Raw genomic sequence first — 288,358 nt, 5'->3', positions numbered from 1 at the left:
GGTCAACAACTGGGTCATCCATCACCTCCTCTTCAATTTCATGTGCACCTTCATCTGTGTCACCGTGTAAGGTGGTATAGAATGCGGGAAGGGGCACCTAAGTTTCATCTGGGTCTGCTTCTGCCTCAGTACACTGCGAGGACAATGTAGTGCTCTGAGTGAATGTACCAGCAGAAAAATCTAGCAGTGGCTGTGTATCAGTGCACGCCATTTCAGATTCATCTTGGACTGGGGAATTCACGATTTGACTTGCTAACCCAGGCATGGTATGTGAAAAGAGCTCCATGGAGTAATCGGTAGTGTGGCCTGCCACATCCTTCACTTTTGGTAGGGGTGAAAGACACAAGGAAAGGTGTTGATCCTGACCAGGAGCCTCCACTGACGACTCAGTACTTTTATTTTTTGAAACTTCAGAAGAGGAGGCGACAGAGCTGGAGGATGTGTCAGCAATGTAAGCCAAAACTTGTTCCTGAAGTTCTGGCTTTAAAAGTGGTTTACCTACGCCCAGAAAACAGAGCCTTCAAGGCCTTGTGGAGCCAGACGATGATGCAGGCTCAACACCTCCTGCCTTAGGTGCTATTGTGCTTTTGCCACTACTAACAGATGCACCACCACCACCACCACCATCGGGACCAGCTGGCAACCCCCACCCACTTCCATGGTGTCTTCCACCATACGTCCTCATTTTTGTGAAAATGTACCCAAATACCACCAGCTGTATGGTACTGTAAAACAAGGTAGAAGGTGTATCTACTATTGGTGAGAATTTGAATCTCACTAGAGATTTGAGGACGCTGAACTATTATCTCAGGCCCACTAGAGATTACACCTCAATGTAACAGGCTGAAATTGGATGGTGTATGACAAGGTGAAGGGTGTCTATAGGATTGGTGAGAATTTGAATCGCACTATAGACTTGAGGACGCTGAACTATTGTCTCAGGCCCAGGAGAGATTACACCTCAATGTAACAGGCTGAAATTGGATGGTGTATGACAAGGTGAAGGGTGTCTATGGGATTGGTAAGAATTTGAATCTCACTAGAGATTTGAGGACGCTGAACTATTGTCTCTGGCCCAGGAGAGATTACACCTCAATGTAACAGGCTGAAATTGGATGGTGTAAGACAAGGTGGAGGGTGTCTATAGGATTGGTGAGAAATTGGATCTCACTGGAGATTTGAGGACGCTGAACTATTGTCTCAGGCCCAGGAGAGATTGCACCTCAATGTAACAGGCTGAAATTGGATGGTGTATGACAAGGTGGAGGGTGTATATAGTATAGGTGAGAATTTGGATCTCACTAGAGATTTGAGGACGCTGAACTATTGTCTCAGGCCCAGGAGAGATTACACCTCAATGTAACAGGCTGAAATTGGATGGTCTATGACAAGGTGGATGGTGTACGATAGTATTGGTGAGAATTTGGATCTCACTAGAGATTTGAGGACGCTGATAATGATGCTCTCAGTCCAGGTATGGATGCAGGCAGCCTAATAAGCAGGACTGCTGCACACACAAAAGGGTGGAAAAATGAACGCTTGGTAACTGTGCAGAAAAGAGGAAGAAAAGTATTTTTGCTTTTAAAACAGCAGGTTGCACAGCAGTGTGCAAACAGCAATGCAGCTATCAGGGAGCCTTATAAGGCAGCCTAATAACCAACAGAGCTGATGCACAAAAATATATCCTCCCCTGTCACTGCACACAAACTGTTGTGTGCTGTAAGTGGAAATCGCTACCAGCAGAAGCAGTTTTTCAGTTCTTCCCTGCCTAACACTCTCCCTTCTTCTGAATCAGCAGCAGCAATCTCTCCCTAAGGCCGGAGTCACACACAACGATTAAAAAATCGTTCCAATTTTTACGGTACGAAATCGCACAAAGATTTCTTGTCCAGGGATCCGTCTGTCATCCGAATTTCTGGCGATGAACCGATTTTATTCGCATCTAAGCATCAAATTGACATCCAATGCCAATGCCTGATGCTCTTTCCTGTTGACCAGGAGAAGTCTTGCGATTTAATTGCAAGTCACACGTGTGGTCCGTTTTCAATGCGATTTTTAATCGCATCCATAGACTTGCATTGGCGAATCCGATCCGAAAAACAGTGACAATCGCAGCATGGTGCGATTGTCTCGGTCCGAGGAACGGATCCGATTAAAAAACGGATGATGGGAGCAGCACCATAGAATAACATTGGGACGAATGCAATGCGATTAAAAATCGCATTGCATTCGTCCGATTTAATCACTAGTGTGACTCCGGCCTAATGCTAAGATCGGCAGAAGTAAGATGGCGGTCGGCGTGCACGCCCTTTTATAGCCCCTGTGATGCCACACAAAGCCAGCCAATCACTTGCATACCCTTCTCAAAGATGGTGGTGACCGATGCCTATGTCATCGCGTTGCCCACAATGTGCGTCCTCCATCATTGGCTGAAAAAGGGCGCTGGAAGCATCTTTTGAAACGCGACTTTGGCGCTCTGGTCGCCGACCTCGTGGCCGACCTCACGCTATGGTCGGGTTTCGTTTCATGAAACCCGACTTCAGCAAAAGTCGCCGACTTTTGAATCTGACCGACACGTTTCGCTCAACTCTAATCATCATTAGTAAAAGGTGGCCCAAAGGTGACCTATTTATTGTATGGAGGCACAAAGGAAGGAATCATTTTTGTATAGGGGCACAAAGGAGGACCAAATTATTGTATGGGAGAATAACAGTCACCTAACTATGATAATGGGGTCATAGTTATTGTAAAAAGGAACAAAGGGGGAACACGGGAAGGTATAATTATTGTATAGAGATACAAAAGTGGTATGTAATTGCAAAATGGAACATAATTATTATTATTTATTTATATAGCACCATTAATTCCATGGTGCTGTACATGAAAAGGGGTTACATACAAACTTATAGATATCGTTAACAGTAAACAAATTTACAATGACAGACTCGTACAGAGGGGAGGTGACCCTGTACTTGCGGACCTATATTCTACGGGATAGTGGGGAAGAGACAGAAGGTCGGGGGTGCAGCAGCTCTGGTGGTGATGAGGCGGCAGCTTGGGTGGTGGTGAGGCAGCAGAATGGTTATTGCAGGCTGTAAGCTTTCCTGAAAAGATGGGTTTTCAAGTTCCGTCTGAAGGATCTGAGGGTGGTGGATAATCGGACGTGTTGAGGCATGGAGTTCCAGAGGATAGGGGATATTCGGGAGAAATCTTAGAGGCGGTTGTGTGAGGAACGAATAAGTGTGGAGAAGATTAGGAGGTCTTGGGAGGATCGAAGATTACGTGAGGGAAGATATTGGGAGAATAGTTCAGAGATATAGGGAGGGGACAGGTTGTGGATGGCTTTGTAGGTCATTGTTAGTAGTTTGAACTGGATTCGTTGGTGAATTGGGAGCCAGTAGAGGGATTTGCAGAGGGGAGAGACAGGGGAGTAGCAAAGAGAGAGGTGGATTAGTCGGGCAGCAGAGTTGAGGACAGACTGGAGTGATGCAAGAGAGTTAGCAGGGAGGCCACAGAGGAGGGTGTTGCAGTAGTCAAGGCATGAGATGATGAGGGCATGTGCAAGAGTTTTAGTAGATTGAGGGCTGAGGAAGGGACGGATTCTGGAAATATTTTTGAGTTGGAGGCGACAGGAGATGGCAAGAGTTTGGACGTGTGGTTTGAAGGACAGGGCAGAGTCGAGAGTTGCTCCGAGGCAGCGGATTTCAGGTGCGTGAGAGAGCGTAATGCCGTTTACCATAATAGATAGAGCGGGTAGGGCAGATCTGTGAGATGGAGGAAAGAATAAGCTCAGTTTTGTCTACATTGAGTTTTAGAAAACGAGAGGTGAAAAAGAAGGATACGGCTGATAGACACTCCGGGATTCTGGACAGCAGTGAGGTGACATCTGGGCCAGAGAGGTAGATCTGAGTGTCATCTGCATACAGGTGGTACTGGAAGCCATGGTAACATAATTATTGTATGGGGACACTAAGGGGACATGACTTCCATGGGGTCACAAAAGTGCCACTATGACTGTGTGAAAGCACGGAGGGGACATTATATATAACTATTCGGCGGTACAAGGGGTGCATTATTAATTCTAGAGGTACAAAACCGGGCTAAGACACAGGGAGGTAGAATTACTCCTTTGTAGTAAAAATATCCTAACTTTGTGATTGCAATTGAGGAACGCTACTTTATTGATGTATTTGTTTGCTCATTCATTGAGTGACAGAGTTAGAGTAATTCATATTTACTTTGCCTTATACGAATTCATCACGTTGAATATTCCGTCCACATTATGCTTCAGCGTTACTTTTTTAGAAATCAGAATTGAGATATTTTAATTCCCGGCTGAACTCTGCGATAAGATATTACAGAACATTAGTGGTCCGTTCCAGTCGGATCTTAGAGAGAAACCTTTTAACATTCACCACAGGAGCTGAACTTATTGGCAAATGTTTCCAACCAAACACTGAGGGTCATTTAATTACAATATTTATGGACTTGCAGCGGTTCCAATGCATTTGCTAGTTTTGCTTTATTCACGTAAAATATCTCCATCATAGGTCTTCCGGCTGCCCTTAGGAAAATTGGAATTCAATTTGTAGCTTTACATCTACAAAAGTACAGTAACAGGTGGTGAATTATAATAAAGACCTCCCGCACGCGCAACGCACAAGCTTCCGATGAGGCCCTGCTCGATAAAAAAAAATCACATCCAGCGATCTAGATCATGTAATAGGCGTACAACGTTATTTCATTCCTAGTTCATTGTTATCTGAGGGTTTGTTCAGGATCATCAAAGTGTGTGTCAAACATTGTATGTCATGATTGAAGCCAGCTTGCTAACAATAGCATATTCCCATTGCCAGAAACAAAGACAGATAAAAGAGAGCCCTGGTGCAAGAACAATATATGCCCTCTTTCCAGTCTAACAGTTCATCATAATGCACAATTCCACCTGCGTTGGAGGTAGAAGTTGCCCCCTAACTTTTGGGCCCCTGTGCCCCTGCACAGGTTGCACCAATGGTATGTCCGCCCATGCCCAGGGTCCTTTCATATTTTTGGCTTAGTTCTTTGGTAGGTGTAAGAACTCTGTTATCATTATGCCTTCTGCATTATTTCTATATTTGATTGCACTTTCAGAATAGTTTGATTGCTTGCAATAGTTTGTAAACAGATTGTTGTTCTCTGTGGTCAGTCCTCAATGTTTTTCCACTGGGAATATTGATAAGTGTCACGGTACTGTTGCAGGATTTTTTGGGTAAAGGGGCTCCTTCCCTATCACTCACACTAAGGGGTGCCCTAGTCTATCCCTATCCCCCAAATTATCCCAGAAGGTGGAGACAACAGGGTCAGTGCTTTTCTATGCTCCTGACTTACACTTATTTATTCCCTCCCCCACCCAGGATAGTGTGAGGTCAAAGTGTATAGGATTATACTAACCAGACAGACAAGGGAAGACAAACAGGGATAAATGAAAACAGCAATCATACAGAATGCACTGAACAAACAACAGAGTGGAACTCAGGAAAGGGTAAGTTAAGAGAAACCAAATAGGAGAGGATGAGGATGTACCAATTTTTTTTAACTCTTTTCCCAGCATTCTACAATTCAACAAAATATTTAGGAAATAAATGACAAAAAAATCAGATTCTGACAAATAAGTTTTTTTTTTTTCAAATTTATTGTGATTTCAAGTCACTTCAAACAAATTCTCTCATTTCTATTGACCAGGATAGATAGCTCATAATCTTTGTAATTTTTTTTTAAGCACTAAACATTCACAAAAAATACAGTAAAAAATCTTCTTTCCTAGTTTAAAGAGGACCTGTCACCTGATAAAAAGTGACTAAATTTTTGCTCTGCTATCATTCCTGCCACTCCCTTGAGTTTTCATTTTTGTTAGGCTAGGTTCAGATTGCGTTATGCAGCCCATTCAACCCATAGCGTTGACGGGCTGCATTAACGGTATAGCATAACACGATCGCATTATGCTATACCCGCTAGCGCAGATGAATCATCTGCGCTAGCATAGATGATTCATCAGCGCTAGCGGTGACGGAGCCTCAGACACTGCAGGCCGCGTCCGAGGCTCCGTCACTGAATGACTGCACATCATGAACGCGTGCCGCTTTACTGCATACGTCGCGATGCGCCACATAATGGGGGTCAATGGCAGCGTTAACGGACTGTGCTACACCGTGTTATACTCTGGTGTAATGCAGTCTGTCTAACGGACTGCCTAAACGCAATGTGACCCCGGCCTTAAACTTTAAATCCCCCCACATGATTCCAAAGATATGAGCGTTTTTATTTAGGGTTAATTTTTATGGTCATTACCAAGGGAGTGGTGCTCATATGTAATAAAGCAGAGCAGCCTAAAGACACGCCCCTGAGGATCCTGTGAGCCATATCCTTTTGTAAAGGCCCTAGAAGTTAGCTATAAATACAAAGACACCTATTCCTGGAGCTTTATAGTGGAATAAAAAAATCAGATTAATCTGGGTGGCAGTAGTAATAAAAAGAAAGCAAAAGCTGGCCACTTTTCTTTTCTTTTTTTTTGTTGATTTAGATGTTTGGTAACTTGTTTTTGGTAGAACAAGTGTTCTTTTTCAGTGACACAGTGGTCATAATTTACTAGCTTTTATAAGAGGAAATGCATCTGTGGCGCCCCTGAGGCTCAGTTGCCACAGAGGTACTGCACCTTCGCCTAAGGTGTGGTGCCCCACAATCCAGGTAAGTTGGAGGCTCCTGCCCACGCTCCAACACTCGCACCCCACACAATAGAGTAGTTCAGCAAAACCACATTGCGGCTCCTTGCTTAGAGAGAGGCAGAGCACCTTTGGTGGTTCCCTGCTTGGAACACTAGAGGTGCTGGGAGGTGGGTGGAGTTTAGAATACATATAAAAGAGCGGGACGGTTCCAGGATTGAGGTTCAGTTGAGTTCAGAGGTTGAGTAGGAGAGAGGAAGCCACTTGGGAGGAGTGGGGATCCCTGGAAGAGGGATGGAGGAAGGAGTGCTGCAGCTGCCTCAGTGATCTGAGCCAGCTGGCACGGGAAAGGAAAGAAGGAGAAGGACATTGAACCGAAGCCTGAGCTTCCATACAAGGGAAAAGACAAGTACGGAACGTAGGAGTAAAAGGGAACACAGAGGACGTGGGTTAAAGGAAGAACCCTGCCTAGAAGTTCTAAGCGCAAGGCCGGGGCCCGGTCCCCGAGGTTGTATGGACACTAATGGTTCTGCAGCAGACACTGGTGGAGTAGTGGGCTGTAAATGCACTACTCCCATCTAAGACTTGAGGGCACAACAGCAACATGGATAGAGAGCCGGGACATAGGAGTAGAGAGTCCCCGAAGCAGGCTACAGCTGTCTGCCGTGCAAGTAGAGTTCTTGGGAACATCTGTCATGAGGAACTCCAGTGTAACTGAGTACTAGGAGATCTTCACACTTAAAGGCGCTATAGAGGAGACGTTCAGAAAAGGCACATAAGTTGGTGGAGTGTGGAAGGGAGCATTCCATCTTGCCTGGAGGTTGACTGAGTCCCTGACCCGGAGGACACGGCACAGAAGCGGGCACTACAGACTGTGAGTAAAGCTTTGGAACTACATGCCCTGGTGTCCTCCATTCCTTCCTGCGTCCGTCCGCCTGACACTGCTACATCCCCTGCGCCAAACACTACACCATCTCAGTGTCTCCACATCTACACTGCCCTGGGACAACAGCCCTGCCTGTGGAGGGCTATAACATCATTGCTGCACCACACCATCTGTCCCGTAGGAGCTGTCTGCAGCGTCGGCTTAACACCTTCCTTGCCGAACACTACAGGTGGCGTCACGAACTATTCATCTAACTATATTCCACCATTCACAACATCTTCCTATTACTTGGGCACCCAGGACCATGGTCTGGGTCACCACTGCTGTGACACATCCCACTGATACCGGCCCGGTACCGAGTACCCCACGGCCCTGGGAGGGCGACCCACATCCTGCCATTGTAGGGTAGGGGATTTAACTCTCTTTTCCTTTAATCATACTTTGCTCATGATACAATCAAACTAGAGAAATAAATCAATCAGTTACGATAGTAAAACCTCTGACATTAGAAATAAACTACCTTGATTATCATGTTGCAATGGCACTGTCTCAGAGTGGGATTACTTTGGGCGACAAGTAATAAGTCAGTTCTTGAAGTTGATATGTTAAAAGGTGGAGAAAAGATGGGCAACTGAAAGAATCCGAACAACTTTCACAAGGCCAAAAGTGAGATGGCTAGACAAGTCAGGTGGAGGAGTTTAGAAATAAGAAAATGAACTTAGCACACCCTCAACTTCTTCACAATGTTTCTTCACCACTGTCCCCAGTCTTTGATGCAGTGGTGATGTAAAAACTACAGCTGGGCTCCATGGTCTTGTGTCATCCAACCCATGGAGTCCAGTGATTGGCTGCAGCAGCCCCGTGCTGTATCCGGGTATGTCATTGCATCCGGGTATTATTTATTCTGAATTGCTGTAGTATTTCGGAGGAAGCATCCTTTAAAAAGCCAATTGGAGACTACGTGTCTCAGCTAACTAAGGCTAGATTCACATTTGCGGATGGCCAAGTTGTGGAGGGATGCGAACTTCCTCCGTGAAGCTCCGCCCACTGCCGCACCTCCTCCAGTCAACTCCGCTTATGTCTGCATGCGGCCTGTGTATCTATCTTTAACATTGGGTACGCAGGCTGTGTGGATGTATGCGGATGCCTCTGCATGCGTCGTTTTGACGATGCGGAGACCCGCGTCGAACGCAACATGTTGGAATTTGATGCGGTAGTGGCATCGTCAAAACAACGTATGCGGAGGCATCCGCATACATCCACACGGCCTGCATACCCAATGTTAAAGATAAATACACAGGCCGCATGCAGACATAGGTGAAGCTTCACGGAGGAAGTCCGCATTCCTCTGCAGCTCGGCCATCCGAAAATGTGAGCCTAGCCTAATTCAATGTGGTCTCCATCCGGCTTCTCACCGTCATTCCCCAGTTCATTTACAGGTATTTCCCAACATATAACTATAAGGGGAGATCTATTGGTCAAAGGGATAAAAGTGAGGTGAAGCCAGACAGGGACTGAATCAGACTAGTCAGTAGACACTTAGGGGTTGATTCATGAAAATCGGTGATTCTCTCATCAGTCTTGGAGTGTATGCTCTTGATTCATTAAAAGGCTTAAACCTCTTAAAGAATCAGGTGAGGCTTATAGTGGCATGCACTGCTACGGAGAAGTGAAGGCCGACGCCATTGTGAATTTGATGAGCAGGAGCCATCGCACTCCTGTTCTTCCCCAGCTTCACTTGCATGAAAACACCAGAAGTTGCATTTTTGTGGCGAAACCTGGCGAAATAGCTTTGATAAATTGTCTCCATAATTCTCAGCCGACTTGTCAAAATATATAGACTTCAAAATGCTAGGATGTTTTAGAGTAAATAATGCCTGCCAGTAGTCGTACATGCAGCCTCTGATTCATTCTGCCTGAAATTTTGACAATATGAATTCAAAAATTGAAAAACCCCTTTAGGCTGTGTGCACACGTCCCGAATTCCTGCAGATTTTATGCGTTTTTGCAGCGTTTTTGCGGCATAAACACTGCAGAAACACATAAAATAAGCAAGCCATTGTATTCAATGGCATTCGGCACATGCTGTGCTAATGCTGCGTATTTTTCCACGGCAAAATCGCATCACGGAAAAATACGCAGCATGCTCATTCTGCGTGCGGAATAGCGGGAATTCCGCACACATAGGAATGCATTGTTACGCTTACCTTCCGCATGTGGCTATGGCCACCATGCGCAAAGTAAGAGGAAAATGTGCGGATGGTACCCAGGATCTGGAGGAGAGGAGATTCTCCTCCAGGCTCTGGGTACCATATCCCTATAAAAATTAGAATTAAAATAAAAAATTGTGATATTCTCATCTTCCGGCGTCCCCCGCAGCGTTCCCAGGCCTCAGCGATGCTCCCGCCAACTCCCGTTCCCAGTGATGCCTTGCGACAATGACCTTTGATGAAGTCTCGAGGTGAGAAAAACACCATTTTCATTTTTTTTATTATTTTTAACTTGATATCTTTTTACTACTGATGCTGCATAGCCAAACTAGTCAAATACTATGTCTGACGAATGTGACCAACCTGTCAATCAGTTTTCCAAGCGATGCTACAGATCGCTAGGAAAATGCTAGCATTCTGCAAGCTAATTACGCTTGCAAAACGCTAGTTTATCGCGTGAAATATGCAGGAATTATGCATGCAGAATTCTAGCGTATTTCCCGAGGCAGGAAGTTGCGGAATTCCTGCGGAAATTTCCACGGCAATTCCGCAACGTGTGCACATAGCCTTAATCTTTAATAAATACAGAGTTAGCAAAGCAATTTACATTGCAATTTTGATTTTACATGTGATGATTTTTTTTTACAGCTGGAGAAGTTCAATTAATCTTAGACTTTGATGTTATTTTGTAATTGTTTTCAAAGTATTTTATTTCCACTACATTGGCTCATTACACATCTGTTCCAAGATTTTCCAATAATCAATAATAGCTCTATGTTGTTATTAGTTTTGTGCAAGAGGTTTGAGGTTTTCGTCTGTGGAGCATATTCCCATTACTATAGCTAAGGATCCACCTCTTTCTGAGTCACCGAGAGATAATGACTTTAAGTCCTATGCTTAAATACTTTATTAAATTCCAATATTGCAGTCTGAACAGCACAAGAGTATATGAACCAGAATGTCTACATATATTTTTTTCAAAACCAACTTTTATTAAAAATGTTGCAGCCGTAATCATACACAAAGTATGCCGTAATTTAACTTTAAAAAATGTAAAACAATAGCAAAAAAATTAAGAAGAATTAGGAGAAGGGCAGGATAGAGATAAAAACAATGTGGATAAACAAAACATATAAAATTCATTATAAATGGTAAGTTACAAAAAAAGTGTATAAAATTTGGACAAAAGTAGAAGTGTGAATTCAAATTTTGATTTAGTGTAAATTAAAAATTCTTTCTAAAAGATTGAGATATGCAACAATATGTAAAAAATCTACTGGATGGAATTAGGTAAAGTGTCACATATCAGAGGTAATAAAAGCAAAAAGTTCATATTTAGTCAAAGTGGTTTAAAAATATTTTCAAAGAATTTAGTCAAATGCTTACTCCACATCCAAAGCAAGTATAATAAGGTATACTGCCCCTATTGGTCAAGATTTGGATTCCAGTACCATCACTATGCTGATGACACTCAATTATACACTTCTCCTGATATCACGTCTGCCTTCTTGGAAAACACCAGTGACTGTCTTACCGCTGTCTCTAACATCATGTCCTCACTATATCTGAAACTGAACCTGTCAAAGACTGAACTCCTCGTGTTTCCTCCCTCTGCTAACCTACCTATGCCCGACATTGCCATTTCCGTGTGTGGTTCCACTATTACTCCCCAGCAACATGCCCGCTGTCTTGGGGTCATACTTGATTCCAAGCTTTCATTCACCCCCCACATCCGATCACTGGCTCGCTCTTGTTATCTGCACCTCAAAAACATTTCTAGAATTCGACCCTTTCTTACTTTTGACTCTGCAAAAACTCTTACTGTTTCTCTTATTTATTCTCATCTGGACTATTGTAACTCTCTTCTAATTGGTCTCCCTCCTACCAAACTCTCCCCTCTCCAATCCATCCTGAATGCTGCAGCTAGGATCATATTACTCATCAATCATTACACCGATGTCTCTACCTTGTGCCAGTCCTTACACTGGCTACCCATCCACTCCAGAATTCAGTATAAACTTATTACCCTCACCCACAAAGCCCTCCATGGCTCAGCACCACCCTACATCTCCTGCCTCGTCTCAGCCTACCACTCTACCCGTGCCCTCCGTTCCGCTGATGACCTGAGGTTAGCATCCTCATTAATCAGAACCTCCCACTCTGGTCTCCAAGACTTTTCACGTGCTGCGCCAATTCTTTGGAATGCACTACACAGGTTAACCCCTTCCTGACATCCAACGTACTATCCCGTCCATGGGACCCGGGCCCCTATGCCCATGGACGGGATAGTACGTCTACCGCGATCAGCGGCGCCCACGTGGTGAGCGCCGCTGATCGCGGCCGGGTGTCAGCTGATTATCACAGCTGACACCCGGCACAATGTGTCAGGAGTGGTCACACGATCGCGGTGTACCGGGAGTTAAAGGGAAGCATCGGCAGGGAGGGGGCTCCCTCCGTGCTTCCCTGAGCCCCCCATGGCAGCGCAATGTGCAGCGCTGCTGCGGGGGGCTCTTTCCCTACAGGCCCCCGGATCCAAGATGGCGACAGGGGCCTTCGGGGGCCTGCAGGAAGCTGGCTTCCTCAGTGCCTGCAAAGCGCAGGCATGAGGAAGCCTTCGGCACTGCCTGTGACAGATTGCTGATCTGTCACAGTGATCTGTGATGTGACAGATCAGCGATCTGTCACAGGACAGTGATGTCCCACCTGGGACTATGTAATAAAGTAAAAAAAAAATAAAAAAAAGTGTAAAAATAATTTTAAAAAAATCGCCAAATAAATTAGTAAAAAAAAAAAAAATATTCCCCAATAAATTCATTTTTTGAAAATAAAAAAAAACAAAACAATAAAAGTACACATATTAGGTATTTCCGCGTCCATAACGACCCGCCCTATAAAACTGTACCATTAGTTAACCCCTTTAGCGAACCCCTTAAAAAATTAAAATAAAAAACGAAGCAAAAAATAATGATTTATTATCATACCGCCAAACAAAAAGTGTAATAACGCGCGATCAAAAAGACGCATATAAATATCCATGGTACCGCTGAAAATGTCATCTTGTCCCGCAAAAAACGAGCCGCCATACAGCATCATCAGCGAAAAAATAAAAAAGTTATAGCTCGCAGAATAAAGCGATGCAAAAATAATTATTTTTTACATAAAATAGTTTTCATTGCATAAAACCGACAAAACATAAAAAAACGACCTAAATGAGGTATCGCTGTAACCGTACTGACCCAAAGAATAAAACCGCTTTATCAATTTTACCGCACGCGGAACGGTGTAAACGCACTCCCCCAAAAGAAATTCATGAAACGCTGGTTTTTGTTCATTCTGCGTCCCAAAAATTGGAATAAAAAGCGATCAAAAAATGTCACGTGCCCGAAAATGGTACCAATAAAAACGTCAACTCGTCCCGCAAAAAATAAGACCTCACATGACTCAGTGGGTCAAAATACGGAAAAATTATAGCTCTCAATATGTGGTGATGCAAAAACTATTTTTACAATAAAAAGCGTCTTTTAGCGTGTGACAGCTGCCAAAAATAAAAACCGCCATAAATAGTAAATCAAACCCCCCGTTATCACCCCCTTAGTTAGGGAAAAATAATAAAATTAAAAAAATGTATTTATTTCCATTTTTCCATTAGGGCTAGGGTTAGGGCTAGGGTTAGGGCTTGGGTTAGGGCTAGGGTTAGGGCTGAGATTAGGGTTAGGGGTGTGTTGGGGTTCGGGTTGGAGTTAGAATTGGGGGTTTCCACTGTTTGGGCACATCAGGGGCTCTCCAAATGCAACATTGCGTCTGATCTCAATTCCAGCCAATTCTGAGTTGAAAAAGTCATATGGTGCTCCTTCCCTTCCAAGCTCTGCCATGCGCCCAAACAGTGTTTTACCCCCACATGTAGGGTATCAGCCTACTCAGGACAAATTGCAAAACAATTTTTGGGGTCCAATTTCTCCTGTTACCCTTAGGAAAATAAAAAATTGGGGGCAAAAATATCATTTTTGTGGAAAAAAATGATTTTTTTATTTTCACGTCCGAGCATTATAAACTTCTGTGAAGCACTTGGGGGTTCAAAGTGCTCACCACACATCTAGATAAGTTCCGTGGGGGGTCTAGTGTCCAAAATGGGGTCACTTGTGGGGAGTTTCAATAGTTTAGGTACATCAGGGGCTCTCCAAACGCACATGACACCCGCAGACCATTCCATCAAAGTCTGCATTCCAAAATGGCACTGCTTCCCTTCCGAGCCCCGACGTGTGTCCATACAGTAGTTTTCTCCCACATATGGGGTGTCAGCGTACTCATGACAAATTGGACAACAACTTTTGGGGTCCAATTTCTCCTGTTACCCTTGGGAAAATGAAAAAATTGGGGACTAATTGATCATGTTTGTGGAAAAAATACGATTTTTTTATTTTCATGCCCTGGCATTATAAACTTCTGTGAAGCCCTTGGGGGTTCAAAGTGCTCACCTCACATCTAGATAAGTTCCTTAGGGGGTCTAGTTTTTAAAATGGGGTCATTTGTGGGGGGTTTCCACTGTTTAGGTACATTAGGGGCTCTCCAAAGGCAACATGACACCCGCAGACCATTCCATCAATGTCTGCATTCCAAAACGTCACTACTTCCCTTCCGAGCCCTGACGTGTGTCCATACAGTAGTTTTCTCCCACATATGGGGTGTCAGCTTACTCAGGACAAATTGGACAACAACTTTTGGGGTTCAATTTCTCCTGTTACCCTTGGGAAAATAAAAAAATTGGGGACTAATTGATCATGTTTGTGGAAAAAATACGAATTTTTTATTTTCACGCCCGGGCGTTATAAACTTCTGTGAAGCACTGGGGGGGTTCAAAGTGCTCACCACACATCTAGATAAGTTCCTTGGGGGGTCTAGTTTACAAAATGGTGTCATTTGTGGGGGGTTTACACTGTTTAGGTACATCAGGGGTTTTCCAATCGCGACATGGTGTCCGATCTCAATTCCAGCCTAAAACGTCAAATGGCGCTGCTTCCCTTCCGAGCTCTGCCATGCTCCCAAATAGTGGTTTACCCCCACATGTGGGGTATCAGCGTACTCAGGACAAATTGCACAATAACTTTTAGGGTGCTTTTACCCTTGGAAAAATAAGAATTGAGGGTGAAAAGATCATTTTTGTGGAAAAAATATGATTTTTTAATTGTACGGCTTTATGTTATAAACTTCTGTGAAGCCCTTGGGGGTTCAAAGTTCTCACCACACATCTAGATAAGTTCCTTAGGAGGTCTAGTTTCCAAAATGGTGTCATTTGTGGGGGGTTTCCACTGTTTTGGTACATCAGGGGTTTTCCAATCGCGACATGATGTCCGATCTCAATTCCAGCCAAAAACGTCAAATGGCGCTGCTTCCCTTCCGAGCTCTGCCATGCGCCCAAATAGTGGTTTACCCCCACATGTGGTGTATCAGCATACTCAGGACAAATTGCACAATAACTTTTAGGGTCCTGTTACCCTTGGGAAAATAAAAATTGGGGTGAAAAGATCATTTTCGTGGAAAAAATATGATTTTTTAATTTTACCGCTGTACGTTATAAACTTCTGTAAAGCCCTTGTGGGTTCAAAGTTCTCACCACATATCTAGATAAGTTCCTTGGGGGGTCTAGTTTCCAAAATGGGGTCACTTGTAGGGAGTTTCCACTGTTTAGGTACATCAGGGACTCTCCCAACGTGACATGGCGTCCGATCTGAATTCCAGCCAATTTTGCATTGAAAAAGTCAAACGGCGCTCCTTCCATTCTGAGCTCTGCCATACGCCGAAACAGTCGTTCCCCCCCACAAATCAGGTATCAGCGTACTCAGGAAAAATTGCACAATAACTTTTGCAGTCCAATTTCTCCTGTTACCCTTGGTAAAATAAAAAAAATTGAACCTGAAGTATTTTTTTTGTGAAAAAAAGTTAGATGTTCATTTTTTTTAAATATTCAAAAAAATTCCTGTGACGCACCTAAAGGGTTAATAAACTTCTTGAATGTGGTTTTGAGCACCTTAAGGGGTGAAGTTTTTAGAATGGTGTCACTTTTGGGTATTTTCTATCATATAGACCCACTGGCGTAGCGTGGGGGGGCGGTCCGCCCCAGGCGGCATGTGTGTGGGGGCGGCGCGGCAGCAGCAATTCCACCCTGCAGTGCAGTGCAGCGGCGGGCAGGGAGCGATGCGATCACGGCAGCTCCGCTGCCTGCAAGAGTGAATAGCAGGAGCGGAGCGGCAAGGGTACGTCCTGCTTCCTGCCCGGAGGCCGCGCTTCCTGTTTCACACAGAGGAGCGCCGCTGAATGACGACATCATTCAGCGGCCGCTGCTGTGTGAGGGAGGAAGCGCGGGCGATGCTGCGGACAGGTGAGAGGAGAGAGGTGGTGTCTTGTGTGTATGTATGTATGTATGTCTGTGTGTGTGTGTGTCTGTGTGTATGATGGAGCAGGCAATGATGGGAGTGATGGTCTAGAAGGCAATGATGGGGTGATGGAGCAGACAATGATGGGGTGATGGAGCAGGCAATGATGGGGTGATGGAGCAGGCAATGATGGGGTGATGGAGCAGGCAGTGATGGAGCAGGCAATGATAGGGTGATGGAGCAGGCAATGATAGGGTGATGGAGCAGGCAATGATGGGGGTGATGGAGCAGGCAATGATGGGGTGATGGAGCAGGCAATGATGGGGTGATGGAGCAGGCAATGATGGGAGTGATGGAGCAGACAATGATGGGGTGATGGAGCAGGCAATTATGGGGTGATGGAGCAGACAATGATGGGGGTGATGGAGCAGGCAGTGATGGGGTGATGGAGCAGGCAATGAGGGGAGTGATGGGGTGATGGAGCAGGCAGTGATGGGGTGATGGAGAAGGCAGTGATAGGGTGATGGAGCAGGCAATGATGGGGTGATGAAGCAGGCAATGAGGGGAGTGATGGGGGTGATGGAGCAGGCAATGATGGGGGTGATGGAGCAGGCAATGATGGGGGTGATGGAGCAGGCAATGATGGGGTGATGGAGCAGGCAATGAGGGGAGTGATGGGGGTGATGGAGCAGGCAGTGATGGGGTGATGGAGAAGGCAGTGATAGGGTGATGGAGCAGGCAATGATGGGGGTGATGGAGCAGGCAATGATGGGGTCATGGAGCAGGCAATGAGGGGAGTGATGGGGGTGATGGAGCAGGCAATGATGGGGGTGATGGAGCAGACAATTATGGGAGTGATGGAGCAGGCAGTGATGGGGTGATGGAGCAGACAATGATGGGAGTGATGGGGTGATGGAGCAGGCAGTGATGGGGTGATGGAGAAGGCAGTGATGGGGTGATGGAGCAGGCAATGATGGGGGTGATGGAGCAGGCAATGATGGGGTGATGGAGCAGACAATGATGGGAGTGATGGGGTGATGGAGCAGGCAATGATGGGAGTGATGGGGAGAAGGCACAGTGATGGGGTGATGGAGAAGGCAGTGATGGGGAGAAGACAATGATGGGGTGATGGTCGAGAGGGCAATGATGGGGTGGTGGGTGAGAATGCAATGATGGTGGTGGTGGAAAGGGCAATAAATGGGGGTGGTGGAGGAGGAGAAAATGATGGAGGTGGTGGAATGGGCAATGATGGGAGTGGTGGGGGAGAAAGCAAAGATAGTGGTGGAGAAGAAAATGATGGAGGTGGGGGAGAGGACAATAATGGGATGCGAGGGGAGGAGGACAATGAGGGGTGTGGGGGATTGGGATGGGAGGAAGGGGGACTTATAATGGCCTTAGGAACAGGGGGAGGTGGAGGAAGACATTATCGTTTATTATGTCTAACACAGTCCCTTAGTATATAGTGTACTCACTAATTCTGTATAACACCATCCTTAGTTACATAGCTTCCTCTTTTATTATGTATAACACCGCCCCTTATTACCTACCATCCTCTCTAGTTATATATGGTGCCGTCCCTTATTATATAGCTTCCTCTGCTGTTATGTATAGTGCTGTCTCTTACATAGTGTATTTTTGTTATTTTTGTTATTCACAGCGCCCTCTTTTATTACATGGTCCCCTCTCTTGTTAGATATAAAATGACTGCTGATCGAGGAGCCGGTGACCAGATGACCAGTCCATCAGCTCCTCCATTAGAAAGGAAGCTTTCCCATGCTCCATCAGCCATCATTGCATTATACAGCTAACAAGACAGGACGGTATGTAATAAAAAACAGGGCTCTATATAATCCAATATGTAAGGGACGGAACTGTACATAACAAGAGAAGGCACTGTGTATGGGACAGCAATATACATAATAAAGGAGACTATGTAATATATACCTGTATGTGTGTGTGTGGCTATATAATATCAATAATCTATCTATCTATATATATATATATATACACACACACACGTAGCTTTGACGCCATAAAAGGAGGGGGGCCCGGACACATTTCTTGCACAGGGACCCCAAGCTGTCAGTGTCCGCCCCCTGTCCGCCAAAATAATTTGTACTTTCTGTTTTTTTTTCTGTCACATTATTAAAAATTATTATTAAAAAAAGCCATTAGGTCTTCATCCAGCATCATCAAGCTAATACATACATATATATAGAGAACTGCAAGAAGTTGAAAGTCTAGAAATTTAGAAATAATAGCAGAGTTAGTAGCAGACTAAAAATTAGATCTTTGAGTGTAGTGTGGGCTCTTCGGATGCTTCCGAATTATCAACGACCAAAGGGGCGGCAAATTTTTCGACCGCCCCGGGCGCCACAAACAGTTGCTACGCCACTGTATAGACCCCTCAAAGTGGCTTCAAATGTGATGTGGTCCTAAAAATAAAATGGTGTTGTAAAAATGAGAAATCGCTGGTCAACTTTTAACCCTTATAACTTCCTAACAAAAAAAAATTTTGGTTCCAAAATTGTGCTGATGTAAAGTAAACATGTGGGAAATGTTAGTTATCAAGTTTTTTGTGTGCCGTATCTCTGTGATTTAAGGGCATAAAAATTCAAAGTTGGAAAATTGCAAAATTTTCAAAATTTTTGCAAAATTTCCATTTTTTTCACAAATAAACGCAAGTCATTTGAATGAAATTTTACCACTAACATGAAGTACAATATGTCACGAGAAAACAGTGTCAGAATCACCGGGATCCATGGAAGCGTTCCAGAGTTATGACCTCATAAAGGTACAGTGGTCAGAATTGTAAAAATTGACCCGGTCATGAACGTGCAAACCACCCTTGGGGGTGAAGGGGTTAATACGATTAGTCCCCAATCCCCACAGTTTTAAGCGTGCCCTAAAAACGCATATGTTCAGACTGGCCTACCACCTCAACGCATTAACCAAAATATCCCTGTGTGGCTCATTCAAATTTTTTTTACCATAACCAGGTTTCCCGCATCATGTTCTCACATGCTTTATGCATTTAATAGCCCTCTGTGTCTGTACTGTTACATATTTAGACTGTTAACTGGTTCATGCAGCAACAGGAACACCCCTTTCTTACACTAGGGATGGTCCAAACAATAAAAGCAATTGTTACCATCCACCTTTCATGTCTCCCCTTTTTCCTCATAGATTGTAAGCTTGTGAGCAGGGCCCTCATTTCTCTTGGTATCTGTTTTGATCTATGTGTTTATTGGTATGCTGTAATGTCTATCGTCTGTACAAGTCCCCTCTGAAATGTAAAGTGCTGCAGAATATGTCGGCGCTATAAAAATAAAATTATTATTATTTATTATTATTATTATTATTATTATTATAAACAGTGGTGTAATTAGAGTCCAATGGGCGCCAGTGCAAAATTTGGACCTGGGCACCCTCTGCATGTTGGTCAAATGTATGGGCTCTTGTAGCGTTCTAAATCCTATAAAGACACCCCTCCCCTTCATAAAGTAGTATGCCTCTCATCCTGTTATATATGTTTCCCTTCTAGGTATATATATGCCCCATTCAGGCATATCTGTCCCATCCTTATAAATATGTCCCCAATCCTGGTATATATGTCCCCTATCACGGGCCCCTTTCTGGTATATATGTCTTCCATTTGGGTATATACTGTAAGTTCCCCATACTGGACCCTTTCCTGTAATATATGTCTCCAACTCTGGGTAACTTCCTGGTATATATGTAATTCATCATAGTATATATGTCCCCTATTCTGGTCTATATGTCCACTATCCTGGTATATATGTCCCCATCCAGGTGCATAAGTTCCTTATCCTGGGCCCATCCTGCTATGTATGTCTCACATCCTGGTATATATGTCTCCCAATCTGGTACACACAGTATGTCCCTCATCCTGGGCCCATTCTGAAATATATGACCCTCATCCTGATATATATTTCCCCCATCCTGGGCTCATCAGGGTATAAATGTCCCCTATTTTGGTATATATGTTCTCCATCATGGGCCCCTTTCCGGGTTATATTTGTCCCCCATCCTGGGCCCGTTTCTAGCATATATGCTCCATGATCTGCTTTTGCATGTGAAAACAAATACCAAAAAAAAAACACATTTTACTCAGCATCCTTCGCTTCCTCACCTTGCAGTGTCCTCTTCTGTAGCAGTTGATATCGGTGTACCTTCTCTATCGACGCATGACGTTCCAGCCATGCAACACCAATACTTGGCACACCGTCATCAGTTGTCAGCCTCTGTTTGGCCTCATCGTGTATTGCAGATCAGGAAGCCAGGCATCTCCTACTCTGCAATACACTTCAACTGAATGTGCATCCTCGCGCACACATCCAGTTGAAGTAGGAGCTGGGTCGGAGAGCCCCCCTCCAACATGGGGCCAATCGCAGTTGCACCCTCTGCCCCTGTTGAAGAACATTCTTGTGCCAGCAGAAATCAATTTCTGTAAAATAATACCAACTCATTATGGATAAATTAACTCGCACAGGATTGAACATACATTTTTGGCAAACAGTTTGGCATATATATTGATGTCCCAATCTAACAGGAATAAAGAAAATGAACTCACTTAGCTTCATTTAGCTTCATTCTAACCTGGTGTAGGCGAAATGTCTGGTATTTTTACTTAAGAATAACTACCAGCTATTACAGTATTGACTACAAAGGTTAAATGAGGCCATAGTGGCAGGATATTTATAATATCAGCTGGAGAGACTGACCATGCGGTGTATCTGAGATGTTTGAAGTTTGATGTTTAGGAAAGTGGACCCCAAATGCACTAAAAATACCTAAAATAACCATGAGAACAGGTAATCACCCTGTTTAGGTCAAGGACCAGCTCCCTGCCACTACTTGGGTCTAAGGCTGGGTTCAGATTACGTTATAGCGTCTGTTAACACTGCCATTCAGCCCCATTGTCGGGTGCATCGCGACGCATGCCGTAAAGTGGCATGCGTTCACGATGTGCCGTCATTCAGTGATGGAGCCTCAGACGCGGGCTGCAGCGTCTGAGGCTTCGTCACCACTAGTGCAGATGCAGATGGAGCATCTGCGCTAGCGGTATAGCTTACCGCATATCGCGTTATGCTATAGCGTTAACGCAGAAAAAGCAAAAAGCAAAAAACACAAATATCCTGAACTAAAAAGTAAAAAATAAAAATAAATAAAAAAAATAATGCGTTGAATGGGCTGTGTTAACGCCATGTGAACCTAGCCTAAGTGTGTTGTCTGCAGCGGAGACGTCATGCTGACAGCACACAATACCGTTGTAGCTAATCTCTAAACTTAGCGGCTGTGCTGTGGTGGACAAATGATGGGAGATAAATTCTGTCTAAAAATGAAGGAATGGAATAAGAATTTTATCGGAAAAAAGTTCTCTTTGAACCTATTCACATCTAGTTGTTCTGCTATTGCTGTGCATGTCCTATTGTCTTGCGCATAAAAGTTTTTCTTAAGTTTCCTGAAAGCAAACTTTGAAGAACAGTTCTTGTTTTATCTAATTTGTTTGTTAGGTGAGCAAAATGATTGCATTTGTTCTGAGATCTCTCCACATCAATTCGTGATTGTGAGGTCAAACAGGTAAATTATAATTCCCTTTTACTCTTAGTTTGCGCACACCATTTTTAGAAACAAACCCCTCATGAATGCCTTAAGCACATTCCAACCAGTAAAATCACTGCGTGAGCATTAATGTCCAACAATGATCCTATTTCAGTTGGAAATGTATGTTTGTATTCGAGAGAAGATGGTTTATTCATTAATTCTCCAAGGAGAAGTGTGATATATGGCTTTGTTGAGTGAAAGGGGCATGGTCAGGACATGTATAGTCTCAATCTCGGTCCTTATCGCCTCCTGGAACATCCTACAGTTCAGAAAAAAACTGTCAATTTGCGTTTTAGATAAATGAGGTTGAGATAAGAGGTCGTTATCCCTCTTAGATCCATGATGATAGCGTCAAGTATCATATAAGTCTCTTTTATTCATCATGGGAGTTATTACTCAACGGGATCTGTCAAAGAAGTCAAGGGGAGGATCTATGATTGAAATAAAGTCACTACCAAGGATTAAAGTTTCTTTTGTTTTCTCTATTATTTTATCTATATCAGCGTTGGAAGAAACATCTACATTGCTTCTCTAAGAAAATATACATTAAGAAATGTTAAGGCTGCATGATTTGTGGTGCAGATGGGAATTCGAAAGTAGCCGGTTGGATCCATGAAAAAAAACAGGCAAAAAATAACTAACGACAATGAGCAATCCTCATCATTAGTATGATGTGATTCAACAAAGATATTGTGGTATCTTGGAAAAAAACAACGGGGGGTACATATGAGTTTTTGAGTCCGTAGAGGCAGAGGAAGAAGAGTGACCTAGTGAGCTGCAGTAGTATAGTAGGGAGAGGAAGCAGAGCAACATGTTGTGGCGCGATCTTGCGAAGAGCCCTATTTGGAGAAGGAGGTGAGCTTTCTTGGTGCTGCAGACTTGGCTTAAGTCTTCAATATTGCTACAGGGGTCAAGGTAGGGTTGTGGAAATGCGATGGTTGTGCAACGAGCCGCTGAAGTAGCTTTACCGTTGTAGGAGCTTAAAGAAAATGTATCCAGTTTTGCTGGATTTTATTTTTAAACTGGTTCTACAACGTTTTTTTCTGTGCACCTCCATTCTAAAGTTATATCCCATGGTAAATAAGGGTGCAAAAATTCTGCTTCCCAAAAAAATGTTCTGTGGCCGAAAATGGTATCAATAAAAATGTCAACTTGTCCCACAAAAAAGAAGTCCTCACATGACTCCGTGGGCAGAAATATAGAAAAATTACAGCTGTCAAAATAAAGAGATGGAAAAACGTTTTCTCGTATAAAAAGCGTCTTTTAGTGTGTGACAGCAACCATATATAAAAAAGTATACATCTGATATCGCTATAATCGCACCGACCTGAAGAATAAAAGTCACCTAATTACATATACCAGACGACAGCATAAAAAAACAATAAAACCAATTCTTCACCTGCTGTTGATTTGCTTATTTTGCCTCCCAAAGATCGCAGTAAGGCTGAGCTCACATTTACCCTGCGCTCTATGCTGAGCGCTTACACCTGGGTTTCTCTGTAAATCTCTGAAATACATGACTCAGATGGAACACCAGGAGGAAGATTCCCTTTAATGAGGCAGATGGAGGCATTGTGGACTCTATCTGACCTGTGATCTGATGGTGTCAGTCTTTTTAAGTGTGCATAAAAGCACAGTCCACCACAGTTTTGTGCACCTCTGAAAAAAGGCCAACACTGAACAGAGGCCAGATGGAGTCCAGAGTCCTCATTATAGTGAATGGATCATTCAGGGGTTTCTTCTGAATCACGTCACTCGAAGATTTAGATGAAAACTCTGATGTAAGTCCTCAGCAGGATTAATGTGATTCAAAATGTTGTGTAAAATATTCCCAATAAAACCTTAAATTCAATGCATGAAACAAACCAAGTCCCAACTCAGGTCTGTCATCTATCAATGGAAATATAGAGGGCTTTCACGTTACTGGTTGCAAAAAGGCTCTATGGCTCCCCCACTGCCAAAAATACAATAAATAAAATCCCGATAATTCTGTGCTCCCAAATCCAAATGCCCCTTCCTTTCTGAGCACCAGCAACCCTGAAACACATTTAGCTCCCACTTGTTTGGCATTTTGGTAATGATGAGAGCCCACTTAATTTATAGGGTGCGTGTCTCCAGGAGCAAGGCACAATGTAGGCACATTACAATGTACTGGGCACTGCAATGCAACATAATAGACACTACAATAGCAGATTTGCAATTTTTGCTAAACAACATTCACTGCTGCTTGTTATTAGTGTTGAGCGATACCTTCTGATATCGTGAAATATCAGATCGGATTGGATCGGACTGATACCCAAAAAGTATCGGATATCGCCGATTCCAATACAGGAAACCAATGCAAGTCAATGGGACAGAAATATCGGAATTAAAATAAACCCTTTCTTTCCTTGTAGGTTAATTCTACACAAAGAAAAACAACTAAGAATAATGTAGAATGTATTGGGGGAGGTGGAGGAGACATTAAAGGCATAGAGGTTTAGCCCAATCAAATGGAATAGCAGGAATTAATATTTTTTTAAGACGTTCGGAGTTACAAAGATATTGACTATGTTAACTTTTTTATATTTTGTCAGATATGTATGTTTCACTACTTCCATGCTCGTCACCTTCTTTTTTACTTCTCCCACACTTTCTCCTTCATGATCCTCAGCAGAAGCATCTTTTTCATCAACTTCTTCTTCACCTTATTCATCTTCTTCTTCACATTCTTCCTATTATTCTTTTTTTTTTACATTCTTCATATTCTTCTTATTCAACTATTATTCTTCTTCATATTCTACTTCTTTATCTTCTTCCTATTCTTCTTCTTCATCATATTCTTATTTGTGACAGGCATTCCTGTAGTTGTTATCTATAAAAGTTTGAAGATTACACCTTCCGTCCTGCCTGTCACAAAAGATTTACAACAGGATTTGTCCGCGTTCAGTTTGGCCTGCAGCAGCAGGCATTTTCCAGGGGCACCACGAGGAGGAACGGACTCACCCCATACACTGCTTAGTCTTCTTCTGCTTATAATTTAGATATATTTTGCTCTGATTTTTAGTCTTATGCTTAATGTTATTCTGCTTTTTGTTCTTCTGCTTCTTGGTCTTCTGCATCTTGGTGGTTGTCTTCATGTTCTTTGTCCTCTTGGTCATCTTCTTCAGGGTCATCTTTTTCGTCTTCTTCGGGGTGGTCTTCAGGGTCGTCGTCTTCAGGGTCATCGTCCTAGGTGTCGTCGTCTTCTTCGGGTGGTCTTCAGGGTCGTCGTCAGGGAGATCCAGAGTGATTACCAAAAATCATTTCAAAAAGCTTGAACTTGGAAATGTAACAGAAGGTACAAGAAGGTTGAGGAACTGCCGAGAACCAGCTGATGGTACTTGAACCCGGATGGGTAGCAGAAGGAACAAGAGCCAATTGCACTACCGATGGCCAGCTGATGGTACTGGAACCCGGTTACTAAGCAGGAGGTACCTGTGCTACAAAGCACTACCAAGGACCAGCAGACGTTGCTGGAACTCGTATACCGAGATGGAGGCACCTAAGCCAAAGGCACTGCTGAGAACCAGCTGACGGGGCTGGAAACCGGAGGGATAACAGAAGCTACAAGAGCCAATGGCACAACCGAGGACCAGCTGACGGTGCTGGAACACGGTTACTAAGCAGGAGGTACCTGTGCCAGAAAGCACTACCAAGGACCAGCAGACATTGCTGGAACTCGGATACTGAGATGGAGGCACCTAAGCCAAAGGCACTGCCGAGAACCAGCAGACGGTACTGGAACCCGGATGGGTAGCAGAAGCTACAAGAGCTAATGGAACTACCGAGGACCAGCTGACGGTGCTGGAACCTGGAGGGGCAGCAGAAGGAACAAGAGCCAATAGCACTACCGAGGACAAGCTGATGGTACTGGAACTCGGTTACTAAGCAGGAGGTACCTGTGCCAGAAAGCACTACAAAGGACCAGCAGACGTTGCTGGCACTCAGATACCGAGATGGAGGCACCTAAGCCAAAGGCACTGTGGAGAACCAGCTGATGGTACTGGAACCCAGATGGGTAGCAGAAGGTACCCATGAAAAACAAAGTTGCAAGGCCATGAGCCGGCCGCAGTTACCGAAACCCACAGTCCTACAGGGGGGGCTTGTCCTATTGGCACTACGGAACCAGCTTTTATTGCCAGATCCCGCAGCCCACATAGGAAGCACCTAAACTGCAGCACCATAGAGTTGGCTAACCCGACCGCAACACGACAGGACAACGTATTGGTGGCAAAGTGACGTTGACACTACTCTGAAACAGCTAGCGTGCTGGAACCAGGCTGGGTAGGAGGGAGTACCCATGCCAAAGACACTGCCGAGAACCAGCTGACGGTGCTGGAACCCGGATGGGTAGCAGAAGCTACAAGAGCCAATGGAACTACCGAGGACCAGCTGACAGTGCTGGAACCCAGAGGGGTAGCAGAAGCTACAAGAGCCAATGGCACTACCGAGGACCAGCTGACGGTGCTGGAACACGGTTACTAAGCAGGAGGTACCTGTGCCAGAAAGCACTACCAAGGACCAGCAGACGTTGCTGGAACTCGGATACTTAGAAGGAGGCACCTAAGCCAAAGGCACTGCCGAGAACCAGCTGACGGTACTGGAACCCGGATGGGTAGCAGAAGCTACCAGAGCCAATGGAACTACCGAGGACCAGCTGATGGTACTGGAACCTGGTTACTAAGCAGGAGGTACCTGTGCTAGAAAGTACTACGAAGGACCTGCAGACGTTGCTGGAACTCGGATACAGAGATGGAGGCACCTAAGCCAAAGGCACTGCCGAGAACCAGCTGACGGTGCTGGAACCCAGAGGGGCAGCAGAACGAACAAGAGCCAATGGCACTACCAAGGACCAGCTTATGGTACTGGAACCCGGTAACTAAGCAGGAGGTACCTGTGCCAGAAAGCACTACCAAGGACCAGCAGATGTTGCTGGAACTTGGATACCAAGATGGAGGCACTTAAGCCAAAGGCACTGCCGAGAAGCAGCTGACGATACTGGAACCCGGAAGGGTAGCAGAAGGTACCCATGAAAAACAAAGTTGCAAGGCCACGAGCCGGCCGCAGTTACTGAAATCCACAGTCCTACAGGGGGTGCTTGTCCTATTGGCACTACGGAACCAGCCTTTATTGCCAGATCCCACAGCACACATAGGAAGCACCTAAACTGCAGGCACCATAGAGTCGGCTAACCCGACCGCAACACGACAGGACAATGTATTGGTGGCAAAGTGACTTTGACACTACCCGGAAACAGCTGGCGTGCTGGAACCAGGCTGGGCAGGAGGGAGTACTGGTGCCAAAGACACTGCCGTGAACCAGCTGACGGTGCTGGAACCCGGTTGGGTAGCAGAAGCTACAAGAGCCAATGGAACTACCGAGGACCAGCTGACGGTACTGGAACACGGTTACTAAGCAGGAGGTACCTGTGCTAGAAAGCACTACCAAGGACCAGCAGATGTTGCTGGAACTCTGATGCCAAGATGGAGGCACATAAGCCAAAGGCACTGCCGAGAACCAGCTGACGGTGCTGGAAACCGGAGGGGTAGCAGAATCTACAAGAGTCAATGGCACTACCGAGTACCAGCTTACGGTACTGGAACCCGGTTACTAAGCAGGAGGTATCTGTGCTAGAAAACACTACCAAGGACCAGCAGACGTTGCTGGAACTCGGATACTGAGATGGAGGCACCTAAGCCAAAGGCACTGCCGAGAACCAGCTGACGGTACTGGAACCCGGAGGGGTAGCAGAAAATACCCCTGAAAAACAACGTTGCAAGGCCGCGAGGCGGCCGCAGTTACCGAAACCCACAGTCCTACAGGGAGTGCTTGTCCTATTGGTACTACGGAACCAGCCTTTATTGCCAGATCCCACAGCCAACATAGGAAGCACCTAAACTGCAGCACCATAGAGTCGGCTAACCCGACCGCAACACGACAGGACAACGTCCTGGTGCCAAAGTGACGTTGACACTACCCGGAAACAGCTGGCATGCTGGAACCAGGCTGGGCAGAAGGGAGTACCTGTGCCAAAGACTCTTCTGAGCAGCAACTGGCAGTGTTGGAGCCCAGGGATTATAGTAGAAACAGAGTGCAGCCAGAAGCCTAATTGGAGGAGCAAGTTTAAAATATGGAGTAGTGTGAATGTGGACAGAGCAGGAAATATTGCCAGACACACAGCAGGGGAGCAGCTGACGTTATTGAACCCCACTAACACAAGAGCTAGTGTTTTTCTCTGTGCAGACGGCACTTCTGAACAGCAACTGGCGGTGTTGGAGCCCAGGGTCAATCATGGAGTAGGCTGAGGCCTAATTGGAGCAAGTTTAAAATCAGTTGTAGTGTGAATGTGGAGGGAGCAGGAGATATTGCCGGACACACAGCAGGGGAGCAGCTGACGTTACTGAACCCCACTAACACAGGAGCTAGTATTTTTCTCTGTGCAGACGGCACTTCTGAGCAGCAACTGGCGGTGTTGGAGCCCAGGGTCAATCAAGGAGTAGGCTGAAGCCTAATTGGAGCAAATTTAAAATCAGTTGTAGTGTGAATGTGGAGGGAGCAAGAGATATTGCCGGACACACAGCAGGGGAGCAGCTGACGTTACTGAACCCCACTAACAGGAGCTAGTGTTTTTCTCTGTGCAGACGGCACTTCTGAGCAACAACTGGCAGTGTTGGAGCCCAAGGTCATTCATGGAGTACGCTAAGGCCTAATTGGAGCAAGTTTAAAATCTGATGTTGGGATGAATTTGGAGGGAGCAGGAGATATTGCCGGACACCCAGCAGGGGAGCAGCTGACGTTACTGAACCCCACTAACACAGGAGCTAGTGTTTTTCTCTGTGCAGACCGCACTTCTGAGCAGAAACTGGTGATGTTGGAGCCCAGGGTCAATCATGGATTAGGCTAAGGCCTAATTGGAGCAAGTTTAATATCTGATGTTGGGATGAATGTGGCGGAAGCAGGAGATATTGCCGGACACACAGCAGGGGAGCAGCTGGCATTAGTGAAGCCCACTAACACAGGAGCTAGTGTTTTTCTCTATGGAGACAGCACTTCTGAGCAGCAACTGGCGGTGTTGGAGCCCAGGGATTACAGTTCAGGTGGTAGAAACATGAACACAACAGGAGACCTGGATACTGTTGCCAACCAATTATTTATTCTGGAAGAGGACTGGCAAATTCTGGCGAGATCCAGGCCTTGTTCATTTTCAGAAAAGTAAGCCAGTCAACGTTATCGGAGGATAGTCGCGTGCGACGGTCTGTTAGTACACCACCTGCGTCACTAAAGATGCGTTCCGATAATACACTAGCAGCAGGGCAAGCCAGCACCTCCAATGCATACTGGCTAAGCTATGGCCATGTATTCAGCTTAGAGACCCAAAACTTGAAGGGGGAAGAGCCGTCTGGGAGTAGACTGAGAGGGCAAGACATGTAGTCTGTCACCATCTGACGGAAACGTTGCCTCCTGCTGACTGGAGCCGTCTGTGATGGTGTAGACATTTGTGGCGGGCACACAAAACGTTGCCACATTTGGGCCATACTGGTCTTGCCTTGTGCTGAGGCGCTGCCTCTGCTCCCTCTTTGTGCAGAGCTTCCTCCACTGCCTCGACGCACAGAGCTGCTTTGTAAAGCACTAGCAGCACTGCTCTCGGGTGGAATTGAGAACATGATGGACTGCACCAGTGTGTCTTGGTACTCCCGCATTTTACGCTCCCGGCTCAACGGTGTTATGAGGCTTTGTAAGTTGCTCCGGTAGCAAGGATCTTGGAGGGTGTACACCCAATAATCAGTCATGTTGAGAATGTGGGCGGTGCGGCGGTCGTTTCTCAGGCACTGCAACATGAAATCAACCATGTGCTGCAGACTCCCAACTGGCCAAGAAACGCTGTCCCCTGCTTGAGGCGTCATCTCTGCCTGCTCTGCATAACCCCGCCCTCGCTCTATATACTGACTACTAGAGCATTGTGTACCTCCCTCCTCTGGAGAGATGTCTTCCTCCTCCATTGACTCTTAATCATCCTCCTCACAAAGTGTCCCCTGCCTAGGCCTTTGTGCGGAACCACGTTGCGCAGACTGTCCAGAAGGAGATGACATTTGTGACTCCTAATCCTCCACCTCTTCCACAACCTTCCCTTAGTGCTTGCAGTGATTTTTGAAGCAGGCAGATAAGGGGGACAGTCATGCTGACTAGTGCATCATCTGCACTCGCCTTCCGCGTGGAATCATCGAAGGCACGCAAAGCGTGGCATATGTCCTTCATGGAGGCCCACTCAGTGGTGGTGAAGTGTGAACGGCGAGCAGTGTGACTCGTTTGCGCCTGATGCAGCTGGTACTCCATTACTGCTGCCTGCTGCTCACACAACTGCTCCAACATATGTAACTTTGAATTCCACCTGGTGGGTAGGTCACATATGATGCGATGTTCCGGAAGGCGGAATTGGCGCTGCAGAGCTGCAATGCGCGATCTTGCCATGCTGGAACGCCGCAAGTGAGCGCACTCTATGCGGACCTTGTGCAGCAGTGCATCAAGATCCGGATAGTCCCTCAAAAAACTCTGCACGACCAAGCTGAGCACATGTGCCAGACATAGGATGTGAGTGAGGTTGCCTAGGCCCTGAGCTGCCACCAGATTTCGGCCATTGACACACTCTACCAAGCCTGGCTGGAGATTCGCTGGCAGAAACCACACGTCGCTCTCCTGCTTGATGGCATTCCAGAGCTCCTGCGCTGTGTGGCTTCGATTCCCCCAAAAAATTAATTTCAGTACGGCCTGTTGACGTTTGGCCACGGCTGTGCTCATATCGGTCGTAACAGGTAAGCGTTCACGGGTCCACGTGGAGGTAGACCGTGACGGCTCCTGCAGCGCTGATTCTGAGGAACTGGAGTATGAGGAGGAGTCAATGTGTACAGACTGGATTCCTGCAATCCTTGGAGTTGGCAGAACACGTACAGCGCCACTCTCAAGATCTGTACCCGGCTCCACAACATTTACCCAATGGGCAGTGAGGGAAAGGTATCGTCCCTGTCCATGGTTACTGGTCCACGCATCGGTGGTCAGTTGGACCTTGCTACTGACAGCGTTTAGTAGCGCATGTTTAATTTTTCCCTCCACATGCTTTTGCAGGGCAGGGACGTCTTGCCTACTGAAATAAAAGCGGCTTGGCACATTGTATTGTGGGACTGCCAATGCCATGAAGTTACGGAAGGTGTCAGTCTCCACCAGCCTGAATGAGAGCATTTCAAGGGCCAATAGTTTTGCAATGCCAGCATTCAAAGCCTGTGCTCGGGGATGGTTTGCCGAGTATGGCTGCCTTTTTCCCATGCCTGTGCTACCGATGGCTGTAGAGTGGCCTGTGAGTGTGAGGATGACAGGGAACGTTGTGCTGTGGGTGTAATTACACTGGGTCTCTGTACAACAGTGCAAGAGGTTCTTCCATGGCGATCCTGTGAGGAAGCCGAACCAGCTGTGTGTGAGCTGGAGGAAGAGGCTACAACACGAGCTGAAGAGGTGGTAGGTGGTGCTGTAAGTTGGCCTACGTCTTCAGTGTGTCTTTGTAACTCCACCATGTGCTTGGTCCGCACAAGTTTCCACATATTTGTGGTATTGAGGTTGCTGACACTTTTCCCTCTTTTGACTTTCTGATTACACAGCTTGCATTTGACAAAGCAAATGTCATCTGCAACTGTGTCAAAAAAGGATCACACACTGCAAGTTCTGGGAGCGCCCGTTTTGGGTTTTGGAAGAGGAATGCTCCTAATGGGTGCCGAAGTGGAGACTACAGGCAACCAAGTCTGTCCCCTCCCTCTCCCTCCTGTCTTGGCCGTTCAGGGAATCTCTTCCTCAGAGCTGCTCCCACCACCTTCCTGTTCCTCATGCCATGATGTGTCAAGGACCTCATCATCTACACTACCCTCTTCAAACACCTGCTTCTCCTGGGTAGTCTCGCCAGCACAGTACACACCAGAAAGTGGCACCTGAGTCTCATCATCAGATGCATACTGAGGTGTGCTAACCATAGGCACTGGCCCACCCGCCTCTTCAGATTCAGAGAGACAAAGCTGTTGTGCATCACTGCATACTCCCTCTTCTTCACATTCTAGAATGCTGCTTGGCTGGCCCCCTCTTTCCAAGCCAAGAGATTCAGAGAACAGAAATAGTGAATGAGATGGCTCCTGTCCAGGGCTCTCTGACTGCCTGGGCAATTTGGCAGGTGGTGAAGAGACAGATGGTTGCTCTTCGGTGCTCTGGACCTGAGAGGATGTGGAAGTAATTGAAGTCGATGGGTTAGCTGCCATCCATCCGACAACGGCTTCAATTTGTTCCTCCCGCAGCAGTGGGGTACGGCGAGCTCCTACAAAGCTGCGCATAAAGGAGTGTTCCCTGCTAAAACTGGGGGATGCCGAGTCACTAGTGCCCGCAGCAGGCACAGAATCCCCACATCCTCTCCCTGCTGAAACTCCACGCCCACAACCACGTGCCTTACTCCCTGCCTTCTTCATCTTGGTAGACTGATAAAGATAGGCAGAAAAGTACTAAGGGCTTAGTGTGCTTATTCCTGAACAGCTGCTAACAGGTATAAGAAACACTAATTTTATAAAGTGTGTGGACTACACTTTAATATGAGCTAATGTGGCCTACACAACTGTAAAGTGGAGTGTTTGGTGAACTTTATTTACGTGTTTTTTTTTCAAAAAAACAAAAAGGAAGTGACCAAAGATGTAAAAGTGATAGTATCACAAATTTTTTGGAGCTATTACAATGCAGGAAGGTAACCTACCATTAGAGTTGAGCGACTTTTGGTTTTTTAGGGTCGCGTTTCGTTTCGTGAAACCCGACTTTTCCAAAAGTCGGGTCGAGCAAGATCGTCCGATTATAGGGAAAAGTCGGGGTCGTCCCGAAACACGAAACCCAATGTAAGTCAATGGGGAATAAAAGTCGGCAGTGAGATGAGGACAGGAAACACACCTACAGTGCCCATTTGAATGCCAAAAGCATCAATTCTTCTTTCTTAAGCTTGTCAACCTTAATTAACTTCATAATACAAGTTACGCACTGAAAAATGGGGGTTATTTGGCTACAAACTGTGAGGGGGGAGGGCTGGCTCCAGGTTTTCATGTGCCCTGGGCGAAAGAGCGCCCCTTTAACACATACCACAACTCATCATGCTCCGATACGGCAGAGAAATAGCGGTATAGTACAATGAAAAATACCTCACTTTTTACATCTCATGACGAGGCCCATCTATTTCTCCATACAGAATCATTGGTCCCATATAATGTTTGAAACAGTATATGATGAGCTCCACATAATGCTACAGTATATGTTGGTCCCCATGGATGAAGCTCCACTGTCTTATGGGCCCAAATAATGCTCCAAACATAATGGGCCCCATTTCTAATGCTCTAGTGTATAATGGGCCCTGTAAATGCTGCTCCAGTGTCTGATGTCCACCTTTGGAATGTTCCAGTGTATGGTGGGCCCCATCTATCATTCTCCAGAGTATAGTGCTCCCCAAAAATTGCTGTCCCAACATTGAAAACAATCAAATAAGTCTCCTCGCTAGGGAATCCCTGTACTTGTCTGGACAGGTGCTGTAGCTTGCTTAACAGCTCGCCAGCCGCTCTCACGCCCAGTATGGATTGCACGTGATTGCACAAAGGTTAGAAAGGGTACCGTATCCCTGGATAACATGTATGGATAGCGTACACATTCAAAATATATGTCTATACAGCATGAGGCAGGCTCAGACGGTGTTAGGCCCAGTATGGATTGCACGTGATTGCACAAAGGTTAGAAAGGGTACCGTATCCCTGGATAACATGTATGGATAGCGTACACATTCAAAATATATGTCTCAGGAGGCAGGCTCAGACGGTGTTAGGCCCAGTATGGATTGCACGTGATTGCACAAAGGTTAGAAAGGGTACCGTATCCCCGGATAACATGTATGGATAGCGTACACATTCAAAATATATGTCTATACAGCATGAGGCAGGCTCAGACGGTGTTAGGCCCAGTATGGATTGCATGTGATTGCACAAAGGTTAGAAAGGGTACCGTATCCCTGGATAACATGTATGGATAGCGTACACATTCAAAATATATGTCTCAGGAGGCAGGCTCAGACGGTGTTAGGCCCAGTATGGATTGCACGTGATTGCACAAAGGTTAGAAAGGGTACCGTATCCCCGGATAACATGTATGGATAGCGTACACATTCAAAATATATGTCTCTACAGCATGAGGCAGGCTCAGACGGTGTTAGGCCCAGTATGGATTGCACGTGATTGCACAAAGGTTAGAAAGGGTACCGTATCCCTGGATAACATGTATGGATAGCGTACACATTCAAAATATGTGTCTATACAGCATGAGGCAGGCTCAGACGGTGTTAGGCCCAGTATGGATTGCACGTGATTGCACAAAGGTTAGAAAGGGTACCGTATCCCTGGATAACATGTATGGATAGCGTACACATTCAAAATATATGTCTATACAGCATGAGGCAGGCTCAGACAGTGTTAGGCCCAGTATGGATTGCACGTGATTGCACAAAGGTTAGAAAGGGTACCGTATCCCTGGATAACATGTATGGATAGCGTACACATTCAAAATATATGTCTATACAGCATGAGGCAGGCTCAGACGGTGTTAGGCCCAGTATGGATTGCACGTGATTGCACAAAGGTTAGAAAGGGTACCGTATCCCTGGATAACATGTATGGATAGCGTACACATTCAAAATATATGTCTATACAGCATGAGGCAGGCTCAGACGGTGTTAGGCCCAGTATGGATTGCACGTGATTGCACAAAGGTTAGAAAGGGTACCGTATCCCTGGATAACATGTATGGATAGCATACACATTCAAAATATATGTCTCAGGAGGCAGGCTCAGACGGTGTTAGGCCCAGTATGGATTGCACGTGATTGCACAAAGGTTAGAAAGGGTACCGTATCCCTGGATAACATGTATGGATAGCGTACACATTCAAAATATATGTCTATACAGCATGAGGCAGGCTCAGACGGTGTTAGGCCCAGTATGGATTGCACGTGATTGCACAAAGGTTAGAAAGGGTACCGTATCCCTGGATAACATGTATGGATAGCGTACACATTCAAAATATATGTCTCAGGAGGCAGGCTCATACGGTGTTAGGCCCAGTATGGATTGCACGTGATTGCACAAAGGTTAGAAAGGGTACCGTATCCCTGGATAACACGTATGGATAGCGTACACATTCAAAATATATGTCTCAGGAGGCAGGCTCAGACGGTGTCAGGCACAGTATGGATTTGGCGGCCCAGATTACACAGCGGAGGAGCAGGGAGAGGTAAAGATTGCAAATGGTGGGGCCCTGCCCAAGCAAGGGGGGCCCACTCGTGGGCGTCGGTACTGGCACTGGGCCCCTCATAGTACAGCGGTGTGTCTGACGGCGGGTGTGCACCACCACCGTCAGAGACACTTGATTGCACTATGAGGGACCCTGTGCCAGTGCCCGCGCCCAAGAGTCGGCCTACCCACCTGTCCAGGGCAACGGCACTCGCACGGTGTCATGCGGTAGGTGGTGACCCCGGCCATGGGGGGGAGGCAGCACAGTTAGGGAGTTTTAGAAAGTGGCATATGTTGATGTTGGACATTCAGCTGATGCAAAAGGCGAAATAGGTGAAGTACCAGGAAGAGGTGGACCAAAGCAAGCCATTTTTCTGTCACCCTATGTGTCATCAGGGGAAGGTGGGACAAAATCCTTGGAAACCCATGCGTGGTTCATTTTAATGAAGGTTAGATCATCCACATTTTGGGTTGACAGACGGGTCCTTTTTTCTGTCAGGATTGATCCAGCTGCACTGAAGACTCTTTCCGATAGCACACTTGCAGCTGGGCAAGCGAGCTCCTGTAAGGCATATTGGGCCAATTCAGGCCAGGTGTCCAGTTTAGCGGCCCAATAGTCAAAGGGGAATGACCTGTGTGGGAGAACATCAATATGGGAGGAAAAGTAGTTTGTTACCATAGTTGACAACTGCTGTCTCCTGTCACTTTCCATCGATGCAGTATTACCAGTTGTGTGAGCGGTATTTGAAAAATCAGTCCACAACATTGTCATGAAACCCCTGTCTCCAACGCCACCTCTGCCAAGCTGCCCCCGGCCCGTACGGCTCGTGTGAGAACCATCACCGCTGCTGTGTGCTGGGAATGCCTCAAGCAACCGATTTACCAGAGTTGCTTGTTTATTAGCCAATATTAGGTCAAGGTTCTCCTGTGGCATGATGTTTTGTAATTTGCCTTTATAGCGTGGATCCAGGATGCTGGCCAACCAGTAGTCGTCATCGTTCATCATTTTGGCAATGCGGGGGTCCCTTTTTAGGATCCGCAAGGCATAATGTGACATGTGGGCCAATGTTCCCGGTGTCAATGATGCACTGCGAGTGCTGGGTGGAGGAGCACTTTCTGGCAAATCCACATCCCTCCAGTCACGCACAAACCCTGTACCAGACCTTGCCACGCCAACATTTTCACTTGCCCCACGAGATGCATCCTCCTCCCCTAAGTAATCATCCCCATCATCCTCCTCCTCCTCCTCTTCTTCCTCCACCTCGTCCAGGAGAGGTCCCTGAGCAGACAATGGCTGAATGTCATCAAGGATTCCCTCCTCCTCTTCCTCCTCATCAACATTGGCTGCAGACGCCTGCTCCTTAAGGTGCGTCAAAGTTTGCATGAGCAGACGCATAAGTGGGATGCTCATGCTTAGGATGGCGTCGTCTGCGCTTACCAGCTGTGTGCATTCCTCAAAACACTGAAGGACTTTACAAAGGTCTTTCAGCTTCGACCACTGCACACCTGTCAACTCCATGTCTGCTCTCAAAGTGCCTGGCCGTGTATCCTCCCACAAATGCATTATGGCCTGCCTCTGCTCGCACAGCCGCTCCACCATGTGCAGGGTGGAGTTCCACCTTGTTGCAATGTCGATAATGAGGCGGTGGTTGGGAAGGTGGAGCAATCGCTGCAGCTTCTGCATACGAACGGAGTGTACAGGCGACCGGCGGATGTGCGCGCACAGTCTTCGCACCTTCTGGAGCAGGGCTGTTAACTCCGGATAATTTTTGAGGAAGCACTGCACCACCAGGTTCAAGGTGTGAGCCAAGCAAGGTATGTGGCTGAGTTTTGAAAGGGCTATGGCTGCCACAAAATTACGGCCGTTATCACTAACTACCTTGCCTGCCTCAAGATGTACACTGCCCAGCCATGACTCAGTTTGTCGCTTCAAGTACTCGGCCAGCACCTCGGCGGTGTGTCTGTCGCCCAAACACATCATCTGCAACACAGCCTGCTGACGCTTTCCACTAGCTGCTCGATAGGGGGACACATCGTGTGCAACAGTGGCAGCTGCAGATGGAGTGCTCGTACGACTGCGCTCTGTGGACGAGCTTTCGCTTCTGGAGGAGGTGGAGGAGGAGGAGGGTCGAATGCCTACAGCCAACTGTTTCCTATACCGTGGGCTAGGCATCACTGTCCCACCACCGCTGTCCCCTGTGGACCCTGCATCCACCACATTAACCCAGTGCGCAGTGATGGACACGTAACGGCCCTGGCCATGCCGACTGGACCATGCATCAGTTGTGAGGTGCACCTTTCCGCTCACTGACTGCTTGAGTGTATGGACAATGCGGTCTTTCACATGATGGTGGAGGGCTGGGATGGCTTTGCGAGAGAAGAAGTGGCGACTGGGTAGGTCATAGCGTGGTACTGCATAGGCCATGAGTTCGCGGAAAGCTGTGCTTTCCACCAACCGAAAGGGCATCATCTCAAACGAGATTAGTTTTGGCAATGTGGGCGTACAAACCCAGTGTACGCGGATGAGAGACTGAGTACTTTCTTGACCTACTCATAGTGTCTGGGAGGGTGAGCTGGACTTGAGAGCTGCATATGGTGGAAGTAGCGGTGGACAGGGCGGACTGAGAGAGGGTTGATGATGGTGATGGAGTTGGTGTTCTTTCTGATGGCCTAGAATCAGTATTTCGTTGATATAACAGTGGGATTCCCTGACTGCTGTGGTCTTGCAACGACACCTCAACATTTGCTGCTGTGCTAACCGGTGGGCTTACAGTGGGGGAAACAATGTAGCGTTGCTGACTACCTTCGTTGTGATCAGTTGCACATGTGGCACTTGAGGTTTGGTGTTGTGTCAATGCTTGCAAGTGCATGCTGGTTAAATGTCTAAGCATGCAACTGGTATTCAAATTTTTCAGATTTTTCCCTCGGCTAAAGGTCTTTGCGCACTTCTTACAGATAACCTTGGCCTGATCATGAGGATTTTGTTCAAAAAAGTGCCACACTGCACTCTTCCTACTTTGGCAGACATTTTGCGGCCTAGCACGCTGTGATCTTTTGACCCTCTGGACAAGCTGTCCAGCAACTCTTTTGATGTTTGGAACCTGTCTTTGGAGTGCTCCGGGCCTGCCAGATAACAGCTGTTGCGATGTCGATGTCTGCTGTGGATGCTCCTCATCTGAGCTATTGGAAGCAGCACCCTCTTCTCCCAATGGATGCCAATCTGGGTCAACAACTGGGTCATCCATCACCTCCTCTTCTATGTCATGTGCACCTTCCTCTGTGTCACCGTGTATGGTGGTATAGTGTGCGGGAAGGGGCACCTGAGTCTCATCAGGGTCAGAATCTGGCTCTGTACACTGCGAGGACAATGTAGTGCTCTGAGTGAATGTACCAGCAGAATCATCCATCAGCGGCTGTGCATCAGTGCACTCCATGTCAGATTCATCTTGGCCTGGGTAATTCACCATTTGACTTGATAATCCAGGCATGGTATGTGAAAACAGCTCCATGGAGTAATCAGTAGTATGGCCTGCGTCATCCTTCAATCTTGGTTGGGGTGAAGGACACAAGGAAAGGTGTGGTTCATGAACATGAGCCTCCAATGACGACTCAGTGCTTTTACTTTTTACAACTGAAGAAGAGGAGGCGATAGAGCTGGAGGCTGAGTCAGCAATGTAAGACAAAACTTTTTCCTGATGCTCTGGCTTTAAAAGCGGTTTGCCAACTCCTAGAAAACTAAGCGTTCGAGGCCTTATGTAGCCAGACGATGACGCAGGGTCAGCACCTCCTGCATTCGGTCCTATTTTGCTCTTGCCACTACCATCAGATCCACCACCAACACCATCATTACCAGCTGCCAACCCCCGCCCAATTCCACGGCCTCTTCCACCAGCCTTCCTCATTTTTGGTAGAAATGTAGACAAAATCCAACAAACTATATAGTAATGTAAAACAAGGTACAAGGTGTCTATAGGGCAGGGGAGATTTTGAATTTCTGCACACACTTGTGGACAGTGGACACTTTTGGATTGTGTGAGGCCCACTGATATCTGAGCGCTATGTGACAGGCTCGATGGCACTGCTGTGACAAAAGTGACTAGAGGATAAGGGAGATTTTGAATATCTGCACACACTTTTGGACACTGGACACTTTTGGATTGTGTGAGGCCCACTGATATCTGAGCGCTATGTGACAGGCTCGATGGCACAGCTGTGACAAAAGTGACTAGAGGATAAGGGAGATTTTGAATTTCTGCACACACTTTTGGACACTGGACACTTTTGGATTGTGTGAGGCCCACTGATATCTGAGCGCTATGTGACAGGCTCGATGGCACTGCTGTGACAAAAGTGACTAGAGGATAAGGGAGATTTTGAATATCTGCACACACTTTTGGACACTGGACACTTTTGGATTGTGTGAGGCCCACTGATATCTGAGCGCTATGTGACAGGCTCGATGGCACTGCTGTGACAAAAGTGACTAGAGGATAAGGGAGATTTTGAATATCTGCACACACTTTTGGACACTGGACACTTTTGGATTGTGTGAGGCCCACTGATATCTGAGCGCTATGTGACAGGCTCGATGGCACTGCTGTGACAAAAGTGACTAGAGGATAAGGGAGATTTTGAATATCTGCACACTTTTGGACACTGGACACTTTTGGATTGTGTGAGGCCCACTGATATCTGAGCACTATGTGACAGGCTCGATGGCACAGCTGTGACAAAAGTGACTAGAGGATAAGGGAGATTTTGAATTTCTGCACACACTTGTGGACAGTGGACACTTTTGGATTGTGTGAGGCCCACTGATATCTGAGCGCTATGTGACAGGCTCGATGGCACTGCTGTGACAAAAGTGACTAGAGGATAAGGGAGATTTTGAATATCTGCACACACTTTTGGACACTGGACACTTTTGGATTGTGTGAGGCCCACTGATATCTGAGCGCTATGTGACAGGCTCGATGGCACAGCTGTGACAAAAGTGACTAGAGGATAAGGGAGATTTTGAATTTCTGCACACACTTGTGGACAGTGGACACTTTTGGATTGTGTGAGGCCCACTGATATCTGAGCGCTATGTGACAGGCTCGATGGCACTGCTGTGACAAAAGTGACTAGAGGATAAGGGAGATTTTGAATATCTGCACACACTTTTGGACACTGGACACTTTTGGATTGTGTGAGGCCCACTGATATCTGAGCGCTATGTGACAGGCTCGATGGCACTGCTGTGACAAAAGTGACTAGAGGATAAGGGAGATTTTGAATATCTGCACACACTTTTGGACACTGGACACTTTTGGATTGTGTGAGGCCCACTGATATCTGAGCGCTATGTGACAGGCTCGATGGCACAGCTGTGACAAAAGTGACTAGAGGATAAGGGAGATTTTGAATTTCTGCACACACTTGTGGACAGTGGACACTTTTGGATTGTGTGAGGCCCACTGATATCCGAGCGCTATGTGACAGGCTCGATGGCACTGCTGTGACAAAAGTGACTAGAGGATAAGGGAGATTTTGAATATCTGCACACACTTTTGGACACTGGACACTTTTGGATTGTGTGAGGCCCACTGATATCTGAGCGCTATGTGACAGGCTCGATGGCACAGCTGTGACAAAAGTGACTAGAGGATAAGGGAGATTTTGAATTTCTGCACACACTTGTGGACAGTGGACACTTTTGGATTGTGTGAGGCCCACTGATATCTGAGCGCTATGTGACAGGCTCGATGGCACTGCTGTGACAAAAGTGACTAGAGGATAAGGGAGATTTTGAATATCTGCACACACTTTTGGACACTGGACACTTTTGGATTGTGTGAGGCCCACTGATATCTGAGCGCTATGTGACAGGCTCGATGGCACTGCTGTGACAAAAGTGACTAGAGGATAAGGGAGATTTTGAATATCTGCACACACTTTTGGACACTGGACACTTTTGGATTGTGTGAGGCCCACTGATATCTGAGCGCTATGTGACAGGCTCGATGGCACAGCTGTGACAAAAGTGACTAGAGGATAAGGGAGATTTTGAATTTCTGCACACACTTTTGGACACTGGACACTTTTGGATTGTGTGAGGCCCACTGATATCTGAGCGCTATGTGACAGGTTCGATGGCACAGCTGTGACAAAAGTGACTAGAGGATAAGGGAGATTTTGAATTTCTGCACACACTTGTGGACAGTGGACACTTTTGGATTGTGTGAGGCCCACTGATATCTGAGCGCTATGTGACAGGCTCAATGGCACTGCTGTGACAAAAGTGACTAGAGGATAAGGGAGATTTTGAATATCTGCACACACTTTTGGACACTGGACACTTTTGGATTGTGTGAGGCCCACTGATATCTGAGCGCTATGTGACAGGCTCGATGGCACTGCTGTGACAAAAGTGACTAGAGGATAAGGGAGATTTTGAATATCTGCACACACTTTTGGACACTGGACACTTTTGGATTGTGTGAGGCCCACTGATATCTGAGCGCTATGTGACAGGCTCGATGGCACTGCTGTGACAAAAGTGACTAGAGGATAAGGGAGATTTTGAATTTCTGCACACACTTGTGGACAGTGGACACTTTTGGATTGTGTGAGGCCCACTGATATCTGAGCGCTATGTGACAGGCTCGATGGCACTGCTGTGACAAAAGTGACTAGAGGATAAGGGAGATTTTGAATATCTGCACACACTTTTGGACACTGGACACTTTTGGATTGTGTGAGGCCCACTGATATCTGAGCGCTATGTGACAGGCTCGATGGCACTGCTGTGACAAAAGTGACTAGAGGATAAGGGAGATTTTGAATTTCTGCACACACTTGTGGACAGTGGACACTTTTGGATTGTGTGAGGCCCACTGATATCTGAGCGCTATGTGACAGGCTCGATGGCACAGCTGTGACAAAAGTGACTAGAGGATAAGGGAGATTTTGAATTTCTGCACACACTTGTGGACAGTGGACACTTTTGGATTGTGTGAGGCCCACTGATATCTGAGCGCTATGAGACAGGCTCGATGGCACTGCTGTGACAAAAGTGACTAGAGGATAAGGGAGATTTTGAATTTCTGCACACACTTGTGGACAGTGGACACTTTTGGATTGTGTGAGGCCCACTGATATCTGAGCGCTATGTGACAGGCTCGATGGCACAGCTGTGACAAAAGTGACTAGAGGATAAGGGAGATTTTGAATCTCTGCACACACTTTTGGACACTGGACACTTTTGGATTGTGTGAGGCCCAATGAATATCTGAGCGCTATGTGACAGGCTCGATGGCACAGTTGTGACAAAAGTGACTAGAGGATAAGGGAGATTGGATTGCTTTTAAAAAAGCAGTTTGCGGAGCAGTGGGTAAACAGCAATGCCAGCCTGTCAGGAGCCTTAAAAGGCAGCCCAACAACCAACACCACTGATACACCACTATATAGCCTCCCCTTGCACTGCACACACAGTGACTGGTGTGTTGTGCAGGCCAAATCGCTAGCAGCAGAAGCAGTTTTTTTGTCTTCTTCCCTGCCTAACGCTCTCCCTACAGAATCAGCAGCAACCTCTCCCTATACTAAGATCGGCAGAAGTAAGATGGCGGTCGGCGTGCACGCCCTTTTATACCCCCTGTGACGCCCACCAAAGCAAGCCAATCACTTGCATGCCCTTCTGAAAGATGGTGGTGACCCGTGCCTATGTCATCACGTTGCCCACAGTGTCCGTGGATCCTGATTGGCTGAAAAAGAGCGCAAAACAAACTTTTGAAACGCGACTTTGGCGCGTAAGTCGCCGACCTCGTGGCCGACCTCATCCTAGGGTCGGGTTTTGTTTCATGAAACCCGACTTTGCCAAAAGTCGGCGACTTTTGAATTTTTTCGACCCGTTTCGCTCAACTCTACCTACCATGCAATAGATGAGGCTCCAAAAAATAGGCTAATACTAATCTGGCTGGGGCTGCAGGGCACAAGCCAGCAAAAAGGCTCCTCTATCTACTCCTATATGGTGTTTGCAACCAATCTAGCTGGATACGGATGGAAGCACACTAATAGGAGAAATTCAGGAAAAATAAGCAGCACTACAGCAAAAAAGGACAATGTATGAGGCAGTGACGCACGCTGAGCGGACTACAACCAGAGGTGGCTGCAGAACACACTACAGCGTGAGCTGCACTCACACACAGAGACCTCACAGACAGCTGTGAACAGTGCAGAGAACTGTGCACTAGCACTGAAAGGCTGCAAAAAGGCTCCACTATCTACTCCTATATAGTGTTTGCAACCAATGTATATGGATACGGATGGATGCACACTAATAGGAGAAATCAGTAAAAATGAGCAGCAATAAGAAAAAAAAATGTATGAGGCAGTGACGCACGCTGAGTGGCCTACAACCAGAGGTGGCTGCAGAACACACTACAGCGTGAGCTGCACTCACACACACAGACCTTGCAGACAGCTGTGAACAGCGCTGCAAGGCAAAAGAAAGCTTCACACAGGGTTTGCTAAAGTAGCCTGGGTAAAGCACAATATAGCAAATCGCTATCTCTAACTGTCCCTCAGAGTCAGAAGAGTAGCGTCCTGTCCCTAACTGAATTCACAGCAGAATGAACCCAAAATGGCGGGGGCGGCTTTTATAGTGCATCATGACATCATTTCAGCAGCCAATCACAGCCAGGATGTGCCCACACTTCTTAGGATTCCTCATTGGCTGAATCAAATCTAACTGGCTCATAGCATTATGGGAACTTCCGATTCCGGAATTCAATATGCTAAAAGTATCGGAACTCTATATCGGAATTCCGATACCGCGAATATCGGCCGATACCCGATATTTGCAGTATCGGAATGCTCAACACTACTTGTTATAGAATCATAGAATCGTAGAGATGTTAGGGACCTCCTGGGCCATCTGATCCAACCCCCCAGGATTCGCTAAATCATCCCAGACAGATGTCTGTCCAGCCTCTGTTTGAAGACTTCTATTGAAGGAGAACTCACCACCTCTCGTGGCAGCCTGTTCCACTCATTGATCACTCTAACTGTCAAAATGTTTTTTCTAATATCTAATCTGTGTCTCCTCCCATTCAGTTTCATCCCATTGCTTCTAGTCTTTCCGTGTGCAAATGAGAATAAAGATGATCCTTCTACAATGTGACAACCCTTGAAAAATTTGTAGACAGCTATTAAGTCTCCTCTCAGTCTTCTCTTTTGCAAGCTAAACATTCCCAAATCCTGCAACCTTTCCTCATAAGACATGGTTTGCAGACAGGTCACCATTCTGGTCGCTCTTCTCTGAACTTGCTCCAGTTTGTTGATGTCTTTTTTAAAATGTGGCACCCAAAACTGGACACAGTATACCAGATGAGGTCTGTCCAAAGAGGAGTAGAGGGCAATAATGACTTCACGTGATCTAGACTGTATGCTTCTGTTAATACATCCTAGAATTGCATTTGCCTTTTTTGCTGCGGCATCACACTGTTGACTCATATTCAGTATGTGATCTATTAGTATACCCAAGTCTTCTTCACATGTGCTGTTGCTTAGCCCTGTTCCTCCCATTCGGTATATGATTTTTTCATTTTTATTGCCCAGATGTAGTACTTTACATTTTTCCTTGATAAAAACCATTCTGTTAGTTGCTGCCCACTTCTCCAGTTTATTTATATCTTTTTGAATCCTCTCTCTCTTCTCTAGTATTAGCTATCCCTCCAAGCTTTGTGTCATCAGCAAATTTAATCAGTTTACCCTCAATTCCTCAATTGTCTCTGGAAAAAACCTATGGAGTCAAAATTGTCACTATATCTGTAGAGAAATTCTAAGAGGAGTGCAATTTCCAAAATGGGGTCACTTGCAGGGGCATTCTGCTCTTCTGACGCTTAGGGGCAAACTATTCTACAAAAATGTGTTCTCCAAGAGTCAAATAGCGTTCCTTCCCTCCCAAATATCACAGTGCAGTTAAGCTCTACTGTACAGCCACGTAAGGGGTATTGCCACATTGTATGAAAAATTTTGGTGCAATTTTTACCCATTTCTTCTTATGAAAATGTAAAATCTGGGGTTAAAACCATTTTTTGTGGTAAAAAATGTAATCGATTTTCCTTCACAATCCAATGGTTTAAAATTCTGTAGGAGAAGAAGGAAAGATCCAGCTTCCAATCCAGGTGTATATAAAACAAGTTCCTTTATTGCAAAAAAAAAATTAAATGTTTGACAAGATGAAATATTGGACACCAACAATCAAAGGTGAGAGAGGGAGACTTGGGGTCTCATCACCAGGCGCATTTTGAATGCTGCCTGTGCTCTTAGAGTTTGAATGAAACTCAAATGTTTGGCGTCGGTTGGTGTGCAATATTTCATCTTCTTGTCAAACATTTTTAATTTTCTGCAATAAAAGAATTTTTACTCAGGGGTTCAATGAGTACCAATGTGTACTCAGGAGAAATTGCGTTACAAATTGTTCTATTTGTTTTCCCCCTTTGAAATGTAACCAATATGTTAAGCACCAGTGTACATAAAAAATAATAAATATATCAATATGATGATAATACAGTGAATATTATCTATCACCAGTGCTCAAAGAGGTGGAACACCACCCAGAAGACCAGAAGAACCAAAAGTACCCATATAAATTGACAAAGTAGGCAAATATAATATATTCACAAGGTATATTTATTAATATTCAAACAATGGCAATAATGGTAATACCCAAACACAGTGCCTGTATTTACCGGACATATAGCAAATATTTAATCTAAATACAATAGATTATGAAAGTATCTTCACCAGAAAAACAGGCAGAAAAAGGTAATGAACTGATACCTTCCAAATAAGTTCAGTTCAAATGGCAGTCCCAATAATTATGCAGCTACAAAATTCCTAAAAGAATAAGAAATTCATCCCACAAAAACAATTGTGATAACCAAATCACAAGGATGTTGGTATATATAAAAAAAGAGAAGTGCCAAAAAGGTCTCACAAAAAATATAAAAGATATATAAAAGATATACAACAATATATAAGGTGGTGTCACAAATGGTATGTGGCTTGAAAAAAGTGCAATGTGCATAGTGCAAAAAAATGCTATATACAGTATCAACAAAAGTGACAGCATGCACAAATTAGAGGGGATAAAGATATGACTGGATGGTGCCCGAGTATAATAGATCACATAGGAATCACTTAATAATTAATTGGCCACACTATTAGTAAAATAGGGAACTGTACCTTTAAATGCCACCGGAACCAAACACACCGCAACCCCGACGCACGTTTCGGAATGCAGATTCCGGGTGCCCAGAGATGAAATTGAGGGGCTTAAATATCCTTAGCGTTAAAGAGCTGATGTGTCAGACGGAGGTGTTGTCGGTGTGTGTACCGCCAGGAGGACCCGGAAGTTCCCAGTGCTTGCATCACGTGACCGGCCGCACGGGGTCAGAGTACCTGGCATTTCCAATGTCACACAACGCAGCACACTGGGGCCCGGGACACAGGCGGCACATGTGTACAGCCTCAGTCCTGACACATGGGCAAAAAGACTGTGGAAAAACTCCGGTGATAGAAAAGACGGTCAGTGTGATGATACCTACTAAGTGGTGAATATTTGGAAAAGAACAATACAAAGATACGGAGGGAACCATCAACTGATAAGGCCTCTTTCACACTTCAGTTTTTTGCATCAGTCATAATCCGCCAAAAGAACGTATGGCGGATCCGTTTTAGTACTGATGACAACGGATGCCACCAGTCCGTTTTTTTTGACGGATCTGACAAATGAAGAATTTTAAAGGAATCGCAGCCGAGAGAGAGAGAGAGAGAGAGTTTTGTTTTGTCCGGCACCCAGAAAGAATTGTGGGTTAAAACAGTGTCTGGAGGATCCGCCAGAGAAAAAAACGTTGCAACCTCCGTTTTGAAATGTTTGAGGATGGTGACGGACAGCAACTTTTGGCGGATCCGCAAAAAAACCGGATGCAACAGACAGCAATCCGTCACAATCCGCCAATAATGGAAGTCAATGGGGAAAAAAACGGATCCTCAAAAAAAAATTGCGGATCCGTTTTTTTCAAAACCTGGCGGATTGTGACTGATTGCAAAAAACTGAAGTGTGAAAGAGGCCTTAGACAAAAGTGTAATAGGGATCCAACCACAGTATGTCTTGAAATAAATTCAAGTAACCAGCGAGCAAAGAAGACATACATAAAAGTAAGGATCACCTTTAGAAAAATCACAATTTTTTTTCCATATGACATACAAAAACACCACAAAATATAAAAACACTTAAAAATACAGTAGTTACCACACGTAACCTGTATATGGGAGCAGCAACCAGCCCTATAAAACACCTGTATAGATTAGAGATTCCTAATTGAGAGTCAGTATTATATACAGCACATTCAAAAATAGGTATACATAAAAAGAATATAGCTGACCTAATACTGTGTCTATTAACAAGTTGATTCCTAATTAAGGGTGAATACAATATATAGCATGGGAAAATAAATGAGCATATAGAGTATACACACATAGCTTAATAATCAACAAGTAAAGAGTCTATAATAGGACTAAAGGCAGCCACAAAATGATTGGAGTTGGCACCAAATAACAGTACACCAACACTAAGGCCAGTGCACTAGCCAATGTATGGTAGAATAGATAACCCCACTTAGATTATGGGGTGCAGAAAGGGCTAAGAAAATATCTAAGATAACACTTAAATTAAACAAGATCGACCAAACAAAGCAAACCTTTACAGTTCCACCACCCCAACCGCTCCACATACCAGACCTCTGCCCTTGCCTAATAACCTCCTTCTCCAACATCACTGTAGGAGAGCTTAGTCATCTCCTTTCCAAATCACGCCTCACCACCTGTGCACTTGACCCCATCTCTTCCCACCTGCTCCCCAACCTCACTAACATGATCATTCCAGCCCTAACCTGTTAGGAGTCTGATTTCTCCCTTCTCTATGGTGAAATCTAGACCCTTACATGCTGCAGTCTCCTGCGGCTCATCTGCAGTAAAGGAGATTGCAGAGGAGAGTGCTTTGCGGCAACTCTCTCCAGAGGCTAAGTCCTCTGTTCCCTCCATTGAGCATTTTCATGGGACGAGCTCCCATTGGAGTTCGGGAGTCACGTGCTCAGGTCCTGTGTCTAATCCTATTGGCTCTTCCTGGAGTTTGGGAGATCTCCGGAAGGTCCCGTTTGATATAAAAAGCGCGATTGGGCAGCCTCCAGTAGCAGCGCTTGCGCCAGCGTGCTCCAGCTATATCTGTCTCAGCAGCTAGCGTCCTGCATCGCACCAGCGATATTGCGGAGTCTCTTCTTTGGCTTCGTTCTCACCGTGCTGCGATTGCAGTTCTCCAAGCGTTCGCAGTTGCGATGCCACGCACCTCTTTTTCACGGTAGGTCCTTTTGGGAGTAGTCCTGACTTTTAAGGCTACTCCTGTGACTTTTTAATACCGTGTCTATATCGCTGTTGTTTTGTGAGTTAAACAGACATAGCGTTTTTGTGTGCTTTAAGTTTGCAGCTCTGTGTCCTCAACAGAGCTTGCTTTGGTGCACTCTGGGTGCAGTTAACCCCGTGCACATTAATGCCACAGTGCTCTGCCTCTCTAGCAGCGGTCAAATCACCTACCGCACGGTGGACCCCGAGTGGCGAAGGCACTTTAATTATTTTTTTTTTTTTAGTGCCTTCCGCCACTCCTAACATAATACTAGCGCCAGGGTCTGGCTAGAGATGGCAGATCAGCAGCAACTGGTGCAGTGTGTGCGACAGCTCGAGGCTCGCTTGGCCACCCTCGAGAGGTCTCTCGCAGCTGCGCAGGCCACAGATGCTGCTGTTCAGGCAGTCACAGATGCCGTAGGGCGTATGTCCGTGTCCTCCCTTGTGCCGACAGTTAACCGCCTCCCGTTGCCCGAAAAATTTTCTGGGGATGGCGCCTCCTGCAGAGGTTTCATCAGCCAGTGCTCAATACACCTGGAGCTGCTGGCTGCGCAGTTTCCTACAGAGCGGGCTAAGGTGGCCTTCATTATCTCCCTACTGTCGGGCAAGGCTCTGGAATGGGCTACGCCTCTATGGGAACGTGGTGACCTCGAGATTCGGACTGCGGCCAACTTGCTAACAGCCATCAAGCAAGTATTTCTCGGTCCTCGGGTCACACACGATACGTCTCTGCAGCTGCTCGCCCTTACTCAGGGGTCGCTCTTGGTTAGCCAGTATGACGTCCGTTTTCGGACACTGGCATCCGAGTTGGAATGGTCCGACAGAGCACTTATCCCAGTTTTTTGGCGAGGCTTAGAAGATCACGTGAAGGATACTCTCTCCACTAGAGAGATCCCCACCAGCTTGGAGGAGCTAATCTCCATCTCCTCACGTATCGACATCCGTTTTTCGGAGCGCGGTATGGAGCGGGCTCACTCCAAGCGAAGAGCTGTCTCAGCTCCTAAATTTCTTGTACCTCCTGAGCTGTACGAGCCAGAGGTTACACCTCCTGAGCCCATGGAGGTGTCTCGTACCGATCTCACTACAGACTCTGATCCGGAATCTATTTGCGGTTGTCACCATGTATGTGCGGTTTCTCCGGAGACCAGCTCCCCGCAATGGTCAGATTCTGAACCGGTCACTGAGACTTTTGTCCCTCCTCATCTTAGGGCTCAAGTTCTCGCATGGGCGCATGCCTCCCATGCGCCTCAACATCGAGGTTACATGCAAATCTCGAAGCTCTTGGCTGGAGCGTATTGGTGGCCTCATAGAGCTTGGGATATTAAAAAATTTATCCAGGCTTGCACTTTATGTGCCCAGGATAGCTCTCCTAAGCGGAGAGTGGTGACAGCCGCTGATTCACGGCGGCGTTCAGTTGCTTCACCAGCTCCTGCCATCTCCCAGGTGTCTCTGTTGAAACCTGGTGATCTTGCTTCCACTGATGCCTTCCAGGTGTCCCGGTTTACTGTAACACCTACCAGGACATCAAGCTCGCCTTCGGGTGAGTTTGAGTCCAGGTTGATGGTTCGGAAGGCTCAGGGAGGAGGGGGCCCTAGGAGGGGGGGTAATGTTAGGAGTCTGATTTCTCCCTTCTCTATGGTGAAATCTAGACCCTTACATGCTGCAGTCTCCTGCGGTTCATCTGCAGTAAAGGAGATTGCAGAGGAGAGTGCTTTGCGGCAACTCTCTCCAGAGGCTAAGTCCTTTGTTCCCTCCACTGAGCATGCTCATGGGACGAGCTCCCATTGGAGTTCGGGAGTCACATGCTCAGGTCCTGTGTCTAATCCTATTGGCTCCTCCTGGAGTTTGGGAGATCTCCGGAAAGTCCCGTTTGATATAAAAAGCGTGCATGACTGTTCTGCCATGCGCTAGTATTTCATACTGCTGCTGTATGTATGGTGACGGATGCTTGGACTGGTGGCTGACTTATTATGAAACCCCTTTCCTCTGATAATACGAATGTGTGAGTGATTGGGCAGCTGCCAGTAGCAGCGCTTGCGCCAGCGTGCTCCAGCTATATCTGTCTCAGCAGCTAGCGTCCTGCATCGCGCCAGCGATATTGCGGAGTCTCTTCTTTGGCTGCGTTCTCACCGTGCTGGGATTGTAGTTCTCCGAGCATTCGCAGTTGCGACGCAACGCACCTCTTTTTCACGGTAGGTCCTTTTGGGAGTAGACCAAAAGCAAAACACAAAACAAATATCCTGGAACAAAAAAGTAAAAAAATTATATTGCAAAAATTGCATGAAGGTAGTAATAATAGTAATAATAAGGGTATTTAGTTAACATAATTTTGATCAAAATAATGTAGAAGCCATCCCGCCACGTCACGGCAACCCTTGTGGGACAGTCCTAACTCTTGTATTTAAAACCTTTCCACTTGTCAAGTGACGTAAATGTGAAGAAGGACAGAGGGACTGAACCACCAGTAATAGTATAGGCCAGACAGGATGGATTTTCCAACTCAGAAACAGGGCGGTCACACCCATATATGCACAGAATGCACAATGAAACAAATGAGAAACTGGGTCTGAGCAGAAAAAGTAAATTAATGTGCATGCAAAATGTAATTGCATATGAACACATGACCTTTACACAGAGAAAACCAAAAGCAAAACACAAAACAAATATCCTGGAATAAAAAAGTAAAAAAATTATATTGCAAAAATTGCATGAAGGTAGTAATAATAGTAATAATAAGGGTATTTAGTTAACATAATTTTGATCAAAATAATATTTACTTTTTCTGCTCAGACCCAGTTTCTCCCTTTTGGGAGTAGTCCTGACGTTTAAGGCTACTCCTGTGACTTTTTAATACCGTGTCTATATCGCTGTTGTTCTGTGAGTTAAACAGACACAGCGTTTTTGTGTGCTTTAAGTTTGCAGCTCTGTGTCCTCAACAGAGCTTGCTTTGGTGCACTCTGGGTGCAGTTAACCCCGTGCACATTAACGCCACAGTGCTCTGCCTCTCTAGCAGCGGTCAAATCACCTACCGCACGGTGGACCCCGAGTGGCGAAGGCACTTTAATTATTTATCTTTTTTAGTGCCTTCCGCCACTCCTAACACTAACCCATCTCTTCAACCTATCCCTAACCTCTGGTACCTTCCCCTCTGCTTTCAAACATGCCACTATAACACCCATCCTCAAAAAATCAAACCTTGACCCAACTGCTATGCCCAGCTATCGCCCCATATCACTGCTTCCGTTTGCTTCCAAACTCCTTGAACAGCATGTCCATGCTCAACTTTCCTCCCACCTCTCATCTAACTCCCTCCTTGACATCCTCCAATCTGGCTTCTGCCCCCACCACTCCACTGAAACTGCCCTGACCAAAATTACTAATGACTTACTCACAGCCAAAGCTACAGACAGTTCTCCTTCCTCCTCCTTCTTGACCTGTCCTCTGCCTTTGACTCAATTGACCACTGCCTACTGCTACAGACTCTTTCTTTCCTTGGCATCAAAGACCTTGCCCTGTCCTGGATTTCCTCATACCTTTCTGACCGCACATTCAGCATTTCCCACTCCCACACTACCTCCTCATCCCGCCCTCTCTCTGTTGGAGTCCCCCAAGGCTCTGTCCTGGTGCCCCTTCTTTTTTCCATCTATACTCTTGGCCTATGACAACTCATAAAGTCCCATGGCTTCCAGTACCACCTGTATGCAGATGACACTCAGATCTACCTCTCTGGCCCAGAGGTCACACCTCTGCTGTCCAGAATCCCGGAGTGTCTATCAGCCGTATCCTCCTTTTTCACCTCTTGCTTCCTAAAACACAACATAGACAAAACTAAACTCATTATCTTTCCTCCATCTCACATATCTTCCCTACCCGATCTATCTATTATGGTAAACGGCATCATGCTCTCTCCCGCACCTGAAATCCGCTGCCTCGGCGTAACTCTCGACTCTGCCCTGTCCTTCAAACCACACGTCCAAACTCTTGCCACCTTCTGTCGCCGCCAACTGAAAAATATTTCCAGAATCCGTCCGTTCCTCAGTCCTCAATCTACTAAAACTCTTGTACATGCCCTCATCATCTCCCACCTTGACTACTGCAACACTCTCCTCTCCTCTGTGGCCTCCCTGTTAACTCTCTTTCACCACTCCAGTCTGTCCTCAACTCTGCTGCCTGACTAATCCACCTCTCTCCTCACTTCTCCCCTGTCTCCCCCTCCGCAAATCCCTCCACTGGCTCCCAATTCCCCAATGAATCCAGTTCAAACTACTAACACTGACCTACAAAGCCATCCACAACCTGTCCCCTCCCTATATCTCTGAACTAATCTCCCAATATCTTCCCTCACGTAATCTTCGATCCTCCCAAGACCTCCTACTCTCCTCCACACTTATTCGTTCCTCACACAACCGCCTCCAAGATTTCTCCCGAATATCCCCCATCCTCTGGAATGCCATGCCTCAACACGTCTGATTACCCACCACCCTCGGATCCTTCAAACGGAACCTGAAAACCCTTCTTTTCAGGAAAGCTTACAGCCTGCAATAAACATTCTGCCGCCTCACCACCAGAGCTGCTGCACCCCCGACCTTCTGTCTCTTCCCCACTATCCCGTTGAATGTAAGTCCGCAAGGACAAGGTCCTCTCCCCTCTGTACCAGTCTGTCATTGTAAATTTGTTTACTGTTAACGATATCTATAACTTTGTATGTAACCCCCCTTCTCATGTACAGCACCATGGAATTAATGATGCTATATTAATAAATAATAATAATAATAATAATAATAAAAATAGATAAATGGATCAATCACCCCCTCCTCTAATACTATACCACTCCAAACTGCAGGCTGAAAGGAACATGCTCACTGAACACGGAAGTCTTCCTGCCCCCGACGAAGTCACAACAGTGACGCGTCGGGTGATGGGAGCGGCACCTTGCCCCTCCATACCAGCATATTCCTAATGGCTTTCCGTGTTCAGTGAGCATGTTCCTTTCAGCCTGCAGTTTGGGGTGGTATAGTATTAGAGGAGGGGGTAATTGATCCATTTGTCTATTTAAATGTTATCTTAGATATTTTCTTAACCCTTCCTGCACCCCATAATCTAAGTGGGGTAATCTATTCTACCATACATTGGCTAGTGCACTGGCCTTTGTATTGGTGGACTATTATTTGGTGCCAACTCCAACCATTTTGTGGCTGCCTTTAGTCCTATTATGGACTCTTTACTTGTTGATTATTAAGCTATGTGTGTATACTCTATATGCTCATTTATTCTCACATGCTATATATTGTATTGATCCTTACTTAGGAATCAACTTGTTATATAGACACAGTATAAGGTCAGCTATATTCTTTTTATGTATACCTTTTTTTTGAATATGCTGTATATAATACTGACTCTCAGGCTGTGTGCCCACGATGCGATTTTTAAGCGTTTTTGTCGCGATTTTCGGCGTGAAAACGCTGCGAAAATGTTTAAAAATCGTGTACAGAACGCCCCCCATGCATTCCTATGGCATTCCGCACATGCTGTGCTAATGCTGCGCTTTTTTCCGCAGCGGAATCGCATCGCGGAAAAAATCGCAGCATGATCATTCTTTTGTGCGGAATCGCAAAGAATTGCCGTGATTCCGCACCCATAGGAATGCATGAGAATCGCTTACTTCCCGCATGTGGCTATGCCCACCATGCGGGAAGTTAAGCGTCTCATGTGCGGTTGGTACCCACGGTGTGGAGGAGAGGAGACTGTCCTCCAGGCCCTGGGTACCATAGCCCTGTAAAAAAAAGAATAAAAAATAAAAAAATCGGGGTATATTTACCTTCCAACGTCCCGCGCTGCCATCCCGGGCCTCAGCGTTCCCAGTAATGCCTTGCGGCAAGGTCCTGTGATGACGTAGTCTCGCGTGATTCTAGCGGTCTCGCGAGATCGCTATAGTAACGCGAGACCAACGTCATCACAGGTCTCGCAAGGCATTACTGGGAACGCTGAGGCCCGGGATGGCAGCGCTGGACGTCGGAAGGTAAATATACCCCGATTTTTTTATTTTTTTATCAGTTTTAACATTCTATCTTTTACTATTGATGCCGCATAGGCGGCCTCAATAATAAATAGCTGCTCACACTTGTCAAACACTATGTTTGACGAGTGTGACCAACCTGTCAATCACTTTCCAAGCGATGTTTCAAATCGCTTGGAAAGTGCTTGACTATCGCACGTGAAAATCGCGGCAAAATCGAGAACAGAATCGCGGTAAAATCGCGGTGAAATCGTGCGGAAAAAAAAGCGCGATTTCTGGGAAGGAGTCCGGTTTTCATTGTGCGTTTTAAAATGCTACGTGGGCACATAGCCTCAATTAGGAATCTCTAATCTATACAGGTGTTATCTAGGGCTGGTTGCTGCTCCCATATATACCGGTTAAGTGTGGTATCCACTGTATTTTTAAGTGTTTTTATATTTTGTGGTGTTTTTGTATGTCCTATGGAATAAAAATTGTGATTTTTCTAAAGGTGATCCCTACTTTTATGTACAGTGGGGCAAAAAAGTATTTAGCCAGTCAGCAATAGTGCAAGTTCCACCACTTAAAAAGATGAGAGGCGTCTGTAATTTACATCATAGGTAGACCTCAACTATGGGAGACAAACTGAGAAAAAAAAATCCAGAAAATCACATTGTCTGTTTTTTTTTCATTTTATTTGCATATTATGGTGGAAAATAAGTATTTGGTCAGAAACAAGCAAACAAGATTTCTGGCTCTCACAGACCTGTAACTTCTTCTTTAAGAGTCTCCTCTTTCCTCCACTCATTACCTGTAGTAATGGCACCTGTTTAAACTTGTTATCAGTATAAAAAGACACCTGTGCACACCCTCAAACAGTCTGACTCCAAACTCCACTATGGTGAAGACCAAAGAGCTGTCAAAGGACACCAGAAACAAAATTGTAGCCCTGCACCAGGCTGGGAAGACTGAATCTGCAATAGCCAACCAGCTTGGAGTGAAGAAATCAACTGTGGGAGCAATAATTAGAAAATGGAAGACATACAAGACCACTGATAATCTCCCTCGATCTGGTGCTCCACGCAAAATCCCACCCCGTGGGGTCAGAATGATCACAAGAACGGTGAGCAAAAATCCCAGAACCACGCGGGGGGACCTAGTGAATGAACTGCAGAGAGCTGGGACCAATGTAACAAGGCCTACCATAAGTAACACACTACGCCACCATGGACTCAGATCCTGCAGTGCCAGACGTGTCCCACTGCTTAAGCCTGTACATGTCCGGGCCCGTCTGAAGTTTGCTAGAGAGCATTTGGATGATCCAGAGGAGTTTTGGGAGAATGTCCTGTGGTCTGATGAAACCAAACTGGAACTGTTTGGTAGAAACACAACTTGTCGTGTTTGGAGGAAAAAGAATACTGAGTTGCATCCATCAAACACCATACCTACTGTAAAGCTTGGTGGTGAAAACATCATGCTTTGGGGCTGTTTCTCTGCAAAGGGGCCAGGACGACTGATCCGGGTACATGAAAGAATGAATGGGGCCATGTATCGTGAGATTTTGAGTGCAAACCTCCTTCCATCAGCAAGGGCATTGAAGATGAAACGTGGCTGGGTCTTTCAACATGACAATGATCCAAAGCATACCGCCAGGGCAACAAAGGAGTGGCTTCGTAAGAAGCATTTCAAGGTCCTGGAGTGGCCTAGCCAGTCTCCAGATCTCAACCCTATAGAAAACCTTTGGAGGGAGTTGAAAGTCCGTGTTGCCAAGCGAAAAGCCAAAAACATCACTGCTCTAGAGGAGATCTGCATGGAGGAATGGGCCAACATACCAACAACAGTGTGTGGCAACCTTGTGAAGACTTACAGAAAACGTTTGACCTCTGTCATTGCCAACAAAGGATATATCACAAAGTATTGAGATGAAATTTTGTTTCTGACCAAATACTTATTTTCCACCATAATATGCAAATAAAATGAAAAAAAAACAGACAATGTGATTTTCTGGATTTTTTTTCTCAGTTTGTCTCCCATAGTTGAGGTCTACCTATGATGTAAATTACAGACGCCTCTCATCTTTTTAAGTGGTGGAACTTGCACTATTGCTGACTGACTAAATACTTTTTTGCCCCACTGTATGTCTTCTTTGCTCTCTGGTTACTTATATTTGGAAAAGAAGCAACCAAAGGGGAGAAAGAAGAAATAAATAATACAAATATTAATAAAAAACTCAGTGTGCTGCATGGCGTGGCCTTGGCAATGCCAGGTACTCTGACCCCGTGCGGCCGGTCACGTGATGCGAGCACTGGGAAATTCCGGGTCCTTCTTGTGGTACACGCGCCGACACCACCTCGTCTGATACATCAGCTCTTTAACGCTAAAGATATTTAAACCCCTCAATTTCATATTTGGACACACCCTGACGAAGGATTCTTCATTCCGAAACGCGAGTCGGGGTTGCGCTGCATTTGGTACCGGTGGCATTTAAAGGTACAGATCCCTATTTTACTAATAGTGCGGCCATTTAATTATTAAGTGATTCCTATGTGCTCTATTATACTCGGGCACTATGCAGTCAAATCTTTATCCCCTCTAATTTGTGCACGCTGTCACTTTTGTTGATATATAGCATTTTTTTTGCACTAAGCACATTGCACTTTTTGGCACTTCTCTTTTTTTTTATATATACCAACATCCTTGTGATTTGGTTATCACACTTGTTTTTGTGGGATGAATTTCTTATTCTTTTAGGAATTTTTTAGCTGCATAATTATTGAGACTGCCATTTGAACTGAACTTATTTGGAAGGTATCAGTTCATTACCTTTTTCTGCCTGTTTATCTGGTGAAGATATTTTTATAATCTATTGTATTTAAATTAACTATTTTCTATATGTCCGGTAAATACAGGCACTGTGTTTGGGTATTACTCTTATTGCCATTGTTCATATTGTTTGAATATTAATAAATATACCTTGTGAATATATTATATTTGCCTACTTTGCCTATTTATATGGGAACTTTTGGTTCTTCTTTCCCTTTTGAAATTTACAAAGAAACATTTTAGTTGAAAACATGGTAATACAGTATATCATTTGTTCAGCCCAAAGTTATACAAATTGTCTGAGGAATAAAAATACTCACTATTCCCTTAGATGAATTCCTCAAGAGATGCACTTTCCAAAATGTGATCACTTGTGGGAGTTTATGCACTTTTGGCATGTCAGGAGCTTTTCAAATGTGACATGGCATCTGCAATCTATTCCAGGTAAAATGGCGCTCCTTCCCTTTTGATCACTGCCGTGCACCCAAGCAGTAGTTTTGTACCACATATGGGGTATCGACGTACTCAGGAGAAATTGTACAACAAAATGCTTTGTCCATTTTCTCCTGTTACCCTTGTGAAAATAAAAAAAATTGGGGCTAAAACAACATATTTGTAAGATAACTGATAATTATTTTCATGGCTCGACGTTATAAAATTCTAAGAAGCACCACTGGGTTTAAGGTGCTCCCTACAGTTTCCAAAATGGTGTCACTTGTGGGGGATTTTCACTGTTTAGGCACATCAGGGGCTCCCCAAACATGACTTGGTATCTGCTATCCATTACAGCCAATTTTGGGTTCCAAAAGTCAAATGGTGCTGCTTCCCTTCCGAGCCTTGCCGTGTACCCAAACAGTAGTTTTCCACAACGTATAAAATGTCTGTGTACTCAGGAGAAATTGCACAACTAATTGCACAGTCCATTCTCTTCTGTCACCCTTGTGAAAATGCAAAGTTTGGGGCTAAATTAACATTTTTATGGGAAAAAGTAAAAAGTTAATTTTTTTCTTCACATGTTGCTTTAATTCCTGTGAACCCCCGAGGGGTTAATAAACTTCTTGAATGTGGTTTTGAGCTCTTTGAGGGGTGCGGTTTTTTAAAATGGTGCCACTTTTTGGTATTTTCTGTCACATAGGCCTCTCAAAATCACTTCAAATGTGATGTGGTCCCTAAAAAAAATTGGTTTTGTGAATTTTGTTGGAAAAATTTGAAATTGCTGATAAATTGCTAACCCTTCTAAATTTCTAGCAAAAAAGAATTCTGTTTAAAAATTGTGCTGATGTAAAGTAGAGATATGGGAAATGTTATTTATTAGCTATTTTGTGTGATATAACCATCTGATTAAAGGGCGTAAAAATTAAAAATTTGAAAATTGCGAAATTTTCACCAAAATTCTGATATTTTCACAAACGCAAAAAATATCGACCTAAATTATGAAGTACAGTATGTTATGGAAAAACATTCTCAGAATCACTAGGAATTGCTGAAGTCTTCCAGAGTTATTACCACATAAAGTCTAAGGCCGGGGTCACACTTGCGAGAAACTCGCACACGTCTCGCATCTCAATACCCAGCACTGCCGCCCTCACTCGAGACCGGAGTGTGCGGCTGCATGTATTTCTATGCAGCTGAGTGCTCCAGTCCCGAGTGCCGGCGGCAGTGCCAGGTATTGAGATGCGAGACTCTTGTGTTTTTCTCGCAAGTGTGACCCCGGCCTTAGGGGTAGTGTTTCACCTGGTGGAGAGTGACATAGCGGCTCTGGCATGCAAAGTTAAAAAGGCTCATTCACCATGCAATGTGTTACACCCGGTCCCTGTCCTGGCGCTGCACCCAGGTCTGCCGCTGTTACACCTGGCCCCTGTCCTGGCGCTGCGTCCAGGCCTGCCGCTGCTCTCTGTTCTGGGCACTCACCTCGAGCCTCTCATGCTGCTGCTCAGCGTTCTGTCCTCCCTCCTGTCTCCTCCTCCTGGCATCCTGTGAGGAGATCTGTAGCTAAGGCTATTACGGCATGCCCGCCCGCTCTCTTGCCTTCTTAAAGGGGTGGCGTGCATTATTCAAAAAATGCAATCAACCAATGGCAGCGCACTGGCTGCTATTTCTGGTCTCTCCTCCATAGGGAGAGCGCCGGAGCAACGAGTATCTCATTGCTACATCCGGTTCTCATGCTAACCTGTCTGCGCTGCATCTGCAGTCTCTGTGCATTGTCTAATGCTCTCTGTTTCCACAGCATATCAGTATCCTGTGTTACCTGGTTATATCAGCAACCATCTGGGCCTAAGCCATCCCGTTCTGCCTACAGCCATCAGAGTCCAAGGACTGTGTGAAGGTCTCTGGAACCGACTCCTTACCAACTAACCGGATCCAAGACCCAGCGCATTACGGACTCTGCTGTAACTTTTGTTATCCCTTTTTGGTCCCGCTGGGACAGCTGCCACATGTTCGGGGTCTAACTGGAGGTAGCACCTGTGTCCTCCGGGTATTCCATTCTGGCCCTGCCTGAGGGGCTTTACTACGGGTACCCGGGGCTCACTAGTCACGCCCCCTTCGGAGCCCCCCAGACCGTGGTCCCGAGGTTCCACTTAAAAAATAAAAACGAATGAATGTGAACTTCACCATCTCTGTCTCCGCTTCCATTCATTACAGTTTGCTCCGGCCATGGAATCTGCTGGACCCCAGAGGCCTCCGACGTTGGAGTTGTGCCAAGAGGTGACCCGTTTAAGAGATCAACAGGATAAGATCACGACGTATCTGCGTAACCTGTCCACCCGCATGGATTCTCTGCACAACCCAGCTGCTCCTGATTCACCTAGCAACACCCAGGTACCTGCTGTCATGACAAGCAAGGGCCCCCGCCTGGCGGCTCCTACCCGCTTCGAAATCTTGGGGCATATGTTTGCTTCTGACCGTGCCAAAATGGGCTTCATTATGTCACATCTAGCTGGAGAGGATCTCTCCTGGCTGAATCCGTTATGGGAGAGAGGAGACCCACTGGTTAATGATCTTCAATCTTTCCTGGAAACTTTTCGCAGGACCTTTGATGAACCTGGCCGGGTCACGTCGACCGCTTCTGCCCTGCTTCGCTTATGCCAAGGAACCCTCATGGTGGCTCAGTATGCTGTTCAGTTCCGCACCCTCTCATCTGAGTTATCCTGGAACAATGAGGCCTTGCTGGCTACCTTCTGGGAGGGTCTATCTGGAAAAATTAAGGATGAGCTGGCGGGACGAAGAGAGAGAGGATTCAAAAAGATTTAAATAAACTGGAGAAGTGGGCAGCAACTAACAGAATGGTTTTTAACAGGGAGAAATGCAAAGTACTACATCTGGGCAATAAAAATGAAAAAAGCATATATAGAATGGGAGGAATAGGGCTAAGTGACAGCACATGTGAAAAAGACTTGGGTATACTAATAGATCACAGACTGAATATGAGTCAACAGTGTGATGCAGCAGCAAAAAAGGCAAATGCAATTCTAGGATGTATTAACAGAAGCATACAGTCTAGATCACGTGAAGTCATTATTTCCCTCTACTCCTCTTTGGTCAGACCTCATCTGGAATATTGTGTCCAGTTTTGGGCACCACATTTTAAAAAAGACATTAATAAACTGGAGCAAGTTCAGAAAAGAGCGACCAGAATGGTGACCGGTCTGCAAACCCTGTCTTATGAGGAAAGGTTGCAGGATTTGGGAATGTTTAGTTTGCAAAAGAGAAGACTGAGAGGAGACTTAATAGCTGTCTACAAATATCTAAAGGGCTGTCACATTGTAGAAGGATCAACTTTATTCTCATTTGCACAAGGAAAGACTAGAAGCAATGGGATGAAACTGAATGGGAGGAGACACAGATTAGATATTAGAAAAAACTTTTTGACAGTTAGAGTGATCAATGAGTGGAACAGGCTGCCACGAGAAGTGGTGAGTTCTCCTTCAATGGAAGTCTTCAAACAGAGGCTGGACAGACATCTGACTGGGATGATTTAGCGAATCCTGCTTTGAGCAGGGGGTTGGACCAGATGGCCCAGGAGGTCCCTTCCAACTCTACGATTCTATGACGGGACAGGCCTACCATCTTGGATGACCTGATTTCCTTGGCGACCCGGATTGACCTGCATTTTCAGGAGCGTTCCATGGAGATTAAGCGTGACAGGAGGTCCTACCACCTGGACTCTAATTCTTCCAAGACGTCTACCTCATCCTCTTCTCCAGAAGCTATGGAGGAAGATCGAGTAAGTCTAGCCAGCCGCCGCCAGGAGGCGCGTCACAAAAATGGAAGCTGTCTGTACTGTGGTAGTTCTAAACACCTGATCCGCTCCTTTCCAAAGAAGTCGGAAAACTCCTGTGCCTAGGCTTGGTAGGAGAGTCCACCCTAGGTAGAGAACGTTCCTCTCCTTCGTTGCAGATCTCAGTCTCCGTGACCTGCGGAGCAATACAATTTTCTGGACTCTGTCTGTTGGACTCCGCAGCCGCCGGAAGCTTTATCCAGCAGACACTTGTGGATCTCTACCACTTACCAGTTCAGGCTCTTCCCAACCCATTGCGGGTAACTGCTTACCTCCAAACTGCACAAAGGCTGAATCCTCGTCAAGCCCGCTGGGCTTTGTTTTTTGCTCGTTTTAACTTTGTTCTTCATTTTCGCCCAGCTGACAAAAATGTCAAAGCAGACACACTTTCCAGAGCTTTTCTACCTCCTGATCAAGAAGAAGAACCACAGCACATCATTGAACCCTCAAGGTTAGTCGCGGTCGCTTCTACTGATCTTGCCTGGCTGCCTCATGGGAAGACTTTCGTGTCCACTTCTGAGCGTACTCGTGTCCTTCGGTGGGGTCAATCGTCCTAGTTGGCTGGCCACGCAGGCCAGAGAAAGACTCTGCAACTCATCTCCTGGTACTACTGGTGACCTGCCATGGCAAAGGACATTCTGGAGTACGTCACAGCCTGTCCTTCCTGTGCTCGTAACAAGACTGCCAAGCATCTACCCGCAGGTAGGTTTCAGTCTCTTCCAATTCCATCTGCTCCCTGGCAACATATCGCGATGGACTTCATCACAGATCTCCTGATCTCATCTGGCTGTTCTGTGGTGTGGGTAGTGGTGGATTGCTTCTCTAAAATGGCTCACTTCATTCCACTACCCGGTCTTCCAACTGCTCCTGAGTTGGCGGACCTGTTCATCCGGCACATCTTCCATCTCCATGGTTTCCCTCTCCACATTGTGTCCGACAGAGGAGTCCAGTTCACCTCAAGATTCTGGAGAGCAGTTTGTAAACTGGTAAGAATTGAACTGGATTTTTCCTCAGCGTACCATCCCCAGTCCAATGGACAAGTGGAGAGGACAAATCAAGTCCTGGCTGGATTCCTGCATCACTTTGTCAACGCCCATCAAGACGACTGGGTAGACTTACTGTCCTGGGCCGAATTTTCTTACAACAATCAAGTAAGTGAATCTTCTGGAAAGTCTCACTTTCAGATTGTCTTCGGATTGCAACCTGGATTGCAACCTCTTCCCATCTCCGGATCATCTGGCGTTCCAGCTGCTGATACTTTCTCCGAAGATTTTTCTAAGGTCTGGAGGAATACCAAAACTGCTTTGGAGAAAGCCTCCCAGCATTTGAAAAGGCATGCGGACAAGAGACGTTTGGATGCGCCTATCTTTCGTCCTGGAGACAAGGTATGGCTCTCTTCTAAGTACATCCGGTTAAAGATGCCATCCTACAAATTGGGTCCCCGGTTCATCAGACCATTTGAGATCTTGAGACAGATCAATCCAGTCCCGTACAAGCTGAAGTTGCCCACTTCCCTACGTGTGCCTAACTCCTTTCATGTTTCTCTCCTCAAACGAGTAGTTTTGAGTCCCTTCTTTAAGGATCCGGGTACCACTCCTGACCTTGTGTCGGAGGATGATGTTTTTGAGGTAAAACATATCCTGGTCGTAAAAAAAGTAAGGGGTAAGACCTACTACCTGGTGGACTGGAAGGGTTTTGGTCCTGAGGAGAGATCTTGGGAGGCTAGGGAGAACATCCAGGCTCCGCTTCTCCTTAAACGGTTCTACGCAGGCTTGAAGAAGAGGGGGTGCAAAGAGGGGGATACTGTTACACCCAGTCCCCGTCCTGGCGCTGCGCCCAGGTCTGCCCCTTTTACACCTGGCCCCCGTCCTGGTGCTGCATCCTGGCCTGCCGCTGCTCTCCGTTCTTGGCACTCACCTCAAGCCTCTCATGCTGCTGCTCAGCGTTCTGTCCTCCCTCCTACCTCCTCCTCCTGGCGTCCTGTGAGGAGATCTGTAGCTAAGGCTATTAGGGCACGCCCGCCAGCTCTCTTGCCTTCTTAAAGGGGTGGCGTGCATTATTCAAAAAATGCAATCAACCAATGGCAGCGCACTGGCTGCTATTTCTTGCCTCTCCTCTATAGGGAGAGCGCCGGAGCAACGAGTATCTATCATTGCTACATCCGGTTCTCATGCTAACCTGTCTGCGCTGCATCTGCAGTCTCTGTGCATTGTCTAATGCTCTCTGTTTCCACAGCATATCAGTATCCTGTGTTACCTGGTTATATCAGCAACCATCTGGGCCTAAGCCATCCCGTTCTGCCTACAGCCATCAGAGTCCAAGGACTGTGTGAAGGTCTCTGGAACCGACTCCTTACCAACTAACCGGATCCAAGACCCAGCGCATTACAGACTCTGCTGTAACTTTTGTTATCCCTTTTTGGTCCCGCTGGGACAGCTGCCACATGTTCGGGGTCTAACTGGAGGTAGCACCTGTGTCCTCCGGGTATTCCATTCTGGCCCTGCCTGAGGGGCTTTAATACGGGTACCCGGGGCTCACTAGTCACGCCCCCTTCGGAGCCCCCCGGACCGTGGTCCCGAGGTTCCACTTAAAAAATAAAAACGAATGAATGTGAACTTCACCATCTCTGTCTCCGCTTCCATTCATTACAGTTTGCTCCGGCCATGGAATCTGCTGGACCCCAGAGGCCTCCGACGTTGGAGTTGTGCCAAGAGGTGACCCGTTTAAGAGATCAACAGGATAAGATCACGACGTATCTGCGTAACCTGTCCACCCGCATGGATTCTCTGCACAACCCAGCTGCTCCTGATTCACCTAGCAACACCCAGGTACCTGCTGTCATGACAAGCAAGGGCCCCCGCCTGGCGGCTCCTACCCGCTTCGAAATCTTGGGGCATATGTTTGCTTCTGACCGTGCCAAAGTGGGCTTCATTATGTCACATCTAGCTGGAGAGGATCTCTCCTGGCTGAATCCGTTATGGGAGAGAGGAGACCCGCTGGTTAATGATCTTCAATCTTTCCTGGAAACTTTTCGCAGGACCTTTGATGAACCTGGCCGGGTCACGTCGACCGCTTCTGCCCTGCTTCGCTTATGCCAAGGAACCCTCATGGTGGCTCAGTATGCTGTTCAGTTCCGCACCCTCTCATCTGAGTTATCCTGGAACAATGAGGCCTTGCTGGCTACCTTCTGGGAGGGTCTATCTGGAAAAATTAAGGATGAGCTGGCGGGACGAAGAGAGAGAGGATTCAAAAAGATTTAAATAAACTGGAGAAGTGGGCAGCAACTAACAGAATGGTTTTTAACAGGGAGAAATGCAAAGTACTACATCTGGGCAATAAAAATGAAAAAAGCATATATAGAATGGGAGGAATAGGGCTAAGTGACAGCACATGTGAAAAAGACTTGGGTATACTAATAGATCACAGACTGAATATGAGTCAACAGTGTGATGCAGCAGCAAAAAAGGCAAATGCAATTCTAGGATGTATTAACAGAAGCATACAGTCTAGATCACGTGAAGTCATTATTTCCCTCTACTCCTCTTTGGTCAGACCTCATCTGGAATGTTGTGTCCAGTTTTGGGCACCACATTTTAAAAAAGACATTAATAAACTGGAGCAAGTTCAGAAAAGAGCGACCAGAATGGTGACCGGTCTGCAAACCCTGTCTTATGAGGAAAGGTTGCAGGATTTGGGAATGTTTAGTTTGCAAAAGAGAAGACTGAGAGGAGACTTAATAGCTGTCTACAAATATCTAAAGGGCTGTCACATTGTAGAAGGATCAACTTTATTCTCATTTGCACAAGGAAAGACTAGAAGCAATGGGATGAAACTGAATGGGAGGAGACACAGATTAGATATTAGAAAAAACTTTTTGACAGTTAGAGTGATCAATGAGTGGAACAGGCTGCCACGAGAAGTGGTGAGTTCTCCTTCAATGGAAGTCTTCAAACAGAGGCTGGACAGACATCTGACTGGGATGATTTAGCGAATCCTGCTTTGAGCAGGGGGTTGGACCAGATGGCCCAGGAGGTCCCTTCCAACTCTACGATTCTATGATTCTATGACGGGACAGGCCTACCATCTTGGATGACCTGATTTCCTTGGCGACCCGGATTGACCTGCATTTTCAGGAGCGTTCCATGGAGATTAAGCGTGACAGGAGGTCCTACCACCTGGACTCTATTTCTTCCAAGACGTCTACCTCATCCTCTTCTCCAGAAGCTATGGAGGTAGATCGAGTAAGTCTGGCCAGCCGCCGCCAGGAGGCGCGTCACAAAAACGGAAGCTGTCTGTACTGTGGTAGTTCTGAACACCTGATCCGCTCCTTTCCAAAGAAGTCGGAAAACTCCTGTGCCTAGGCTTGGTAGGAGAGTCCACCCTAGGTAGAGAACGTTCCTCTCCTTCGTTGCAGATCTCAGTCTCCGTGACCTGCGGAGCAATACAATTTTCTGGACTCTGTCTGTTGGACTCCGCAGCCGCCGGAAGCTTTATCCAGCAGACACTTGTGGATCGCTACCACTTACCAGTTCAGGCTCTTCCCAACCCATTGCGGGTAACTGCTGTCGATGGCCAGCCTCTGACCGAACCCGTCCAGTTCCAGAATGAGTCAGTGGAACTCCGGGTAGATCTTATGCATTCTGAAAGAATCCGTTTTTATGTGTACGCTGGTTTGTCTCACCCCTTGCTTCTAGGTTTGCCTTGGTTTCAGAAACATGAAACGGTCCTTAATTGGAGAACAGGCGAAATTCTACGTTGTGGACATTCCTGCTCGGACCGTTGTTTAACCCGGATTGAACCAGCTTCACCCCCGGTCCAACCTGCTACCCTTCCTGGATTACCATCCGCTTACTGGTCCTTCTTGGATGTCTTCGGGAAAAAGGAGGCTGAAAAACTTCCTCCCCACAGGTCGTATGACTGTCCAATAGACCTTCTTCCTGGAACATCTCCTCCCAGTGGGAGAGTTTACCCTCTTTCCCAGGCAGAGACTCAGGCTATGTCGGACTACATCCAGGAGAACTTGGCCAGAGGGTTTATCCGAAAATCATCGTCACCTGTATTGACTACCGAGGACTGAACCAGATCACGGTAAAAAACAGGTACCCTTTGCCTCTAATTTCAGAACTGTTTTACCGTCTCCGAGGGGCCAGGATCTTCACCAAGCTGGATCTCGGAGGAGCTTACAATTTGATCTGAATCAGAGATGGAGACGAATGGAAAAGAGCCTTCAACACCCGTGATGGCCACTACGAGTACCTGGTAATGCCGTTTAGTCTAAGCAATGCGCCCGCTGTTTTCCAAGAGTTCGTCAATGACATTTTCAGGGATCTGCTTTACACCTGTGTAGTTGTCTACCTAGACGACATTCTGATTTTTTCTACTGACTTGGTCTCGCATCGCAGACAAGTGCGCCTGGTCTTACAGAGGCTCAGGGAGAACAGACTGTACGCCAAGTTTGAAAAGTGCCTCTTTGAACAATTCTCTTTGCCTTTCCTCGGTTACATTGTTTCCTCCACAGGATTAAAAATGGATCCAGAGAAGTTATCGGCTGTACTCAAGTGGCCTCGTCCGTCTGGATTGAAGGCCATACAGCGATTCCTGGGCTTCACCAACTACTACAGGCAATTCATTCCTAACTTCTCCACCTGAGTGGCGCCCATCTCAGCTCTAACCCGGAAAGGTACAAATCCAAAGGATTGGCCTCCAGAGGCTGAGGAGGCCTTTGTTTCTCTCAAAAAGGCCTTTGCTGTCACACCTGTCCTTCATCGTCCTAACTCCAATGAACAATTTTTTTCTTGAGGTCGATGCCTCTTCAGTAGGTGCGGGAGCCGTACTAACCCAGAAATCATCCTCTGGGCGAATGCATTCCTGTGTTTTTTTTTCCAAGGTTTTTTCTTCCACAGAGAGGAATTATTCTGTTGGAGATTGGGAATTGTTGGCTATCAAATTGGCTCTGCAGGAGTGGAGGCATCTTCTAGAAGGAGCTCTTCATCAGGTAGTCGTATACACCGATCACAAAAACCTTGCTTACCTCCAAACTGCACAAAGGCTGAATCCTCATCAAGCCCGCTGGGCTTTGTTTTTTGCTCGTTTTAACTTTGTTCTTCATTTTCGCCCAGCTGACAAAAATGTCAAAGCAGACACACTTTCCAGAGCTTTTCTACCTCCTGATCAAGAAGAAGAACCACAGCACATCATTGAACCCTCAAGGTTAGTCGCGGTCGCTTCTACTGATCTTGCCTGGCTGCCTCATGGGAAGACTTTCGTGTCCGCTTCTGAGCGTACTCGTGTCCTTCGGTGGGGTCAATCGTCCTAGTTGGCTGGCCACGCAGGCCAGAGAAAGACTCTGCAACTTATCTCCTGGTACTACTGGTGGCCTGCCATGGCAAAGGACATTCTGGAGTACGTCACAGCCTGTCCTTCCTGTGCTCGTAACAAGACTGCCAAGCATCTACACGCAAGTAGGTTTCAGTCTCTTCCAATTCCATCTGCTCCCTGGCAACATATTGCGATGGACTTCATCACAGATCTCCCGATCTCATCTGGCTGTTCTGTGGTGTGGGTAGTGGTGGATTGCTTCTCTAAAATGGCTCACTTCATTCCACTACCCGGTCTTCCAACTGCTCCTGAGTTGGCGGATCTGTTCATCCGGCACATCTTCCATCTCCATGGTTTCCCTCTCCACATCGTGTCCGACAGAGGAGTCCAATTCACCTCAAGATTCTGGAGAGCAGTTTGTAAACTGGTAAGAATTGAACTGGATTTTTCCTCAGCGTACCATCCCCAGTCCAATGGACAAGTGGAGAGGACAAATCAAGTCCTGGCTGGATTCCTGCATCACTTTGTCAACGCCCATCAAGACGACTGGGTAGTCTTACTGTCCTGGGCCGAATTTTCTTACAACAATCAAGTAAGTGAATCTTCTGGAAAGTCTCACTTTCAGATTGTCTTCGGATTGCAACCTGGATTGCAACCTCTTCCCATCTCCGGATCATCTGGCATTCCAGCTGCTGATACTTTCTCCGAAGATTTTTCTAAGGTCTGGAGGAATACCAAAACTGCTTTGGAGAAAGCCTCCCAGCATTTGAAAAGGCATGCGGACAAGAGACATTTGGATGCGCCTATCTTTCGTCCTGGAGACAAGGTATGGCTCTCTTCTAAGTACATCCGGTTAAAGATGCCATCCTACAAATTGGGTCCCCGGTTCATCAGACCATTTGAGATCTTGAGACAGATCAATCCAGTCCCGTACAAGCTGAAGTTGCCCACTTCCCTACGTGTGCCTAACTCCTTTCATGTTTCTCTCCTCAAACCAGTAGTTTTGAGTCCCTTCTTTAAGGATCCGGGTACCACTCCTGACCTTGTGTCGGAGGATGATGTTTTTGAGGTAAAACATATCCTGGTCGTAAAAAAAGGAAGGGGTAAGACCTACTACCTGGTGGACTGGAAGGGTTTTGGTCCTGAGGAGAGATCTTGGGAGGCTAGGGAGAACATCCAGGCTCCGCTTCTCCTTAAACGGTTCTACGCAGGCTTGAAGAAGAGGGGGTGCAAAGAGGGGGATACTGTTACACCCAGTCCCTGTCCTGGCGCTGCGCCCAGGTCTGCCGCTGTTACACCTGGCCCCCGTCCTGGCGCTGCGTCCAGGCCTGCCGCTGCACTCCGTTCTTGGCACTCACCTCAAGCCTCTCATGCTGCTGCTCAGCGTTCTGTCCTCCCTCCTGCCTCCTCCTCCTGGCGTCCTGTGAGGAGATCTGTAGCTAAGGCTATTAGGGCACGCCCGCCAGCTCTCTTGCCTTCTTAAAGGGGTGGCGTGCATTATTCAAAAAATGCAATCAACCAATGGCAGCGCACTGGCTGCTATTTCTTGCCTCTCCTCTATAGGGAGAGCGCCGGAGCAACGAGTATCTATCATTGCTACATCCGGTTCTCATGCTAACCTGTCTGCGCTGCATCTGCAGTCTCTGTGCATTGTCTAATGCTCTCTGTTTCCACAGCATATCAGTATCCTGTGTTACCTGGTTATATCAGCAAACATCTGGGCCTAAGCCATCCCGTTCTGCCTACAGCCATCTGAGTCCAAGGACTGTATGAAGGTCTCTGGAACCGACTCCTTACCAACTAACCGGATCCAGGACCCAGCGCATTACAGACTCTGCTGTACCTTTTGATATCCCTTTTTGGTCCCGCTGGGACAGCTGCCACATGTTTGGGGTCTAACTGGAGGTAGCACCTGTGTCCTCCAGGTATTCCATTCTGGCCCTGCCTGAGGGGCTTTACTATGGATGCCCAGGGCTCACTAGTCACGCCCCCTTCGGAGCCCCCCGGACCGTGGTCCCGAGGTTCCACTTAAAAAATAAAAATGAATGTGAACTTCACCATCTCTGCCTCCGCTTCCATTCGTTACACAATGGTCGTCTGAGAAACTGAATATGCAAATTGTGGAGGAGGACTTGAACGCTATAACTTTCAACAGGTGGCGCTATACAGTTCAAGTCCTCTTCCTCTTTGAATAGGCAATTTGCATTCCACATAATGTGACATTGGTCAGAAATGGAAAAAAAAAATGGTCTGGTGAGGAAGGTGAGAGCAGGCTCTGGAGCCAAAGGGTTAAACAAAAAAAATCCTTTGTCCATTCAGAGCTCTATTTAAAAAAAAAAATGGTGCTCCAAAGCAAATTAAGATTTATTTAGAGATTATTTAGCACATTATCTAAAAATAATTATGTTCCAGTGTGGACATTCACTATATATTTATCTTAAATTAAAGCTTTACGCTGGTTCAGTTTTTAGTTATTTGCCCACAGAGACTTCATTTCTTTAAATAATTCATACCTACTCATGTTGAAAATGTATATCCTTTTCTTGAATCATTTTATTCCTGCCGTGTTTAACACCGCGCTCCAAACCGTTTAGGTGAAGTTAATTAACGTGTGGCATCTTACCACGTATATAAGTCGACGGGGCGCTCGGCCGCTGCGTTTAATGGTTTCACAATTCTCCTATTCCCTAAAAGACGTTAGATTCACTGGCTATTTTCCTTTCAATTTAAAGGTCTTGGATTTTTTGTGATGAGCTTAGGTAGCAGGAAGGTCATCTTCTGGATTGACGACCACAAAGCGGGAGCCGCACAATAAACACAACTTGGGTCGGTAGATTAAGTGCAAGTGACCTCAACCATGTTTATTAACGACCAAGTTGTAAAAGATATAAAAAACAGAATACATCCATTACTATGCTTTTTACTTTTCTACTATTTAAATTTTTCCGTTTTTTTCTGTCTAGCCGGTACAAGAAAAGCTAAAATAGTGTAGAGCTACAGCAAGGTGATTCTTAGCGACCTGATGTAATGGGAATGTCTGTTTTTCCTATCAAGCGTGCCTTTCTAGTACTAGAGGTTAGGTTGGGTTCACATCTGCGCTCACATTTCTGTTTTTCTTTTCTGAAATAGGAACAGAAACATGAAAAGTACAACGGCGCCAGATCTGTCACATGATGGGCACCAAAGGTGCTTGTCAGAAGCCATTGGCTATAATTGGGTCCATAAACACGGCAACACGGTGTATAGGAAAAAGTAGGGATGCAAGTTTTTGAAGGCCTTAATATTTAAAAAATATGAAATGCATGCGAGCACTCATGTATGTCCATAATTTTGCATAATTTCACAATTTTTCCTTGTGTGTGTTGCAATTTCAAAGTTGAGGAGTGTGTATATTATACATTACTGTATATATGTACTGTATATATACATGCACATGTATCTACATATATGTACATATAAATACAGTGTATACTGTATTTTTCGGACTATAAGACGCACTTTATCCCCAAAAAATTTGGGAGGAACATGGGGGGTGTGCATCTTATAGTCCATATGCAGGCTTACCGTGGGGTTTGCAGCAGTGGTATAGCAGCATGTGGTGATGCTGAAGTGTTGGAGGTGAGCAGTGCGGAGTGCATCATTGGTTTCCCTGTGGCCATCTTTCTAAAGCCGTGGGCCGTCGGAGGCAGCGTATGCACGGATTAAGATCTTTGCTGACCTCTCGCGCTCCATTTTCCTGAGGCTGTGGGCTTCAGGAAAATGGCCGCGGAGGCCGCGCATGCGCAGATTGAGATCTCGGCTGCCCTCAGCTTCAGGAAAATGGCCGACGAGAATCCAATGATGCACTTGGCTCTGCTCACCATGGACACCGGGCAGCAGCATCGCCACATTTCTGCCGCTGGCATCCTGAAGAAGTGGCCCTGCTCCACGCAATGCATTCTGCTCTGTCTCACCACTGACACTGGACCATCAGCATCGCACCACTGGGATACCCCAGGACTGCAGCATTGCCCCACTTCTGCCGGCTTCCTGAGGAAGGGACCATGCTTCCTGTGACCCCGCTCTTCTACCGCCGGCCCTCAGGTAAGATACCTTAAATTCGGACAATAAGACGGACCCCCATCTTTTGCTATTTTCCTCCCCAAAATTTGGGGTGCGTCTTATAGTCCGAAAAATACAGTATATACATAAAGTATAGAGAGAATATTAAAAAAAATGATTTGTTTATTGTCTATAGTTTTGTAAATGTTTTTTGGATTGCATATTAATCATTAATAAAGATAAATTTAAATTAAAAAAATATATATATATACAGTATATATAGACTCGTGCGAGTTTCTCACATCACATACGGTAGTGTGATCCCGGCCTATAGAAGCAGAATGTTTTAGGTATACTACTCCGCTTGTGGTACATGACTTTTCCCAGTTTGACAAAACTTGTGTGAATGGTTTATATTTCCTAATTTTCTCATTAGCATGGACACCTTATGTTATAGCTTCCTCTTTCTCTGTCTGGACACAACGTACCAAAGCCAAGAAAAATACACTCACACGCGCGCGCTCATGCACACACACACACACACCCCACCCGGCACCCTATCTTATTTTCATGCACTATTGCTCTTTGTTAATTTACTGCAGGGTATTTACCTATTTTGTTTTTGTGTTGAGTTTTGTCTGTTTGGTGGCCAGTGTGAACATGCGCCTACACTCTGCAAATGCCACTTCGGGCTACAGATTGTGTCCACGGCCAGAGAGCACTGACCGGGACCATGGACTGAGATTGCCGGAAGCAATCTGCTCATCTCTACATGGGAGCCATAAATTTCACATTTGAGTGGGGACAAGTTGTAGTTTTCACCAGATACATGCAACATTTTTATCATATATTACTGCATTTATTCTGAGACAAGATGAATATAAAACAGCAATTCTGTAGTTTTTTTCTTATTTTTTATAGTTTGGGCTATTGAAGAAGCAGTGAAATTAACACTTTTTTTTCCCCCATTTTTCTTTGGGAGCTGCTGATAATGAAAATGATTCACTGGTCGGCTCTGTTTCTGTGTGATGCAAAGGAGCGCCGAGATCACACACTGCATATATGCATCAGAGCTGTAACCTCTACCACCTGATCTGAGAAAACAGTCTATATATACACCGTGTTCTCTTCACACAATGCTGTCTGCCCGCTAGCTGTAATATTACAAGCAAAACTCACAAGTCACATAGAACATTTCTCACTTATTAGTCCGAAGCTTTCAAAAATCAGATTTTTTTTTTCTCATGCCCCGTATTTTCGGTTCTCTATCATCTGCTTATTTTATATCTCAAGGCATTTATCATCTAGATTATTAGGAAGACAGAACGGTACTCAATATCATGAGCATCCTCCTGCCATTCTACGGCCTTGAAATTTACATACAGGTAATTATTTTGCTAATTAGTGATCGAACGTAACTTTTAAACTTTTATAATGTTAACTAATTTTACAGGGCAGATTGAGGATGTTACACCAGCACAGCTTGAAAGCATTATTCCAGACCCTAGATGCATGTAGGTCTACCTCTAACCCTTTCACCTCTGGGCCATTTTCACATTTCTGGTTTTCGTTCCCCTTCTTCCCAGAACCATAACTTTTTTTTATTTTTTCTTCAATATGTGCCATGTGAGGGCTTGTTTTTTTTTGTGAGACGAGTTGCACTTTTGAACGACACCATTGGTTTTATCATATAATGTACTGGAAAAACGGTAGCAAAATTTCAAGTGGGGTGAAATTCCAAAAAATAGTGTAAATCCACAACTGTCCTTGAATTTTTTTTTACTACGTTCACCAAATTCTAAAACTGACCTGCCATTATGATTCTCCGGGTCATTACGAGTTCATAGACACCAAACATGTCCAGGTTCTTTTTTATTTAAGAGGTGAAAAAAAATTGCAAACTTTCTTAAAAAAAAAAAATTGCGCCATTTTCCGATACCCGTAGCGTCTCCATTTTTCGTGATCTGAGATTGGGTGAGGGTTTATTTTTTGCATGCCGAGCTGACATTTTTATTGATACCATTTAAGTGCAGATATGATCTTATTACATTTTAATTCAATGTCGTGGCAACCAAAGAAAAGTAATTCTGGCGTTTTGACTTTTTTTTTCTTGCTACGCAGTTTAGTGATCAGGTTAATCCTTTCTTTTATTGATAGATCGGGCGATTCTGAACACTGAATGTGTTTGAGTTTTTTATTGTTTTATTTTGAATGGGGCAAAAGGGGGTAATTTTAACTTTTATGTTTTTAAAACCTTTTTTTGACTTTCGACATGTTTCAATGGTCTCCATGGGAAACTAGAAGCTGCCATAACCCTATCGGTTCTGCTACATACAGGATGATTAGATCGCCTATATGTAACAGAATTACTCACTTGCTATGAGCGCCGACCACCAAGCTGGCAGTGACAACCATATAGGTCTGCAGGAGACCTCCGGTTGTCTTGCCAACCCATTGGTGACCCGCGATCACGTGAAGGAGATCACCGATGGGCGGATTTCTGGAGTGATTGTCAGAAGCGCATATTAAATGCCGCTGTCAGCATTTGACAGCGGCATTTAATGGGTTAATAGCCACAGGTGGATCGTGATTCCACCAGCGACTGTTCTGGGCACATATCAGCTGTTCAAAACAGCTGACATGTGCCGGAAAAGATGTGGGCTCACTGTCGGAGCCCACATCAAAGGGAGGGTGTCCGACATCGGCATACATTTACGCCCGATGTCGGAAAGGGGTTAATGACGCTGTCAGAGCTTGACAGTAGCACTTAACAAGTTCACTGTTGCGGGCTGAGCTGAGCTTAGACTACTCCATACATCCGCTCCCATAGAGCAGATGTCGGGAAGGGGTAAAGTAGAGAGGGTTCGATCAATTTAGAAAGGATCGAGTTTGAGTCAAATTTGCTGATGTTCATGGTTCCATGCGAATTTGGTCATCTTGTGAATCAATTCGCGGTTCAGAAAAAAAAATTGCGCAGCATTATTCCCACACTGCTGAAGCATCAGAGCGGGTTAATGTTTTTTTTTGTGTGGCCACGTGGATCTCCATATAATGCCCTGCAGCTGTGACATCTTATGGATTATCAGACTATGTAAAGTGGTGGTCAGTACCGGGGCCACCACTGATCAGCAGATACCAGTGGAGCACATTTTGTACAGCAGAGTTGTTTTCCATCTCCAAAGTCTTTGTGACAAGAAAACAACTAAGCTGAACTTTTATAGCCAATCAGCAAAGGCTGTATAGTGGGAAAAAAACTCAGTTTTTTAGGAGCTTTGTTGCTTTTTGAGTCTATGGCCGGGGTCAGAATTGAGAGAAACTCGGACGAGCACTGCCACTGGCACTCGGACCGGAGCGTTCAGCTGCATAGAAATACATGCAGCCGCACACTCCAGTCCCGAGAGCCGGAGGCAGTGCCTGGTATTGACGTGCGAGACTCATCCGAGTTTCTCGCAAGTCTGACCCCGGCCTATGAAGTAAAATTCTTTTAACTAGAAATATTTCTAGATGTTTTGTGGCGATTTTTGCATAAATTGTGCTTTCATATTCAAATTTTTATTTTTAAAAATGTCATAAATATACACACTCATTCACATCACATGCACACAAAAACATGTGCATGGTCCGGGTCCGGCGCCTCCCATCTTCTAGCGCTGACGTCCTCTTCTTTGCGTCCCATTGCGGCTCCTGCGCAGGCGTACTTTATATGCCCTGTTGAGGGCAGAGCAGAGTACTGCAGTGCGCAGGCGTCGGGAAAGGTCAGAGAGGTCCAGCGCCTGCGCACTGCAGTACTTTGCTCTGCCCTCAACAAGGCAGATAAAGTACGCCTGCGCAGGAGCCGCAATGGGAAGCAAAGAAGAGGACGTCATCGCTAGAAGATGGGAGGCGCCGGACCGGACCGCGACACCCATCTGACCCGACCGGACCGCCCCCCGGTGAGTATAAGATAACTCATTTTTCTTATCTTTCAGGTTACATCGGAGGCTTATCTACAGCATTACAGAATGCTGTAGATAAGCCCCTGATGGCGGTGGCCGCATCTTATATGCAAAAAAATAGGTGACAGATTCCCTTTAATATCTTGATATATATGGACTTCTGTAACTGGACCTCTGAAAGCAAGCATCATGAAAAAGATAAGGACACCCCAGGATTGCAGAGGAGGGGGGGATTGCTAAATGATCAGCTAGAGCAATTATCAGATAGAAGCAAACAGGAGGGATCATCCTAAGCTGTTTTTATCCAATTTCGTGCTAGGTAGCGCAATGCAGTCCTATTGTAACTGCGACTTGTGGGATCCGCACTCACACATCTGGTCTCATTATTTCTTCCACAGTAAATTTCAATTTATATTCTCAAATCACTAATGCATTTATCTCAATTTTCACAATTAGATTCCCAATAGTGATGCAAGTAGATTACAATCCAGATCAGTGTTTTACTAGATTAGTTACTTCTTGTGCCATAACAATATTTTATATGTTCTTTATATTCTGCTATTATCTGCATGCATTATTAAAATATACAAATACAGAGAAAAAGTAGAAAGAAACATCTAAATAGCTCTTATATGTTAATGCCTCCATAAATGTGTCTTACATTACCTTGATAATCTTTTCCAAAGTTCAAGGTGTCTGTATATACTGTAGTGCAAGTGACAAGCCCACCAGGGCCGTGGGATACTCAGAACCAGGTCGGACAGTTCTTTGGGGAAGTCACGGGACCGTGACCCGACTCCGTGGCCCTGGCTGTGCCATAAAATGGGGAATAAGTATATGGGATGTAACGTGACATCACCTGTGGTGTTTGGCAACGGATGACCGACGCTGCTAAAGGACACCGCTGGGGCTGATGGTGATGCAGCTGGGATGGTTCTGCTCCCCACAGGTGGAGCTTGGCAGTTCCATTTATGTCAGGCTTTATGTACCTTGTGGTGCAGGACTCAAGGTGCAAGAGATCACTGGAGGACACAAGGGCTGTAGTTTTATTTTCCTTTACTTGATGATTGATAGATAGTACAGACTGAGGCACTGGTAACAGATTGTAATGGAGAGCCAGGCAGCCTGGAAACAATTTTGGATACACCTGGACAGGTAGGTATGGAGGCCTTCCTTCTGCACTGTCCTCCTGTCAGGAACACCGCACTGCACTTGCTTACTGAGCCATTGTGCGTGTCCTGAGTAAGACAAGCTGTGCTCAGAGATACCTGTGGAGCGGGGCAGCAGCGGTGAAGATGTGTGCTTCAGAAAAACAGGACCTGAATCACGTGACTGCTGGGGGCGTGGTCTAAGCTCCAGAGAGCTAGGAGCTGAAGGAAAACTCCTAGATGGTAACGTCGGGACAAAGTTACCAAGGGGCATAGACAGAGACGTAAACAGATCAGGCCGGGGTCAAAGCACGAGATAACATGACAATACCAACGGGCTAGACAGAAAGGATAGTCAGGATGTAGCCAAGAAGTCAGAAACCAGAGAAACAGATATACAGTACAGAATCAACAGGCAAACTCACAACAGGGGACAGAACCGGGTCAGAACCATAGAAGCAAGCTAGAAGGCAGGCAAAAGGCACAGGCACACAGGGGTCTACTAACTCAGCCGAGGGCAGGAGTATAACTGACACCAGACCTAGGTCAATTGGCAACTAAATAGCCGCACTCTGCCAGAGAGAGGCAGAAACAATTAACCCCTGTCTGACCAGGATGGGACAAAGACAAAACCCCATCCTGGATCATGACACCTCCCTTTTTCCTTGCTGCCTAACAGCTCATCCTCCTGCTGCTAACTGTCACTTTCTGTTTTAAAAGCAAACCGTTGCCCGAACGGCAGGCAACTCGAGCCTATCACAGGTGCCTCTCCTTTGTGTCGGCTCCAGGCTTTGGTATGCTGCTGTGCCACAGGGTATTAGATAGGGACAGGAGACCTGCAGTCCCCTGCCCTCCGGATTTAGCTGCCGGGACTTCAGTACCCACGCAACCACGGACTTTGGTATCCAGTTCCTAGTGCGCAGCTCTGGGGCAAGTTTAATTACAGCTCCACTCCCCAGGTTCTGCTCGACTTCTCTCCTACTGACACCTGGTAAGGGGACCTCTCCTTGCTTCTGGGCATGACATTACTCCCTGTGAGGGAGGCAATGCAACTATGGCAACCAGACTCCTGGGGTGCCATACAAGTGCATAGTGTTGCAGTTCTCCCCAGCACACTACAAATCTAAAAAGGACCTGTCAGTATATATAAACAAAATTTTCTACGTAATTTAAATGCCGCTGTTCTCCTGAATCTGACATTGTTTTCCTTTTGTTCCTCCTCCTCTTCATTCCTGAGATATGGCCTTCTCTTCTCTGTATATAAATCTAGTCTTTTTAGCCAACTTGGTTTGGTCCTGAAAAAGACGCCCATAGAGCCATTGAAGACCACGCTTGATTGAAAAAACTAGATTTATATAAAGGAAAGAGGGCACCATATCTCAAAAAAAGCAAAAAAATCAATTTGCATTAAAAGGAAGAATGGTATCAAGTGATAGGTTATGTTTCAAAGGGTTGTACAGACTTGGGATACAAGTCTCCAGTCACCTGTGACTGCAGACTTGTGAATCCTTAGAGCATGCAGGACATACGCTGTCAGGGTTATCCGGTACAAGCATCGGAAGAGAGCGGGTTTATAATCGCAATATGCAGTTTCCATACATGAGGTCATGGACCAACTAGACATGCACAACCTTTCTTAATGCAGTGAAATGAGTGAGGCTGGACAAGTCTAGTTGGAATGTCACATAACGGTCAACTTCCAGCGTCGGCACCAGAGAATCCTGACAGCACGCACTGTGCTCGCTGTGAGTATTCATAAGCCTGAAGTCACAAGGAGTGATTGCAGACTTGAAAGCTAAGCCTGGACAAACCCTTTAAGCAACTGCTGCATTTTCATTTTTTCAGTTTGAACGTCTTTCAGGTATTATGTATTTCATGACGTCTGGATACTTCACCTATACAAGACTGTTGACATGAAAAAAAAGAAAAAAAATTATCCTCATGGTCTGAATTATATCAGCATTCGATCTATAAGAAATATTCAGTAATGTATTATTTGCTTATGTGTTACTATAATAAGAAAATCAATAATATTCACGTAACCGGTCAGTAGTCTGAATGCTACACTGAACGATGTATATTTTTGGTATAACCTTGATTGCCTGCTAGGGATGAACGAACCTTTCAGGGATAGCTGTCAACAACTCTTGAGCTGTGTGACTACGATCTCCAAGGCATATTAAACACTGTCTGATTGTGGTCAGCTGTGCAGTACGGAGGTGGAGGGATTGACTTTGTACTGTTGAAACGCGTGTCTCATTAAGAGAGGGGTTGAGGGCGGAGGTGGAGGTGGAGGAGCCAGAAGCAGTGGAGGAAGTGTTAGACACAGAGGTTTGTCATGCAATACTTCCAAGACTTGTGGAGCAGCCCCTTTGACCTCCTGCCCCCACAGCCAAAAGAGTCACCCAATGCCCAGTGAGTGAATTGTAACGTTCCTGCCATATGTTTTCTCATCCATATAACTGTAAGCAGGATGTGGGATGCAGTGATGCAAGAACGGCAGAGCAAGAGTTAGTAATTTAATTGAACAGTTAAGATGCTCCTCGCAGGGAGATGAACAGTTAAATTTCAAATTATAGGACAATAAACAACAACAATGTGATAGCAGTCCACTCAATAAACTTATCGTGTTTATGGCTTCCTCGGTCACAGATAGTTCGATGAAGGTTGTAGTTGTAACGGCTGGTGCAAAGTCCTCAGGGAAGATTCCACAGCTATATCTATAACGGGCGGTCTCCGGTTTTACCCGTTGAGCCAATTAGTCCATAAACTTGTGCAGCCAAAGTCAAATGAGCTGCGTACAGGGGGATCTGTGGTGTGCTGTCCAACAAAGAGGGCCACAACGAACAATCCTGAACATGGCCCCGTTCCTATGCCCATGCGTAACACTGAACTTAATGGAGCCCACTACGCTTCCTTTGCTGCTGGGCTCAGTGGCATGCTCTTGTACAGCTGACTGCAGTATGTTGCAGAGCTGCTGCACACCCAGTGGAGCACGCTGTGCACACACCTGCTCAGTCATCGTCGGCGGGAAACTACCCGTCGCTGCGCATGCTTTTTTGTTTGCCACGACCCCTGCGTCTGGGTGACAAGGTCTGTCTACTATTTTTTCCCCCGGACAACCTGGGACGCAGCCTCAACAGTTCCGAACCCGACGCAGTAGAGATGCCCGCAGCCCGGTCTTCCTCCTTACATATCAGTGGTGAAATGCACTCTGGCAGATATAGATTTTTTCAGAGAACAGGTGATGTCTGTGATATGCTGGTGTAGCATAGTCACAGCTTTCTCAGAGAAGTAATGGCAACTGGTACTGCGGGACTATAATGGCCATCAACTTTCTGAAACTGTCTGCATCCACCAGGTGGAAAAGCAGCATTTCTGTGGCCAATAGATTGGAGATGGTGGATTTCAAGCACTTAGCTTTGGCACATGTAGTAGGAAACATCCTTTTACGTGACCACAACTGTGGGACCAAGGGTTGGCTGCTGTGCTGAGAGAGGGTGGATTAGGGTGAAGAGGACAAACTGCTGGATTGTGAGTGAGGTGCAGGCAGAGATGTTATGGTGGATTGAAAAACATGGTGTGCTCGGTCAAACAAAAATAGTAGGCATCTTCACTTGAACCACTTCCATAACAGCTGACAGGCTCTCACTCACCCTGACTGTAGGGGGTAAACAAGTGACAATTCTGTGGCCGGAGACCTGTGTGAGAACACTTTCCATGGTGATGGAGGAGGAAGAAGCAGCAGATGAGGTTGATGGGACTGGCAGTGGTTGTCCGCTTTTTAGCGCAATGTGATTCCCAGACTAAGGCATGTTGATCGCACATGTGCTGGTTCATGCATGTAGTAGTTAAATTATGAGTTGGGTATTCCTTTCTGGTCTCAAAAAGGACCAGGCTAGGCAACCCTTGCCGCCCCTGCGAACTGCAGATTTGCGACCAGTGCTGGCCACAGCCAGAGTTGTGGCTGAGGATGCAATGCTTGTCGTGGTTGCATCCCTCCATGTCTGTGAGGCAAGCTGCAATGTAGCTTCCTCTTCTTCCTCCTTCTCAACATCCTCTGCTGAGCTACTCAGCTGCGTGCTTCTGGGTTCACACCAAGTTGGATCTCCAACCTCATTGTCATCCTCTATGTTCTCCCATTCCTCACCCTGAGTCACTCTGATCCTCTTCCTGCCCTGACAGCACAGTACATTCCATGTCCACCTCAAGTATTTGAGTCTCATCAGTATCACCTGCAAAATGGGGGTTAATATCTGGTGATGACTGTCTGGATACTTCGCCTAGCCCTGGATCCAACAAGAAAAAAAATTTGAGCATCAGTGCAGATGCGTTCCTCCTCTGGATTCTGTGAATCTTAGGAGCAGACCTCTGATGTTTATGGAATAGAAGGTGTGAACAGTTCTGCACACTGGTCCATTTGTGGTTCACCACAGTCAGTTGGGCAGTTGGAAAGTTGTGACATGGGAGTTAAGGGTGATTGAGGTGACACCTCTGAGGATTGTACTGTGTGTTAAGGTGGAGGAAGAGAAAATGCCACTTGATGCAGCACTTGCCATCCACTTTAGCACATGCTCTTTATGACCTTCATCTACATGGTGTGTGGCTGTGAAAGAAAAGGGGTCCAGTAGCCCATCCAGTAACAGATGTTGTCAGTTTTCTTTGGATAGGACGAGACGATGTTTGTTCAGTAGGGCTTTCATTAACATTACCACTTAACCCATGTACACTTCGAGCACTAAGTCTATTCCCCCTTCCACCACAACATCGTTTTTTCCCCACTTATGTTGTATGTACCCTTCCCTTCTTTTAGCCAGCCGTTTCACATCCTTAGACCCTGACCTGTCAGTCACCTGTCACTAAATGAATAATCAGTATTTATTTTCTGAGATAGGGCTAATATTGTTGTTCAGGAACACTAATGATTTTGAGTTGGAAATGTGGACTCCTGCCTGCACAACACTATTATCCCTAACGATTTTGATTAGCAAAAGTGGCCTCCTGTCTAAACCTCAGTACTGGACCTAACAATTTTGATTAGCAAATGGGGCCTCCTAGCTTCACCCCAATATTAGCCCTAACAGTTTTGATTAGCAAAAGGGGCCTCCTGGCTAAACCTCAATATTAGCCCTAACGGTTTTGATTAGCAAATGGGACCTTTTGAGTCTTGACTGCAATACAGCATTAGCCCAAATGATTTTGAGTCGAAAATGTGGATTTCTGCCTGCACAACACTATTAGCACAAACTAGTTGATGCTGGAAGGTCGATTTCACACAGGGCAGGATCCTTATCTGTGACAACTTGCGGCATGAGCGGCCTCTCTGTGCTGTCTCACTGAGAAAATGGCGCCAGCAAAACATGCCCACTTTTTATATGGAGAGGGACATGTGACTTCGGCAGCCAATGACAGAAGACCTTATGTCATGAAGTGGTTTCTGTGCCCTGATTTTCTGCTGGAATGTACACATTAAAAAAAAAACTACACTGCGCAGCTCCTGTTGCCTATACACCCCCCCCCCGCGCTCATCATAGAGAACCACTATCCTAGATAAAGTCAAAGTAAAAGCATTAGTGGAAATGCACTCGTTTATCGAACCGTGAAAAAATGTTGCCGACTTGAAATGGAACACAAATCCAAATGTGCTATGTTTGTGCCGAATTTGAGACTGGCGAGCGTTTCACGAACAAGTTTGCTCATCTCTATTGTCTACGTAATTATTTTTGGTGAGCTTCCATTTTGCCTTTTTTAACTTTTTTTTTTAAGGTCCAGGAAGACCAAAATGTAACCACTTGCATCAACTCTGAGATAGCTGGATATGAAACTCAGCAAGGCCTGTAGACCATAATTTTAAAAATTATATCTGCTCCTTAGAAGGTTCAGCACCTTGGGTCAAATCATCTCATGTTCAATGTAATGTGGTGAAAAAAAAATAAAATAAAATAATCTGTATTCTATTTGTTGATATCTTTTGTGGGTGTCAGATTAGAATATTTTTCAAGACAGCTAGAAATCTTTAAAAGGTAAAAAAGCTCAGGCTTGCAGCAAATTTATGGATACGAGTGATCACTAATACACGGTATAAACACTCTAAAACCCGATAAGTACATTATGTATGGATTTCCCTAAGGGAAAAAGAGACACAGTAGTTTCTGAACGTAGAAAGATTAAAATAGAAGTGACGATAAAAATAAACTTTTCACTTGGTAGGGTTGTACAAGTAGGGCACAACTCCATATGTGCATTGTGAGAAGCTAATCAAATGGGTGCAACCGACCTGGTATGCTGCAGGAATTTTCTACAAAAAGAATTCTGGCAGAGCATAATTTGGAGTGAAAGATGAGGTGATGAGCGCTCCCACATAGATAAAAAGTGAAGAAATAACCCCAAAAAATTCAAATAAAATTTATTAAAACCACAACATGTTTCGACTGTATTCAGGCTTCCTCAGGTGTCGAGCCCCTAGACACCTGAGGAAGCTGAAATGCATTGTGTTTTTACTAAATTTATTTTTTTTTCTCATGGCTTTTGGTGATTTCTTCACTTTTTATCATGTGCAAGTAGTAATCACATGCTTCTTTATTCCCCGATAAGTAAATTAGTATGCATCCTTCATTGTTAGGGTTTTTAAGGATTGTAATATAACCACGATTCTGATATATTTCAAAGTATTGTCCGGTCTTCTGGAATGTCTGCAATCATTCTGTGACTGGTGTTTAATTATCTTTTATCTACCTACATCATGTATTACATTTTCCCAGAAGCAGTTAGCTTTATTTTTGCTCTGAAATAAACTGTCAACTGTGGGACCTACAGATTTGTGCGCCAGCGCCTTTCTAAATCATGTCCAGTTAATTGAATTTATTCCATACACATGTAGGAACCTTTCATTTGGACACTGGCGATTCAGCAATTTTTGAATGAATCAATAGTACAAGCGAATCTAAGGAAGTTTGCAAATATATCTTCTCAGAAAAATAGGTTTCTTTTTCAACTTATCAGCCACATCTTTTCTTCCCCTTATCGAAGCACTCCCATGAAAGTTCTTATCCTCTTATTATATTGCAATCGTCATATCATGTAGCACTGTGCACTTACAATTGCTCATTTTGCCTTTCTACCCAGCTAATTCTTCTTTTCCATTAGGTCTATGACTAACCGTAAATAAGATAATTAACAGACTAGCTGAATCCTTCTAAGCTCTGTAGATACAAGAAATCTCTTTTCCCTGCATGGGTCATCAGTAGAACTACAATTCTGCATCACTAAAAAGACCCTGGTGGGGGAGGAGCGAAACAGCTAGGTCAGGAATTGAAGGAGGTTGTGCTACGCTACTGGGGGTCTTTGTATTGATGTAGAATTATTTTTTATTTTAACTCATGCAGGAAAAAGATACTTCCTGTTTCTACATAGAGCTTAGAAGGATTCAGCTAGTCTGTTAATTATGTCAATGATTGTTAGTCATAGACTTAATGGAAAAGAGAAGAATTAACTGGGTAGAAAGGCAAAATGAGCAATTGTAAATACACAGTGCTATATAATATGATTGTAATATATTAGCAGGATAAATACTTTGACAAGAATGCTTCTTTAATTTGTTCATTCTTAAAAACATCTAAAATCACTGGGGAAAACAAGCTGGTTAAAACAGTTTACTGAGGTATCAAATTGTAGGAGCCTATTGAGGTTTTTTTGAGAGAGGGAAGCTGGGATCTGTAGCTGAGTTGGAAAAGATGTAAGTAGGTTGCGGGATGCAGTGACAGAAGGCAGAGCAAGAGTTAATAACTTTACTTTAACCGGGGAATACTCCACGCAGGGAGGTAAACAGTTAAATGAGGGAATAAATTGTTCAATTTGCAAAGGATATGCAGAGTTCAGGAACAATCAATCAGGTAACGGTGGTTCTTGTGAAACACTTAATGTGTCAGAAGTTCCTCAGACTATGACTCCTGCTGGGAAGTCAATAGTGCCAACAACGGCTGACGTGGTGCTTATCCAGGAAGGTCCTGTGGGCAACGAGGATTTGTCCTCTGCTGGCAACGGTCGGTCTCCAGTACCTTCCGCTGAGCCCCTATTCTATAAGCTGATGGGGCTGAGTCAATTAAGGCCACAGCGCTGTCTGGGTCCAATATAGACCGGCAAGTATCAACTGGCAAATCAGGGTGCAAGTGTCTGTCCCGTACCCGGTTTCTCTTATATGGCACGTGCGCTGTACTCACGGACACGGAACATACGGTACCTTGCTCTCTGGTAGTCACTGGGAACCCTGCACCTCTCTCAAGTCCCCAAGGTTGGTGACGGGGGACAAAGCACTGGGGACAAAGCACTCCTCTCAGCTTGCTGCATGCCACCTGCCCATGCCAAAACTGTCTCTAGGCCACTGGGTCTGTCTGCTGCAGTTCGTTGTAGCGCCAGCAGTTCGGGTGTGGAGCGTGCTGCCTGCCTTGCTCGCACGCTGACGGCCCTGCTTGCATTCTGACGGCGGGGGCCTTTCTCCAGCTTCGTGTGCTTTCTATCTCAGCTTCCGGATGGGTTCTCTGACTATACACCCCCTTTTCCTGGGTCATGAAACCTGTCCGGTCCCCTATTCCTTCCCCCAAGAAACAAGGAAGGCACCCTCAACAATTCTGGTCCTGGCAAGCAGGTACTCACAGCCCAATCTTCTCCCTTACAAAGTCACCGACCAATGCTGCTGCTTTTTTCTAGTAAATGTTTCTAACCATCATGCTGAATTCACAGCTACTCTGCTCAATACTGCTACAGTTGTGGCCAAAAGTATTGACACCCCTCCAATTTTGTCAAATAATACTCAGTTTCTTCCTGAAAATGATTGCAAACACAAATTCTTTGGTATTATTATCTTCATTTAATTTGTCTTAAATGAAAAAGCACAAAAGAGAATGAAGCAAAAAGCAAAACATTGATCATTTCACACAAAACTCCAAAAATGGGCCAGACAAAAGTATTGGCACCCTCAGCCTAATACTTGGTTGCACAACCTTTAGCCAAAATAACTGCGACCAACCACTTCCGGTAACCATCAATGAGTTTCTTACAATGCTCTGCTGGAATTTTAGACCATTCTTCTTTGGCAAACTGCTCCAGGTCCCTGCCATTTTTAGATCTCTCCACAGGTGTTCTATGGGATTCAGGTCTGGACTCATTGCTGGCCACCTTAGAAGTCTCCAGTGCTTTCTCTCAAACCATTTTCTAGTGCTTTTTGAAGTGTGTTTTGGGTCATTGTCCTGCTGGAAGACCCATGACCTTTGAGGGAGACCCAGCTTTCTCACACTGGGCCCTACATTATGCTGCAAAATTTGTTGGTAGTCTTCTGACTTCATAATGCCATGCACACGGTCAAGCAGTCCAGTGCCAGAGGCAGCAAAGCAACCCCAAAACATCAGGGAACCTCTGCCATGTTTGACTGTACGGACCGTGTTCTTTTCTTTGAATGCCTCTCTTTTTCTCCTGTAAACTCTATGTTGATGCCTTTGCCCAAAAAGCTCTACTTTTGTCTCATCTGACCAGAGAACATTCTTCCAAAACGTTTTAGGCTTTTTCGGGTAAGTTTTGGCAAACTCCAGCCTGGCTTTTTTATGTCTCGGCGTAAGAAGTGGGGTCTTCCTGGGTCTCCTACCATACAGTCCTTTTTCATTCAGATGCTGACGGATAGTACGGGTTGACACTGTTGTACCCTCGGACTGCAGGGCAGCTTGAACTTGTTTGGATGTTAGTCGAGGTTCTTTATCCAACATCTGCACAATCTTGCATTGAAATCTCTTGTCAATTTTTCTTTTCCGTCCACATCTAGGGAGGTTAGCCACAGTGCCATGGGCTTTAAACTTCTTGATGACACTGTGCACGGTAGACACAGGAACATTCAGGTCTTTGGAGATGGACTTGTAGCCTTGAGATTGCTCATGCTTCCTCACAAGTTGGTTTCTCAAGTCCTCAGACAGTTCTTTGGTCGTCTTTCTTTTCTCCATGATCAATGTGGTACACACAAGGACACAGGACAGATGTTGAGTCAACTTTAATCCATGTCAACTGGCTGCAAGTGTGATTTAGTTATTGCCAACACCTGTTAGGTGCCACAGGTAAGTTACAGGTGCTGTTAATTACACAAATTAGAGAAGCATCACATGATTTTTCGAACAGTGCCAATACTTTTGTCCACCCTCTTTTTTATGTTTGGTGTGGAATTATATCCAATTTGGCTTTAGAACAATTCTTTTTGTGTTTTTTCATTTAAGACAAATTAAATGAAGATAATAATACCAAAGAATTTGTGTTTGCAATCATTTTCAGGAAGAAACTGAGTATTATCTGACATAATTGCAGGGGTGTCAATACTTTTGGCCACAACTGTATTTAATGTACTCTGTGCTTTTCCTACTTATGAACATATTACATAGAAACAGGTTTGCAGAAAAACCTAAACTCTTTATATATGGGAGACATCATAGCAGCTAGTCCCCATCCACTAGCTGATACAAGTTAAAGGGAACTAGCTGATCTTTAGGCTTGGGCATTTCTATCTCTGGTGCATTGGTAAGCTGAAGACCAGAGCTGCTTGTATGCGAAAGTGTTGAGCTGAAGGCCAGAGCAACTTCTTTATAGCAAGAGAAAGCTGGGGGACTGGGGGTCAGTGTGAGTGACAAGAAATCTGTAAAGCCTTGGTGGGTCATGAGGTTTGCAGCCTTGGAACAAATAGGCAAGAGTTACTAGGGATGCAAGAGCCAGACAGACCTGAGAAGTAGGCTAAATGTTTTAGCCCTGCTGTATAGTGGACTGAGTGGGAAGGGTAGAAGGGTATGGTTAATGAATGGCTTCTAGTACTAAGGACAAGTGTTAAAGAAACACTCTTCTTATAAATGGGCCAAAGTTGGGTTCAGCTTAATATTGTAGGTTATCCAAGTTGTGGAGAGCACTGTGAAGGCAACACTGCTTGGATGCCTGTCCTAACTTAGTTTAAACCATTGATTTTTTGATATTCAAGATATGTTCTGGAATTTACAAGTATTCCACATCGCCAGTATTGAATAACAAGTGAGCCATCTAACTGGTATTAAAAATATACAACTATACAATTTATTTCCATTTCATTAGATTGATTGCCCTTATTTGAGAGGTTGCCCATATAAATATTTAAATGTGCAATACAAGAAAGCTAGGTTTCACAGCTTTGTTGACTTGGCTTTGTAAGGAGTGTTAGGGAGGTTGGTAATGGGACTTGCTCTCCCACGAAAACAGGTTGTATGGACACTCAATAATCTTAGATGAAGCCGTTGAGCTCGTTAATAGACAATGCAAAGTCTATAATCCATGCTAAGAGCTACCAGGGAATCTTGTTAGATTGCTAGAGAAGTCTGATCTACTGAATTTTATTGAGCATTTTAACCTATAGGGTAGTAAACACTGTTGGTGGTGGCCAGATGGCCTAGGATTTGCTTTGATTTTTCTAGGACTCCCTTTTCAATGTATAGAGATAATAAAGCAAGTTGTGACCACTGAGTTGGAGTGAAAGCATCTATTCATGATGGCAATTCTATAAACTAATTCTATAAACTAAATTTGCCCTAAGTTATCACAGTGTATTCAGTGTATATAATGTCTATGTGTGTGTATCCCTTTAAATGGACCAACCGGTGGCATCAAACGACCACCAATCGGTAAACTTTTACAGATCATTGTTCATTCAACAGCCTGTTTACAAAGGTAAATGATGAGCACTGAGCGATCTGCAATCGATCCCTCTAGTGATGGGCAATCTGGCTCTTTTTGGTGATCTGGATCACTTGAATCTGTTCATCAGTCTGCTGTTTTGGATCTTCAACGCATCTCTAGCAAATGTGTTTACCATAGGTGAACATACATGTCAAACTAAATTAACGCAACTTGTAGGCAGGGAATTAAATGGATGGATGGGTAGAGATTATTTTGGGTGGGATGGGTTTTGCCACTGAACACTGTCAATTTACCACCAGGGAGAGACATTCAGAGACTTTAGTAGTTCTCAATAGGGTGTCAGATCCCGTCACTACCAGCAGGGAGTCAGCCTTGTTTTGGATGGGTCACTAACAACCCATCACAAGATCCATTAGTGCGCATTGGCTGCCATTGCTCTTGCCAGTGAAAGTCTTGTTTACACAGGTTGATGCGCCACCAAAAAATTTTTTAAACGCTGCGCGAACGATAATTTCACCAAATGAATGAGCAGATGGCTCATTTAGAGGGTGATCTTTAGCCTCTTTTCATGGAAAGATTACAATGAAACAAGTATTCTTAAGAATGTTTGCGTGTGAAAATCTTTTATTGTAAATGGAGCCTTAGCCACTGTGGGCATAGGTTTCATGAATGTGGTGTTTCTAATCTTTAGAAAATGAGGAAAAGTCAATCTACTCTGAGGAAATGTCGTAGACACAGTAACAGGAAAGGGCTCATACTGTATGTGATGTCTTCTGTTTGGAGTTTTAATTTTTCTGTTTTCTGCTCGTCACATCATAATGCCCCTGAAATAATAGTGTCGCATAATTACTAGTGATGAGCGTGAGCACTAAAATGCTCGGGTGCTCGTTGCTCGGGTTGAGCAAATTGGAATACTCGGGCACTCGACCCGAGCAACGTGCCCAATATTAGTCTATGGGAAAACCGAGTATTTTTACCCCCCGGGGGTCCTTTTAAAGTCTAAAAATGTCTGAAAATGATGGAAACACTGCTAAAATGTCATGGGAACATCATGGGGAATGCCCCTGGAAGCATTTCTGACTCCCAGGTCACAGCTGTGAACAATGTTGTCAGAGTCTTGCGCCATGTTTACAGGCCCACCGAAAAACATACAAAAACGAAACCAAATGGATTTTCCTGGGAAATATGTTAAGGAACATCTTTTCTAGGGTAATGACTTTTATATAAGGCAAAATAATTAACCCAAAACAAAAATGTTCCTCCCCCACTTGGGCTATGATCACACGTAGCGTTTTTGATGCGTTTTTCAACTTTACCACTGCTTTCAACCAAGACAAATGCATTCACTGGGAAATGTCATTTTAATAGTTTACAACCTTCTTTGGCCATGTAGTGTGTGACACATCATCAGACACATCCTCTTTCATTTATGAAGTAGGAACTCTGAAAGTCACAAAGTCTATTTATAGAGGGCCAGCAGTCGGCCCTCACTATTCTTAGAGAGCCATCAGCCGGCTATGCTTTGTGTTCCCATTATTAAACATTGAGTCTCTTAGGCTACTTTCACACATCAGGTTTTCGGCGTCAGGCGCGATCCGGCGTCATGCCGAAATGCCGGATCCGGCAAATGTTTTGTAAAACCTGATGTGCCGGATCCGGTTTTCTGCCGGATCCGTCTTGTTCTTGACAGACAAAACCGGATCCGTCTCATCCGGTTCATCCGTTTTTCTATCCGTTTTTCGACGGATTACGCCGGATCTGGTTTTTAAAATTGACCCTTGTGGCCTTCCGAACGGGATTGGCTACTGGAAAACTATATATAGCATGTTCCTACAGCCCTTCTTTGACAGGTTGTAGAGGAGAAAGTGCAGGTTGGAGAGAAGAGCAAGTAGCGAAGATGGATGTTGTCATTGGAAATATTACCACTAGAAGTTCTGTGACGGTTTCAGTAATGAGGGACAATTTTGCACTATACTTTGTCACCTCAAGGCAGAGTACACTGGGATGACAGAGTGTGAAAGATTTGTGCCCTAACCAAACTTGTGTACCTTCTGGACCAACAGTATATACCTTTGCCAACCAAAGTTGGCTATCTTGTCATGGTCTACTATTTTTAGCTTTAGGCCACAGGTGTGTACCTGGTTGTGTTTTATGCAAAGTATTTCACCTTTTAACAAAAGTTGTGTACATTGTTAGGAAATCACCAACAATAAACACAACTTTTTAGGTGAAATACTTTGCTTCAAACACAACCAGGAACACAACTGTGGCAAAAAGCTAAAATTTACCCACAGTTATATACCTGGTTTTGAATACCTTTTTACCTTTTAAATACCCTGTATTTAACCTTTTTTTTAAACATATTTCGCCGCAGAAAGAAATGACAGACAACCAGTGTAAACAATAATTTAACTTTTATTTAAAATATTTTTTTTTGTGTAAACTGTTTTTAAAGTTAAAAAAACTTTTTTAATAAAGGTTTGAAACCCAATGGGCATTTTTATTACAAAAAAAACATAACTCGGTGTAGTGTGGGGTGGAAATACTGCTGGAGGGGCTGCGGGACACTTCGACAATGGGAGTGTGGAGAGAGGACTGGGATTGTGGTGGGGAAGGAACAGTTAGAGGTGATGGTGTGGAAAAAGCTACAGAATGGGTGGACATGTGGGAGGCAGAAGAGGTGGTGGGCGGTGGAGTGGAGGGTTGGGCAGGGACTGTAGGAGCAGATGATGTTGATGGAAAGTTGTATGGGGAAGGAGTTTGGTACGGGGAAGGAGTTTGGTACGGGGAAGGAGTTTGGTACGGGGCAGGTTGCTGGAAGTGGGGAGATATCTGGTACTGGGGAGGTTGCTGGTACTGGGAAGGTTGCTGGTATGTAATAGGAGGGGGAGGATGGAAAGTGGCTGGAGGGGGTGCAGATGTAATAGGAGGGGGGAGGATGGAAAGTGGCTGGAGGGGGTGCAGATGTAATAGGAGGGGGAGGATGGAAAGTGGCTGGAGGGGGTGCAGGTGGAGGAACTACAGTGGTGGGAGGTGGAGGTTGGGAGGTAACCTGCTGTAGAGCACAGTGGCACGAATGCATTACATGCATCTGCTGGGCAGGAGATAGTGTTGCCATGCGCTCCACAACAGACCTGAAAAAGGTGTGGTTTGGCGAAGATCTTGCTTCTGAATGCATGGTTTGCAGAAGTGTCTTCACCTCCAGAATGCTGGAGTTGATCTGCTGAAAGCCTGCGGAGATTTGCTCTGACAAGACTTTTAGACAGTTCTGGAAAGATGCATTCAGATGCAAGAACTCTGGCGCATAACTCTTTTCCTGACCCCTCTGCCGCTGCCGCCCAGTACCCGCAGGTGTACTAGAGGTGGCAGGGGCAGAAGGGTGGGGTAAAGGGAAAGCGATCTCCTCACCAGCAGCTTCATGTAATGTAGGCGGCCACGATGCTCCTGTGCTGGTGGACGGGACAGATGGGTCGAATGTGTGGGAAGGCTGGGAAGGTGCAGATGTACCGGGGCGGTCGAAGTGTCCCTCGGTGCCGGTCTCCTCAGGGATCGCCTCAGAAGGGTCCAATCGTGCAGGCTCCCGAGTGCTGCTCACCGTGCTGTAGAATAAAGAGAAAAAAAAACAATTAAAATAGTGACATGGTATGGCCCTGGCTGAAAAAAAAAAGTTACATCTAACATTTTTTTTCACATGTGGTGTGTAATATTTACCTTCTAGTGACCATTGTTTCCCGGAGGAACGACAGGGCTTGTGCTTACTTGTACTTGCTCCTGCATCCTCCAGATCCACTCGGGGCCCGCATCTCTTTATTGAACTCCTTCTTGAAACGATCCCTCACAGACCGCCACCGATTCACAATTCTGTTCCCTGAAACGAGAAAGGAGTGGTTAGTATACAACATCAGTGTTTCACAAACTCCAGTCCTCATGGTCCCCAGGGGTCATGTTTTCAGGATTTCCATAGTAAATAGAAATCTTGAACACATGATCCGTGGGGACCACGAGGACTGGAGTTCGGGAAACACTGGTTTACATCAAGCAACCGGTACTGTATATACTTACGCTCTTTAATCTGGGCCCGAACATCGAGGTCCTCCCAGCGGCCCACAAGGAGCGAACAGATTTCCTCCCAGAGTCGTCGGGTAACGATAAGGTCAGCGTGGCGGCGGTCAGCCATATTCCAGAGCGGCTCCCTTTCTCTGACGAGATCGATGAGGTGGTCCACATCGAGTCCTCCATCCTCACCGTCAGAGGCGGGAGCACGCTGTGAAGGCTGTTAAAGAAAAAGACAAAAATAACATAATTAGCCTCCACAAAAGAAATGAAATAAAAAGTGCAAAAAAACAAAGCAAAAATATTTATACTTACACGCTGGTGACCGCCGCGTTGCTGTCGCCGACGACCCTGGGAGGCACTGCGAGGACCTCTTGGCCGAGCACCAGATTGGGAAGACTAGAGAAGAAAACAAAAAATGTTATGTCTTTGGATGTAGGCATTTGTTTGCTGTGTGTGGTCTGCAGAACATTGTTTTCTATGTGTTGTGTGTAGTGTGATGTTGTGTTTCTGCGTTTGATGCAAAAAACTTACCAATTGTGAGCCCACTCCAGGTGTCTGTCCACCCCTTCCTTCTTCTTCTGGGAGCTCCTCTTCATCTTGTGAATCCTGTTTTGAAATAAAAGGCAATGAATAGACATATATTACAGAGATGATGGATTTTGGAAATAAAAACTTACTGTCAAACGCTGACGATGCGAGGGAGGGCTCCCAGAAGATGATGTGCTGTCTTCCTGGTGGCCACACTCCATGCCTGTGGGTGGTGTTCCAGCTGCTGCCATTGCTGCTGCTACTGCTGCTGCATCTATTGGGCGGCTGTTGAATAAAGAGAAACAAAGGGCCAATGAATATCTTGATATTCAATAGCCCTAGTTTGGAGGAATGGGTGATTTGATAATTACCGTCTCTCATCTGCTGCTGGCCTCCCCTCCTCAGCATGTTCCATTTGCTGCTCCATTTGGGGTGGTGGTGGTGCTGATGGTGCTGCAGTGGTCTCCTGCCTTCTCCTGCTGCGCTTGGTTGCTTTCTTGGGTGGCATGTTGGGTGTGGCTGTGGGTCCCACTGTCTTGCTTTTATATATGTCTTGTGGGCAGAGCTACTGAGCATGCTCAGACCAAAAAAACCGGATCTGGCCACCGGATCCGGCTTTCGCCGGATCAGGCGCATTGCGGCGCTCATAGGCTTTCATTGTGTGAAAAAGCCGGACGCGCCGGATCCGGCGTGTCCGGCTTTTTCGCCGGAGACAAAAAACGTTACAGTAGCCGTTTTTTCCAGACGCCGGATCGCGACACATTGCCGGATCCGGCGAAAACCGGATGAAACGCATGGCCATCCGGCGCGATCTGGCGCAAATGCAAGTTAATGGGGGGGAAACCGGATCCGGCATTGCATTTCGCCGGATCCGGTTTCTGTCAAAAGCGCCGGATCGCGCCTGACGGCGAAAACCTGATGTGTGAAAGAGGCCTTATACTGTTAATGCGTATGCAGTGAGTGGCAGGGCTGCCCAAAATCTGGACGCACCCCAACAACCTATTGAACAGATGTCATGGATGACCACATGCAACCATAGTTCCCAGAATTCATTTGATACTCCCATACAGTTTGCCTATGCATTGAATGCAAGGCCTGCCCTGCACCAAAGTTACATGCACCCCAATAAGCCTTTGAAGCCATGTACTGGATGGCCACAGGAAAACCAAGCTCACATTATTCATTTGGTACTCCCATACGGTTTGGTTATGCATTGAATGCAAGGCCTCTACTGAACCGAAGTTATGTGGAGGTTGGCCTCCAAAAAATGTTTTCCCAGTTTAAAGGAGTGGGTCTCCTATACTTGTAATGCCCATACACTAAGTTTATGGGCTGACAAACTTTTCCTTCTGGGGGGTACACATCAACATACTGTGTAAAAAAATTTTTAATGGCCATAATAAACACCCTTGTAAACAATAATGTGGTTTCCTACACAGTTGCAAGTGGGAAGGTGCAGGTTTTTAGCAGAAATATGGCGGACGAGTCGTTGGATGAAGTGATCAGGATAAGGGGTGTAAGGGAATGGAAAATGTTGTTGTTCTATCTCTTATCTCTTTCTTGTATTTTACTGGTACTGCTACACGTTCATGTGTATTCCCAATTATGTGTCTGTCACATAGGTACTGCTACACTATTCTGTCTATTACCTTAAGGGATAAAAGTGTAATGTATATTTATGTTAATGCTATTTATAACTACTGTTATAGTTGTAGGGAAAGCGTAGTACTCCAGTTAGGCCACTAGATGGGGTGTAGCGCATTCTCAGCCTGTAAATAGTTAAAGTAGGAGGAGATAATGGCCGTTAAGCTGGGGAACAGCGGAGATTTAAATCAGTTGGGCGGGAGCGCCCTGACAGGGCAATCAGCTCTGTAACATTAAAAACATGGACCCAGCCATCCAAGGCTTGACAACACTGACAACAGATGACAACACTGCAGAACACAGCAGTGCAGATCACAGCCGCACAGTTTACAGCAGCGCAGAACATAGCAGTGCAGATGACTACACTACAGATTCTAGTGAGACAGTTTGCAGTGGTACGGCAGCACAGATCGCTCATTATGAGGCAGCTTGCTACGTGGGCAACCGCCTTTTTGTCTGGGGTGAGACAGACAGGGAACTCCCAAAAATGGTGAAGCTGGACAGAGAGGATGCTGTGATGCTGAACGGGATGGGACGTCCCGGAGATATGCTGAAGGAAGACAGTGAGAGCATAGGGAAAGTGACAGATTTGTGCACTGTGGTATCTGAGGTAACCACTGTAAAGAAAATGGATGTGCTGTGTACAAAAATGAATAAAGCTGTTATTGTTAAAGTTGAATGGGACAGTGACTCTGTCTGTTCCACATCGTCTGAGGAGAACGTGCAGCACATTACAGAAAGCCCTGAGAAGAATGGAGCTGTAGGTATGCTGACAGGAAGCTGTCATGTCTATGTGAGGGGAGGCCAGGACATCGTTGCCCTGGAGTCCTCGGCCACGACTACGGTCCTGGCCGACCGTTACAGGGGCATGGTGATGGCAGGAATGGGAATGTACAGGATCAATTACAGGGGGGCTATAGGAGGTATGAGATCCAGGATCCAGCCTACAATGATTAGTTGTTTACCCACTACCAATTACCAGAATGCGTTTGATGCCTGTCAGAAGATAGGTGTAACAGACGCACATCTGAAGCTTGGCCTAGAAGATACCCGTGAGAAAAAGGTTGCCAAAGCCGCACGTGTCCGTATAAAGGGTAAAGTGCATGATGCTCGTGAGATGCTTAATTCTAGAAAGCAGCAGATCACAGTTGACGGTAAACCAAACAAACTGATGGATGCTCATGAATAGCAAGGTTTAAAGAGGAGTGCACCGGCCGTAACTATCAACACACCCATGTCACAAAGTTCTTCATATTCACCCATACATATTACCAAGAACATCCAATATTTCACCTCCGAAAAGGATTTGTTCTTGTGTAACAAACACTGATAAAGGAATGCCAATAAACGTAGTTAACCCCGAACCTGTGAAACAGATTTCCTCTTTACAAGATATGGACGATGATGGTTTTGATGACTACTTGAAACTTTCCAAAATTCCCACCAGGAAGATGAAGATCACAGCTGCCTACAATGTGCAAAAAAGGCATGAATGTCCGTCCACGTCCTTATCCCAAGGCAACCTTCAATTGTCCATACTCCAGTCATTGCAACACAAGGGGAAATACACAGCCAACGCCCCACAGGCCACAGTAGTTAATTCACACAAATCTCATCTGCTTGTGCTTGAAAGGTTGCCTTTTAGGCTTGTGGAGACGGAAGCTTTAGGCAACCTGATGGCGGTGGCCATCACAAGGTACTCTGTCCCCAGCCACCACTGTTTCTACGGGTGTGCTGTACCAGCATTACACAGTCAAACACGTGTCCCACAACATTACCCGTGCCCTCAACAATGCAGTTACTGGGAAAGTCCAACTAACCACGGATACATGGACACGTGCTTGTGGGCAGGGACGTACATCTCACTGACGGCACACTGGGTTAACATAGTGGAAGCTGGGACCCAGTCAGACCTTGGGAGACCATGTCACAGATGTATGGAGGAAACAGGTTGGGGATGGCTTGGTATGTCATAGTTAGGGTTTTGAACTGTAGCCTCTGGGCAATAGGAAGCCAGTGAAGGGTCTGTCAGAGAGGAGAGGCTGTGGAATAACGGTACTTGGGATGGAACACATCCTCCCAATGCTGAGGATTGCGGGCCTTACGTCAATCTGGGTTGTCCCCACAGTCTACAGCTCCTGCACCTCCTCCTCTTCATCTCCCAAATGACCACATCAGTCACAAGCTGGAAGCACTGCAGCAATGCCGCAGGCAAGCGGCAATAGGCTGTGCTGAAGCTAATATGCTTAGGTGACAAACTGCACAATGCTGAAAAGTTGTGGACATGGACAGCTCTGAAAGAGCAAGCAGATCTGTGGCTGACACCACTGAACCTACAGCCAGGCATGGTCATGTGTGACTATGGCAGGAACTTCGTTGTAGCTCTGAGGCGAGGCGAGCTCACACACGTACCATGCCTGGACCATGTGCTTAAACTCATCGTTCAACGTTTTCTACAAAGCTACCCGGAGCTGCCGGATCTGCTTGGGAAAGTACGCCGCCTGTGTGCCCCTTTTAGAAAGTCAGCTAAAGCTTCAGCCTCCCGTGCCGTGCTTCAGCAGAATTTGCAGCTTCAGGCTCACCGACTGGTGTGTGATGTCCCCACGCATTGGAACTCTACACTGCAGATGTTGGAAAGGATTTGTGAGCAGAAGAGGTCAGTTGATTACCAGCATCAACAAGGCTGTCGGTATTCAGTGCAGACTCCACACATGAGACCTCAGGAGTGGACATTAGGGTGATGACAATTTTAAAAATTTTGCAAAACGAAAATGAAACCCCTTACATTGGAGGAACAATTGCATTCAAATGACATTAGTATCATCAAATTTGTAAAATATTCAAAAAAGTTCCCCCTCTTTTTCAAAAGATTTTTCGTCTTTTAATTTTAATCTTTAGAGAAAATATCTTTCTAAGTTGTAACAAAAAGTGGTATTTTATTCACATCTAGAACATTCTGGAATATTTTAAAATATTTTGGAACTTAGTATTATCTTTTCATTTTCAGTGCAAAGCTTCAAGTTTTACGATCAAAAAGTGCATTCAGAAAATGTCTTCTAGAAATTCCAGCAACAGTGTAAAAGCAAACAGGTCTATCTGGACGAGGAATCGGCCCTCCTATTGTTAACATAAAAGATAATAATGCAAAATTGCATGTCCTTTTTTGGCGGAAAAATACCATTTTTGCCTTATTTCATTTGAATGAAAGGGGGAACTTTTTTTTAAAAAACAAAAAAAAGCAATACTTATTCTTAAATAACCCATAAAAGTTCCTCCATTGCACATGGTTTCATAAAAAAAATTTTTTTGTCATTACACTAGTGGACATGGATATCAGGCATATGTACCATCCTACAAAACTTTGAGGACTCCATCAAGATGGTGAGCGTCGATGATGCCATAATTAGCATCAACATCTCTGTGTTCTAGAAATAATAATAATTGCTATTTATAGAGAGCAAACATATTCCGCAGCACTTTACAGTTTAACAGTTTCAAACACAACAGTCCTAAGTAATAGCGTTAATAATACAATAATTAAATCTAAATAAAACAACCCTGCTCGTGAGAGCTTACAATCTAAAGTGAGGTGGGGGAGATGCAAAGTACAGGTGTGTATTTACAATCTGTATTTACAGTCTGGCATGCATGGCTTGGTTAAGGTTTTACAGCCTTTCATGTGACCTTCGCGTTCTCAAAATTTTGGGTTTCAGGTAAGGTTACTTTCACACTAGCGTCGTGCGACGCACGTCGCAATGCGTCGTTTTGGAGAAAAAACGCATCCTGCAAAGTTGCCCGCAGGATGCATTTTTTCTCCATAGACTTACATTAGTGACGAATTGCGATGTTTGGGCACATGTCGCATCCGTCGTGCGATGGATGCTTCGTGGTTTGGTGGCCGCGACGCACACAAAAACGTTACATGTAACTTTTTTTGTGCGTCGTCTCTGCCATTTTCGACCGCGCATGCGTGGCCGAAACTCCGCCCCCTACTCCCCGGACATTACAATGGGGCAGCGGATGCGTTGAAAAACTGCATCCGCTGCCCCCGTTGGGCACAACTTTCACAACGTGCGACGCTACGTCGCCCCGATGCAGGGCGACGTGCGTCGCACAACGCTAGTGTGAAAGTAGCCTAATACTGACTGGTGACACTTCTAGAACCACGCTACCAGGAGAAATTTTTTATCTCTTATTCCCAAGGCAGACAGGTGTACAAAAATGTTGCACTACCAGAGGGCCCTTCTTGCGGAATTATTTAGAAAAATTTCATGTGAAAACGCTGGCAGCAGATGTCACAGTTCGTTGGACAACCAAGGAGTACAGGTGAGAGAGACCCAACTCAAATCCAGCAGAGGCAGTGGAACACTGGCAAAGTTCTGGGAGAATTTTATCAGACCCTCCCATCGCCCTGGCCCTGAGGCACAGGGTACTCTCACAAGGAGTGCAATGTTTTGGAAGATGCTGAGGGAGTACCTTGCTGACCGTACCAATGTCCTCCGTGATTCCTCTGTGCCTTATATCTATAGGGTATTGAAGCTGTACACATGGCATGAACTGGCTCTCTCTCCTGCACACATATGCTGTGCTCACAGTCTTGGAGCGCACGGCGCCTCGCTCTCTGGCGATCACCGGGCACACGTCGCTTCGCTCTCTGCCAGACCTGCTGTTAGCGGCAGGAGCTGAAGGGAACAGGCCTTCGCGTCGCCAGTGCTCTAAGGACGGAGCATGCTGCTCAGCCTCCTACGCGCTGCTTGTACCCGTCAAACCTCTCTGCTGTCATGCGTGCTTTCTCATAGCCTCGCACCCTGTCTCTATGTCACCGGGTCTGTCTGCTGCAGTCTGTTGCAGCACCGGCGCTTCGGGTGCGTAGGGCGCGGCCCCCCTTGCTGCTCGCACGCTGACAGCGGGGGACTTGCTCCTGCTTCATGCACTTTTTCCCTCAGTTTCTGGGCGGGTTCCCTGTCTAAACACGCCCCCTCTGCCTGGGTAATGGGGCCTGTCCGTTCCCCTATTCCTTCCCCCGGGAAACAGGGGACGCAGCCTTGACAGTTCCGGACCCGGTACAGCACAGGTACCCGCAGCCCGGTCTTCCTGAGTCCCTACATATCTGGCAAATCAGTTCTTTAATGCAAGCATCATATAAAGCATGTTATGATTTTCTAGTGCAAATTCTACACTACATCCAGAATAGTTTCACTGTGAAAGACTTTGTGGCTCACATCAATGCACAACATGACACTTGTCTCATACTTCACATTTTCAGTGGTAAATCCTTTCCACAGATAGGTTGTGTGTTGTGACTTCTGTTACATCATTTGGGTGATAATAATTCTTAACTATTTGCTTAATATTCAACATCTTCAGAATCCTTCGGAATATAATGTTGTAAAAGTGAACACAAGTTGGTTAAGTTGGTGGTAACTCATTGGTGAAAGTAATTGTAATCTTTAATATTTCTCCATTGCGTGTGCAGCTACCCACCTCATTGATCTTATTTTGTTTCTTTTGCAAGAAAAGAACAGCTCCATCAAAAGCACTTGCTTTTACTATTAATTCATCATGTTGGTAAAGTAGAGGTGACTTTAGGGATCTACATTCAATCTGTGGACTGTAGTCAACATGGTACTGGGACAAGACCCACTGGGGTCTACCAATCAATTTGACATAGTTTGTGTACAACTGAATAGAGTTGGCAGAAAAAACAGGTTTTGATTCTACGACATGTTGGATGGATTGTCTAGTGGAAACACCCATATCATGGAAGTCACGTCTACGACCACCACGCTCTCCCATTGGTACATCTTGAAATCCAGCCGAAATGTCAAAATCTCTAGCTTCTGTTCTAGCAACTTCAGGTACTCCTTTTTGACGTCATTGTCATACATGTTCAGTATTACTAGGTGATGGCTAGTCAAATTTTGGCTGAGGAACACCAGGCTTGGGTGGTTGCGAGTCCTGGCACCATGCTCTTCCACATGCTCTTGCTCTTCCAGTCATGATTTAATCTAGAAGCTTTTGCCTTCATAATCCGCTGACAGAGTGCAACACTGCCCAAGCGTTCACCCTGTGCTCTTCATACTTTCTGTCTGCGCAGTAACTGACTTTAGGCAGAAGATGATGGTGGTAGTAGTTGTTGCTAGAGATGAGCGACTTTGCCTTTTTTCGGGTCGAGTCGGGTTTCATGAACCCGACTTTCTCAAAAGTCTGTTCGAACGAAATCGGCCAATTATCGTGAAAAGTTGAAGGCCGACTGAAACACGAAACCCAATGCAAGTCAATGGGGAACCAAGGTCGGCAGGGAGTGGAGGACAGGAAACACACCTACAGTGCCCATTTTCATGCCAAAAACATCAATTCTTATTACTTAAGCTTGTCAACCGTAATTTACTTTATAATAATAGTTAGGCATTGAAAACTGGGGGTTATTTGGCTAAAGTTGTGGGGGGGTAGGGCTGGCTCCAGATTTTCGTGGGCCCTGGGCCAAAGAGTGTCACTGGGCTCCTTTAACACATGCCACAATTCATGATCCTCTGATACGGCAGAGAAATAGCAATATAGTACAATGAAAAATACTTCACTTCTTACATCTCATGACTGATATCCATTCTAAATTCTCCAATAGCTCCAATAACGGACAGTATATTACTCCATACAATATTATGGCCACTGCATAGTGCGCTATACAGAGTAATGAGGCCCATATATTTCTCCATACAGAATCATTGGTCCCATATAATGTTTGAAACAGTATATGATGAGCTCCACATCATGCAACAGTATATGTTGGTCCCCATGGATGAAGCTCCACTGTGCTATGGGCCCAAATAATGCTCCATATATAATGGGCCCCATTTCTAATGCTCCAGTGCATGATGGGCCCTGTAAATGCAGCTCCAGTGTCTGATGTCCACCTTTGGAATGCTCCAGTGTATGGTGGGCCTCATATATCATTCTCCAGAGTATAGTGCTCCCCAAAAATAGCTGTCCCAACATTGAAAACAATTAAATAAGTCTCCTCGCTAGGGAATCCCTGTACTGGTCTGGACTCCTCGTCGTCCCCATCTTCCATCTCACTGCACTTGGACTGTTTAGGCAGAGGGCGTACAGACGTGATGTCATTGCGCTCTCTGACCAGAATGTCACTGTCAGGAAACGCGAAGACGTCACGGCGGTGGAGCAGGGAGAGGTAAGTATTTCAACTTTGCAAGTGCTGTGATCCTGAGCAAGCAGGGGGGCCCACTCGTTGGCGACAGAACTGACACAGGGCCCTTCATAGTACGGTGGTGTGTCTGACGGCGGGTGGGCCTCCCACCGGCAGAGACACTTTTACTATGAGGGGCCCTGTGCCAGGGCCATCGCCCATGAGTATGCCCCCCCACCTGCTCAAGGAACCTGCACTTTCATCTGCACCTTCCTCTTTGTCACCGTGTAAGGTGGTATAGTATGTGGGAAGGAGAACCTGAGTTTCATCAGGGTCAGATTCTGGCTGTGTAGAGTGCGAGGGAAATGTAGTGGTCTGGGTTAATGTACCAGCAGAATTATCTAGCAGTGGCTGGGCATCAGTGCACTTGTGGCGCCCCCAGGAGTACGGTCGCCACAGTGGCATTACCTTCCTCCTAGGCAGTGTGATGTCATGCTTGGGAGCAACGAAGGATCTCTCTAGCAGTTAAACCAACACACAACACAGTTCCCACTCCAGGCCAGCAGGGAGACCTCTGAACCTGACTGCTGAGGAGCTGCTCTCTGTGGTCATGAGGAAGTAAGTTAGGGCAGTCTGTGAAGGGAAGGGGAAGTGTGTGGAGATGAGAAGGGGAGCTGGAGAATGAGCAGAGTTAAGGCTCACTCCTAGCTGGAGCGCATGGTCGGGATTCCGGTCTCTGAGTTTGTAGGGACACTGACGGTCCTGCAGCAGAAACCGGAGGAAGAAGCAGCTGTAAATGCTCTGTTCCCAACTAAGGCTCGGAGGCCCCAGCAGCGACGTGTGTGAGCCAGAAGGAAAAGGTTATGGCTGCCTGCCATACGAGAAAGTTCCAAAAGAGAATCAACAGGGGGAACTTCAGTGAACTCAGTACTGCGAGTACCTCAGATAAGCGCTAGAACGGAGGCCACACTACCTATCTGCAGACAGAGAATTCCAAATTTGCTTCCAGGCTGACCAACTCCTTCTCCATCTGTACTCGGGGTCCTGGACGGCACTTACGAAGTACAGGTAAAGGAACTGCACGACTGTGTCTGTCATCTTTCTCCTGCGCCTGGCGCACAGCTCTGCTACATCCTGCACTGCACACTATCTACCAACTCTTTCATCTGCCCTGCGACTACGGCCCTACCTGTGCAGGGCTTCTACATCTTAGCTGCATCACAACATCTGTCCCAGAGAAGCGACACTGCAGCGCTGGTCAATCTGATCAGAAACCACAGGTGGCGTCATGTATCATTCACCTATAAATGTTATTCACCCCTTTGCATGGACGCCCAGGGCCACGGAACGGGTCATCACCACCAACATGATACATCCCTCTGAGACACCGGCCCGGTACCGATTAACCCCACTGCCCTGGCTGGCCACCCACACTCCATGTCAGATTCATCTTGGACTGGGGAATTTACGATTTGACTTGATAACCCAGGTGTCAGGAACACCGCACTGTACTTGCTCAATGAGCCAGTGCGCGTGTCCTGAGTGTCAGGATCCTGTCAGCGCCGGCGTGCAGCCTCCGCTGAGCAGGGACTCACCCGCACTGTAGGGGTACCAGGGTCAGGTACAGCCAGAAAGTACCGATGCACAGGACCTGTGGATGCTGAAGTTTAGCAAGCAGACACGGGACCTACGGTCATGTGACTGCAAGGGGGCGGAGCTTAGCGTCCTGCTTAGTGAGATGGAAAGACACTATACAGAATTACTCAGTCAGGCAAAACGGGGTTCATACACAGAGATAGCCGTAACGTGCCAAGGATGAGACAGAGCGGATAGTCAGGGCCAAGCAGCAGTCAAAACCAAACAGACATAGAAGGTACCAAGCAGAATCCAAAGCAATATCCAGAGAACAGACCGAGTCATACACAGATTATCAAGCAACCAGAACACAGCAAAAACACACTCAGGGGTCACCACACTATGCCAAGGGCAAGAGTATAACTGACAGGGATGGGAGCGTCCTGAGGCTATAAGAAGCCTCTCCCAGAACCAGGGAGAGGCCATAATCATAGCCCCAGGTGTACAGGTAAGCTTGCACCGGGATCACAACCTTTAACCCCAGAAATGCCAGTCATCAGCACTGGTTCCAGACATTAACCCCACGTGTGCGAGTTAAACCCGCACTGAGATCATGACACCAGGCATGGTATGATAGAAAGAGCTACATGGACTTATGTGAAGTGTGGCCTGCTGCATCATTCACTTTTGGTGGGGGTGAAGGACACAAGGAAAGGGGTTCTTCCTGACCAGGAGCCAACACTTGACGACTCAGTGCTTGCATTTTTTGAAACTTCAGAAGAGGAGGGCATATTTGCTGGAGTCTGTTTCAACAATGTAAGCCAAAACCAGTTCCTGATGCTCTGGTTTTAAAAGCGGTTAACCTACTCCCAGAAAAGGTAGCCTTCCAGGCGTTCCGGAGCCAGACCAAGACGCAGGCTCAACACCTCCTGCCTTAGCTGCTATTGTGCTTTTGCCACTACCAGCAGATGCACCACCACCATCAGCACCAGCTGGCCTCCCCATGCCCACGTCCGCGGCCTCTTCCACCAAACTTCAAAATGTTGCAGAAAATGAACCCAAAATAACATCAGATATATGGTACTGTATCAGAAGCGTACAGCTCTATACAGTCAAAGGATGATTGCCAATCTCCCTATATATACCATCAGTCACACAGAGACGATCACAGGCTCAGTATGTATTAGACAAGAATATAAAAAGTAGAACAAGTGTACAGTATCATCAGATAGCAGGTATATATAGTATAGTTTAAACATTCTAAATCTCCGTAGATATTTCAGGAGGCAGACACAGACGCTCTCAGGCTCAGTATGGATTACCACACAATAGAAAAAGCCGTAAAACGGTAATGGATCTGAAGAGTACAGCTGTACACAGTGTAGGGGTCATTGTTGTCAATCTCAGTATTTATTTCCACAGTCAGAAAATAACTCTCAAAAAGAGAAAAAAAAGTCAGCTCACCTGAAGGCATGTGTAGTGGATAGCCCGGACCACGTGCAGTCTTCACGCAGTAACCAAGGAAAAAGAAAAAAGGTCCAGCTTTGCAAATTCAAGTCCAATTTATTGTTAAAAACAAGTCCAAAACAGAGCAAAAAATGGTGTGTTCACATGAGTAAAAAGTAGTAGATTACGCGTTTCGAACAATAGCTTGTTCTTTCTCTGTTTTGGACTTGTTTTTAACAATAAATTGGACTTGAATTTGCAAAGCTGGACCTTTTTTCTTTTTCCTTAGAAAATAACTCTCACTTGGTCAGTTTGGATTAGACCAGAATATAAAAAGCAGTAAAGGGGTGATGTATCACAAGCGTAGAGCTGTATACACTAGTGTTGGGGTAATTTTTAAATGTACATCTAAATTGCAGGAGTAACCCACAGACTGTCACAAGCTCAGGATGGATCACACCACAATATAACAAGAAGATCCGCAAGAAATAATCACACATGTGGGACAATGTTCGAGGTGTCAATGATACACTTAGAGTGGTGGGTGGAGGAGGGCTTCCTGGCAGAAAGGGTACAGTATCACCAGATGCCAGGTATATATTGCATAGTTTAAACATTAAAAATGTACGTCTATATATTCAGAAGTAGTGTTGAGCCACCCCGCTAGTGTTCCAGTTCGTTTTGGTTCGTCGAACACGAGGCAAGTTCGTCGAATGTTTGTTGAACGTTCGACGAACAACGTCGAACACCATTGAAAACAATGGCAGGCAAACACAAACACATACAAACAATTACAAAACACCTTAAAAGGTGTCCCAAAGCAGACAAAATGCTCAGAATACAAAAATAACATATGGAAAACGGCAACTACATATAGAAAAGAGGTGGAGGAGTAAAAGGTGGAGGAGGAGACACAGATATAGGCATGTCATGCCCTTATAAAGTCAAGAAAGGCTGGAATAAAAATGTAAAATACCAAAAAACAGTAAAAATCTGAAATCGAAGACGATCATATACCGTCGGACTTCCCACCATAAATTTGGCCAACTGCCGATCAGACGGCATTATTCCCACGAACCTCTGAACAGCGTCCATGAAGGCAAAGTGTTTGGTTTCCGGGGGCAGTATGGTTGTAAAGCTGAACCTTAAAGGAATGTCCAGAAGGGCACCACCAGGAGTGGAGCCTGCGGCTTAATTCGACTCCACCTGGGAAACCTCAACCATGCCAGCTACAGAAAAGATTGACAGATTGCAAGCTTTGGTGATTCTGTGGGTGGTGGTGGATGTCCGTTTTTAGTTGTGCTAGCAATTTGTTAGCTTAATTCCGTTAACGAACGAGACTCCGGCATGCCCCCGCGGTACGCGTCAAGCTTACAAGAGGGACACGCAAGACTCTGGCACGCGAGATCGATCAATAACAGGTCTGTCATGCCCTTACATGTCTGGGGCTGCATGCGCGCTACACTGAAAGGTCCAGCGTGTGTCGCTTACAGGTGCAGATAACCCGCTGAACCCCGTTAGTGATGGGGATCTGGGATTACAATTCTTCCCCGCGAACGAGGATTTCCCAGTAAGTGCAGGTCAACCGGAATTCCGGAATTAGGCCTAACCGGCATTCCAAAAAAATGAAAAAATTAAGTGTAGCTTTCTTAACAGCTGGGCTCCTATGCTGAGTAGCACGCAGTTCTTACATAAACAGGCAGTATAGCTTGGTTCACTGGTGGGCTCCTCTGCTGAGTAGCAGACAGTGCTACAAGACCCAAATGGATTTTCTGGACAAGATGCGGTAAAAAACACACACGGTGTAGCTCCTTGACAGGTGTACTACACCGCTTGCTACTGGGTCGCCCTCCCAGGGCTGCGGGGTTACTCGGTACCGGGCCGGTCTCAGCGGGTGGTGTGTCACAGCAGCGGTGACCCGGTCCGTGGCCCTGGACGCCCAAGTAATGGCGGGGTAATGCTTATGTTGGAATGTAGTTAATGGAATAGTGCGTGACGCCACCTGTGGTGTTCGGCAAGTGGGATGTGAGGCCGACGCTGCAGACAGATCCTCTGGGACAGATGGTGTGGTGCAGCAATGATGTTATAGCCCTCCACAGACAGGGCTGTCGTCCCAGGGCAGAATAGGTGAAGTGACACTTAGATGTTGTAGTGTCCGGCGCAGGGGATGTAGCAGTGCCAAGCAGGTGGACGCAGGAAGGAATGGAGGACACCAGGGCATGTAGTTTCAAAGCTTTACTCAGTCTGTAGTGCCCGCTTCCGTGCCTTGTCCTCCGGGTCAGGGACTCAGTCAACCTCCAGTCAAGATGGAATGCTCCCTTCCAACACTCCGCCAACTTATGTACCTTTTCTGAACGTCTCCTTTATAGCGCCTTTAAGTGTGAAGATCTCCTAGTACTGAGTTACACTGGAGTTCCTCCTATCAGATGTTCCCAAGAACTCTACTTGTACGGCAGACAGCTGTAGCCTGCTTCGGGGACTCCTTACTCCTGAGTCCCGGCTCTCTATCCGTGGAATTGTTGTGCCCCCAAGTCTTAGATGGGAGTAGTGCATTTACAGCCCACTACTCCACCGGTGTCTGCTGCAGAACCATTAGTGTCCATACAACCTCGGGGACCGGGCTCCGGCCTTGCGCTTAGAACTTCTAGGCAGGGTTCTCTCCTAACCCACGTCCTCTGTGTTCCCTTTTCTCCTACGTTCCATACTTGTCTTTCTCTCTTATGAAAGCTCAGGCTTCAGTTCAATGTCTTTCTCTTTCTTTCCTTTCCCGTGCCAGCAGACCGGGGTCACTCAGGCCTGCTGCAGCACTCCTTCCTCCATCCCTCTTCCAGGGATCCCCACTCCTCTCCGAGTGGCTTCCTCTCTCAGACTCCCCGTCTGACTGACCTACTTACTTACCTGTAATCCTAAACCTTCCCACTCTTTTATAGATTCTCAACTCCACCCACCTCCCAGCACGTTTAGTGTTCCAAGCAGGGAACCACCAAAGGTGCTCTGCTTCTCTCTAAGCAAGGAGCCGCAATGTGGTTTTGCTGAACTACTCTATTGTGTGGGGTGCGAGTATTGGAGCGTGGTCAGGAGTTCCCACCTTACCTGGATGGTGGGGCACCACACCTTAGGAGAAGGTGCAGTACCTCTGTGGCGACTGAGCCTCAGGGGCGCCACACTACCACACACCGCTACTATGCCATGAAAGAGTCTATTAACATTGAAAACCATTATTAATGTGAAAATGAAGTTAGGCTTTTGGGGAACAAACCGTTCTCGAACGGAACCTCGAACACCAGAAATTTAAGCAAAGTGTTCGAGTTCGATGAACGGCTCGAACACCACCCAAAACAGCTGGAATTTTAACTTGGCGAACAGGTCGACTCGAACACCGCTCATCTCTAATCAGGAGGCAGACTCAGACGTTCTCAGGCCTAGTATGGATTCGACAAGATTCTAGAAAGTTGGGAAAGGGTACAATATCACCGGATAACAGGTATATATGTAGCATAGTTTACACATTAAAAACCTATGTCTATATATCAGGAGGCAGACTCAGAGGGTCTCAGGCCCAGTATGGATTTGACAAGATTGTACAAAGTTGAGAAAGGGTACAGTATCACCGGATAACAGGTATATATGTAGCATAGTGTACACCTGAAAAACCTATGTCTATATATCACGAGGCAGACTCAGAGGGTCTCAGGCTAAGTATGGATTTGACGTGATTGTACAAAGTTGACAAAGGGTACAGTATCACCGGATAACAGGTATATATGTAGCATAGTTTAAACATTAAAAACCTATGTCTATATATCAGGAGGCAGACTCAGAGGGTCTCAGGCCCAGTATGGATTTGATGTGATTGTACAAAGTTGAGAAAGGGTACAGTATCACCGGATAACAGTTATATATGTAGCATAGTTTAAACATTAAAAACCTATGTCTATATATCAGGAGGCAGACTCAGATGGTCTCAGGCCCAGTATGGATTCGACGTGATTGTAGAAAGTTGAGAAAGGGTACAGTATCACTGGATAGCAGGTATATATAGCATAGTTTAAACATTAAAAATCTGCGTGTATATTTCCGCAGTCCGACAAAGACACTCACAGCCTCAGTATGGATTAGACAAGAATCTAAAAAGTAGAAAAAGGGTTATGTATTCAAAGCGTACACCAGTATATACTGTTAGGGTATTTTCCAATCTTCATATATATTTCAGTCTCAGTAAGACAGTCCAGACTCTCCGCAAGAGGAAATGAGATGGATACAAGTACAGACGGAAAGTCGAATGATTGCAGAAATTTTGGAATTACTAATCACGGTAAAAACTCCCGGGAGAATTCTCAGAGGCGATGCTGACCCTCAATTACTTTGTCTGTGGAGACAGCGAAAACAGTTCTTGTGAAGAAAGGTTTGCTGTATCACAGTACCGTGGAACCCATCACCGTTACTCATCTCCATCAAATTGTGATCACAGGGACAGATATAGACATTGTCCTCACTGCCTATCATGATCTGTCAGGTAACTTTGGAGTGCAAAAGACACAAGCCACAGGCCGTAGGCGATTCTATTGGATTGGCATGAGAGAACACATTTAAAAATGTGGGCAGGAATGTCACACATCTGTGAGTCGGAGCACTTCCTGGCAAATCAACATCCCTCCTGTCACGCACAAACCCTGTACCTGACCTTGCCACGCCAACATTTTTTCTTGCCCCCTGAGAAGCATCCTCCTCCCCAAAATAATCATCCCCATCATCCTCCTCCTCCTCCTCTTCCTCCTCCACCTCGTCCACGAGACTTCCCTGAGCAGACAATGGCTGACTGTCATCAAGGCTTCCCTCCTCCTCTTTCTCCTCGGCTGCAGATGCCTGCTCCTTAATGTGCGTCAAAGTTTGCATGAGCAGATGCATAAGTGGGATGCTCATGCTTATGATCGCATCGTCTGCGCTTACCAGATGTCAAAGACACCGCACTGAACTTGCTCACTGAGCCAGTGCGCGTGTCCTGAGCAAAGCGAAAGCGTGCTCAAAGCTACCTGTGGAGCGGACAGCAGTCGAGTAGATGCGTACTTCAGAGCCGCAGGACCTGAAGCACGTGACTGCTAGAGGCGTGGCCCAAACTCCACAGAGCCAGGAGCTGCAAGACAATTCCTAGCAGAGTAACTGCGAGACAAAGTTACCAAGGGGCATAGACAGGGAGGATAGTCAAGACGTAGACAATGAGTCACACACAGAGATAGCTGCAAGGTACAAGAGGGGCGAGCAGAGAGTAGTCAGATCACAGGCAATGAGTCGTACACAGATATAGCTACAAGGTACCAAAGGGGTGAGCAGAGAGTAGTCAGGTCACAGGCAATGAGTCATACACAGATAATAACGCAGTACAAAATCAACAGGCAAACTCACAACGGGAAGCAAAGCCGGGTCAGAACCATATAAACAAGCTATAACAACAAACAGGCACACGGGGGTCAGCACACTAGGCCAAAGGCAGAAGTATAACTGGCAGGGATTGAAGCTACCCAGGGGTTTATGAACCTCTATCAGAACCAGAAAGAGGCCACAATCATTAACCCCAAGTGTGCAGGTCAAAACCTGCACAGAGCTCCAGACATTAACCCCCGGTGTGCAGCTCAAAAACCTGCACTGGGATCATGACACCAGCCGTGTGCAATCCTCAAAACACTGAATGACTTTACAGAGGTCTTTCAGCTTTGACCACTGCACACCAGACAACTCCATGTCTGCCTGCCCGTGTATCCTCCCACAAATGAATTACAGCCTGCCTCTGTTCGCACAGCCTCTGAACCATGGCCAGGGTGGAGTTCCACCTTGTTGGAATGTCGATAATTAGGCTGTGCTTGGGAAGGTGGAGCAATCGCTGCAGCTTCTGCATATGACTGGAGTGTACGGGCGACCGGCGGATGTGCGCGCACAGTCTTCGCACCTTCTGGAGCAGGGCTGTTAACTCCGGATAATTATTGAGGAAGCACTGCACCACCAGGTTCAAGGTGTGAGCCAGGCAAGGTATGTGTCTGAGTTTTGAAAGGGCTATGGCTGCCACAAAATTCCGGCCGATATCACTAACTACCTTGCCTGCCTCGAGATGTAGACTGCCCAGCCATGACTCAGTTTGTCGCTGCAAGTAGTCGGCCAGTACCTCCGCAGTGTCTGTTGTCGCCCAAACACATCATCTTCAACACAGCCTGCTGACGCTTACCACTAGCTGTTCGATAGTGGGACACCTCGTGTGCAACACTGGCAGCTGCGGATGGAGTGCTCGTGCGACTGCGCTCTGTGGATGAGCTTTCGCTTCTGGAGGAGGAGGAGGAGGGTCGAACGCCTACAGCCAACTGTTTCCTATACCGTGGGCTAGGCAGCACTGTCCCACCACCGCTGTCCCCTGTGGACCCTGCATCCACGACATTAACCCAGTGCACAGTGATGGACATGTAACGGCCCTGGCTATGCCTACTGGGCCATGCATCTGTTGTGTGGTGCACCTTTCCTCTCACTGATTGCTTGAGTGCATGGACAATGAGGTCTTTCACATGCACGTGGAGGGCTGGGATGGCTTTTCGCGAAAAGAAGTGCCGACTGGGTAGGTCATAGCGTGGTACTGCGTAGGCCATGAGTTTGCGGAAAGCTTTGCTTTCAACCAACCGGTAGGGCATCATCTCTAACGAGATTAGTTTGGCAATGTGGGCGTTCAAAGCCAGTGTACACGGATGAGAGGATGAGTACTTTCTTGTCCTACTCAGAGTCTCTGGTAGGGTGAGCTGGACTTGAGAGCTGCATATGGTGGAACTAGTGGTGGACATGGCGGACTGAGAGAGGGTTGGTGATGGTGATGGTGTTGGTGGTGTTGCTGATGGCATAGATTCAGTCTTTTGTAGCAATAACATTGTAATTCCCTTACTGCTTTGCCTTTGCAACGACACCTCAACATTTGCTGCTGGTGATGTGCTAACCGGTGGGCTTACAGTGTGGGAAGCGATGTAGCGTTGCTGACTACCTTCATTCGGAGCAGGTGCACATGTGGTACGTGAGGTTTGGTAGTCCGTCAACGCTTGCAAGTGCATGGTGGTTAAATGTCTAAGCATACAACTGGTATTCAAATTTCTCAGATTTTTCCCTCGGCTAAAGTTCTTTGCGCACTTCTTACAGCTAACTTTTGCCTGATCATTAGGATTTTGTTCAAAAAATTGCCACACTGCACTCTTCCTACTAGGGAAGACATTTTGAGACCTTGCACGCTGTGCTAATTTGACCATCATCTGGCCAAGCTGTCCTGCAACTCTTTTGGTTTTTGTAACATGTTTTTGGACTGCTACGGTCCTGCCAGATAACAGCTGTTGCGATGTCGTTGCCTGCTGTGGATCCTCCTCCTACTCTTCTGAGCTATTGGCAGCGGCACCCTCTTCCCCCAATGGATGCCAATCTGGGTCAACAACTATGTCATTCGTCACCTCCTCTTCAATTTCATGTGCACCTTCCTCTGTGTCACCGTGTAAGGTAGAATAGTATGCGGGAAGGGGCACCTGAGCTTCATCAGGGTCTGATTCTGCCTCCTTACACTGCAAGGACAATGTAGAGCTCTGAGTGAATGTACCAGCAGAAAAATCTAGCAGTGGCTGTGCATCAGTGCACTCCATGTCAGATTCATCTTGGACTGGGGAATTCACGATTTGACTTGCTAACCCAGGCATGGTATGTGAAAAGAGCTCCATGGAGTAATCGGTAGTGTGGCCTGCCACATCCTTCACTTTTGGTAGGGGTGAAGAACACAAGGAAAGGTGTTGTTCCTGACCAGGAGCCTCCACTGACGTGCTTTTATTTTTTGAAACTTCAGAAGAGGAGGCGAGAGAGCTGGAGGCTGTGTCAGCAATGTAAGCCATAACTTGTTCCTGAAGCTCCGGCTTTAAAAGTGCTTTACCTACTCCCAGAAAAGAGAGCCTTCGAGGCCTTGTGGAGCCAGACGATGACGCAGGCTCAACACCTCCTGCCTTAGGTGCTATTGTGCTTTTGCCACTACCAACAGATGCAACACCACCACCACCACCACCATTGGGACCAGCTGGCAACCCCAGCCCACTTCCATGGCGTCTTCCACCATACTTGCTCATTTTTGTGAAAATGTACCCAAAATACCACCAGCTATATGGTACTGTAAAAGAAGGTAGAAGGTGTATCTACTATTGGTGAGAATTTGAATCTCACTAGAGATTTGAGGACGCAGAAATATTGTCTCTGGCCCAGTAGAGATTACACCTCAAAGTAACAGGCTGAAATTGGATGGTGTATGACAAGGTGGAGGGTGTCTATAGGATTGGTGAGAATTTGAATCTCACTATAGATTTGAGGATGCAGAACTATTGTCTCTGGCCCAGGAGAGATTACACCTCAATGTAACAGGCTGAAATTGGATGGTGTATGACAAGGTGGAGGGTGTCTATAGGATTGGTGAGAATTTGGACCTCACTAGAGATTTGAGGACGCTGACAATGATGCTCTCAGTCCAAGTATGGACGCAGGCAGCCTAATAAGCAGGACTGCTGCACACACAAAAGGGTGGAAAAATGAACGCTTGGTAACTGTGCAGAAAAAAGGAAGAAAAGTATTTTTGCTTCTAAAAAGCTGTTTGCAAAGCAGTGTGCAAACAGCAATGCAGCTATCAGGGAGCCTTATAAGCAGCCTAAGAACCAACAGAGCTGATGCACAAAAATAGAGCCTCCCCTGTCACTGCACATAAAGTGTTGAGTTGTAAGTGGAAATCGCTAACAGCAGAAGCAGATTTTTGGTTCTTCTTCCCTGCCTAACGCTCTCCCTTATTCTGAATCAGCAGCAGCAACCTCTCCCTAATGCTAAGATCAGCAGAAGTAAGATGGCGGTCGGCGTTCACGCCCTTTCATAGCCCCTGTGACGCCACACAAAGCCAGCCAATCGCTTGCATGCCCTTCTCAAAGATGGTGGTGACCGATGCCTATGTCATCGCGTTGCCCACAGTGTGCGTCCTCCATCATTGGCTGAAAAAGGGCGCTGGAAGCATAATTTGAAACGCGACTTGGGCGCTCTGGTCGCTGACCTCGTGGCCGACCTCACGCTATGGTCAGGTTTCGTTTCATGAAACCCCACTTCAGCGAAAGTCGCCGACTTTTGAATATGACCGACTCGTTTCGCTCAACTCTAGTTGTTGCATTTGAGCCCCAGTCATGAAGCAGCCATAAGATTTTAAAACATAAGTCTTTTTTCTGAAGGTAATGGGGCAAATTGTTATTTACAAACAGCAGTAAACTGAGGTACGGAATTACACTCATGATTGCTGTGTACCTGCAGACAGGCAGATGTTAGTAACCTCTGGCTTTATTAAGTCTGACTATCTCTTCTTCAGCACTGTGCTCTGTTTGATCCCTGAAGTACTTCTCCCTCCTAGAGGCGCAATGGTATTTTTCCATATATGAAGACTATTATCTCCCCTTTTCGTGCCAGTCCACTTTTTAAGCAAAGCCATAAGGGAGCAAGTAGGTAATTCCTTCACCTACAAAATGGCTTCCTCTTACCAAGATGTCCGACCACCAACTGCCACTTCAAAGTTTAAAACTCTGTCCTAGGACTTGGCTCATCCCCCTTCTATGTGATGTTAAAGCTGAAGTCATTGGCTGAGTGTCCTGAGTCATTTTTCAAGAACCTTATGTGGGTCGCCCTCCCAGGGCCGTGGGGTAATCGGTACTGGGCCGGTATCGGCGGGATGTGTCACAGCAGCAGTGACCCGGACCGTGGCCCTCTGCACCCAAATAATGGGGAAATGTGAATGGTGGAATGTAGTTAGATGAATAGTTCGTGACGCCACCTGTGGTATTCGGCAAGTGAGATGTTAGGCCGACGCTGCTTGCAGATCCTCTGGGGCTGGTGATGGGTTGCAGCCAAGATGGTGAAGCTCCCCACAGGTGGAGCTGTAGCCCCAGGGCAGTGTAGATGTAGGGGAAGAGGAGAGGCGCAAGCAGTGTAGAAGCTGGTACTCAGATGTAGCGGTGTTGGGTGTGTTGGAGCAAGAATCAATGGAAGACACCAGGGCTTGTAGTTCCAAAGCTTTACTCACAGTCTGTAATACACACAGGTGCCGGCCTCCGTGCCATGTCCTCCGGGTCAGGGACTCAGCCAACCTCCAGGCAAGATGGAATGCTCCCTTCCAACGCTCCGCCAACATGTGCCTTTCTGAACGTCTCCTCTTATAGCACCTTTTAGTGTGAAGATCTCCTAGTACTGAGTTACACTGGAGTTCCTCCTATCAGATGTTCCCATGAACTCTACTTGTACGGCAGACAGATGTAGCCTGCTTCGGGGACTCCTTACTCCTGAGTCCCGGCTCTCTATCCGTGTTGCTGTTGTGCCCTCAAGTCTTAGATGGGAGTAGTGCATTTACAGCCCACTACTCCACTGGTGTCTGCTGCAGAACCATTAGTGTCCATACAACCTCGGGAACCGGACCCCGGCCTTGCGCTTAGAACTTCTAGGCAGGGTGTCATGATACCAGTGCTGGTGGACCGGCACTTCTGGAGTTAATGTTTTGATCTCAGTGCAGACTCTTACCTGCTCACCTGAGACCTATTATGGTGGCCTCTCATTGATTCTGGGAAAGCTTCTTATAGCCGCAGGAAGCTCCCATCCCCCGTCAGTTATACTCTTGCCCTTGGCATAGTGTGGTAACCCCTGAGTGTGTTTGTGCTGTGTTCTGGTTGCTTGATAATCTGTGTACGACTCCGTCTGTTCTCTGGATATTGCTTTGGATTCTGCTTGGTACCTTCTATGTCTGTTTGGTTTTGACTTCTGCTTGGCCCTGACTATCCGTTCTGTCTCATCCCTGGTACATTACTGCTATCTCTGTGTATGAACCCCGTTTTGCCTGACTCTGAGTAATTTTGTATAGTGTCTTGCCATCTCACTAAGTAGGACGCTAAGCCCCGCCCCTTGCAGTCACATGACCGTAGGTCCTGTGTCTGCTTGCTAAACTTCAGCATCCACAGGTCCTGTGTATCAGTACTTTCTGGCTGTACCTGACCTCGGTACCCCTACGGTGCAGGTGAGTCCCTGCTCAGCGGAGGCTGCACGCCGGCGCTGACAGGAACCTGACATTATAACTGACCGTTATGTTTTTGGGGTTTTTTGTGCAGAGAGTTATGGATCCCATACAGTCTCTGGCTGACCAGATGAAAAATCTGAGTCAGATGTTTCAGGGTTTATCGCTGGAGCAGCAAGCTCTGGCTCGTTCTCAGCAGCAGGTTTCTGAGACAGTGCGAGGGACTTTATCTACTGGGTCCCCGGGGGCTGGGGCGAGGGATGTTGTTCTGGTGTCCCCAGAACCACCTGTTAAACTGCCTGACTTTTTTTCTGGGAACAAAAAGGAGTTCAGGGTCTTCATGGAGGGTTGCAAACTTTTTTTTAGTTTGAGAGCACGTTCCTCTGGGGACGAAAACCAGAAGGTATGGGTCATTATGTCTTTATTAAGAGGGTTCCCACAAGCTTGGGATTTCTCCCTTCCTCCCACTGCCCCTGAGAGAGTGTCGGTGAATGCATTCTTTAAGGCCCTCGGTCACATTTATGATGAGCCTGAGCGAGTGCGATTGGCAGAGGACATGGTGATGAGCGTCTGTCAGGGGAAACACTCGGCTGAGTGGTTTTGTTCTGAATTCCACCGCTGGGCTGCAGAGATTTCTTGGGACGACGCCGCACACCGAGGACTCTTTCGCAGAGGCTTCTCCAAGCGGCTGCAGGATGCCTGGCCGTCCGGATGGACCGCAGGCTGTGGGCCAGAGGGGTAATGCGGGTGAAGACTCCATTGTTCCCCAGTGGAAAAGAGACTGACCCTGAGCTTATGGATGTGGGCGCCCTCTCCCTGAAGGATACGGAGAGGAAACGCCGGAAGGACAAGCAGTTATGCTTTTACTGCGGTAAAATAGGACATTGGAAAAGGGAGTGTCCTGATTGCCCGTCTTCAACCCGGTCAGTGGGAAACAACTAGGTCTGGATAGTCAGCGGGGAGACTTCTCAGACCCTCAGGTACCCTTTCCTCGTTTTCTAAAGTGTTACTTCATGTGGAACTGTTTGTGGACGATTGTTCTTTTCCCTCTACAGACTTCGTGGACTCCGGATCATCGATTAATCTCATTGACTCCCAATTGGTCACACGCTGCAAGATAGGCACAGTTAGGCTCAAGGTTCCGATCAAGGTGATGGCCATTGACTCCTCTCCCCTCACTAAGGAGGGAATTCTCTTTATGTCTGACTCGTTTTCGCTCAGCGTGGGCGCTACTCATGTGGAAAACCTAAGCTGTTTGGTTCTGGACAAACTACCTGCAGGGTTGGTGTTGGGCATGCCCTGGTTACAATACCATAACCCAGTTATTAACTGGAAAATGGGGGAGATTGTGCAATGGGGGTTTAATGATTCGATGTTATGTGATAAATCCGCACTGCTGGTTGAACCTGTTAAATCTGTGTCTGTATCATCTGTCGAGCTGGAAGGTATTCCGGAATGCCTGAAGGACTTCGAAGATGTATTCTCTGAAAGCGAGGCCGAGACGTTACCGCCACATAGACCCTTTGACTGCGCTATCGAGCTGGTCCCAGGGGCTAAATTACCTAAAGCCCGTCTGTTTAATTTATCCAGCCCTGAGCGCATTGCCATGAAGGAGTACATTGCTGAAAGTCTGCACAAGGGACACATATGTCCTTCAGTCTCACCTGTGGCGGCAGGTTTCTTTTTTGTAAAGAAAAAAGATGGCGGGTTACGTCCCTGTCTCGATTTTCGGGAGCTTAATCAGATTACTGTACGGAATACGTACCCCCTTCCGTTGATTCCCGATTTGTGTAACCAACTATCAGGGGCAAAGTGGTTTTCTAAACTGGATCTTCGGGGGGCATATAATTTGATAAGGGTCCGAGAGGGGGATGAATGGAAAACTGTGTTCCTCACGTCCGAGGGACTGTTTGAAAATTTAGTCATGCCGTTTGGTCTTACCAATGCCCCCGCCATATTTCAAAATTTCATCAACGTGGTATTCTCAGATCTCATTGGTCGTTTTGTCGTTATCTACTTAGATGATATTTTGATATACTCCTCCGACAGGCATTCTCATCTGGAACATGTACGAACTGTTCTCCAAAGACTGAGAGAAAATCATCTGTATGCCAAATTGGAGAAATGTGTATTTTGTGTTCAAGAATTATCTTTTTTGGGATTAAATGTATCCTGTGAGGGTTTTCACATGGACCCCAAGAAGGTGCAGGCCATTGCGGATTGGGTGCAACCCCGAGATCTTAAGGGTCTTCAGCGCTTCTTGGGGTTCGCCAATTATTACTGCAAAATTATCCGGGGGTTTTCGCAGGTGGTCAAACCTCTCATGGATCTAACATGCAAAGGTGCGGATATGAGAAACTGGTCCTCACTCGCAAAAGAGGCCTTTGCGACTCTGAAAAAATGTTTTATGTCTGCTCCTGTGTTGGTACAGCCAGATCCGTCCAAACCATTTGTGGTGGAGGTGGATGCCTCCGAGGTGGGGGTGGGGGCAGTGTTGTCCCAAGGGCCTGCCACTCTAACCAACCTCAGGCCATGTGCTTTGTTTTCCAGGAAGTTCTCTGCTGCTGAAAGAAATTATGATGTAGGCAATAGAGAGCTTCTTGCGGTCAAGTTGGCGTTTGAGGAGTGGAGGCACTTTTTGGAGGGGGCCAGTCACCCGGTTACTGTGATCACTGATCACAAAAATTTGTCATATATTGAGTCTGCTAAAAGATTAACGCCCAGACAGGCCCGTTGGTTGCTTTTCTTTTCTCGCTTCCAGTTTACTATTACATTCCATCCAGGGTCAAAGAATGTCAAGGCTGACGCCTTATCTCATAGTTTTCACCCTGTGTCGACCCCAGAGCCACCGTCCTCCATTCTGCACCCTGGGGAGGTGTTAGCAGGGATCTCGTCTGAATTGGAACGGGAAATTGAGGGGGCCCAGTCGCTGGCTCCTGTAGCCAAGCCAGGGGGCAAGTTGTTTGTCCCAGAGCAACTTCGCTTTAAACTCTTGCAAGAGTTCCACGAATCCAAGCTGTGTGCTCACCCTGGTATATAAGCCACGCGACTGGCGGTGGCTAGGATCTTCTGGTGGCCTACCCTTGGTTCTGATATAAAGAAATTCATTGCTGGTTGTGGGGTCTGCGCTCGTTCTAAAAGCTCTCATGGCTGGCGGGGGAGCTGATGCCCTTGGCAGTTCCCGAAAGACCATGTACCCACCTGTCCATGGATTTTATTACCAATCTTCCCTCTTCCAGGGGTAATACGGTGGTATGGGTAGTGGTGGACAGATTTTCAAAGCAGGCTCATTTTGTACCCCTGTCCGCATTACCTTCTGCTGAGACCTTATCCAGATTGTTTGTGCAGCATGTGGTCCGCTTGCATGTGGTACCCCTGAATGTGGTGTCTGATCGTGGTGTGCAGTTTGTGGCTAAGTTTTGGAGTGCTTTCTGCAAAAAATTAGGGATATCTCTGTCCTTTTCGTCTGCATACCATCCCGAGAGTAATGGTCAGATGGAACGCACTAATTAGTCTCTGGAACAGATCCTCAGATGTCTGACTTCTGCTAGACAGAATGACTGGTGTGATATACTGCCGTTGGCTGAATTTGCCTTTAATAGTCGGGTGAGTCAATCCACTGGTATGTCCCCTTTCTTGGTCAACTATGGGTTCAGTCCTCATTTTGGTGAGTTTTCTCGTCTGGATTCGGGGTGCCCCGGGGCTGAGGACTCGGTTCAGCGGTTAAAAGATACATGGGCAGAAGTCCAGCGGCGTATATCTAGGCAGGTATAAGTTTTTCGCAGACAGGAAACAAACACCTGGTCCCATGTTTCAGGTTGGAGAGAAAGTTTGGCTCTCCACGCGAAACATTAAGTTAAAGATTCTGTCAGCCAAGTTGGGCCCCAAATTCATTGGCCCTTACAAGAGTGTGGAAAAAATCAACCCAGTGGCGTACAGGCTGTGCCTTCCACCCTCTTTCAAGATCCCTAACGTCTTCCATAGATCTCTACTCAAGCCTTTTGAAGCAGTCCGGGGAGAATCCGAGTCCGCTGCTCCTCCGGTTTCGGTTGAGGGACATGTGGAATATGAGATTGGTCACATCGTAGATTCCAGGTTGGTACGGCGGTCAGTACAGTACCTAGTGCATTGGAAGGGGTATGGGCCGGAGAACAGGTCCTGGGTGCCGGCCGGGTTGGTGCATGTGGATCTCCTGGTTCGGGCTTTCCATGCTAGGTACCCGGGCAAGCCTGGGGGTCCAGAGGCCCCCCGTTGAGGGGGGGTACTGTCATGATACCAGTGCTGGTGGACCGGCACTTCTGGAGTTAATGTTTTGATCTCAGTGCAGACTCTTACCTGCTCACCTGGGACCTATTATGGTGGCCTCTCATTGATTCTGGGAAAGCTTCTTATAGCCGCAGGAAGCTCCCATCCCCCGTCAGTTATACTCTTGCCCTTGGCATAGTGTGGTGACCCCTGAGTGTGTTTGTGCTGTGTTCTGGTTGCTTGATAATCTGTGTACGACTCCGTCTGTTCTCTGGATATTGCTTTGGATTCTGCTTGGTACCTTCTATGTCTGTTTGGTTTTGACTTCTGCTTGGCCCTGACTATCCTTTCTGTCTCATCCCTGGTACGTTACTGCTATCTCTGTGTATGAATCCCGTTTTGCCTGACTCTGAGTAATTCTGTAAAGTGTCTTGCCATCTCACTAAGCAGGATGCTAAGCCCCACCCCCTTGCAGTCACATGACCGTAGGTCCTGTGTCTGCTTGCTAAACTTCAGCATCCACAGGTCCTGTGTATCGGTACTTTCTGGCTATACCTGACCCCGGTACCCCTACAGTGCAGATGAGTCCCTGCTCAGCGGAGGCTGCACGCTGGCACTGACAGGATCCTGACACAGGGTTCTTCCTCTAACCCACATCTTCTGTGTTCCCTTTTTCTCCTATGTTCCGTACTTGTCTTTCTTTCCTATGGAAGCTCAGGCTTCAGTTCAATGTCTTTCTCCTTCTGTCCTTTCCCGTGCCAGCAGACCCGGGTCACTCAGACCTGCGGCAGCACTCCTTCCTCCATCCCTCTCTCAGGGATCTTCTTTCCCTCATTCCTTTCTGAGTGACTCTCCTCTGACTGACCTGTAATCCTAAACCTTCCCACTTTTTTATGTATTCTCAACTCCATCCACCTCCCAGCACGTTTCGTGTTCCAAGCAGTGAGCCACCAAAGGTGCTCTGCTACACTCAAAGCAAGGAGCCGCAATGTGGCTTTGCTGAACTACCCTGTTGTGTGGGGTGCGAGTGTTGGCGCGTGGTCAGGAGTTCCCACCTTACCTGGATAGTGGGGCACCTCACCTCAGGAAGAGGTGCAGTACCTCTGTGGCGACTGAGCCTCAGGAGCACCACATACCCCCCCATTAAACACAGCATGTCCGCAGTCTGCAAGGCAAACAAAGTTGACAACACAGGAACATACAATTTTTTGTAATGCTGAATAAACATTTCTTATACTAAACTTCCCAATGTGGGAGGTACTCATTCTTGAACGTTGCAAACAAGGCTTAATTAACTATCTAAAGTCTTAATTCAAAAGTGCAATTTTCAATAAATTCAAAGTGCTATTATCTATTACTCACTATCACATCAGTATTCCTCATCATCTTTCTTTTTTCACACTTTCTACTTTTCTATATACTTGGTTCATCATCTACATTTTCAATTCTTTATTCTTTATTCAAATCTCTCATCTCTTTATTAAAACATTCCTACATCTTATATAACAGTTATCATAAGACATATCATCAAATACTTCACATTAAAACTTTCAATAATTCTTGTAAAGGCTGGACACCGCTCCCAGCCGGGATCTCTTGCAGTGTCCTTTGATTGGAGTCATGCTCCACATGAGGTAGACTTTATTTTCGCAAAGTGTCTATGTAAAACCAAGAGAGGGCACCTAAAGAGGTGCAACTATTTACAAACACAGTTCTGGACCACTCAGCGTTCATGATCTCTATAGTTCAAATGGAAAAGGCTGCCAATAAAACAGGGCAACACTGGAAAAACCAAAACTAAGACCTAATAGAAAAACAAAGCACAACTGTGCAAATACCCTCCTGGGTAACGAGAGTTAACTAATGGTTGTTATTCCCTCCTGGGGTTCTGGAAGCTGATGACTGGGAACTGCTAACTGATTAAAGAAATGCATGTGCAGTCTTCAGATACTCTTCCTCCAGTGGGGTGAAGCTTGAGGTCTTCCGTACCTTTGGTAGACCTTGGCACATGGGGCCAGTGGGTGGTTCCTGCCTGATCCTCCGGGACTCGCCTAATGTTCATAGCATACCAGCCTCTCAATTCTTCATGTCTGGTGAAGGTCACACGATCTCCCGGGCTTAGGTTCCTGGCAGGGTGCCCCTTTCTCAAATGAGGTTCCACATCTTTCTGGTTGAAGAACAGATCGGAGATTCGGCTAGGGTCATGGATGAAGCCAAACCCCCTCTCATGATTCACATTCAGAACGTGGCCCCCAACCTGCCGCATCTCTGGGACCATAATGACCAGCACGGACCCGCTCCTTCCGGTCCAAATCTGGGCCTAGTACTGCTAGCCAGCGCTGCTCCCTCTCCCAGTGTTCAGCTGCCAGTTGCCGGATGGTAGCTTGACATCTAGCCCAGTTCTCATCATCCTCCCGTTGGCCACTTTGTGAGATACCACAGTAGCACACAGCAAAAACAGTTCAATATAGGCCAGAAATGCCACAATTTGTAGGCCACAGATAGATCAGATGTCTGACGGAGATACCAGACTGTTCAATATGTGGCCTGAATTTTTTTTATTTTTTCCTCCAAAATAGTGTATAGAACTAGTGTAAGACACAGCAAAAGAAGGTGAATGTAGGCCTGAAATGCCACAATTTGTAGCCCACGGATCAGGCGTCTGACGGAGATACCACATTGTTCAATATGTGGCCTGTATTTTTGTTTTTTTTACAGAAAAATACTGTATAGAATTACGGTAAGACACAGCCAAAAAAGAAGAATGTAGGCCTGAAATGCCACAATTTGCAGCCCACAGATAGATCAGGCGTCTGATGGAAATTCCAGACTGTTCAATATGTGGCCTGAATTTTTTTATTTTTCTCCAAAAATAGTGTATAGAAATAGGGTAACAGACAGCAAATACAGTGGAATGGAGGCCTGAAATGCCCCAATTTGTAGCCCACAGATAGACCAGGCGTCTGACTGAAAAACCACACTGTTCAATATGTGGCCTGTATTTTGTTTTTGTCCAGCTAAATTGTGTCAACAAGTAGACTAAGACACAACAAAAAAAGTTCTATGGAGGCCTGAAATGACACAATTTTGAGCACAATTATATGCGATCCGTGTGGCGGACAAAACCCGTTGCAAAATATCTACCCTGTAGCTAAATATTTTTTTGGCAGCTAAGTATTTTTTTGCCAACAAAATGGTGTCAAGAAATTCTCTAAGACACTCCAAAAAAAATTTAATAGTACCACAAAAATGTCAGAAATTTCTGCGCACTCAGATGTGATGGCTGGGATGGGCAACCCCATTTAAAATAGCTGGATTTTCATGCTGTACTATGAAAAGGATCTCTCTGTATTCTGCAGTGTCAACAAGCAAATGGAGAAAAAAGGGGGCTTTGGAATAAATTAATCAGGATTAAGATGCCAAAAAAATTATTCCTGGCTACTGATACCTGAGACTAGGTATATACGGTTAATATGTGTAATAGGCAGCAGCAGACAGTAATGGAATGGACCCTCTTGATGTATACAATGAAGTATGGCACATACAATGTCTGCCTGCTACTAATATCTATATAGCCACATACAGTGCCTGCATGCCTTGCACTGATGTGTATATAGCCACATACACTCCCTGCCTACCTAGCACTGCAATCTATATACCCTGTAATTAGTACTTAGAAGGAATGTTGGTTTAGCTGGATATGTGGATTCAACAATGGTATACCCAAACTAACTAATAAAAGCACAAATCTCTCCCTATCTCAGCATCAACTCTCCCTGCACTGTCTAATTCTGGAGACGACTGCGCCGAGCAGGGCGGCGCCAGGTCTGATATAGACCTGATCACGCTATGCGGCCAGTCAATCACTGTAATACCACAATAAAGATGGCTGTGACATTACTGTGCTTGGCAGACAATCCCTGCATGTTGATTGGCTCTCTAAAGATCACCAAACATGCAGTGCAGGGACCCGAGCTTCCTCCGAATAATCCTGGAAATGCTCGGTGCTCGACGAGTACCGTGAGTACAACGATACTCGGGCGAGTAACGAGTAGTGGCGAGCATGTTCGCTCATCACTAATAATTACCCAAGCATCATGATTGGGTTAAGGCAATGGTCCATGCACAGCTCCCTCTACTCTTTTGAACTGAGGATTGGCACCGGAGCTGTCTATAATTACATGCACTACTGTTATTGCCCTTAAAAAGAAAAAGAATATTGGGCGATGCATTTTATTTCCTGAAAGAACTATAGTCCATTTGGACAATCAATCCTGACGACTAACATTGGTTAGTTTGTTGACTTGATACAGTGACCCGCGGAGTGGCCCAGAGTTTGAGCTTGTACTAATCACAACTTTCTGCATTTAAAATTTACGTGTCAGAATTAAGGCTGGGTTCACAAGTAGCGTAACTCTCGTGGAAATTACCGCGAGAATTCAGGAATTCCATTCCACGGGAAAATCGCATTTTAAATTCCCACGATTTTCCCGCGGAAAAACTAGCATTTTGCAAGCGTAATTAGCTTGCAGAATTGCTAGCATTTTCCAAGCGATCTGGAGCATCGCTTGGAGAACTGATTAACAGGTTGGTTACACTCGTCAAACATAGTGTTTGACGAGTGTGACCAACTTTTTATTATTGAGGCCGCCTATGCGGCCTCAATAGTAAAAGATAGAATGTAAAAAATAATAATAAAAAAAAATTGTTATTCTCACCTTCCAACGTCCCGCGCAGCCTTCCCGCCTCTCTCCACGCTCCCGGTCCCAGTAATCCTTTGCGACAATTACCGCGATGACGTCTGTTCTCGTGGGATTGCGATGTCTCGCGGTCATTCGCGATGACGTCGCGCGAATGACCGCAAGACTTCGCGATCCCGCGAGAGTGGACGTCATCGCTCGCAAAGGCTTACTGGGACCGGGAGCGTGGAGAGAAGCGGGAAGGCTGCGCGGGACGTCGGAAGGTGAGAATAACAATATTTTTTATTTTAAATTCTATTTTTTACAGGGATATGGTACCCAGAGCCCGGAGGACAGTCTCCTCTCCTCCGGACCGTGGGTACCATCCGCAAATGTTCTGCTTACTTCTCGCATGGTGTGCACAGCCACATGCGGAAAATAAGCAGAACAATGCATTCCTATGGGTGCGGGATCACCGCGATTCCGCAAAATTAATGAGCATGCTCTGTTTTTTACCGTGAAGCGATTCCGCCGCGGTAAAAACCGCAGCATTAGCACAGCATTGCGGAATCCCATAGGAATGCATGGGATGCTTATTTTTTGCGTTTTTTGTGGCAAAATCACACGGTTAAAACCGCCGCGGAAGCGCGAAAAAAACGCCACATGTGAACTCAGCCTAATAGTGGCAAAGATCATGCATATAAAACAAAGTGAACTATTTGGTCCCCTCGGCTGTTTCTAGTTTATTTCCATTTCCTTGAAGGCAATCTCCATCCCTGCAAGAAGTAACAATTGTTGTGATACTTAAACCTGGAAAGAATCCTTTAAAGACCCTGTTATAGATAGAAGTAAATCCATTGAAAATCCCTTCGAGAAAGCTTAACAGATGTGTATTGCCACTGATCCTTCTGATTAAACAGGCTTAATGGCTGAAATGTCATCTGCCTGAACATCTGGTGTCTCTTCCCCCAGCTCTAGACATTCCATTACGCAGTGGTTTTCAGTCATGCTTACCATCTAACGAAATGGCCTTTGCACTTTATTGCCTTGAGGAAACTTTGTTTTGGAGATGTCTTTATTAGCTGGTTCGGACTTATAAACTTGTCCCCATGATCCAAAGTCTGATTAATATCTAGACCTCCAAAATGTTGCGAAAGGGGGCATGCGCCAGGGATCTCCTCTCTAAGTGTTATCTTAAGAAATGCTAGTTATTCGGATAACACACAACAGTATAAAGATCTCACTTGCCCCCGCTTCTGCTTTGAAGACCTTTGTCAGGACAGTGTGTATGACTGTTCCAAAGGCCACTTAGATAGTCTACCTAACCAACCAATCACTGGAGCCAGTAACTGATCACTGGAGCCAATAAAGACACCAATCAAAGGTTGGATTCATCAACCAAATCGACTCTGTTGGCACTATATTAAATGCCATATCCTGTCCCTTTTCAGCTGTTGCATGTTTTTGGATACTATCTTGGTACACCTTTTTGAAAAGCTGCTGTGCTCTTACCAAGTGGAATTTCAAGCTAGTCTCCTGGGATCTAAGGGGTAAGTTTTCTCCTTATGGAGACTGACATGCTAGGTCTGACATGCCAGTATGAGGAGACTTGAATGCTTTTCATGCTCCTCTGGGAAATTAAATATGCATATGGTCTCTTAGGAGGCGAAGAGGACATGAACACTAATGCCACGTATTGGAAGTAACAATCCTACTAGTAATTATCGACCCTTTAACAAGACTTCTAATATGACTTAGGATTAAAGCCAAGTCAGAATCTCAATTTGCAGCTACGTTGTTTCGGAGTATTGACCCCTAGTTAGTGCAAAGTATGGTTTCTGATTTCTGATGGTTTTCTCGAATTCTAACCCGATTTCTCCTAACTAGTCATTTAGAGGCAATTTTGTTCTTGTCTTTCTCCTTCTGTCCTGGCTTATTTGGTTTTATTCAGCAACTACCCAGGTGGTCTCTTGACCCTGTAAAGCAGAGTGGCTAGCTCTAAAGGCTTCCCATTAGATGGAAGTCAGTGAAACCCACTGATTTCTGATTTGTATGAGGTCCTCCCAATTCTCTACCAACAGATGAGGTCGGGGGAAGAGAAATATTGGGTCTTTGGAATTTCAATGGCTGATCCTTTTGTTTTCTTGGGAAGTAAGCTGCTACGGGAGATGTTTATACCAATGGAAAACAAAATAATTCATGGCAGAGCCAAGGATACATGCTAATGTGGGATTATATTAATGCTGAGTATGGCCAGCTCAAACTTCTCTTCTTGGCTCCTTATCTTTTTCATACTGTAATGCACCAAGTTATATCTACCACTGTCTGTCTAAATCAGTTCATTTATCTTCTTGAAGGATTCATTTAAAGCAAAGCTTGGGTCTTCCAGATATATACTGTAATTGTCTCAGACCAGCTTCTCTCTAGCAGGACCCAAGGGTTTGTAACACATTACAAAGCAATGACGACCAGTTCGATCAATCACGCTTAGCTGTAGATTTCAGTCATACACGCAATGAGAAAGATTTACTTTGATGTTTTGTAGGCCAGTCTACAACCGATGTGTGGTGGAAATAGATGCATCCAGTTTACTAAGAAGCGCTCACCACTTGATAAACTTTTCACAATTTTGGCTATATAATTGTCAAAATTTGAAATCCTCCCCAGCTATGAGTAAACTTAGATTCATGCTATAATTTAATTTCTGGTGTCAGTTGTAGTAAATCTGTTGGAATTTGGTTGACCACACGGCTTACAGCGAAATTTTTTTTCTTTTCGGTTTTGAAGAGTTGCAAATTTCATACAAAATTACAGATTTTGTAACTTTTTCTAGGCCATAAAACTATAGAAAGCTGTTAATTTTTAATTTAAAGAGTTTTGCCACTTTATTTTAACTGCATTAGGGTCATGATTTTGTGGTAATTGTTATTGTTACAGGTCCTCCTTCTCTGCTTCTTAGTTCTGCCTATTTCAGACTACAGTTTTCTTCTTCTCACAATTACTGATGTTGAAGGAGTTTGTGACCAGACTGGTCCATCAGCCTCCAATGGAGAAACTACTTTCATATATGAACTATTTTCGAGTTGGAGGAGGTTAATGGACAGGTCTGGCCACATCCTCCTCTATCAATGGCTCTTTTGTGGATAGCTGAACTATACAGTATTTGAGGGAGGCCACACTAACAAGAGGAGAACCTGTAAAAGACTCCCTCTCTCCTAGGAAATAGCCAAACAACGTGTAGAGTCGTTAGTGAGTAGGGTGTACTACTATGGAGTTGAGGTCCCCTGTTCCCGATGCGGCCAGTGCCCTGAACCTAGTCCCAGAGTGGCCAATCCTGTATCTGTAGTCCCTTGGTCCTGGAGCTGCCAGTGCCTGTTCTAGTATCTTAGACTGGAGTATCTGGACCTAGCCCTAATCCATGTCAGTAACTATTCTATAGAGGTGCCAGAACTTCATAGTGTGAATGGCGACCTAGCTCTAATCCATGTCAGCATACGGCTCTGCCCAGAAAAGGTAACTGGCAGACTACATACAGTGCAGTCTGTTTCCACCATCAGGAGCTCCAGTGACCACTACTGTAGGTAGCTGCTTAGCTATGCCTCTTCTTGGGCAGTCCTGGCCCTATGGCACAGTGGGTTCAAGAAGTGAAGATAGAAGACCATTTAATTTCACTACTGAAATTATAAAACGTTTGGAGGCCATTGCACACAAAGACCATAATTTACCACGGCTGCCAACTCGCAAATGTCAATTACATTTTTACTTTGAATTATACAAATTTTTAAACTTGTTAAATTTTACAATCTTGGGTTGTAATTGTAGGTGTTGAACACAAAATGGAGAAACCGGAAACAAAAAAATCAATGGCAACTAGAGATGAGCAATTGATTCAGGATTGGGGAATTTTTATGAACTTTTTAGAATTTTTTCTCAGTTTGCAAATCTGAATAATTTGCGATTAATTTCAGATGAGTTGCCTAAGATGACTGCCACAATGTTACACATTGCATTAGACAGAAGGGTGACATGACCTCTGGCGGGCTTCCCCATGATAACTTGCAGAGAACAATCTTTTTTTTTTATAGCATAGCCAATGATGAGGAGCTGTAGATCAGAAGTCACTAATGACTCAACCACTATAACAGCACAAGTTGGAGATGCTGCTGCCATTTTATTGGGACTGAGGATAGGAAAGAGGATCTTAAAGCTCAGTCACAGAGACATAGTACATAAAATACAGATAATGTGAGAAGAGATTAGATGGATTTAAATAAGTGATTGCTAGTAGGAGAGGTTGTTGGGTTGGGAGAGGTGTTGCAGGTCAGGCACGTGTCTCCCTGCAGCATAAGTATCACTGCAACAAAAGTATCATGAATATGCAGTTATTACTATGGCCGATAATTAACATCAAGCTCCTCTCCTCTCTTCACACAGGTACAATCTCTGCTACTGCTACAATCCCTGTTTGCTGTCATCTAGTGCAACATTTCATTTAATGGTACAATCTCTGCTACTGCTGCAATCCCTGTTTGCTGTCATCTAGCGCAACATTTCATTTAATGGTATATAACAGTGCCTACAGAATGTTTGCTAAATTCATTTGTGGCATTGAACTCAATACTTACTGCTGTATAGCCATTTTGGGGCCAGTAGAGATGTTATCAGGTGTAAGGTGTTAAGGCCCCTTTACATTTAGCGATGCACCAGCGATCCCGACCAGCGATATGACCCGGTCAGGATCGCTGGTGCATCGCTAAATGATCGCTAGTGAGCTTCCATACAGGAAGATCTCACAGTGATGCAGCAGCGATACAGCGGACGATACTTACCTTTCAGATGCAGCGATCCTGACGCATCCTCCGTCCGCGTCCACGCGTCGCTCGTCGGCGCCAGCAGGAAGCCCAGCAGGAAGCGCCCGACGAGAAATGGAGCTGCGCGATTTCGCGCGTTCAGCGATGAACAGCGGGGGAGCCGGTCGGAGGTAAGTATCACACATAGCGATATCACTAGCGATATCGCTGGTGTGTCACCAAATCGGTGATGTTTTAGCGATATTCCTAGCGATATCGCTATGTGTAAAACCCCCTTTACTAGCATATGGATGTAGCCAGACCCTTTGCCTTTGATTGTCTAACATTCCCTGGTGTGCTAGGCAATTGGTAATGTATTCCAAATCAGTTCCCACAATCCCTCTCACCTGATCCTCTACTCAGCCCTATATATTCAGATGCCTCCTAGGGGGGCACGTGGGTGGGTAAGGCACGTGTCTCCCTGCAGCATAAGTATCACTGCAGCAAAAGTATCATGAAGATGCAGTTATTACTATGGCAGTTAGTCTTGGCAGGAGTCAGGACCCCACACTATGCATCTGTCTCTTTTGGGTATGTCTGCTGAGTAAGCCCTTCTTATTACTTGGACTTTGCTTTTCTTTTCACCTATCTTATTTGTTCACCATGTTTACGTATGCCCTCACAGTGTTTGCTCCTTTAATCCTCACTCTCCTTCACTATCCCCAAACCCCAGCACCCTCTAACCAAATAATCATCTCCCCTTCCCTCTATCCTCCCCACCTGACCTCCTCTGCTGAATTGCTCCTCAACCTCAAATCTGTCCGAATGAAACATAAAACAAGCTGCCCACTCTCCTTTTCCCATCTGCTTTCATTTTCTCTGCTTCTCCTCACTGCTGGCGACTTATCTCCAAATCCTGGACCCCCATAGCTCATACCCCCCATTACTACCCCTTCCTACCACTCCCTGTCTAATAAGAACTACCGCAATCTTTCCAACTTAAAACCTGTGCCATTGACACCCAACCCTCTGCTCCCTCTCTCAGGAGCACTTTGGAATGCCCGCTCCATCTGCAATAAGCTCCATGTGATTCATGACCTCTTTCTCTCTTGCAATCTTGCCTTTGTTAGGGACGGCGGAACGCACCAAATATATATAGTAGAAGGTGCGTTCGCCGTCCGAGGTCCATCGCGCGGTAGATGTAAGGACCGCAGCTGGATATTGGCAGACTAGGTAGGTGGCGAAGTACTGCGCTCGGGTTAACGTCACCCGAGGTACTTGGGGCAGACTCTGTTAAGTACACAGAGGCGCCCTAGAATAAATATGGCATAGACGCCGGACCTGTTAACTCCACAGGATCAGCCGGCGTGTGGAGTCGCAGCCGCGAACGCCAATATGTGGTGCAGACAGCAGCGCGGCGGAAACTACGGCCGCGAAACGACAGTGCCGGAGAACCGGACACCATCGGGCGCTAGCATAAGGTGCGGTGAGCACAGTGGCGCATAGCTTGCCACAACCTGGCACTGACTGAAACACACTCTGTCACCATTCGAATTATCAGAGGGTAGGGGTTTCCAATGAGTCAGTCACCAGACACATGCATCCGTCACCATACATACATAGCAGATAAGTCTACACTAGCGCATGGCCGAGCCACCATGTGGGCTTTTTATAGCCATGCGCTTCCAGGACCTTCCAGTACTCTGGGAAAGACCAATCAGATCTGACGCAGGACCTGAGCATGTGACCCCTGCTCTCCACTGAGAGGTCATCTTGCGGGCATGCCCAGTAGCACGGCGAGAGGACTTAGCCTCTGGAGCGGTTCCCTGCAAAGCAGGTTGAGCTACCATTGCTGCACCAGAGGTGGCAGCAACATCCAGACTCACAGAGCGACTCTGAGCAGGATGCCTGGATCGCCGGGATTGCTGAGCAGGGCCCTGAGCGGTCGGAGGGGAATGGGAGACCGCTGGATGTACGGCTCTGGATTCCTGTTGTGCAGTCTCAGAAATCCGATGCCTAGCAGCCTTCCTCAGCCTCACAGAAACATGGCTGACACCCTCTGACACCGCCTCCCCTGCAGCACTGTGTTACGGCGGCCTCCAGTTCACCCACACTCCTCGTCCTGGCAATAGACATGGTGGAGGAGTGGGTCTTCTCCTTTCTTCCAACTGCACCTTCAACCCAATCCCACCTCTTCCCTCCCTAATCCTCCCCTCTTTTGAAGTCCACTCTGTCCGCATCTACTCTCCCTCCAACCTCCAAGGCCCGACCACTGCCTTCATTGACCAATTCTCTACCTGGCTTCTTCATTTTCTTTCAACTGACACCCCCACTATCATCATGGGTGGCTTCAACATCCCCACTGATACCCTTCAGTCAGCAGCCTCCAAACTCCTGTCCCTTACTTCATCCTTTGGACTTACTCAGTGGTCCTCCTCAGCCACCCACACAGACAGACACACATTAGACCTGGTCTTCACCCGCCTCTGCGCTCTTTCTAACTTCACCACCTCCCCTCTCCCTCTATCTGACCACCATCTACTCACTTTCTCATCCCTGTCCTCCTCACCTGGCACTCATGTCCAGCAACACACGCACCCCCGCAGAAACCTTGCACACCTAGACACCCACGTGCTCTCTGACTCTATTCTACCACTGGCATCCATATCCTCACTCCACGACACAAATGGTGCCACTGCTTTCTACAATGCCACTCTCGCATCACCTATTAACGCGGTTGCCCCTCTCGTTCAATGCGATTTATCAACAGACAACCCTGGCACAATAACACCACTAAAAAGCTCCGGCAAGTGTCCAGGATTGCAGAGCGGCGCTGGAAGAATACAAATTCGCAAGACGACTTCATCACATTCAAACAGGCAACACTCGATTTCAAATCTGCCCTCACCTTTGACTCTGCCCTGTCCTTCAAACCACACTTCCAAGCTCTTTCTACCTCCTGTCGCCTCCAACTCAAAAATATTTCCAGAATCCGTCCTTTCCTCAACCTTCAATCTACTAAAATGCTTGTGTATGCCCTCATCATCTCCCGCCTTGACTACTGCAACATCCTTTTCTGTGGTCTCCCTGCTAACACCCTCGCACCTCTCCAGTCCATCCTTAACTCTGCTGCCTGACTAATTCATCTCTCTCCTCGCTACTCCTCCGCTTCTCCCCTCTGCAAATCTCTTCACTGGCTCCCATTCCCTCAGCGTATCCAGTTCAAATGACTAATACTGACCTACAAGGCCATCTATAACCTGTCTCCACCATATATCTCTGAACTAATCTCCCGATACCTTCCCTCACATAATCTCTGGTCCTCCAAAGACCGCCTTCTCTCCTCCACACTTATTCGCTCCTCACCCAACCACCTCCAAGACTTCTCCTGAACTGCCCCTATTCTCTGGAATTCTTTGCCCCAACATGTCCGACTATCAACCACATTTGGATCCTTCAGATGGAACCTGAAAACCCACTTCTTCAAGAAAGCCTACAGCCTGCAATGACCCTGCTACCTCCTTCTCTCTCAACACTACCGGTGATATCACCTCAACCAACACCGGAACTGCTATAACCCACCAACCTACTGTCTCCTTCCCCACCATCCTGTAGCATGTGTGCCCGAAAGGGCAGGGTCCTCTCTCCCCTCTGTATCAGTCTGTGATTGTTAGTTTGTTTACTGTAAGTGATATCTGTAATTTGTATGTAACCACTTCTCATGTACAGCGCCATGGAATCAATGGTGCTATATAAATAAATAATAATAATAAAGCCCACCATTACATGACTATAGGCCCAACTGTTGGTTTGATCCATCGCTCATCTGGCAGCTTCCTATTGTCTCCCTTGCACAGTGGTGCTTTGTTCGGCAGAGCATTTGTGTTCTCTGAGAGTTGCAATCAGAAATATGAGGCTATGACTTATCAAAAGAAGCTGCCGTGAAAAAAAAAATCAGACATACTAGATCCTTGACTTCCTCGGTAATTAACTGTCCTTGGCCACCATACATATTAGACTGTCGGTCAAAAAAACTATTTTGGCAAGTTCGGCTAACATTAGTCTAAGTATGTAAGCGTTAAGTGGGGACAATTAGGTGGGGACAGTTAAGTAGGGACAGTTAGGTGGAGACAGAAATCTGCTGCTGACAATGCTGAATTTGTCAACTGTGTGGTGTCGCACTGCTGCACCCAATATTTCCATTTATACTTTCTACATCAAACTAATAGCAGAATTAAACACAACCATTAATTGTTGGTCTGCTAGAAATTTGTATCATGGCACTATTTATTTTTTGCTCCTGTCATTGTGCAGTGTTTGCCTGCCTCACCCAATATTGCAATTTATATTTTCTACCACAAATGAGCATTTAAATACTGCTGTTAATTCTACTTCAGTTTGGAACAATTTATTGAAGAAGCACCACACTCAATATCCAGTGCAAGCTCTGGTTCATTTTTCTTTTTCATTTTTTCATTTTAAAAATCATAGAGTTAAATTGTGTAGAAATGTTAATAAGCATGATGTTTTCTACCACCATTTACCAAAATGTTGAGATCACTTTGACATTTCCAAGGCTGTCTTTGTATTAAAGAGCTTGAAAAGGTTTGGATACAATCCCAAGAGTCTTCAAAGGGTCATACAGTTGTTTTTAGGACAATTGGTGGCTCGGATAACTTTTGGATAGTGCTGAATCAATTCGGTCCAAATCAAATTTTCCAGCCGAATCGGACAATTCAATCCCTAAACAAATTCTGGGAAATTCATCTATAATCACAACTAATTTTATGATGGTGAAAAGACTGAATGCAGACTGGAAGATATATCGTTTATGGTTCATGCTGGTTTGAATAGACTGTGAGGGCTGCACGGCCTTGGCATCGATGACAATGGTTGTAATGTTAAATGAGGCTATACATCAGAGGAAGACTGATTTTTCTATATTCATTTTTGATGAATATAATATAAAATGTAATAAACCCTTTCTACTTCTAACGCTAATAGTAATGCAAGGTAAGCCGCATCTGATAATATTGCAGGAATTCAGGAATCCTTGTAGTATTGGTACTGAATAATGCAATCAGAAAGGGAATACTCATGTGAATGATAAAAAAGAATACAGAGAAGACTGAGCAGAAATCTGATTCATCAGCCACAAAAAGTTATTTAAAGGTGTTTTCTCATCTAGAATAGCTAAAATGGCAAAAGAAACTTAGTAGTTTACATCTTATTAAAAATCCTCTGTTACGTCAGAGGGATTTTTAATTCTATAGTTTCATACTAGGTACCTATGGTACCAGCCACTGGAGACTCTTTTCTAAGCAAGCAGTGTGTGCTTGCAAGCTCTTGGCTATAGAGCTTGCAATAACTTCTATGAAGCTTGCCTTCTATATCTGGCAATACTCAATACCCCTGCGCTCCTCCGATGATCCGCTCCTCCGATGATCCGTTCCTCCGATGATCCACTCCTCCGATGATCCACTCCTCCTTTGGGCATGTTCAGAAGTCCATACCCATCAGTACGAGATCAAATATCAATGCACGGACTGGCCGCGGGTATCCCAAACCAAGCGTGACAGCTACATATATATTTCTATGAAGCTCACGCTCTGGTTGGAGTCTCTCGGCCGGTCCGTGCATTGCAATTTGATCTCGGACCGATTTGTAGGGATGTCTGAATGAACTGTATGCTGGGCCCCCTCTGTTCCTGGGCAACCTCTGATCCTGGATCCCCTCTGTTGCTGGGCCCCCTCTGATCCTGGGCTCCCTCTGATCCTGGGCCCCACCAATGATACTGCCAGTAGCATTGTAGTGCGTGTAGTTTGGAACAACCGGTCAACCATGCCAACGGCACAAGCTGTCAATCTTCAGGAGTGCACCCCTTCTCTCGTCTGGCAAGCAAGAAGCTGGGAGTCAGAGGAGCAGTGCACTTCTAAAGATAAAACATGAGAGCAGCAACCCTTTTAATAAGAGCAGAATTGATGACAATGCTCTTTTACGGAATAAATATCATTTGCTATGGGAAGATGTTACAGTTGTAAAATTATTGTAAATTCTCGATTTTTATGTATTGAGCGGCAGTACATTGAGTGTGTGGAATAAAAATAATCTAGAATGAAATTTATAAATCAATAAAAAATATCATCTTCTGCATTATGTGGTATTACGAAGGGGAAAATATACCAGTGAATTGATAAAAGGTTTGGTCCAAACTCTGCTAGCATGCCAATTGGAGAAAAGAGTAGGAATTTAGTCTAGAAGCTTCACTGACTCTCATCGCAGCACAAAGCAATCTACGCGAGCACAAATAATGGACATTGCAGACATGTCTCAGTAAAGAAATTATTACTTTCTTTGAAGCCTGACAATAAATATTGTGTGAAATGATAGATTATTGGGATCTACAGTCTAGGGCAATCTGCTACATTGTGCTGCAAAACGCAAAAGCAAAGCGTAGACAACACAGGACTTTAAAGCTGAGTTTTACTTTACCTTATTTAATTTTGATGGAATGTAAATAATGCAAAATAATAAAACTAATGAGGATGTAGCAAAATCCTTCAGAATATAATTAAGGTCTTTAAAGCAGAACTGTCTCTTCAGGTGCCTTCTACAGAGTACATGCGTATACATGAGGAATTACATTATGGTCATTTCATTGGCTTCCATCCTGCATTTTTTCACCACTTTTCCCCTCTACAACCTCTATCTCCAATTTTCAGTTGTCTCTGAGCTATTGGGTAAACACTAAGAGTCTGTGATAAGCGGTCATAAAGGAGCACTAAGGAAGCAACCCAGGGATGGACAGGATGTCGGGTCTCCACCGCAGCTCCAGCTGAGAACCTCCGATGGAGGATGGGAGCAATGGAAAATGGAAAACGGTCTTAGGAGTGCAGGAAGGAGACTCAGACGAGAGATGGGGTTAAACCACAATGCGTTTCGACGGAAGATCCGTCTTCATCAGGTGGATGTTTCTAATTTTCAGTTGTCTCTCAGCTATTGGGTAAACACTAGCTGTTATGTCATCCATACAGTTCAGAGGGACTCCAGCTCTTCTGTCATTATGTGGTGCATATTCAGAAGGAGCAGAAGCTGATGTTAGGGCTGGCGGAACGCACCAGATTATAAAATAGTAGAGAGTGCATTCACAGCCCGGGGTCCACCATGCAGAGGTGGTACACTGATGCTAGGTAATGGCGGAAGAGAAGAGCGGCGTGAAAACAGTCACACGTGGGTTATGTCCCCCGGTGTGAACAGGAGCGGATTCTGTTACTTCACACAACCGCTTGAAAGTGAATGTCGGAGCCTGTTTAGCTCACAGAGCCCGGCCACAGAGCGCACAGCAAACAGCCACAGAACTCCACCCCAAGGCACAGGTTAGAGTCCTTCTAGGCCACTGAGCGCGTGGCGTCGCTGCCATGAACGCCGCTATAGACGCTGGCTAAGGAGTGCGGAGCACTTGATCTGAGGCGTGCCGAGTCACTGATAGTGACTAATATCTGACTCAACTCTGTCCTACCTACGCCTAAGCCTGGGCGCTAGCAGGCTAGGCTGCACAACACATGCGTACCAAGGGTAGGGGTTTCAAAATGAGTCAGTCACCAGAGACATTCATACGTGCATCCATCACTCACTCCTTATAGTCCTAGCGCATGGCCGAGTGGCCATGCGAACCTTTTATAGCCGTGAGCGTCCGGGACCTTCCTGGCTTCTCCAATGGGCCAATCCGAACACGAGCAGGACCTGAGCACGTGACCTTCAATCTCCAATATCTATCTTTTATGGAATAAAATTCTTGGACTTATGTGCGCTGCTAGACAAAGTATCACATCCAGGTTATGTAGAAAGATTAACCATTTATTTCTCAACGCGTTTCACAGGGTGTGAACAATTGAATTCTAAAACCTTTTTTATATTTTTTTATATTTTTCTTTTTTTCATATTAAAACCTTTTTTCTGCAACATAAATAAAAGAACAATTGATTTTATTAACTTAAGATTAAATATTATGATATTTTTACCTTGTTTTATTTGTGTGAACTTTGACATTACCGCTGTATCACATGTTACTATTGGCGCCAATTTTCAAACAGTGGATGTATATAACTAGAGACAGCTCCGTTTGTCCGTACATGTCATCCCCTGAGGAAGAAGTGTGATGTACTTCGAAACGCGTTGGGAAATAAATGGTTAATCTTTCTACATAACCAGGATGTGATACTTTGTCTAGCAGCGCACATAAGTCCAAAAATTTTATTCCATAAAAGATAGATATTGGCGGTCACGGAGTGGACCTTTGGATGTGCAGCAAGCTGACAACTGATCTGATATACCTTAATCTCTCCTGGAAAGGGTGAGAAAATTTCTTTTATTTCTTCCAATATCTACCCGGATAAGACCCTATTGCGCTCTTTCTTTCCTATAGTCTACACATATTTCGATCTCCAATGGGAGATCACACCACGAGCATGCTCAGTGGCCCGACATGAGGACTTAGTCCCTGGAGAATCTCGCTGCTGAGCAGCATGCATTGCCATAGCTGTGCCAGAGGTGGCAGCAGCAAGGAAACCCTCGGAGCTGGTCTGGGCAGAGCGCCGGGACCAATGAGTTTGCTGAGCAAGCTCCTCTGTGGCTGGAGAGGAATGGGAGACCGCCAGAAGTAAGGCTCGGGATTCTCGCTGTGCAGCAACAGAAATCTAACAGCTGAAGAATGTTACACAGAAGTGCTGAACAGTGCACCTGAGAATCCATCACTAAGGTGAGATGAAATGTTGACTAGAAAGTTTCAGCACTAGCATCATCTATTTCTTAATAGATGCAAACTGGTAAATAGTCATCTGATCCCTCTGTGAGGTAGCTGTTTGTCTTGAGGAAGTCATGTGTTTGCTATTTTTCAGAGTAAACTGAGTCCGGGGGGGCAGAAAAAGTCTCTAAAGCTAATGTCCCATCCCCTGAAGACACCGATCCATTGGTGAAACATTTTGGAGGCACATGTACTGCATGATTAAATTTAACATATTCAATATTTGCCTCATCTGTAGAGAGGTTTATTTAGTGGGGGGTCTGCCCATTCGGTTTTGACCATGTACTGAATGGAACAAAGGTACGCATGGATGGTCTCTGTTCCATTCACTGTCTGGGTGGCTAGTATCTATTTCTGACAGTCCCATAGGTAATGAATAGTGAACCTCCACTCCATTCAGGCTACTGCAGAGCCCCAATCTTGGGACTGTTTGGGAACCCCAAAGGTCGGGTCTCCAGTGGTTAGCAAGTTATTTCCACAGGATAAGGCATTACATGACTTTTTGGGGGGAATAGCCCTTTAATGAGTAAAACCTGTACATACAGAACAATGCTTTTCTAGTGATATTCTTTACAACTGCCATTTATATCATGCAGGCAATCCTAATGAAAGCGAAGCCCTGACCTCAATAGAAATTTCAATTCTCTTCTGTAAATTTACATTTTGTGTTTGCAAGGAGCTACCGTTCAATGTGAAGACTCGCTTCTACTCTCTGTATTATTTACTCCGGTGTTGTTGAACATTGAGCGAGCTGCGCTTGTGCTCAGGATCAGGAGCACTAATTGAAGACTACTGAGTCATAGTCCAATTTCTATACCAAAGCAGATGGGAAAAAAATGACTTGTTAGAAGCAACTCTTTTTGATTGAATTAGCTAACATTCTCCAATTTCATTTGGATACTGTTTTATTGTTTTCAATATTTGATTGTTTTAATATAAATTATATCTAATAAATCATTAGATAAAAATTTTTTGATAATTGTTGACTATGGAAGAATATTGATTACAATTATTAACCGTAGTGATTGAGCGGAAAGGTCGGAAATATAAAGGCATCCATATACAAGGTTATAACTAGAGATGAGCGGATCACTAAGCACAACCCCGGTCCACGGTCTAAGTCAGTGCTCTCTGATGGGGACAGGAGCTTGCTGAATTTCCTGATCTTCCAAGATCCCCAGCTCATCTTTTGCCGTGCTGGAGTGTCATCTCCTGTATGGCGCACACATAACTGTTGTGAGTTCATTTTCCCCTTCCCCATTGAGGTCTGATGAACTCCCTCTTCTGGTGAAGGAAGGTAGTGAGGCTGATTACCAAGCACCTGAGCAGGATGATGATGACTGGGTGACTGGAATTGCTGACTGGATATAAGGCAGCCGACGCCCTTCTGCCTTGCTTGTGATTTCTCAGAGGGATTCTAGGAGACTAGTCTGATTCCTGCTCCTCAAAAGCTAAGTTTTCCGCTCTGCTTTTTGCATTTGTGTTTTGGTTTTGTTTTGCCTTGTTTTTCTGGATTTCTGCCATTCCCTGCTGGGGTGAGCTGAATTCCTTTTTGCTCTGTCTTCAGAAAATACCTGAGTACTGATATAGTCTTTTTGAAGCCTAGCGTCTTCAGGGCTTTTATCCCTATCAGTCTGTTGGCTCTTGTTTTGATAGGGTTTTGGCGGATTGCAGACAACAGCTTTTCTATCCTGTCCTATTTAGTTAGCTTGGGCCCCATCATTTGCTCAGCCTATCTTTCTATCTGTGTGAGTGTTTTTTCATCTTGCTTCACCGTCATTATATGTTGGGGGCTGCCTATTGCTTTGGGGTCTGCTCTGGGGCAGTTTAGATTTCCCTTTCTGTCTTTAGGCTATTTAGTTCTCCAGCTGTGATCGAGGGGTCTAGGGCACCGTAGGAACCCCCCACGGCTACTGCTAGTTGTTGTTGATAGGTTCAGGGGTCTGCAATCCGATAGCTGTCAACTTCTCTGGTTTTCTGGACTTAGCTAGTATTTCTGTTTTTGCCTCCTATGGTGACTCATTCATAACACATAACATTACACCAGGCCAAGAAACTCAGAAGGTCAGGAAATTCATGGCCAATGAGCACTGACCTAGAGCACAGACAGGGGTTGTGCTTAGTGATCCGTTTACCTTTACATATATGCAAAACACCGGCGGACAGACAGAAAAAAGCCCTTACACATGAACAATATATGGCCCATTGCAGCCCAATAGCTCATCATAATACACAATATCACCGCATTGGAGGGGGCAGTGACTCCTTTATCCCTTGGGACCCTGTTCGGAAGCACAGGTTGCACCAATGATTACAGATGAGCGAACCTGAACTTAAAAGTTTGGGGTTCGTATCGGACAGTTAGTGTCCGTTGCAATGTTTGGAGTTACGGGGGAACTCTGGGAGAATTTTCCAGATCCAAAGTTCGGTTCCCCACGGTTTTACAATGGGTTTGAGTTCTGGTTCAAGTTTGGGTACAATTCTGGTACCAGAATGGAACTTTGGAATAAAGTTTTGATTCGGGTACCAGAACCAGAACTTCCACGGGTCTGCTCATCCCTACCAATGATATGTTGAGCCCTGATGGAAAGTCATGGTGCCTGTATGTATATATCGTTATAATAGCATCTAATATAAATTAACTAGTCAAAAAAGAAAAATGGAACAGACTTTGATATCAAGCAAACTCAGAAATATTCTTGACATTATCAGTCAGTACCACATAAGAAAGGAGACTTTATTTTTACCATTTTTGCTTTGAAGATGAGAATTTCTTATCCCCTGGGGCTTATTCCTCTTTTCATTACCTACACAGGTATTTTTAGCTTCTCAATATTGAGAGAAAAGTCTTCTGATTCCTCCTTTCTTACCCAAAGCAAAATGGTTCAAGATGTTCAGTTTAATAATGGAAATTGGCTTCTTCGATATATGTACTAAATTTTCTGACTGCAAAAATAAAGACTACAGAGCTACATATATGTGGGACATGGTTTCCAGACTGATGTCCTGACATTTCCTGACTTGTCTTCCGTGTGCAATCTGCTTTTTCCCAGCAGCTATTAATCATTTACAGTTTCCGATATTACAGAATTGCAATGTATCCCTAAGTCGGATGCTGTACTGTGGCTCCGTACGGAGTTTGATTTTTTTTTTTTTTTTTTAAGCACCCATAGAAGTATTATTATTATTTATTTATATAGCACCATTGATTCCATGGTGCTGTATATGAGAAGGGGTTACATACAAATTACAGCAGATATCACTTACAGTAAACAAGTTTACAATGACAGACTGGTGCAGAGGAGAGAGGACCCTGTCCTTGTGGACTTACATTCTAGGGGGAAGACACAGAAGGTCGGGGGTGCAGCAGCTCTGGTGGTGATGAGGCGGCAACTCGGCCGGTGGTGAGGCGGCAGAATGGTTATTGCAGGCTGTAAGCTTTCCTGAAAAGATGGGTTTTCAGGTTCCGTTTGAAGGATCCGAGGGTGGTGGATAAATGGGTCGCCCTCCCAGTGCTATGGGGTACTCGGTACTGGGCCCGATGAGCTTCAATAGGAGATGTCACGGCAGCTGTGACCCGGCCCGTGGCCCTGGGCGCCCATTGTAAAAGGGGTTGTTTCAGTGTGCTTGTGGTGATGAAAGTTTGTAAGTGATTCGTGACGCCACCTGTGGTGTTTGGCAATGAAGATATAAGCCGACGCTGCAGACAGATTCTCTGGGACAGATGGTGTGGTGCAGCAGTGATGGTATAGCCCTCCACAGGCAGGGCTGTAGTCACAGGGCAAAGTAAATGGAGTGACACGTAGATGGTGCAGTGTCAGGTACAAGGGATGTAGTAGTGCTGGTAAGGTTGGTGCAGGAATAAGTGGAGGACACCAGGGCATGTAGTTCCAAAGCTTTACTCACAGTCTGTTGTACAAACAGGTGCCTGCCTCCGTGCCTTGTCCTCCGGGTCAGGGACTCAGTCAACCTCCAGGCCAGATGGAATACTCCTTTCCAACACTCCGCCAACATGTACCTTTCTGAACGTCTCCTCTTATAGCGCCTTTAGGTGAAGTACTCCTAGTACTGAGTTACACTGGAGTTCCTCCTGTCCGATGTTCTTATGAACTCCACTTGTACGGCAGACAGCTGTAGCCTGCTTCGGGGACTCCTTGCTACTAAGTCCCGGCTCACTATCCAGTTGCTGTTGTGCCCCCAAGTCTTGTGTGGGAATAAAGTGGTCACTACTTCTCTTCCTCCGGTGTCTGTTGCAGGACCATTAGTATCCATACAACCTTGGGGACCAGGCCCTGGCCTTGCGCTTAGAACTTCTAGGAAGGGTTCTCTTCTAACCCATGTCCTCTGTTCTCTTTTACTCCTCACGTTCTGCACTGATCTTCCTCTCTATGGAGAGTCAGGCTTCCAGTCTACGTTGCTCTCTCTTCCTTTCCCATGCCAGCAGACCCAGGTCACTGTGATCAGCTGCAGCACTTCCATCCATCTATCCCTCTCTCCGGGGATCTTCTTCTCTCCAACTCTCTAACCAACTGACTGACTGACTAATCCTAAACTCTTCTCGCTCTTTGTAATGTCATCTAACTCCACCCACCTCCCAGCACATTTCGTGTTCCAAGCAGGGAGCCACCAATGGGTGCTTTGCTATACTCCAAGCAGGGAGCCACCGAAGGTGCTTTGCTACACTACTTTGTGGTGTGGGGTGCAGGTGTTGGAGTGTGGTCAGGAGTCTCCACCTTACATGGATGGTGGGATACCACACCTCAGGAGGAGGTGCAGTACCACTGTGGCGACTGAGCCTCAGGGGAGCCACATAATCGGACGTGTTGAGGTATGGAATTCCAGACGATGAGGGATATTCGAGAGAAATCTTGGAGGCGGTTGTGTAAGGAACGAATAAGTGTGGAGGAGAGTAGGAGATCTTGGGAGGATCGAAGATTACGTGAGGGAAGATATACTGGGAGATTAGTTGAGAGATATAGGGAAGGGATAAGTTGTGGATGGCTTTGTAGGTCAGTGTTAGTAGTTTGAACTGGATTTGTTGGGGAATTGGGAGCCAGTGGAGGGATTTGCAGAGGGGAGAGACAGGGGAGTAGCGAGGAGAGAGGTGGATTAGTCGAGCAGCAGAGTTGAGGACAGACTGGAGTGGTCCAAGAGAGTTAGCAGGGAGGCCACAGAGGAGAGTGTTGCAGTAGTCAAGGCGGGAGATGATGAGGGCATGTACAAGAAGTTTAGTAGATTGAGGGCTGAGGAAGGGACGGATTCTGGAAATATTTTTGAGTTGGAGGTGACAGGAGGTGGCAAGAGTTTGGATGTGCGGTTTGAAGGACAGGGCAGAGTCGAGAGTTATTCCGAGGCAGCGGATTTCAGGTGCGGGAGAGAGCGTGTTGCCATTTACCATAATAGATAGATCGGGTAGGGAAGATATGTGAGATGGAGGAAAGATAATGAGTTCAGTTTTGTCCTTCCTCAACCCTCAATCTACTAAAAGTAAATGGGTGAGCCTCATCCAATTTACTGAAGAAACTCATGAATGCTGCAATTTTTTTTTTCACAAGCCAATATTCTCAGTAAAAAAAAAACTCTCATCAGCACTGCCCTATTGAATAACATTGGTCCGAGTTTGATCCTTTTTTTTTCACCGGCAGCATTAGGACAAAAAATGTGGTCATGTGAATGAGCCCTTAGATAGAAGAAGGTAGGGAAACTTTTTTATCTCTCATCGGTTAAAACAACTCCTTACCAAACTCCTGGCCAAACGCTATCTGTATTTCTGGTATGTGAAAAAAAAAAATGCCCTAAGAGCTTGAAGTACTCACAATCTCCTTCATCCACCCACTAATGTTTCATGGCTTTCTTCCTATTACTGTGAGTAAGGAGAAAGCTGTCAGTCATTAGGAGAGGGAGGGGAACCAAAACTAATCAATATTTCAGACTCCTAGTTCTCATTACTAGCATTGTGCTGCAACTAATAAAGCAACATGAAGAATACATTATAGGTGTATAATCAATAAACCACTGAAATCAGTATATCTGTCGCTATTGTTTGTTGCCCGCAGAGATCCCTCTGGCAGCAGAGGCAAACATGATGACCAATTTCCTTTAAGGCCTGTTTCACATTTCCATTTTTTTATGTCAATCAAAATCCGCCACTTTTAGAAAAAAACGGATCCGCCCCTTTTTTGGCGGATCCGTTTTTTTCCTCCATAGACTTGCATTAGCAGCGGATTTTGACTGATGGTCATCCGTCGCATCCATTTTTTGATGGATACATTAGAATTGTAGCGTCTCCCGGGCAGAGGAGACGGACTCTGAAACTTTTTTTGGAGCAACGGACCGCTATTTTCATTTGCGCATGCCCGGCAGATATGCTCTGCCAAGCATTTTAACCCTGAATAGCGTTCTGGAAACGCCGTGAAAATTCTCTCTCTCTCTCTCTCCTTTTTCCAGACCGCGGTTGCTTTAAATTTCAGCCACGTGCCGGCTGCAGTGGATCCGTCCAAAAAACGGGTCCAGTGGCATCCGTTTGGCCCAAGACGGAAATGGATCCGTTTTTTAACACTCTGGCGGATTTTGACTGACATGAAAAGACGGAAATGTGAAACAGGCCTTAGTGACTATATTAGTCCACCCTGGAAACCACAATGTCATTAAATACCCAGTTGTACATTCTCTGAGACCAACCTTTCCCATTGCTTGTTGAAATATGGCCAATGCCAATTTTAGAAATAATGGTCTTCTGACATTGAAAGGAGAACAGGGTTAGAGGAAGAGGAGTCAGTGCTCTTTTGGCTTACACAGAAAAAAGAACTAACCATTAATTTTATGGAGGTAAACATTAACAGTTTTAGCATCCTTGGTCAGTAAGTTACGGTACATAAATCAGTTATCCTAATCATATATGGTTAAAATGTCAAAGCGCTTTTTAAAGCAATCATCTTTGCAATATAATTGTTATTAAAAAGCCTCTCTGTTCCTAAAGATGACTGGACTGCAGTGAAAGTGGATAACTTATGCTGCAAGCCATAAACAATTAAATTAAAACAATTCCTTGGATCTCCTAAGCAATATCTCCTAATTTCCTAAGTAAGGAGAGCAGTGCTTACAAGCTCTTTCCTGTGCTCTGAAGCTGACATCAATTTCCTGCACTTCTCCAATGCTACAGAGGCATAGCTGCCTCTTCTTGCTTACTGCCTGGAGACTGCACAGTTCAGGAAAGCAGTGTGACAATTCTGCTGATATGAACTGTCAAGCAGGAGTGCATGAGAAGGGAAAGCAGTAAGCTGAGGAACAGTGAACACCAGTAGATAGGATGGGAATAATTAAGTGCCATTAGTATAGTTGGGTGATCTATTAGCTGGAATGGCATTACTGGATGTTTGTGGCTAGGGGGTGTGTACTTATTCCCTTGCATGAGGTTGACCAATCATAAGTAGGCAGCATTATGCAGGGGAGAATAGACCACACCCTCTTCTCCTCCTCAATGATCTTTGCAGCTACTTTGTAGAGATACAACAGAGCGGAGTTATGTATCATTACAAATACTTCCACATGTCACCTCACGGTAGTCAGTGTGGGAAGTTTCAAAGGTGAAAGTACTGAAATGAGATCTGGATGTGTTTGCATAGCAGCTACATAGATCAGTGAAGAGAATGGTGGGGATGTGTTCTTTTCTTGTCCTTTGTGTTTCCTGCTTTTGATTGGGCAACCACATGCAAGGGAAGATGTACACGCTCCAGGAAACAATTCTTTGGTAACGACCAACTGAACTGCAACAGAAAGGAGGAATTGAAAAATAAACTTTTGCTCCAATCGGCAGCCACTATACCTTGATGTGGCCAGTTTTACATGTTCAAACTGGTGAAAAATCCTCTTTAATGAATATTATAAATGTTGACACATATTTTGGGTTTGTGAGCTAGAGCTTTTTTGTCAGCATGATGTTGAGGTATATAGTAGAGATGAGCAAACTGATTCACAAAACCCAGGCCGGTCAGTAGTCTGTGAAAGATGTATTGGAGCCCTAGCCCTATGAATTTACTTCTACCTGCTGGGATCCAGGTTGCCTCTCCTGATTGGGCCAAGTGTGATGTCTTGTGAGTCATACTGCAACGAAGGTCTTGTGCCATCGTACCATTTCTATAAATCAGAATAGGCACCTTGGATACCGTTAGGTAGGAGGCAGCTGCTAGGGCTTCTATCTGGCAGCCATGGATTACTGATGTGGCCATTGGAAATAGGACTTGAGACCCAGTTTCAAAGTGTCATAGTTTTTAAGGATTAAATGAAGGTAGACTTAACTCCATTGAGTTCAACCTATAGTCTAACATGTTGACCTGAAGAAAGGCAAAAACCCCATGAGGCAGATGATAACTTAATATTAGGGGAATAATTATTTCCAGACTTCTCATATGGCAATAGGACTACTTCTCTGGATCAACATCCCATCAAAGGATCTAGTGCCCATAACTCGTAATATTAAATTTTTCAAGAAAGTCATTCCAGACCCCTCTTGAATTTTAGTAGTGAACCAAGCCTTACAGCATAATGTGGCAGAAAGTTCCATAGTCCCACTGCTCTTACAGTAGTGAAACTACGCTTGTGCCATTCATCTCTACCTTATATTTTTATATTACCTTATACAATACGCGAAGATAAAAACATTAACCCCCTTCACGACATACGTCGTATATATACGCTGCATCGCGTGGTGGCTGAATTAACATGGCTCTCCCTGCACGTGGCCCAGAGGGGGGATTGTACTGCCCCCTGGGTCAGAATTGACCAGCCAATCACAGAGAAGTCATAACAAAGTTTTAAAAAAAAATCATGTGACGTGCTGTGATTGGTGCAGTCTGACAGAGCACCAATCACAGCAGTCACAATGGATGGAGTGATCGCAACATAACTATTGCTCAGCCAATCAGCGCCAAATGGGTTAATCTAAAATGGCGATCACTTCTCTGCACGCCATCTTTACCTCAGATTTGGCATGCAGAGCAGTTGTATAAAACCTCTGTGTACCTGAGAGGAAAAATCATTGGTGGCCAGAGCGATCCTCCCGCGATCACCTGCCTAATGCCATCCAGTGATGTGTCTTCTGCGATCCTCCTGCGATCTGTGCTGTGTGCTGGCTGCTGTGTGACTGATCTGTGATCACAACAGCAACAATTCCCCAATCCCTGTTCCAGCTCACGCTCACCCCCCCCCCACACCCAATTGCATTTTTTGCATACTTTTTAGCCCTTTCATGTGCACGGCATCCTGCTCTGAGCATTTGTGCTCCTCCCGTTGCCACAGCACTCTGATCAGTATCACTACTGATCAGAGTCTGTACCAGGGGACTTTCCAATTTCAGCTAGTTAGAGTAACGGTCATCACATTGTAAGTCACATCTGTTTTATTTATTTATTTTTTCACACATAGATGCAAAAAATATCGAACAAATTTTACTACTATCATGAAGTATAATATGTCACGAGAAAACAGGCCCAGGATCAGTGGGAGCTGTTGAAGCGTTTCGGAGTTATCTCATAAAGTTAATGGTCAGAATTGAAAAAATATTGGCCTGGTCACGAAAGTAAAACCAGGCTTCGGGGTAAAGGCATTAGGGAAAGATCAGAGAGGTCCGGCGCCTGCGCACTGCAAGACTCTGCTCTGCCCTCAACAGGAAGCAAAGAATAGGATGTCATCGCTAGAAGATGGAAGGCACCGTACCGGATCGCGACACCCATCGGACCAAGACCGGACCCGGACCGCCCCTGGGTGAGTATAATATAACTCGTTTTTCTTATCGTTAAAGTTACATCGGGGGCTTATCTACAGCTAGGGATGAGCGAGTACTGAAGTATTCGGACTCGCTATACTCGTACTGAGTATACCCTAATACTCGGGTATTCAGTACGAATAGCGACTCCAATGATAGTCAATGGAAAATGCGAGTAATTGTCTGCTGGACCCTTCAAAGCTGTCTGGGGGCTGTAAACAAATGTATATAACATGGGGGCACCTTGTCAGGGGCTGCACGATTGTTTTTACCCCACTGCTTCACTAGAATGTACAAACACTATTTTAAGTCCTTTGATTTTTTTGCCGTAAGAGTGGGACTCGTATGCAACTTACGCAGTGCCAGTGATATATCAGCAGGAGTACCGTAAGAGCGAGTGATGATGGAGGCGATCTACTGACACCTAAGTGTGTAAGTGGTGTAAGGAGAGCAATCTGCCCTAGGGGTAGGGGATGTGTTATGGTTAACGCAGGAAGAAGCCACCCATCATCATCATCATCATTATCACAAGGGATTCAAAATTATAAAGCTTGGACTACTGTCTTTGTTGTGCCACTGCCCAATGTGTAGGCATAGATTTAGTGACTTCCAAAAATTAGCCCTAGGGGCTGTATCATGGTTGACGAAGGAAGCAAGGCATGTCTGAAGGGCCTAACAATTATGATAAAGCCAGGACTACTAGCATAGAGGTGGCCGTGCCCAGTGTCCAGGCATAGCAATAGTGTCTCCAAAAATTAGCCCAAGGGGCATGATACCATGGCTGATGAAGGAAGAAGGGTCTCACTCTCATCACAAGTGCCTCCGATGGGAAATATTAATTAATGTAACATTGTGTTTAGCTTATTGACCGTGAGGTACATGTGTCAGAAGCAGGTTTTGAAAACATGTGTAAGAAGAAGAAAAGGGGCTTGTATGGGAAGGGATGGATGTGATCACCAATTTTTTAAAAAAGTGTTGAGTGACTTTACGTTGGGATACTGACATCTGGAGGGCTTAAATACTGTTGTGAAATCCAGTCCTTGTTAAATTTTATCAGAGTCAGCCTGTCTGCATTCTCTGTAGTCAACTGTGTGCGTGTATCTGTGATGATTGCCCCAGCGGCACTGAAAACACACTCTAAAGTCACACTAGCAGCAGGGCAGGCCAGCACCTCCAAGGCATAGAAGGAGAGGTCGGGCCAACTATGCAGCTTGGATACCCAGTAATTAAACGGTACAGAAGCGTCAGGAAGGATGCAGGTATGGTCACTTAGATAGTCGTTGATCATCTTGTTCAACTTCTCCCTCCTTGACATTGCAACTGTTGCAGCTAGTCCTTGGTGATGAGCTGGTTTATTGAAGATGGCCCAGTTTGTGGACATTTTACCACCACCTCTTTTGTACCTGCTTGGTGTATCTCTCCCCATTAATGCATGCGGGTTGAACAGAGCTGGTATCTCTGCTAGCAGTGGGGTCTGAGGGTGCTGTTGCCATCAAATTATCGACAACGGCCTTCTTGAAGGATTCTATTGTGAAACCCCTTGGTGACTGCAACAGTAGCGAAGGAAATTTGTCCTTGTACCGTCGGTCTAGAAAGGTGGACAATCAGTATAGGTTGCAATTGAAAATGTGGATTACGCAAGGGTCTTGGCACAGACAGTCAGATATGAAGTGTGCCATGTGTGCCAAGCTGCATAGAAGCAAATTTTCTGTGACCCCTGAAGGAGGAAAAATACCCATCCTCTCCTCACACTGACTCTCCTCCTCCACCTCCTTCTCTTCAGCCCACCCATGCTGGACAGACATGAAGCTGGGGTTTGGATTCCCCTCTGTAGCATGTATGCGTGTAGCATGACGTGTCCCCTCAGTAACACTGAAAAACAAGTCCTCTCCCTCCTCATTTTCATCATCCTCTTCATCCCCTAATGCTACCTGATGATATTGGCTGGGCTGGGTAGGATCACCCATTTTGAAATCTTGCTTCATACCCAGCTGCTGGGCACACAAAGATTCCATTTTTTGATTCTGCTGCGATTTTTTTTTTCAGCAGACATAGCATAGGGATGGTTACACTGATAATAGCCTGATCACCGCTCACCAGCTTGGTGCAGTACTCAAAGTTATCAAGCACCTCACAAATATCAGCGATCCACACCCACTCGACAGTTGTTATGTGTCTTGGCTGAGTCTCAGTGTGACGGGCATGTTTAAGCTGGTATTCAGAAAGTGCCCTCTGCTGCTCACTTACCCTTGCCAACATATGATATGTTGAGTTCCACCGTGTTGGCAGGTCGCAAATCAGTCTATGGTTTGGAAAATTAAATTGCTTTTGAAGCGCTGCAAGACCGTCAACAGCGCTTGAGGAGTGGCGGAAATGGACGCAAATGCGGCGCACCTTATCAAGTAGGTAGGCAAGTCAGGGTATGTTTTTATAAATTTCTGCACCACCAGGTTCAGCACGTGAGCCAAGCATGGCACGTGTACCAGCTTCCTGAGCTTTAAAGCATCCACCAGGTTACGCCCATTGTCGCCGACAACCAGACCAGGTTGGAGTTGCAGTGGGGAGAGTCACTGATCGGTCTGTTGTTTTATTCCTCGCCAAAGCTCTGCTGCAGTGTGTGGTGTGTCACCTAAGCAGATCAGCTTCAGCAGAGCGCTTTGCTGCTTTGCCGATGCGCTGCTGCACAGCTCCCAACTTGGGAGTGATGTGGAGGTTAATTCAGCATAGGATGACGAGACGGAGGAGGAGGAAGAGGGGAGACTGGACGTATATGATGAGGCGGAAACCCTGATTGAGGTTGGGCCCGTTATTTGTGGTGTGGGTAGGATATGTGTTGATGGTCCAGTTTGAGACTTTGTCCCACCCTCCACCAGGTTCAGCCAGTGTGCCGTGACAGAAATGTATAGTCCCTGGCCACAAGTACTTGTCCACGTGTCTGTTGTAAGATGGACCTTCCCGATTACGGCGTTAGTGAGAGCACGCTTTAGATTGTTTAAGACGTGCTGGTGTAACGCGAGGACAGCACAGCAGGAAAAATAGTGCTGGCTGGGAACCGAGTATCGTGGGGCAGCCACAGCCAAAAGATCACGGAAAGACTGTGTCCCTACAAGCCTAAACGGCAGCATCTCCACGGCTAGCAACTTGGCAATGTGCGTGTTCAGTATTTGTGCTTGTGGGTGTGAGGCTTGGTATTTACGCCTCCTTTCATACATCTGGGGCACGGACAATTGGACGCTTTCCTGGGACAAACAAGTGGATGAGCTTGTTGTGATCTGTGTTTGTGCAACTGCAGCTTGTGAGCAAGAGGTATGATGATCACTTGCTTCCTGCCCAGCAGATTGGTGAGGCCATATCACAGGCGACATGGCAATGGTTTGACCCGCAGTAGCAGACACTGATTTGGTACCCTGTGATTCAGCCCACCGACTAGGGTGCTTGGCCGCTATGTGTTTCCGCATACTGGTGGTGCTTTGGTTGCCTTTAGCCTGGCCTCTGCTCAGCTTCCCTTGGCAGATGCTACAGATGACAACATTTGGTTCAGAAGGACTATCAGTAAAAAATTTCCAGACAGCGGCTGAATGCACCCTTGCCTTGACTTGGGGCACAGAGGGATTGCTCTTGGCAACAGTTGACACACTTCGCACTCTGCTCAAACCAGTAACCCTTGGTGCCTTTGTTGGTACTATGTATCCACCTTCATCCTCTGTGCTGCTGTGCTGGCTATGCGTGCCAACGGCCCAGGTCGGATCGGTGGTCTCATCATCGACCACCTCGTCGTCCATGTCATCCTCCTTCCGTGTTGCTATTGGCAACTGGACAGATGGCAACTGTGTGTCATCACCATCAGCCTCCACCTCTTCACCCGGTATATTACGTGGATGAAAGTGGCTTTCTTCCGGACGTGGGGTTTCAAATATTTGGCCATCTTCAACAGACGATACCCCCTCACGTTCCTCTTCAATGTCGTTCAGTGAGAGGCCAGAGGCAACGAAAGAAAATGGACCAAACAGATCCATGGGGTGACCAAGGTTGGGGTCAAATGTTTCCTGTGGCTCCTGACCAGGTGATGAACTAGGAACAGGTTGAGAATAGGATGACCCAGCGTTATCTGTATGGACAGTAGACTATTTTGCCATGGACGATTCGGTGCTGCTAGTACATTTCATGAAGGCCTTGTCAGCCATCCAAGACAGTATCTGCTCTTGTTCTTCTGGCTTCCAGGCCCTTTTATGTTCCAGACCAGGAAATGTTGCCAGGAAACTAGATGCATCAACCTTCTTCAATCTCCCAGACTCTGTGCCTTGTTGGGCACCAACGACCCCGCGTCCACATCCCTGTCCCTTCACAACAGCCTTTTTAGGAATTTTGGATTTTTCTGCCATAGTTGCAGATGTTCAGATGCAGATATTGGGGAACAAGGAGCAGTTAGTGCTTTGTGGAAGGTAGCACTACAGCCTAGTACTGCTTTGTGTTTTACAAACAGCACCGCAGCAGCAGAAAAAAATTGCCCTGTGGTCAAAGGTGAGATTACGCACCCCAGACACCACACAAGACAGCGGTGCTGCCACTAAAAAATTGCCCAGAGGTTTAAGGCAAGAATACGCACCCCAGACACCACACAAGACAGTGGTGCTGCCTGCGTGTCAGTTGTGCAGTACCGTGCATGCATACTATTTGCTGTTATTATGTGAACGCAGCACCGCAACTGCACAAAAAAAATGCCCTGCGGTTTAAGGCAAGAATACACAGCCCAGACACCACACAAGACAGCGGTGCTGCCTGTGTGTCAGTTGTGCAGTACCGTGCGTGCTATTCGCTGTGAATGCAGCACGGCAGCAGCACAAAAAACCTGCCCTGCAGGGGTAAATGTGACCTAAAAAAAAGCTGGAAAAATGGTCACTACTCGGTCCCTGACCTTATACTTTCAGCTCTAAAAAGAGCTTTTGGGTTTCACAGAGGATTTCTGGCTGATTTGAACCAAAAAACACAACTCTCCCTAGCAGCTGCTCACACTCTCCCTACACTAGCTGTGTTCTGCGTGCAATGTGCAGAAAATGGCGGCGGCAGGCAGGGCTTAGTGCCAGGCTATGATTGATGACTCATAGGAAGCGGGGCAGCCAGTCAATCATAGTAATGCCGCCCACAACCAAGAAGGGTGCGGCGTTACTGTGAATGGCAACTGCTGGATGGGAGAACCGAATAGCGAGGCGAGTAGTGAAATACTCGCTTTGGTTTGAGTACCGCATTACTCGCCGAGTACCGAATACCCACGAATATGCTCGCTCATCCCTATCTACAGCATTACAGAATACTGTAAATAAGCCCCTGATGGCGGTGCCGGCAGCTGATAGTTGAAAAAATAGGTGACAGATTCCCTTTAAGCACTAAAGCATAGTCAGCAAGAAATATCACCTAGAGAAAGTACAACTCAGTCAACAAAAAAAAATCCAAAGAACCTTATCGGCTACAAAAATCTAAAAAATATAAAACGGAACTGATCCTCAATATGTTAAAGAAATGCAAAAATGTACTAGAAAACATAATTATTCACCATAGATCATGCTTTTTGTGCAGTAGATTATTTTTCCGTGTCTGGCTTCCTTTCCGGTGTTCCTTTACTAATTTACCTTCACCTTATCTCTTTAGCAGATACAGTCTGATAACTCTAGCCTACTTATTTCATAGAAGGCTGCTTCTCTTATCTCGTCTCATTATATTGTATCACACTCTCACAGGTGCTTCTTATAACTGTGATGATAAAATGAGAACGCTCCTGTGGCGTTCTTATGAACACAACCTGCATCAGCATGATATAACGCCAGCGGTATAATTGTATGCACTTTGTAACCGGTTGGATGCAATGGAAAGTGCAAAGGAAAAACATAGTGTACCATACTTAACTTTGCTGGCGGTATAATAGATTTGCTTTTATCTTAACCTCAGTAGTTTTTTCTTTCTATAATGAAATTCACCTGAATACACTTCTAATGGTTTAATTTATTTTATCTTGTCTTTTTGGAAGTGTTCTGCCTTCTTCCACATATGATGCTGTGTGGATTCCAGCATACGGCTAAACCTTTCATCCACTCCCAGTAACAAGACTGTATGGGTGCATTAGTCTATATTTATCGGGATGATATGGACAACAATGGGAGATGATAACAGATGGTATAGTAGATTAGATTGGTGAACACAGTAGTAGATGAAATCAGAGGTTGTTGAACACAATTGTGGATGAATCAGAGATTGTTGTACAAAGTTGTGGATGATTTCAGGCAAAAACTATAAGGGAACAGACAATGCAGTATGTCAGTACTGGCAGACAATATCACAGCAATACAGGGTACTATCACAACAGTAGCTATGATACAGAGTGCTGTTATATCGGTAGCATGTATTATACAGAGGCTGAGCAATACAACATACACAGCAGTAAAAGAGAAAGAGATATCTAAACAACTTATGGCTGCCAGTCTTGCATTCACTGAACAGAGGATGCATATAACTAACAAGCAGTGTAATAGCATTACAGGAGCTGAACATGCATTGCAAATATCATGAGACATGCACTATGGACAGCTAACACAGATGCATAACATATATTACATAGCTGCATTAAAACCTTACCGGAATCTGCTTGATATAAGCAGTGATTTTTCAGGGAGCTGAGCACATGTGAGCAACTCAGAGATCTGGCAGAAATGGTTACATGTTGTTGACCAGGGAAGGATGAAGGGGCAGTTCTGAACAGAATAACCATTAAAGGAACAGGATTCTAAATCCAAGAACAGGCAACTATGACATCTAATGGCCATAGCTGGAACAGCACTTAAGAAATGTCTTGCTGCACATGAATGGGCAGAACAGGAAGGTTTACTGTATTTAGTTTAGAACATTTCATCGCAAGTAACTGCAGTGTGGAAATATAAAAGATCATTTAGGTGGCTTGGCAAATTCCAAGTATTTGGTGTTTTACAAAAAAAAAAGTAGCATAAAGAAATATTCAGAAAATATTATTCTGCATATCAGGGGTATTTTTTTTTAAGTCTTTTCTATAAGAAAATGATAAAGATGCATATTACAAATAAAAATACAACAACAAAAGAAAACACCTCCAAACATTCTTGCAAAACACATATGAAAAATGCTTTTTTTTAAATTAAATCAGATAATTTTTATTCAACAAGTAAAGCAAGTACAAGTTATACCTAATAACATATAATTAGGCATTTAACAAATTTTCATTCCCCCCCCCCCCCCAGTAGACAGCAATCACATTTTCCACCTCCCCTTGGGTACCAAACAACGAGATTTTACAATATACACATCACTCTGTAATATACAGCTGGAACAGGACGCTCACTCAGGAGCCTTTATGCAACCTCTAATATATCTTATTTAAGATACCTCCCTACGTTATCTTCAACCATGATGCCCAAATTTGTTCAAACTTTTTTACAGCATGCCTTCTCCGATATATACTTTATTCTATAGACACTGTATAATCCACTTGCTGAAAATATTCCTTTCTAGAGGGCGGCTCAGCCCTCATTCAATATCTGGCAATTGATTTCCTGGCCATGTACAGTAGCCTCGTCATGGACATCTTCTTTGAGATATTAATTCCTATTTCTTCCACGCACCCCAATACACACACTAACGGAGTCCTAGACACTGCACATTCATACCTCCCCTCAATCAGACTAATCACTACAATCCAAAAAGCTTGTAAATGCGGACATTCCCACAACATATGCAAAATACCCGCGCCCTCATTCATACATCTCAGAATGAAAAATGCTTTACATTCTAGGGGAATTTTGTACAAGGGTTCAAAATATATGAGAGACCTAAAAATGTAACAAACGAAAAGCCCTCATGCTGATGAACCAAAATCACACAAGTGTAAAGCATAAACAATATTTCAGTCACACATTAGAAATATTAACAGGTATTATCAAGTTATTGAATTGCATTTGTTAAAAAAAAGCAGAAAAATAAGCAAGTTTGCAATTGACTTGCTTTTTCTATCCGATTTGATTTCCTGCAATGAGATTTTATTTTACATAGTGTACAGCTTGTATTCCACGGAGCTTGACCACTAGTGCTTGGCAGAGTATCTACGTTAGTTACTTTCCAAGTGAAGGGTTAACTCATAATAGATCAGCCACATTTCTCCCGACCTTTGATTTTTATACAGCATTTAGCTGCTCTCCTCCCTCCTGCTCCCTCTCAGCTCCTGTTTTAAGTCTTGCAATATCTTTGGCTGCACAGGTATTATCATGCATTTAGAGATGTAATGACTAGATTGCCATGCAAGCAATGCACAAATGGATGATGGTGAATATATGGATTAATGCCTAGATTTATTACCTGTTGCCATGATGGAAAGTATTTTAGGGAATGTTCACCACAACTCGACGCATGTTTCACCACCTCTGCAGGTCTTGGTGCTTGGTGAATCATGGTGTGGTTATGAGGTTCTGGTAGCCCTCCCAGGGCTGTGGGGTACTCCGTACCTGACCGGTGTCAGGGGGATGTGTCATAGCAGCGGTGACCCGGTCTGTGGCCCTGGGCGCCCAAGTAATGGGGGTTGTAGTTAATGGAATGGAATAGTTCGTGACGCCACCTGTGGTGTTCGGCAACGGAGATGTTAAGCCGACGCTGCAGACAGCTCCGCTGGGACAGATGGTGCGGTGCAGCGGTGATGGTATAGCCCTCCACAGGCAGGGCTAATGTCCCAGGGCAGTGTAGCGGTGGTTGGCACGGTGATGTAGCAGTGCCGTAAGGGTAGGAAGCAGACAAGACACAGCGGGGTGCAATTTCTGTACCTTTACTTGATAACTGCAGTCCAGGGTCCTGATTACAGATGGTAACGGATCAGGCTAGCCTGGAAGCAACTCAGGGATTTTCTCTCACAGACGGGCTGTGCAGTCTCCATCCCAGCGCCTTGTGGTGTGAAGCACTCCAGTACTTAGTTACTCTAGAGTTCCTACTGTCAGATGTTCCCAAGAACCTCACTTGCACAGCAGACAGCTGTAGCCTCTCTCGGGGACTCCTTTCTCTAGTCCTGGCTCTCTATCCAAGCTGCTGTTGTGCCTCAAGTCTTAGATGGGAGTAGCATGCAAAACACAAGCTGCGGAGACACCATCACATGTTTCTCAACGCAAGCAATGACTAGCCAGGTCTTTCCCCGGGAAGGAACAACCATGGGAAGGGCAGTCTCCAATGAAGGAAACCACCTATGCCAAAACATGGTATCCATCCACAGACAGCTGTTTCGGGGTATTGCCCCTCATCAGTGTGGAGTAGGAAACTGGCCAGTAGGAGCAATGCCTAGTAGAAGACTGTGAAAAATGAGGATGAATGAACTCATGGAGATCAACATCCAACACTGCGGAGACACCATCACATGTTTCTCAACGCAGTGATTCTAGAGCAATGCCCCCATCCCTTATGGGAAATATGTAAAAACATGCAAAACACAAGCGGCGGAGACACCATCACATGTTTCTCAACGCAAGCAATGACTAGCCAGGTCTTTCCCCGGGAAGGAACAACCACGGGAAGGGCAGTCTCCAATTAAGGAAACCACCTATGCCAAAACATGGTATCCATCCACAGACAGCTGTTTTGGGGTATTGCCCCTCATCAGTGTGGGGTAGGAAACTGGCCAGTAGGAGCAATGCCTAGTAGAAGACTGTGAAAAATGAGGATGAATGAACTCTATGGAGATCAACATCCAACACTGCAGAGACACCATCACATGTTTCTCAACGCAGTGATTCTAGAGCAATGCCCCCATCCCTTATGGGAAATATGTAAAAACATGCAAAACACAAGCCGCGGAGACACCATCACATGTTTCTCAATGCAAGCAATGACTAGCCAGGTCTTTCCCCGGGAAGGAACAACCACGGGAAGGGCAGTCTCCAATGAAGGAAACCACCTATGCCAAAACATGGTATCCATCCACAGACAGCTGTTTCGGGGTATTGCCCCTCATCAGTGTGGATTAAGAAACTGGCCAGTAGGAGCAATGCCTAGTAGAAGACTGTGAAAAATGAGGATGAATGAACTCTATGGAGATCAACATCCAACACTGCGGAGACACCATCACTTGTTTCTTAACGCAGTGATTCTAGAGCAATGCCCCCATCCCTTATGGGAAATATGTAAAAACATGCAAAACACAAGCCACGGAGACACCATCACATGTTTCTCAACGCAAGCAATGACTATCTGTACAGCCGTGGAGACCAGGCTCCAGTTCGTGTGCTCTCAAGCTGAAGGAGCTCTCCTTCCATGCTCAACCTCCAGCTTCTTTCCACACGTCTGCACACTTCACCCTCCGCAGACTAACTGACCACTCCTTCCTCTTGGCCCACAGAGGGCACCTGTCATGGGGTCCTTCTCTGGTATCACACAATCAACAGAGCAAGAGGAGATTGAACAATTCCAAGACATTTATTTAGGCAAAAATATGAAAGGTCCATATTCAGTCCACCCCACAAAGGATAGATAGTCCAGAATCTGAATGCAGTTCAGTAATAGTATAACATGTCCAGGGAGATGAGAGTCCAAAATCCAGCTGACAGTGATAACATGTTCCTTATATTCTTCTTTCTCTCCGAAGTCCTGTCTTCACACCATGCTCTGCACACAGCCTCCCAGACATGACAAAAGGTGCCTGGGGGATTATGACACTACAGGGGTTCATCAAGAGTCATAGATAAAAGTCAGGCTGCAGACATACAAGGCATCAAGAATAACACTATGCAAATCAGTGAAATAGCAATATACACAAAATGATATCCATATAGCATATCACACCATCACAACCTCTCCCCCCTCATAATAAGTGAGCACGCTATGAGGTCTACACAGACCTCTGGCCTGCTCACTATAGTCCACATTGCACAATCGTTTATAGTTCCTTGTACAGTGGCAGGGGTTGCAATAATTATAAGCACTTGATGTCCTTCCATAAATTCCCGGGTCCTGGCATTACGGTCATACCAGGTTTTTTGACTGGACTGGGCCATTTGCTGTTGATCATTAGCCACTAGCTGGGCGAGATGATCTCTGAACTCTAGAACGTAGAGAATGATGGGCATTCCAATGTCTGCGATATCTCCCTCCAATTGTTCTTTCAGAAGAGTGAGAGGCCCACGGACCTTCTGGCCAAACAGATTGCTCCTCAGTGGGGTCCGGATGTTGTGGTGCTTGAAGGGCCTGTAGTCGGGTGACTGCTCCCACAAAATGACACTGTAACTCCCCAATGTCGTTCCCAAGGAGGATATCTGCAGGAAGTCCTCCCATAACTCCAATCCAATCCAGCACAGTTTTTCTCCAAAACCATAATCCAAACGCACCAAAGCTCGCTGCATATATTTGCGGACACCCCCCCGCCAAGACAATGGGAATTCCTGCACCATGGTGAATTGCCTCGGGTCGAACCACACGGGTGTCAGCGATAGTCAGAAATGCCCCCGTGTCTCTAAATCCTGACACTTTGTATCCATCAATTAAGACATCCTGCAGGTGGCGTTGCCGTTGCTCTGGGTAGCCAAAGGACAGAGGCCGAAGTCCGTACACTCCAGGAGGAGTATCTATGGTGCCGTGGTCGGTGGTCCACTCTGGTGGGGATGGTGGTAGCTCTTTCTCAGGCGGGGTGGAGTGCACAAGATGCACTGGACGAGGTGGGGCTGCGTGGGGCTCCCTCCGAATCCTTGAGGGACATCCAAACTGCAAATGTCCAGGTTGCCTACACACATAACATCTCCTCTCTGTGATACCCCCAGGTCATGGTCGGAACTGTTGGGGCCCAGGATTGGGAGGAGTGATAGTCAGCGGCTTGCGACTAGGTGGAAGGGCAGATATAATCTGAGGGGGACGGGGCGCGGGAGCAGGCCGTGGTTCATTGTCCAGAAGCCTCCTCCATTGCAGTCGGATAATAAGGGCTTCATCGGCCAGGACTGCAGCTTTATCCACGGTACACTGTTATGACTGAGTCACCGTAGGAGGCAGACACAAAAATAGAAGCTACGTCCAGAAAACCAGAGAAGTTGGCAACTATCAGATTGCAGACCCCTGAACCTATCAACACAACTAGCAGTAGCCGTGGGGGTTCCTACGGTGCCCTAGACCCCTCGGTCACAGCCGGAGAGCTAAATAGCCTAAAGACAGAAAAGGAAATCTAAACTGCCCCAGAGCAGACCCCAAAGTAAAAGGCAGCCCCCAACATATAATGACGGTGAAGCAAGATGAAAAAACGCTCACACAGATAGAAAGATAGGCTGAGCAAACGATGGGGCCCAAGCTAACTAAACAGAACAGGAAAGGAAGGTTGCTGTCTGCAATCTGCCAAAACCCTATCAAAGACATAAGCCAACAAGCTGATATGGAAAAAGACCCTGAAGCAGCTAGGCTTCAAAAACTAAATCAGCACTCAGGTATTTTCAGAAGACAGAGCTAAAGGAATTCAGATCACCCCAGCAGGGAATGGCAGAAATCCAGAAAAACAAAGCAATACAAAGATAAAGCACAAATGCTAAAAGCTGAGCAGAAAACTTAGCTTTAGAAGAGCAGGAATTCAGACTGGTCTCCAAGGATCCCACAGAGAAATCACCCGCAGAAGGGCATTGGCAGCCTTATATCCAGTCAGTAACTCCACTCAGCCAGTCATCATCATTAGGCTCAGGTGTTTGATAATCAGGCTCACTACCTTTCTTTACCAGAAGAGGGAGTTCCTCGGGCCTCAGTAGTGAAGGGGAAAATGAACTCACAACAGTACCTCCCCCTTGAGGAGGGGTCACCGAACCCTCAACCACGCCACCAGGGCAATCAGGGTGAGCCCGATGAAAGGCACGCACCAATCTTTTGGCATGAATATCAGAGGCAGAGACCCAGGAATTATCCTCCTGACCATAACCCTTCCACTTAACCAAATACTGGAGTCTCCGTCTAGCCAGACGGGAATCCAGTACTTTCTCTACCTCATATTCCATGTTACCTTCAACCAATACAGGGTCTGGAGGTGCCACCCCCGGAACAACAGGTTCAACAAACCTCTTCAACAAAGATTTATGGAACACATTATGGATTTTAAATGAGACAGGAAGAGTCAAACGAAAAGAGACCGGATTAATAATCTCCAAAATCTTGTAAGGTCCAATAAATCTAGGCTTAAGCTTAGGAGAAGCCACCTTCATAGCAATATTTTTTGATGATAACCACACCATATCACCAACCTTAAACTGGGGACCAATGGTCCTATGTCGGTTGGAAAACCGCTGGGCCTTTTCCTGGGAGAGAGATAACTTATCCACCACTTGGTCCCAGATCTGGTGCATTCTCTCCACCACAGTGTCAACACCTGGGCAGGCAGAGGGCTCCACCTGCCCTGAAGAAAATCGAGGATGAAACCCAAAGTTACAAAAAAAAGGTGACATCAAAGTGGCAGAACTAGCTCTATTATTTAAAGCAAATTTGGCCAAGGGCAAAAATGAAACCCAATCATCCTGATCAGCAGAAATAAAACATCTCAAATATGACTCCAAGGTCTGGTTTGTTCTCTCTGTCTGCCCATTGGTCTGAGGGTGAAAAGCAGAGGAGAAGGACAACTGAATTCCCAGCTTAGAACAGAAAGTTCTCCAAAATCTAGACACAAACTGAACTCCTCTGTCAGATACAATGTTCTCAGGAATCCCGTGCAAGCGAACCACCTGTTGCAAAAACAGGGGCACCAACTCAGAGGAAGATGGCAACTTAGGGAGTGGTACAAGATGGACCATCTTAGAGAACCTATCACAAATCACCCAAATAACAGTCATCTTTTGAGAGACAGGCATATCAGAGATGAAATCCATTGAAATATGGGTCCATGGCCTCTTGGGGACAGGCAAAGGCATCAACAACCCACTAGAGCGAGAACACGATTTAGACCGGGAGCACGTCCCACAGGACTGCACAAAATTCCTGACATCACGAGACAAGGAGGGCCACCAAAAAGACCGACTCACCAGATCTCTTGTACCAAAAATACCTGGATGACCAGCCAAAGCAGAGCAATGAACTTCAGACATCACTCTCAACTTCCACTGGTCAGGAACATACAACTTTCCACTGGGACAACGCTCAGGTTTGTCCTCCTGGAACTCTTCCAGAGCACGTCTCAAATCGGGCGAGATGGCAGAAAGAACTACCCCTTTGCCTAAGATGGTAGCAGGCTTGGTCACCACAGGAGAATCAGCAAAGAACCTCCTAGAGAGGGCGTCTGCCTTGACATTCTTAGTTCCAGGAAGAAAAGAAACCACAAAATCAAAACGTGTAAAAAACAAGGCCCACTTAGCCTGTCTAGGGTTCAAGCGCTTAGCCGACCCTAGGTAAATCAAATTCTTGTGGTCAGTGAGGACCACGACTTGATGCTTAGCTCCCTCCAACCGATATCTCAACTCCTCAAATGCCCATTTCATGGCCAACAGTTCCCGATTCCCCACATCAGAGTTACGTTCAGATGGAGAGAACTTTCGGGAAAAGAAAGCACAGGGATTCATTTTAGATGTTACAGGATCCTTTTGGGACAAAACAGCTCCTGCACCAATCTCAGAAGCATCCACCTCTACCTGGAATGGAAGTGAGACATCAGGTTGCCGCAAAACCGGGGCGGAGGTGAATCCTCGCTTCAGCTCCTGAAAGGAAGAAACAGCCTCCGGAGACCAATTTAACACATCAGCACCCTTCTTAGTCAAATCAGTCAATGGCTTGGCAATACTAGAAAATTTTGCTATAAATTTCTGATAAAAATTAGCAAAACCCAAAAACTTCTGGAGGGCCTTCAAAGAAGTGGGCTGAACCCAATCGTAAATGGCCTGTACCTTGGCCGGGTCCATTTCAATAGTTGACGGGGACAAAATAAATCCCAAAAAAGAAATCCTCTGTACTCCAAAAAGGCATTTAGATCCTTTGACATACAGGGAATTCTCCCTCAAGATCCGGAACACAGTCCGAATATGTTCCACATGAGAATCCCAATCCTTGGAGAAGATCAAAATATCATCCAGATAGATAATCAAAAATTTATCGACAAAGTCTCTGAAAATATCGTTCATGAAGCACTGGAAGACAGAAGGGGCATTAGTGAGCCCAAAAGGCATCACCAGGTACTCAAAATGTCCCTCCGGAGTATTAAACGCCATCTTCCATTCATCCCCATGCTTAATGCGAATAAGATTATACGCCCCCCTGAGGTCAAGCTTGGTAAACCAGCAAGCACCTTTAACTCTGGAGAATAGATCAGAAATCAGGGGTAACGGATACTGATATTTAACAGTAATCTTGTTGAGGGCACGATAATCAATACAAGGTCTTAATGATCCATCCTTTTTGGCTACAAAAAAAAACCGGCACCTAAGGGTGACGAGGATGGTCTAATATGACCCTTCTCCAACGCCTCCTTAATATAGGATCGCATAGCCTTTTGCTCGGGTACAGATAAATTGAAGAGCCGACCCTTGGGAAATTTACACCCCGGGCTCAGTTCAATTGCACAGTCATAACTCCTATGAAATAATATGCGAGGCATCTCCACAGAAAAAACACAACTTATTACGCCTTCTGAACTCCTGACGCTGCTATCTGGACAAAGCTCTATCACATTGCATAGGTTCAGACATTTGTTCAACAGGTGGCAACAACTCTCGTGCAGCTTTGCGTTCGCGCAAACGCTGATCAACCTGAATGGCTGATGACATAGAATCATCAAGACCAGAGGGAACAGGAAATCCCACCATAGTATCTTTTACAGCTTCTGACAACCCCTTCCGAAAGAGAGCAGCCAAGGCATTATCATTCCAGGTAGTAAGTACTGCCCACTTTTGGAATTTTTGACAGTACAATTCTGCAGAATCTCGACCCTGGTTCAATGCCAGCAGGGTCTTTTCAGCCTGATCAATGGCATTAGGTTCGTCATACAGCAACCCCAAGGCTTGAAAAAATGCGTTCACATTAGTCAGAATAGGATCATCTGGTTTCAAAGAAAACGCCCAATCCTGGGGATCGCCACGCAGCAAAGAGATGACAATTTTAACCTGCTGCGCAGAGCTCCCTGACGAGTTAGGCTTCAAGGCAAAAAATAATTTACAATTATTTTTGAAATTCAAAAATTTAGACCGATCCCCAAAAAATACATCAGGTGTAGGAATCTTTGGTTCAGCAGCATGTGAATGAGCAAGGTAGGCGGAAATTCCCCGCACTTCCACAGCGAGCTGCTCCACACGATCAGACAATTGCTTTATCTCCATTGAGAGAAAAAAAAAAATTCCCCCTACGGCCTCAGAGATATAGAGGAAAAAATATACACACTTTTTTTTTTTTTTACAATTCTTTCCTGCTATTGAGTACCCTAGGATCTGCGGTATGGCGGGTGATTCTGTTATGATTGAGTCACCGTAGGAGGCAGACACAAAAATAGAAGCTACGTCCAGAAAACCAGAGAAGTTGGCAACTATCAGATTGCAGACCCCTGAACCTATCAACACAACTAGCAGTAGCCGTGGGGGGTTCCTACGGTGCCCTAGACCCCTCGATCACAGCCGGAGAGCTAAATAGCCTAAAGACAGAAAAGGAAATCTAAACTGCCCCAGAGCAGACCCCAAAGTAAAAGGCAGCCCCCAACATATAATGACGGTGAAGCAAGATGAAAAAACGCTCACACAGATAGAAAGATAGACTTAGCAAACGATGGGGCCCAAGCTAACTAAACAGAACAGGAAAGGAAGGTTGCTGTCTGCAATCTGCCAAAACCCTATCAAAGACATAAGCCAACAAGCTGATATGGAAAAAGACCCTGAAGCAGCTAGGCTTCAAAAACTAAATCAGCACTCAGGTATTTTCAGAAGACAGAGCTAAAGGAATTCAGCTCACCCCAGCAGGGAATGGCAGAAATCCAGAAAAACAAAGCAAAACAAAGTTAAAGCACAAATGCAAAAAGCCAAGCAGAAAACTTAGCTTTAGAAGAGCAGGAATTCAGACTGGTCTCCAAGGATCCCACAGAGAAATCACCCGCAGGGCAGAAGGGCGTTGGCAGCCTTATATCCAGTCAGTAACTCCACACAGCCAGTCATCATCATTAGGCTCAGGTGTTTGATAATCAGGCTCACTACCTTTCTTTACCAGAAGAGGGAGTTCCTCGGGCCTCAGTAGTGAAGGGGAAAATGAACTCACAACAGTACACGGTGTGCGCTCCCGGACCCATTCCTGTACCTCCGCAGGGCACTTGGCAAGAAATTGTTCTATAAGGAACACCTGTATAACATCTTCCACAGTAAAGGCGTTTTCTGCTTCCAGCCATCTCCGACATGCCTCGGTCATCTTATGTGCATACATCCTAAACGATCCCCCCGTGGTGCATGGGAGGTCTCGGAACTTGGCCCTATATGAGTCTGGGGTGATAGCATAATGTTCTAAAATAGTCTGTTTAATCTCCGCATACTCACAGTTCCACCGAGGGTCCACAGCTCTATAGGCTGCGGCGGCTCCACCCTCTAAGAGCCCCACCAGATGTCAGACTCGCTCCCTTTCCGGGACTTCCATTAATCGACACTGATGCTCAAAGTCTTGGAAGAAGCCCTCAATGTCACCTGAAGCCTCATTAAACGGCTTTAAGTCTTTGCGGGACACTCTGGGGAGTTCCCTCATGGTGGGTGCTGGGGTTACAGTCTGGAGCTTCTAGCTGCTTCCACAGCGAGCTGCCTCTCCAGCAATGCCCTCTCTTGAGCTCTATGAATGGCCTCCCTCTTATCTTCTATGGTAGCCTCTTCTCCCAGCAATGCCAACTCCTCCTCGTACCACACAACCCACTGACTTTTTTGGGTTGCAGTCTTTCCTCCGTTTGCTGTGGGGATCCTTTCTCAGCGTCATCTTGCAGGCGAACTCCTTCCAAAGCCTCAATCAGCTGCTCCTTGGAGAGTCCCTTGTAGCTGACTCCCAATTCACGGGCCTTTGTTTGTAGGTTCACCGCAGTCCAGTTCTTGTACTCTGCGGTGCTGGTTCCAGATGTTGATGGGCCGTTGTCCTCCATTCCTTCTGCTCTGATCCCACTGCTGCCACCAGTTGTCACGGGGTCCTTCTCTGGTATCACACAATCAACAGAGCAAGAGGAGAGTAAACAATTCCAAGACATTTATTTAGGCAAAAATATGAAAGGTCCATATTCAGTCCACCCCACAAAGGATAGATAGTCCAGAATCTGAATGCAGTTCAGTAACAGTATAACATGTCCAGGGAGATGAGAGTCCAAAATCCAGCTGACAGTGATAACATGTTCCATATATTCTTCTTTCTCTCCAAAGTCCTGTCTTCACACCATGCTCTGCACACAGCAACTGACTTGCCCAGCCCCTATCCTCCCCAGCCCCCTCATTATGTCCAGGGAGAGTCAAACAGGTTGGGGGCGGTTTTCAGGCCTCCCAGACTTGACAAAAGGTGCCTGGGGGATTATGACACTACAGGGGTTCATCAAGAGTCATAGATAAAAGTCAGGCTGCAGACATACAAGGCATCAAGATTAACACTATGCAAATCAGTGAAATAGCAATATACACAAAATGATATCCATATAGCATATCACACCATCACAGCACCCCTCCCCTTTATCCTGGTTCAGAGTTCTCCCTGCTGGCCTGGAGTGGAACTGTGTTGCATGTATGGACTGACTGCGAGAGAGAGACCCATCATTGCCTCCAAGCCTGGCATTACCCTCCCCTGGAGGAAGGCAAAGCCACTGTGGCGGCCATACTCCTGGGGGCGCCACAGTTCCAACCCCTAAATTGTAGAAGTCATTTTATACTGAACATTTAGACTTACCGTATATGCTCGTGTTTAAGTCGAGATTTTCAGCACATTTTTTGTGCTGAAAATGCCCCCCTCGGCTTATACACGAGTCATTGTCCAGAAACCCGATGGGGAGGGGGCGGGGTGGCAGGAGCCAGCGGCTGTGGCACAGTGACAGCTGCAGCTACCAGAAGGCATCATACTCACCCTCCTCGCACCATAGCTGCATCTCTATCCCGGCGCTGGCAGCTCTTCCCCTGTGCTGAGCGGTCACATGGTACCGCTCATTAAGGTAATGAATATTTATGCGTCTCCACTCCCATAGGCATGGAACGCATATTGATTACCTTAATGAGCAGTACCATGTGACCGCTCAGCACAGGAAGAGCTGCCACGCCGGGACAGCGGAGATGCAGGGATGGAGATGCAGTGACAGCACGAGGAGGGTGAGTAGGACGCGGGGAGGGTGAGCCATGCATACAGCAGGACAGGACAGGGGGAGCCACACATAGCAGGACAGGATGGGGGAGCCACACATATCAGAACAGGATAGGGAAAGCCACACATAGCAGGACAGGACAGGGGAGCCACACATAGCAGGACAGGATGGGGAGCCACACATAGCAGGACAGGATGGTGGAAGCCACACATAGTAGGACAGGACAGGGGAGCCACACATAGCAGGACAGGATGAGATGAGCCACACACAGCAGTACAGGATGGGGGAGCCACACATAGCAGGACAGAACAGGGGGAGCCACACATAGCAGGACAGGATGGAGGAAGCCACACATAGCAGGATGGGGGAACCACACATAGCAGGACAAGATGGGCTGAGCTACACATAGCAGGACAGGATGGGGAGCCACACATAGCAGGACAGGATGGGGGAAGCCACACACAGCAGTACAGGATGGGGGAGCCACACATAGCAGTACAGGATAGGGGAGCCACACATACCAGGACAGGACGGGGGGAACCACACATAGCAGGACAGGGATGAGAGGACAATACATACCCAGCTTATACTCAAGTCAATAAGCTTACCCAGTTTTCCATGGCAAAATTAGTTGCCTCGGCTTATACTAGGGTCGGCTTATACTCGAGTATATATGGTATTTTAATTGGACTACACAACTACTGCAGGCTCATACTGGAGAGGAATGTGTTAAGCAGGTGACATATGGTGCAGTGTTAAAACTTTCATTATGTGCAGATAGTTTTTCTTAAACAAACAAGTTTAATTTTCAGGAGCTTTCCTGTCACTAAAAAGGTTTATCAGAATAGTTTTACTAGCTTTGAAAAGTAAATTGCCTAACTGATTTTTCCTATGTAAATCCAAAGTTTGAGAATGTGTCATTCACAATTTTTCTGAAGTTGTCTAGTTCTTACCAAGAGAACTTGACTTATACACTGTTTGCAAGCCAAAAGTCACATTTCAGTGAATACATTAATGACATGCAATCACAGAAGCAAAGGAAGACAGTTCCATGAAGCTGAGATGCTAATACTAGGAACAAGGCTAGACTGAATTTCAGACTTAACAGTTAAAACCACACAAGTCAACTTTCCATTGTGATGGATGGGAAATATTTGTGCAATTTTGATTGGTTTGACAGGAGGTAGGGTCATGTTTGTATCAAAGATCCCTATTACATGAAATAACAGAACAATCAAGATTATGCTGTGGCACCCCTGAGGCTCAATCGCCACAGAGGTACTGCACCTTCTCCTAAGGTGTAGTGCCCCAACACCTAGGTAAGTTGTGGGCTCCTTTCCACACTCCAACACCTGCACCCCACACACAGGATAGTTCAGCAGGACCCCATTGCGGCTCCATGCTTAGAGGGTAGCAGAGCACCTTTCGTGGGTCCTTGCTTCGTAACACGAGATGTGCTGGGAGGTGGGTGGAGTTGAGATATATAAAAGGTTGGGAAGGTTTAGAATGAGAGGTTCAGTCTGGAGGTCAGTCAGTCAGGAGAGTCTGAGGATGGATCCCTGGAAGAAGGGATGGAGGAAGGAGTGCTGCAGCTGCCTCAGTGACCTGAGCCAGCTGGCACAGGAAAGGAACAGAAGGAGAAAGACGTAGAACTGCAACCTAAGATTCCATAAGAGAGAGAAGGAACAGTGCGGAACGAAGGAGTAGGAGAACAGAGAGGAGTTGTGGGTTGGAAGAGGAACCCTGCCTATTGGTTCTCAGGGCAAGGCCGGGGCCCAGTCCCCGAGGTTGTATGGACACTTATGGTTCTGCAGCAGACACCGGTGGAGTAGTTGGCTGTAAATGCACTACTCCCATCTAAGACTTGGGGCACAACAGCAATTCAATAGAGAGCCAGGACTCCGGAGAAGGCAGTCCCCGAGAGAGGCTACAGCTGTCTGCCATACAAGTAGAGTTGTTAGGAACATCTGACAGGAGGAACTTCAGAGTACCACGGTACTGAAGCTCTTCACGCTAAAAGGCGCAATAGAGGAGTCGTTCAGGAGAGGTACATGTTGGCAGAGTGTTGGAGAGGAGAATCCTGACTTGCCCGGGAGGTTGATTGAGTCTCTACCCCGAAGGACACGGCACGGAGGCAGGCACCAGTGTGTACCACGAACTGTGAGTAAAGCTTTGGAACTGCAAGCCCTGGTGTCTTCCATTCATTTATGCGCCAACACCGTCAGCACTGCAACATCTGGGTACCAACATTCCTCACACCGCCTGCGCCTATACACTGCCCTGGGGTTACAGCTTCACCTGTGGGGAGCTACACCATCTATGCTGCAACACACCATCAGCCCCAGAGGATCTGCATGCAGCATTGGCTTAACATTTTGCTTGCCAAATACCACAGGTGGCGTCACGAACTATCACATAAACTGTATCTCAAACAACCATTGATTTGGGGCACCCAGGGCCATGGACCGGGTCACAGCTGCCGTGACACATCCCACTGACACCGGCCCGGTACCGATTACCCCACAGGACTGGGAGGGCGACCCAATGCTACCCACCATGCCCACTTTAGTGGATAGGGTTTCAAAAAGTTTAAATTTCATTCTAAAATTCATGAAATTATTGTGTGTGGATGTACTGGTCTACCACAATGAGCTTGATAGTTATTGAATCACTTCAAAAGGCAGCAGGCTTGAAGAGAGCTAGACAACTGGTATATAGCAGTGAGCTGACACTTACACCATTTTACTTGTACTTATGACAGTCTGCTGGCAACCACTTCAGCTGCACCTACTTCACTCTGGCACAGATCTGTCTCACAATACAGTATGGTATGCACACATAGTGCTGATCAAGGCTTCTATTCATAGATTGACGGTTCCAGCATCCACAAAGGTGCTGGAACCTTCAGTCTTCTACTATGGCTAGAACTGCTTGGAAACCAGCCCACAGTTTGCATCTGTGAGCTGCATTCATAAAGTTATTTATCTTGGGACTGGTGAGCTCATGTACACTACTACTACTAATGTTGGGGATAATTGGCTTTTGGGTGAAATTTATGTAAAATGTAAAACGTTCACGCTACAGTGATATTTTATCATTAAAGTAGGGCATTTTAGTAAAAGCATGCATTGGTGGTTTGCTCATGTCAAGCAAGTTATTGAAGCAAAAGTGAACAGTGGTGGGTATACAACCCCCAAAAATGTCTGTCTCAATAACTTGTCATGTGGCCTTGAACATCAATTACAGCTTGACAACGGCATTTCATGCTGTTCATAATTCAAGTTATTGTCTGGTGAGGCATGGCAACCCACTCTTCTTAAAGGGTGGCACTCAGATCATTAAGGTTCCAGGGTACAGAGTTACCAGCCTCTTCATGGTAACTCAGCTGATCCCATAGGTTTTCTATGAAATTCAGCTCTGGAGAAAGTGCAGGCCGCTTCATTTGAAGTACCCCAGTCAACAGCAGCTATTACCTAAAGATGCAACCTCGATGAGCTTGAGCATTGTCCTCCATGAAGATGAAATTAGGCCTGTGTTATTCATGCAGAAGTGCAATGACAGAATTAAAGAGGTTATTCAAGTAGTAGGGGCTTGTCACTTTACAATTCACAAAGTATAGGGCAGTTCTATATTGACTAGACACAGCTGCCCACACTATAACACCACCAAAGGCTTATCTGATGACAACAGTGGCTGATGCAATGCGCTCTCCTTCACGTGTCCAACATTGTTGGTAGCCATTATTTCTGCCCAGCCTGAATCGACTTTTATCAATGAACAGCACTGAGGCTCACTGGTCCCTCGTCCAGTGTAGATGCTCCCTGGCACATGTAAGACAATGATGCCTGAGCCTGGTGGTGGATGGTGATGGTGGTGGTGGTGATGGTGGTGATTTTTTATTTACATAGCGCCAACATATTCTGCAGCGCTTTACAGTTTAACAGTTTCAAAGTCATAAGTATTACGCGCCCCGATGCTCACCTGGGGTCCCCCTCCTCCCGGCGCGTCCCTCCTTCTTCCTCGCGCCGTGCCCTGTCTGGCTTTGCAGGGTCACGGCGCGTCAGAGGCACGCACATGCGCACTCGCTCGTTTCTCACCACGGGGCATCCTGGGAGCACGTGACCCGGTGGCTCCGCCCCCAACATGGCGGCGCCCACCGGGTATTTCTGTCTGGCGTCTGGAATGGTAAGACGCCTGTTTGTCTTCCTCTGTGGTGCTTAGCGTTCCTGCGCAGCGTCGCACCCGACTCTCAGGTCCCCCCTCTCTCTGGTCTGTGCTCTGCTCTCCGCTCCATAGCCTCGACTGGACTCCCGCTCAGTCCCCTCTGCTGCCTCCGTGCCTGTACCTCGCCTGGTCCTTCTCTGCTCCTGTCACCGGTGGTTCCTTAGCTAGGGTTCCGTCCTCACCCCTAGGTCAGTCCCCCCTAACCTTTCTTCCTTCTTTCTTCCAGCGTTCCTGCTCTGGCTCCATCCTGATCGGTCCTGGTTCCCTACGTTCTGTCTCCCTCCTGCTCCGGGCCTACTCTAGTCAGTATCCTTTGGCCTTTCCCTCTGTACACTCCCTGGGTCGTCCCTTTGGTTCCGGCTGTCGTGGTCTCACCCCCCTTGGGCCTGCCCCTAACACTCCCTGTATAGGGGGTGGTCATCACCTGGGCCGCTCGCCCTTGGGGGCTCTGGAGCCACGACCCAGAGGGTCCACTCTCCGGTTCCTACTAGAATCGTAACAGAACAAACAGGCCATGGACCCCGCTGGAGCCGCTGCGGCTCAAAAGGAGTTGCTGTTTTTGCGAGAGAATCAAACTCGTATCATGGCTTTCATGAAATCCATGGATTCTCGTCTTTCCGGGCTCCAGTCCTCTGACCCTGGGAATGCCTCCCAACTGGCTGGACTGCAGCAGGAACTGGCCCAGCAAAGAGATACCCAGACCCATATCCTTAGTTATATGGCCTCCATAGATGACCGCTTACTCTCCTTACAGTCGGCCACTGCAGCCCCCGTTCCAGCCCAGGCGCCTCACCCGCCACCCCGTTTAGCTAAGCCGCCCCACTATAACGGGGATCCCAAGCTGTGCCGAGGTTTCCTGAATCAATGCCGCCTCCATTTCGAACTCCTGTCCCTGCAATATCCCACTGAGCGGGCTAAGGTGGCTTTTATTGTCTCCCATCTTGAGGGAGACGCTTTAGCGTGGGTTAACCCCCTCTGGGAACGTGATGATCCGGTAGTCTCCCAGCTAGGTACTTTCTTCGAGACGTTTCGTCGAGTGTTCGATGAGCCGGGTCGCCTGGCCTCTACTACGGAATCTTTATTTAACCTCCACCAAGGGTCCCAAACCGTGGGTCAGTATGCCATCCGATTCCGAACCTTATCTTCTGATTTGGGATGGAATAACGAGGCCTTGGTAGGGGCCTTTTGGCGAGGCCTCGCGGGTCGAATTAAGGATGAGTTAGCTGGGCGGGATACTCCCACTGCCTTAGAAGACCTCATTTCGCTAGCTACACGTATCGACCTTCGGTTCCAGGAACGTGCTCGCGAGAGGAGACCTCCCCGTGCCTCCCCAACTATTCGCGCTCTACCCTGTCTTCGACCCGGAATATCCGCTTCTGTTTCCATGCCAGAACCCATGCAAGTAGACCGGCTTAAGGTATCTGCACAACGCTGGGAGGAAAGACGCACTCACGGTCTCTGCTTCTACTGTGGTAGTGACTCCCATCTGGTCCGTACCTGCCCGGAACGTCCGGAAAACTCCTCCGCCTAGGTCAGGTAAGAGAGGCCTCCCTAGGTGTGTATGATACCTCTCTACCCCTCACTCTGTCTGTCTTGTTGCACGTTGGTGGAAAACGTTTTTCTCTGGCCGCCTATGTGGATTCCGGCACAGCGGGAAATTTTATTAGGCTCGAAGAGGTTCTTAAATTTTCGGTCCCGGTCAAGACCTTAGAAACTCCACGGATCCTTGCTTCCGTGGATGGTAAACCTCTCCAAGAGACCATTACCTTGGTCACCCATGAGGTAGAACTCCAGGTAGGGGCCCTACACAAGGAGAGGATCGCTTTTTATGTCCTAGCGAGCATCTCTCACCCTATCCTTCTAGGCCTTCCCTGGTTACGAGCCCACAGCCCTACCTTAGACTGGCATAAGGGTAATATCCTGCGCTGGGGGAGTCCTGTGGGTCTAGGTGTCTGCTGCCGGTGCGTCCCGTGGGTGGTTCTCCTTCCCCCTCCTTACCCCCCGGGTTGCCCATTGCTTACAGCTCTTTTTCGGATGTTTTTGACAAGAGGGAGGCCGAGAACCTTCCGCCTCACCGACCCTATGATTGCCCCATCGAGCTCGTCCCTGGAGCCACCCCTCCGCGGGGTAGGATTTATCCGCTCTCGCCGGCAGAGACGCAAGCCATGTCGGAATACGTGCAAGAGAACTTAGCCAAGGGTTTCATACGGAAGTCTTCCTCCCCTGCGGGCGCAGGCTTCTTTTTTGTCAAGAAGAAGGACGGGTCGCTCCGTCCGTGCATTGATTACAGAGGTCTGAACAGCATCACGATTAAGAACAAGTACCCGTTACCCCTCATCCCCGAACTCTTTGATCGCCTGAGAGGGGCGCAAATATTTACCAAACTTGATCTTCGAGGAGCCTATAACTTGGTCCGAATTCGCGCTGGGGATGAGTGGAAGACCGCATTCAACACCCGTGACGGTCACTATGAATACCTGGTGATGCCGTTTGGCCTCTGTAACGCACCAGCGGTATTCCAGGAGCTCGTTAACGATATTTTTCGGGATCTCCTTTACTCCTGTGTCGTGGTTTATCTCGACGACATTCTTGTCTTCTCTCCAGATCTCTCCACCCATCGACGAGATGTACGGCAAGTGTTGCAGCGTCTAAGGGAGAACCACCTATTTGCCAAGTTGGAGAAATGCGCCTTCGAACAACCGTCCCTGCCGTTCCTTGGGTATATCGTTTCGAAGTCTGGATTGAGGATGGATCCCGAGAAAGTGTCCACGATCCTGGCCTGGCCCCGTCCCCTTGGTCTCAAAGCCATTCAACGCTTTCTCGGCTTTGCTAACTATTATAGGCAATTCGTTCCTCATTTTTCCACCATAACCAAGCCCATCTCTGCTCTTGTGCGCAAAGGAGTCAATCCCCGCCTCTGGCCTCCCGAGGCAGAAGACGCCTTTCAAACTCTGAAGAGAGAATTCGCTACAGCGCCCGTTCTCCACCGTCCTGATGCCGAGAGACCCTTCATTCTCGAGGTCGACGCATCCTCCGTGGGAGCGGGGGCGGTTCTCCTGCAAAGAACCTCCTCTGGCCGGACTGTCACCTGTGGGTTCTTTTCTAAAGCCTTTTCTCCCCCCGAACGCAATTACTCCATTGGGGACAAGGAACTACTGGCAATCAAACTGGCTTTAGAGGAATGGCGTTACCTTCTCGAAGGAGCGGTCCATCCCTTTACGATATTTACCGACCACAAGAATTTGGCCTATGTTCAGTCTGCCCAAAGGCTCAATCCCCGGCAAGCCCGATGGTCCCTATTTTTTGGACGCTTTGATTTCGAGCTCCGCTTTCGTCCGGGTAATAAGAACATCAGAGCTGATGCCTTATCAAGATCATTTCTCCCGACCGATGAAGAGGAGAGCTCCGCTCACATCATCGATCCAGCAAAGATCGTCACCCTAGCCCCTCTAAGTTTGGTCAACCCACCACCAGGCAAGACCTTGGTATTGGACCATGACAGAGTAAGGGTTCTGCACTGGGGACACTCTTCTAAGATCGCCGGGCATGTCGGAGCCAAGAGGACTCTATCCCTCATCTCCCACCATTATTGGTGGCCTTCACTCCGCCAGGATGTCCTGGAATTTACCGCTTCTTGCTCATCCTGCGCCCGGAATAAGATTCCACGACAGCTACCCTCTGGTCTCTTACATCCTTTGCCGGTTCCATCAGTTCCCTGGAGCCACATCGCCATGGATTTCGTCACGGATCTACCTCCATCTTCCGGCTGCTCTGTCATTTTGGTGGTGGTAGACCGTTTTTCCAAAATGGCTCATTTCATCCCGGCTACCTGGTCTGCCTTCTGCGCCCGAGTTGGCGAAGATCTTCGTGCATCATGTTTTCCGACTTCATGATTTTCCCCAGCACATCGTGTCTGACCGTGGTGTTCAATTCACCTCTCGTTTCTGGAGAGCTCTCTCTAGCTCAATGGGGGTAGTCCTGGACTTCTCCTCCGCCTATCATCCACAATCCAACGGCCAAGTGGAGCGGATCAATCAGGTGTTAACCACTTATCTTCGACATTTTTCTAATGCACACCAAAGTAACTGGGTCTCACTGCTACCCTGGGCGGAATTTGCTCACAACAATCACCCCAACGAGTCCTCTTCCAAGTCTCCCTTTTTTGTAGTTTTTGGGCAGCATCCGGGCATTCCTCTTCCCGTGTCCCCCACCTCGGGCGTGCTGGCGGCGGACTCCTTGTCCTCAGAATTCTCTAAAATTTGGGAGGAGACTAAGACGTCCCTTGAGAGAGCTAGCGATCGGATGAAAAGATACGCCGACAAGAGGCGCCTGGACACCCCTCCTTATCATCCAGGCGATAAGGTCTGGCTGTCCTCGCGCTTCCTCCGACTTAAAATCCCCTCTTATAAGTTAGGTCCACGTTACGTTGGTCCCTTTGAGGTTTTGACTCGCATCAATGATGTAACCTATAAACTAAAATTGCCTGCCTCCCTGCGGATCCCCAACACTTTCCATGTCTCGCTTCTCAAACCCACAGTGTTTAATCGCTTTCAGCCAGCCTCGTCCCACGCTCCGCAACCTAGCTCCACTGGGGACGTCTTTGATGTCAGGGACATCCTGGCAAAGAAGACCGTTCGAGGTAGAACCTTCTTTCTGGTAGATTGGGAGGGATTCGGTCCTGAGGAAAGGTCATGGGAGCCCCGGGAGAACATCAATGCTCCTCATATCATGAGAAGGTTTCTATCCCGCCTGAAGAAGGAGGGGAGTAAGAGAGGGGGTACTATTACGCGCCCCGATGCTCACCTGGGGTCCCCCTCCTCCCGGCGCGTCCCTCCTTCTTCCTCGCGCCGTGCCCTGTCTGGCTTTGCAGGGTCACGGCGCGTCAGAGGCACGCACATGCGCACTCGCTCGTTTCTCACCGCGGGGCATCCTGGGAGCACGTGACCCGGTGGCTCCGCCCCCAACATGGCGGCGCCCACCGGGTATTTCTGTCTGGCGTCTGGAATGGTAAGACGCCTGTTTGTCTTCCTCTGTGGCGCTTAGCGTTCCTGCGCAGCGTCGCACCCGACTCTCAGGTCCCCCTCTCTCTGGTCTGCGCTCTGCTCTCCGCTCCATAGCCCTGACTGGACTCCCGCTCAGTCCCCTCTGCTGCCTCCATGCCTGTACCTCGCCTGGTCCTTCTCTGCTCCTGTCACCGGTGGTTCGTTAGCTAGGGTTCCGTCCTCACCCCAGGTCAGTCCCCCCTAACCTTTCTTCCTTCTTTCTTCCAGCGTTCCTGCTCTGGCTCCATCCTGATCGGTCCTGGTTCCCTACGTTCTGTCTCCCTCCTGCTCCGGGCCTACTCTAGTCAGTATCCTTTGGCCTTTCCCTCTGTACACTCCCTGGGTCGTCACTTTGGTTCCGGCTGTCGTGGTCTCACCCCCCTTGGGCCTGCCCCTAACACTCCCTGTATAGGGGGTGGTCATCACCTGGGCTGCTCGCCCTCGGGGGCTCTGGAGCCACGACCCAGAGGGTCCACTCTCCGGTTCCTACTAGAATCGTAACAATAAGTAACAAAGTTAACAATAATACAATAATTAAAGCAAAATAAAATGACCCTGCTCGTGAGAGCTTACAATCTACAATGAGGTGGGGGAGAAACAAAGCACAGGTGTACTCGTATTTACAAATGATGGTCCAGCCATTTTTAGGGAGTGGGAGATAGATAGAGATAGTGAATGGGCTACACACACACACTTAAAATGACTTTGATTAGTGAACGTGATAGGCCGCTCTGAACAAATGTGTTTTGAGGGAGCGCCTAAAACTGCTAATGTGGATAGTCCCAATTTCTTGGGGTAGAGCATTCCAGGGGATTGGCGCAATGCGGGAGAAGTCTTGGAGTCAAGAGTGGGAGGTACGGATTAGTGCAGAGGTTAGTCGAAAGTCATGTGCAAAGTGCAGCGATTGGCTAGGCCGATAGACAGAAATGAGGGAGGAGATGTAGGGGGTGCCGCACTGTGGAGAGCTTTGTGGGTGAGAACAAGTACTTTGAAATGGATCCTATACTGAATGGGCAGCCAGTGTAATGACTGGTGAAGAGTGGACGCGTCCGAGTACCGATTAGCCAGATGGACGACCCTGGTGCTGTTTTAAGGATGGACTTAGGATGGGTCAGGTACCCTTACAGGTCATCTAGTATGTAGACCACACTGATGTAAATGATTTGAATGGTCTGACTTGAAACTTGAGTGCTTCTTACCTCCCTTAAATTTGCCTGGAGTTGTGTGGCATTCATTATCCGATTCCGTAGATCATTGTTCACAATGAAGCGGTCATCAATGTGGGATGTAGCCAAAAATGCAGCCCTTGTGGTAAAACAAAAATAAACAGAGTACATATAATTGGTATCGCCGCAACCGAAACAACACACTCTGTGCAACTGGCATGTTATTTATTCTGTATGGCGAACGCCGTAAAATATAGTGCAAAAATGTTGCTTTCTCATTGTACTTAATCCCAATGAAAAAAAAGCGATCAAAAAATCGAATGTAAAAAAAATGGTATAAATTAAAAAGCCACACTGTCCCACAAAAATAAGCCCTAATATGGCTCATTCAGCAAAAAAATAAAAAAAGTTACAGCTCTCAGAATATGGCAATGCAAAAACAAATTCATTTTTGTGTGTAAAAATAGCAAAACATAAACTATATAAATCTGGTTTCGCTGTAATCGTACCAACTTGGCAAACAAATTGGTCTTATCAATTTTACCGCATGGTGAACAGCACGAAAAATGAAAACAATAATTGAATGGGTTTTGATAATTCTGTGATCAAAAACTATTCTGTGGCCCAAAATCGTACCAAAAATATCTGAAACTTGTCCCACAAAAAATAAGCCCTCATACAGCTCCATTTGCCAAAAAGTAAAAGTTACAGCTTTCAGAATTTGGCGATGAAAAAAACTACTTTTTATGGAAAGAAAACATTTTTACTGTGTGATAGCAACAAAATAAATGTAGCTAATATGGTCACTGAACCTTTCCCAAGGATCAATGGTGTGTAGCATAGGCACCATAAAACTTAACTTTTATTGTCTGAAGGATAAACTTAAAGCACCAATAAACAAGTATATAACATTGACATACAAAAAGTGCTCACGATAAATCAGTGTAGAAGAAAATTGGGGGGATCTCATCCGTTTCACTGGAGATCACCCACGGAAGGTGGCATAGGAGACAGGGATCAGTAATCTAGTTCGATCCCTATTGCCCCTGTCATGCCCGAGTGCAAGACACCCGCCCTAACAAATATTAACTATTTTGTGTGACATAACTCTGTTTTAGGCTTCTTTTACACTCACCAGGTTTTTGCGTCCCGTTATTGCGGGCCTTTTTTGTGGGCCATATCGCCGCATTTTTCACGGTCTGCCGCAATGACGGACTGCAAAAAAACTTGTGGATCACCATTTTTCGGGTTTCCAATACTATCGAAAAAGTATTGGAAAAATAAAAGGGCATTCGGCAAAACCGGAAGTCACAGTGCACCGCAAAAACAAACTTCCGTTGTTTTTGCAGCCCCATTGATTTTCAATGGGGGCCGTGTCCGTAAGCTGTGAGAAAGATCAAGCAGGCTTGATGTTTTTTCATGGCCATATATACGGCCCTCACGGCCATATGGCGCTTGGCGCTCTGTGGAATTGTTGTGGCCCATTTTTGCGGCCCCATAGAAATCTATTGGGGACGCAAAAACACGGCAAGTGTAAAAGAAGCCTTAAGGGCATAATATTGAAAAGCTTGAAAATTTAGTAAGTGTCAAAATTTTCACCAAATTTCCAATATTTTCACAAATAAACTCAAGTCAGATTGAAAAAATGTTATGACTATTATGAAGTACACTATTTTACGAAAAAATGTTCTCAGAATCAGTGGTAACCATTGAAGCGTTTGCGTTATGACCTCATAAAGTGACAGTGGTCAGATTTTTTAAAAAAATTTGGCCTGGATTTAATATCCCTTATTATGCACTGGGGTCTCTTCTCTGCTCACCTCAGTAGGCAAAGCTCATGCTTCCTATGTGTTGATGTTGAATAATACAGAAAAAGGTCATAAAGGAGGAGCTACGGAAGCTTGCAGATGAAAAAAGGGAGAGAAGCTTACCGCAATTTGCCAAACTACCCAGTTGGGAAGCCCATCATTAAATCGGAGGTGCCATCTTTTCATCCTATTCGGAATCACGCTTGTTCTCTACCAAGCAGTGGATTCACATTGGAGAATTTTGAGTGTTTCGCTCTTTAATGGTAGCTTAGAATCCATAAGTGTATAATTAATGCTCCTGGGAGCAGTCTATTAAATGTCTAACTCTTGAAATTAGTAATTTTCTAAGTTGCAGATTTACCCCATAACGGAATTATTTCGGCAAACATTGAGAAGTCTGCCTTTTTTCACAATGTGCCTGCTTTTAGTCTCTTGTCATCTTCCGTGGCTGCTAATCCACATCCGGGATAATTAACGAGTCTCATTAGAAGAGGGAAGTATAAACAAGGATATTAAATGGATTAATTTATGGAGTAGAAAGTCAAGAAGCAAATGAAAACTGCAGATTTATTTTAACTACTGAATCAACACCGAACGGTTGTAAAGAATACTAGACGTTGGGGAATAGGCCGTTCTGTACCCCACTGACTGTACAGAAGATCTCATGAAGACCTTAATATTTCTAGAGATAACAATAACACTTTCGGCATTCTTTTATTCTTGCACATACGGAAGGGGATAATCAGATGAGATAATCAGGGCAAATAGGATTACTCTCATGCACACATCTGTTTCTTATGGAATGGATCCCCCGGTGTTCTTACAGTATATTGTGTTATGGATAAACTCTTAAATTAGATTGACATACCCTGACACATGGTATCCCGGGAATCGCTTTATATCACTATCTTCTAAGGCACAGCTGTCTCTGTACTAAACTAATAATGGAAGTTCTTTGTTATAAAAGTCTAATGTATTATATTTTTAGAAACCTCTAAACATGTAAAATTAAAGCCGTATTTGTGAAAGATTCAAGATAATAAAGGCACGTTTACTGCAGCCATTGCTGGGAGTTAGTGTTGAGCTTTCCGATACCGCAAGTATCGGGTATCGGCCGATATTAGCTGTATCGGAATTCGGATACTGACTTCCGATACTTTTTTCATATCGGATACCGGAATCGGAAGTTCCCATAATGCTATCAGCCCGCTCGCTTTGATTCAGCCAATGGGATTCCTCAGAAGTGTGGGCACATCCTGTTAGGCATGTAGGCATGTTAACTATTGGCATGGCTGTGATTGGCTGCTGAAATGATGTCATGATGCACTAAAATGATGTCATAAAAGCCACTGCCGCCGCCATTTCTGGTCACTCTGCTGTGAATTCAGTTAGGGACAGGCTGCTGTTGAAGACTGTGAGGGACAGTTAGAAATAGCGATTCTCAAAACAATATTGTGCTTTACCCAGGCTACATAAACCACCACTGTAGCTTGCTTTTCCCTAGCAGCAGTGTTCACAGCTGTCTGCAAGGGCTGTGTGAGTGCAGCGCACGCTGTGGAGTGGGTCCTGCAGCCACGTCTGGTTGTAGGCCGCCCAGCGTGCCTCACTGCTGCCTCATACATATTTTTCTTTTTGAGCTGCTTATTTTAAAAAAATTCTATCTAGTGTGCTTCCATCCGTATCCATATACGTTGGTTGCAAACACTCTAGGAGTACACAGCGGAGCCTTTCTGCAGCCTGTCAGTGCTAGTGCCCACTTAGCTGCACTGTTCACGGCTGTCTGAGAGGCCTCTGACTGTGTGTGAGTGCAGCTCACGCTGAGTAGTGTGTCCTGCAGCTACGTCTGGTTGTTGGCTGCTCAACGTGCGTCACTGCCTCACACATATATTTCTTTAATTGCAGCTCATTTTTTCTTCTCCTATTAGTGTGCATCCATCCATATCCATCTACATTGGTTGGTTGCAAACACTATATAGGAGTAGATAGAGGAGTCTTTTTTCTGGCTTGTGCCCTTCAGCTGCAGCCAGATTAGTATTACCCAATTTTTTTGGAGCCTCATCTTTTGCATTGTAGGTTACCTGCCTGCATTGTAATATCTCCAGAAAGTTGGTGATACTCTGACTTTTAAATCTTTGGTCACATCCTTTTAGTTTTTTTTCCCCCCAAAAAAACAACAAAGTTCACCAAACACTACATTTGAAAGTTGTGTAGGCCACATTATCTCCTATTAAAGTGTAGTCGACACACACACTTCATAAAATTAGTGTTTCTTATACCTGTAACCAGCTGTTCAGGAATAAGCACACTAAGGCTCCCCTTTGTACTTTTCTGCCTATCTTTCTCAGTCTAGCAAGATGAAGAAGGCAGGGAGTAAGGCACGTGGCCGTGGGCATGGAGTTTCTGCAGGGAGCGGATGTGGGGATTCTGCAGGGAGAGGACGTGGGGATTCTGCAGGGAGAGGACGTGGGGATTCTGTGCCTGCTGTTGGCACCAGTGAGTCAGCATCCCCCAGTTTTAGCAGGCAACAGTCCTTTATGCGCAGCTTTGTAGGACCTCACCGTACCCCACTGCTGCGGGAGGAACAAATTGAAGCCGTTGTCGGATGGATGGCAGCTAACGCATCGACTTCAATTACTTCCACATCCTCTCAGGGCCAGAGCACCGTTGAGCAACCATCTGTCTCTTCACCACCTGCCAAAGTGCCCAGGCAGTCAGAGACCCCTGGACAGGAGCCATCACAGTCTCTACTTCTGTTCTCGGAATCTGTTGGTTTGGAAAGAGGGGGCCAGCCAAGCAGCATTCCAGAATGTGAAGAAGAGGGAGTATGCAGTAGGATGCGCAACTTCTTTGTCCCTCTGAATCTGAAGAGGCGGGTGGGCCAGTGCCTATGGTCAACACACCTCAGTACGCATCAGATGATGACGAGACTCAGTTACCACTTTCTGGTGCGTACGGTGCTGGCGAGACAACCCAGGAGAAGCAGGTGTTTGAAGAGGGGAGTGTAGATGATGAGGTCCTTGACCCATCATGGCATGAGGAACAGGAAGGTGGTGGGAGCAGCTCTGAGGAAGAGATTCCCCAAACGGCCAAAACCGGAGGGAGAGGGAGGGGGCAGACTTGGTTGCCTGTAGCCTCCACTTCGGCACCCCTTAGGAGCATTCCACTTTCAAAAGGCAAAAAGGGCGCTCCCAAGACTTGCAGTGTGTGGTCCTTTTTTGACACAGCTGCAGATGACATTTGCTTTGTCAAATGCAAGCTGTGTCATCAGAGAGTCAAAAGAGGGAAAAATGTCAGCAACCTCAATACCACTAATATGTGGAAACATGTGCAGACCAAGCATGAGCTGGAGTTACACAGACACACTGAAGACGTAGGCCAACGTACAGCACCACCTACCACCTCTTCAGCTCGTGTTGGGGCCTCTTCCTCCAGCTCACACACAGCTGGTTCGGCTTCCTCACAGGATCACCAAGGAAGAACCTCTGGCACTGTTGTCCGGAGACCCTGTGACATTCCACCCACAGCACCACGTTCCAAGTCATCCTCACACTCCCAGGCCACTCGGCAGCCATCGGTAGCACAGGCATGGGAGAAAAGGCGGCCATACTCGGCAAACCATCCCCGAGCACAGGCTCTGAATGCTGGCATTGCCAAACTACTGGCCCTTGAAATGCTGTCATTCAGGCTGGTGGAGACTGACACCTTCTGGGACTTCATGGCATTGGCAGTCCCACAATACACTGTGCCCAGCCGCTTTTATTTCAGCAGGCGAGCCGTCCCTGCCCTGCAGAAACATGTGGAGGCAAACATAAAACATGCGCTACTGAACGCCGTCAGTAGCAAGGTCCACCTGACCACCGATGCGTGGACCAGTAACCATGGACAGGGACAATACCTTTCCCTCACTGCCCATTGGGTCAATGTTGTGGAGCCGGGTACAGATCTGGAGAGTGGCGCTCTACATTTTCTGCCAACTCCACGGATTGCAGGAATCCAGTCTGTACACATTGACTCCTCCTCCTACTCCAGTTCCTCTGAAACAGCGCAGCAGGAGCCTGTTACGACCGATATGAGCACAGCCGTGGCCAAACGTCAACAGGCCATACTGAAATTAACTTAATTGGGGAATCGAAGCCACACAGTGCAGGAGCTCTGGAATGCCATCAAGCAGGAGAGCGACGTGTGGTTTCTGCCAGCGAATCTCCAGCCGGGCTTGGTAGTGTGTGACAATGGCTGAAATCTGGTGGCAGCTCTTGGCCTTGGCAACCTCACTCACATCCCATGTCTGGCACATGTGCTCAACTTGGTCATGCAGAGCTTTCTGAGGGACTATCCGGATCTTGATGCACTGCTGCACAAGGTCCGCATAGAGGGCGCTCACTTGCGTCGTTCCAGCACGGCAAGATAGCGCCTTTCTGCTCTGCAGCGCCGATTACGCCTTCCGGAACATCGCATCATATGTGACCTACCCACCAGGTGGAATTCAATGTTACATATGTTGGAGCGGTTGTGTGAGCAGCAGGCAGCAGTCATGGAGTACCAGCTGCATCAGGCGCAAACAAGTCGCAATGTGCGCCGGTCACACTTCAGCACCACTGAGTGGGCCTCTATGAAGGACATCTGCTTCGTTTTGCGTGCCTTCGATGATTCCACGTGGATGGCGAGTGCAGATGATGCACTAGTCAGCATGACTGTCCCCCTTATCTGCATGCTTCAAAAAACAATGTAAGCACTAAGGGATGAGGTTTTGGAAGAGGTGGAGGATGAGGAGTCCCAAATGCCATCTGCTTCTGGACAGTCTGCGCTACGTGCTTCCTCACAAAGGCCTAGGCAGGGGACACTTTGTGAGGAGGATGAGGAGGAGTCGATGGAGGAGGAAGACATCTCTCCACAGGAGGGAGGTACACAAAGCTCTAGTCAGTATGTACAGCGAGGGTGGGGTGATGCAGAGCAGGCAGAGATCACGCCTCAAGCAGGGGACAGCGGTTCTTTGGCAGTTGAGAGTCTGCAGCACATGGTTGACTTCATGCTGCAGTGCCTGAGAAACGACCGCCGCATCGCCCACATTCTCTACACGGCTGATTATTGGGTGTACACCCTCCTAGATCCTCGCTACCGGGACAACTTGCAAACCCTTATTCCAATGTTGAACCGGGAGCGTAAACTGCGGGAGTACCAAGATACACTGGTGCAGGCCATCATGTTTTCCATTCCACCCGACAGCAGTGGTGCTAGTGCTTTACAAAGCACCTCTGTGCGTCGACCCAGTGGAGGAAACTCGGCACAAAGAGGGAGCAAAGGCAGCGCCTCAGCACAAGGCAAGACCACTATGGCTCAAATGTGGCAAAGTTTTGTGTGTCCGCCACAATTGTCTACACCATCACTAACAGCTCCAGTCAGCAGGAGGCAACGTTTCCGTCAGATGGTGACAGACTACATGTCTTGCCCTGTGAGTGTACTCCCAGATGGCTCTTCCCCCTTCAAGTTTTGGGTCTCTAAGCTGGATACATGGCCAGAGCTTAGCCAGTATGCATTGGAGGTGCTGGCTTGCCCTGCTGCCAGTGTATTATCGGAAAGCGTCTTTAGTGCCGCAGGTGGTGTACTAACAGACCATCGCACGTGACTTTCTTCCGATAACGTCGACCGGCTTACTTTTCTGAAAATGAACAAGGCCTGGATCTCCCCAGAATTTGCCAGTCCTCTTCCCAAATAAATTGGTTGGCAACTGTATCCGGGTCTCCTGTTGTGTTCATGTTTCTACCACCTGAACTATAATCCCTGGGCTTCAAAACAGCCAGTTGTTGCTCAGATGTGTCGTCTGTAGTGTTGAGCATTCCGATACCGCAAGTATCGGGTATCGGCCGATACTTGCTGTATCGGAATTCCGATACCGACTTCCGATATTTTTTCAATATCGGAATTCGGCATCGGAATCGGAAGTTCAGTTGATTGACGGCCTGACGTCATCATGATGCGCGGTGTGTGCGCATCATGATGCGCCGTCATTTCGGGCCTTCCGGGGGTCTCTGCCGGCCTGCCGGGGGGCTGTGCCGGCCTGCCGGGGGGCTGTGTGGACTGCCCGGGGTCTGTACCGGCCTGCCGGGGGGCTGTGCCGGCCTGCCGGTGGTCTGTGCACCCTGTGGGGGTCTGTACCGGCCTGCCGGGGGGCTGTGCCGGCCTGCCGGGGGGCTGTGCTGATGTCCGGGGGTCTGTGCAAGCATCGTCCGATGGGACTACAAGTCCCATCGGGCGATGCCTGCTACCATGACAGTGATTGACACATTAGCCAATGATGGGACAGTAGTAGTCCCATCATCCGGCTAATGTGTTAAATGTTAAAAAAAAAAAAAAATACTACATACATACTACATGCATGCTACATACATACTACATGCTACATACATACTACATACATGCTACATACATACTACATGCATGCTACATACATACTACATGCTACATACATACTACATGCATGCTACATACATACTACATATATACTACATACATACTACATACATGCTACATACATACTGCATGCTACATACATACTACATACATACTACATACATACTACATGCATGCTACATACATACTACATACATACTACATGCATGCTACATACATACTACATGCTACATACATACTACATACATGCTACATACATACTACATACATACTACATGCATGCTACATACATACTACATGCTACATACATACTACATGCATGCTACATACATACTACATATATACTACATACATACTACATACATGCTACATACATACTGCATGCTACATACATACTACATACATACTACATACATACTACATGCATGCTACATACATACTACATATATACTACATGCATGCTACATACATACTACATGCTACATACATACTACATATATACTACATACATACTACATGCATGCTACATACATACTACATATATACTACATGCATGCTACATACATACTACATGCTACATACATACTACATATATACTACATACATACTACATACATGCTACATACATACTGCATGCTACATACATACTACATACATACTACATACATACTACATACATACTACATGCTACATACATACTACATATATACTACATGCATGCTACATACATACTACATGCTACATACATACCACATACATACTACATACATACTACATACATACTACATGCATGCTACATACATACTACATACATACTACATGCATGCTACATACATACTACATGCTACATACATACTACATACATGCTACATACATACTACATACATACTACATGCATGCTACATACATACTACATGCTACATACATACTACATGCATGCTACATACATACTACATATATACTACATACATACTACATACATGCTACATACATACTGCATGCTACATACATACTACATACATACTACATACATACTACATGCATGCTACATACATACTACATATATACTACATGCATGCTACATACATACTGCATGCTACATACATACTACATACATACTACATACATACTACATGCATGCTACATACATACTACATATATACTACATGCATGCTACATACATACTACATGCTACATACATACTACATATATACTACATACATACTACATACATGCTACATACATACTGCATGCTACATACATACTACATACATACTACATACATACTACATGCTACATACATACTACATATATACTACATGCATGCTACATACATACTACATGCTACATACATACTACATACATACTACATACATGCTACATACATACTGCATGCTACATACATACTACATGCTACATACATACTACATACATACTACATACATGCTACATACATACTGCATGCTACATACATACTACATGCTACATACATACTACATGCATGCTACATACATACTACATATATACTACATACATACTACATACATGCTACATACATACTGCATGCTACATACATACTACATACATACTACATACATACTACATGCATGCTACATACATACTACATATATACTACATGCATGCTACATACATACTGCATGCTACATACATACTACATACATACTACATACATACTACATGCATGCTACATACATACTACATATATACTACATGCATGCTACATACATACTACATGCTACATACATACCACATACATACTACATACATACTACATGCTACATACATACTACATATATACTACATGCATGCTACATACATACTACATGCTACATACATACCACATACATACTACATACATGCTACATATATACTACATGCATGCTACATACATACTACATATATACTACATGCATGCTACATACATACTACATGCTACATGCATGCTACATACATACTACATACATACTACATGCTACATACATACCACATATATACTACATACATACAATACATTCATACAATACATACATAGACATACAGTACATATAACATAGAGTAACATACTTACCAATACTTGTCACATTGTTCCCCGAAGCCATTGTCTTTTCCGGAATAAATATTAACATAACAAACCACAAAAATACTCACCCACGATCCGAAGCAGTCCACGAGTGTGTCCCACGACGATCTTGGGTAGAGAACTGCAGCATCAGATGATGCTGCCGTTCTCTACGGGCTGCAGGAATCCAATGACGGAAGGTAGGTATCCTTCCGCATTGTATTCCTCCGCCACTTAAAAAAAAAAAAGTCCCTAGTCTCACTTTATGCCATTGCTGTGTGGGAAATTCCCACACAGCAATGGCATAAAGTGAGACTAGGGACTTTTTTTTTTTTTAAGTGGCGGAGGAATACAGTGCGGAAGGATACCTACCTTCCGTCATTGGATTCCTGCAGCCCGTAGAGAACGGCAGCAACAGCTGATGCTGCAGTTCTCTACCCAAGATCGTCGTGGGACACACTCGTGGACTGCTTCGGATCGTGGGTGAGTATTTTTGTGGTTTGTTATGTTAATATTTATTCCGGAAAAGACAATGGCTTCGGGGAACAATGTGACAAGTATTGGTAAGTATGTTACTCTATGTTATATGTACTGTATGTCTATGTATGTATTGTATGAATGTATTGTATGTATGTAGTATATATGTGGTATGTATGTAGCATGTAGTATGTATGTAGTATGTATGTAGCATGCATGTAGCATGCAGTATGTATGTAGCATGCATGTAGTATATATGTAGTATGTATGTGGTATGTATGTAGCATGTAGTATGTATGTAGCATGCATGTAGTATATATGTAGTATGTATGTAGCATGTAGTATGTAGCATGCATGTAGTATATATGTAGTATGTAGCATGTAGTATGTATGTAGCATGCATGTAGTATATATGTGTTATGTATGTAGCATGTAGCATGCATGTAGCATGCATGTAGTATGTATGTAGTATATATGTGGTATGTATGTAGCATGCAGTATGTATGTAGCATGCATGTAGTATATATGTAGTATGTATGTTGCATGTAGTATTTATGTAGTATGAATGTAGCATGTATGTAGTATGTAGTATGAATGTAGCATGTATGTAGTATGCATGTTGTATGTATGTAGCATGTAATTTTTTTTTTTTTTTTTTTTTTTACATTTAACACATTAGCCGGATGATGGGACTACTACTGTCCCATCATTGGCTAATGTGTCAATCACTGTCATGGTAGCAGGCATCGCCCGATGGGACTTGTAGTCCCATCGGACGATGCCTGCACAGACCCCCGGAGCCTGCACAGACCACCGGCAGGCCGGCACAGCCCCCCGGCAGGCCGGCACAGCCCCCCGGAGCCTGCACAGCCCCCCGGCAGGCCGGCACAGCCCCCCGGCAGGCCGGCACAGACCACCGGCAGGCCGGCACAGACCACCGGAGCCTGCACAGACCCCCTGGCAGGCCGGCACAGCCCCCCGAAAGGCCCGTACAGACCCCAGAGAGGCTGTACAAGGGCAGGAAAGGGTTTTTCTTATTCCGATACCGGAAGTCCCATAGACTTGAATGGGACTTCCGGTATCGGAATCGGCGATACCGATACTTTTTTTAAAGATCGGCCGATACCATCCGATACGATACTTTGAAGTATCGGACGGTATCGCTCAACTCTAGTCGTCTGTACAGAGAAAAACACTAGCTCCTGTGTTAGTGGGGTTCAGTAACGCCAGCTGCTCCCCTGCTGTGTGGACGGCAAAGTCTCCTGCTCCATCCACATTCAAACTACTACTGATTTTTAACACTGCTCCACTTAGGCCTCTGGCTCCACTGTCTCTAGTATTTCCCCTGGCCTCCATCCCCACCAGTGACAGCTCTTAAGTGGCGTCGGCATAATCCACACTTGTTCCAGTGTTACTTGGCCTCAGTCACGTCAGTTGATCCCCTGATGTGCGTCCGGCAAGGTCTCCTGCTCTGTCCACATTCCCATTACTAGTAGTGTGAATGAGGACAGAGCAGGAGACCTTGCCGGACACACATCAGGGGATCAACTGACGGAACTGAGCCCAAGTAACACAGGAACAAGTGTGGATTGTGCTGACGCCACTTCAGAGCTGTCCCTGGCGGGGTTGGAGGCCAGGAGAAATACTAGAGACAGTGGAGCCAGAGGCCATAGTGGAGCACGGTTACAATCAGTTGTAGTCTACTACCTCTATAAAACGTGCTGCAATTTGGCCTCAGCCAGCTCCATGCCTCATCCTGGGCTCCAACAACGTCAGTTGGTGTTCAGAAGTGCCGTCTTCACAGAGAAACAAATCCAAAGTGGAAAAAAGAGCCGGGCTGAATAAACCGCGCTGACCAGAAAAAAGCGCACCTTCAGCAGTCCATATAATAAAAAACTTCTTTAATAAGCCTACGCGTTTCGTGGCAAAACCAGCCACTTCATCAGGGCATAAAAAACAATCACAAATTCAGGATATAAATACAATCACAAACTGTTTCAATACACCTTTCTTTGACATCATTTCCTGTGGAAACACCCATATATCATATAAAACCATGTATATAAATAAAAAAATGCTTAAATATTGTGATTAAAATCCAATAACATATCTATCAATATCATGGACATTTTATACACCAAAATAACAAAAAATATATATGATAAAATAAAATGCAAAAAAATGAACTCGAACCCACCACTTCAGAACAACTCAAAAATGTAGTTTATGTGTCTTAGCCCACTGGACCACACCAAATCCACAAACCCCTTGAGATCCTCATATGTAGCAAATACCCCACTCATTTAATTATTTCACCAAAATATGTTTTTAAAAAAGGTCACTAATTTAATTTAAACCCATTGGTTTGAGTGTATTTAATTTATATATCCAATAAGTTTCCTTTCTTTTTAAATATTGTATTCTATTCGGGGTATGTTCGGATACATGATCTATGGGAAGCACCGTCAGAGACACAGAACCCTGATGGAACACTGCGCAGTGACGGGACAAACCATGTTTCATATATCCCTTCCGAATGTTAAACCTATGGGAATTAATCCTCATATGTAAAGGTTGAGATGTCCTACCTACATATTGCTTCCCACATTTGCATTGAATCAGATAGATGACAAAACTGGTCATACATGTCATCCTATATCTGATCCTAAATTCCCCACTTGGATAACTAAAGGAGTGAAATCTATCAGTAGAATCAATTACAGATCTACAACACTGACAGCCTTTCCTGTTACATTGAAAAGCGCCTTTCTTCTCATGTAGTATACTACTGTTTAGTGAAGTATCCCTTGAGGAGATAACACTTGGGGCTAAAATATTTTTAATGGTGGGAGCCCTCCTAAAAATCAACCCCGGCTTCTGATCCACCACTTTATTCAGAACTGGATCATTTAAAACAATTTTCCAGTGTTTTTCCAATATGCTACGAATCTGAGAATTCTGCACAGAAAAAGTGGTTATAAAATTCGCATCATAATTATCCACACCTCTATCAATCTTACGGGAATAAATTAAATCCTTTTGAGTCAAATTTTTTGCTGATTTGTATGCTCTTTTTATCAGTCTGGAAGGATAATTTTTTTCTTGAAATCTATTTAATAAAACCTTGCTCCCCTCCTCAAAGGTTATATTTGAGGAGCGATTTTTTCTAATCCTAGTATATTGATTGTAGGGAATATTATTAAGCCAAGGTTTATAATGGCCACTATTATAGTGAACATAGCCATTGGCATCAACCTTTTTAAAATAATTCCTAGTAAAAACCTTCCCAGAATTTGTCTGCATAAATAATGAGATCCAAAAAAATAACACTCTGCTTATCAATCAGTGGAATCAATTCTATACCCCAACAATTATTTGTCACCCCATCTAGAAATTCTTTGACATCATTCCCTTTGTTATTATAAATGACAATAATGTCATCAATAAAGCGTTTATATAACACTAAATTTGCCCCATAATCTTCGGGGAAAATCCAATTCAATTTTTACCCTATTCATAATAAAGGCCATCATTTAAAAACTTTCACTGATTTGGTTTTGAAGGATTTTGAATCCCTTAATTTGAAAAGAAAAAAGTTGGGTAATCTTTCTGCTACAGAAATCAGAGGTTTGAGATCACTAAAAAATGATACCAACATAGTGATTAGATCTGCCGATAAAGGGGGTGGTATTGTCATACAGGATCTGAATGTCTATTTAAAAGAAGCGGATCGGATTTTGTCGGATGATACTACCTATGCCATCTCTAGTATTGAGGAGTATGAAAATGCGGTTAAAAACTATAGGGAATTGATTAAATATGCTGATAAGACTGGGATTTTAAATAAGAATGAAAAAGATTATCTTGATATAAAGAACCCTTCTATGGCTATATATTATCACCTACCAAAATTACACAAGAATTTAGTATGCAAATTGCCTCTTCAGAAAGAAAGAGGACTTTTACTCTACAGCGCCACCTATTGGTAGTAGCGATCCTACAAGTCACAATCAACCCTTTAACGAGTCTTGTAGTATGACTTAGGATACAAGCCAAATCAGAATCTCAATTTGCAGACACGGTGTTTCGAGCTGTTGGCTCTCGTCAGTGCAAAGTATGAGATCTGATTTGGCAAGGTGTTGACAGAATTTGACAAGAATTTAGTGAACCCTCCTGGGCGCCCCATTATTGCAGGGATTAATTCACTAACCTCTAATTTAGCCGCCTATGTTGATTTATTCATGAACAACTCTGTAAAAAGATTAGGAAGCTATCTCAGGGATTCTACCCATCTTATACAGTTACTTCAAGATATCATATGGAAAGATGAATATGTGTTCATTACTATGGATGTCACTGGATTATATTCGAATATTGAACATAATATTGGTCTGTCCTGCTTTGAGATGTATGTGAATAGGGAGTCGGCTTTATCTATGACACAAAAATTTTTTTGATTAAAAGTATGGCTTTCATTTTACAGAACAACTACTTCCGGTTTGGGGATGTTATATACCACCAGACGCGGGGGACCGCCATGGGCTCGAGGGCAGCACCTACTTATGCAAATTTATTTATGGCTGTCTTCGAGTCCTGGCATGTCCTCCATGGTGATTATGGGGCAAATTTAGTGTTATATAAACGCTTTATTGATGACATTATTGTCATTTATAATAACAAAGGGAATGATGTCAAAGAATTTCTAGATGGGGTGACAAATAATTGTTGGGGTATAGAATTGATTCCACTGATTGATAAGCAGAGTGTTATTTTTTTGGATCTCATTATTTATGCAGACAATTCTGGGAAGGTTTTTACTAGGAATTATTTTAAAAAGGTTGATGCCAATGGCTATGTTCACTATAATAGTGGCCATTATAAACCTTGGCTTAATAATATTCCCTACAATCAATATACTAGGATTAGAAAAAATTGCTCCTCAAATATAACCTTTGAGGAGGGGAGCAAAGTTTTATTAAATAGATTTCAAGAAAAAAATTATCCTTCCAGACTGATAAAAAGAGCATACAAATCAGCAAAAAATTTGACTCAAAAGGATTTAATTTATTCCCGTAAGATTGATAGAGGTGTGGATAATTATGATGCGAATTTTATAACCACTTTTTCTGTGCAGAATTCTCAGATTCGTAGCATATTGGAAAAACACTGGAAAATTGTTTTAAATGATCCAGTTCTGAATAAAGTGGTGGATCAGAAGCCGGGGTTGATTTTTAGGAGGGCTCCCACCATTAAAAATATTTTAGTCCCAAGTGTTATCTCCTCAAGGGATACTTCACTAAACAGTAGTATACTACATGAGAAGAAAGGCGCTTTTCAATGTAACAGGAAAGGCTGTCAGTGTTGTAGATCTGTAATTGATTCTACTGATAGATTTCACTCCTTTAGTTATCCGAGTGGGGAATTTAGGATCAGATATAGGATGACATGTATGACCAGTTTTGTCATCTATCTGATTCAATGCAAATGTGGGAAGCAATATGTAGGTAGGACATCTCAACCTTTACATAAGAGGATTAATTCCCATAGGTTTAACATTCAGAAGGGATATATGAAACATGGTTTGTCCCGTCACTGCACAGTGTTCCATCAGGGTTCTGTGTCTCTGACGGTGCTTCCCATAGATCATGTATCTGAACATACCCCGAATAGAATACAAAATTTAAAAAGAAAGGAAACTTATTGGATATATAAATTAAATACACTCCAACCAATGGGTTTAAATGAAATTAGTGACCTTTTTTAAAAACATATTTTGGTGAAATAATTAAATGAGTGGGGTATTTGCTACATATGAGGATCTCAAGTGGTTTGTGGATTTGGTGTGGTCCAGTGGGCTAAGACACATAAACTACATTTTTGAGTTGTTCTGAAGTGGTGGGTTCGAGTTCATTTTTTTGCATTTTATTTTATCATATATATATTTTTTGTTATTTTGGTGTATAAAATGTCCATGATATTGATAGATATGTTATTGGATTTTAATCACAATATTTAAGCATTTTTTTATTTATATACATGGTTTTATATGACAAATGGGTGTTTCCACAGGAAATGATGTCAAAGAAAGGTGTATTGAAACAGTTTGTGATTGTATTTATATCCTGAATTTGTGATTGTTTTTTATGCCCTGATGAAGTGGCTGGTTTTGCCACGAAACGCGTAGGCTTATTAAAGAAGTTTTTTATTATATGGACTGCCGAAGGTGCGCTTTTTTCTGGTCAGCGCGGTTTATTCAGCCCGGCTCTTTTTTCCACTTTGGATTTGTTTCATTTATTACCAGCGGGATACCAGCGACGACCGGACCTTTATGAGTGATTCCCAGTTTGTTGTGACTCACACAACTTCAGCAGGTGAGTCTAACTGATTGGGCTTGCTTGCTATTGTGGTTCTTCAAGACAATACACCCTATGTGCGCTTTCCATTTTTGTTTTTTCTAGTCTTCACAGAGAAAAACACACTAGCTCCTGTGTTAGTGGGGTTCAGTAACGTCAGCTGTTCCCCTGCTGTGTGGATGGCAATGTCTCCTGCTGCCTCCACATTCAAAAAACAGCAGGCCTCAGCCTGCTCCATGCCTCATCCTGGGATCCAACAACGCCAGTTGGTGTTCAGAAGTGCCGTCTTCACAGAGAAAAACACACTAGCTCCTGTGTTAGTGGGGTTCAGTAATGCCAGCTGTTCCCCTGCTGTGTAGACAGCAAAGTCTCCTACTGCCTCCACATGCCAACACCATCAGGCCTCAGCCTGCTCCATGCCTCATCCTGGGCTCCAACAACGTCAGTTGGTGTTCAGAAGTGCCATCTCCACAGAAGAGAAAAACACACAAGCTCCTGTGTCAGGGGGGTTCAGTAATGCCAGCTGTTCCCCTGCTGTGTAGACGGCAAAGTCTCCTGCTGCCTCTACTTGCAAACTACTACAGATTTGTAACTTTGGTCAACTTAGGCCTCTGGCTCCACTGTCTCTAGTATTTCCCCTGGCCAACAACCACGCCAGTTACAGCTGTGAAGTGGCGTCTGCACAATCCACACTTGTTCCTGAGTTACTGTTGCTCAGTCCCGTCAGTTGATCCCCTGATGTGTGTCCAGCAAGGTCTCTTGCTCTGTCCACATTCACATTACTAGTAGTGTGAATGAGGACTGAGAAGGAGAGCTTGCCAGACACACATCAGGGGATCAACAGACGGGACTGAGCCACAGTTACACAGGAACAAGTGTGGATTGTGCAGACGCCACTTCACAGCTGTAACTGGCGGGGTTGTTGGCCTGGGGAAATACTAGAGACAGTGGAGCCGGAGGCCAGAGTGGAGCACGGTGACAATCAGTAGTAGTCTACAACCTCTATAAAACCAGCTGCAAGTTGTACTCCGCCTGCTGCATGCTTCATCCTGGGCTACAACACAGCCAGTTGTAGCCTGGAAGTGCCGTCCGCGCAGATAGAAACACTCGCTCCTGTGTCTGTGGGGTTCAGTAACGCCAGCTGTTCCCCTGCTGTGCGGATGGCAAAGTCTCCTGCTGCCTCCAACATCACACTACTACTGACTTTTAACCGTGGTCCACTTAGGCCTCTGGCTGTACTGTCTCTAGTATTTCCCCTGGCCTCCAACCGTCTGCACAATCCACACTTGCTCCTGTGTTACTGGGGCTCAGTCACGTCAGTTGATCCCCTGTGGTGTGTCCGGCAATGTCTCCTGCTCTGTCCCCATTCCCATTAATAGTTGTGGGAATGTGGACAGAGCAGGACACCTTGCCGGACACACATCAGGAGATCAACTGATGTGACTGAGCCTCAGTAACTCAGGAACAAGTGTGGATTGTGCAGACAACTCTGCAGAGCAGCAACTGCCATGGTTGGAGGCCAGGGGAAATACTAGAGACAGTAGAGCCAGAGGCCAAAGTGGATCATGGTTACAATCAGTAGTTGTGTATAACCAATATAAAACTCGCTCCAAGGTGGCCTCAGCCTGCTGCCTGATTGACCCCTGGGCTTCAACATCGCATGTTGCTGCTCAGAAGTGTGTTTGCCACGGGTACTCCCTCCTGCCCAGCCGGGTTCCAGCAACGTCAGCTGTTTCTCGGCAGAACCTTTGGCCTAGGTGCCTCCTTCATGGTATCCGAGTTCCAGCAACGTCTGCTGGTCCTTGGTAGTGCTTTTTAGCACAGGTACCTCCTGCTTAGTAACCGTGTTCCAGCAACATCAGCTGGTCCACGGTTGTGCCATTGGCTCTTGTTCCTTTTGCTGCCCCTCCGGGTTCCAGCACCGTCAGCTGGTTCTCGGCAGTGTCTTTGGCACGGGTACTCCCTCCTGCCCAGCCTGGTTACAGCACGCCTGCTGTTTCTCGGCAGAGCCTTTGGCCTAGGTGCCTCCTTCATGGTATCCGAGTTCCAGCAACGTCTGCTGGTCCTTGGTAGTGCTTTGTAGCACAGGTACCTCCTGCTTAGTAACCGTGTTCCAGCAACGTCAGCTGGTCCACGGTTGTGCCATTGGCTCTTGTTCCTTTTGCTGCCCCTCCGGGTTCCAGAACCGCGGCTGGTTCTCGGCAGTGTCTTTGGCACGGGTACTCCCTCCTGCCCAGCCTGGTTACAGCACACCTGCTGTTTCCGGGTTGTATCGACGTCACTTTGCCACCGATACGTTGTCCTATCGTGTTGCGGTCGGGTTAGCCGAGTCTATGGTGCCTGCAGTTTCAGTGCTTCCTATGTGGGCTGCGGGTTCTGGTAACAAAGGCTGGTTCCATAGTGCCAATAGGACAAGCACTCCCTGTAGGACTGTGGGTTTCGGTAACTGCGGCCGGCTTGCGGCCTTGCAACTTTGTTTTTCATGGGTACCTTCTGCTACCCATTGGGGTTCCAGCACCGTCAGATGGTTCTCGGCAGTGCCTTTGGCCTAGGTGCCTCCTTCTTGGTATCAGAGTTCCAGCAACGTCTGCTGGTCTTTGGTAGTGCTTTGGAGCACAGGTACCTCCTGCTTAGAAACCGTGTTCTAGCACCGTCAGCTGGTCCACGGTTGTCCCATTGGCTGTTGTTCCTTCTGCTGCCCCTCCGGGTTCCAGCACCGTCAGCTGGTTCTCGGTAGTTCCATTGACTCTTGTAGCTAATGCTACCCATCCGGGTTCCAGCACCGTCAGCTGGTTCTCAGAAGTGTCTTTAGCACGGGCACTCCCTCCTGCCCAGCCTGGTTCCAGCACGCCTGCTGTTTGCGGGTAGTGTCAACATCACTTTGCCACCGATACGTTGTCCTGTCGTGTTGCGGTTGGGTATAGACGAGTCTATGGTGCCTGCAGTTTTGGTGCTTCCTATGTGGGCTGCGGGTTTTGGTAATAAAGGCTGGTTCCGTAGTGCCAATAGGACAAGCACCCCCTGTAGGACTGTGGGTTTCGGTAACTGCGGCTGGCTCACGGCCTTGCAACTTTGTTTTTTTCCTGGGTACCTTCTGCTACCCATCCGGGTTCCAGCACCGTCAGCTGGTTCTCGGCAGAGCCTTTGGCCTAGGTGCCTCCTTCATGGTATCCGAGTTCCAGCAACGTCTGCTGGTCCTTGGTAGTGCTTTTTAGCACAGGTACCTCCTGCTTAGAAACCGTGTTCTAGCACCGTCAGCTGGTCCACGGTTGTCCCATTGGCTCTTGTTCCTTCTGCTGCCCCTCCAGGTTCCAGCACCGTCAGCTGGTCCTCGCTAGTGTCATTTGCTCTTGCAGCTTCTGCTACCCATCCGGGTTCCAGCACCATCAGCTGGTTCTCGGCAGTGCCTTTGGCCTAGGTGCCTTCTTCTTGGTATCGTAGTTCCAGCAACGTCTGCTGGTCCTTGGTAGTGCTTTGGAGCACAGGTACCTCCTGCTTAGTAACCGTGTTCCAGCAACGTCAGCCGATCCACGGCTGTGCCATTGGCTCTTTTTACTTCTGCTGCCCCTCCGGGTTCCAGTACCGTCAGCTGGTTCTCGGCAGTTCCTCAGCCTTCTTGTACCTTCTGCTACTTTTCCAAGTTCAAGCTTGTGGAAATGATTTTTGATTCTCACTCTGGATCTCCCTGACAATGACCCTGAAGACGACGACCCTGAAGACCACACAGAAGAATACCTAAAAGATGACCCTGAAGAAGATGACCAAGAGGACAAAGAACAGGAAGACAACCACCAAGATGCAGAACAACAAGAGACAGAAGACCAAGAAGCAGAAAAACCAAAAGCAGAAGAACATTAAGCATAAGACTAACAATCAGAGCAAATGATATTATCTAATTTATAAGCAGAAGAAGACTAAGCAGTGTATGGGGGTGAGTCCGTTCCTCCTCGTGGTGCCCCTGGAAAAGGCCTGCTGCTGCAGGCCAAACTGAACGCGGACAAATCCTGTTGTAAATCTTTTGTGACAGGCTGAACGGAAGGTGTAATCTTCAAACTTTTATAGATAACAACTACAGGAATGCCTGACACAAATAAGAATATGATGAAGAAGAATAGGAGGAAGATGAAGAAGTAGAATATGAAGAAGAATAAAAGAAGAATAAAAGAAGAAGAAGAAGAAGAAGAAGAAGAAGAAGAAGAAGATGCTGCTGCTGAAGATGATGAAGGAGAAAGTGTGGGAGAAGTAAAAAAAGAAGGTGAAGAGCATGGAAGTAGTGAAACATATATATCTGACAAAAAATTAAAGACTTTAACATAGTCAATATCTTTGTAACTACGAACGTCTTTAAAAAAAAAATACTGCGATTCCATTTGATTGGGCTAAAGCTCTATGGCTTTAATGTCTCCTACACCTCCCACAATACATTCTACATTATTATTAGTTGTTTTTCTCCATGTAGAATTAACCAACAGGGAAAGAAAGGGTTTTTTTTAATTCCGATATTTCTGTTCCATCGACTTGAATGGGACTTCCGGGATCGGAATCGGCGATACCCAATACTTTTTTTTAGACCGGCCGATCCATTCCGATACGATATTTTTCAGTATCGGGTGGTATCGCTCAACACTACTGGGAAGTCATGCATGGCCAAGCTTCAAAAGCGCACCAATATTTCTACCATATAACATAAAGGGGGGGCGATTCATCAAAACTAGCGTAGCCAACAGTCTTGCCTAAATACAAGGTGCCACTTAATGAATTCGGTGCCGCCCCTTCTAAATGGCATGCGCCTCCGTGCTCTGCACCACAAATGCAAATTCCATCATTTGATCGGAGTAGACTTTCCAGCCTACATAGCTGCGCTGACATTTTAGGATGAATTGAATGGACGTGATGCAAAGCCACGGCTGAGTCAAAATGGTGAAAAAAAAAAAGGCCAATAGTAGTAAAATTTTTGCAGTTTTCTGGAGAAAAAACTTTACTGAAACAGCCCCAAATAACGCTCCATTTTTTGTTTGGCTGTGGAGATGAGCTGATCAGGCAAAATTTGAATTTGGCCATCCACGTTGATTTTCCCAAGAAATTAGTTTTCAGTGTGGTTCTCGGCAAATTTAATGTTCTTTATGCTCTGAGACCTCTCCAGACCTAAAAGCATAATTGCCGTAATATGTAAAAAAAATTTAAAATTCTTCATATTTGCCTAACCACTCACCTCTCGGGCCCCTCTTCTTCTCAAAGTCACTTGCCTGGTCCTCACTGCATCTTTTGATCTCCGCTGCTGATGCTGGAATCCCTCATTGAGCCCCATAAATTGAGCTGGGACCTCCAGCTCTTATAAGGCCTGGGAGGGTTCTAGGAATGCCATCAGGAGGGGCATGCACAGAATCATCAGGGGCCTTATCAGAGTCAGATGTCACCATGTGAAATGGAAAATAAGACTGACGGGTGATGCTGAGTAAAGCTCCCTGCACCAGCGCGCTGGTAACTAAGGTACACAGTGGGTAACTAAACGACGTGCGTCGCTTGTTACCCACGTGTTGCTGGTGCTGATCGCTGGTGAAGCTGCCTGTTTGGCAGCTCACCAGCGATCATGCAGCGATGCACCAGCGATCCTGACAAGGTATTATCGTTGTCGGGATCGCTGGTGCGTCGCTATGTGTGACGGGGCCCTAACGGATGGGCTGGAGAGATGATAATTTTTTTTAACCTTTTGATAGCCTTTTATGGTTGAGAAAAATAACTGCTAGCAGCTGTCATTTAGCTGAAGCCACACGGAAGTGAATTACAAAAGATCCGCATTTCGCTGAATGCCAATCTTTGCAAAATTTGAGAATTTAATATCAGTCATCATATTATATAGCACTGTGTACTTACAATTGCTCATTTTGCCTTTCTACCCAGCTAATTCTTCTCTTATCTCTCCTCTATGTAGAAACAGAAAATCATAAATAAATGGATAAATGTACATAAATAAATGTACTTATTGAAATATTTTCTTTTTTTTTTGTTCTTTATTTGGGGATTTTTTAAATATATTTTTACACTTTTTAATTTTTTTTTTTAAACTTTTTTTTACATTGCCCCAGGACGAGACATAACTGTATAGTAACAGGTCGCTGATCTGATTCTCTGCAATGATTCTGTACTGCAGTGCATCAGATCAGCGTTTGACAGGCAGGGAAGGAGGCATGTCAGCTCCTGCTCTGAGCAGGCACTGACAAGCCACCTTCCCTGAAGGCCCCCTGCGGCTGTCTTGCAGCTGGGGGTCACCATGGAGCTGCACACAGGGATCCCACTCCCTGTGCGATGCCCTGTGATGTTGCTGTCACCATTAACAGCAGCATCAGAGGGGTTAAGCACCTGCGATCGGTGCTAGCACCAATTGTGGGCCTTGCTACAGGGTGTCAGCTCTCATATAGAGCTGACACACGCACCCGATTGCTGCGGCGCTAAGCGTGAGCTCAGGCGATCGCTGAGCCATACATACAGTTCACTTAGTGGGAATGCAGCTCCCGCAGAGCAGTATATGTACGGTGCATGTCGGAAAGGGGTTAAAGGCCCATTCAGACATTTGCCCAACAAGGTTCATGTACTGATAATAATTCATTTACTGGCCATTGACCTCCTGACCCATACTTGATAGCCTCATAATTTTTTATGAGGCCGTTAAGTTTGGGTCAGGAGACTTACATGGACTTTGTTGCACATACATCTGAATGAGGCTTAAAATATATAAAAAGCAGGACTTTCTACTCTTTGGATTTTGATTTTCCCTTTCATTGTTTTCATATGCAGCTTTCAAAAGCTGTAACTTAAAAATAAAAATGGTAATTGCCATAAGGGGAACAAATGTTTTGATGCAGAATGATAAGAAAACAGCAATTCTGTCATTTGTTATGAAAATTGAATACATGGATGCTAACAGAATGGTTTTTAACACGGAAAAATGTAAAGTACTACATCTGGGCAATAAAAATGAAAAACGCATATACAGAATGGGAGGGATAGGGCTGAGCAACAGCACATGTGAAAAAGACTTGAGTATACTAATAGATCACAGACTGAATATGAGTCAACAGTGTGATGCAGCAGAAAAAAAGGCAAATGCAATTCTAGGATGTATTAACAGAAGCATACAGTCTAGATCACGAGAAGTCATTATTGCCCTCTACTCCTCTTTGGTCAGACCTCATCTGGAATACTGTGTCCAGTTTTGGGCACCAAATTTAAAAAAAAACATCAACAAACTGAAGCAAGTTCAGAGAAGAGCGACCAGAATGGTGACCGGTCTGCAAACCATGTCCTATGAGGAACGATTGCAGGATTTGGGAATGTTTAGCTTGCAAAAAAAAAGACTGAAAGGAGACTAAATAGCTGTCTACAAATATCTCAAGGGCTGTCACATTGTAGAAGGATCAACTTTATTCTCATTTGCACAAGGAAAGACTAGAAGCAATGGGATGAAACTGAATGGGAGGAGACACAGATTAGATATTGGAAAAAAACTTTTTGACAGTTAGAGTGATCAATGAGTGGAACAGACTGCCATGAGAGGTGGTGAGTTCTCCTTCAATGGAAGTCTTCAAACAGAGGCTGGACAGACATCTGACTGGGATGATTTAGTGAATCCTGCTTTGAGCAGGGGGTTGGACCAGATGGCCCAGGAGGTCCCTTCCAACTCTACGATTCTATGATTCTGTGAATGTACATGATGATCGCCTCAAAGCTTTTCATCACCAATGGACATGTTGGATATTATTCAGTGAGGGGTATAACCTGACAACCTGGTTGCCAGAAAATACTTAGTCGAATGTCATGGTAGATGTGGTCTGCTTTGAAGTGCTGGTTTCAATAATTTTTTTTTGGCCCCCCACCTCCTTTTCCTTCCCTCTTTCTCTATCCACCCTCCTCTCTTCTTTACATTCTTCTAGCAAATACATAATTATTTGGTTCCTGTAAGAGCTTATATTAACACCTCATCAGACTGGTTATACTTATATCCTAATGTTTAACCGTAACTTAATATTATCAGCTGTCAATTTTTTTATTGTTATTATTGAACGTAATTGCAATGTTCTGCTTTGATATCAATGTTAAAAACCCAATAAAAATATTTCAAGTAATAAAAAAAATTATTTTTGCACCATTTACAGTTTGGTAATTAATTATATGTGAACTTTTTTCCGCATGTGTTTTATGATTATTGAAACCTAAAATGATATTTTTATTTTACTACTTTAAAACAAAGTAGAAAGAAATTGTTATTAGTGTCGCTAAATTTTAGGAGTCCTAAACTTTTAAGTCTTTACCATTGCCTGAGCTGAGTGAAAGCTCGTTATTTTGCCAGAAGAGCTTTAGTTTTAGTTTTTGCATTCGTTTAGTTTTCACCTTTTTATTACATTTGTTTTGAAAAATGAGGTGACTAAAAACAGCCTTTTTGGTTTTTTTATTGTTTTTCTTTTTTTATACAGTTTGCAGCACAGGTTCAACTTCAGACCCTGTGAATCCTCATATCGTGTACACTGCGCACTGTCGGGACTCTCCGGTGTCAGCGCTGGGAACAGCGATCATGTGACAGCAAGTATGCAATTTACATACTGCCAGCCACAATCCGACTACACCATTTCTGGCCTCTCAATAAATTTGTGTTGAGCGAGGCCGAGAGTATGTATACCGCATACTTGCGGTCACATGACCCCCCGTTCCCAGCACTGACACTGAAGAGTCCTAACAGTGCATAGTGTGCACGATTTGAGGATTCGCAGGGTCTGTAGACTTATAGTTTTAGACCGGACAACCCCTTTAAGCTTCATGACCTACTCCATACTTTATCATGTAATTGTACATAAGAAAGGTTTTCCCTAGAAGCATTTACCTATTTTATTTATGGCTAAATTAACTTTTTTTGGATTCTCCACTTTTTACTTTCATAAACAAATAAAAAACCATTTAAATTTTTTTTTTCACATAGTAAAAACAGAAATAATTAAAACTAGCTGAAGAGCCCGGCGCTGCCCGGGCATAGTAACTAACTGTGGTTAGTTATAACAAATTATAATTATCCTCCATCCCATAGTCCCGTGCCCATATACCCATCATACATATCCTCCATCCCATAGTCCCGTGCCCATATACCCATCATACATATCCGCCATCCCATAGTCCCATGCCCAAATACCCATCACACATCCTCCATCCCATAGTCCCGTGCCCATATACCCGTCATACATATCCTCCATCCCATAGTCCCGTGCCCATATACCCATCATACATATCCTCCATCCCATAGTCGAGTGCCCATATACCCATCACACATCCTCCATCCCATAGTCCCGTGCACATATACCCATCATACATATCCGCCATCCCATAGTCCCGTGCCCATATACCTTTCATACATATCCTCCATCCCATAGTCCAGTGCCCATATACCCATCACACATATTCTCCATCCCATAGTCGAGTGCCCATATACCCATCACACATCCTCCATCCCATAGTCCAGTGCCCATATACCCATCACACATCCTCCATCCCATAGTCAACCATTATGACATCATAATGATTTAGTTATTGCCAACACCTGTTAGGTGCCACAGGTAAGTTACAGGTGCTGTTAATTACACAAATTAGAGAAGCATCACATGATTTTTCGAACAGTGCCAATACTTTTGTCCACCCTCTTTTTTATGTTTGGTGTGGAATTATATCCAATTTGGCTTTAGGACAATTCTTTTTGTGTTTTTTCATTTAAGACAAATTAAATGAAGATAATAATAACAAAGAATTTGTGTTTGCAATCATTTTCAGGAAGAAACTGAGTATTATCTGACAGAATTGCAGGGGTGTCAATACTTTTGGCCACAACGGTACACAGGCTGAGTTTTATATAATAGATGACAAACGCATAAAATCATGGGAAGTGAAACTTGTTTAATTATTAAGGTGTTCTTAAATTCCAGAAATAATTTTTTATTTCACTTTTTGCAACGATTGCCAATTTTTAACATTTGAGCTAGACTAAAAAAAAATAACATCTAAAAAAAAATAGCAAAATAATCTGATATTTTAGGAAATTTTCAGTTGGAGTAACAAATAAAACTACCAGTTGTTAAAACGCCAGATTTTTCTAAATTAACTTTAAAAACTCATTCTCTACAAAATCATTCAGCTGCTTTTAAAACCCTATTAAAACTTTTAAGCAAAGAAACTAAAAGGATTACGGCACTTCGTCTGTATATGGAATTATTTTATTCTGTTTAATTTTTCTACTGGGAATCAAAAAAACCTATTAATAATGTTCTTAATTTAATTGAAAGGGTTTTTTTAATATAAATGAAGGGGCAGAGGACAGTTCTGTATGACTGCACCTCTATTATTAACATTTTCACATAAACCATTAAGCAGGTTTTTTTCTATGTAATCTGAGAGCAGCATGATGTAGGGGCGGGAGATCCTGATTCCAGCAATGTGTAACTATCTAGACATTGCCTTGCTCTGTCAATATAATCAGTGTTTAATCAGCAGGAGATTATTATTACAGGACTAGTTGTGTCCTGCCTCCTTGTCCAACCCCACCCCCACAAGCAGCTTTCTGCCTATGCACAGTGTAGTGGTGTGGGCTGGGTTATGCAGAGCTCAGCATTCAGAGCACTGATAGAGAAAACTGTGATTCTATCACCACAGTAAACAAAGTGATATATCGCTAGAATCTGGGACTGTGGCCCCACAACATGCTGCTGTCAGATTACGTAGTGTTAACCTGCTGACATTCTCCCTTAAATTGAGATTTTATTAACACACCGTAGATGTGACTCTATGGCATTGTGCAAAAGTTTTAAGCAGATGGGTGGGGAGGATATAAAGTAAAAATACTTTCATAATAGAAGTGGAAATAGTTTATTTGTATCAATTTACACAATGCAAAGTAACTGAACAAAAGAGAAATCTGTAAATCAAATATTTGGTGTGATAGTTACTTGAGTTTGCCCAGGGTGGTCAGGTATGCCCTGAGTATTGCGGGTGTTCGAGTGACATGTTCGAGTCCCCACGGCCGCATGTTTCAGGGGTTGTTAGACAAGCACAAAACATACTGGGATTGCCCTTGTATGTTAGGAAATTCCTGCATTTTTTTGTGGCGGTCTAATAGCTGTGAAACATGCGGCCACAGGGACTCGAACTTGTCACTCGAGCACTCGTGATACTTGGTCCAAACTTGCGTAACGAGCACTTGTGCTCTTTGGTGTTGAGCGAGTAGCATTGTTGCTCGGATGTCACCATGCATGCTCGGGTAATCTCCGAGTATTTCGGCGTGCTTGGAAACTTAGTTTTCGTCATCTCAGCTGCATGATTTGTGACTTGTAGACATGCTGAATACATGTGTGAATTCCCTAACAAACACGCATTCCACATATGTATTCAAGCCGTCTAGCAGTCACAAATCATGCAGCTGAGGCGACGAAAACTAAATCTCCGAGCACACCAAGATACTCGGAGGACACCCGAGCAACGGGTATACTCGCTCATCACTAGTCCTCATCACTAGCGACCACCATTTGCCTTCAAATTATCAGTTCTAGGCTCAGTTGGATACGCTTATGGTTAGGAAGGTTGTTCCAAACATGTTGGAGAACAAACCTTAAAGAAGGTACGAACTGAGTCTTACCAGTGAGCCGCTATGCTGCGCTATCCTTGGTGTTGATATCCTGTAAAAGCTCCATCTACAGTTTTTCCGCTTGTTCTGTACACTTTTTTTTATTTTTATTTAAAATGCATACATCAAATCTGTAATAATCAATTCACATCCGGCATTGGTTACACAATGGTTCCATCAGGCTTTAACGCTGATTGTTATGTCTCCAACATCTAATTTATAATCCTTGATTACCTGCTTGTTAATGTTTTCAGTGTTTTTTGGCTCCCTCTAGTGACTAGAGTCATAACTGCGGTGTTATTGTGTTATTTTACTTTCACTTTGCTTGTATTTTTCCCTCTGTTGCAGTGCATTCTGGTAGCCTTTTGCAAAGGATTAAGGTACTTTCCCTCCAGTTCTCCATTTTCCTTCAGCCTGCATTCAGGAAGCATCTCATTTCTCTTCTCCCCTTGTGATAGCATCGCTGGTATGTATTTATGCTTCCTGTATCTAATTCCTGTCTCATATTAGCCTGGTTCTTTATTCCTTCCCCTGGCTAGCTATTAGTGAAGATGTTGATTTATAATGTATAAAGTATAATATGTATTCCTGATGTACCCCGTACTGACTGATTGTATACATTATGATTTGCTTGTAGTTTCACTGCATCAATATACCATCCAGTTCAATAAAAGCACAGACTCAACCTACTGTCTCCTTAATGGACCCAGGGATAGCGGTTTAGCTGCCTATATAGCTACATGAATTCTGCTTCATTTAGTGAGGACAAAACACTGATGTTTTGTACAATGTGATACAATAGCCATCATCTCCCCCCCCCCCGACCAGCTGTTCCGCCATTCTTCTTCTGCGAGATCCTTTTTTTTTTCCCCCTAGATCTGGAATAAATACATTTCCTTTTTTAAACCTAAAATCTTTCCCACACGAAGTCATTAACATAAGAGGCTTACACAATGGAGATTATAGCATTTAGCTCATGCTTTACTGTATATTAGCATCTTTAATTATCTCCCAATTTGGCCGTTGAATAAATATTTTGATTATTCATGTCATTTGCAATGGAGTTTTAATTAGTTAGATGAGAACACGCAGAAAAATATTTCATTAGGATTAATGGATAAAATGGGAACAATCACAAAGCGAGCTCAGATAGCTTCTATACGTGACATCAGCTCGATCATTCGCTCTTTAGAAGGCCCATCTATTTTATAGCGTTATCTATAAATTTCACTGGTGCCGAATATCGTGCGTAGACTTAAAAGTGCGAAGACTGCAAAACTGTAGCCGTCTGATAGCATTAAGGGGGAAAGAATTCTCGAGCTTTTCTTGCCGCATAGAAGCATGAAAGGCGATAGAAGTAAATCGGCAAAGAATATACGATGGAATCGGGGAGGCAAGGAAAAAGGTGAAGGATATTCACATTTATTACTTTAAATTGCACTGGTTTGACCCCTACATGACATGGCAATTTTCTGGATTTTTTTTTTGTTTTCTTCTCCCCTAATTCCAAAAGCCATAACATTATTTTTCTATACCAATAGTAGGAATTATTCTCCTGTTTTCCCTGTCATTCAAAAGTACAAGTTCATTGCAATTCCAAAAATGCTGCAATTCCAAAATTTTTAATTTTTTTTTACTTGCCATCTTCCCTATATGGTAAAACTAAGGCTGATTTTACACTTACCGTTTTTTTGCAGGAAAATTTTGCGGCCCCAATAGATTCCTATGGGGCTGCAAAATTGGCCCTCAAAAATTCCACGGTGCGCCGTGTGCCGTACGGCCGTGAGGGCCGTTTTTGCGGCCGGGAGTTTGCTCGATCTTTTATACGACGTACGAACACGGCCCCCATTGTAAATCAATGGGGCCACAAAAACAAACGGAAGTTTGTTTTTACGGAGCCCCATCACTTCCGGTTTTGCGGAATGACTTTTTTTTCCAATACTATTTCCATAGTATTGGAAAAAAAACACGGCGATACGCAAACTAATTTGCGGTCCGTTATTGCAGCAGACCACAAAAACAGTGGCGATACGGCCTGCAATAATGGACCACAAAAAATGCAGTAAGTGTAAAACTAGCCTAACTTGACAATAAGTTTCTCCAGGTCAGTATGAGTACACAAATAACAAACATGTATAGTTTTTTTTTATTGAAGTGGTGAAAATAAATGTGAAAATTTATAAAAAATGAATTAATTTGACTTTTGTCGCCATTTTCTGAGACCCATAACTTTTTTATATTTCGGGATTTGTCACTGGGTGAGTTCCTACTTTTTGCGCCCTTAGCTGACGTTTTTACTGATACCATTTTGAGGTAGATACGATGTCCTTCTTCTCCGCTAGATTTCTGAAACTTAACATGGACAAAACAGAATTCATCATCTTTCCCCAATCTCACGTGACCCCCCCAACGAACCTATCCATTACAGTAAATGGCTACCTACTCTCCCCAGTCCCACAAGCTCGCTGCCTCGGGGTTATCCTTGACACTGATCTCTCTTTCAAACCACATATCCAAGCCCTTTCCACTTCCTGCCGACTTCAACTCAAAAATATTTCCTGAATCCGTTCATTCCTCAACCAAAAATCTGCAAAATCCCTAGTCCATGCCCTCATCCTCTCTCGCCTTGTCTACTGCAACCTCCTGCTCTGTGGCCTCCCCTCGAACACTCTCGCACCCCTCCAATCTATTCTAAACTCTGCTGCCCGACTAATCCACCTGTCCCCCCGCTATTCCCCAGCTTCTCCCCTCTGTCAATCCCTTCACTGGCTCCCCATTGCCCAGAGACTCCAGTACAAAACCCTAACCATGACATACAAAGTCATCCACAACCAGTCTCCTCCATACATCTGTGACCTCGTCTCCCGGTACTTTCCTGCACGCAACCTCCAATCCTCACAAGATCTCCTTCTCTACTCCCCTCTTATCTCCTCTTCCCACAATTGCATACAAGATTTCTCTCGCGCATCACCCCTGCTCTGGAACTCTCTACCACAACATATCAGACTCTCACCTACCATGGAAACCTTCAAAAGGAACCTGAAGACCGTCCTCTTCCGACAAGCCTATAACCTGCAGTAACCACCGATCGACCAAACCGCTGCATGACCAGCTCTACCCTCGCCTACTGTATTCTCACCCATCCCTTGTAGATTGTGAGCCTTCGCGGGCAGGGTCCTCTCTCCTCCTGTACCAGTTATGACTTGTATTGTTTAAGATTATTGTACTTGTTTTTATGTATACCCCTCCTTACATGTAAAGCGCCATGGAATAAATGGCGCTATAACAATAAATAATAATAATAATGTTTTGATCGCCTCTAATTACACTGTAAGGTAATGTTGCGGCAAGCAAAAAACGTAATTTTGGGCATTTTGATTTTTTCTTATTACGCCGTTTTCCGATCAGATTAATTTAATTTATATTTTAATAGATCGCAGCAATACCAAAACATATGTTTTCTTTTTAATGGGGCAAAAGGGGGTTGATTTGAACTTCGTTGTTTTTATTCATATACTTTTAAAAAATTTAAAAAAAAATTTTTAGTCCTCTTCGAGGAATGGAATCTGCGATCATCTCATCGCTTTTGCTATATGTAGCAATGATTTAGCATTACTATGTGTAGGGAAGTGTGATCTCCTATGAACGCCAGTTACTGGTTGGTTTTCACAGGAGCTTCGTAATGACAGGTACAGGGGTCTTCAGCAGACCCTCAGCTGTCATGGCAGCCCATCGGAGCCCCACGGTCATGTCAAGGGGGGCGCCGATGGGAGTTTGGAATCACGCGCTCCCCCTACTGGCGCTTGTTAAATGTCACTGTCACATGACTGTGTATGAAAGGAGCATGTCAGGGAGGCAGAGTCTCACAGAAGCGAATGTGGTCAGAGATTCACCAATCTAGAAACAACTGCGTCTAAAAAAAAAGTGATACAGTTTCAGAAATATGTTCCTAATTGTGAAACTGGAAATACTGTTTATATCCCCATCCTCTGCTATACATATTATCAAAAGATTCAGATTATGGAGAAATCCATGTGCACAAGGGAGAAGACCGATGGTCAATATTGGATGTTCGCCGTGATCTCCGGGCCCTCAGGTGACAATGAATGATAAACTAGCTTGATTCGGCTGTGCAAATCATTGCATGGTCTCAGAAATACTTATGAACACAGTTCGCCCTGCAAACCACAAACGCAGGTTAAAGCTCTATCAATCAAAGAAGAAGCCATAGATCATCACAATCCAGAAATGTCTTCTCTGGAACGTAGCTCATTTATAATGTTATAATGGTCTGAGGCAAAATGGAAAACTGTTCTGTTGTCCAATGAATCAAAAGAAGAGAAGGGTCAGGCTGGAGACACACTAGCGATTTTAAAATCGGTCCGATTTTGATGCAGGAGAGTCGGATGAGTGTCATGCGGTTTTTATGCGAGTACAATCCGATTTTTCACACCTTGCATCCGATTTACATCAGAATGCAGTGCGATTGCTATCAGACTGCAATGAGATTTTTAACACGAGCTTTTACATACAGCCATTCTGTCATTTACACATCATTTTCAAACGAAATATTCTTCAAAACACAAAAACACATATATAGATATGATAGATATATGATAGATATATGATGGATATATCGATTAAAAGCCTGCAAATGATCTGCCGCATACAGTGTAATCACAGAGTGACAGGTTAGAATAGAATAGATATATACACATAGAATAGATGTGTGTGTGTCTGTGTAGACAGAGATAGAGATAGATAGACCCGATCCCATCCCACTTCATCCCAAACCTCACCACAGTTTTCATCCCAACCCTAACCCATCTCTTCAAACTATCATTAACAACTGGTGTTTTCCCCTCAAGCTTCAAAAATTCCTCAATCTCACCTATCCTCAAAAAGCCCTCTCTTGACCCATCCCCTGTATCTAGCCATCGCCCTATATCACTTCTCCCTATGCCTCAAAACTACTGGAACAACACGTCCATCTTGAACTGTCCTCCCACCTCTCTTCCTGCTAGTTCTTCAACCGCTTACAATCTGGCTTCCGGCAGCACCATTCCACTGAAACTGCCCTAACTAACGTCACCAATGACCTATTAACCGCCAAGGCCAAGCGACACTACTCTGTCCTCCTTCTCCTGGACCTGTCCTCTGCCTTTGACACAGTGGACCATTCCCTATTACTACAGACCCTCTCATCTCTTGGTATCACAGACTTGGCCCTATCTTGGATTGCGTCATACCTAGCAGACCGGACATTCAGCGTCTCCCACTCGCACACCACCTCCTCACCTCGCCCCCTATCTGTCGGAGTCCCGCAAGTTTCAGTCCTGTGGCCTCTGCTCTTTTCCATTTACACCTTCGGCCTCAGACAGCTCATAGAATCTCATGGCTTTCTGTATCATCTCTATGCTGATGACACACAGATCTACATCTCTGGACCAGATATCACCTCCCTACTAACCAGAATCCCTCAATGTCTGTCTGCTATTTCATCCATCTTCTCCACTAGATTTCTAAAACTTAATTTGGAAAAAACAGAATTCCTCATCTTACCCCCATCTCACTTGACTCCCACAATGGATCTATCCATTAAAGTAAATGGCTACCCACTCTCTCCAGTCCCACAAGCTCGCTGCCTCGGGGTAATCCTTGACACTGATCTCTCTTTCAAACCACATATCCAAGCCCTTTCCACTTCCTGATGACTTCAACTCAAAAATATTTCTCAGATCCGTATATTCCTCAACCAAGAATCTGCAAAAACCCTAGTCCATGCCCTCATCATCTCCTGCCTTGATTACTGCAACCTCCTGCTCTGTAGCCTCCCCACTAACACTCTGCACCTCTCCAATCTATTCTAAACTCTGCTGCCCGACTAATCCACCTGTACCCCCGCTGGTAAGTGTCCCGTCGCAACACTTAATATGAGTGTCTTGAGAACACCGATTTTGTTAACAACGTGGCAGACAAGGCAGCTCATGACCAGACAGGCCCTTCTGGCATTTGCCAGAATTGCCACATGGCCAGTCCGGCCCTGCATTCATCTCTAATGGATGGAGTAAGAGACTCTCTCTGCTAAACAGGATCCTTCTCTCCCCAACATCTTCTGTCCCGGAAGAGTCATAGAATCATAGAATCATAGAAACGTAGAGTTGGAAGGGACCTCCTGGGCCATCTGGTCCAACCCCCTGCTCAAAGCAGGATTCGCTAAATCATCCCAGTCAGATGTCTGTCCAGCCTCTATTTGAAAACTTCCATTGAAGGAGAACTCATCACTTTAGGGCAGCTTGTTCCACTCATTGATCACTCTAGCTGTCAAAAAGTTTTTTCTAATATCTAATCTGTGTCTCCTCCCATTCAGTTTCATCCCATTGCTTCTAGTCTTTCCTTGTGCAAATGAGAATAAAGTTGATCCTTCTACAATGTGACAGCCCTTTAGATATTTGTAGACAGCTATTAAGTCTCCTCTCAGTCTTCTCTTTTGCAAACTAAACAATCCCAAATCCACCAACCTTTCCTCATAAGACAGGGTTTGCAGACCGGTCACCATTCTGGTTGCTCTTTTCTGAACTTGCTCCAGTTTGCTGATGTCTTTTTTAAAATGTGGTGCCCAAAACTGGACACAATATTCCAGATGAGGTCTGACCAAAGAGGAGTAGAGGGAAATAATGACTTCACGTGATCTAGACTGTATGCTTCTGTTAATACATCCTAGAATTGCATTTGCCTTTTTTGCTGTTGCATCACACTGTTGATTCATATTCAGTCTGTGATCTATTAGTATACCCAAGCCTTTTTCACATGTGCTGTTGCTTAGCCCTATTCCTCCCATTCTGTATATGCTTTTTTCATTTTTATTGCCCAGATGTAGTACTTTGTATTTTTCCCTGTTAAAAACCATTCTGTTAGTTGCTGCCCACTTCTCCAGTTTATTTATATCTTTTTGAATCCTCTCTCTCTCTTCTCTAGTATTAGCTATCCCTCCTAGCTTTGTGTCATCAGCAAATGTAATCAGTTTACCCTCAATTCCTTCATCTAAATCGTTGATAAAGATGTTGAACAATACAGGGCCCAGGACAGAGCCCTGTGGTACCCCACTTGAGACATTCTTCCAGCTGGATGTGCAGCCATTTACGACCACTCTTTGGGTCCGATCACTAAGCCAGTTATGAATCCACCTAACAGTTGCCTTGTCCATTCCATACTTAGTCATTTTTTCACTAAGGATTGTATGAGATACTTTGTCAAATGTTTTGCTGAAGTCAAGATATACTATATCTACAGCATGTCCCTGATCCACCCAATCAGTGATTCCATCATAGAAGGAAATTAAGTTAGTCTGACATGACTTATTAGTTACAAACCCATGCTGACTCTGTTTAATCACTTCATTCTTATCCAGGTACTGACATACATGTTGTTTAATAATTTGTTCAAAGATCTTTCCTGGTCAGGGGCCCCTATACATATTAGACTATTTGGCCATGTTCACACTTTGCATTTTTGCTGTGTTTTTTATGCAAATTAAAAGCTCCTTTCTACAGTTCCAGCAAAAGCTGAGATTTCAGAAATCTCATGCACACACCTATTTTTTTTCCTGTCTGAATTGGAAAACTGCTGCTTTTTTGAAAACTGCAACATGTCACTTCTTTCAGCGTTTTTTCAACATTTTTCACCCACTGAAAGTAATGGGTAGTGAAAAACGCAAGTATCAAGTTTTGCTTCATTTTTTGTGCCAAATCTTATGAAGTAGAATTATTTTTTTTGTCACTAAACTTTATTATTATGCACAAGAGACAAGTGTTACAAAAACACAGCAAAAAACACACAAAAATGCAGCAAAAAGGTAAGAGAAAACAAGGAAAACCTAGTAGCAAAAATATGCCTCAAAAACACTTGTGAACATAGCCTTAGGGTTTTTGAAGCATTTTTTTCAAGCATAGAAAGTAGTAAGTAGAAAAAAGCAGCAAAAAAAATCGTTTCCATCAGTTTTTGCTGCATTTTTAGTGAAAAAAAACAGGTACAGCAGGAAGTTAAACCCATTTATTTTTATGATTTTCTCTTTTTTAAACCAGAATGTCTTGGGATCCACCTGATAATGATATTTAGGATTAGTACAATTTAATCAAATTAGGGATATGTTAAAGTAAACAATTGCCGGAGCAATTCAATGGCCGACCAAGGTGTAAAACTAAACCTTGCTTGACGAATGTGTGAAATTGAACAGTGCCTGACCAACTCAATGGCTGACCAATGTGTGAAAGTAACCAGTGTCCACCCCACTGTTGGTTCATTTGTAATTATGTATTTTTTTCATGACAGCATACTTTTTTGTTTAGAATAGTTATTATTTTTAGAAGATAGGAGGCACCGGACCGCAACACCCATTGGACCAAGACCGGACCGCCTGCCGGTGAGTATAATCTAACTCGTTTTTCTTCTCTTTCAGGTAACATTGGGGGCTTATCTACAGCATTACAGAATGCTGTAGATAAGCCCCTGATGGCGGTGCCGGAGGCTGATACTCGAAAAATGGGGTGACAGATTCCCATTAAAAATCAATATAAAAGGACTCAGAACAAACTGAATCTAAAAAAAAAGTAAAAGAAATGAGCTAAAAAGTTTTTGATTATACAGAAGATCAAACCTTTGGGGGTACTAAGTGACTTTGCAGTTCGGGTCTCCTGGAGAGGAAAATGTGGACTTTTCAGATGTAATGACCTTTTACACATCTCTCTAGCATTAATAAGCCAGTATAATGGCAATAGTCATGTGACCAATTAATTTGATTGAGTATAATCTATATATATAACCATCTTATCATGTCTGTCTGTCTGTAACCGAAATCCCGCCAGGCCGTGACCAATCAGCGACAGGCGCAGTCGGGTGCAGGGCTTAATCTGTAAAAAAGAGAATTAAAATGAAAAAAGGTTATACTCACCTTCCGACGGCCTCCGATCTCATTTCCACGCGCCCGGCCTCATGGTCCCAGTAATGCTTTGCGCCTTAGACCGGAGATGATGTCACTCTCTTTCGAGAGCGCAACGTCATCAGCGGTGTAAGCCGCAAAGCATTACTGGGACCGCGAGACTGGGCGCGTGGAAAGGAGATCGGGGACCGTTGGGAGGTGAGAATATGTAAAAAATAGAATTAAAATAAAAAATAGTTATGTACTCACCTTCTGACGGCCCGCGATCTCCACTCCACGCTCCACGTGCCCGGCATCTTTCGGTCCCAGTAATGCTTTGCGTGAAGGGCCGGAGATGACATCACTCTTGCGAGAGCGCGAAGTCATCAGCGGTGTTTCGCGCAAAGCATTACTGGGACCGAAAGATGCCGGAGCGTGGAGTGGAGATCGCGGGCCGTCGGAAGGTGAGTACATAACTATTTTTTATTTTAACAGAGACCATGCATACCAGGAAAGGGGGGTGATGGGACTATGCATACCAGGAAAGGGGGGTGAGGTGGACCATGCATGCCAGGAAAGGGGGGTGAGGGGGACCATGCATGCCAGGAAAGGGGGGTGAGGGGGACCACGCATGCCAGGAAAGGGGGGTGAGCGGACCATGCATACCAGGAAAGGGAGGTGAGGGGACCATGCATACCAGGAAAGGGGGGTGAGGGGGACCATGCATACCACAAAAGGGGTTGAGGGGACTATGCATACCAGGAAAGGGGGGTGAGGGGGACCGTGCATGCCACAAAAGGGGATGAGGGGACCATGCATACCAGGAAAGGGAGTTGACGGGACCATGCATACCAGGAAAGAGGGGTGAGGGTGACCATGCATGCCTGGAAGGGGGGGTGAGGGGGACCATGCATACCAGTATTGGGGGTGAGGGGACCATGCATACCAGGAAAGGGGGGAGGGGGACCATGCATACCAGGAAAGGGGGGTGAGCGGACCATGCATACCAGGAAAGGGGGGTGAGCGGACCATGCATACCAGGAAAGGGAGGTGAGGGGACCATGCATACCAGGAAAGAGGGGTGAGGGTGACCATGCATACCAGGAAAGGGGGGTGAGGAGACCATGCATACCAGAAAAGGGGGTAAGGGGACCATGCATACCAGGAAAGCGGGGTGAGGGGGACCATGCATACCTGCAAAGGGGGAGGGGGACCATGCATACCAGTATTGGGGGGTGAGGGGACCATGCATACCAGGAAAGGGGGGGTGAGGGTGACCATGCATACCAGCAAAGGGGGGTGAGGGTGACCATGCATACTAGGAAAGGGGGGTGAGGGGGACCATACATACCAGCAAAGGGGAGTGAGGGGCCTATGCATACCAAGAAAGGGGGTGAGGGTGACCATGCATACCAGGAAAGCGGGGTGAGGGGGACCATGCATACCTGCAAAGGGGGAGGGGGACCATGCATACCAGTATTGGGGGGTGAGGGGACCATGCATACCAGGAAAGGGGGGTGAGGGTGACCATGCATACCAGCAAAGGGGGGTGAGGGTGACCATGCATACTAGGAAAGGGGGGTGAGGGGGACCATACATACCAGCAAAGGGGAGTGAGGGGACTATGCATACCAAGAAAGGGGGTGAGGGTGACCATGCATACCAGGAAAGGGAGGCGAGGGGGACCATACATACCAGCAAAGGGGGTGAGCGGACCATGCATATCAGGAAAGGGAGGCGAGGGTGACCATGCATACCAGGAAAGGGAGGTGAGTGGGACCATACATACCAGCAAATGGGAGTGAAGGGGACCATTCATACCAGGAAAGGGGGGTGAGGGGGACCATACATACCAGGAAAGGGGGGTGAGGGGACCATGCTTACCAGGAAAGAGGGGTGAGAGGACCATGCATACCAGGATTGGGGGGTGAGAGGACCATGCATTACAGCATTGAATTGTGAGAGGACTATGCATACCAGGATAAGGGGGGTGAGAGGTACCATGCATATCAGGATTGGGGGGTGAGAGGACCATGCATACCAGGATTGGGGGGTGCATTATTGCATTATTATTAAATCTTCATAAATAAACTACATACATATTCTAGAATATCCGATGCGTTAGAATCGGGTCACCATCTGGTACCTATATAAAAACTCAGTCCTGCTTCTCAGTTACGTCATTTGACATATGGTAAAGTTTTAATACTAGAATTAGGACCATCCAGAATAGGGTCACCTTGACGTGGTGGGATGGCGTTTACTTTTTTTTGTCAAAATTATGTTTACGTACCCTATGTTATTTTCACGTACTATTACTCTTTATTTACTGCAGGGTATTTGCTCATATTGTTTTTATCTTGGGTTTTGTTAATAGTCGTGTGATCTATTGTCTTGAATATGCTACCTATACAAAAAAAAGGGTTTACACAAGCCAAACAGTTCATAAATCAATACATTTTATTTACTAAATCAATAGATAAAACACATGAAAATGGAGGTAAAAGAACAGCACTCCACTGGTACGGAAAACGTTCCCAGAGTCACCACCACATACTGTATAATTTAGATATCACTGAAATGTAGGACATTTAATTACTGATAAAGCGGAGGAATCTCTCCAAATGTAATTACTACCAGCGATTTACCTGATAAAAGTTCTAGTGAGAAATAATGCCAGAGGGAGGATGGGAAGGAATAACATGCATCCTATAAATTGACTTATCGCCATAGATGTATTTCTGTGGCACACAAGTTGGCAACCAAGTGCCCATCCTGATGTTCCCTCACTACTCTCACTACTTTTTTTAATTTTACTACTTCCTGTGCTCAAATGAGTTGTCATCAGGGGGTACTGGCACAGCCTGTCCACCCACCCTGAAATGAAGCATCAGTGACCTCTGTTTTAGGGGCTGGTCTAGTTCATGCTCTACTGAGCATGCATTGGTTGTCCATTCCAGCAGGTGTTCAGTAATATCTTATCACTGTGCAGTATTCTCAGAGCAAAGTGACAGTGCGCTCCCTCGCTGGCTCTGGTGAGAAATGACGAGTCGGCAAGAGATCATGGTCAGTGCACATTGTAAGGAGAGAACATGCAAGCAGTGACCAGCGCCACCCAAGTGATGTCACTAATTACACTTTGTTTCAGAGTGGGGGTAAAAGCTTCATCAGTGACTGCAACCTTTGCCCCCTACTAACGATTCATTAGAGTATCCCAACATGCACTGGGATTCTCAGTGTCATCACACAGGAAGCAGTAAAAAAAATACAAATAGGGCAGTTAGTATAGTGAGGGAACCTTAGGATCTTTTTAAGAATAGAATATTACAAAAAAGATTTGATTATGAGACATTAAGGATTAAGATACATTTTAATTTTGGACCACCCCTTTAACAGCTCATTTACATATTAATAAAATTTCTCTGGAGTAAAACATCGGATCGCCGATATCAAGGTATCATTTTACTCAGCTTCCTATGACCTTAATGCCCAAATAAGGTGAGGATGTTAAATCCCATTGACAGGGGCCTTTTAAGTTTGAATTGATTTAAAGATTCCATAATAACAGCGTCTGTACCACAAGACTGGCATATGGCAAATGTGGTGCCAATATTCAGAAAGGGGACAAAAAACTGAACTTGGAAATTATAGGCCAGTAAGTTTAACCTCAACTGTCAGTAAAATCCTGGAGGGTTTTCTAAGAGATACTATACTGGAGTATCTGAAGAAGAATAACCTCATGACCCAATATCAACATGGGTTTACAAGGGACCGTTCCTGTCAGACTAATCTGATAAGCTTTTATGAAGAGGTAAGGCTGGTTTCACACTAGCGTTTGATCGCGCAGCGCATCGTGCGCTATCGGGCGCACGCGCAATGTTCCCCTATCTTTAACATGGTGGTCGCAGGGTCTTGTGAATGTACGCGCTCATCAGCGTTTAGCGTGCGCTGCGCATTTTACAGGTGTGCGCCCAGACGCGCCGTACGCTGCATGTTGCATTTTTTGTTCCGCCTACATCGTTAAAAAAATCGTGCGCATGTGTGGGCTCGGTGTGCGCCCAAAAATAGCATTACAGTCTATGGGGTGGCTGACGAGCGCTTGGCAGCGCGCACGTCAGCGCCTTGTGCGCGCATGCGATTTGAGTAAACAATGTCTAGACACTTGTCTAAAACTCCCCCTAAATAAGCAACATTGTTTGGGAGGAGCGTAGATAAAAGAAGGTGTCTTCAGGGACAATTACTCTACAGACAGCCTTGCAGAGAGACCAGACAAGAGCCTAGAAGAGCCTTTACAAGTGTGGATTCAAGCTTCAGGAGCCAAAATATGAGTATTCTTCAACATAATGTCTGTATGTCCTGTACAATTTTATTATATACTAATGTATTTTTTTATTACATTTCAGCATGTCTTCTTCTGGATTACCGTATTCGCCATCTCGGCAAGAACTGGCCCAAGCTGATCGTGAGGTGAGAATCTTGCTGCCTTTGGGTAAGTATAGCTGCCTCTAGAAATGTGTTTTAATTTTTTCTTTCTTTACAGACATCGGACACGGGCACTGAAGATGAAGTGTTGGAGCGGTCTGAGTGGGAGCAGTCTGAGCGGGAGCAGTCTGAGAGGGAGGATTCTGAGCGGGAGCAGCGTAGTCAAGTCATGGCGAGGAGACGCAATGTGAGTATATATTATTTTTTTTTTTCTGTCTTTATTTATCTTGCTTTTTCTCTGTTTCTTTTTGTATCTGTTTCATTTTCCAAAATTCAAAACATTATAATATTATTTTTTTAGGTTCCACAACGGGATGACGAAGAAGTAGTGTACATCGACAACGAGCACCTTATCCGCCTTGATGAGGAGCGTATCCCGTTGTGGGACAGCCATGACCAGCAGTACAAAAACACAGTGGTGACCCGTCAGCTCTGGAATGAGGTGGCCGCAATGATAATGGATGGCTGGGACAGTGCCTCTGCAGCTTCCAAAAGGGCGTTCAGTAAGTATAAAGATGCTCTGTGATACTGCATTGATTTTTGGACCTGATGGTGCTGATGTGTTTTTTGCAAGAGGGCCTCGGACAGGCCTGTCATGCCCGAGTTTATGCTCTTGAGCGAGGCCTTTATGGCGCTGTTCGCCAGAATGGAAAGCGGTTTTTCCCTGATGGAACGTAGTTTTAACCAGATGGAACACCACTTCCACTCTGTTGACCAGCGCCTTGACTGTCTGGAGGCCGACCTCAACAAACCAGCGCACCATTTTTTCAGTAAAATTGAACAGGGCATGGCGGAACACCTTAGTCCTGAGCAACAGCTGAGTGTGTTACAGGCCTGCAACACTGCTTACTTGCAGGCTATGCAGCAGAATCGGTATGTGCAGCAGTCAGTGGTGTCATTTCCCACCGTTCCACCGCTGACTCGCTTCACCACACTACCGACTTCTGCTGCATACCACTGCACGGCCACCTGCATTCCCAGTGAAGCCGGACACCACTACACCACCCCAAGTCTGAGTGCTGCTGGACACTCCTCCGCCACCACCACAATGGCAAGGGCTGCTCCTGTATGGAGCACCACCACCGCCACAGCACCACCAGCTTGGAGCCAAATCACCACAGGACCTGCTTGGGTTACTGACACCACCAGTCAACACCAAAGGAGCACCGCCAGCACTCAGCAACAGAGCACCGCCAGCATTCCTCAGCAACAGAGCACCGCCAGCACTCCTCATCAAAGGAGCACCGCCAGCACTCCTCATCAAAGGAGCACCGCCAGCACTCCTCATCAAAGGAGCACCTCCACCACTCCTCATCAAAGGAGCACCACCACCACTCCTCATCGTAAGATCACGGCCACCAATACTCCTCCTCGGAGTCCCCCAAGAACTTTGGCTGAGATACCAGACAGGCAGCCTCCTGCTCGGAGCACCGACCCAACTTTCTCCCCTACTAGGAGCACCGCCACTGCCACTTTTATCAGCACTGCCACTGCCACCACAGAGCAGCAAAGGGGTGATCCGCATTCCCTATTTTACGGGGCAATTGCACAGTCCACCATCACCAGGCGGTCGACCAAAGTAAGGCGGTCACAGGCTGCAAGACGCTCCGGGCAGGATCTTCCTGCGCCAAAGAAAAAAGAAAAACTTTGTTCGTCCATCCACCCTCTCCTCCTAATGTGTCTCAACCTGCCTCCATGTCCATTCCAGAGCTCCCATCCCCCAGTACTTTCGTCGCCCCTTCTCCTAGAACCCCTTCCTCAACCTCCAGTCGTTCCTCGTCTCTCCACACACCCAAAGTATCCCAATCTTCCCCCAAACGTCATTCCTAATAAAAAAAATTTTTTTATTTTTTGTTAAAAAATAAATGTGCAATTTTGCTTTCAAAATATTTTGATTGGTTACTGTGTCAATGGCCGACTACACACACTGCGCCGTACACTTAGCGTTTTTGCCACCAGATATCTCCATTACTGAGACATGTTTCTTGTGTCAGTCTTGGAGATATGTGTTGTCAACTAAACAAATCTACATGACTTGTCTTTTCAACAACAGTGTCTACATTCTAGTAATATTGCACAGACTGGATCCAGCATACTTCCACAACTCTAGTCCTCAAGATACACCATCAGATCATGTTGTAAGGAATCCTCTTTTTTTGTGCTCTTGTGAAGCAGTTAGCAACGGAGCTATGGATTTCATTACAACATGATCTGTTGGTGGACCTTGAGGAGTGGATTTGGGGAACCCTGCTGGATCCAGTCTATGCAATATTACTAGAATGTAGAGACTGCTGTGGAAAAGACAACTCATATAGATATGTGTTGTCCAAAAAACAAAACCAGTCTACATGACTTGTCTTTTTCACAGCAGTCTCTACATTCTATTAATATTGCACAGACTGGATTCAGCAGGGTTCCCCAACTCCAGTCCTCAAGGTCCACCAACAGATCATGTTGTATGGAATCCTCTTCTTTTTGGGCTCTTGTGAAACCGTTATCAATGGAGATATGTATTTCATTACAACATGATCTGTTGGTGGACCGTGAGGAGTGGAGTTGGGGAGCCCTGCTGGATACAGTCTGTGCAATATTAAAAAAAGTAGAGACTGCTGTGAAAAAGACAAGTCATGTAGATTGGTTTCGTTGACAACACATATAGAATCATAGAATCATAGAATAATAGAATCGTAGAGTTGGAAGGGACCTCCTAGGCCATCTGGTCCAACCCCCTGCTCAAAGCAGGATTCGCTAAATCATCCCAGTTAGATGTCTGTCCAGCCTCTGTTTGAAGACTTCCATTGAAGGAGAACTCACCACTTCTCGTGGCAGCCTGTTCCACTCATTGATCACTCTAACTGTCAAAAAGTTTTTTCTAATATCTAATCTGTGTCTCCTCCCATTCAGCTTCATCCCATTGCTTCTAGTCTTTCCTTGTGCAAATGAGAATAAAGTTGATCCTTCTACAATGTGACAGCCCTTTAGATATTTGCAGACAGCTATTAAGTCTCCTCTCAGTCTTCTCTTTTGCAAACTAAACATTCCCAAATCCTGCAACCTTTCCTCATAAGACAGGGTTTGCAGACCGGTCACCATTCTGGTCGCTCTTTTCTGAACTTGCTCCAGTTTGTTGATGTCTTTTTTAAAATGTGGTGCCCAAAATTGGACACAATATTCCAGATGAGGTCTGACCAAAGAGGAGTAAAGGGAAATAATTACTTCACGTGATCTAGACTGTATGCTTCTGTTAATACATCCTAGAATTGCATTTGCCTTTTTTGCTGCTGCATCACACTGTTGACTCATATTCAGTCTGTGATCTATTAGTATACCCAAGTCTTTTTCACATGTGCTGTCACTTAGCCCTATTCCTCCCATTCTATATATGCTTTTTTCATTTTTATTGCCCAGATGTAGTACTTTGCATTTCTCCCTGTTAAAAACCATTCTGTTAGTTGCTGCCCACTTCTCCAGCTTATTTAAATCTTTTTGAATCCTCTCTCTCTTCTCTAGTATTAGCTATCCCTCCTAGCTTTGTGTCATCAGCAAATTTAATCAGTTTACCCTCAATTCCTTCATCTAAATCGTTGATAAAGATGTTGAACAATACAGGGCCCAGGACAGAGCCCTGTGGTACCCCACTTGAGACATTCTTCCAGCTGGATGTGCAGCCATTTACGACCACTCTTTGGGTCCGATCACTAAGCCAGTTATGAATCCACCTAACAGTTGCCTTGTCCATTCCATACTTAGTCATTTTTTCAATAAGGATTGTATGAGAGACTTTGTCAAATGCTTTGCTGAAGTCAAGATATACTATATCTACAGCATTTCCTTGATCCACCCAATCAGTAATACCGTCATAGAAGGAAATTAAATTAGTCTGACATGACTTATTAGTTACAAACCCATGCTCACTCTGTTTAATCACTTTATTCTTATCCAGGTATTGACATACATGTTGTTTAATAATTTGTTCAAAGATCTTTCCTGGTATAGAAGTCAGACTCACCAGCCTATAGTTGCATGGGTCCACCTTCTTCCCCTTTTTGAAGATAGGAACAACATTTGCTCTTCTCCAGTCTTCTGGCACTTCTCCTGTTCTCCAAGAATTTTCAAAGATTATGGAGAGGGGTTCAAAAATTTCTTCTGCTATCTCCTTCAGTACTCTGGGGTGTAATTCATCTGGACCTGGAGACTTGAATTCATTTAGGTTAGCTAAGTGTTTCCTTACTATCTTTCTGTTTATAGATATCATGGATTCTTCTATTCCCTTAATAGGACAGTGAATAACAGTTGATGTTACATTTCCTTTCTGAGAGAAAACAGATGCGAAATAGGAATTTAAAAGTTCGGCCTTCTCAACATCCTGTCTTACCATTTCATCATTTTCATCCTGTAAAAATCCTATAGCTTCTTTGACTTTTCTTTTACTTTTGAAATATCCCCAAAATCCTTTATTATTGCTTTTGACATCTCTTGCAAGCCTCAATTCATTTTCAGCTTTAGTAATCTGATTTGTGCCCTGCAGGTTCTGCAGACAGCATTATATTCTTCTTTAGATATGCCTCCCTCTTTCCATTTTATAAACATTTTTTTCTTCCTTTTTAGCATGTGCTTAAGTTCTGTGTTCATCCATCCTGGTTTCCTTAAATGCTTCCTATTCTTCCCTCTTTTCGGAATTGTTAACAACTGTGCTTTGAGAATTTCATTTTTCAAGATTTCCCATCCTTCCTGGACATTTTTGTCTTTAAGGATATCCAGCCATTGGATCCTTCCAATTCTCTTTCTGAATCCCTTAAAATCTGCCTTTCTGAAATCTAACCTTGACGTCTGAGTCTTCACAGGTCTTCCGCCTCTAGTTATCCAAAATTCTAAAATAGCATGGTCGCTACCTCCTAGGGTCTTGACTGACACAAGAAACATCAGTAATGGAGATATCTGGTGTATTGCATACACTACATTATGGAAGGGTTCCCCAACTACAATGTTAAAAGCCAACAAACAAATCATGTTTTTAGTAATTCGATTTGAGTTGCCAAAAAAAAAAAAAAAAAGGGAAAACTGATCTGTTGGTTGACATTTAGGACTACATTTTTGAAACCCTGGCATAGAGGATGGTGTTGAGTGCAAGGCATATCTATAGTTACCTTCCTTTTTTTTTTTTCCGTTCGCAAATAACTATTAGAGAAAAGGCAAGGAACTATAGATATACCTTGTAAATAACCACATACTCTATTACGTGTTTGTGGAAGAAACACATTACTGATGGTGAAAATACCGTATTTTTCCGACCATAAGACGCACTTTTTTCCCCAAAAATTTTGGGGGAAAGTGGGGGTGCGTCTTATGGTTGCAATATACTAACCTCCGTGGCGCTGCGGTGCGGTGGTGGCAGAGGGCGGGGCTCTGCTGTGCGGTGGTGGCGGCGGGCTGTGCTCAGGTGCAGGGGCAGCGGCTCCGCCGGCATTTCCTCGCAGCCCTGAGGCCCCCGCACATCCCTTGCTGGCCGCCGCCATGTTGCGGTGGCCTCCGGGAACATGGATGCCGGGAAGATGGCCGCCGGTCCGGGGACGGCGCATGCGCAGGTTCAGATCTCGTCCCGAGATCTCGGGGGGCGAGATCTCGTTGCCGAGATTTGAATCTCGTCCCCCGAGATCTCGGGACGAGATCTGAACCTGCGCATGTGCCGTCCCCGGACCGGCGGCCATCTTCCCGGCGGCCATGTTCCCGGAGGCCACCGCAACATGGCGGCGGCCAGCAAGGGATGTGCGGGGGCCTCCGGGCTGTGAGGAAATGCCGGCGAAGCTGCCACCCCTGCACTGGAGCACAGCCCGCCGCCACCCTCACCCCACAGAGCCCACCTGCCCCAGCTCAACACAGCCCACCTGCCCCAGCACAGCTGCCCCAGCAAAGCTGCCTCAGCCCTAGCACAGCTGCCCCAGCAAAGCTGCCCCAGCCCCAGCACAGCTGCCCCTGCCCCAGCACAGCTGCCCCAGCCCCAGCACAGCTGCCCCTGCCCCAGCACAACTGCCCCTGCACAGCTGCCCCAGCACAGCTGCCCCTGCCCCAGCACAGCTGCCCCAGCATAGCTGCCCCTGCCCCAGCACAGCTGTCCCAGCCCCAGCACAGCCCACCTGCCCCAGCCCCAGCGCAGCTGCCCCAGCACAACCAACCTGCCCCAGCACAGAGCCGCCACCGCACGAGCCTGGACCACTGAATGACCCCTGTGACTACTCCTCCACCTGTGCCGGATCCCTTCCCAGGTAAGCTGAATTCGGACTGTAAGACGGACCCCCATTTGACACATTATTATTTTTTTCCCTATTTTCCTTCTGAAAATTGGGGTGCGTCTTATGGTCCAGTGCGTCTTATAGTCCGAAAAATACGGTAAATGTTATATATACTTCCCAAATACCCTGACCTAGCATCACTATCACACCTGGGCAGGTGAATTGATTTTGAACCTGCAGCGTTGCTATAACTCTCCATATATTTTGCAGAAGAGTGTAGTGATGCTGCAGTTTAATCTGTATTGTAATGGCCATTTGTGATAAGTATTCAGCCTGACACAAGGCCTGGGTATTTTACCTGACACAGTTGTATTATCTCCAACATCTCTGTTAATTGAACACACTGTAGAGATTATAAAGGTAATACAACTTGTGTGTATGTATAGTCACCTATGCAGGAGTATTAGTGAATTCATGATGCACAAAACACAGCATCATAAATTCACTGAGACACCAGACTACTTGCTAATGGTATTGTGAGTGTAAAAACAGAGAATGCACTCAGTACAGGTAGCAAAACAGTCTTTTTTATTAACATACCAACAACATGCAATAAAAATTTTTTCAACGATTTGCTCTTGCCATTCCACCCGTCCTACATCTGAGTTGAAGTAGGCCGCAAATTGATCCCTCATTTGGCCAACTTCGACGGATGACCTGAGAGGGTGCTGTGTAAATTCAGGCAATGGATTAGGAGCAACATCATCAAGATCAAAGTTCGGGTGCTCTCGAGAAATTACAAAATTATGTAGAACAACACAGGCCTTGACCACCTCATCCACTGTTTCCAGTTTCAGATTAATAGCTGGGCCAAGAATGCGCCATCTAGATACAAGTATACCGAAGGCACACTCTACTGTTCTCCTGGCCCTGGTGAGCCTGTAATTATAAATTCTTTTTTGTAGGTCCAAGTCCTGGCTGGAGTAGGGCTTGAGCAGGTTTTGGCACATCTGGAACGCTTCATCACCAACCATTACACATGGCTGTGGCGGACCTTCGGTGTTGGGAAGAGGCCGTGGCATGGGGAAATTGAAGTTGTTGCCATACAACCTCCTGCCCATGTCTGAGGTCTTAAAAGCCTGAGAGTCATTCCCACGGCCAAATGCTCCAATGTCCACTGCAATAAACATACAGTCTGCATCCGCAATGGCCAGCAGTACAGTAGAAAAGTACTTTTTGTAGTTATAGAACTCAGAGCCTCTTCTTTGGGCTTGATAATCCTGATGTGTTTCCCATCCACCGCTCAAAAACAGTTAGGGAAATTGCATACAGTCCAGAATCTGTTGGTGATTTCCAACCACTTTTCTGCGGTTGGCAGGGGCATGAATTCGGGACAAAGAATGTTCCACAAAGCCCGGCAGGTGTCCGCTACAATTCCAGACAACGTTGAGATTCCAATCCGGTACTGGAAGTGCAGTGAAGAGAGGGTTTCTCCAGTAGCCAGGAATCTGTGACACAAAGAAAAAAAAATTAATTATTTGTGTATAGGGATTTTTGTACACACCTAAAATTCAATAAAAAAAAATATATCTGCAGCCTTTTGTTCAATACATGCCATAAAAAAATTACCACAGCCTTTTGTTAACTACATGGCAGAACTATAATTCTGCCAGATTTAGAGTACATGTCACAACAAAGAAAATTCTGCATTGGTTTTGCAAAACTACATACCGTAATGTGACCAGGAGGCGTTCCTCAGGAGTAATCGCACGCCGGAGCTGCGTGTCCTGTCTCCGGATGACTTCTTTTACCCGACCAAGCAAATAGTGAAAGGTTTCTTGGGTCATCCGGGTATAATCCATAAATTTCTCCGGGTTTGCCTGGAGCTCGCTGTAGAGGGTGTGGTACGCTCCACGGCTCTCCCATAGTTCAATAATGGGATGTATCCACAAACGCCGCTGCTGCCGTCTTCGCTGCCTCTCTCTCTCCCTCTGTTCATGGCAAACAACGGCATAAGCCTGAGCCATCCTCATGTGTAGATCCAAGTCAAAGTCAAAGCTCTTCCAGCGCAGATCCATGTTTCTCAAGGCAAATGCAAGCAAATGTGAAGAATTCAGCTTTAAAGAGGGGCTATATAAAGAATTTCAATACGCCCACTGCTTTCCCATTGGTGGATTTTGTTGCAAGAATTTTTCCAGGATTTATTTTTTCTCCGGTTTATTGCGCATAAAAAATGCAAACGCATGAAAAACGCTGCGATGTTTTGTAGTTATGCGCACAATAATGCTACAAAAAACGCAGTGTTTACAAGCATTTGCATGCGCAAAAAACGCTAGTGTGAAACTAGCTTAAGTGTGGACCAAGGGAATGCAGTGGACGTGGTGTACATGGACTTTTCAAAAGCTTTTGATACGGTACCACACAAAAGGTTGATACATAAAATGAGAATAATGGGGATAGGGGAAAATATGTGTAGGTGGGTTAAGAGCTGGCTCAGGGATAGGAAACAAAGGGTGGTTATTAATGGAGCACACTCAGACTGGGTCACGGTTAGCAGTGGGGAACCACAGGGGTCAGTTTTGGGCCCGCTTCTTTTTAACATATTTATTAATGACCTTGTAGGGGGCATAGAGAGTAGAATTTCAATATTTGCAGATGACACTAAACTCTGCAGGGTAATCAATACAGAGGAGGACAATTTTATATTACAGGAGGATTTATGTAAACTAGAAGCTTGGGCTGATAAATGGCAAATGAGCTTTAATGGGGATAAATGTAAGGTCATGCACTTGGGTAGAACGAACAAGATGTATAATTATGTGCTTAATTGTAAAACACTGGGCAAAACTGTCACTGAAAAAGACCTGGGTGTATGGGTGGACGACAAACTCACATTTAGCGGCCAGTGTCAGGCAGCTGCTGCAAAGGCAAATAAAATAATGGGATGCATTAAAAGAGGCATAGATGCTCATGAGGAGAACATAATTTTACCTCTATATAAGTCACTAGTGCGACCACACTTAGAATACTGTGTACAGTTCTGGTCTCCGGTGTATAAGAAAGACATAGCTGAACTGGAGCGGGTGCAGAGAAGAGCGAACAAGGTTATTAGGGAACTGGGGGGTCTGCAATACCAAGACATGCTATTACACCTGGGGTTATTTAGTTTGGAGAATCGAAGGCTTAGGGGTGATCTTATTACAATGTATAAATATATGAGGGGACAATACCAAGACCTATCTAATGATCTTTTTACTCTTAGACCTGTGACGGGGACAAGGGGCATCCTCTACGTCTGGAGGAAAGAAGGTTTAATCATACTCACAGACGCGGATTCTTTACTGTAAGAGCAGTGAGACTATGGAACTCTCTGCCATATGATGCTGTAATGAGTGATTCCCTACTAAAATTTAAGAGGGGACTGGACGCCTTTCTTGAAAAGTATAATATTACAGGGTATATACACTAGTTTCCTTAATATTGCTTTGATCCAGGGAGCTAGTCTGATTGCCGTATGTGGAGTCGGGAAGGAATTTTTTTCCCCAATGTGAAGCTTACTGTTTGCCACATGGGGTTTTTTTGCCTTCCTCTGGATCAACATGTTAGGGCAAGTTAGGATAGGATATGGGTTGAACTAGATGGATTTAAAGTCTCCCTTCAACCTTAATAACTATGTTACTATGTTATTATATTAGATTGTGATGGGCAAGAGGTCCTTTAATTTCTTGGGGCAATGTTTATATAATTTACAGAAGCCCTTTTTTTTCCCCTCTTAGACTGTAAGCTTGCGAGCAGGGCCCTCATTCCTCTTGGTATCTGTTATAATCTATGTGATTATTGTTATGCTGTAATGTTTATTGTCTGTACAAATCCCCTCTGAAATGTAAAGTGCTGCGGAATATGTCGGCGCTATAGAATTAAAATGTATTATTATTATAAGCCTTCCCATCAAAGTTTTTATCCTCTTAATATATTGTAACCACCATATTATATAACACTGTGTACTTACATTTTCTTATTTTGCCTTCCTACCCAGCTAATTATTCTCTTTTCTCTTCTCTATGTAGAAACAGAAAGTCTCTTCTTCTTGCATGAGTCATCCCCCTCTTCAAGTTTTAACCCAGCTACTCCCCCTGCCATAAACTTTTGCAGTGACTCATGACTCATACAGGGAAATTTGACCTCCTTTTTCTGCACAAAGCTTAGAAGGATTCAGCTAGTCAGTTCTTAGTCATGTGATGATATAGAACTAATGGAAAAGAGTAGTGATGAGCGAGTATACTAGTTACTCGGGATTTCCCGAGCATGCTCTGGTGTCCTCTGACTATTTTGGCATGCTCGGAGACTTAGCTTCTGTCGCCGTAGCTGCATGATTTGCGGCTGCTAGCCAGCCTGAATACATGTGGGGATTACCTATTTGTTAGGAAATCCCCACATGTATTCAGGCTGTCTAGCAGCCGCAAATCATGATGCTACGGCGACAGGAAATAAATCTCCGCGCACATCCAAAAACTCGGAGATCACCCGAGCATGCTCGAGAAATCTCGAGTAACGAGTATTCTCGCTCATCACTAGAAAAGAGACGAATTCACTGGGTAGAAAAGCAAAATGAGCAATTGTAAGTGCAGAGTGCTATATAATATGATGACTGCAATATATTAAGAGGATCAAAACTAATTTGAAGGGAGAAGTGCTTCTTTAATATGAAGGCAACTACTATAAGGTGACTCTAGAAGGTGGTCACCTTATCATGTAGGACTCGTAACATGTCCTAAATCGGAGCGCTAGCTACAGTCCATTTACAAGGCTTTATCTTGACTCTCCATTCTGGTATTTTTAATAACTGTTGCTGTTTTCCATTCTGCTGCCCAGTTTTCTTAGTCCTATATTTTCGCGCCATACACCATACTCGATCGATGCACATTCCATCGATTAACACATTCTGCTAAGAATCAATATCACAAGTTTCAGTGGAAGTCAAGCATCAAAAAAATAAAACGGACTCTTTGGGGAAAAAAAGGAGCTAAAAGGTTTTAGAAGATGCAAAAAAAAAAATGTTCCTCGGGTCAATACTTGGGTGCTTTGTTGGTGAATGTCATAAGCCTGCACTTAGTGACATCGCGGCTCAGGTCCCCCGGTGAAGGAAATGTGGACAGTTCAGACAAAATTAATTTCTACGAAAAATTTATCGTTGCAGAATTGGACTTGACAGTGTGACACCTTCCCGGCATTGTACAGAAAAGTCCTTAAGACAATCGGGATATATGGGGTTACGTGGCAGGAGACTTTCATCTCATTTCAATGATGATATGGATTTGCTAAGTGGAGTTCAATTGAACTATACATAATCATTTTATGGTTAAGAGTTTAAAAAGAAGACTTGCGCTCTTTTTTTGACAGGAGATTAGCCTTTCAAATCAATAAGGGATAGCTCATTTTAGATGTAACAAAGTCATATTTTATGCGGGCGGTTAACTTTATAGCCTTGTAATGGATTTGGCAATGGAAGCATAAGGCCATCAAAATGAAGCAAAATTGAAATGGCACCAAATTTATATGGACAATAGAAAATGTGCAGTGATATGCGCAAATTAGAGAGGAAATCTTTACTGAAAATCCACGAGATGGGTGATAAAAATTTGGGGATATTAAATGTGTAAAAATTTGCAATAGATCCTCTGTCCTAAAAATGATGTGATTATTTCACCTGCTGAATCCCCTTTATGCATTTTTTTGCTTGTGTAAGGTCTCACTACATAAACAACTGATGTTAAAAATGTGCCATCCTATTGGTTATTAACTTTGTAGGTGCAGGGTGTATATATACTGTATATCCTTTAATATACCATTTAAAGGGTGTATATATACCCTTTAAACAGTTGAGTAGTTGACATAAATTAAGGTCTCATGCGAATGTTAACCCCCTAAGCAGTGGTGGACTGTCACGCACAGTGTGGGAATACTAAGTGCAACATGAGGGGAAGAGGGGAAGGAAGCCCAAATGCTATGGAAAGGGGGAGTGGAGACCCCTAGGCAGATCTGATAACACCCTATCTGCCCTACCATCCCTAAGTTGGTTCCTCACCAATCGCCGAGCAGGAGCCTAAGCAATATATATCCCTAGACCTAGACCCTGGATAGTGAGGGGGAGGGGATGAGCACTGGTTTATCCCTATTGTAAACTAAAGATAAAAAGTTAGACAGACAAAGGGAAAGGGAAACAATTTAGCTTCAGCAGACTCAAGGTACTGTCACACTTAGCGATGCACCAGTGATCCCGACAACGATATGACGCGGTCAGGATCGCTGGTGCATCGCTAAGTGGTCGCTAGTGAGCTGCCAAACAGGCAGATCTCACCAGCGACATAGCAGCGGTCGCTACTTACCTGTCAGACGAGGCGATGAAGACGTCCTCCCGCCCGCGTCCACGCGTCGCTCGTCGCCACAGCAGGAAGCTGACGACGAGAAACGGCCCAGGACGTTCTCGCGCGATCAGCGATAACCAGCGGGTGAGCCGGTGGGAGGTAAGTATCAGATATAGCGATATCGCTAGCAATATCACTGCTACGTCACAAAACCAGTGACGTTATAGCGATGTTGCTAGTGATATCGCTTAGTGTGACGGGCCCTTCAGAGAGGTAACACCAAACGTCCTCAAACAGCTCCAAAGTTAGCCAACTGCTATAGCTCCAAGCCTTCACAAGGGAAAAATGTGAATATCACCAGCAACTCCCTGAAGCAGACTGAGTGTCTATAAACACTTAGATCCAGGTGTGTCAATTAGAGCCAGGGGGAGGGTGCCACTGGGTCATAAGTCAGAAGGATTAAGAAGGCTTCTACAGAGATCTTCTGCAGCCAGATGCAGAGCAACTGTGAGTAGCATCTAACACACCCATGACATAGACATATTATTGGTGCAGCCAAAGGGTGACATATCCAGCTCCAAAGCACATAGAATTGTGCGCTCTGATCAATTGGATTGCAAAGGGGCCATGCACGCTTCTTGCATTTGGGCCCTCTTGTGTCTGTGTCCTCCAAATGCATCTCTATTGGGCTCAAAGGGCAAAACCGTCTATTTGTTTTTTAAATCTCTGTACTCTAATAAACAAAACTTTTTTTTCTGACAACTTAGTAATAGTGTTTTTTGTTTTTTTTTAGTTGTATTTTTTCTTTTTTTAATTCTATACATTTGAATGGCTTTAAGGCAAATAAAAATCAGATTTCGCAGAATATTTTACATGTCACTTCATGTGAATCCAGCACAGTGGCATCCTAAAGGACCGGAATGGATTAAAATAATAAAAAAAATAACTGTTACTACTAGTCATTCCTCACGGACAGGTCATGAGGCAGAGAAGTCGGATGTTGTGGGTTCAGTACCACGTAGCATGTAGTATAAACTAAGGGAAAAGATCAAGACGCACATTAGATTAGTTGTGGGTCAGAATACCAGAGAAATGGCAGATAAGCAAAGTTGCAATAAGAAACGGGTAGTCAGAACACGATCCAAAGGTCAGGCAGCAGTAGAACAGAATTCACAGGACAGGAATTGGGCAAACACACACGGAGAACAGAAGTTTTTGACTGGCAGTGATCTGGGCTAGACAGCTCTCCTAAATAGCAGGGACATTACTAAAAAACAGGGAGCACCTGGAAAATTCTCTGTACCTCCCAGTCAAATATAGGTCAACTGAGCTGTCAATCAAAGCACCAATAGTTTTGGACACCCCAGCACAGGATAGGATCATAGAGCTCTCCATTACTGAGTTCCAGACACACTGAGCAGAAGATTTGTGACAATAATACTCACCTTGCCATTTTCCTTGGTCCGGTCACTGATGTAGTCTTTCTGGGCCATCTTTAGCATCTCCTGAACTGACAAGGCAGCATGACCCTAAAGATAGCCAGTGAACATTGGACAACTGACTGGAATAATGTAAACAATTGAACAGAAGCTGAGCTGCATGACTGAGGCCAGAGATAGAAATAGACTACTATGGGAATGGAACTTTAAGTATAAAAAGTATGTTCTACCAGCATGAATGATATTATACAGCAGTACTGAGCAGTGTAGATATGAATCCAGCTATAGGTGAGGTAAAACTTGTTAAAAAGCTTAGCATAATCTGTCTCCTTCTGCTTATTTTCTCACACTGCTCCTCACTCCTCTCCTCTTCTCTTCTCATCTCAAAACACAGAGGTATTCCTGCTCTTCATTCCTTAGCACACAGAGAAGTAACAGCAGCATGGGTATTATACAGTGCACTGAGCAGTGTAGATGTGAGTCCAGCTCTGGGTAAACTAAAGCCCCCGTCTCACATAGCGAGATATCGTTGATCGTGCTCGAATGTACTGGGCCAGCTTTTCATTGTCCCGCTGGCCAGCATGCATTGCTGTGCTTGACGCTGACGAGCGACCTCGTTGGCGAAGCAGGACTCAGGGACGCAGGCTGGAATCGTCAGAAAAGCTGCTGTGTGACAAGGTACCAACGACCGCCGAGGTCGTTATATGGATCGCAAGATCGTTGCTGTGTCACTGAAGAGATCTGCCTGTTTGTCAACTTACTAGCGACCATTTAGCGATGCACCAGTGATCCTTACCAGGTCGTATCGTTGTCGGGATCGCTGGTGCGCCGCTATGTGAAACGGGACCCTAAGACTTGATACAAATCTCAATGCAATCTTTATCTGTCTCTGTATGCTTTCTTAATCTACTGCGCACTATTCTTTTTGTTTGCCCTCATTAAAGAGTAGAATATACTGTGCAACCCGTCACCTCACTGCGCTTGCAGTCCAGTCTTATCTTGCGCAAGACCGAGTAGAGCTATTTTAAGTGGATGGTGAGTTTAGGAGGGAACAGGGGAAGGTAAGTAGCGTCTCATGTTCAGAAAGAAGCAGAATGTTCTAGAAGTTTTTTTTACTGTATTTGCTTGTACCATTGATTTATGCAAATTTTGCTGCAAGTACAATTCCTATATAAAAATATCAAGGACAACAGTCCTTTATTTTATCAATATATCTGTGAACTTAAGAATGATTACTAACCCTGGTAAAAGTGTATGTTGATTTGGGACAAGGAAATATAGCAATGGGTTCTTTACGGTTAGAGTAGTAATTCGACAAAATGCAGCAAGAATTGCTAATGGCAGATGCTAGATCAGAATTTAGGGTTGTAAATAAGCTTAGATATATAACTGAGATGAGAAAGGTTAAGCTTGATGTTATTTTTCCCTTAAAGGGAAACTGTCACCCCATTTTCGGCCTATAAGCTACGGCCACCGCCATCAGGGGCTTATCTACAGCATTCTGTAATGCTGTAGATAAGCCCCCGATGTAACCTGAAAGATAAGAAAAACAAGTTAGATTATACTCACGGGGCGGGTGCGGTGGGTGTTGTGGTCCGGTCCGGCGCCTCCCATCTTCATACGATGATGTCCTCTTCTTTGCTTCCAGTCGTGGCTTTGGCTTCGGCATAGGTCCTGTTGAGGGCAGAGCAGAGTACTGCAGTGCGCAGGCACCGGTCCTCTCTGACCTTTCCAGGCGCCTGCACACTGCAGTACTCTGCTCTGCCCTCAATAGGGCAGAGCAGTGCGCTTGTGCCGGAGCCGCGACGGGTAACAAAGAAGAGGATGTCATCATTAGACGATGGGAGGCGCCGGACCGGACTGCGACACCCATCGGACCCGGACCGGACAAGGACCGCCCCTGGGTGAGTATAATCTAACTCGTTTTTCATATTTTTCAGGTTACATCGCGGACATATCTGCAGCATTACAGAATGCTGTAGATAAGTCCCTGATGGCGGTGGCCGCATCTCATAGGCCAAAATGTGGTGACAGATTCCCTTTAAATCGGTATTTATTTTGGTCGATAAGTCCACACTGCCCCAGGTATAAAGAGGATGTAGTCATGTGTTTCCAATGGAACTGGACACATTGGAAGAGAATCATAAAACACCAAGCGAGACATAACAAATATGTAACTGCATTTTCTAAGTAAATTAATATATTTAATATTACAAAAAAAAACGGAAATGTGACCGATGCAAAGATGTTCACCGATTTACTATAGGAGACTGACGTTTTATGACTGCAACGATAACCTGTCAGGGTTTGTCTTTTCAGATATTGACAGAGTGGAAAAATCTGAAGGAGAATGATTTCCTCGGTGGCCTAATTAGTCACCCTTCATGACTGACGATCTGAGGATTAAATGGACTGTAGCATTAGATGTTGAAACCTCAAGAACGAGGACCGTTATCTTACTAATTGCCACAGAGACTTGGAATAAGGTTACATGACAAAAATGAGCAAAAAAAAAATCACAATTCCGTAATCAGCGCTTTTGCTATTATTGTCCCATGATGGATTTTCAATATAGAGTTAAATGAATATTCAGCAACATACCAGGAAGTCGCTTCGATCCTCTTATGCCTTTGTAAACGTAAATAACCTATATAGAAATTGATTATTCTGCGCAGAAATAGATGCAGTAAAAGTACCTGCTCTAAATGTTTATAGCAATTTAACATACAATTCATAGTCACAATAAAATAACTTCTCTGCTAAGTCACGCCGTAAACCTGTATCCTGCTAAAATTCATCACACTTAGAAATTAATCAATCACATAACATATAACAACATAAAAGATCATATAAAGAACGATAAAAACGCATCAAGATCAAAACAACAAGACATAAAAGTATAAAAAGTAGAGAAGGTGAATGTTTATTAAATACTGGCAAAATTCCGAAATCGGAATGAGCGGACCCACAGAAGTTGGGGTTCTAGTAAGTGACCCGAACTTTATTTCAAGGCTGTACCTGAACTTGAACCTGAACCCCATTGAAAAAAATGGTGACCCGAACTTTTGAGCTGGAAAATACTCGCACTGTGCAGTAACTAACTTTCAAGTTCGGCTTCTCTCCGCTCTATTCCTAAACAATAAAACTAAGTTTAGAGAGTAGGACATCTCGCGAAACCACAGGGGCTTTTCGGCATTCAAATGCAAGAGTCAATAATCTAGTGATAATAAAGATGTGATAAAAATGTTTTATAGTCCTGTGTTGGTAAGAAGAGATGCGTGAATCGATTTCACCCCTAAAAATATAAATTCACCAACTTAAATTTTCTTTTTTTTTTGGAATTCAATTTGTTCAAATCAAATTAATTTGGTGGCTTTCTGGATGGAGGCCATGCAAACTGCATTCTATCTGCTCATCATTTCATTAACTGGCTGAATCAAATGCAATGGACTGCTATCAACTACTGCTACTGCTGAAAAGGAGGAATAGGTGTTAGGTAAGTATGATGGAATTTTTCCACATTTTGCACCTTCGAATAAACTCTTTAAAAAGATCTAAAAAACCCCTTAGAGGCTATAGACACCTTTTTCATGCTAGTTAATTTTAGTTTATAGCTGGTTTAGTTTTTAGCTGGTTAATTTTAGTTAATAAAATTGCACTGAGTTTCAGTCTGCAATCTTCATTCTTTGACTCATTTTTAGCCTCCCTGATATGCAATTTTCAGCTTGATCCAAGGTTCAGAATTTTTTTTTCTTGTGGGAGTGTTTCTCTCAGAAATGTAGGCTGAATTTGAGGTCTGTGTGTATTCACTAGCTTAAGTTTCGGCACAGCTTCTATCCTACACTAATTTTTTTTATTCATGTGTTTTTCATCCCAAAGTTATTTTCTCACCTCTCCATGCTATAGAAAACTATGTAGAAACCCTTCCGTGCTGCGTTTCCTAAAGGGCTCATGGCGCATACAAATAACCGTATTTTTAGTCCTAGTGCTGTCTGTGAAAATATCTGATCACTCGGATTGGTATTCAATGACCGTGCATCTCTGTACTTAAAGATATAATAAAATATAACTTTTAGTTTCAACAGTTTTTACTGCAGATAACATCAAAATAACATGAATGACATAGAATATGTGGTACGAGGATCCCCTCGCAGGGGGGAAATATATCAGACTACAAAGGAGAAAAACAATATCCTTGACATATTGAGTTTAGTTGTACAAAACAAATACACATCAATATAAACTCAACTGTGTTTTAATAGTTAAAAGAGGGGGAAGGGAAGAAGGGGGGAGGTAGAGACTTAGGTGATAGTGATGGGAGTTAAGTTGACGTAATCTAAAATTCGTGTAGATCAAAAGTCGCAGCCATCAGTTAGTACAGTAGTGCCTGTGCTATATTTTATACGGATAGTGACATTACTCTGGGAAATTCAGCATCATAGAATCATAGAATCGTAGAGTTGGAAGGGACCTCCTGGGCCATCTGGTCCAACCCCCTGCTCAAAGCAGGATTCGCTAAATTATCCCAGACAGATGTCTGTCCAGCCTCTGTTTGAAGACTTCCATTGAAGGAGAACTCACCACTTCTCGTGGCAGCTTGTTCCACTCATTGATCACTCTAACTGTCAAAAAGTTTTTTCTAATATCTAATCTGTGTCTCCTCCCATTCAGTTTCATCCCATTGCTTCTAGTCTTTCCTTGTGCAAATGAGAATAAAGTTGATCCTTCTACAATGTGACAGCCCTTTAGATATTTGTAGACAGCTATTAAGTCTCCTCTCAGTCTTCTCTTTTGCAAACTAAACAATCCCAAATCCTGCAACCTTTCCTCATAAGACAGGGTTTGCAGACCGGTCACCATTCTGGTTGCTCTTTTCTGAACTTGCTCCAGTTTGTTGATGTCTTTTTTAAAATGTGGTGCCCAAAACTGGACACAATATTCCAGATGAGGTCTGACCAAAGAGGAGTAGAGGGAAATAATGACTTCACGTGATCTAGACTGTGACTGGATCCATGGGTCCCAGATACCTCGAAAGATTTCAAGAGAATCGGATCTAGTGGCTTCAATTTTTTCATACAACATTACAACATTCTTAGATTTATCCGTCATTTTCACCTGATTTATCAACGATGCATTGATTTTCCATTGTCTGGCTATGTGATTTCTAGTTGCCATGGAAATAGAATCAATAAGATGACAAGCTTTTTCATTGGCGTTGATTGGTCTGTCACCTAAAAGGAGTACTGTCTATGTAAGGGGTAGTTCCTTTTGTAGGACTATGTTAATTAATTTTATTACATTCTTCCAAAGAGATTTCACTATGGGGCATATCCACCGGGTGTGAAGTGTATCTCCCACGTCAACACATCCCCTGAAGCATTTGTCTGGAATAGTATGATAGATATTGTGTAAGTAACTGGGACCATGTGTTCTATGGAATAATTTAAGAGACGTTTTGGTGAGCGGGATCTGATTGCATCCTTTTAAAATGTTTCCATAACATTTATACCATCTCTGAGGTGAAAGGGTGATTTGTAGGTCTTCTTCCCATTGCTCCATGGCTTTTAATTTCGTGCCATCTCTGGGTTGATTAAGTGTAGTGTTATAGTTGTGATATGAGGCCTTTTCCCAGTGGGTCATATGAGCATTTCAGTTCGTAATCAGTTGGTTTTGGATCTGGCGTGTTAATGGTTAATGTTTGCCAAAAAATGAAATATTTGTTCTAGTCTGAAATTTTCGGACATTGGTACTTGGCGTTTCACGATGAACGTTTATTTCGATGTTAATTTAAAACGGGTAGTTAAGCGCTGCAATCTAGTCATCTTATTTTGTTTCCATCAAGTATGATTCCTAGAAGCTACACCCCTCGGATTATCAAACAGTCCCAAAAGCAGTGATGGATGGTATTGTAGGGTGAAATGAAACCTGTTAGCTCTCCATAGACGTAATGAATGAGATGTGTACGGCGAGTGTGCAGCCAGGTCCTTTGGGAAAGGTCCAGTGGCCCGAATCAGACTCTCTAAGGAGTAAGGTGCTATGTGGGAACTTTCTATCTGAGGCCAGACGGGTGCATGCTGTTCTGCATTTACAACTGCAAGTTGGACAATCTGAGCCGCCCTGTAATATTGAGCAAAATTCGGTAAAGAGACACCCCCTTGTCGTTTGTGTCTGAATAAGGTTTGCTGTCAAATACATGGTTTTTTGTTGTTCCATTTAAAATGTAGTATATGTGAACGAAATGTCATTCAAGGTATCGGGATTGGCAGAGAACGGAATGGAACAAATACAGGAATTGGGGCAGTGTTACCATTTTTATTGAGTGAACTCTCCCCAAAAAGGAAAGAGATGGGGGAAGACCATTTGGATAGAGTTTGTGTAGATTTTTGTAACAGAGGGGTATAGTTATGTTTAAATAAAGTAGTTTTGGATGGCGTGAGATTGATTCCTAAATAGGTGATGTATTGCTTTGCATATTGGAAATGGAAATTAGTTAGAATTGAATTTTGGACTGTAGGAGGGGTATTGAGAAACATTATCTCTGATTTGACAACGTTGACCTTTAGTCCGGAAATTTCCTCAAGGGATGGCCAGATGACAGTGTCGAAGGCTAAAAGAATTAAGGGCGTTTTATGCTTATTGGAAGCATGGATGAGGTTAAGGTATGCGTATATTGTCTGGGGCTTGTCTTGTTGGTTTGAACCCAACTTGATCTTTATGGACAAAGCTGGGGAGACACTTATTGATCCTATCGGCTATAATGGCCGAGAAGATTTTAAGATCCAAATTTAATAAAGATATGGGCCTGTAATTTTTCGTAACTAAGGGGTCCCTCTTTTGTTTTGGGATGACGGATATATGTGCAGTATAAAAGTCTGGAGGCATTGCCTGACCCTTCAACATGCTGTTGCATGCTTGGATGTGCGTTAGCTAAGATATTCAAGAATTCTTTATAAAAAAAAAGGCAGTTGGCCCATCTGGACCCGGGGCTTTCCCTGTTTGTAATCTGTTGATGATGGACATAATTTCCTCCTCAGAAATGAGAGAGTGCAGGATGGCAGCAAAATCTGGGGTCAGTGTTGGTAGAGAAACGTTAGCTAGAAAGTCATCTAATTTAGTTAAGGAGAAATTCGTAGTATCGGTGTATAATTTTCGATAATAATTTTGGAATGTTTTATAGATTTTGTTTGGATTGGAAGTAGTTTGAGACTGTTCATCTTTTATAGAGAAAATGGAATTTAGCCGTTCTTTATTTTTTAGCTTGCGTGCGAGCATACAATCCTAATGAGAACGCCCGTTATGTATTTTTTGTGGGCCATCCATATATTTCCTAAACAAGTATCAGAGGTGTTGTTCGATTGGAAGAAAGTGTTAAGTTCTTGTTCTACCAACATTTTTGTTTGGGGATCAGTCAACAATAATTAATTCAGTCTGTATAGACGTGATGTTGTTAGTTCTAATTTAAAGACTGATAAGACACTATCATGATCTGACCATGATGAGGGGACATGCCTAGAGTATAACAATGATGGTGTAGTTTCTGAACTGGTAAGTATCCAATCTTTCCTAGAGTATGAATGATGAATTCTAGAAAAGTAATCATAACCTCTCAATTGACGGTGTGTTTCTCTCCACTTGTCAACCAGGCGATGGAATTTGAAAATGGTTTGAAGTACATTTTTTTCTCTCTTAGTTATATCAAATCGATTATTATAGGAGCTGTTGAGTGCTGCATCTATGGTTAGGTTAAAATCTCCCCCCATATGATAATGTCATATGAAACGGAATTCAATAGTCTCGCAATTGATTTGATGGTTTTCATTTGCATCATCGGGGCTCATAGCAACTTACTAGGCAGACTCGTTCCGTTTGAACTGTTCCCCAAAGTATTATATATCTGCCTTCGTTATCCAGAATTGTACCTTGGAAAGGAGTTATGGTTATGGAGTAAAATAGCGACTCCTCTTGTTTTTTTGCTGTGGGAGGCTAGAAAAAATCTTGAGTATGATTTGTGAAAGGACTTGGGAGACGAATTATTAAAGAAATGAGTTTCTTGTAGAAATAATACATCGGGAGAATGCTTTAAATAATCAATAAAGGTGTGTTTTCTTTTTAACAGAGAATTGAATCCCCGCACATTATGTGACAGTGTTCTGTACATTTGTAGAAATCAATGAGAATCTAATTATGCCAACTGGTATGATGGTGTGTGTGAAAGACTGATTCGCATCAACTACTAGTCTGTTTACATGCTTGAGTCTCGTCAACAATCGGTTAAATGAGAGTAGGGAGGAAGGGTAAAAAGGAACAGGAAAACATGAAAAACGGTTACAACAAACAACCAATATGTGTGCTAAGGTGTTTTGGTCCAATATCAGAGGGACTCTAGAGCACTCTCTAGATGAAAGAGAATAGCCCAATTTACAGCAAGTTTTAAAGTATATCGTACAAAAGTACCATCTTAGCTAAGCCTTTAGCACTTCAATTGCTCTCCGGACCCAACCTGACATCAAATGGACTAGGTGAACCGTCAGATGGGGCCTCAGGGAGCCATTTGTCTAATGGGTTGTGGTTTATTGGGCCTTGCATGGCGAACCTTTATCCTGTCCCTGAGTGGTCTTTGTTTCTGTGGTAACATTCCAGACTCAAGCATTGGGATACCTTTTTTCTAGTGCCCTTCTGCCTTCTTCTTGATTTTTTGACGAGTAGGTGGAGTTGTCATGAGAGAAGATTAGCGCATGAGGGAACTCCCATCTATACTTGATGTTCGCTTTAATTTGCGCCATTGTTGTATCTTTCATAGCTTTTTCCTCATTAAAGTCGCTGGGCAGATGTCAGGGTGTAGAGAGACAGTGTCTGGAACCCCTGGTAGATTAGTTTTGTTGCGAGTTTCTGCAAGTGTCAGATCTCTCGATTCTTCGTGATGTAATTTAAGGACAACGTCCCTTGGTGATGCATCCAGTTTGGGTCCACCTAGCGCCCTGTGGATCCTCGTTATACGTAGTATTGGGGTTTGCTTAGGGCCAAAGAGCACCAAAAAGGTTCAAGATCAGCTCCATTTTAATTGGAATTACTTTCTGGTAGCCCATTGACTCTGATGTTGCCTCACCGTGATCGATTCTCCAGGTCCTCACATTTAAGCTTCAGGAACTCGATTCTTGCATGCTGCTCCAATTGTTGCCTGTCATATTCGATGGCATCAGCAGTGTCATCCATCCTTTTCTCCAGATCATTGGTTCTTTGCACAATATCTTGGAATTGTTCTGTGAAATTGTCCACAGCCGTTGACAACTCGACCTTAAATGGTTTCTGGATAATTGCTAGGAGTTCTTCCATCGTCATCAGTATCATGTTTGTTGATGGAGTCACGTCAGCCTGTTGCATCCTCTGGGAAGGACTTCTGGAGCCTAATGAGGTTGATTGTGATGATGACATGTCAGGACTCGTTGATTTTGTGCATTGTGATAATAAATGTGAGATCGATCTTCCATTGGGTTCTGAGGCAGTGGGGTTTTTTTACGCATTATTTAAAGACCACGCAGATCTTGTAACTATACATTTGAGTGCATGATTGTGCCCAAGACACAGGACCTAGTGCGTCATAGTTATAACCTACGAGGGCTGCCCATGCCCTCCTCGTTGCATTTTGGTAACTTTTGGAATAAGCTTAATAGTCTGCTTTAAAGACATGGGTGCTTCATATGAGTACTATATGCCCCCAATATTGGTCACAAGGATGTATGCTTGCATTCAATAAGAGTAGTATATGCACTTATAATAGTATCTGGGATGAGCAGATACTTCAAACAGGCAGTAGGTGTCAGCAAAGTTCCACTGGAACAACTCTGATGTATGCTTAATCTTGTCTGATTATTTCAATTGTCCCAGTGCACCTCTATTGCCCCCCCGTAGATAGTGGGAGAGAGGAGCACCCAGGTATCCTCAACTCGAGGTTCCTGAGCAGCAGCGGTGTCTGCAAGATGGCCCTGCACCTCCTGCTGGCGCTGGATCTTACCGCCCCGACCCTCCGCTTTGTAGTGCGCTATATAATTTGGCGCCGGCCAAAGGTGGGAAAACCCCAGGCACCGTCACCACAACCTAAGGTTTGGTCCCTCAGAATCTCGTCTCTGTTGACAGGTGGCGGGGAGAGCGGAGAGGAAACACCACGTTCCACAGTGGTGAGTAGATGCTGCGTGTCGCTCACTGACAGATACCCCTCCGCTCATGCAGGGGAGAGGTGAGAGGTGCTGGAGGCGAGCAGGAGAAGCCCTGCAGCGTTCAGTATAATAGAGCTGGGAGCCGAAGGGGGGCCGGCGGGAGGCAACAAGACTAGCTGGGGCGGGTAGAGGGGGAGGGAGGGAGCCCGACAATTCCATTGGATGGTACCTCCATGGCATAAACCACCGGCTCTGGTCTGCCATCAGCAGCAGCTCCCTAAGATAGGAAGATGGCGCCTGTCCTCTCACGGCTGGGTCTTCATAATTTGTCCATCTGCTCAGCCAAGGATGGCAAGGGGTCACTTTTCGGTCTTAGCTTCGTCCTCAATGGGTGTAGGGTGAGTTCAGACTGACTCTGGGGGTCAGTTTTTAACAAGGGGCTCACTTATTCTTTAGTCTGCCCTGAGTTTTGCAGAAGCCCTCGTCGGCCACGTCTTACACGTCTTATCCCCATCAGCCAAATACACGGCATTCAGAAAAAAAGCCTGGGGCCAGTGCCTGACCCTGCTTAGCTTGCTACACTCTCTGTGCCTTGCAGTGGAGGTTGGCACCCTACAATCAGTGCAATTGTTGCATTTTCTCCTCAACAGCTATACCTTCTAGCCCTATAAGACCCTATCAATGGAGCCAAGAAAGGAGATTTAAGACAAAAGGGCTGGGCACATCGGTGCATATGTGTAAACCATACTACAATAGAGTAGAAGGGATTTTAAGGGTCAGAAAAATTATATACTATAATGGCCATAAGATAGATCTATAAGAACAGTAGAATGTTTTTTTAACCCCTGCTGTTCACCACTTTGCGGAATTCATGCATAGCTAATAAGATAAACATCTTTTAATCTGAATTTTTGTGTATTTTGAGGCTAAATCAATTTGCCTCCTTCAAGACTGTAGCTGATGAAAATCTCTATAGTACATTAAGGATTAACCTAAAGCCACTGTATCAGATTCTGTGTACATTTGCTACTTAGTTTTCGTTATAAATGTGAACCATTATGTAATGCCCAATCTATCGCCAAATGGATTCCAGAGCCGATCATGGTGTCCATTGTTTCGAAGGAAATAATATTGCTGCGAGCTGCACTGGTCTTTCCCATATTTCCTAACTCTCTTGGAATGTACAGGTGGCTACCAGAAAATGGGGAAACTTTTCGAAGTTCCGGAAAAGTTGACAAATCTAATGAGTAGAGATAAGTGAACCCGAACTGTAAAGTTTGGGGTTCCTACCTGACACCTAGCATCTGGTGCTGAATTTCAAACAGGGACTTCTCTGTTTCGGAGTTCCAAGAGAAGAGAGAGCCCTTACTATGACCATTTTACAGCACCAAAGTTTCGGTCACCATTGAGCTCTATGGAGCTTGGGTTAAAGTACAGGTAGAGTTCTGGTACCGGAACCAAACTTTGGACTAAAGTTCAGTTGAGCCCTGCAAACCCAAATATCCACTGGTCTGCTCATCCCTACTCCTAAGACCTTAGTTTCCCAAAGTCTCTTCGAAAGTGATCCTTCCAGAAGAAGCCCCAGCATCTGTGGAAGAGGTTTTAAGGCACGAGGATAAAGCATAAAAGAAAAAAGTTCAGGGAGGAAAAACTTTTCAGTATCTTCTTGGAAATTTATCTCTAAACAATATCAAGTATGGTTCTCATCAAATTTGGTAATCCGCAACAGTTGCTTCTGAAGGAACCTCTGACTCAGGTGTGAACAGACTGTAAGCAGTTGTAAGTTGAGTTTGTCTGTTATTTTTGCATGCAGCAAAATGTTTCTTGAAGTGATTGTAAAAAATTCTAGGCCCAAACTCGAGCAGGTAGTTTGTTGAGTTGTGTTGCTGTCTTTCAAGTGTAATATTCTTTCCCTGTACAGGCCCAGGGACATTTATATTTGTAAAGGTTACCACAAGTTAATCATTCTGCATGTACTGCAGGTAGCATTTCCTCAAGGGTACTCATTCTTCACACTGGCAGTGGTGATTTTATGAAATAGTATTATCAGTAACGTCGGGTTCTTACAACATCTAAATTGTTCTGTCTGTACTTTTTTTTTCATATATTTATTTTACTGCACATGGCATTTTTTCTCCTGTCATTTCACCCATGGAGATACAATTTTGCGGAAAAAGATACTTGATATATCTTCCACTATTGGGAGGTGGCGGCACTCATCAAAACTAATGCCAACATGCAAACTCTTTGCAGATGTTGTCCTTGGTGAGATTTGAACCCATGACCCCAGCGTTGCAAGGTCACAGTTCTAGCTATTGAGCCACTGTGCTGCTAGCTCTGATTGCAGACTTTTAACCCTTATAATGCCACTGTCAATACTGACAACAACATCAGGGAGCATCGCAGAGAGAGTGAGCTCTCTATACTTCCATCGGCACAAAATGATGCGCCGACGGTCTCCATGTTGACCCCAGGTTGCAAGATCCACACCTCCAGCCACAGACACTGAATGAGACACTCGGGCCTCCATTTTATCTGCCAAACCACGCCCCCGTGGGTTGGGATATGTGAGCAGTCATTCCACCCATCTCTTATGACTGCTCGTAAAACCCAACCCTGAAATGGCATAATAACTCTCTCAGCACTATATGTGCTGGAGCATACTTCCGAACTCACATGACCGCAGATAATAGCCGCGATAGCACATATCTCCCCTCAAGGACTCGTCTAGCGGCCATCTCACAGTACATAAAAAAATAAACAAAAAAGTACACATATTTGGTATCGCCGCGTCTGGAGTGATCCACCCTATAAAACTGTAACACTAGTTAACCCCTTCAGTGAAATCCGTAAAAAAAAAAAAAAAAAAATGAGACAAAAAACTATGCCTTATCTTCATACTGCAGAACAAAAGTGCAATAAAACAGTAAAAAAATGAATGTAAATAAAAATGTCATCTTGTCCTCCAAAGAAAACAACCATCCTCAAGCTGTGTCAGCGGAAAAATAGATATAGCTCCCAATAAAGCGATGCAAAAATATTTTTTTCTATAAAATAGGTTTTATTGTGTAGAAGTGCCAAAACATTAAAAATGCTATAAATGAGGTATCGCTGTAATCGTACTGACCCGCTGAATAAAGCTGCTTTCTTAATTTTACCACACGCGGAACAGTATTAAAAAAATCCTGAATTGCTGTTTTTTGTTCATTCTACCTTCCAATAATCAGAATAGAAAGCGATCAAAAAATGTCATGTACCCAAAAATGGTACCAATACAAACTTCAACTTGTCCCCCAAAAAAGAAGCCCTCACATGGCTCTGTTGGCCAAAATATGGAAAAATTATAGTTGTCTAAATATGCCGATGCAAAAACTAGTTCTTGTAGTATAAAGCATCTTTTACTGTGTGACAGCTGACAAACATAAAAACACCAGATAAATCTAGTGTCGCTGTAATCGCACCGACCCGAAGAATAAAGTCAACTAATCACTTATACAGCATGAGGAAAAAATAAATAAAAACAATTTTTCACCTGCTGTTGATTTGTTTACTCTGCCTCTCAAAGGTCACAGTAAGGCTCAGCTCATACTTATCCTGTGCTCTGCACTGAGCGCTTACACTGGGGTTTCCATGTAAATTTCTGAAATACATGATTCAGACAGAACCCCCCAGTGGAAGATTCCCTATAATGAGGCAGAAGGATGCACTGTGGGCACCATAAGACCTGTGATCCGGCAGTGTCTGTCTCTTTAGGTGAGCGATAAAGCACCGTCGACCACACTTTTGTGCACTTCTGAAAAGGACACTGCTGAACAGAGGCCAGACAGAGTCCAGAGTAACACTGCTGTCTCACTATAGTAAAAGGATCCATCGGGGGTTTCATTTGAATCATGTCACTCAGAGATTTATATGGAAACTACAAAGTAAGTGCTCAGCATAGAGCGCAGGATAAATGTGATCCAAAATGTTATGAGAAATGTTCCCAATAAAAGCTTCATCTCAATCCACAAAAAAGCAAGTCCCCACTCAGGTCTGTCATCTGTGATTGGAAATATGGGGGGGCTTCCATGTTACTATTCTTTGCGGGTCCCTGTCATCTAAAAAAGAAATCCTTCAAAATTATTTGTACTGATTTTTTTTTTGCATTTTTGCACAGTTTTACCAATCTAGTAAAATGATCTAAAAAATGACTGACACATGTGAATAGACCCAAAGGGCCACACTTGTTTACTGTCGACTGCATTACTGATTTTAATAGCAAGCAAAAAGCAGATGGATCAATACACAGCTGAAATTGCAATGTACAGTTGTATAGATCCACTTCACACAAACCCTTATAATCCCATGTATAATCCATACCATGGATATACGTACTGTATATGTACTTGTGTAGGCATCTGAGCAGAAAGATTTCACTCCTGGTCGCCTTCAGCCGTATTGTATTATGTGACCATGGACCTCTGTGGTCACGTCCCATAATATACAATACAATTGGTAGTTTTTATGTTTGCTTCTATCATATCAATCTGATTAGCATTAAAAAGCTCAAAAAAGGGTTTAAAACAGTCATGAAGACCACAAAGTGGCCTCACATCTTTTCCGTACAATTCAAGGTTTTGCAGTATTGAGATTTTAGCAAATTTATCTGCTGCAAAATCTTTTTTTTTTTTGTTAGTGGGGGGGAATTTGTCAAATTTGAATGTCAAAAGATTTGATCCTCTCCACTGACTTGGCCCCATTGCGAATCTGAATTAATTCTCTAAAAATAGAGGATTTCTTTGTTTTTTGCATTTGTTTTTTTTCCTCCCTTTTTTGAGTCATAACTTTTTCTTTTTTTTTTTTTCTGCCAATTTAGCCATATGTTTTTTGCAGGAGTTGCAATTTTTAGACTGACTCCATTCAAGTTCCCAAACAATATTCTTCAAAACAGGACAAAAAATTCTGAGAAAAAAAACACAACTCCATTATTATTATTTTTTTTAGTTTTGTTTTATGGCGTTAATAATGTGTTAAAAATGACCTGGCAACATGATTCTTCAGCTCAGTAGATAATGGCGAGGTTTAGTGTTTAAAATAACTAAATTGCATTTTTCTTCTCCCTTTGCCAGGATACACAGTGACAATATTTGGGACCCGATATATCATTGCATTTTTTATTTTTGTGTAACATATGGTAAAGGTGGTGCAATATCTAGAGATAACTGGAGAATATGCAAAAAAAAATGTACCTGCAGTGACAATAGCATGAATTGCTCAAATAGTGACTCTATGATTTGCCAAAAAAAATCATCAAAGGTTTTGCACCTTTTTTTTAAAGCTGTCTTTTGTGTTGGTAAGAGGAATCTGTCCATGGAATAAATCCTCCTAAGTCGTCTATATGGGCATGCAGGTCATTGAATGTTGAATAAAGTGATACCTTGATTCCAGTGAGATCCACATTTTTCTTAATATGCAAATAATCTGTTAAGATCTATGAACCAGACATAGATCTCCCCAAAAATCCGCCCCAGATCTTGAATTAAATAAAAGGGGTGTTACCAGTGTGAGACATGTAATGACTGACAGTCAGCTCTCCTGATCTATATGTCTCACGCTTGTAACACCCTTTTTCATTTAAAATAATCTCTGGAGACAGATTCTCAGGGAGATCTATGTCCGGCCCATAGATCTTAACAGGTCCTTTAGATATTAAGATTAATGTGTATTTCTCTGGAATAAGATATCGGATTCCAAACATCAAGGTATCATTTTATTCAGCTTCCTATGACCTACATGTCCATATAGACATGATTCTACTGAAAGATTTCCTTTTAATTTTCTGATTTTTATGGCAAAGCGGCTTTTCGAGATGTTTTCTGCTGATTCAACAAATATTACGTTAAGGCCTGTTTCACACATCCGTATTTTACCATCAGTCAAAATCCGCCGTTTTGCAAAAAAAAACGGATCCGCCATTTTGCTTGGCAGATCCGTTTTTTTTCTCATTGAGTTGCATTACCGGCGGATCTTGACGGATGGCCATCCGTTGGATCCGTTTTTTGGCAGATCCGCCAAAATTTTGACGTCCGCCGACATGCCCAAACGGACCATGCAACGTTTTTTCGGGCGGCCGGATCCGCATTTCTCACTGCGCATGCCCGAAAGACTTCACTTTTCACTGTTCTGGCAGCTGAAAAATTCTCTCTTTCTCTCCCCCCCATCCGGTGCCAAACGTTGTGGTCAGTACAGGAACGGATCCGTTATCTGCCATTTTAGCGGATTTTGACTGACTAAAAAAACTGATGTGTGAAACAGGCCTTATTCTCTATTTTGTCTTGTACTACGATTCTTGGCAGGAGTGATTTTTATTTTTGCAGGAAAAGTTTTTCAAAAATTTTGCTATATTTTAGCAGAACAAATTTTTTTTTCCTCCGTAAGATGCAGACAAGGTTAAATGCATGAACCTCGTGCGTCATTTTGTAGAATTTGGTGCAATGGGCAATGAATACAAAGGAGAATACAGACAAAGGAGGGACTTGTTTAATTTAGATGACTGGGACCATGGTAGGGTACAATAAGAAGCAGACGAGGCCACATTCTTTGCCCTTTCTTTCGTATTCATGGCTTGCTACTTCACCTGCAAAAATGTTGCAAGTGTTAAAAAATGTGAACTAGACGATCTGAGAACAGTGACAGTAGTTACGCCGGCGGTCTCTTCATCAACATAGAAGAACAGCCTTTATTGTACGAGCAGTGATACCGTGAAATTTTCCGCCTGAGAAGTTGTCATGGTGAATTTATTGAAAGGCTTTTTATGCTTCTGGTAGCTACTGTTAACGTTAGAGCAGTGTTTGTTCGCTCTTTTACATAGTGTAATCGTAGGGTGACCTTTAAAAAAATCAACTTACAAGGACATATAATAATGTAAATGGTGAAACGGGAACTGCAATCTGAATGTAATTAGATATAAAATTGGCTATCTTCTCCTGGTACATGAATCGCCTTTCTGTTCATCTGTTTGCTATGAAAACAATATCAACTGATAAGTAACTCAAGTGCACATGCACCTTGAGAAAGCCGTATTTATATTTTTCATATAAGCAGCTGTAAGAACGTCGCACGTATATAGCTACCTCCAGATGCAGACAATGGCGTCATAACTAGAGTTGAGCGAATTTTTCAAAATTCGGTTCCGATTACGATCTGCGGCAAATATCCTATTTGCAATATTCGTCGAACACAGCTGACGTCATTGGAGATAATGGGAGTAGAAATGAACGAATATGTTCGGAATCGATCGTCAAATATAAATTCGTCACTAATAGGGTACCAGTGTGGCACGAATATGGTAAATTCAGATTTGGCGTCCGATTCCGAACACATTTGGACTCCGGTTCCGAACATATTTGCTCAACTCTTGTCATAACTTCCACACCACAAAGAACATTGATTAATGTTGTAAAAGGAAAGCAAATGATACCTATACCCATTGGCTTACCACTAATAGCAGCAGATCACAAGGCCACTATGGGCCAAACAGCATCACCTCAACACACCCACCATCTCAATTTCAATGGTATCTGTGTAAAACTATGGCCGAGTGGTCGACCGGTCAGCACAATCCATACTCACTGTGCTGTCAGTTGCTTCTTCCCTGCTGTGTACCACATTCTTCTGTTCAGTTAAAGGACAAGAGGAAGAGTCCAAAGCAACTTTAAACATAACGGATTTATTCTCTTCAGGACACGGCACATCCATTACACTTCCAGCACACTTGTCACAGTACCAGCAATGCATTTTTCTTTGTCTTTCCCTGTCTTCTTCCACTTCACTGGAATAGGCCACAAAGTAACAATGGGACAAGGAGCCCGGTGAAAACGGCACTTCAACCTATCTCCCTGGAACTAACTTCATCCCAGACACGGAAATAATCATCTACTAGGTCGTCCACCCCCTTTTGGTTATCCTGCCCGAGCACTTGCTGGTGGCCCACTCTACTACTTCAGCACACAAACTTCGTCAGTAGCTTCATCAGTGACTTCTTCACTGACTTCTTCACTACAGTGCTGCGGATACCATGCACTGAACGCTTCTCTTCTTCCTGAGTACTTTCACTCCTTTCTATAGATGGCTGGGTTTCTCTGCGTGGGAACATTGTGTGGTAGCTAAGCAGCTTAGACCGCAATGCCACCTGAGCACACCAGGGGTCTACCCCTGTCTGACGATAACCAGGAAATCTGTGTACCTTATTCCCCAGCTACCACTCCTTCAATTATCCTCTAAAGTGTCCTACAACTATGCTTTCCTATGCAGTGTACTCAGTGCCCCCATCTAGTGGCCTTTTCCCTAACTGCACTGTCCCTAACTTACATATAATACAATATGGCAATAAACACGTATATGCAGAATACAAAGACACGTAAATACTGATAGCAATTATGTACATGTAAACAGTAGCATCTACATTTAAAGGTCTGGATCCTTGACCCTCTTACATCTGCATCCTCAAGAAGTAGGTATAGTTGAATGCAATGGTGGAACAAGGAGCCATCGGCTCCCTGCTTCACCATTCAGCCAATACATCTGTGTCACAGAGATGTAGGTGTAACAATTAACATCATTAGATTACACCTACTGTGCGAAGCCTTGGTTTACACACAGCACAGACTGGGCATCAAGAGAATAGGGTTGTATCAGTCAGTAATTCTGGGGTGGACTGTGAGGAATCATACTGTGCGGAAGTATTGTGGCAGCACTGTACTGTGTGGTGGTTGTGGGGGCATTGCAATGTGTGTCGAGTGGCTGTGACAGCATCATACTGTGTAATTATCAACTTTGGGGGCATCATGTGAAAGGGTCACTGTAGGAGCAATATATTGTGTAGGGGGGTCACTATAGGGCATCATACTGAATGAGGACTGTGGTACCATCGCATTAGAGGGGAGATATCGTGGGGGGTAACTGTTGGAGCATCATTCTGTGTGGGGAAATGTGGGGGAATAATATTGTCAAAGGTGACACTGTGGGGGGGCAACATTTGTGGTTGCTCACTGCAGAGACCTTATGTGTTGGGGTGTAGAAATCGCAGGAACGTGGCATGCAGTGACGAGCAGGAGGCAGAGCAAGAGTTAAAGCGTTTATTACAGGGGATACTCCACTCAGGGAGAGAAAGAGTTAAGAGAGGAGTACAAACAGAGTACTGTAACAGGGTAAGCACTAATGCTTATGAAACAGGTAAACTTATCAGTCTGATGGTATCCGGGCAAGGGAAACTTGTAATCCCACAGTGGCGCCGCAAGTGATGCATGATGTCTCTGGCCTGATCCTAAAGAAAGTTGAGGCACTGTCTCCTGATGGAAGTGGCGTATCCGGGTTCTCCTAGGCAAGGTCCTGCATTCCTGGGGCAACATACGTGGTGGGAAGTAGTCTGTGGCACCGCCGAAGTGTGTCTCAGTTCAGTGGCGGAAGAGGGGGTGAAGGGACCCGGCTCTATATGATTCACCTGGTCAGGCTTAGGTCGCGCACCCCGCGGCAGTCAACGGGATGGTGCGGGGCGAATTCTCGGTGACAGAGGTGAGCGGGCACACGGATGTGAGTTGCTCACAGTCAGTGTGCGCATGGGCTGGGGAGCTGCAGCGTGTGCCTGGATTACCACGTAGCTCCACGGAGAATGAATCAACCTTCGGCTGCATGCTCTGTCTTCCCGCCAAGTGTCCTGTTTTCCCACACACAGCTCCTTTTATCTCTGTCACGCCCCCTACAGATGAGTGCAATGGTCCGTCCGGGCCAGAAAGCTTTCCCCCGGCAACAATGGTGACAGCCCCAACAGTTGCGGAACCAACGCAAAAGTGGTACCACTGGCCCGGTCCATCTTCCTACAGGGGAACTGTGGGTACATAAAGCTTTGGAGCCACCTATGACCTAAGACTAAAATCAATGGTTGAGCTAAACTTCAATGTGGTCATAAACCAAATAAGAGGAGCTAAACAAAATCCAGATAAGTTTTACAGGCTGTCAGAACAAGGGAGTTAATGTGTGAAAATAAATTGAACCAACATTTAAATAGTATTGTGGAAGTTGGGGCAAGGAGATCAAAACTAGCTTTCAAATCCGTCTACTGTGATGTATATTGCGACATAATAAGGAAATGCCTAAGAAGGCTCACAGCTATCAGCTCACCAGCCTTCAAAAATGTAAGTGGCGCCTGTCTCGTATCTTTCAGCAAATTATCCACATAGGTCTGAACCATCCAGCTCTAGATTCCTAATCAGGGAATCAACCTCTGCAATGATCTTTTTTTTCTGGAGGGCAAGTCAGGGATTTATGTAATTTTAGGCAGGAGTTTTGATAAGAAAATATAATTCATTTTTTTATTATAGGAAAAAAATGTATATCTTTGTACCGTGTTGTTAGCCAGTAGATAGTAAAATATTACAATTTGAGAGTCATCAGTGGTTGATATAAAAGGATTAACCAGCTCACCCCAGCTAGGCGTCCCAGGAGGCACAGATCTGCAAGGAACCACTTGTAGAAAAGAAGAAAGATGATCCAGCTTCCAAGCTTGCAAAAATTTATTGGATTAAAAAATATTAATAGATTCCATCATGAGTGTAGACACAGCTACACATTTCAAACATCCATTGCGTTCTTTAACAAAGCTTTGTCATCAGTGGTTGATACCTTTTAATGGCTAACTGAAAAGACGGTAACAAGTTGCAAGTTTTTGAGACTACTCAGGTCTCTTCATCAAACATAGAAGACCTCAGAGGACCATGAAATTTTCACACTCCTTACTATGAACTGCTCCAATATTTGCAACCACCACTGTTTTCTCCCTGTCTGACATTGATAGTTCTGCTTCACGTCACTTGTCTTATCTATTGCATTATTCCTGTGTTCTCCTGTGCATAAATATGGACTGTTCATATTGTGTTATTCTATGCCTGATGAAGAGACCAGAGTAGTCTCGAAAGCTTTCAATTTGTTCCCATCTTTCAGATAGCCATTATAAGGTATCAACAACTGCAGACTCTCAGTATGGAATGGACAAGGCAACTGTTAGGTGGATTCATAACTGGCTTACTGATCGGACCCAGAGAGTGGTGGTAAATGGCTGCACATCCAGTTGGAAGAATGTCTCAAGTGGGGTACCACAGGGCTCTGTCCTGGGCCCTGTATTGTTCAACATCTTTATCAACGATTTAGATGAAGGAATTGAGGGTAAACTGATTAAATTTGCTGATGACACAAAGCTAGGAGGGATAGCTAATACTAGAGAAGAGAGAGAGAGGATTCAAAAAGATATAAATAAACTGGAGGAGTGGGCAGCAACTAACAGAATGGTTTTTAACAGGGAAAAATGCAAAGTACTACATCTGGGCAATAAAAATGAAAAAAGCATATACAGAATGGGAGGAATAGGCCTAAGCAACAGCACATGTGAAAAAGACTTGGGTATACTAATAGATCACAGACTGAATATGAGTCAACAGTGTGATGCAGCAGCAAAAAAGGCAAATGCAATTCTAGGATGTATTAACAGAAGCATACAGTCTAGATCACGTGAAGTCATTATTTCCCTCTACTCCTCTTTGGTCAGACCTCATCTGGAATATTGTGTCCAGTTTTGGGCACCACATTTTAACCCCTTACCTACAATTGACGTAATATTCCGTCCATGTGACCATGGACCTAATTACCATGGACGGAATATTACGTCATCGCGATCAGCGGCGCCCACGTGGTGAGCGCCGCTGATCGCGGCCGAGTGTCAGCTAATTATCATAGCTGACACCCGGCACAATGTGTCAGGGGCAGTCACGGACCGCCCCCGACACGTTAACCCCTTGCACACCGCGATCAAACGCGATCGCGGTGTACCGGGGGTTAAAGGGAAGCATCGGCAGGGAGGGGGCTCCCTCCGTGCTTCCCTGAGCCCCCCACGGCAGCGCAATGTGCAGCGCTGCTGCGGGGGGCTCCTTTCCTCCAGGCCCCCGAATCCAAGATGGCGACGGGGGCCTTCGGGGGCCTGAGGAAGCTGGCTTCCTCAGTGCCTGCAAAGCGCAGGCATGAGGAAGCCTTCAGCAGTGCCTGTGTCAGATCGCTGATCTGTCACAGTGATCTGTGATGTGACAGATCAGCGATCTGTCACAGGACAGTGATGTCCCACCTGGGACAAGGTAATAAAGTAAAAAATAAAAAAAAAAAGTGTTAAAAATAATTTAAAAAAAATCGCTAAATAAATTAGTAAAAAAAAAAAAAATATTCCCCAATAAATCCATTTTTTCAAAATAAAAAAAACAAAAACAATAAAAGTACACATATTTGGTATCGCCGCGTCCGTAATGACCTGCCCTATAAAACTGTCCCATTAGTTAACCCCTTTAGCGAACCCCTTAAAAAATAAAAATAAAAAACGAAGCAAAAAATAATGATTTATTATCATACCACCGAACAAAAAGTTCAATAACGCGCGATCAAAAAGACACATATAAGTATGCATGGTACCGCTGAAAACGTCATCTTGTCCCGCAAAAAACGAGCCGCCATACAGCATCATCCGCAAAAAAATCAAAAAGTTATAGCTCGCAGAATAAAGCGATACAAAAATAATTATTTTTTATATAAAATTGTTTTCATTGCAAAAAACCGACAAAACATAAAAAAACGACCTAAATGAGGTATCGCTGTAACCGTACTGACCCGAAGAATAAAAACGCGTTATCAATTTTACCACACGCGGAACGGTGTAAACGCACCCCCCCAAAAGAAATTCATGAAACGCTGGTTTTTGTTCATTCTGCGCCCCAAAAATCGGAATAAAAAGCGATCAAAAAATGTCACGTGCCCGAAAATGGTACCAATAAAAACGTCAACTCGTCCCGCAAAAAATAAGACCTCACATGACTCGGTGGGTCAAAATATGGAAAAATTATAGCTCACAATATGTGGTGATGCAAAAACTATTTTTACAATAAAAAGCGTCTTTTAGCGTATGACAGCTGCCAAACATAAAAACCGCCATAAATCGTAAATCAAACCCCCCGTTATCACCCCCTTAGTTAGGGAAAAATAATAAAACTAAAAGAAAATGTATTTATTTCCATTTTCCCGCTAGGGTTAGGGTTAGGGTAGAGTTAGGGTTAGGGCTAGGGTTAGGGTTAGGGCTAGGGTTAGGGCTAGGGTTAGGGCTAGGGTTAGGGCTAGGGCTAGGGTTAGGGCTAGGGCTCAGATTAGGGTTAGGGGTGTGTTGAGGTTAGGGTTGGAGTTATAATTGGGGGTTTCCACTGTTTGGGCACATCAGGTGCTCTCCAAAGGCAACATGGCGTCTGATCTCAATTCCAGCCAATTCTGCGTTGAAAAAGTCAAATGGTGCTCCTTCCCTTCCAAGCTCTGTCATGTGCCCAAAGAGTGTTTTACCCCCACATGTAGGGTATCAGCCTACTCAGGACAAATTACAAAACAACTTTTGGGGTCCAATTTCTCCTGTTACCCTTAGGAAAATAAAAAATTGGGGGCAAAAATATAATTTTGCGGAAAAAAATGTTTTTTTTATTTTCACGCCCAGGCGTTATAAACTTCTGTGAAGCACTTGGGGGTTCAAAGTGCTCTCCACACATCTAGATAAGCTCCGTGGGGGGTCTAGTTTCCAAAATGGGGTCACTTGTGGGGGGTTTCCACTGTTTAGGTACATCAGGGGCTCTCCAAACGCACATGACACCCGCAGACCAATCCATCAAAGTCTGCATTCCAAAACGTCACTACTTCCCTTCCGAGCCCCGACGTGTGCCCATACAGTAGTTTTCTCCCACATATGAGGTATCAGCGTACTCAGGACAAATTGGACAACAACTTTTGTGGTCCAATTTCTCCTGTTACCCTTGGGAAAATAAAAAAATGGGGACTAAAAGATCATGTTTGTGGAAAAAATACGATTTTTTTATTTTCACGCCCGGACGTTATAAACTTCAGTGAAGCACTGGGGGGTTCAAAGTGCTCACCACACATCTAGATAAGTTCCTTGGGGGGTCTAGTTTCCAAAATGGTGTCATTTGTGGGGGGTTTCTACTGTTTTGGTACATCAGGGGCTTTCCTAACGCGACATGGTGTCTGATTAAATTTGCTGATGACACAAAGCTAGGAGGGATAGCTAATACTAGAGAAGAGAGAGAGAGGATTCAAAAAGATTTAAATAAACTGGAGAAGTGGGCAGCAACTAACAGAATGGTTTTTAACAGGGAGAAATGCAAAGTACTACATCTGGGCAATAAAAATGGAAAAAGCATATATAGAATGGGAGGAATAGGGCTAAGTGACAGCACATGTGAAAAAGACTTGGGTATACTAATAGATCACAGACTGAATATGAGTCAACAGTGTGATGCAGCAGCAAAAAAGGCAAATGCAATTCTAGGATGTATTAACAGAAGCATACAGTCTAGATCACGTGAAGTCATTATTTCCCTCTACTCCTCTTTGTTCAGACCTCATCTGGATTATTGTGTCCAGTTTTGGGCACCACATTTTAAAAAAGACATCAACAAACTGGAGCAAGTTCAGAAAAGAGCGACCAGAATGGTGACCGGTCTGCAAACCCTGTCTTATGAGGAAAGGTTGCAGGATTTGGGAATGTTTAGTTTGCAAAAGAGAAGACTGAGAGGAGACTTAATAGCTGTCTACAAATATCTAAAGGGCTGTCACATTGTAGAAGGATCAACTTTATTCTCATTTGCACAAGGAAAGACTAGAAGCAATGGGATGAAACTGAATGGGAGGAGACACAGATTAGATATTAGAAAAAACTTTTTGACAGTTAGAGTGATCAATGAGTGGAACAGGCTGCCACGAGAAGTGGTGAGTTCTCCTTCAATTGAAGTCTTCAAACAGAGGCTGGACAGACATCTGACTGGGATGATTTAGCGAATCCTGCTTTGAGCAGGGGGTTGGACCAGATGGCCCAGGAGGTCCCTTCCAACTCTACGATTCTATGATTCTATGATTCTATGATTCCAGCCAAAAACGTCAAATGGCGCTGCTTCCCTTCCGAGCTCTGCCATGCGCCCAAATAGTGGTTTACACCCACATGTGGGGTATCAGCGTACTCAGGATAAATTGCACAATATCTTTTAGGGTCCTGTTACTTTTGGAAAAATAAGAATTGAGGGTGAAAAGATCATTTTTGTGGAAAAATATGATTTTTTAATTGTACTGCTGTACGTTATAAACTTCTGTGAAGCCCTTGGGGGTTCAAAGTTCTCACCACACATCTAGATAAGTTCCTTGGGGGGTCTAGATTCCAAAATGGTGTCATTTGTGGGGGGTTTCCACTGTTTTGGTACATCAGGGGTTTTCCAATCGCGACATGGTGTCCGATCTCAATTCTAGCCAAAAACGTCAAATGGCGCTGCTTCCCTTCCGAGCTCTGCTATGCGCCCAAATAGTCATTTACACCCACATATAGGGTATCAGCGTACTCAGGACAAATTGCACAATAACTTTTAGGGTCCTGTTACCCTTGGAAAAATAAAAATTGGGGGTGAAAAGATCATTTTTGTGGAAAAAATATGATTTTTTAATTGTACCGCTGTACGTTATAAACTTCTGTGAAGCCCTTGTGGGTTCAAAGTTCTCACCACATATCTAGATAAGTTCCTTGGGGGGTCTAGTTTCCAAAATGGGGTCACTTGGGGGGTTTCCACTGTTTAGGTACATCAGGGGCTCTCCAAACGCGACATGGCGTCCGATCTGAATTCCAGCCAATTTTGCATTGAAAAAGTCAAACAGCGCTCCTTCCCTACTGAGGTCTGCCATGCGCCGAAACAGTGGTTCCCCCCCACATATCAGGTATCAGCGTACTCAGGACAAATTGCACAATAACTTTTGCAGTCCAATTTCTCCTGTTACCCTTGGTAAAATAAAGAAAATTGAACCTGAAGTATTTTTTTTGTGAAAAAAAGTTAAATGTTCATTTTTTTTTTTAATATTCAAAAAATTCCTGTGATGCACCTAAAGGGTTAATAAACTTCTTGAATGTGGTTTTAAGCACCTTAAGGGGTGCAGTTTTTAGAATGGTGTCACTTTTGGGTATTTTCTATCATATAGACCCCTCAAAGTGGCTTCAAATGTGAAGTGGTCCCTAAAAATAAAATGGTGTTGCAAAAATGAGAAATCGCTGGTCAATTTTTAACCCTTATAACTTCCTAACAAAAAAAAATTTTGGTTCCAAAATTGTGCTGATGTAAAGTAAACATGTGGGAAATGTTATGTATTAAGTTTTTTGTGTGCCGTATCGCTGTGATTTAAGGGCATAAAAATTCAAAGTTGGAAAATTGCGAAATTTTCAAAATTTTCGCCAAATTTCCGTTTTTTTCACAAATAAACGCAAGTTATTTGAATGCAATTTTACCACTACCATGAAGTACAATATGTCACGAGAAAACAATGTCAGAATCACCAGGATCCATGAAAGAGTTCCAGAGTTATGACCTCATAAAGGTACAGTGGTCAGAATTGTAAAAATTGGCCCGGGAGTTAACGTGCAAACCACCCTTGGTAGTGAAGGGGTTAAAAAAGACATCAACAAACTGGAGCAAGTTCAGAAAAGAGCAACCAGAATGGTGACCGGTCTGCAAACCCTGTCTTATGAGGAAAGGTTGCAGGATTTGGGATTGTTTAGTTTGCAAAAGAGAAGACTGAGAGGAGACTTAATAGCTGTCTACAAATATCTCAAGGCCTGTCACATTGTAGAAGGATCAACTTTATTCTCATTTGCACAAGGAAAGACTAGAAGCAATGGGATGAAACTGAATGGGAGGAGACACAGATTAGATATTAGAAAAAACTTTTTGACAGTTAGAGTGATCAATGAGTGGAACAAGCTGCCACGAGAAGTGGTGAGTTCTCCTTCAATTGAAGTCTTCAAACAGAGGCTGGACAGACATCTGACTGGGATGATTTAGCGAATCCTGCTTTGAGCAGGGGGTTGGACCAGATGGCCCAGGAGGTCCCTTCCAGCTCTACGATTCTATGATTCTATGATTCATATCTTAATATTTTTTTATTATATATCCTTCTGAGTATACGATTGTTTTCATGTTAATTTTTGCTTAAAGAGGTTCCTTGCGTCCCCATATAACCTCAAGTTTCATCTTATAAATTCCTTAATGATTCTTTGGCATCATAACGCTAATCCGTAAGAACAATGTTCCCCTTTGTATCTTCGCTTATCGTTACAGTATCCTGATTGACAACTGTGTTTTCAGGGATTCTATCCAAGTTTTTACACTTCTTTTTTTTTCTTTTAAATCTATTTTTTTAGCCTTTTAAAATCAAAAATTATCTTATCATAGAAGGCTTCTAGAAATGTCTTCTACTCTCAATTAGACAAAAAGAATAAGATGGTTTTAGATCTTTGGCATTTGGTTGGGTAGCCACAATATCTGTTATTTCTTCTACACCTTTGTTTTAGTTTATTTGGATAGATTTATCTTTTTTTTTCAACCCTGCAAATTGTTATGTTACTATTAGAGATGAGCGAACACGAACAGTAAAGTACGGCATCCATACCAAACACCTACTGTTTGGGCACTGACACCTAACACGGACTTCTCCAGAAAGTCTGTGTTACCGTTTAGGTTCGAACACCAGGTGTTTGTCACACTGTCATGCGCATGACAGCACGGCAAACACTGCTTTTGATCGGCGGTAAAATCATCCCCGCCGGTCAGACAGCTGTGGTTTCCATGCTGTCAAATGACATCATGAGCCCGCAGCTGTGATCGAAGGTATAAAATTCACCTCTGGTCACTGATGTTGGCTGATGGGACTACTGCTCCCATTGGCCAACACCAGCTGCAGCTAATAACATGAGAATAAGAGCGGCTGATGGGAGTATTCATCAGCTGGTGCTGTAAATAAATAATTTTTTATAAAAATGGCTGGGTTCCCCCGGCACCATCCAGGTTGAAAACTGTTTATCCCCAGACGTGGATTACGGCATGGGACAGAACAACAGGTAGGTAAGGGATATTGCTGTTTTTTATTTTTGTTTTATTACAGAAGATGAGGGCTTCGGTGGAATAGGCATTCAGTGAGAATAACTGTTTGTTATTTTAAATAAAAAGGTAAAAGGTGTGTTTTGTTTTATTTGAAATAAAAGATTTTATTCGGTTTGTGTCTTTATTTACTATACAACTATAGGATTAGTAATGGATAAGTGTCTTATAAATGCATCTCCATTAATAATCCGTGGGCTTGATGTCACTAGACAATACAAAGGTGACATCAACCCCACAAATATGAACCCCACTTGCCACCGCTGCAGGGCAAGTGGCAAGTGCTGGGCAAAGAGCCAGAATTGGAGCATCTAATAAAGGTGCCTTTTCTGGGCAGCTGCGGGCCTCTATATTAAGGCTGGGGGGCTATATTAATAGCCCCTTACTAGCCTGAGAATACCAGTCCTCAGCTGTCTACTTTAGCAAGGCTGGTTGTCAAAAATGGGGGGGACCCTCACGCCATTTTTTTATTATTTAAATAATTTAAAACTGAGTGAGGACACCTCTATTCTTGATAACTAGCCTTGCTGAAGCTGACAGATGAGGGTTGCAGCCCCCAACTGGGAGTTTTGTCTGGCTGGTATAAAAAATACAGGGAAACTCAACCTGTTTTTTTATAATTATTTGCAGCGCAGATGCCGGCTGATGAATGCTCCCACCAGCCGCTCCTGCTCTCACTATTAGCAGCAGCAGGTGTCAGATGATGGGAGCAGTAGTCCCATCAGCCAACACCAATGACCGGAGGTAAACTTTATACCTTCGATCACAGCTGCGCGCTCACGCTGTCTTTTGACAGCGTGGTAACCGCGGCTGACAGGCGGTGATGATTTTACTAACAATCAGAAGCAGTGTTTGCTGTGTGATCATGCACATGACAACATGGCAAAGACTGGATGTTCGAGTCCCCTATTCAAGTGAATGGGGTCTGGGTTCTGGTCCCGGTACTGTTCAGGTAACCAAACTTTTTGTAACTGTTCGGCCGGACCAGAACATCCAGATGTCTGCGTATCTCTAGTTACTATGCTATGGTTAATGACCAATACTGGATCCAAAGATGTATGATAATATAACCAAGAAATTATTATTAGAGTTACCCAAAAAAGCAATATAAACCAATAACCAACTCATCAAAGAAATACTAGAAGAATAATGCTAGAGAAAAAACTGTGCAAAAATAATTGTATTATTCACAATTATAAACACACAACATTTGAAGAAAAAAATTAAAAACACCCCAATGAAACATAAAAAAAGGAAAGGCAATGTGGTCAAAAATAAATCAGTAATAAAAAAACAAGGAGAGTTTTAGGCTATGTGCCCACGTTGCGTGTTAAAACGCACACCAAAAACCGGACTCCTTCCCAGAAATCGCGCGGCTTTTGCCGCGCGATTTTACTGCAATTATGATCGCGATTTTGCCGCGATTTTCGTGTGCGATATTCAAGCACTTTCCAAGCGATCCAGTTTACAGGAGAGAGCCAGAGACCTGGGCCTGAACTACCAGGGACTGACTAAAGAAGCCTTAATTGACCTACTGGTGGGTGCTAGTCCGACCACCTCCTCCCAGATCTCTGAAGGACGAGCACTAGAGGCAGGGATCCCCACCCCAAAAAGCCAGTGGGTGGTGTGGTACGAAGAAGAGATGGCGGTTCTGGCCCCGGCGTCTCTCAGGAGTATAAGGAAGAGGCTGCCCGCCGGGCACAGCGGAGACAAGAAGCAATGGAGCTTGAAAGAGGGAGTAATGCAGTGTGGAGTGTAAACCCAACGGTCCAGGAGCCTGTACGGATCACCCGGACAGAGTTTAAGCCATTTGATGAGGCTTCCGGAGATGCGGAGGGGTTCTTCAAGGATTTTGAGCAGCAGGCAGCAGTGTGCTGTGATGGAGATGCCCCACTCTGGCTGGATGCGTTTGTTAGTGGGACTCCTGAACGGAAGCATGGCGTAGGCTTACCGAACCATTGACGCACAGCGGAATCGGGATTATAACATTGTAAAGCAGACTATCCTGGATTACCATGCTATCACCCCAGACTCATATAGGGCCAAGTTCTGAGACCTCCCAAGCACCACAGGGGGATCGTTTAAGATGTATGCACATAAGATGTCCCAGGCATGTCAGAGATGGCTGGAAGCAGAAAACGCTTTTACTGTCGAAGATGTTATACAGGCGTTCCTTATAGAACAATTTCTTGCCAAGTGCCCCGCAGAGGTACGGGAATGGGTCGGGAGCGCACACCGTGTACCGTGGATAGAGCTGCAGCCCTGGCCGATGAAGCCCTTACTATCCGACCGCAATGGAGGAGGCTTCTGGACAATGAACCACGGCCTGCTCCCGCTCCCCGTCCCCCTCAGATTATATCTGCCCTTCCACCTAGTCGTAAGCCGATGACTATCACGCCTCCCAATCCGGGGCCCCAACAGTTCCGACCACGACCTGGGGATATCACAGAGAGGAGATGTTATGTGTTTGGGCAACCTGGACATATGCAGTTTGGATGTCCCTCAAGGATTCGGAGGGAGCCCCACGCAGCCCCACCTCATCCAGTGCATCTAGTGCACTCCATTCTGCCTGAGGAAGAGCTACCACCATCCCCACCAGAGTGGACCGCCGACCACGGCACCATAGATACCCCTCCTGGAGTGTACGGACTCCGGCCTTTGTCCTTTGGCTACCCAGAGCAACGGCAACGCCACCTGCATGAAGTCTTAATTGATGGATACAAAGTGTCAGGATTTAGAGACACGGGGACATTTCTGACTATCGCTGACCCCCGTGTGGTTCGACACGAGGCAATTCACCATGGTGCAGGGATTCCCATTGTCTTGGCGGGGGGGTGTCAGCAAATATATACACCGAGCTTTGGTGCATTTGGATTATGGTTTTGGAGAAAAACTGTGCTGGATTGGAGTTATGGGAGGACTTCCTGCAGATATCCTCCTTGGGAACGACATTGGGGAGTTTCAGTGTCATTTTGTGGGAGGAGCCACTCAACTACAGGCCCTTCAAGCACCACGACATCCGGACGCCACTGGGGAGCAATGTGTTTGGCCAGAGGGTCCGTGGGCCTCTCACTCTTCTGAAAGAACAATTGGAGAGAGATATTTCAGACATTGGAATGCCCATCATTCTCTACATTCTAGAGTTCAGAGACTGTCTCGCCCAGCTAGCTACCTTGGCTAATGATCAACAGCAAATGGCCCAGTCCAGTCAAGAAACCTGGTATGACCGTAACGCCAGGACCCAGCAATTTATGGAAGGACAACAAGTGCTTATAATTATTGCAACCCCTGCCACTGTACAACGAATTATAAATGATTGAGCAATGTGGACTAAAGTGAGCAGGCCAGAGGTCTGTGTAGACCTCATAGCGTGCTCACTTATTATGGGGAAGGAGCACTGTGATGGTGTGATAGGCTATGTGGATATCATTTTGTGTAGATTTCTATTTCACTGATTTGCATAGAGTTTTTTTTGTTGACTTGTATGTCTGCAGCCTGTCTTTTATGTATGTCTCTTGATAACCCCCTATAGTGTCATAATCCCCAGGCACCTTTTGTCAGGCATGGGAGGCGTGAGAACTGCCCCAACCCGTCTGGCCACTGCTGGACATGAGGAGGGGGCTGGAAGGGACAGGAGGGGGGAAGTCAGTGGCTGTGGGGAGAGCATCGTGTGAAGACAGGACTTCAGGGAGAAAGAAGAGTATATGGAACATGTTATCCACTGTCAGCTGGATTTTGGACTCTCATCTCCCTGGACATGTTATCCTGTTACTGAACTGCATTTGGATTCTGGACTATCTTATCCTTTGTGTGGTGGACTGAATATGGACCTTTCGTATCTTTGCCTAAATAAAAGTCTTGGAATTGTTCACTCTTCGCTTGCTCTGTTGATTGTGTGATACCAGAGAGGGACATTGTGACAAGCGCCATTTGACTTTTTGAATGGAAAATATGCTGGAATATTTAGCGGTTGCCATGTCGCGTTTGGAGAGTCCCTGTGTGCCTAAACATTGGAGCTCCCCCACAAGTGACCCCATTTTGGAAACTAGACCCTCCAAGGAACTTATCTAGATGCATAGTGAACACTTTGAGCCCCCAGGTGCTTCACAAATTGATCCGTAAAAAAAAGGACTTTTTTCACAAAAATTTTCTTTTAGCCTCAGTTTTTTCATTTTCACATGGGCAACAGGATAAAATGGATCCAAAAATTTGTTGGGCAATTTCTCCTGAGTACACCGATACCTCATATGTGGTCATAAACCACTGTTTGGGCACACGGCAGGGCCCGGAAGAAAAGGAGCACCATTTGAATTTTTGAATGGAAAATTAGCTCCAATCTTTAGCGGACACCATGTCGCGTTTGGAGAGACCCTGTGTGCCTAAACATTGGAGCTCCCCCACATGTGACCCCATTTTGGAAACTAGGCCCCCCAAAGAACTTATTTAGATGTGTGGTGGGCACTTTGAACCCCCAAGTGCTTCACAGAAGTTTATAACGCAGAGCAGTGAAAATAAAAAATCATTTTTTAGCCTGCTATTTTTTATTTTCACAAGGCTAACAGGAGAAATTGGACCACAAAAGTTGTTGTGCAATTTGTCCCAAGTACACCGATACCCCATATGTGGGGGGACCCACTGTTTGGGCGCATGGGAGAGCTCAGAAGGGAAGTAGCGCAATTTTGGAATGCAGACGTTGATGGAATGTTCTGCCTTTGCAGAGCCCCTGATTTGCCTAAACAGTAGAAACCCCCCACAAATGACCCCATTTTGGAAACTAGACCCCCCAAGGAGCTTATCTAGATATGTAGTAATCACTTTGAACCCCGAAGTGCTTCACAGAAGTTTATAAACGCAGAGCCATGAAAATAAAAAATAATTTTTTTTCCTCAAAAATGAATTTTAGCCCGCTATTTTTTATTTTCACAAGGGTAACAGGATTAATTGGACCCCTAAAGTTGTTGTTCACTTTGTCCTGAGTACGCTGGTACCTCATATGTGAGGGGAACCACTGTTTTGGTGCACGGCAGGGCTCAGATGGCAAGGAGCGCCATTTGACTTTTTGAATGGAAAATTAGCTCCAATCGTTAGCGGACACCATGTCGTGTTTGGAGAGCCCCTGTGGGCCTAAACTTTGGAGCTCCCCAACAAATGACCCCATTTTGGAAACTAGACCCCCTAAGGAACTTATCTAGATGCATAGTGAGCACTTTGAATCCCCAGTTGCTTCACAGAAGTGTATAACGCAGAGCCATGAAAATAATTTTTGTTTCCTCAAAAAATGATAGTTTAGCCCTCTATTTTTTACTTTCACAATGGTAACAGGAGAAATTGGACCACAAAAGTTGTTGTCCAGTTTGTCCTGAGTACGCTGGTACCCCATATGTGGGGGGGGACCACTGTTTGGGCACACATCGGGGCTTCGTAGCGAAATAGTGATGTTTTGAAATGCAGACTTGATGGAATGGTCTGTGGGCGTCATGTTACGTTTGCAGAGCCTCTGATGTGCCTAAACAGTGGAAACCCCCCACAAGTGACCCCATTTTGGAAACTAGACCACCCACGGAACTTATCTAGATGTGTGGTGAGCACAATGGTAACAGGAGAAATTGGACCACAAAAGTTGTAGTCCAGTTTGTCCTGAGTACGCTGATACCCCAAATGTGGGGATAAACCACTGTTTGGGCACACATCGGGGCTCGGAATGGAGGGAGTGCTGTTTGACTTTTTGAACGCAAAATTGGCTGGAATAAATCGTGGAGCCATATCGCGTTCGGAGACCCAGCGATGTGTCTAAACAGTGGAAACCCCTCAGTTCTAACTCCAACTCTAACCCCAACACACCCCTATCCCAAACCCAACCCTAATCATAACCTTAACCACAACCCTAATCCCAACGCACCCCTAACCCTAATACCAACTCTAACCCTAACCACAAGCCCAACCTTAACCCCAAACCCAACCCACCCCTAACCTTAACCCTAATTCCACCCCTAACTCTAATTCCACCCCTAACCCTAATTCCAACCCTAATTCTAACCCTAATTCCAACCCTAACCCTATTTCTAATCCTAACCCTATTTCTAACCCTAATTCCAACCCTAACCCTAATTCCAACCCTAACCCTAATTCTAACCCTAATGGAAACATTTTTTTTTTAAATTTTATTATTTGTGCCTACCTATGGGGGTGATAAACGGGGGGTGTATTTATACATTTTCCAAGATGGCGGTGCCCATGATCTGGGACAGCGGGACCCCGGGAGCCACAGCAGGACATCGGAGGTACCGGGGGGGTGAGGGGGATCAGAAGGTGGGGGGAGCAGAGGGAAGGGGAGGGGGAGCAGATGATGATGGCGGCGACCGATCGCCGCCATCCATCGGTGGCGGGGGCCGATCACCCCCACCAGTCGGTGTGGGGGGGTCGGGTCTCGGTGTCCAGCCATGTCCGATGCTACTGCAGCATCGGTCATGGCTGGATTGTAATATTTCACTAAATTTCATTGGTGAAATATTACAAATCGCTCTGATTGGCTGTTTCACTTTTAACAGCCAATCAGAGCGATCGTAGGCACGTGGGGGCTAAGCCACGCCCCCTAAGGTTAACGCTAAAGTGTCCTCTGTGTGCGGGTGGGATGACCTTTCAGTGACCCCGGTCACCCCACCCACAGGGGGGAAATCAATTCATGACGCCACATAGGCATCATGGGTCATATTGGCATGACTTTTTATGATGCCTATGTGGCATCAAATGTTGGGAAGGGGTTAAACCATGACCACCAGACTGGATAATAACATATAAGACAATCAATATACAAAACAGATGACCCCTACCAGAGCTTCAAAGTAAAGTTTAATGTGCATTAGCACCAACACTCACCATCATTAAAGTGCAATATGAATGACCACACTGCCCAGTACCCTGACGCGCGTTTCACATATTAACTTCATCAGGGGGTCTGCACAAATTCTTGTGTGGTTACAATTGAGATTAATTATTTTTGTACATAGTTTTTTTCTATAGCATTATTTTTTCTAGTATTTCTTTGAGTCAATTTTTGGTTTATGCTATGCTACAGTTATCAGCAAATATGAACTGAACACTCATAACCAACCAATCAAATAACTAGCTAAACTAATTATCGTTTTCCAGCTTGCACCTTTTGACATGCATATGATATGTTTCTGGATCATGACTGTTTATTTTTCTTTTATGCATTGCTTTTAATGTTGTGTAAAGTTTCATATATGATGTACAAGATGCCAAGGATTATCTATGTGAGGTTGCAGAAAAGAACATTTATGAAAGCATAGATGAGGTCACCTTGCCTCAGGGGAGTTCTTGAGATACATTTATGAAGACATCTTTGTACTGCAAGGAAACACACTGTACAGCTTATGTGGCAAATGTTTCTTTATGAAAGTCGTTAGCAAAGCAGAATTTAATGCAACGAGAGGTAAAGCATATGCATAGTATTACTGACCTGATGACCTCAATGAAATTCTTTTATTCACAAGATTTTAATAGAAATATTTATCCAGAATGGCTTCTCTTTGACCATTTGTAATCTTATGGGATTCCTGGAGGATTTGACTGTTCAGTTGACATGATGTGAAATTATCTTGCATCACTTACCGTCCATGACGCCTTATGTTGTGTGGATTAAAGGGAATCTGTCACCTATTTTTTCATATATAAGATGTTGCCACCGCCATCAGGGGCTTATCTACAGCATTCTGTAATGCTGTATATAAGCCCCGATGTAACCTGAAAGATAAGAAAAACGAGTTATATTATACTCACCCAAGGGCAGTCCTGGTCTGATCCGGGTCCGATGGGTGTCATGATCCGGTCCGACGCCTCCCATCGTCTAATGATGATGTCCTCTTCTTTGCTTCCAGTCACAGCTTCGGCTTCTGCGCAGGTCCTGTTGAGGGCAGAGCAGAGTACTGCAGTGCTCAGGCGCCGTACCTCTCTGACCTTTCCAGGCGCCTACGCACTACAGTACTCTGCTCTGCCCTCAACAGGGAAGAGCAGTGCACCTACGCCACGATGGGAAGCAAAGAAGAGGACGTCATCATTAGACGATGGGAGGTGCCGGACCGGACCGCGACACCCATCGGACTCGGACCGGACCAGGACCGCCCCTGGGTGAGTATAATATAACTCGTTTTTCTTATCTTTCAGGTTACATAGGGGGCTTATCTACAGCATTACAGAATGCTGTAGAAAAGCCCCTGATGGCGGTGGCCGCATCTTACAGTATATGCAAAAAAATATGTGACAGATTCCCTTCAAGAGCACTGAAGTAATCTCAAACTTGTGTCCAAGTTTGATGTCATGGGGGCTACAGAGTATTCATTGAACTCCAGGGAAATTTACATATGTTTGAGTTTTGTTTTGCTTTTCTTTTAAATTAGTTTTTCTTCTATTTTTATATTTCGATTATACTTTATCCAGGTTCACATTTTGCTTTTCGCCACACCTTTGTGACTCCATTGGTAGTTCCTTCGGAATTCTCAAAAAAATGAGATTTGGCTGTGTCCCAGAAGGAGACACATTTATCAAAGAGTCTAAAACAAGTCAGAAACAATAACGTAGTCTGCCACACCACCGTTTCTGACTTTAAGGGTTTGTTAACACAACTATACTATTGTTTCAAGGGCTGGTCGTGAAAAAAGCGAACAACACTCAGACCAATGTTATTCACTGGGGCAATGACCGAATCTGTGTGCATAGTGCATAAAAAAAAACAAAAACGCAGCATGCACTAGTTTCCTCCAGTAATCGGATGAGGCTCGCCCATTTATGTCTACTGGTGCATGAAAAAATCGGATGCAATACGGAGCCACAGTGTAACATCCGATATGTACTGATACATTGCAGTTCGCTAACATAGGAAACTGTAAATGGTCACGTAAAGGATTAATGGCTGCTGTAAAAAAGAAATAAAAAAGCTGATTGCACATGTAAGAAAAAATTGTCATACTTTTCTGGCTGAAACTTTGAACATTTTGTTTATACGTTTGTGTGAACTTACAGAGTAGGCGGATACAGTTCCCCAAAAAAGGTCCAATGATGTCACGTGTTTTGAATTCTATTTGATAACTGACAAAGCCAAAGACTTTAGTTAAGAGTCCAAATCCTGTTTTGAGGGTTCAGATAGAACCTCCAATAGTTTCACGAATGTGTGGCCGAAGCATTGTCTTATTCTTCAAGTCATTCCAGGACCTTCACAAGGCAACGCTAAAACTTTATTTTGTTTCCTTTGAACCATGTAAAGATGGTTTTCTCTCTTGTTTCAGTTGACAGCCTACGGCCACACTCCATTGTGCTTGAATTTGTAGATCAAAAAGTGATAAGAACGCTTCTCTAAAGATATTCCGGTAGGTAGCAAAATGTATGGTTCTGTGAATTATGGCGATGTGCCCTGCCCTGTGTGGTGACGTCGTATTTTCAGTGATGATGAGCAAATCTGTCAAAATTCAAATCTAGGAGTCCACTCAATCTACAAAAAATCAATTTGCATGAAATGTATTTCATCAGAATTGAATATACAGTACATTCTCACGGTCTAATGTCTCTCCAGACCACCACAGAATAATGACCATATGTAAACAATAAAATGCGTAACCTGCCCTCACCTGTCCCACCACGTAGCTTTGCTCCAGTCAGATCATCTTCTTTGGTTGGATTACCTTTTTGGTCAAAATTGGACCATCTTTGGCATTTTATGGCACCTTTGGAAGCTCCTGTCATCAGAAGACGCCAAAGATTTCGCACTGAATGCTCCACCGGTGACTGGACTGAAGGAGACAACCGGAGCAAGGCTCAAGTACGGAGCTGGTGAGGGCTGGGTGGATATGTGGCTTAAAAATAAAAATAACCCCATTTAAGCTCGTTAGAAATCTGCAACATTGCAGTGAGTCTCCATTCTGATTCGCCAGAAGCAAGTTGTAAAAAAAATTGAATTCAAGTAAATCTGAGTTTGTTTGTTTTTTTGGCAAAATTTAAGATGAATTTGATGCACCTAAAAATCAATTCACTCATCTCTACTCAATTCAATTTTCAATGCAGACAGAATATAAGATTTGGGGATCATAAAGATTAGTGATGAGCGAACATTTTGGTATAAGGTGTTATCCTAGCATGCTCGGGGGATAACGAGGGTCTTCAGCTTGCTCGAAAAATATGTTCGAATTGCCGCAGCTGCATGTCTTAAATAGCTGCAACACATGTAGGGATTGCTTAATAAACTGACTATCCCTGCATGTGTTACATCTGTCGAACAGCCGGGAGACCTGCAGCTGTGGGGATACAAATATATTATTTGAGCACGCTGAAGACCCTCGGTTAGCACCCGAGCATGCTCACATAACATCTTATCCGAGTGCATTCGCTCACTAATGAAGATGAATTTTGGAAATTTTTGAACTCTCGCTTTTAAATTTTGTCATGTCTACTCGTTCTTACCGTTATACATTGGTGGAATAATATTGTCTTTATCTGAGGAATGTAAGGCCTTCAGTTCCTAAAATGTGGTCCTGTATTTTATTTTATTTTTTTATTTTTTTCGAATTGATGGCAGCAACAAAGACTCTAGCAGGAAAAAAAATCCAAATGTTCACTCACAAGTATCTAATTTAAAGAGAATCTGTCACCCCATTTTAGCCCTATAAGCTGCTGGCACCGCCATCAGGGGCCTATCTACAGCATCTGTAATGCTGTAGATAAGCCCCCGATGTAACCTGAAAGATAAGAAAAGCACATTCTATTATACTCACCGGGGAACGTGGTCGGGTGCGATGGGTGTCGCGGTCCGGTCCGGCACCTCCCATCTTCATACGATGATGTCCTCCTCCTTGCTTCTCCCTTGGCTCCTGCGCATGCGTACTTTATCTGCCCTGTTGAAGGCAGAGTAAAGTACTGCAGTGCGCAGGTTCCGGGAAAGGTCAGAGAGGTCCGGCACCTGCGCACTGGAGTACTCTGCTCTGCCCTCAACAGGGCAGATAAAGTACGCCTGCACAGGAGCAGAAGGAGAAGCAAGGAGGAGGACATCATCGTTTGAAGATGGGAGGCGCCGGACGGGACCGCGACACCCACTGCACCCGACCACGCCCCCCGGTGAGTATAATCTAACTCTTTTTTCTTATCTTTCAGGTTACACCAGGGGGCTTATCTAAAGCATTACAGAATGCTGTAGATAAGCCCCTGATGGCGGTGGTCGTAGCTTATAGGCCGAAAATGGGGTGACAGATTTACTTTAAGAACGAATGAAGAATAAATTAAACAAAATTGACTAAAGCACTAAATGAGAATCTACAGCTGAATCCCCATCATGTCTGTCTTCTAATTATTGTATTTCACCAATAGCTTTCCAAACACAAAAAGCCTGCAGGGAAAGGAAAGCTGCAAAAAAAGGTTTTCTCTCTTCGGCAATTTTAATTTAAAGGCACTGATTCTGAATTATTAAAAGTAAAGGGACACATTATTAAACTCTGATAACTGACTTTGGGATTTTGGAGAAAAGGCAAAGTTCCCTTAACCCAACGTAGTGAATCTCCAATGACAAGCATTTTAAAAAACGTATTTCACTTATCTGTTTACTGTAAATATAACAATTTTGCAGAGTCCTCGAAGGCATCAAACCCATTCACTTATTACCTTTTTTTTTGCTTTTGTAGCGCTATTGATTCTGCAAGGCTTTACAGACATTAACATTTCTGTCAGCGATGGGGCTTGCAATCTAAATCTTAATCGGTATGTCCTTGGCGTGTGGGAAGAAACTGGAAATCCCGGAGGAAACCCACGCAAACACGGAGAGAACATGCAGCTCCTAGCAGATATTGTTTGTGATGGTATAATAATTTAAGACCCCAGCAGAGTTCTAACAACTGTGCCACTATGCCACTTCTTTCTGCAATCACTAACTTTTGACCTTACACGCTTAAAGGGAACCTGTCACCAGGTTTTCCCTATATAAGTACGGCCAGCACCTTTGATCCCTCTTTTACAGCATACCAGACTCCTGTCTGTGTGTCCCCAGTCACCTATGCAAGGCACACAAAAGAGCTTTTATTATACTCCTATATAGCACAATCTGGTCTGGTCCGATGGGCGTCTCTGGTCTTTGTCCAGCACCTCCTCTCTTTTTACAATCGCCATCTTCCTTCACGGTTTCATGTTGATTGACATGTCCTACGTCATCCACACAGTGTCCTCCGTCACACTCCAGCGCAGGCATACTTCTCTCCCTGGCCTGTTGAGAGCAGTGCAAAGTATTGTAGTGCGCATGCGTGAGAAAAAGCCAAAGATTGCAAATGACCCGTTGCATGCGCACAAAAGTGCTTCGCTCAACCCTTGGCAGGGCAGGTAGAAGTATACTTGTGCAAGAGCGTGATGGGATCACTGTGTGCATGATGGAGGACATGTTATCCACATGAAACAGAGAAGGAGGACAGTGATCCCAAGAAGAGAGGAGGTGCCAGATCAAGACCAGAGATGCCCACTGGGCCGAATCGCCCTGTCTGTGAGTATAAAAAAGCTGTTCTTTTGTGCTTTGCATAGGGGATTGGGGACTGACATACAGCATGCTAGAATGCTAGAAATGTGCTGGCCGTACTTTATATGGGGGAACCATGGTAACAGGATCCCTTTAAACACGTCCCTAGGGTACGATACCTAACTGTAGTGCACTTTGGTACCCATTGCTAATGGCTCAGTGGTTAGCACTATATACAGTGGCTCAGTGGTTAGTGGATCGCCCGCCAGGGCAGTGGGGTTACTCGGTACCGGGCCAGTGTCTCAGAGGGATGTGCCGCGGTGACCCGGTCCGTGGCCCTGGGCGTCCATGCAAAAGGGGTGAAACGTAGCTGAATAAAGTTTATAGGTGGATGATACGTGACCCCACCTGTGGTGCTCGGTAATGAAGGTGTTAAGCCGATGCTGCAGACAGATCCTCTGGGACAGATGGTATAAGGCAGCAGAGATGTAATAGCTCCCCACAGGTAGAGCTGTAGTCTCAGGGAAGTAATAGTAGGAGTTTAGGTAGATGGTGTAGTGCTAGGCACAGAGATGTAGCAGTGCTGAGTGGGTTGGCGCAGGAAGAAGGCAATGACACAGCTGAGTGCAGTTCCGATAGTTTACTCACAGTTCCGTTGCATGCAGATTCCCACTTGGTGCTGCGTCCTTCAGGCCAGGATTCCAGCAAACTTCCCAGATGGATAGAGTATACCTTTCCAGCACTCCCCTCAATATGTACCTTACCTGGCCATCTCACTGTGTTGCTTTTCCCGCCTTCTCCTACGCAACACCTCACAGTCAGTGTCCAAGGCTAGCAGCTGCGGATCCTGTCGGATAACGTGCACAATTCATTTCCTTGATCCTACTCCTTGCTGCCTTTCCGGCGAGATAACTGTGGATAGTGGCTGTGGCCCCTAAAGTGACCACAGCTGTCAGCTTTGCTAGTTAAGTCCTTAGTTCCACTCCACTAGGCTAAGGGGCCAAGTCCCTTCTGCTACCTGATTCCTCCACCTGATTGCTATCAGCGTGGAACGAGCCCCACGGGTGGCCTCTGCCTATCCCGTGCCTCTAGAATCCCTTCCCTCTTCCTGGGAACCTTCCTTCCATCCTTATCTTCCCCCAGCAGCTCCTCCAGCATAGGAGCTGCTGGGCCACTTGTCTGTTCACTTCCTCCCCCTCAGGAGAATCTCCCTCACTTCCCCTTCTGCTCTCCTCCTCAGCCTACAAGCTCTGCCCACCTCCTAGCACCCTTTCCTATCCAAACAGGGCAAGTCAATCCCTGTCTGGCCATAGTGTAAGTGTGAGGTGAGTGTCAGAGTACTTTTCAGGTGTTCAGAGTTTGGTTGGGTGTCTCTCCCTTACCTGGGAAGTGGGATACCACACCTCTGCGTGAGGTGCAGTACCTCTGTGGCGATGGAATCCTCAGGGGCGCCACATACCCCCCGTTAAACGCAGCATGTCCGCGGGCTGAAACAAAGTAAGAAAACATGATGTTACTAGAACAGCAAAAATATTTTTAACACATTATCAAATAAAACATTTTCAACTCCACTTCCCTTTATGGGAGGCACTTTCTCTTGAACGTTACATTTTAACAACAATCTATGTCCCATATACTATCTTATATTATTTACGCTATGCCAATACCTATCCTATATTTTTTATCCCCTAAATGTTATCTAACTCTTGTCACATTGTCATTACTCTTAAAGTGCTACTGGGGTAACCGCTTTCCTATTAGGTTCGCCACCAGATCTGGACACACCATCCCTGCAACACTGTTTTCACTTTCCACTAAGTGCTGCTACTATCACTTCAAAAATTCTATACTATTATATACATTATAACAGACGGCACTCTATACTTCCTAGTGCTATACAATAGTACAAATATATCAAAACATTTCTATTTTTCCCTATAAGACATTATCAATCCTATCTTACAATACTGTACAGTATCAATTTACATGTACAGATATATTAACATTTTTATTGATTACAATAAGAAATGGTGATTAGCAATGGTAAATGGCAGATATTCTCCCAGCCGGGGTATCTTCTAATGTCCTTGTGGTGTGTGGAGGACCCACTCCAAACCTCCAATGGTGGTCTTGGGTGGGCTGCAAGACATAACTGGCCTTCCCCATTAGACCTCATCTTCAGCCACATCTAACGGGTTTTTCTTCAGGTCTGTCGTTGTTGAGCAATGATGGAATATTATTTTCCTGGGGTTAAATATTTACAAGAATTTTGCAAAAAGAGTGCTGTTTACTTTAATGGGAAACGTGCAAAAACCCTCCTGGGTAATGTACATTAGTGCAAGTCAGTTCAGTTCTCCTGAATAGCATTGCTCTATTGATCAGAAGCATCAGGTTTTGGTCACTTACACGGTAAAATTTGGGTGCTGCCACTTGATGGCTGTGCAAGCACAGGACCATTTCTGTCCACAGGCACATTGCCTAGCACCAGGATCATGGATTCCACACCCGGTGTCTGTGTGGCTGGTGTGCACTGTGTTGGTGGGGGTGTCCGAAGTTTCACCAGGGTGTCATCATCTGCAGCAGTGATGTCATCGCCGGTTACCTGCATTCCTCTGGCGCCGGACTTATTTGATTGCGACACCGCTGTCAGTTGCGTCTGCAGCTCCTCAACTTCTCCTTCCAGGAGCGCCAGGTCAGCTACCGATGACCGGTGTTGCCTCCATCTTCCTGGCCGGGGGAGCCTCCAGCTTCCACCCCGCACCCAGCAGGCATCTTCTCACCGCTCGCCATGGCATCTTCCTGGTGCTCTCCCTTCTCTTCCGCCCTGTTTCCCGCCGTGGGGCCTCTCTCCGCCCCCCGTTGGTGGTGTCTCTTTTCTTTGCCGCCAGACCAGGCTAGGAGGCCCCTCCGACATGATGCTGTCATGTAGAAGTAAAGGCAGGGGGCGTTCATATTGTTTCGCACTCTTTCTTGGGTGCCACCTATGAAGGCACACCCTACTTCACCGCCATGGCGGTATTCTTTACAGTCAAAGTCACAGTTCAGTAAATCAATTCCTTTGCACATTTTAGGCTCAGCATTTCACAAATCAGTGAAATGTTCGGCACACAGGACCCGGTGGCACCGGGCTTCGTAAATCCTGTTCGTGATGCCAAAATTGATCGCGCGCCAGGGCAGTGGGGTTACTCGGTACCGGGCCGCTGTCCCACAGGATCTGCCTGCAGCGTCAGCTTAACCCCTTCATTGCCAAGCACCACAGGTGGCGTCACGTATCATCCACCTATAAACTTTATTCAGCCATGTTTCACCCCTTTTGCATGGACGCCCACGGCCACGGACCGGGTCACCGCCACCGTGACACATCCCTCTGAGACACTGGCCCGGTACCGAGTAACCTCACTGCCCTGGTGGGCAATCCATTAGCACTGTTCCTTTTGTACTTTTCCATTAGTACTGTTCCTGGAGTCCTGGGTACAAACCCACCAAGTATAACATCTGCAAGGAGTTTGTATCTTCTCCCCGTGTTTGCGTGGGTTTCCTCTGGTTTCCTCCCACTTTACACCTTTCCAATGATCTTTTTACTCTTAGACCTGTGACGGGGACAAGGGGGCATTCTCTACGTCTGGAGGAAAGAAGGTTTAAGCATAATCCCAGACGCGGATTCTTTACTGTAAGAGCAGTGAGACTATGGAACTCTCTGCCGTATGATGTTGTAATGAGTGATTCCCTACTAAAATTTAAGAAGGGACTGGATGCCTTTCTTGAAAAGTATAATATTACAGGGTATATACCCTAGTTTCCTTAATATTGCGTTGATCCAGGGAGCTAGTCTGATTGCCGTATGTGGAGTCGGGAAGGAGTTTTTTTCTCCAATGTGAAGCTTACTGTTTGCCACATGGGTTTTTTTTGGCCTTCCTCTGGATCAACATGTTAGGACATGTAGGTTAGGATATGGGTTGAACTAGATGGACTTAAAGTCTTCCTTCAACCTTAATAACTATGTTACTATGTTACACAGACTTACTGATCAGGAATTTAGACTGTGAGCTTTGATAGAAAAGGTGATAATGTCTGGAAAGTGCTGTGGAATATGATGGTGCTAAATAAGTAAAATAAAATATTGGAGAACTGAACCTGCACCAGAAGTTCCATCTTTACCACAAGTAGCTTTTAATCAGTACCGCGCACTTCAAAAGACCTCATAAATTGCCTCTAAATACCTATTACCTGCAAAAATAATCCTGGCTGGTGATGATATTTTATTACACTGACAGCTATTTTGTTAATGTTTATGATGGATGACCTACTTTAAACTACACCTTGCTTAATCCACGGTCAGCGGCTTTACGCCACCATGCCTATGCCTCCACCTCTATGGCCATATGTAAGGCTAGAGTCACACGAGCATATATTCTCTCATCCAAGAGAATTGGGTCGATTATCCAAATCACACTCTGATCAGAATTGATCCGAGTTTGAGCTGATTCTCTTGGATGTGGAGAAGATGAAGAAAATAATTTCTCAAACTTCCTCATTCTCCCAGTCCAAGGAAATCGGACCATGCTCAGATGTCATCCGAGTGCGATCCGATGTTTTACACAGATACGATGTGATCCATTGTACTGATATAATATAGGGGAAGGAAAATGTAACAAATACTTATCCCTTGACGATCTGATCACATTTGTTTTTGTTCTATGTAAGTGAAAAGTTCATATCCTTCCTAATAATTCTCATTCTCTGATTGCTTCAGTGATCCACAAAATGAAGTATCTATTTTTGCCCTGAGCACAATTATTTTGTAACCTAGGCATTACATTCATTGTGTTGGTGTCTTTTTTTTTCTGCATGTACACATAATTACTTAATGAATCCGCCATTTATGAAATCATTATTACGTATATTTACATTTAGAATCTACCTTTATATCCAGGCAGTGGCGGATTAAGTGGACTATGGGCCCGGGGCTGTTCATAAAACCTGGGCCCCTGTACCCCCCTTGCGCTGGTGGCGGCGCTGCACTTGTCCTGGAGCACATGATGGGTAAGCACTTTAGCATTGGATAACGGGGTTGTTCCTCAAATAAATTTCTTACGTTTCTAAAATATTTTGGACTTTCACTCCATTTTTTTGTGTTAACATATAAGTTACACTTAGGCTGTGTGCACACGCTACGGATTAGGTGCGGATTCATCCACGCGGATTTTGTAAAATCCGCAGGTGAAACCGCAGGTCAAAATACCTGCGGTTTTACCTGCGGATGTCAAAAACCACTGCGGAACCGCAGCAAAATCCGCAGTGTGTGCACACAGCCTTACACAGGCTGCCTGCCTGCGGCTGCCTGGCTGCTGTGTGTGTGAGTGTGACTTAAGTTGTGAGTGACACTGAGTGGAAGGAAGCTGCCCGCAGGGAGAGCTCAGCAGCTGACTGAGCATGGAGGCAGCCGCATAATGCATTGGAGCCGGGAGCAGCCAGGGAGGCTGGGGAGAGGCAGAGCATGGAGGCAGCTGCATAATTTCCTCCATGCTCTGCCTCTCCCCAGCCTCCCTGGCTGCTCCCTCCAATGCATTATGCGGCTGCCTCCATGCTCTGCCTCTCCCCAGCCTCCCAGGCCAATGGCGGATCTTAATAGGGGCGGATGGGGCGGTCGCCCCGGGCCCAAGGTTTTTTGGGGGCCCAGGGCAGGGGCCAATCCGGTCGGTCGGCATCTGTGTGAGCCGCCCGCCGCCGCCCAGTGGCGTAGGAACTTGGAAGGGGGGCGTGCAGTCCCAGGCGGCACGTGTGTGGGGGCAGCGCAGCACGGCAGGAGCAGAAATTCCTCCTCTCTCTGTGCTGTGGCCGGGACTCGGGAGAGAAGCGTGGAGGCAGCTGGCCGAGGCACAGTGAGGAGAGAAGAGAGAGTATATCAGGCTCAGCCCAGGAGATTTTGGCAGCGGCTAGCGCCTAGCGCAGGTGGGTCACTCACCGTCACCATTTGGGAGGAGGATGCTCTGCCTCTCCCCAGCCTCCCTGGCTGCTCCCTCCAATCCAATGCATTATGCAATTTATGCGGCTGCCTCCATGCTCTGCCTCTCCCCAGCCTCCCTGGCTGCTCCCGGCTCCAATGCATTATGCGGCTGCCTCCATGCTCAGTCAGCTGCTGAGATCTCCCTGCGGGCAGCTTCCTTCCACTCAGTGTCACTCACAACTTAAGTCACACTCACACACACAGCAGCCAGGCAGCCGCAGGCAGGCAGCCTGTGTAAGGCTGTGTGCACACACTGCGGATTTTGCTGCGGTTCCGCAGTGGTTTTTGACATCCGCAGGTAAAACCGCAGGTATTTTGACCTGCGGTTTCACCTGCGGATTTTACAAAATCCGCGTGGATGAATCCGCACCTAATCCGTAGCGTGTGCACACAGCCTAAGTGTAACTTATATGTTAACACAAAAAAATGGAGTGAAAGTCCAAAATATTTTAGAAACGTAAGAAATTTATTTGAGGAACAACCCCGTTATCCAATGCTAAAGTGCTTACCCATCATGTGCTCCAGGACAAGTGCAGTGCCGCCACCAGCGCAAGGGGGGTACAGGGGCCCAGGTTTTATGAACAGCCCCTGGCCCATAGTCCACTTAATCCGCCACTGTCCCTGGCTGCTCCCGGCTCCAATGCATTATGCGGCTGCCTCCATGCTCTGCCTCTCCCCAGCCTCCCTGGCTGCTCCCTCCAATGCATTATGCGGCTACCTCCATGCTCTGCCTCTCCCCAGCCTCCCTGGCTGCTCCCTCCAATGCATTATGCGGCTGCCTCCATGCTCTGCCTCTCCCCAGCCTCCCTGGCTGCTCCCTCCAATGCATTATGCGGCTGCCTCCATGCTCTGCCTCTCCCCAGCCTCCCTGGCTGCTCCCTCCAATGCATTATGCGGCTGCCTCCATGCTCTGCCTCTCCCCAGCCTCCCTGGCTGCTCCCTCCAATGCATTATGCGGCTGCCTCCATGCTCTGCCTCTCCCCAGCCTCCCTGGCTGCTCCCTCCAATGCATTATGCGGCTGCCTCCATGCTCTGCCTCTCCCCAGCCTCCATGGCTGCTCCCGGCTCCAATGCATTATGCGGCTGCCTGCCTCCATGCTCTGCCTCTCCCCAGCCTCCCTGGCTGCTCCCTCCAATGCATTATGCGGCTGCCTGCCTCCATGCTCTGCCTCTCCCCAGCCTCCCTGGCTGCTCCCTCCAATGCATTATGCGGCATAATGCATTGGAGGGAGCAGCCAGGGAGGCTGGGGAGAGGCAGAGCATGGAGGCAGCCGCATAAATTGCATAATGCATTGGATTGGAGGGAGCAGCCAGGGAGGCTGGGGAGAGGCAGAGCATCCTCCTCCCAAATGGTGACGGTGAGTGACCCACCTGCGCTAGGCGCTAGCCGCTGCCAAAATCTCCTGGGCTGAGCCTGATATACTCTCTCTTCTCTCCTCACTGTGCCTCGGCCGGCTGCCTCCACGCTTCTCTCCCGAGTCCCGGCCACAGCACAGAGAGAGGAGGAATTTCTGCTCCTGCCGTGCTGCGCTGCCCCCACACACGTGCCGCCTGGGACTGCCCGCCCCCCTTCCAAGTTCCTACGCCACTGGGCGGCGGCGGGCGGCTCACACAGATGCCGACCGACCGGATTGGCCCCTGCCCTGGGCCCCCAAAAAACCTTGGGCCCGGGGCGACCGCCCCATTCGCCCCTATTAAGATCCGCCATTGTATCCAGGTGTCATGCTGTGATTGTTCGTGATTAAGGAAAGTGGCCTTGAGCCATCCCTAGGACTGGAGCCCTAACTATCCCTGCTCCCAAAGGTACCTCTAAAGGTGAGGAGGTTTGTGCCACTAGCATAACTGTTCTCATACTATTCCCTAAGGCTACTTTCACACATCAGGTTTTCGCCGTCAGGCGCGTTCCAGCGTCGTGCATGACAGCCAAAACCGGATCCGTCTCATCCGGTTCATCCGGTTTTCGATCCGTTTTTCGACGGATTACGCCGGATCTGGTTTTTAAAAACGCCCCTTGTGGCCTTCCGAACGGGATTGGCTACTGAAAAACTATATATAGCGTGTTCCTACAGCCCTTCTTTGACAGGTTGTAGAGGAGAAAGTGCAGGTAGGAGAGAAGAGCAAGTAACTGGCGAAGATGGATGTTGTCATTGGAAATATTTTGAAGAATTTGGCGGATTTTACAGCGGAGGCGAATCGTTTGAGGGTGATTGTTCTGGAGAAGGAGAGAGCGAGACAGCAGCGCATCAGGCATCGTAGACGACGTTTGTGGATCCACCCCATCACAGCCAAGAGAATGACGCGTGGGGTCTATTCTACACTCTGCATGGACCTTAGACGAAACCCGGAGAAATTTTTTGGATATGTTCGGATGAAAATGGAGAATTTTGATTACTTGGTGGAGCGCATTGCACACCTCATAAGAAAAGCGGACACCTATTGCCGCTTCTCCGTTTCACCCGCAGAGCGTCTGATGGTGACTTTAAGGTAAGCCACATTTATTGGATATGCTCGCATCAGAGCACACTTTCACTGCAATCTTGTTGGTGGTAGTTTGTATCTCCAAGTGTTATAGCTGAGTATTGGTATGTAATGCTGTGATTTTAAACTAATTGATTGTTTTTTAATTCCCCACAGATTTCTTGCAACTGGAGAATCCCTTTCGTCACTGCATTTCCAGTACAGACTCGGGATTTCCACCATATCTGGAATAGAGAAGCACACATGCCGTGCACTGTGGGACTCCTTAGCTGAAGAGTTTTTACCAGAGCCCACAACAGAGAGGTGGCTTGAAATTTCTGAAAGGTTTCAACAGATATGTCAGTTTCCGAACTGCTTGGGCGCTGTGGACGGGAAACATATCCACATTGTAAAGCCAGCCGGATCGGGATCGGAATATTTCAATTACAAGAAACATTTTTCAATTGTCCTCATGGCCATCGCTGATGCGGAATACAAATTTATTGCTGTTGATATTGGGGCCTATGGTCGCTCAAATGACTCTCAAGTTTTCAAACTGTCTGCCATGGGGTGTAAACTGTATGGAAACACCTTCCAGTTCCCATCCCCTAGACCGCTGCCGCAAACATCTTGTCCACCTATGCCATTTGTCTATGTAGGGGATGAAGCCTTCCAGCTGTCAGAACACCTTTTGAAATCGTACGGTAGCAGAGGATTGTCAAGAACAAAACGCATTTTTAATTACCGCCTCACAAGAGCAAGAAGAATGGTTGAATGTACCTTTGGTATTCTGACAGCCAAATGGCGGGTCCTATTGACTGCGATCAACCTCAAGACAGAAACTGTGGACGAGGTGATCAAAGCTTGCGTGGTACTCCACAATTTTGTTATCTGCAAGGAACCCATTTCCATTGAGGACACCTCTGAAGAAACCACCTTGCAAGATTACCAGAACATTACCACTAGAAGTTCTGTGACGGTTTCAGTAATGAGGGACAATTTTGCACTATACTTTGTCACCTCAAGGCAGAGTACACTGGCAGGATGACAGAGTGTGAAAGATTTGTGCCCTAACCAAACTTGTGTACCTTCTGTACCAACAGTATATACCTTTGCCAACCAAAGTTGGCTATCTTGTCATGGTCTTACTATTTTTACCTTTAGGCCACAGGTGTGTACCTGGTTGTGTTTTATGCAAAGTATTTCACCTTTTAACAAAAGTTGTGTACATTGTTAGGAAATCACCAACAATAAACACAACTTTTCAGGTGAAATACTTTGCTTCAAACACAACCAGGAACACAACTGTGGCAAAAAGCTAAAATTTACCCACAGTTATATACCTGGTTTTGAATACCTTTTTACCTTTGAAATACCCTGTATTTAACCTTTTTTTTAAACATATTTCGCCGCAGAAAGAAATGACGGACAACCAGTGTAAACAATAATTTAACTTTTATTGAAAAAATTTTTTTTGAGTAAACTGTTTTTAAATTTAAATAAACTTTTTTAATAAAACTGTTAAACCATAAAACTGGTAATTTTTATTAAAATACACACATATTATAAATTTGTGTAGTGTGGGGTGGAAATACTGCTGGAGGGGCTGCGGGACACTTCGACACTGGGAGTGTGGAGAGAGGACTGGGATCGTGGTGGGGAAGGAAGAGTTAGAGGTGAAGGTGTGGAAAAAGCTACAGAATGGGTGGACATGTGGGAGGCAGAAGAGGTGGTGGGTGGTGGAGTGGAGGGTTGGGCAGGGACTGTAGGAGCAGATGATGTTGATGGAAAGTTGTATGGGGAAGGAGTTTGGTACGGGGAGGAGTTTGGTTCGGGGCAGGTTGCTGGAAGTGGGGAGATGTCTGGTAATGGGGAGGTTGCTGGTACTGGGGAGGTTGCTGGTACTGGGGAGGTGGCTGGTATATAATCGGAGGGGGAGGATGGAAAGTGGCTGGAGGGGGTGCAGGTGGAGGAACTACTGGGGTGGGAGGAGGAGGTTGGGAGGTAACGTGCTGGAGAGCACCGTGGCACGAATGCATTACATGCATCTGCTGGCTAGGAGAGAGCGTTTCCATGCGCTCCACAACAGACCTGAAAAAGGTGTGGTTTGGCGAAGATCTTGCTTCTGAATGCATGGTTTGCAGAAGTGTCTTCACCTCCAGAATGCTGGCGTTGATCTGCTGAAAGCCTGCAAAGATTTGCTCTGACAAGACTTTTAGACAGTTCTGGAAAGATGCATTCAGATGCAAGAACTCTGGCGCATAAGTCTTTTCCTGACCCCTCTGCCGATGCCGCCCAGTACCCGCAGGTGTACTAGAGGTGGCAGGGGCAGAAGGGTGGGGCAAAGGGAAAGCGATCTCACCAGCAGCTTCATGTAATGTTGTCGGCCACGATGCTCCTGCGGTGGTGGATGGGACAGATGGGTGTAATGTGTGGGAAGGTGCAGATGTACCGGGGCGGTCGAAGTGTCCCTCGGTGCTGGTCTCCTCAGGAATTGCCTCAGAAGGGTCCAACCGTGCAGGCTCCCGAGTGCTGCTCACCGTGCTGTGGAATAAAGAGAAAAAAAAACAATTAAAATAGTGACATGGCATGGCCCTGGCTGAAAAAAAATGTTTACATCTAAACATTTTTTTTTTTACATGTGGTGTGTAATATTTACCTTCTGGTGACCATTGTATCCCGGAGGAACGACAGGGCTTGTGCGTACTTGTACTTGCTCCTGCGTCCTCCAGATCCACTCGGGGCCCGCATCTCTTTATTGAACTCCTTCTTGAAACGATCCCTCACAGACCACCACCGCTTCACAATTCCCTCCCCTGAAACGAGAAAGGACAAAGTGGTTAGTATACAACATCAGTGTTTCCCAAACTCCAGTCATCATGGTCCCCAGGGGTCATGTTTTCAGGATTTCCATAGTAAATAGAAATCCTGAACACATGATCCGTGGGGACCACGAGGACTGGAGTTCGGGAAACACTGGTTTACATCAAGCAACCGGTACTGTATATACTTACGCTCTTTAATCTGGGCCCGAGCATCAAGGTCCTCCCAGCGGTCCACAAGGAGCGAACAGATTTCCTCCCAGAGTCGTCGGGTAACAATCAGGTCAGCATGGCGGCGGTCAGCCATATTCCATAGCGGCTCCCTTTCTCTGACGAGATCGATGAGGTGGTCCACATCTATTCCTCCATCCTCACCGTCAGAGTCGGGAGCACGCTGTGAAGGCTGTTAAAGTAAAAGATAAAAATAGCAAAATTAGTCACCACACTTTAAGACATGAAATAAAAAGTGTACTAAAATTTAACTTAAATATTTTACTTACACGCTGGTGACCGCCGCGTTGCTGTCGCCGACGACCCTGGGAGGCACTGCGAGGACCTCTTGGCCGAGCACCAGATTGGGAAGACTAGAGAAGAAAAGAAAAAAATGTATGTGTTTGGATGTTGGCATTTGTTTGCTGTGTGATGTCTGCGGTACATTGTTTTCTATGTGTTGTGTGTAGTGTGATGTTGTGTTTCTGCATTTGATGAAAAAATCTTACCAATTGTGAGCCCACTCCAGGTGTCTGTCCACCCCTTCCTTCTTCTTCTGGGAGCTCCTCTTCAGCTTGTGATTCCTGTTTTGAAATAAAAGCCAATGAATAGACATATATTACAGAGATGATGGATTTTGGAAATAAAAACTTACCATCAAACGCTGACGATGCGAGGGAAGGCTCCCAGAAGAAGATGTGGTGTCCTCTTGCTGGCCAGACTCCATGGCTGTGGGTGGTGCTGCTGCTGCTGCCAGTGCTGCCAGTGCTGCTGCTGCTGCTGCATCTCTTGGGCGGCTGTTGAATAAAGAGAAACAAAGGGCCAATGAATATCTTGATATTCCATGGCCCTAGTTTTGAGGAATGGGGGATTTGATAATTACCGTCTCTCATCTGCTGGTGGACTCCCCTCCTGTTGTTCAGCATGTTCGCTTTGCTGCTCCATTTGGGGTGGTGGTGGTGCTGATGGTGCTGCAGTGGTCTCCTGCCTTCTCCTGTGCCTGGTTCCTGTCTTGGGTGGCATGTTGGGTGTGGCTGAGGGTCCCACTGTCATGGTTTTATATATGTGTGCTGTGGGCAGAGCTACTGAGCATGCTCAGACCCAAAAAACCGGATCCGGCCACCGGATCCGGCTTTCGCCGGATCCAGCGCATTGCGGCGCTCATAGACTTTCATTGTGTGAAAAAGCCGGACGCGCCGGATCCTGCGGGTCCGGCTTTTTCGCCGGAGACAAAAAACGTTACCGTTGCCGTTTTTTCCAGACGCCGGATTGCGACACATTGCCGGATCCGGCGAAAACCGGACAAAACGCATGGCCATCCGGCGCGATCCGGCGCAAATGCAAGTCAATGGGGGGGAAACCGGATCCAGCATTGCATTTTGCGGGATCCGGTTTTTGTCAAAAGAGCCGGATCGCGCCTGACGGCGAAAACCTGATGTGTGAAAGAGGCCTAAGCTGTCCCCTCTCCCTCCACCAGGAGTCACAGGACAGAAATGCTAATGTATCAACACGCAAGATAAACGGGGATAACAGGAAGTAACAAACATACACACCAAAAGAAAGGGATGTATATAGGGTAGCATTGAAATGTATCAGCCAACTGGAAATAGGACAATAAGGAAAGCATACACCCCAAAACAGCACGCAACAATCTCCAGTAGCAACAACGATCTCCAATTCAGCACAGCGTCT

Source organism: Dendrobates tinctorius, unplaced genomic scaffold (assembly GCF_039654945.1).
Source record: "Dendrobates tinctorius isolate UK_male_01 unplaced genomic scaffold, ASM3965494v1 ptg000059l, whole genome shotgun sequence".
Classification (NCBI taxonomy): Eukaryota; Metazoa; Chordata; class Amphibia; order Anura; family Dendrobatidae; genus Dendrobates; species Dendrobates tinctorius.
The sequence above is the reverse complement of the archived record's forward strand: the minus strand, read 5'-3'. Positions refer to the sequence as shown.